The 263,440-nt window shown below is 48.7% G+C and overlaps 5 protein-coding genes across 20 annotated transcripts; 3 read left to right on the top strand and 2 right to left on the bottom strand.

Annotated features, from left to right (window-relative positions):
• Positions 1 to 8,213: 8,213 nt before the first annotated feature.
• Positions 8,214 to 49,396, top strand: DPYSL3 (dihydropyrimidinase like 3). Of its 2 annotated transcripts, none has more exons than XM_029998168.1 (14): positions 8,214 to 8,565; positions 32,255 to 32,343; positions 34,687 to 34,871; positions 35,930 to 36,094; positions 36,328 to 36,389; positions 36,801 to 36,881; positions 39,196 to 39,264; positions 41,860 to 41,980; positions 43,014 to 43,170; positions 45,997 to 46,138; positions 46,489 to 46,659; positions 47,261 to 47,440; positions 48,057 to 48,219; positions 48,695 to 49,396. In XM_029998168.1, the coding sequence occupies exons 1-14, from the start codon at positions 8,254 to 8,256 to the stop codon at positions 48,781 to 48,783; spliced, it is 1,986 nt and encodes a 661-aa protein (XP_029854028.1). In that variant the 5' UTR covers positions 8,214 to 8,253; the 3' UTR covers positions 48,784 to 49,396. The 2 variants fall into 2 exon arrangements, with proteins under 2 accessions (XP_029854028.1, XP_029854030.1); XM_029998170.1 differs by lacking the exon at positions 8,214 to 8,565 and adding an exon at positions 24,587 to 24,747.
• Positions 49,397 to 52,430: 3,034 nt separating this feature from the next.
• Positions 52,431 to 88,554, bottom strand: STK32A (serine/threonine kinase 32A). 5 transcript variants are annotated; one of them, XM_029998342.2, is made up of 14 exons: positions 87,988 to 88,304; positions 87,805 to 87,873; positions 85,096 to 85,279; positions 77,234 to 77,289; positions 75,860 to 76,011; positions 72,752 to 72,925; positions 69,191 to 69,228; positions 64,167 to 64,256; positions 60,506 to 60,603; positions 58,454 to 58,570; positions 55,879 to 56,004; positions 54,692 to 54,820; positions 54,249 to 54,313; positions 52,431 to 53,818 (listed from the first exon to the last, which is right to left on the bottom strand). In XM_029998342.2, the coding sequence occupies exons 3-14, from the start codon at positions 85,145 to 85,147 to the stop codon at positions 53,728 to 53,730; spliced, it is 1,188 nt and encodes a 395-aa protein (XP_029854202.1). In that variant the 5' UTR covers positions 85,148 to 85,279; positions 87,805 to 87,873; positions 87,988 to 88,304; the 3' UTR covers positions 52,431 to 53,727. The 5 variants fall into 5 exon arrangements, with proteins under 5 accessions (XP_029854202.1, XP_029854205.1, XP_029854206.1 ...); XM_029998345.1 differs by lacking the exons at positions 87,805 to 87,873; positions 87,988 to 88,304 and adding an exon at positions 88,442 to 88,554; XM_029998346.2 differs by having other exon boundaries at positions 54,678 to 54,820; positions 87,805 to 88,307.
• On the top strand, positions 88,073 to 91,627 carry LOC115334297 (translation initiation factor IF-2-like). Of its 2 annotated transcripts, none has more exons than XM_029998348.2 (2): positions 88,073 to 88,700; positions 91,090 to 91,627. In XM_029998348.2, the coding sequence occupies exons 1-2, from the start codon at positions 88,073 to 88,075 to the stop codon at positions 91,221 to 91,223; spliced, it is 762 nt and encodes a 253-aa protein (XP_029854208.1). In that variant the 3' UTR covers positions 91,224 to 91,627. The 2 variants fall into 2 exon arrangements, with proteins under 2 accessions (XP_029854208.1, XP_029854207.1); XM_029998347.2 differs by having other exon boundaries at positions 91,087 to 91,627.
• Positions 91,628 to 103,495: 11,868 nt separating this feature from the next.
• On the top strand, positions 103,496 to 219,362 carry PPP2R2B (protein phosphatase 2 regulatory subunit Bbeta). Of its 4 annotated transcripts, none has more exons than XM_029997836.2 (10): positions 103,496 to 103,609; positions 103,856 to 103,933; positions 190,147 to 190,244; positions 191,787 to 191,952; positions 194,381 to 194,493; positions 206,258 to 206,435; positions 208,005 to 208,169; positions 215,494 to 215,663; positions 216,202 to 216,293; positions 217,153 to 219,362. In XM_029997836.2, exons 2-10 carry the CDS (start codon positions 103,870 to 103,872, stop codon positions 217,430 to 217,432), a joined length of 1,326 nt encoding a protein of 441 aa, XP_029853696.1. In that variant the 5' UTR covers positions 103,496 to 103,609; positions 103,856 to 103,869; the 3' UTR covers positions 217,433 to 219,362. The 4 variants fall into 4 exon arrangements, with proteins under 4 accessions (XP_029853696.1, XP_029853693.1, XP_029853694.1 ...); XM_029997833.1 differs by lacking the exon at positions 103,496 to 103,609 and adding an exon at positions 103,684 to 103,708; XM_029997834.1 differs by lacking the exons at positions 103,496 to 103,609; positions 103,856 to 103,933 and adding an exon at positions 110,508 to 110,824.
• A 6,992-nt stretch (positions 219,363 to 226,354) lies between these two features.
• TCERG1 (transcription elongation regulator 1) lies at positions 226,355 to 261,669 on the bottom strand. 7 transcript variants are annotated; one of them, XM_029997950.2, is made up of 22 exons: positions 261,598 to 261,640; positions 260,981 to 261,072; positions 260,221 to 260,446; positions 256,223 to 256,375; positions 255,744 to 256,011; positions 252,716 to 252,958; positions 248,757 to 248,819; positions 247,242 to 247,442; positions 245,828 to 245,943; positions 244,593 to 244,681; positions 243,392 to 243,552; positions 242,496 to 242,562; positions 241,272 to 241,407; positions 240,188 to 240,277; positions 239,312 to 239,430; positions 237,076 to 237,226; positions 232,528 to 232,692; positions 231,496 to 231,678; positions 230,185 to 230,364; positions 229,136 to 229,219; positions 228,791 to 228,891; positions 226,355 to 227,518 (listed from the first exon to the last, which is right to left on the bottom strand). In XM_029997950.2, exons 3-22 carry the CDS (start codon positions 260,443 to 260,445, stop codon positions 227,317 to 227,319), a joined length of 2,997 nt encoding a protein of 998 aa, XP_029853810.1. In that variant the 5' UTR covers position 260,446; positions 260,981 to 261,072; positions 261,598 to 261,640; the 3' UTR covers positions 226,355 to 227,316. The 7 variants fall into 7 exon arrangements, with proteins under 7 accessions (XP_029853810.1, XP_029853811.1, XP_029853812.1 ...); XM_029997951.2 differs by lacking the exon at positions 260,981 to 261,072 and having other exon boundaries at positions 261,598 to 261,669; XM_029997952.2 differs by lacking the exon at positions 261,598 to 261,640 and having other exon boundaries at positions 244,593 to 244,678; positions 260,981 to 261,257.
• Between the last annotated feature and the right edge of the window lie 1,771 nt (positions 261,670 to 263,440).

Raw genomic sequence — 263,440 nt, 5'->3', positions numbered from 1 at the left:
GCTGACTGCTCTTGAAGTGAATCTGGCACAAGTCTGGCAGAATATTTTGGGCTTCAAACTGATCCAGAATGGGCGTTTTCTTACGTAAAACCATCTCATTCAGGCCCTAACGGTCCACTCCACACCAAGCCAGACAGCTCTTCCAGTGGCTACAGTCTCACCCTTCCCCAAACTTTCATCCTGAAAATGCCCACTGACCTGCAACCTACAGAAGATATCTACAGGTTTACTTGGTAGTTCCTGGAAGTCTTGGAGTTGCATCTCTGGGCTGGTCTTGAACTATCTCCATCTTCAGGCAAGGTGCCTGGAGTTTACCTGATGTGCAGAACTGCCTGGGTCACCAGGTGTTCCTCCTCAGTAGTGTGAGTGGGTCGAGCTAGCTATGGAGACTCTACCCAGGTCGGAATATTTGGGGTTTCATACTGATGCCAAACCTGTACTTCTGAACCTCTTAAAAACATTACTTCTGTTGCCTTGTGAGAGGTTTATCTCTGGCACCTTTTGTCTCCAACAGCTTCATGACTGACTCAGTCTGCATCTGATGGTGATGCCTGCAGCACCACAAGATCCTTGGGCATTGAGGAAGAGGTAGTAGTCCTTCCTTAGAGGACAAGGAGAGGGAGAAGGAAGGAGAGGCTAGATTCCTCACAGGGAAATTTTCAGAACTCCTGTTCCACAATTATTATTCGTTAACATTTTGACTATCAGCTCATTACAGGAGGAAAAACCCACATATTGAAATGTTGGAATTTCCCATAGATTTTGCTCAGCACTAAACAAATCTGGGAGCAAAAAGCATTACTCCATTTCAGAAATATTTTTGGAATAACCCAGCGCAGAAGATTGTAACTTCCAACTGCTCATTGGAGTTGTGATCTCTGTTAGCATGACAGACTGACAGCACACTAAGGTCAGTCTATATGTGTTGCTAGAAGTTATACCCTCCAACAATACAACAGCATTTTGCAAAAGAAATTAACATGCTATGAACGCACTTTCCTTGTGGCTTTGACATGAAATACTGAACAGGCTTTTGACAGTCTCAAGTGTTTTTTCTTTCTAGCTCTGCAGTGGTTTGACTTTCATAAAGGATTTCACGAAAGACTCCAGCCTGCTGTACAGCAACCCATCAGATGACATCTGTGCCTGCGGTGAAACCTTTCCCCAGTACCCAATATAAAGGGTTGTTTGCCCCCAACATTGTTTCTGTGTTAGACAACCATCCTGTTCCCATCTTTTCTAGTTTATGACAACATAAACTATGTATGTCCTTCCAGTCTCATCCGTTAACTTATCTCATCCAGCATAGCACATCCAGGAGGGTAGGGCAGCACACTGGCTGCAGTGTGGAAAGCTGGGACCAGTCACACAAAATGGCACATTCACAGGGTGACGTAAACTTGTACATCTAGGAACAAAGATATACCTGTCAGCGCTGGAAACTCTGTTCTGGAAAACAGTGATTTTAAATCACTGAACATCAGCTCCCAGCATGACTTTGTGGCCAAGACAATGCTAGTGCTTGGGTGTGTAAGCAGACATATCACATGGGAGTACATATGGATGTATTTAACATCGCTGTACTATTGCCACGCTGCCTTCAGTTCTAGCTGCCTATCTTTCCAGAGGATGACAAAACTTCCACCCCCTCCAGCCATAATTGTAGCAAAAGGACTAGAAAACATGCCTTGTAGTTTATTCTCAAGGACAACAATACAGTTGTCATGTCAAAGAGAAGGTTAAGCAGAACTTGATCACAGTCTGTAAGTGCCAATATGGGGATGCAGATACTTGATACAGGAGGCCCCCGAAGCTCATGGATGGATGTATATGAGAGGTCTACTGCTGGAACCTGAAGTTGAGCACGTTTAGAGGAGATATGGGATGCCCATTTTTAACAGCAAGGGTAGGATTCTGATTTAGGCCCTTATTGTGTCTGTCACATACTCCCCAGCACTAAAAGTGTAAATCAAGATCAGATTGTTTTCTGAAAGATATACAGAGTTGAGATGGAGAACCCCTTGATGTGCAGAGCAGCCTGGAGGATTACAAAGGTCTATTCTGACCTTCTAAGCTACTATGTCCAAAAGTTTAGAACCTGGAGCATGGTGATGGAAGCATCAGCCACTGGCCTTCCCTGGTCGATGGAGGCAGCAGGCTCATCAGGCGCCTCCTCTTCATGAATGTGCCATTTCTTGGGGAATGAAAGAACCCCCCCGTCTCTGACCTCTGCCTCTAAATGTAAGTAGGACAAGCAGATTTTCTTGTCAAGTTTGGCCCTTTCACTTTTTCTTCTGTATTTGTCCTTAGCCTGACTTTCCCTGAGGCACATGAAATGCAGTGCTGGAGGCTGTCCTGACATTGCTGCAAGAATGAATCAGCAAAACAATCCTGTTTATCTGGCAGTCTCCTAAAATAGGACACCCTAGTAAATCAGGACTGCAGAGTAAGAGAAGGCAGCTCTAACTTTGCATGAAACAAGATAACTCTGACTAATTTCATCAGTGCTACTTATCATGCATGTAATAAAAGGATGCAGTTTTACCAAACCCTGTAGGAAGCAGATGGGGATGAAGAAATCAGCGTTAACCTGCCACTACCACTGCCCTGCTGCTTCTCAGTGCTTCTCCAGCTGAACCTACAGACCTTAGAAGAAAATGAGCTATGAAACCAGATGTGCACTTATCACGCTAACAAAGTTATGCTGTCATTATGTCCCTTTCAAGCACAATTAAAGATCTGCTGCCTCCAGGCCCACATGAAAACCATTGTAAAACCATTTTGTATTGATTTGGCATCAAGGAAGGAAATGTCCTCACTCAGGACACAGCTCTCCTTTGCTTGAGCCTGTGAGCATTAGTGAAGGAGGGGGTCAAATCTCACCTAATGTCAACAGCCTACTTCCTTCAAGTAACACAACGTTCTCCAAGTCTAATGAGCATTGTGGTCACAGCTACGGAGCCTGAGACGCTTCTCTCCCACCCCTCAACTTTCTTTAAAGGGGCTGAGTAACTCCAGGAAAAGAAGCAAGAATAACAAGCTAAACACTAAATACTGTGAAATTCTGGCAGGACTTTCTTCCTGCCAAAGCCTTTGTGTTTCTCTGGGATGCAAGGGGAAGATCAGCTGACATGCAATGCTAGAAAGCACTAGAAGTCATCCCATTCCCACAAAGTCAGCTTGGCTCCTGTGAGGACGTCTGGAGCTTGGCTGGTGCTCAGCTGCCCGAGGAACAGGCCTAGAGCATTGGTGGTGCAGGGGGTGCAGGGACAGCTGCGGAGAGCTGTACCCAGAGCCGCAGCCGTGGTCCCTGTGCAGGTGAGAGCCCCTTCTCCGTGGGCTGCAGACGGCTGTGCAAGTGCTGCAGCACTGGTGAGGGCTTTGCATAGAAACCCCGCAGGTGGAGTTTTGTTGAGAAGAGGTGCTGACCCAGCCCCGCAAGCACCACTGGTGAGCTGTGTCCCCCGTGGGGCTGCCTGGGTGCTGGGGGGCAGCACGGCCAAGGGAAAACACCCCCAGGTCTGCAGTGACCTCGTGTCTCATGTCCTCACCAGTCACCCGGGAGAGCACATCAGGTCATTTCTAACACAGACAGCAGACAACAAAAACTTCAATGTTAACAATGAAGGGCGTTTAGTTTACCAAAACGGAGGTTGAAATGAGGATGTGATTGCTGCCCATGAGACCACGGAGGGGAAAGAACCGACAGCAGGTGAGCGCTGTGCACCAGCTCCCCGCACCGCTCCCTGCCGCATCTGACATCACGCGCCCGAGGCCTCTGGCGTCTCACGAACACGCACGTGCCTCCGCCGTGTAAGTCACTATCATATCATGCACAGAGGGAGGTCCTTCCTCTTGGCAGTTTACCAGCTCATGCTTTGAAACACGGTATGTGATTTCTGTTTACCAATAGATGCCCATTAAAATCACCTGACTAAAGAACTCCAGATATTTACCATTGATCCTGAAATTATCCATTCCTTGATAAAATCCAGCTGTAGTATTTAGTACTGTGATTCTGCTTCACTAGCAGTCTAAAACAAAAGTGACGGTCAGTGGATTTCACCTTGTTAGTGAGACAAGGGAAACACAACAAGACCTTAACCTCCTGGTGTAGTGACCAACTTCCAGTGGCGCAGGCAACATTTTGTGAGCAAGAAGCCACAATCTGGGACATGCTTCACTTTTTTTTTAATCCTTTTCTATTTTTCTTATAGACAGAATGACGTTGTGTAGAGCATCTGGGAAGTGGGAACCAGCACAGAAGTTTGCCAACAGAGGATGCAGAGTTTTTCCAATTAAGAAACTGCCTGCCGGCCTGACAAATGGAAAATGAATTAGCAAAATCATCAGAAAATACCCAGCAGAGAACAGCGGAGCCTTGGCAGCAGCAGGCAGGATGACCTAATATGACTTCTCTGTCAATACCTTTGGTGTTTGAATGATTCAGTTGGCAATTTAAATTCCCCTTCAAACATTTAAAAGATAACACTTAGTAAGTAGGCAGCCTCACGTAGAAAATGCTTGTGAAAGTTATACCGCATGTTGTGCCTCTCACTGGTTACTCAGCAGATTGGGCAGTCGTCGTTTGGAGCCCACGATTCCCCTGCATAGGTACTAATGGGAAACCCAGCTGGTGCTTTGGCAGCAGATGATGAGAACAACAAAGGAAACCAACATGGGGGCTGAGTGCACAGAATAAGAAAACGCTGACCCCAGACAGGGTGATTATGTCCCATCTTATTAACTAATCCTTTTGCAGAAAGGGATTTGCCTAAAGACCATTTCCAAGAAGGCTGCACCACTCCCCCCATTCATAACTAGTGTGGTTCACCCTGTAACATGACTGATTTCCATTTCTGAGTGCTGCCTAATAAAAACAGTTCTTACTCAACTAGAAAGACATGGTCTAGTCAGACGTAAATTAGAAGCTTGCCACTACAAAATGTAATTTCCCATAAAATAAATTCTGTTCCCTAAATCAGAATACTAGCCTATTTATTTTCTTTCAAGATATGACCAGCAGTGCCCATCTGGCAGGCTCAGCTCAGACTCCTGAACCACAATGGACTGGCACTCTCATTCTGGGGTCAAGATACGAACACAGTCCTCAAGCCAAGGAAACGCTCTGCAGGGCTGACGTGTTGGTTCTGGTAGGTCCTGCGGCAGCACCCAAGTACATGAGTTCAAATGCCTGCCATGTCCATCCTCCCTGGGCTCAGGCTGGGAAGACAACCTTTCCACGGGATCCCCTCCCTGATCTGTATCTCTCATCTGCTTTGCACAGGCAAGCGAGAGGAGATCTGGTTTGCCAGCAGGATTTGAAAATGCACCACTCATGACTATTTGCCTCAACAGCATTTTTTGTCAACTAGCACATAAACATGTGATTTAAAGAAAAGAAAATGTGCTTAATTACAGGGGACAGACATTTTGTCATTGTATAATTAAAAGCTTCAAATCTGATCTGACATACATATACAGAAATATAAATAATGCATTCTGCTGGCCTCAAAAGCAAGGCTATTGCAGTGAACACACACTGAACCCAAACTTCAGTTTTCATGGTATTCTTGAACTAGAGGCCTTAAAACACCCCCCCAAAAAAAGAATCTTAAAAGCTAGTGGCAATTTGAGAAATAAAATAAAGAATCATCTTTTAAACAGATAATAATTTCCATTAAAGGTCAGATTTTAAAGCCTTCACTTCTAAGAAGAGCCTCCATACTCCTTTACTGGTGCAGACAACTTCAGTGCAACAGTTTATGCAGCAAGGCACTAGGAAAGATAAACATCAGAATCAGGATTTGAATAAATATTGCTATTAAAGTACAATGCTGAAACTTTTGCACATTTGCAGAACCAGACAAAGGCCAGGCCCTGTTCCAAGGAATTTTAATTCCCCATAAAGCTACACAACCATATGGAGAGGTCCCAACCAAAACAAGGGGTTCACTCTAACTTCACCGTGGTCAGTGCACAAAGCCATGAGGCTGTCTGCGGCTTCATCCCAAGAAAGGCTCACTTCAAGTGCTATTACTTGGCAACTAGAAGGCAGGGGCTCTGCTCACTGTCTAAAGCATTCTGGCCACCGGCTCTGAAATCAGCAGATGTGTGAATTTTTCCCCTTGGTAGGGGCAGAAGCTGGCTCTGAGATGGTTTTCAGGCTCTGCTCAGTGGGTCCAACTTGCAGTGGGAGGAGGGTAAATTCATTCAGGGTAAGGCAGTCCCTTAGGAAGGTAAAGACCAGGTGGGCAGCTGCTTTGTACGCATCTATTTGGACAGTACTGGTGGTCTCATTGCTAAGCATCCAGTTACAGAGGGATGTAAAACAAACAAACCCATTCTTGGCTATTTGAAGGAATACTTCCTCCATTAGCTGCCAGGCACTGCTGCCCCTGCACCTGAAACATGACAGCGAGCATCACCCAGGCAGCAGCACAGGGCTCTCCTCCCAGTGCGCATCCCTGGTCGGGCAAGCAGCGGGGCTCTGGCCCAGGCACGAACCCTGTGGTGGTAAATTCTGTGAAGCCACAAAGCTGGGGCAGCTGCATATTAAAGCTTGTGCGAGATTGTGAGAACAACCACATTTAACCCTCTCTGGTGTTGCTTTAGAGAAAGCAAGGGTAGACACTGACCAGTGTTTTACTCTGCTGTGTAACACAATGCTGTTAAAGTAACTCATCCCAGTTTGCTGACACACTTCCTTTACATTTAGCGCATCCTCTCTTCTCCTAACCCTTCAGACCTGAATAATTAGTCAAAAATTCAAGGACAGAGCTAACGACACTGGTACAAGTCCAGTCACAAAAGCAGACTGCTTCCCAAGTGCAATAGGAAGGAAACAATCCCAAACTGTTTCCTCCCTTGTAACTTCAAGCCTCTGTCAGCCAGTGCCCACAGACTCCCTCTCCAGGCATAATCACAGGGTCATTGTTCTCCATGATGGGTCAGGCTCCATGTGATTTTTTCCGTGAGAACCACCAGTCCTCTGAGGACTGGCAGAGACAATGGCACTGCTTTGTTTTCACAAAAAAGGTTGGAAAAAGCGTAACTGACAACATCTTGTAACACAAGTATGTGGTGTGAGAAATTACTTGACAGGATGCTGAGCCCAGGTACTATGTACACTTGTTCTACATAGAGACATGAGCACTCAGGAAAAGAATTTTAAGTCAAAACTCTAGCTTTGGTGCTGCGTGATAGATTTCACAGGCTGCTACACAGTTACATAGCTGTTAGCGTATTTAAGACTCAGCCTTGGCTGTCCCTCTGCCCTTCAGGCCTCCTGTACTTTTGAAATGAAGTTGCAACGGAGTTCTCAGAGCAACGCCTTCCATCAGCCAATACGCGGAGCTTGCTTGCACAGTTGCGCCTGGTGGTGTTTGCGTGACAGGAACACGCATGCACATGCATGTGAACAGTCACGCCTTCATGCAGCCGACATTGCCCGTGTCTCGCTGTAGCGCGTGCCTGACCAAAGTGCCTACCCAGGGACTGTGGCCCAAGCGCAATGCCATGCAGCCTCGTGCCTGGGAACGAACGCCTGTTCGCGGGCAGCACCCGGTTCCCCGCAAGAGCAAAAGCCAAGGAGCGTGCCGAGCCAGCCGCCGGTGGGTTCATGCCCCAGCCCGGTTGCTGAGCGCAAGCGGCAGCGAGCCGCTCTCCGGGTCTCCCTGCCGAGCCCCCGCTCTCCGTCCCCGAGCGGCTGGCGAACGCGGCTGGTGGCGTCTCACCGCGGCAGCCCCTCGGGGGCCGGCGGCGGCACAGGGGCAGCGCACCGGCACCCCGCCCTGCCCCGGGGCATCCGCCGCCCTGGGGGGCCGGGCCGGGAGGCGGCTGCTCGTGTCCCGCCCGCCGCCGGGGGCCCGCGTGGCTTGTCCCAGCCGACGCTCGGGGCTTCGGCTCCTGGGCGCGCCGGGATCGGGCTCCACCAGACCGAGGGCGGGAGCGGGAGCGCTCTCCCCGCGCCGGCAGCTCAACGCGGCCGGCCGCGCCGGCGCCACCGCCGCCGCCCCGCAGCCCAGCTCCGCGCCGCTCCCGCAGGCGTCGCCGGTGAGCGGGCCCGCCCCGCCCCGCCCCGCCCGGCCCGGCCCGGCCCGGCCCGGCTGCCTGCCCCGCCGAGCCCGCCCCGCCCGCCCCGCCGAGGAGGCCCCGCCAGCCCCGCCCCGCACGGAGCAGCCCGCGCCCGCGGCCTCATCCCGCCCCGTCCCGTCCCGTCCCGGCGGCGCGGCGCGGTGCAGTGCGGCGGGCATGGCGGCGGGCGGGCGGCGCGGCGGCGAGGAGCTGCCGGTGTACCTGGCGCGGCCCGGCACGGCGGCGGTGCCCCGGCAGAAGCGCGGCGGGCTCTTCTGCAGCGTCGAGGGCGCCTTCGAGAGCAAGACCCTGGACTTCGGCGCGCTGCGGGTTGGGCAGCGCCGCGCCCCGCCGCCCGCCCGCCCCGGCCCCGAGCTCGGCCCCGGCCCCGAGCCCGGCTCGGCCCGTGGCCCCGACTCGGACGCCGGAGAGCTCCGCGCCGCCGCTGGAGAGGAGCGGCTCCAGGACCTGGCCCCCGCGGACGACACGGTAAGGGCCGGGCGGGGGCGCGGGCGCCGGGGCCGGTGCGGGACGCGGGGCGGCGGTGGGGCGGCTCCGGCCGCGGGGCGAGGGGCCGCGGGGCCGCGGGCGGGGTTCGGCCGCCGCTCGCCCCGGGGTCGGTGCCGGAGGAGCCGCAGGCGGCGCGGGCAGCGCTGTGGAGCCGGCGGTGGGATTCCCCGCCCCGGCTTCGGCTGTCCGCAGGGTCCTCCTGCGTTTCCCGACGGGAAGGAAGGTTTGCCGTCATCCGCCGGTGTGCGGGTCGCCCTCACCGACTGGTTACCGGGAGTGGTCCGGCTGAGCGTTAGACTGGCTGATTCGGTTCACTGCAGTTGCTCTTTTTATACTTGTATGAAAGAATACCGGTGTGTCGCCCCCCACCCTGAAAAAACCTGGGGTATCTTGGAGTTGTTACTCCAAACCAGGCTGATCCTTATCTCACATTGACACAAATCAGAAGTGAGGGACATGACGTTGATCTGGAAGTGACATCCCGGAAGGTATCGTCAGGCACAAAGTTTCTCAACTTATGCTAAATTGAAGGTAATAATCAGATTCATCCAGCTCCGCAGTGTAGATCCATCTGCCAGAGATTGTGCTGGCTTGCTCTCTTGGTTCTCGTCTCACCAGCGTGAGTTTGGCAGAAAGATGATTAAGTTACCAGTGTTGAGTGAATGCCTCAGTTGGCATTCCAGTGAGCCTGTTGCTCATTTACATAGGAGGAAAGTAAGGCCACAAGCTGGCCTGTTGGTCAATGAGTTCATCTGGGGCTGAACTTTTTAGTAAATAGTCATCTTAAGGGCACTGGTTTTTACCAGTGAACAGGGCAAATTAATAAAGCCCATTTTTTAAAAATGGAAGCAAAAATCACTGAAGTAGTAAGTAGTGAGTGAGTAAGCAGTGGTGTGGTTGTCTTGGGGTTCTGCAGAAACCTCAGCTTATGTCCAGAGTGCTAAACCTTGATAAACTGCAGACGTTAGTGATTTGGAGGACTAACCTTACCAGTTAGAGCCTGATGGGAGCGGAAGCAGTGAAGTGCAATGGCTTGGCCTGTTTTGGTTTTGGGGAAAAGCACCAGGCTGTCCTTAATGTCTGCTATCTTGTGTAGGAACTTCAGCTAAGCAGTGGGTTGCTTTCAGGTTTCTTCATTGCATTTTAATTTCTTCAGCCTCTGCATTTTGGTTTGTTATTGGCACACCTTGGTTCCTGTTCTTGGGCTTTGTTCCTTTACAGCCCGATTTACAGAGTCAGGAACAAAATTGACATTATTCCTATCAGTACCAACCTTGTCCATATGGTTTGAATAGCAGCTGCAGAACTGACCACTGCATTAGCAGTTTTATGCTGCTGCTTGTTGGAAAAGAAACAGAAACTCAGGATGGCCTGTCTGCAGGCTTTGCTATGAGCTTTTCTTTATTAGCCTTACCAAAAATTTGAAACAGTCTTATTCCCTTTTAAGGTCTTGTGTAGACCCTTATCTCTGGAGTTTTGTAGCTGAGGTTTTCCTTCAACAGCTCCTCTCTCCCTGATGGTTTCTACTCCTAGATTTATTCCTCTGAGGCCTTCCACCTGATAAGCATCAGCAACCAAACCCTTTTTATCTGCACACGTCTTGCCTAAGAAGGTGGGAAGCTTCATAGATGTGTTCTTTCTTGTGCGTACATGGCTAGAAGGAATCATATGACTTGGTACTACAGCTTTCAAGCCCAGGAGCATCCCAGAGTGCGATGGTCCCGATGGGAAATGCCCGTCCTGCATACTGAGCCACGCTCTGTGCCTGCACAGCCACAGAGAGTTTACTTCTGTTGAACTCTGCAGATTCAGAGCACACAAAGGCTCTTTTGTCAAGGCAAATCGAACTTCTTTGAATAATTTCACAGATTAAGAAACAGAGAGAGGGGGTTAAGTCATCTACCCTTGACCAAGCAAGCTGTTTATTAGGAAAGCTGAAAGTAAGAAACTTGCCTGTGCACAGGGCAGCAGACAAGACAAGAGATGTATCTCCTAATTTTTGCAGTGAACCGTTTCTTGGAAGTAAAACAGACCAACACAACACACTTTTTTTTTTTTTTTTTAATGATGGCATTAATTACAATTAAAGCACCAGCATTTCTACAGGAAGACAACTGCAATGTGTAACTGCCCAGTGATAATGTGATGTCTTACAACCTGCCAGTGTAATAGTACAGGCCCAGGTAGATGTTTCAACCTCACTTTGCTTTATCACAAAGTCTATTGGAAGGACAAAAACCGAGCTGTGCATTCAGGCACAGGGAAGCCATAGTTACACTACAGCGAGGGATAGGGCTAAGAGCAGTTAGGTGCCTTGCCTTTGCTTCATCAGTGGAAATTTGAGCTTTGCCAGTTGATTCAGGGACAGGGAGAGTGACCGGTTGTTGGGGTGGGGAGCTGGGGGTGGCTGCTAGAGGAGGCCCTGGCTACCGAGGCTGCTGCCTGCCTGTGCGGGCGGATGGGCTTTCTGGACTCAGCCACATCCTGGTGCTCAGTCCTGGTGCAGGACTCGCCCGAACAAGAGACGAGCCTTTCAGGTGCTCTTTGCTAAAAGCAGGAGGTTGCTTTCCCTGGTATGAGGATCTGCTGCAGCAAGGGTTGTTGTTGCAGAACACATAAGATTTAGAGGGGCAATGTTGGGGGCCAGATTCTGCTCTGACCTAGACTATTTGCAGAGACCTTATTTAACAAGAGCAATTTAACTTGGTGCAGGTTTCCGTCAGTAATAGCCTATGTGGACTCTACCCTTGTGAAGTTTCCTGCAGTTTTCCTAAAGAGCTGCCATGCCTTTTGTCTAACCAGAGTGGATTGCAATGCTTACTTTACTATAATGAAGTCAAAGAGAGTTTCTCTGTAGGTCGCAGACAACACCCTCTGAATTCCTGTGGTAAAAATGTTCACTGAGGGCTACTAACGTGTGAATAGGTACTGGAGAGCTGCACCACTGGGCATCTGCGAAGGCGACGTGGCTTTGAGGAGTGGGGAAGGAGCTTTACACTATGTGCTCAGTGCCTGGGAAGAAGGTAAACCAGAAGTCTGTGGTAGCCTCCTCAATGTACCTCCCTGCTGCTCAGCTGTGCAGAGACCCTGCTTTTTCCATCCTCCTGTTCAGCAGTAACACAGGCAGGAACACTAGGCTGGTTACGCTCACCCCCAGACATTTCATCCCGTCCTGCTGCGTGGTTCTGCAGTGAAGTCGTCATTTCCAAGGCAACTGGCCGTGGTCCCACAAATACGGGATTGCAGCTTCACCACAGGCTGGGGCAGCTCCATCAGCCTTGAGGCTGGGAGGAGGAGGAGGAGGAGGAGGAGGGGGCTCCCGCCCTTTGCAGGAGCCAGGAGTGTGAGGGAAACTACTGGGCAGCGAAAGCAGGCGAGGGGTCTGTCCCTTCCAGAAGACCTGCTGGAGCCAGTCCTTGGCTTTCTGCTGGAGGTAGCCAGTGTCACATGTGCCTCACCATGTCCAGTGGTGTGACACCGCTCAGATTCAGTTTGTGATAAACCCTGGAAAGACACACGGGGCTGCCTCAAAGGGAGAAGGAAGCTTGAACTAACTCGATTCTCTCTTAGTTTTTCTGACACTTGTAAAGTGTGTTATGACTTCAGCATTCAGCTTTTTTGTTTCTATTGCCAGTAATTTATAGCAGAAACACCAAGCCAACTGCAGTCTTTTTCTTACCAGTGAAGTTAGCGTGATCTAAAAGTTGCAGTTGGGCACTGCCTTTTAGCACTGGTTAAAATCTTGCATTGATGGAAGGGATCATAACGCACTTTGATAGCTTTAATTCATCAACTCAGTATCACCCCATTCAGCAGAGAGGTCAGGTTTTTGTTTTGGTTTTACTTTTCTTAAGAAACAGATTTGGAGTTACATTATTTCTGGTATTTCTACTAACAATAGGAACAAACCGAAGCCACTGAACTAGTACCCACAATGCAAATACAACAGTGAAACCTGTAATATAATTCATGGAGTTTGACGCTAAATACTCTGATCTTTACTGAAAAAAATCCCACACATTCTTGTTTGTGTTTTTTAAGAAATCTGATGCCTGAAGCACAACAATAAGAGGTCAGTTCTTTGGCTGTTCATGCTGGGATACAGATTATTACCAGCAGTTATGCAAAACTGCAAAGTTTGATAAACCGCCCCCCTGCCCTGTGTAAGAAGACTCAGATTTCATGCGAGTTACGCAGTAGGGCTAGTTTTCTAAAGAAATTAGGGATTCTAGTTGAAGAGTTCCAGCTTGCTGCAAAGAGCTTTTGTTTTACCAAAAAACTCACCCTAACATGGAAATAGTTGATTTATCACGCTACCTTGTGGCAACAGTCCTTGGTTTCCTTCTGTCCTCGTTCTCAGCTCTGGGTGGTCATGGCTTTTTGCAAGCTGGCTGGCCCTGGTGTTGTGGGTGGTGCAGTCGGAGCAGGGAACTGGCTGGCAGACGTGGGCACCGGGCTTACCTGGCCACCCAATCCCTAAGGCACCACGACAGCGTGCCGAGCTCACACTGCTGGGGCTTTGGAAGGATGCTGCAATTGTTATTCTGGGTGATGTGTTCTTGAAATCCTCATGCTTTTCCTGGGAGAGTGTAGGTCTTTATGGAACTTTTATGTAGAAAGTAAACTAGGTTTTGCAGCCAGGTGTAAAAAAAGATGGGTTGACTGATCACTCAGTCCTGCATTGATCAGCCTTTTCTCAGCCACCTTGAAGCAGATCTCTCTCCTCTGAAAAGGCAGGGGCACCGGGTGGGCTGGCTGGCATGACCTGCAAGATGCGTATTTCTGCTGGTGCCTTTCTTTTGTGTCGTGACCCCGGGATGCGCACCATTTAGAGGGATTCTGGCCTGGTGGTTTAGGAGAGGCTTATGTGCAGGGCAAGGAGTTCTTTTTATGTCCATGATATATGGTTTATAATGCTCTTTACCTTTGCAAAGTGATACCCCAAAAGACTTTATTTAAAATAAAAAGACAGTGATATTTTTTTCTCCACATTTCACAACTAATAATAGATCCTAGCCATAGCACATTTTATGGGAGCAATGGCACATCACCAAGCATGCCATGAAGTACACCGTATACAAGATGCTCTAGCAGTAGCCCATTGCAGCAGGTAGGAGAGGTGATGCTTCTTTTAATACTGTATATTTTTTCTGAGGTTATCAGAAAACACAGCAATACCTGCACCTGCTGCCACATCAGGAAAAGTCTGTTTTCATGAGTAGCTTCCAGAGTAGCTGAGATGTTTCTCCCTTGACCACTGACTAGCAGTGAGCTTGTGCAGTGCTCTGGTGGGGGATGCCACAGGAAAAACACCTGCAGCAGGACAGGGCATCGGTGATGCAGCAGCTTCTCTCCTTTGAAGTGGTTCTGGCCAATGAAGCCCAGCAGGGTACGAGGGGCCTCTGTCCCTGCCAAGCTGCTGGCTTTAGGGTGAGGTGCAGAAATGAAGGGCTGGTTCCCAGGTGTCTGTGGTCCTGACAGAGGTGTCACGGAGGTGTCGCAGGGAGCCTCCTGGCAGGCAGCATTCCGCCAACAAACATACTTTGGGAGCCAAATAAACTACATGAGCCACGTGGACTTTTCTTGTTGTTCTCACAGATTTGTGTGACTTTTGAGATGCCCATTTTAGGAAAGAAAGGAAAACAATGACAAATTCTGAGAAGCAGCTAAACATTTCGAGATTTGCAAGGCAAGACTCGCTGCTTTCTTACTTGGAAGGGGCTTTGTTGTGTTGGAAACTCTCTAAGCATTTTTTATGAACATAGTTGAAAGTGTCAAACGCAAACTTCAGTAGGTTTAAATTGAAATGAAACATTGTGGTTTGGCTGCAGCAAAATAGTTGGCTCTGTCCAAAATAATCCTTTTCTTTCCTTTTTATCTAAGATGTCAGTACCTCCAACAGGCCAGAAAAACCACAGCTCTGCCTGCCCACTGGCTGGGAGGAGTGTTTGTCTCCAATATGTGCCAGGCGTGCCACCAGCAAGGTAGACTAGGCTTTTGGGGGCTTTTGTTTCCTAACGGACAGTGTCTCTCCAGCAGACAGGCAGCTGCCAAGACACGGGTCTTCCAGGAGGATTCAGCGGAGTCCCAGGACTGTGGCTCAGCAGCTTTTCGGTGTCACTCAGCTGCTGTGCTGCTCTGCTCTTCTTGCGCCGCGTGCCCAGCAGCAGCCTCACCCCAGGCAGGGTGAGCAGGGTGCTTGTTGGGCTCTCAGGCCACTTCGCTTTTGCAGAAGGGTTTTGCTTGCAGTCCCGCCAGGGCAGCTGAAGTCCCACAGCAGTTGGGCTGGTGGGGGCTGCTGGCACCCTCCGTGCCTGACGCGGGGATCAAGGCAGCCTGGAAGAAGCTGAGCTCTTGTGTGTGAAGGGAAGGGACCTCGAAATGGCCTGACCCTGTGCATACCCTGTCAGCTGGGCTGCCAGCACCGCAGCGTGAGCTTGCAAACCGACTAGGTGGATACAGCTCCATAGGAAAGTTGTATGGGGCTTAAAGGGAGGGTGTATGAATGGTTTAGTGGGAAGCTGTATGCCTCTCTGTTAGAAGTGACTCTTCTCTGGTATCACTAGTGACCTGGAACGAGAGCTACAGCATGTGTGCAATGACAGTGATGTTGTGAATGCCAGCTGGGGAGGAACGATCCCCACGTGGTCTTGGGGACTCAGAGGCACAAGCTGGGAATGACAAAAAGAGATTCAGCTCTGAAAAGTACAAGCAAACAGACCTAGAGAAAGACTGTAAAATGTAGAAGCCATTGCAAATGGCATCAAAACAAGGAGGTTTTGTGACGAGACCCAGAAAAGTCATTTCATATGTGTGGCCTGCTCTTCAGAGATGGTCTGGGAGAGCGCAAAGCTGGTCACTGACAGTTAGCCCTAATCCCTAGGAAAACCATGGCAGAGACCAGCTAGAACTGCGTTTGCTCTGTCGCTTTACTTCGCAAAAGCTTTCCCTGCATGGACCCCTTCCATCGTCACCCCTGTGAAGAGGTGGAAGGCGGAGAAGGTTGATTTTTCTGCTGGGGAGCAGTTGCTATGGATGGCTGGAGGAAATGGGAGGAAGAAACAAAAAACAAACATGCCGGCAGCCTTCCTGGAGACAGGGCTGAGAAGCTGGAAAGTATAGCTGGACCTTGGCTTGTTCAGCTGGGCTGGCTCTCAGCTGTGGGTCGGATCCAGCAGCATCTTTCCCATTGCTCTGCTGGGAACAGCCGAGCTCCATTTTACAACAGATTTGGATCCTGTAACGGGTGTTTCCATTCAGCTGACGGGGGGGAAAGAAGTGATGCTGAGCAGAGAGCTCAGACCTTTCCAGTCCTCGCTCCACACGCACGTTAAAGGGGGCAAGACGGGTGCCTGTATTTCACAGGCTCAGGCTGGCCCATCCACGCTCTGAGGGAATTGAGTTATTTTAGCGGAAATCCAGGTGCTCTTGTGTAGCCAAAGCTCACCCCCTGCAGGGAGCTAAGTGTGAAGTGGAAGCCATCTCCCTCCAGGCTTGGCATTAGTGTTTCACCAGGGTGACGTTTTGGGGTGAGCGGTCTCCTCTAGCCCAGGCGCAGCAGGAAGGAGGGAGGGACGCAGCTGCCTGCAGTGGGAGCAAGCATCCCCAGTGGGTCGGTGCTGGGTGCCGTTGTCCCCATTGCTACAGGCAGCACAACATCCAGATACCGCTGCCCCATCTCGGGTGCTGGTGTGGCTGCAGGCGTGGTTGTGGAGGCTGCGGGATGTGTCCTAAAGAACAGGTTTGTCAGCTTGTGCCATGAAAGCCTGCATCCCCAGCCATGCTGCTATGGGTCCGGCCTCAAGAACACTGACATTGGATTAAGGATTGTGAGATGGCAAAGCAGCCAGGCACGCTGTGCTTGCTTTGTTTACAGCAGCTGTGATTGCTAATAGTGTCCTGCTTTGCTGGTGCCTGTGACTATCACAGGACTCCGGGGTAGCACTCCAGGGAGAGCTTTAAGGCATCCCTGTGCCTGTCGTGGATGCACAGGGATGTCCACTGTGTCACAGCAGTGACCCGAGATCCTTGCTGTGAGCTTGGGCACCTGCCAAGACCCTGTCCCAGCCATGGTCCAGCGGTGTGGGTAGCTGGTGTGCCTGGAAATGCTTGGGTAGCTGCTGGCAGTCATCCCTGGAGAGCTGCCTGCAGGCTGCCACATGTTGCACAGAGAGCGGGTCACAATGCCTATGGTTTTGCTAGGATGAGGTAAAGTGAGTTCAAATTGCACAAAAAAGCTTCACAGAAGTTCTGTGTCAGTGGAGAAAGGAAGCAACAGGTAGCACCTTTCACATCATGGTGAAATAGCTGAACTTAGTAAAAATCCTGTTTCTCAACGTACATGTTAAAGAAGTGAGGAAGGATCTGAATTTGGCTCAAACCTTCCCATCATGTCAGACTGATGTGTGAGGGAGTGGGGAGTGAGGCAGAAGGGACTGAGCTACCATCAACTGATGCAGCACATGCTCTGATCCCATGTGGGAGAAGAGCTGTGCCACCATCGCAGCTGCACTTACCCTGCACGTGGCACGAGTCTGGATCTGTTCGTGGGTGGGATTTGGGTCCTTCTGTGGTTTACAGCATGTGGTTTTCTCTGGGATGTAAAATAGATGATGCTTCCAGTGAGCTGAGCCAGCCTGCTGGTGGGAGCCAACAACAGCCGGGTACCTTCAGTTTTAGAGATGCCGGTGGAGTGGGGAGCTCTCGTTAGCCTGGCTTTTGCCAATTAGAGAAGAGGTGCCCGTGTGCCCCCTGTCTCTGCTGGCTGGGGGTATCAGACCTCCCGCAGGGGATGCAGCGAGGTCTTGCTGTCCCTGGACTTTCTTTTTTCAGGGGGCTCTTTGCCGTGACAGCACAGCAGCCTGCAGCAGGGCCTCTGCTCGCGGCTGAGGACTGAAGAGTTATTTTTGAGCCCCGGATTGCCACCCGCTTGGCCAAGAGCCTCCTCGTCTTAGTGTTCCTGGGAGGATCCTGTCCAGGTTGGGTGTCTCGTGTCCGTGGGGCTGGGGCTGTCGGGTGGGAGAAGGGCTGCAGGGAGGGACAGGAAGGGCGGCAGCGGCACCCTCCAGCAGCAGCGGCACCCTCCAGCAGCGGGTCCCAGAGGGCCTGGCCCTGTGCTCTGGTGACATCCTGTGGCAGGAGCCCCATCACCGGCCCTGCGCTGCTGGCACCGGGCGTCTCTGCCAGGCTGGGGGCCGGACGGGGGGAAGAACAGTTCTCCTGACTGGGGATGAAAAGTCTCTCGGGGCACCCCTCATTTTTTCCTGCAAGCCTGGCTGTATGCTCCGCTACGTCTGCTTGTTCACCGTACTGCTGCTTTAATTTGGACCCTACTTCTGCACTCGGGCTTTAAGCCCTTGAGCACCCGAGGCCATTTACAGATTCAGTTTTTGCTGCCACGTACCCTTGAGTTCTGCGAGCCCAGCGCCGCCATCTTCTTGCTCCTGCTTTTCTCTCCCCTCCCGTTTTTTTCTGGTGTAATTTCTGCGGTGAGCTTTCTGCTCCCCTCTGGCCTGCGTGGTTTCCCCAGCCCTTCCTTCCCCACCGGCTGCCGGGAGCACCACGTCCTTCCCGCAGCTCATCCTGCAGGGCCTGCGGTGGGGCTGGGGGCTGCGGGGGAAGCAGCTTCAGCCCCCCTGCGAGGCAGCGGTTCCCGCTACCAGCCTGCCCGGGGGGAGGGCGGTTCCCTTCATGCTAACCCTGCAGCTGCGGGTTTGGGGAGCCCCTGCCCCAACAGAGGCCACCTCTGCCGCCTGCTCCGGGAGAGGAGGGCGATTCGACATCTCCTGGGCGCCTGCGCTGGCTCCCAGCAAGCCTCGCCCCGGGAGTGCTGCTGCGTGTCCTCAGCTCGGTTCTGCTTTTCAGCCTAGGTTGGCTCTTCCGAGGCTTGCGAGGCAAGCAGCGCGGAGGAGGAAGATGTCAGCTGGGAAGGGAGCCGGGGAGCAGAAACCCGGGGGCTTGGGTCAGGGGGAGTGTGAGAGAAAGGCAGGGAATCATTAATGTACCTAATCAGTGACAAAACTGGGGCATACATGCCGCTCTGCTGGGCTCTCCGCATTTCCATCGTGCCTTTGAAGGGAGGAACAGAAGAGAGGTGCTATCCACCCAAGCTGGCAGGGGTGAAACCTCTCACCCAGTCGCTGCTGACACTGGCAGCGGTGCTGAGCAGAGGGACAGGGCTCTTGGCGGTGCCTGGTCCCGCAGCCCGCTGGGCCAGCCTTTGCGGCTGGCAGCTCCCTCCCAGCCTCGGCCTCCTGCGGGTCGCTGAGCGGACCCAGCTGCAGGAAAGGAGCGGCACTTGTTGAGGCACCCAACTCAAGGGCACTTCATTGCTCCGCAGGATCAGGCTGTAATTGAATTAATTGGCATTGAAGCAGCAGTCACTCGTGTACACATATTCGCATATTCCATTTGACATGTTTGGTTTCAACCTCATTTATTTCTGGCAAAGAGAAGAAACATCTTGTCCCTTGCCTGGACACCTTCTCCGCGTGCATGCAGGGTGCAGGAGCTGTTCTCCGGGGGCAAGACTCCCCTGCTTCGGTGCAGGTTTGGGTCAGTCTGTTGCAGTCTGGGGTTGGTCAGCTCTCGGAGGCCCTGCAGTGCTCTTCAGACTGTGGGAATCCCGGGGGACGTTTGCAAAAGCACTGATGTCCTCTTGTCTGAAGGAGAGGCAGCCAGGAGCCGAAGGCAGGCTTGCGCCAGCACAGCTGGGTCCTGAGGGATGTAGGCATGAGGTTACCAACTGTGTTCCCACAGGCAGTTAGCCACATAAGTATGTCCATGCCCAGGAGTTCAGGTCTCTTTTGAAGGCAGCAGTTAGGTTCTGCTGTCATTAGATATTTTTGAAATGTAAGTTTTTGTCACCATCCAACAGAAATTCAAGGTGCTCTTTTTTTCCTTTCTTATTTTTGTCTTCTTTTTTTTTTTTTCCTTCCCTTTTCTTTTAAGGGTGAGTAACTAAAGCTTGGCTGGCTTTTCCAGCTGAAACGTAGTTATGCATTGGGTGTCCATTTAACTGCTCTGTGAGGGGGCTGCTCACAGTCTGTGGGAATGAGCCCTGCCTGCAGGCAGATGTCCTGGGAGAAGCAGTACTGGGGTGGTGGTCTTGAATCCCCTACCTGCAGCAGGCTTGGAGCAGGCAGGGGCAGGGCATGCTTTCTGGAGCTGAGTCCCCATTGTGCCTCCGAACACTGGCTATCCAGAGGCGGGCTTGCTCCAGAGAAATGAGGGATCTGGTCGCTCACGAAGCCTGTTGAGTGCTGGGCCTCTCAGCTGCAACTGGTAGCACAAGCCTATGATGAATGCTGTGTCAACACCACCAGCTGCCCCTTCCCACCTTCCTCTCCCTCTGTGGCCACTGTCACACTTCAGTGTAGGTGGAAGTTAGGAGTCTTGTACAGCAGACTAAAGCACTCTGGTGTTAGGCCTGTTCTTAGTCGCCTCGTGTGGACAGCGTAGCGTAGTCCACAAACCTCAAGGTGTCCCAAAGCCACGGGGTGGAAGCTGGTATTTTGGTAGAGACATTGTGTCGGCGTTTGCTCTGGGCACGCTGCAGTTGCTGTGGGCTCCTGACAGTCAAGGACAATCCCTTCTGGGGACTTGTGTTTTTCCAGAGCCTTTGTTACGTTCTGTGAAGCATCAATCTCAGACGAGGATTTTGTAGGTAGCATCGCCTGTCACCTCAGTCCAAAGAATAAAGAAAGGAATGGTCCTGAAATTGCTCTGACTTTAGTCCTTAAGAAGTCTGCAAATAAATTTTGGCTTGAACAATTACCTACCCTAATATCAATTTGGGCAGGTGATTGAAATCATGCAGTAATCCAGCTGGAGTGGCAGTAACACCTTACTGCTTTTAACATAATGGTTCCTTGAAAACATTAAATGCTGACCTAGAAGTTTAGTTTGTTTCAGGCCATACATCTGCTGGTTTCCCACCTTGTTTCCACTGCCAAAGCCTCAATTCTAGCCAGGAGAAAACTAAGCAGAGTTTCTCCACTGCGGAAAAACTTCTGTCACTGCCTGCCACCTGCCTTGTACAACGCATGTCTCCTGCTGGCTTCTGGCAGACCTTACGTGCGTCCAGCACGAGCAGCTGAGTTTCAGATTCCTTCCCATTCATGTCTGCTGCAGAGTGGGAGTTTGAAGGGCTGCAGAGCTCCATGCTGCCTCTGGGAGATGGTGTGGATGGTGGAAATGGTGCGAAAGCCATTGTAGTTTTGAGTGTTTCTCAGTAACAGAGCCAGTGGGCTCTCTTCCCAGTTTCCTGCAGCTCTGGCTCTCAAGTTGAACATCAGAGATTGGGAGAGCTGGAGCCAACAGCACCAGATAGCATGACTGTCAAACGCTTGTGAGTGCTCATCACTTGGAGTTGCACTCTCCCACAGAAGTAAGGGTGACCCCATGGATCTCAATGGGAAGGGGTCAAAGCATGTGGAGGGAGAGCCACAGCTCTGGGTCAGCAGCCCCATTCCTCCAGGGATGGCATGCACAAGCACAAGAAAAGCTTCTCTGAAGTTTGTGCGTGGTGGAAGTTCCTCATGCGCTGGGGTAGGAGTGCATGACCAACCTCTTGAGATACCGTGTCCTGCCAGAGGTTCCATCTGGAGAGGGTGCACCAGCTGTGGTGTTTCTGTCCCTTGGATTCACTGTGCCCCGAGGTAGCTCAGCCCCTGATAACTCATCTGCTAGGAGAGAAGAGGGGATGGTTTTATGCAAAGAATACATATGGGGAGGAGGAGACTGCATGCAGGGGGACGGGCTGTCCTGGCAGGTCTGCTGAACATTATGACATTTGAGCCCTGATTATTCCATGACTGGTTATATTCACTGTCCCTCGGTTGTGCCTATCTGCAAGAGCCATTGATCACAGATGTGTAGGGCTGGTGGGATCTGCTGGGTCAGCAGCATCCTGGTCTTTACAGATAGGTGTTGAGCCTGGCTGCTGAGCATTGGCAGACCACAGTCAGAGCTGGGTTTGTTTCGGTGACAAAGTCCTTGCAGCAGCGTGTGCCTTCTACTCTGTGGCTATTAACAAACGTCTAGTGCCATGTTATCCCTGTAGGTGTTTCCAAGGAGGTTATGAGCTGTAAGAGCATTGCCATTTTTAAATAACTTTCAAATTGACCATGCTGCTTGTTTTGAAGCATGTGAGTAACACCTTGCTGACTGCACCTGGAAGAGGTCCTATGGAAGAAAAAAATCTTTTTCCATTTTGAATGTTCTGGGCCCAGAGCAGCATGTTTTACTGTGTATTTGTGTGAGTATCACATAGCAACCAGGAGGAAAGCACATCTCTTCAAAAGAAGGGTCTGAAGTCACCGTGGTTGGCCAGCATCCAGGGGGCTGATGCAAGCTTGGCTCTTGAAACTGTCCAAGTGCTCAAGTCAGCAGCATCTGTCTGCATAGTCATTTATCTATTGTTAACTAATTAACTGCTACTCCAGACAAGGTAACATGGTAGCACCCAGCATAGGGCTACTTTTAACTTTCTGGAAAGTGGGTGAGTGACGTGTCAGGAGGTTTGGCAATAGGGGTCAAGGGTCTTTCTCACATCCAGCCCCAGCCAGTCTAATTTCAGTAGAGACCAGGACCTCTTCTTGAAGCATCGCAGTGTCGTGGCAAGAACAGTACGGTCTGGTACCTTATCTCTTCCCCACACTCTCCCTGGTTGCCGAGGCTCCGGTACAGCACTGCTCCCCGTTCCTTTCCTGGTGCTTGCAGACACCTCCCTGCCCATGGGCCCACCAGGGAGGGGGAAGGCTTTCAGCTTGTCTCCGGCTGAGTGCTGGGGTGCACCAGCTCACAGGCAGCAGCAGGGGAGCTACGGGAACGGAGGCAGGAGGCAGTGGTCCAGCTGGGCCAAGCAGCCCATGCAGATGCCCTCCTAGTCCTGGCAGTAATAAATAGGTTATTGAGAAGCTGCTGACTTTCACTTTAAGCTGGTGAAAGCCTTTTTGGTTTAGAATAAATATGTATCCAGTAAAACTTTCTAAGAGCTTCAGCAGAAGCACACACAGAATAACAGACTCAGTGAGTAATAAAAGCTTTGGGCTGGGTTACTGAGCTAGTGGAGACATCAAAGTTTGTGGTAAGGGAGGGCTGCCATACCAATCTATGTGCTTAAACCCTTCAGCAAGGAGAAGGTGTAATTAACACTATTGAGTGTGACCCTCCACTGAACCCCAGCAGCAGAGCATGCACTCCAGACAGTCCGCACTGCGATCACCCACTTCCCCAGAGCTTTGTAGCAGTCAAAGTAGGCTGCAGCGTCAGGGGTTGTGTGACGAAGATTGCTTTGCTCATGCATGCAGTGCTGGGCAGGGTGCTCTTCAGGCCACTGCAGCCATTGCAAACCATAGTTAGGTTCTAATTCGGAAAGCAAACTGAAGGGAGAGTTGGGTGTTGATCATCCAGGTCCGATGGCTTGTTTTTCTAGCAGGAGCTAGAAATCAGATTTACAGCAATGCCTGTGCCAGGTGTGGCTGTAAGATTCGGGTAGCAGAGGACACACCATTAGCTGCTGGCTGGCAGCAGGATCTGTAGGGAGGTCTCGCTGATGGTGTTCAGGGCTCTGCACATGAGAGGAGTCACAGCTGGCCTGGGAGAGAAAGAGAGATTCAGGCCTGGCCATGGCTCTGCAGGGCAGCGGACCTGCCGGCAGCATCGTGGATCACGTCAGACAGGAGAGGGCAGACAAGTTCTTCCCATCACAGCACAACTCCAGCTGGCCCAGTTCTGGCTGTCAGTGGGGGTCCCAGGCCCAGCATCATCTGCCTCAGCACATGCTGAATACTTGTAACCAATTCCACAGTTTAAACCTTCCTACCAAGATCACAGCTGAGGAAATACAGCAGTCCTTAGCACTGCCAGCACTCGTAGTGTTTACACAGGACACGGAGCCAGATGCGTACGGCGTTTTATTTTTTTTAAATGTTTCCAATTCTTGTGCTTGTGCAGGAAAGTTTAAGGTGATCCAGATGCGCTCCAGCAGTACCAAAATATCCATTTGTTTAGAAATCTCTTTCATTTTTACTCACTAATATTACATGGAAAAGTTTCAGCTTAAAAGACGCCTGTTTGTGGCTTGCTCCCCTGGTTGCCCTCTCTGTAGGCTGGACCGGGGTGCAGACTGGGGCCCCTCCGCAGCCAACCCAAGCACAGGGCTTCCCCGGCAGAGGGGCATGGGCCCAGAGGCTGGGCTCTGCCCGGGGGCCAGCTGCCTGGTGGGTGATGCTGGGTGCCCGGCACCTGGTGTGTGGAGGGTGGCGAGCCCCGCTTGCTGCGCAGGGAGTTGTGTGTGGGGAGCAGTGCGTGGTGCCCAGTACGGGATACCCGGTGTGCGGGGAACAGTGTCCGGAGCCCAGTACCCAATACCCGGTGCATGGACAGTGGTGCCTGGAGTGCAGTATGGAATACCCGTTGCGCAGGGAGCGGTGCGTGGTGCCCAGTACGGGATACCCGGTGTGCGGGGAACAGTGTCCGGAGCCCAGTACCCAATACCCAGTGCACGGGCAGTCATGCCCGGAGCGCAGTATGGGATACCCGGTGTGCGGGGAGCGGTGTCCGGAGCCCAGTACCCGATACCCGGTGCACGGGCAGTCATGCCCGGAGCGCGGTACAGGATATCCATTGCGCGGGGAGCGGTGCGCAGTACCCAGTACAGGATGCCCGTTGCGCGGGGAGCGGTGCATGGTGCCCAGTACGGGATGCCCGTTGCGCGGGGAGAGGTGCATGGTGCCCAGTACGGGATGCCCGTTGCGCGGGGAGAGGTGCATGGTGCCCAGTACGGGATGCCCGTTGCGCGGGGAGCGGTGCATGGTGCCCAGTACGGGATGCCCGTTGCGCGGGGAGCGGTGCATGGTGCCCAGTACGGGATGCCCGTTGCGCGGGGAGCGGTGCATGGTGCCCAGTACGGGATGCCCGTTGCGCGGGGAGCGGTGCCCGGTACCCGGTGGCGGAGCGCCCCCTGGCGGCCGCGGGCGGCGCCGTGGGCGGGGCGGGGCGGGGCGGGCGGCCGTCCCCGGTGGCGGCTGGCACGGCGGGCGCGGGCTCGGGCTCGCCTTTGTGCGGAGCCGGCGCGGAGGGCAGCGCAGGCGGCGGCGGGTCGGGCCGGGCGGCGCCATGTCGTACCAGGGCAAGAAGAACATCCCGCGCATCACGGTGGGCGCCGCGGGGCGGGGCGGGCTGTGCGGGGGGCCGCTGCCGGGGGCGGGCGGGGAGCGCGGGGCGGGCGGCGGTGCCCGGGGCGGGCGGGGAGCGCGGTGCCGGTGCCCGGCGCCGCGGGCCGGACCGGGGCGGCGGTGGCGCGCAGACAAAGAGCCGCGGCCCGGCCCGCCGCCGCGCAGGTGTCCCGGCGCCGCCGGTGAGCCCGGGCTGGGCAGAGCCGCGCCCCGGCGGGCTGAGCCCTAGCTGGAGCTTCTGCGGCGGCCGGTGCCCGGCGGCACCCGCTCCCCGGGCGCTGCCCGCGTCCCCGCCTGGAGCAACCCGGCAGCGGCTCGGGCGGCCCCCCTCCCGCAGAGCAGAGCCGGCTCGCCGGGCGGGCGCGGTGACCCGGCCGGGCGCAGGCTGGTCCGCCCAGCCCATCGTGCGGGCGGGCCTAGCCTCCGAGCGGGGCCGGGGGCGCCGGCGGGGAGCGGGCTGCCGCGGGCGGCCGTTCCCGGTGCGCGGCGGGGCCGGGAGCGCGGGTCCCCGCCGCCCCGGAGCGCGGGCGGGGGCGCGGCCCGGCGAACGCCTGGGCTGGTCCGCAGGGCGTTCCCCGCGGTCGCTGCCCCCGCCGCATCCCGAGCCGTTCCCCTGCCTTGCCGCATCAGGTGCGGCGGGGCCGGTGGCTGGCGCGGCGGCGCGGGGACCACACCTCCCGCCGGCACGGCACGGCGCGGCACAGCCCTGCCCGCCGGCCGCCAGAAGAAAGAGGCTGGCCGACATGTTTTCTTGGACGGTGCGGGCAGCCCCGCTCCCCGGGGTCCCACCGATGCTTCTTTCTGCTGAGCTCGCTCCGGTGCTTTCATGCTCCGATCCAGCTTGTGGCCTCCCTCCGCTTTCCCCGGGCCCTCCCTAGAGCAGGCTGCGCAGGGCTCTCTTCTGGGAGAGCCGTCAGGTCTTTCATCTTGTTGATGGCTTTTTGCTGGCTTCTTATAGCTCCTGTTTTCACTCCTGAGGACAGCTTTGGCCCCTTGAAGAAAAAGGAAAAACAAAGCACTTGGGTTTCCTTATTCCTTTTAATGTACAGGTGGGAGCAAAATCCTCCCAAAGAAGCACAAAGATCGTTACCACTGCAAAGAGAAATTCCTTTGTCAAGCCAGATTCAATTGCTTTAATAAGCAATATCACCGCTTTACACGTCTTGCCTTTTCTGTATCCTTAGACCACCATGGTGACAACATTACTCCTGCAGGTGGGATCTCTCCTGTTCTCTGGGGCTTTTTCTACAAGGACCTTTATGATATGCTTTACTGATATGCAGGGCTTGTTCCTGCTCCTCTGGGATCTGGCAGGAACTTTCTCACCTCCGTGGTAACAAAATCTCACAAGTTGCTTTATTTCTCCCAATTAAATCCTTTCCTCAGCCTGCTGAAGCTGAAAATGCTGTGGGTGAGTGGTATCTGCGTAGCTGACACAGGTATTGCAGGTAGCTCTCTCTTCTGACTTCTGCAGCTTGGTGCCCTGTTCTGCAGCATTATCGTCTCCTGGTTGGGGTGGAGGAGATTGCTCTGGAGTTCTGTTCAAATGACCCTTATGTCCTGAACCCATGCTTTGATGCCCATGGGAAGCAATGAAGTGAAGTCAGGTTTCAGGTGGTCTTCTCTATTTTCATAGAATGGCAGAATGAAAATCTCAGCTACGGTGTCTCCCCTAGAACGAAACCTCTTCTGTCCCTTTCCGCAGATTGTGTCCCCCTCGGGCATTGTTTTGATTGTTTATTCCTCCTTCCTAGATTTCTGCCCCAGAATCTGTTCTTGCATGTCAGGACACATAGTGACTTCTGGGGATGGCAGATTGTTCAGCTAAGCTGCGCTTGTTGTTAGAGATTTTTGGGACTGTGTTGCACCATTAGGATATAAGATATCTCAGAGAGCTTTAAAGCATCTAAAGCATCACAGCTGGGGGGAGGTCTGGAGTATGAGAATATACAGACAATTATAGGAGCCACCTTGTGCTGGCAGGTAACTCACCTATAGATCTCAAAGCTAATAGCACTGAAGCAATGACTGAGCCTGCAAATGAAGGGAGTGGTGCCTTCCTCGCTTCTGTCACCCAAGCAAGCAGCAGGTTTGGCTTTTTTTTGTGAAGGATATATTGGAAATCTGAGTATTTTTACTTCCTGACAGCTATTGTTTGAACTGCCTAGTGTGATTCTGGAGATGCACAAACACTCCTTCCTGGTTAATCTCATACTCAGCAGTGCTGCAGTCGGAATTCATAGTTAGTTTCTGACAATAACATATGAAAACCCACAGTTTGCATGTTGTATCTATTTGCAGCAATTTCTGGGCTTTTCTAGGACAGCTATTTCAGTGGAGAAGCCAGGAGCATGAGTGAAGGGTGCATGTGTTTGTGTGAGATAAATTGCTGTGGGAATTATTCCCAACCTGAATTGTAAAAGCCTATATGTTGTCAAAAGCTACATGTGACAGTGTGACAGGCAAGACTGTAGCCATTGAAGGAAGATTGAAAAGTATGGGCATATCTGTTGGTTGTGATGTGGAGAAAACATGGAGAGGGGAGGTTAACTGTGTCTTTTGGCTTTCTCAGTGATTGCTTCATCAGCTTGGTATGGAAGTGTTGCTCTTCACTGTGCCTTAGGTTGTGCACAGTCCATCAGAGACAAGTAAATGTAGTATTACTTTCCAGGTGTGTGCTGATGCTGGAATGTCCAGCTCAGGAGAATAGTAATTTCAAACCTTGTGTGTCTATTAAGAGACTTTTTATTAGTTCCTTTTCTTTGGTTGTTTGGAGATATAGTCAAAATACTTCCCCTCCTGCTGTCCACAGTATGTTTTCCTATCCCTGCGGAAAGAGAGGTGGAAGACTAAAGTGGTGAAATGCCTTGCCCTGGTTTCACAAAATAACAGTTAACAGAGCTGTTGGTTGAATCAAAATTGCCCAGTCTTTGTGCTTTGGTGACAAAAACCGTTCCTATCCCAGCTAGACTGGAGTTCCCATATTTTTTCTTGGTGCGAGCCATGCCCATCCTGTTCAACCACCCTGTCACAGCCCACAAGCACCATCTCTGTGATGTCTCTGGCACCTCTAAAAACAATGAGGTCTGCCTGGGGAGTGCAGTTCTATTTTGTATCAGGTGCAAGAGGGGAGAAAAGCCTCAGTTACTGACTAGACAGATTTTGATAATCTGGCAGCTGTCAGGATGGCATCTCTTACCATGCCGACAGACCATGGGGAATCACTGAGTGTAGCTGCTGGCTGGCCATCTATCCCTGTGATTCCAGCCAGGGGTTGTTCCGTGCCATTGTGTGGTATGTTAGTAAGGAGGAGACATCAGCTACTGATGAAACGCCATTGCAATTAGTGTCTCTTCTTTTACAAGGGAAAGAGCAGTAAAGCCATACACCTGCTTCCATGCTACCCTAATTATGCCCTTGTGCTTTGTAAACAAGGTGAGCACTATTCTTGGCTGGATTCAGGAGCCTTCTGGAAGCTGCTGCCTCTCTTCCCTTCTGCAGTGTCACACTGAGAAACGTTAAGAGACCCCCTGATATTTTTGGATCTCAAAAGGCCAGGTGATGCTTAAGAGCATCAGGAGCAGAGTGTGCGCATGAGGGAATGGGTAATGGTTTTGAAAGCTTGATACCAAATGCCAACAGGCAGAGAGACAGGGAGTGTTCCACAAAAAGGCTTCCCAGCATGGCAGGGGTGTTGGGGGCCGGTGGTGATCCCACCGGGTTTTGGCAGAGCTGTGCTGGAAGGATGCTTCCAGGCCTGTCCTTGTGGGGCAGCACCTGTGTCTGCAGAAATGGGTGCTCACGAAAGGTACCACAACAGTGACAAAAGCCGGCTGCATGGAGACTTGTTGAGACACAGTCGGTGGTGGAGATCAGGCTGGCAAGCTCTACAGGTCTGTGCCAGCGGTCAGGTAGAGCCGTGTGCGTGCAGCCACGGTCTGTGTGGCACCTTTCCCTCACGCTGTCGCTTTGGCCCTTTGCACAGAGGCTGGCCCCCGCTTGCCGCCTGGAGCCAGGGGCTGAGCTGGGCAGCAGAGGCGGCTGGGGTTTGGGCCCTGGGCACGCTCGCCCAGTCCTGCAGTGCTTCTGCCGGGCCGGGAGGAAAGGTGCTCCCCGCGGTGCCTCCGTGGCTCCTGGTGCAGGAGGGTTTTTCCATCTGCTAACAATGGCTGATGACACAGCCTGACACTGGCTGGCGTGGAGACATGGTGGGTGTGGAGATGCACAAATGAGCCCTGGCAGGGGAAACAGTGCATTTATTGTAATCTGAGGCTGCTCTGGCAGCGTGTGCTGCAGAAGCCTGTCTATTAAGTCAGGCTTGTTTCCTTGTAACTGCTTCATTCTCTTCCATTCTTGTTCCCCTCCCTCTTAACGTCTGGGTGCACTCTGGAACGATGCCAGAGCCTGTAGATGTGGTGTCATTTGAATATTACTTATTTTACTTTATTATATTTTTTTCCCTGTAGTTGGTGGGTAGGCGCTGATGCAGCCCTTCTCTCTCCTGCAGGCATGGGGGGTGTCTGGCAGCCGGGCTCGGGGCAGGCCCTGAGGCAGCGCCCGATCCCCTGAATGAGCGCCTTGTTTGTGCTCCAGCCATTATGGACCTCACAATTTTGTGTACTAACAGAGTTAGCACTGAGCAGCCCTTCACATCTGCCACAGAATGACCATTTGTGTTTGTGGCCAGACATATTTTCTGAGTTCATATTAACAGTTTATTCAGTAATTGTCAAGTGCTGCAGTCTCCTGCCCCCATGCCGCCTGTGCCTGTCTCCCTTTGCTTTCTCTTGTCTGATGCGCAGGGAGAGGCAGGCCAGCTTCAGTATTTGCTGGCACTCCTGTGCTCTAGTGAAAGCGAGCTCCAGGGACTTTGGGAAAGCAAGTTGCGAAGGTTTGAAGGGTATGGGCAAGACAAAAAATACTAGAGGCCCAGTTGTGTTTTTGGATCTGGGCAGGTAGACTCTTTTTTTCTCATCGTGTAGGCTAGGTAAAGCCAAGGAGGATCTGCCAGGGCACAGGGGACTGGTTATGTGGAAGAAACTCTGTACAGTTGACTGAAATATAAAACAAGAATCTTCTTCTCTGTGTTTCTAACTGTGGCCCTGATTCTTCCATAGCTGACACCTGATACTGTTGCTTGGTAGTTTCTATCTGCATTTCTTGTACTGTTACTTAAATACTCATCATTTGCATCCATGGGAGCCACAGCTCAGCTACTTGCCCTGTGTGACCGACAGGCTATAAGCAACTGGTTGTGGTCACACTTTGCTCTTTTAGGGGTTTCTGAACTTAAAATTACAGTATTGTTAGTGAGGTGACAACTGGATAGACACAAAAAGAAGGACAAGCGCCCTGTGCCAGGGGAGGAGGAGAATCAGTGGCTAGTCCACAGCATTTGTTTGTGCACAGGGTCCTCAGCCCCAAAGCCGAGCATTGCCTGGCGTGTGCCCATCGGGGAGAGACGTGGCACAGGCTGAGAGCTGGCCCGAGGACCCAGGACTCCTGTGCCAGCACACACCCGGCTATCCTCCAGCCTTGGCTGTCCCTGAGGAAAAGGGCTGCAAGTGAGAAGTGGTAATGGTCCCCCAGGTTGCTAGTCAAGGCCAGTATCTTTGTGTGCTGGTTGTAATCTGTTAAAGCTAGCTGTTTAAGGGAGCTGTGCAGGGAGGTCTGTGACCAGCAATGTGCCCTTGCTTCCAGACCCCCCTGAGACAGTAAAGTTCTGCTAGACCTCTGTGCCGATGTGTTAGCTTAGGTCAGGGGAGAAGGGGAGCTGACCCCGGGTCTGCTTGTCCATGAGGACGGTGGGTGGGAGGGAAACAGAGGAACAAGTCAGCTGTGTGCTTTTCTTGGTGGGAGGCAAGGCTCCTGATCGGCATTAAGCTGCGCTGAGTGGGGAAGGTAGATCCCCGTCGCTGGAACTCGGGTTGCTGGTCATCGGTATAGCCGTGGGAAGGCCCTGGTCTGGGAAGCAAGGAGAGACTGTGGCTCTTCCCCCTGCGTCAGCGCTGAGCTGCAGCCGGGGTTGAGAGCGCCATGCATTCTGATCCTTTCCCCACCCAGTTTCTTTGTCTTGACTGTCTGTGGATGAGATTGCTGTAAAAACGCACACGGGTCTCAGGGCTTTGGCTGCTGCAAGCTGCAGGGACACGGGGGGATTCTCTTGCATCCTTCTGTTGCCAGGGAGGAAGCTGCAAATTAGCACCACTGTGGTGATACTTCCAGAAATCACCCCAGGGGCGGCAGATGAAGAACAAACCCAGTTCCCTGTAGAGGACTTAATTGTGCAAGAGCTTCACAGGGTGAGGCTGGCCTGCAGCCCTGCTGGAGGCTCCGGTCAGCCGTGGTCCAGGCTCAGACTGTGGAAGGGGGGTGTACTCGCATGCCAAAACCTGGGCTGTGGGCACCGGCGGGGAGCAGAGTGGAAAATACGGGGAGCTTGAGAGCTGGAGGGTTGTTGGGGTTGTTGTGTTTTAAGCAGTCAGGAAGACTGCATATTCTCTGGAGCGGCGCAGTCAGCTTATGTCGCCTGAATACATGGTAGCCATGTGTGAGATCGGGCTGTTTGCCCCTGTACTGCCTGCAGCTGGTGTTTGGACTTGTGCAGGTGGAGGTAGAAGAGCAGGACCTCAGCCTTCCCAGTTCCTCAGGACAGGGTCTGTTCCCCACAGGACAGTGTCCATTCTCTCCCATCAGTGTATGCTGGGTTGCCCAGGTCCAGAAGCATGAATACAGGAAGAGCATAAGAGAGTTCTGGTCCGGGTGCTCCTCCACGGTCTGGCTGTGCTCCTTCAGAGAAGGCTGCTGGCCACTTAGGTCAGTAGAAAAGAGAACAGAGGAGGTGGAAAACGATGAGACGGTAACACAGTTCAGTGTCTCCTGGGTCGTGTGTAGACCTGTGACGTTGTGAAATACCTCAGGACTACCCTGAGCATTGTAGGGGAGGGACGGGTTCCATCATCTTCAGGGTTGCCTCTCCTGTTGGTGGTCTTTGCAAGGTGGTAACAGATGAGAGAGATTTAAATTGTCTTCTTTAATGCAACTTATTTTGCATGGTATTTGGATAAGATTTAAGGATATGCCCTTAGTAACAAACTTGCTGTAAATACTGGTGTGTGGCTTGTGCTGCCTGCAGATTTATGTGCATAATGACCTGGTGTAGGAAGCTTTTGACTTGCCTCTGTATATTTTATGGAAGCATATTTGCTGTGTCCCCAGTGACTCTCCTTTGTACTCATTCTGCCTCAGTGGTGTTTCTGCCAGCACCTGTTCCATTCAGAAACAGCCCTATGAATATGATTTTGTCAATCCTTTCCTCTTGTCCTTTTGTTTCACGTGTTGGTACAGATGTGAACTTTCTGCAGTATCGGCTATTGGGGTGATCTGTCTGATGCAGTAGGAGAGCACCCAAGAAGGGCACTGAACTGGCTGCTGAGAAGCATGTGTATTGCCTGCTGCTGACAACTGCTGTGTTCTTCCCTTCACAGAGTGATCGTCTCCTTATTAAAGGAGGGAGAATAGTCAATGATGACCAGTCATTCTATGCTGACATTTACATGGAGGATGGCCTCATAAAGTAAGTATGGGACTTCTGTTATCTCTGTCTCCCCTTAAATCAGCTTCAGGTTGGATGGTTATTGGCTTTTTGTCGATGTGGTCTGTTGCCAACTTGCCAGCCAGTAAAACTTGATAGCCCACTCTGGTTAGAGGGTCAGCTCTCTGCAGTGTGTGTGAGCACATATGTGATTGCCTGACGTGTTTCCATAGTAACTCCAGTGACTGAATTGCAGTCGGGCTGGTGACTTCGTGATACAGCATGCATTGTACAACAAAGCTGCATCTAATTGCACCAGGAACAAGATTTATCTTTGACTCCTGTTTTGCCCTGTGTTAACAGTATTAGTATGAATGACCCCACACAAGATCCCATTTGTTAGCCCTAACAAGGACAGTGCTGTGCTGCAGGTCATCTGCATCCTTGAGATTTTCAGGAATTGCAGGCAAACCTCTGGGGCCCCCCAGCTTCTTTGTGTGTGTTTCAGAGGTGCAGTAATAACTCCATTGTTCAAAGGCTGCAGTTCAAATGTGGCAAGTGTATCACGTTGGGACCAGCTCCAAGCTGGGCGAATTGAAAGAACCATGATAGTTTATAGCAGAGAGACTTGAAAAGCCATTGCTTGCTTTATGGTAAGAGGTAAATATCCAGCCTTCCCGGGATGGTATATTTTAAAAGTCTAGCAGCAGAGAAGTATGTCAGGAAGTATTTTTATGAGGCTGTTTTTAGCTGGTGGACAAGAGCATTCATGATTGACTAGTACTTGTACCCAGGCAGGGATCAAAGCCAGCTTCAGGTCTTGCTATGCACAGACTTTCTGGGTATCCTTGGGCAAATCACTTAGCCTCGTCTGCAGCCTGGAGGTCACAGAATTTCATTGCCTTGGAAGTGAAATGTTCTCGCAAGTGAATTCTGGTAAGAATACAGTGAGCAGTTTAAATCCTTTGCTGATGGATTCATCTCGATAAAAGCGATGGAAAGAGCTGCTGGTTTATTGCTGTGAGGACACTGAAGTGAGCAGTTCTATCCACAGAACTTTTGTTACGCTAAGGAAAGAAACCTGCAAAGTGACTAAGGTTGAATGAAATGCAAAAATGGAATTTGCTCCTCTTTTACCTCCCTAGTGTGCCAAGGAAACCAGAAATTTTCCACTAAAACCAACTTGTCTTTTATCTTGATTTATCAGGGAAGACTGAGGAAGGTTTGATGAAAATAGGATTTCTGAAAGAAGAGATTTGAAGGCTGAGTGCTACATATGGACAGATAAAGGGATTGAGGGGGCGGGAGCCTGAGTGAAGGGAGTCCTAAGGTTCAGGTGACCTGGCCTGCAGGAGGGCTGGGTATGTCTAGGGAGGAGAATGTCATGTGCTAGAACAGCACAAACTCCAGAGGACTATAATAGTATTTTAGGTTGTGAATAGATGTATACTGGAACTTTTTACGTTTCCTGTTTTCAGAAGATATTTTTAGGTACTTGGGATTTTAGCTGCCTTCACTACAGCATGGCCCTGCTGATAGCAAAGATGTCCTTCAGGAGCATGAAGGAGACAATGTGAGAAGGGAGGTCCTGGGGACGGGAGGACTCTGTGCTCCATGGGCGGAGAGTGAGCCCAGTGCTTCCAGGCTGTGCCGTGAGCCCAGCCGGGCTGCAGCCAGCCATGCTGTGAGCTTTGTGAGCTCCTCCCCAGCTCTCTGGAGGGAGGCTTCCCTTTACCCTTGGGACTTTGTGCTGTGAGCAGCATTACAAGTCCCTGACAAGCCCTGAGCTGGCCTAGCAGCTGTGGCATTACAGTGGGAAATCATCTTTCTCTGTAAGTAAGCCTCAGGCTTGAGCCTTACTTAAGGTGGGCAGAAGGATGGGGGAGAGGAGAGATTAGGGGTGCAGCTTACTGGAAGCAGGGCTGGTGTCAGGTTTTGTGAGCATGCACCCTGGGTGAACAGGTAGGACCGCTACACTGGAAACGCTTGCAGGAGTCTGACTTACGAGTCTGTGGGGTATGAAGTGTCCTAGGCAGCTTCTCACCATACACTGCAGAGATCTGTGTGCCCATCAGACCATACTCTTCAGCTACCCCAACCCAGTGCCTGCCCCAGACAGCAGGTGCCATCATAGACACCACTAGAGCAGTCGGACAGATGGCAGCCACCCCTGGACTATGCAAATCACAGGCTTAAGCAAGCCAGACAATCCTGCATTTTGCTGCAGTTAGGTGGTTTCACTCTGCTGGCTCCTGCAAGCCCAGGTGTGGGAGCGGGGCATTTCTCCCGTAGGCGGGAGTTGACCTGGCTGCTCCCTAACTGAACTGTTCATTGATTATGTTGTGGCTGGTTTTCCTTTGTACCATCTTGGTATCATCTCATCAGGCAGATTGGAGACAATCTGATAGTCCCTGGAGGGGTCAAAACCATAGAAGCCAATGGGAAGATGGTGATCCCTGGAGGAATTGATGTCCACACTCGCCTGCAGATGCCATACAAGGGGATGACAGCTGTGGATGATTTCTTCCAAGGAACAAAAGCAGCCCTGGCTGGTGGAACCACCATGATCAGTAAGTGCAGCAGGCAGGTCCTGTACATGACAGTAGCCAGAACTCTTAGAACATTGCCCAGTTATCTGTTTTTCTCTTTGCTTTTCTCAGTCGTCTTTGTTTTAAAGGTCCATGACACTGTGCTCATCTTTTCTGCAATCTCTGTCAGTTTAGTCTAGAGAGTGAGGATTGGGATGAATCTTTGGCATCCTTAGTCATAATGAAGTGGTGGGACAGGAGATTTGCATAGGACCCCTTGCCCTTGCAGATCCCATATTCTGCAGTGCTTCATTGTCTACAGGCACTGGTGCCCCTGGGACCCTCAAAAAGGAACAACGGCATAACTTTTTTTCCCTGTTAAATAAAAATAGGGCAGCATGATGCTTAGAGGATTCTGAGCAGAGGAACAGAGCAATATCCTGGCATCCCGCACTGCTCGGAAATAAACAGCGTTAATGGAAAAGGAAAGGGAATTCTCAGATTGTTCCCTGGGGAAAGCCATGGCTGTGTGCTGGTTTGAGGTCCAGGTTTTACTGCTGTGCAGTGGTCACAGCTGTGTACACTGCAGGGTTCCTTGGGATGCAGGAGCAACTGTTGATCCTTCCAGTAAAGGAATGGGTTTCTTGTCCTCCCCCCACTGTTTCTCCTTCCCCCTGGGCCAAAAAAATAAGTTGTGTGAAATGGACTGCGGCAAGGCATGGGGATTACATGGTGGGCAATAAAAGGTGCATTAGTATGGCAGCGTGGGAGGAGGCTATGTGTTAATGGGATGGAAGTGGGGGTGGGGAAGGACGAGGCCCTTCAGCTTTCAGCTGATTTCTCAGCAGAAGCCTGTAAAAGCCCCTGGTCCTATGCCAAGGGCTGTTAAGCAAAGGCTCTGTGTGCTTCCCCACTGATAAGTGCACTTGGAGGAGCCCAGGCACATGGCAGAGGTGGTGGGGGCCTCTTTGGAGCTGCCCTGAAGCTGCTGAGGAGACAAGCCTGGGGTCGTGGAGATGCCCGGCAGTGTGCAGGGCTGCGGTGGGGTGGTCCAGGAGGGGAGCCCTCGCCCACCCCTTGCCCCCACTGTGCCGCTGCAGTGGACCACGTGGTGCCGGACCCCGAGTCCAGCCTGGCAGAGGCGTTGGAGCGGTGGCGGGAGCGGGCCGACGGGAAGGCCTGCTGCGACTACGCGCTGCACATGGACATCCCCCGCTGGAGCGACCGCATCCGGCAGGAGCTGCACACCATGGTCCAAGAGAAAGGTTTGTTGCCCTCCGCGAGCCGTGTCCCCTCGCCAAGGAGGGCAAGGGGCGACGGTGCTGTCGTCCGTCCTCTCGCTGTCGAGCGCCGGCTGGGGTCCTGCGCAGCCGTGAGTGGGAGTTGTGCCCCGCGGATGAGCTGGTGGGGAAGGCAGCCCAGAGCAGGCAGCCTGACCAGACCGTCTGGGAGGGAGAGCCCCTGGCTCACCCCTCTCTCCTCTCTGCTCTGCCCCTAGGAGTTAACTCCTTCATGGTGTACATGGCCTACAAGGATTTGTACCAGATGTCGAACACCGAGGTGAGACCCCCTTCGCCGCCTTGGTTGCGTCAATGCGAGGGGCAGCCATGCTGGGCGCGGGGAGGCTGGGGCGGCAGGCGGCCGGGCCTCGAGGTTCCTCTCCTCTGCCCTCGCTGCCTTCGGAGGGCTGCCCCCAGGCTGCGGCCATGGTGTGCCAGCTGCGGGCTGGCCAGGCCCCCGCGCTGCAGGTGGGGGCAGAGGTCTGGCGGGGAGATCACTAAGAGCATCCACCGGTGGCCACGGCCTTTGGAGAGCACCGTCCGGCACGGCCAGAGCCGGTCCCGGCGCGCCCACGCCGGGCCCTGCCGCTGCCAGGGCCTTCGGCTGAAGGGCCGTGTGGGGTGCCGAGGCTGTGCGCAGGCCAGGGCAGTCTGTCTGCTTAGTAATCGTTTTTTCTTGTCTCTGTTTTAGCTGTATGAGATATTCAGCTGCCTGGCAGAGCTGGGTGCCATAGCTCAAGTTCATGCTGAAAATGGGGACATAATTGCACAGGTAACTAACTACTCTTCTGGTATGCAGGGACTGAAAGTCTATCCCAGGCAGATTTGGCGTGGGGCATTAGCAAAATGGCTCTAAAGCTTCATGGACATCTTTTGCAAGGTGATCTCTTTGCTGCTCAGCAGCAATATCAAATTTACGAAGACTTTCTGCTGTATGTGGTTCATAAGCGAATCTGAAATAGTGTATTAGCCATTATCTAAATGGAAGAGAGTGGGCCATCAAGTACAGTATGTTCATTCCAAGCACAGCTCTTTTTCAGCGTGGAGAGGCAGAGACCTTTGCCTTGCACATAATCAGCTGAGAGTTAAAGTATATTGAAAAGTGCCACGGCAAGAGAGGAATCTTTTCCCTGCTGCAAGTGAGCAGCTGGCTAACGGAGCTGGATTTGCAAGGGAATTGTTAAGAGGGATGCGGTTTGGTGTTCAAGTGGGTAGTCTGTATTGGCCCGCTGTGTTGTAATTGGTGCTGGATAAGAGAAAGTCCAAATGTTTTGATTTTCATTAAGACAGAGAAGACATTGCTCAGTTACGCTCTGCAACTAGTTTTTTCCTGTCTGTCTCATTCTTGGGAGTTGAAGAAGTGGTCATTCTTTGAACATCCTCTCAGACTGCAACAATCAGTTTTTCTTTGGACTTTTTAGAGCTGCAGTGCACAATTGGATGCCTCTTTCACATGAAAACAAAGAGTGATCAGAGGAATTGTATTGGCTAGAGTTTCTCTACTTCAGCACCAGCCTAACCACAAAATGCCCCAAAACTATTAATTGGTAGCACTTCACAGCCCTGGGAATTGCTTCCTTCTGTCAGGATTGATTGAAAAATCCCACGCTGGTGTGGGGCTCAGCATGTTGTTAGCACAGAGAATGATGCTTGTGGTCATCTGCTGGTGGTGGTTCCCAGGAAGAAGGCAGAGGATTTGTCCTCTCCATTCGCCATTTCAGTCCATTTTATTTCAGTGGTCCTGGCGACTGTGTGTTTCTCCAGTTTGGTCAACATAGGAGAGGAGGTTGCAGGGGAAGAGATGTGATGCATGGCCTGAACAGAAATAGACATGAGCAGAGCTCCTGACTTCAGACTCTGACATGCTGTAGGTGGTGGGAGAGTGCTTCGTGGTAGGTGAAGAGCAAGACGCGAGTATTGTCAAGTCTTTGCTTGGCACTTTCACTTGGCAGAGAACGTGTCAGAGGAGGTGACACACAGCACTTACCTGCTGTGCAGCCTCATCCTTTGATACACTCCTTCAACAGCTGTGAACACATCTGTTATCATTGCAGGAGTTACACAGTCTTGACGCAGACTGGTGGCATTATTTAATGCACATAATATGCTCAGTACTCTACAAGGCACGAGAAAAAGTGCATAAAACTGTTTGCTTACAGGCTTAATATTACTGCTGCTGTGCATCCACTTCATGCCCCACAACACCTCTTGGAGAAATGTTGCCTGTTGTGCAACTGCATGTGGCTTCTGCAAGTCAAGGGCAGGTGTTGGGTGAGAGCAAACACGTGCATTGCCACAGGCAGTGACAGCATGTGGATAAAGGTGTGAGGGTCATATCAGAAAGATCCCCGAGTGCCTTGGTCAGGGAAGACCATGAAGTCCCCCTGCATGTTTCCTTTGAGGTTTGCCAGAGGGAGACGTTTGAAACAAGGGAATACAAGAGAAGTCTCTAGGGTAGAGACAGGAGATAGGCAGGCCAGCACATGTGGTGCACACACACACAATTATCCATGGTCCTTAATTATAACAGCAAAATACTTGGGATAATGTTAATATTGGAACTAACACCCTACACCACCAGCTTCTATAGAAATTGATACAGGACATGATTTAGCACTTGCTGATTTCCAAATGATTAAATAACAGCACTGGGGACCCAGGAGTAACCTTGGGAGGAGAATTTTTTTATTGGCTTTAATGATTGTTTTCTCAGTAGTTTCTACTCGGACTACTTGCTTTTCAGAAGGGGAGCCAGGGAGGGCCTTAGAAAGGGACTGTAAACATCAAGTGCTGTACATGGAGCTGGGGGGTTTTGTACCCTTTTTCCCTCCACACTGTGCTTGTTTCATTGAAGAGGTTTCAGTCAGTGTCTATGCTCCCTCCAAGCCCTCCTGTTTCCCCATCCTCCCTCTTTCTCTCTCAGACTCCTTGAGGGTGCAGCAGCCTCTCACTGTGCGCGGTGGCCCCACAGGATGCAGGGTGGTGGCAGTCCCGAGGGAAGGGCTCAACACGGGAGGGGTCTGCTTTTCTGTGTGGTTGATAGTTTCACAGCCCTGTAACATCCCTCTGTCCTTTCAATGTCCTAGGAGCAAACCAGGATGTTGGAGATGGGAATAACCGGCCCCGAGGGCCATGTGCTGAGCAGACCTGAGGAGGTAAGGTGCAAAGGACAGTACCAGCCTTGCTGCACTGAAGAGCTATCCCCTCAAGTCACAGTAGGGCTTAGTGTATGTAGTTGGGCCAAGCAAGCATCGGGGTTGTGTGTGTGTGTATGCATCCGTGGGTATCCATTTATACAGGCAATACTGTCTTGTTCATCATCAGCTCAGGAAAGAGCAAGGTGCATGTTTGTGACAAACATTTTTCAGTCTTGCTTGAGTCTCCTAGCAGAGACAAGGGCTTCTGAGTCTCTCAGATTAATCGATCAACAAAAAGGTCTATATGGCTGTAGCAGTATTTGGGGCTGGTTTGGAGGTATTTGTCTTATATAGGTGACTCCATGGGTGTGAGAGGCCTGAGGAGAATCAAATGGTGAGTTTTATCACCATTGAATCAGTGGTCACCATTTTATCAGTGAATCTGAAAATTCACTGTTCGCATCTGTCTGAGTGCAGACAGATTCCAGCCTCTTCCTGCTTAATCTCTGTTTAGGGTCTAAAGTGCGTTTCAAAATCAGACAGGCAAAGCCATCGGTGGAAGGAGTGGGAGGGAAGGAGAGGGGGAATTCCCTGGTTACAAATCATTGTCAAGACACTAATTAGATTACTTCTAATTTTAGCTTGCAGGGTATTTTTCTGTTTGGTCCATTAATCTGAGTTGAGTCTAATTTTAGACAGGTTTTCTTGAGATAGCTCCCTGCTGAGAGGTGCTTTTAACTTTCCACAGCATGTGAAAGAAGCGAACAATAGAAATTTGGTACAATAGCAAAGCTGAGCAGGGGAACACTGGGACAGATTTGTACTTCAGGGTCTGCTGGAAATAAAATCAGTTGGCTTAAATTAAAAGTGTAGGAAGTTGACTGTATTATAGCTAGTAACAACATATATAGCCTAGTGTAATACAGTGCTTATTCTCTCTGAAGTATGAGAGTGTAAAGCATTTACCTGTACAGGGAAGAGACTCAATGTCAAATACAATAGATCAGAGTCCTTCTATGTATAAACTGCCATTTATTTTTATGGCTCTAGACCCATTGCCACTAGTTGGCAAGCTAACCCACGATTATGGGATGCTGTGGTTGTGCCAGGATTTGGGAACTGTCTTATTATCATAAGACAGCACTGCGGTTCTTCTCGTCCAAAGCTGGTAAAACGTTGTTGAGCGTTTGATCTTGAAATGCCATTAAAGCATAACACAACTGAGAACAGTGCAAGAAGGCTCTAGATATCATCTGTCCAGCCAAATGCAGATCTCATTGCCTTTGAAAATAAACAGCGTCCCTCTTCCAGAACGTACTCTACCTGGGAAAATGTTAGGTAGAGCACAGATGACCCTGCTACCCCCCGTAAAGCCTGCAGGTTGATGGCAAAGCATTGGGAGAGTGGTCCATAGCTCCGTGGGTCTGCTTTGTCCCAGAGGGACCTCAGTGGGGGTTAAAGACACACTCTTTTGTCAGGTGATGGTGGTGACCTGGTAGGGCAGGATGGTGCTGCTCCAGATTGTAACCTGCTGTGAAGTGTATTCAGTGATGGCTCTGTTTGCTCCTATGCACATGTTAAACCCTGTCAACTACTCGAAGTCCATAAGTGGGCTGATAGAAATGTTTTCTGTTTAAATTTCTGTTTAAGGAGTCTTGAAGCAGAAGAGAAAAACCTCTTTTCACTGTGCAGCAAATAGGCCTGCAGAAGTACAAGAGGTGTATGAGTGCATGTGTGTCTGGGTGCAGTGGTCTGCCTCTCCTGCTACTGGGAGAATTAAGCTTGCACAGCCAGCTGCCTGGCCTGCAGGCAGTTACTGCGTTCCCTGCAGCTGGCAGTCCTGGCCTCCCCCGGGAGCTAGCTGATTGGTACATTGTCTTTTTAAGGCTTCTGTTTTGAACTTTCTCATGCTGAAGCTTGAAGCCAAACTGTAGAGCAAACACTTGGAGAACCTCGGGGGTTGAGCTCAGGCTGAGCACGGGCTGATGTAATAGTCCAAAGATATCCCTCGTGATCGAAATCCACCCTCCGCTAACAGCAGGACAGTGAAACACGGGGCAGGTGTCAGCAGGCTGGGATGAGCAGCAGGTGCATCACAGGACAGCCAGACCCTGATGCAAACAGCCTGTCAGCGCATAGCTCGTTGCACCCCAGCCACGGGCAGGGTGACGTTTGGTTAAACCAAACGCAGCCGCAGGAGAGCCTGGATCCGTGAGTGGTCTGAAGGGGCAGACCCTTTCACTGTCTGGCGTCAGCCAGTGAGCCATGCTGTCAGGCATGGGCAGCAGTCCCGGGCCTTCTCTGGCTGTCAGGAGAGCTGGAACCAGACAGTGGAAAAAACAGCCGATGCAGCTCTGCGCTCGACCCCGAGCACAGTCCAGACAGCACTCCCCTGCTGAGCATTGTGTGGCTGTAGCCTGTGATTTGGGCCAGGCCCTAGGGAGACTGAAGCTTCACCCCTCAGGTCTCCCTGATTAACCTGTCCCTGGGGAGTCCAGGGTAAGAGCGAGGGCACAGAGTGTCAGCAGCAATCTGTGGTGTGCCAAGAGGAACAGGGGCTCCTCCCTGCTCACCCAGTGCTCCTCTGCAGCCCTGCACTGTTCACTTTTCCAGCTGGAAGCAGAAGCTGTCTTCCGGGCCATCACTATTGCCAGCCAGACCAACTGTCCTCTCTATGTGACTAAAGTGATGAGCAAAAGTGCTGCTGACCTCATCTCACAAGCCAGAAAAAAAGGTGAGTGGCACCTGCTGCTGCACACAGCCTTGCTGTTGCTGCTGGGATCCTGGACAGCTGGATTAAGTGGTGCCCATGTCCTCATGGTTGTTTTGCCAAGACCGCCACTGTGCCTTGAGTGCAAGTCCAGTGCTTCCCCTTCTGCTGGGGAGCAGTTAGTTCAGGGATTTACCTGACTTGTGAAGGGCATGGGGATACTGCATCAGGCCACATGGAGCCACGTCCTGTTGTCACATCAGGTAACATCAACAGCTGCAGGAAGGAGCAGTGCTTTAAACACCGAAGTTTGTCTGTGGCTGTGAAGGGCTCTCTGAGGAGACTCATCTGATCCACCTGCAAGTGGTTTGAGCTGCTGCATATAGCTCTGGCCTCCCTTTGAAATCCCGGCCCCTCAGAGGTTCCTGGGTGCCTTTTCAGGTGGCTGGGAGCTCCATTTGTCACTGGTGGTGCAGCGCAGGGACTCCCCACACGCATGTGGGCACGTCAGAGTGCCTGACCCCTGCCAGGTGTGCCTGCGCTGCCGGTCAGCTCTGAGATGTGGCTGTTGCCAAAGTCAGCGGGGTGAAATGCCCCTGCTACAGCGTGGGACACCAGTGCTTGCAGGAGGGCCTGGAGGGACCGGGGGCCTCGCTTCCCAGGAGCATGGCTGGGGCAGAGCAGGTTGGGAAGCAGCCATGTGCTGGGGCAGGAGGCCAGGTTTCCAGCATCGTTTGTCTCTCTGTGGTGTCTTCTGGGGAACACAGTTCTGTGTCCATGCCTTCCTGTGCCATGCTCCATCCAGGCTTGCTGTGCCAGCAGGATCTGTGCCCTTGAGCAGGAGGGCTCTATGGTGATGGTGGGCAAGTCTTGCCCCTAATTTGAGCCTTGCTGTCCCTCCTGCCTGCCCCAGCACCTGAGGTCCATGCAGGCAGCATGGGACAGCCCAATGTGGGTCTGGCTGTGCTCTGCACATGGCAGACTGTTGGTAGTGTTGTGGAACATAGAATGTCTCCAGGCTCCACCAAACCAGCATCCTTTCTGTCCTCCTTTCCAGGCAATGTGGTGTTTGGTGAGCCAATCACAGCCAGTCTCGGGACCGACGGGACACACTACTGGAGCAAGAACTGGGCCAAGGCTGCGGCATTTGTGGTCTCTCCACCTCTGAGCCCAGATCCAACAACTCCTGACTACATCAACTCCCTCCTGGCCAGGTGAGTGACAGCTCTGCTGGGTGATGCTGCTAGCAGGACGAAGCAGACTCTGGCCTTGGATAGGGGAGGAAGAGGTTAGGGAGTACCCAGGCAGCGTAGACCTTAGTCCAACCTGAACCACTTCACTGTAGGTATTTAATGAGCTGACTGATGAAATGGCTTTGGCTCAGAGCTGTGGTGGCTTATCTCTGAGAGCAGAGGAAGGACTGGGGCGGCACTATAAGCTTAACATCAGTAATGAGAAAAATACCAGGGCAAGTAGTCATGAACCATTTTAAATGCCCTGAAGAAGGCAAAGAAATGAGGACCAGCTAACACAGACTTGTCAACGGAAGCGTTCACCAAGCTGGAGAAGCCCTTCTGCATGTGCGGGGTGGGGAATGGCTGCCTGGGTTGCAATGGTGCAGGAGAAGGTGGAGGGGTTACAGGTGTCACAAGCTGGTGGGGGCTCACCAGTCGAATACAAAGCAGACGTTTTCTCATGCCTGTACAGGTGAGCAGTAGTACAGCCTGCAGAGTGCAGGAGGCCTTTAAGAGCAGCTCATCACATCTGACTGGGATGGTAGGTCGTTTTTGCACCCTGAAGGCAAGGGGGTAGGGAAGGGATTTGTTGAAAATAGAGAGCAAACAATACAAGCACTTCAGCAATTTGCTTTGACCTTTCACAGTTATACTCCATCCTCTCACTGGCAAGGCATGCGCAGCAGCTAGGGACGCAGAGCTCATTGCTGGCCCTGTCCACGCGCCACGTGTGAATCACACGCCCCTCTCACCCTGTGTTTGTTCGTCTAACTGTGTGCGTGGTGGCTGGTCTGTGTTAGCCAGGGAATGACTGACACTGAGGGGGTTGTAAATGGAAATGACCTTTGAGGTAATGCTGTAAACATCTCTGACTAGATGAGCAAGGGATCGCTGGTCAGTAAGAGGTGTCTCGGCAGAGCGGCATATTAGGATAAACCTGTGTTGTGCCAGGGCAGATATGCTATGGCTGGTGTAAGAGAGGTGCCAGTGCGTTTGGGGTCTGAATATGCAGCTCACCCTGGATTTTGCTTGGTCAAGGAGCAAGAGATACCTCTGCTCAGTCTGGATGTATGAAATAGGCGCAGGTCTTAGGGACTGGCAGGGAAAAGTGAGCCCAGCTCCTGAACTGGCTTTCTAATCCTTCCCTTCCGCTTCAAATTTACCCCAGACCTCAGAGGAGAGGCCAGAGCACTTCTCAGTCCCTGCAGCCCACAGGCATCTGTTCTGACCCCTTTCGCATGCCATTTTCTGTGAGGCTTCAGCAGGAGCAGAGGCTGCGAGGCTCCAGCTGGGCTGGATGGCTTGTTTTCTTCCACCGGGACAAATCTGGTGGAGATTAGGAAGCATGTTGTGTCATCAGCCTGGGCCTCTGGCTGTGCAGTCAGTCAGACATATGGCAGAAATTATCAGAGGAAGATGGAGATTACCAGTGGATTAGGGCTGATTCGCAGCCCCGAGCAGAGCCGTTGTGTCCTCACCATCCTGGGTTCAGGCACAGCCTGTCTGGGAGCCAGGTGCTCGAGGCTGCTTGCCTCATGCAGGCAGAATTTGGCCTGCTTCCTTTCGCCCAGTGGTAATGACTTCCCACCTGCTGCCTATCCACTGCTCCCTGAGGACCCAGCAGGAGCCAGGTGACTTCCAGGGAGCCATGGGCAGCTCTTTGCCCTGCTTTGCCTGTTGGCAGCTTGCAGGCTCTGCCTGTTCCTGCCCTCTGCCATCATTGTCAGGATCAGGATGGGTCAGGGCATGTCATCCAACCGGTGAGCCCTTCTGGGCAGAGGAGTCTGGATAACAGGACTGGGCAGCACCTGCAGGTAAGCTTTTCTGGGCCTCCTGGAGAGAGCTGCTTCTGGGGAGTCCTGCCTCTCTTCATCCCACTGTCAGATTTACATGTGGCCATGGGGGGCATTTGCTTTTGTAGCAGTAATGTGGCAGAGATGCTGTAGCTTGGGCCAGAGGCTGCAGCTTGGGCCAGCCTGCACTTGCAAGCACACCTTCTTGGTCTGCACTGCTGGCTGCTGCAGCTCATGCTGCGAGTGTCCATGTGGGGCTGAGAGGAGCTTCTGCCAGACAAAATGTCTCAGGCCAGAGCCCTGGAGCCAGGCTGAGGTGCTCTCCTTGCTGGGGAAGGTTGGCAGTGCAAGTGACGGGCAGTCCACAGGCTCAGCTCCCCATAAGCCCACTCCTGCAGCCGTGTCCCCTCTCCCAGAGACAGGGTGACACCTGCCCACAGCAGGCTTCCTGTGGGGCAGGGGAGGGCTGCGGTTGCCCCTCAGGGTACAGGAGCTGGCAGTACACAACGAAAGGGCTGGCTCTGGGTACAGTCCTCAGGTGGAAAGCCCTCTTTCTCCCTGTGTGGCAGAAAGGCTGCTCTCCCAAGCAGACCTGACAAATTGCCAGAAATGATTTTTCTGACTCACACTGGGATGGTTTTTTCTCTTTGTGTTAGTGCAAATGATGGAGTCCAGTATGGAAGGACATCTTTTGGTTTGACACAAAGGCCACCCTGTTCCCCAGGAGCTGAGCTGCTGGCTCCTCTTGTGTGCAGGATGCTGTCCATGTCCCAGGCAGGCAGCGCAGTGTGGCGGAGCTCTCTTGCCTCCGTGCCCTCAGGTGACATGGCTGTCACAGGAGATGAGTTGGGTGGAAGGCTTCAGACTGAGGAGCCATTGAAATGAGGGTGCAGAGTAAAATAGAACTGAGCCAGGGGCCACCCGTGCCCAGAGGAGATCCATGTCCCTCATGTCCCTGCTGTTGACTAACCACAAAACAACTGACGATGCTTTTGTTACCACCACCCCTCAGTGGTGACCTGCAGGTTTCAGGAAGTGCCCACTGTACGTTCAGCACCGCACAGAAAGCAATTGGAAAAGACAACTTCACGGCGATCCCAGAAGGGACCAATGGCATAGAGGAACGAATGTCTGTCATCTGGGACAAGGCAGTGGTAAGAGTCATGCCAGGGAAAGGGCAGAGTGGGCAGGGTTGACGGACACTTCGGACACCCATCTTCTTGCCCCCACAGAGCTGGACACCCAGCTGCCTGTCTCCTCTCTGGCTTTGAGAGTCAAAACAAGCCAGAGCAGGAGAGGCAGCTGTCGCGGGTTCAGGCTGAACAGCCAGGAGCTGTGACTATGCCCCCAGTTTTCGGTCTGTCTCATGCCAATAGTAAGATTAGCTGCAGCGGTCTGGGCCCAGCCAGCCAGCAGCTTGTGTGGGAGTGAGTCTGGCGCTTCCTGGGGCTCTTAGCTCTCCCTTTCCCCAAAAGAGTGCTTAGTTCTCTTTGTATCTGAGCAGGCCACAGGAAAGATGGATGAAAACCAGTTTGTGGCTGTGACGAGCACTAATGCTGCAAAAATCTTCAACCTGTACCCACGGAAAGGGAGAATAGCAGTGGGCTCGGACAGCGATCTGGTTATATGGGATCCTGATGCAGTGAAGATCGTCACAGCAAAAACCCATCAATCTGTAAGCCCTCTGCTCATCTGTGGGAATGCTGGAGGGTGGGGTGTGAGTAGCACTGTATAAAGGCTACCTGACTGCTGGGAGCTTGGTGCTGCCCTGCCATGCTGGGCTCTGAGGAGGAGGACTGAGTCTGGGTGCTGGGCGATGCCAGCTGTGACTGTGGGGTAGGATGTCAGTGAGCCCTGGGCTCTGCACACAGGGCTTTTCTCACCCTGCTGTGTTGCTCTTCTGAGCCTGGCCCACGCAGGTGTAAGGACACGCATTTCTTCTTATCTGGGTTCCTCTTCCTGGTACAAATTTTTCCCGAGTTTGCCAGCACGCTTTGTTCATGCCTTACCTCAAGCCTAGGCCCTGCCCTCCTGTGTTGCTGGAGTCCTTGCTCACACTGACCTCCGAAGCAGCAGGTCCTGGTTCATGTTGGGAGCTCTGGTGGGTTCTTGGTGTGATGGACTAGTGAACTAAAGGAGGCCTCTGGGGCAGGCGAGGCTGTTAGAGGTGTCTTCTCCCTGCACTGGTGACTTCAGCAGCGAGGGGGGACTAAACAGCCCTGAGTGGGCAGGCAGTGCTCACGTCCCTCCTGACCATCATCCCCTGGTTGCTGCAGGCGGCTGAATACAACATCTTTGAAGGGATGGAGCTACGTGGGGCCCCGCTGGTTGTCATATGCCAGGGGAAGATCATGCTGGAGGATGGCAACCTGCATGTGACCCAGGGGACTGGACGCTTCCTGCCCAGCAGCCCTTTCCCTGACTATGTCTACAAGCGCATCAAAGCCAGGAGGAAGGTGAGGAGACAGGGACACCAGGAGACACAGTTGGGACACTGTTAGCCCAAATTGCCCTTTTCCCTAATAACTGATAGGTTTTCCTTGGCTGTTCTCTGTGGACCCTGGAAATAGTACTGCTAACTGGTGTATTTTGAACCTACAGCTGGGATAGCTAAGGCCTGGGTAGAGAGCTTTGACCTTAGTGTTGATGGTGTGCCACCACTGGAGGCAGATGCTCATCTGCGTCAGCAGTGGTTGATGGCTGTCCTGCTGCAGCAGGAGTCTGGAGGGAACTGCTGAGTTAAAAATGAGGAGACTGGGCAAAATGGCCTTCTCCTCCATCCACACAGCACAAACCCATGCTGAGGGATTGCCTGTTGCACCAGGCTCTGCACACTTTGCAGGGCAGGAGTGGAGGGAGGCTGTCACACAGGAGGTGGGTGGTGGGGCTGTGCCAGGCCTCAATGCTGCAGGAAGGTCTCGGGCATGCAGGACAGAGGGGCACAGCAGTGGCAGCGTGAATTGCCTCTGCGGTGGGACTGGGGAGCCAAGGATCGCTGCAGCCTGACACTGCCATGGCAGGATGCTCCCTGGGAGTAGAGAAGCGTCACTGTCCTCTTCTCTCCGGTGACAGATGGCGGAGATGCATGCTGTGCCCCGGGGCATGTATGATGGACCCGTGTTTGACCTGACCACCACCCCCAAGGGGGGCACCCCTGCAGGGTCAACCAGGGGGTCCCCCACGCGGCAGACACCCCCCGTCAGGAACCTCCATCAGTCTGGATTCAGCCTGTCAGGTGAACAAACGTGGCGGTGGGGCTGGGAGAATGCAGAGCCACTGGACATGCTGTCCCAGCCCCTGGCCTGGGGCAGGGGGCAGCTGGGAGATAGCCTGGAGCAAGCTGAGCACAAGAGTGGAGCATGGCAATGTGAGACCCTGTGTGTCCCTTAAAGGACATGGCCAGAGCTGGCCGTCCACCCCTCTGCACCTTGCAGTAGAAGCAAGAAGTACTGTGGCCACGGAGGTGCCAGTGCAGCATCGGACCCTGCTCTTGCAGCATGGGTCTGTTCACGGAGGAGCGTCTACAGTGACATTCAAGCCACTGCTGCTCTCGAGGTCTTTCCTGGAGTCAGAGAGGCAGCAGGTTGCTGTAGACAGCCTCAGGAGGCCCTTTGGCAAGACCCCAGGCTGCCTGACTGCTCAGTGCTGTGAAGAAAATGCTTTTAACTTCGCTTTCCCCCTTCACTTTGTGCTTTCTTGTCCACTCCCAGGTACCCAGATTGATGAAGGCGTTCGCTCAGCGAGCAAGCGCATCGTTGCGCCCCCGGGAGGCCGCTCCAACATAACCTCCCTGAGTTAAATGTCCCTGCCGAGAAGGAAACAAAATCCCTGTTCAGGCGAAGGAAGAAAAATGGTACATTGGTGTTTAAGAAGGAAAAGCAAATAAACCTGTTCTGAAGAATAAATAAGCCTCAAGCCTTATGTTTCACAAATGCTACTTGCTACCTAGCTTTAAGATATTGCTTCATTTTGTTTTATGCATAGCCTTAAAATTCTGTTGTTGTTGTTGTGGGTTTGGTCGGGTTGTGTTTTTACTCTTCCTTTCTGTATGCATGCCGCTCAGACAGGTCAGTTGGTTCAGTGTGTTATTCGTGTTGAACATGTGTGGGATGCCGTGGTGTGGGACAGCGGGAACAACCCGGCGTGGGCGAACTGGCCAGGCAGGTGAAGTGACAGGGGCCGGCCAGAGGTGCAGTGTGGGACGGGGAGGGCAGGTTCACAGAAGCTGGTGGGGGCAGGTGGGTCTGTGTCGTGTTCATGTCCTTTGTCTCCACTCAGCGCTCGCTGGCGTTTCACCATGAGGGCCATGGTGGAGCCCAGATCATCTCTGTAACAGCTGTCACAGCGCCTCGTGTAAGGAGTTTTACTACTTTGTACTCTTTATTAAAAAAAAAAGTTGTTCCTTCAAACAACTCGTGTTGCTGGTTGGCTTTTTTCTTCCTCAGGCTGCTGCTGCTGGGCAGGGGTGATGCGAAGCTGTGCCCTCTGGGCAAGCTGGGCAGCGGGGTTCCAGGAGGGGCTTTGGACTGTGTTTGAGCTACAGCGCAGGGACAGGCTGTCAGATGGAAACAGTGCGGTGCTCGCTGCTATTGGGGTATAGGTGTAGCTTCTCAGGCAAAAGCAAAGGTACTGGCAAAACAGCATGTTGCAAGTGTTTGTAAAAGCCTGTTCACTTTCTCTGTGTGGACTCCGGCTGTAGCTGGACCTGGCCATCACAGGCTGTTAACACCTGGCAAGAGCTGTGCCTGTCATCTGTGTGGTGACAGAGACCAGCTCCACATGGCACTGCCTGGGCATGGTGTTTGGGTCTTCCCAGCTGGGGCTGGCTTGGAGGCTGTTTTCTGTGAGTACCTGTGAGTTAAATGCTCCCTTTCTATCAAGCAGTGTTTATCAAACTGAGGGTCACTGCCTTCTAAAGCTTGCAAGCATGCAAAAAAAAAAAATTGATTGTTTTTTAAGTATTAAAAAAATTAAGTGTCAATTTAGGCTGTGCTAAATAAATACACTTTTTTTTTTTTCTTCCTTAAGTATTTGACCTTGAAATATTTATTTTTACATGCCTGCAATGCAGACAGGACAAGTTGTCCATGCAGCAGTCCTTAAGGGGCCATGCCAGAATACTTGTGCCAGGGGTGGGGAAGGCTGTTCATATTTAGAAGTTTTGTGAAGTTCTGCTATCAAGTAATTAAAGATTTTTTGCTGTTGCCTGGTAGTGATTAAGCTGAGACTGTGCCTCTGTTTACAGAGGAAGAGGGGAAAGGAGAGATGGTTTTAGAAGTCTTTGGGGAATTTTTAAAGATGTGATGTTCTTACCAGTTAAATTCTTAAGGGTTTGTTTTTTTCTCATCAGCCAGTACAACGGTATTTATGCAGCAACAGATTTTTCCCCAGCGAGGAGCAGGGCTAGTTTCCTTGTCTGGGGCCCGAGATAAACATATTTATGGTGTACGAACTTCTCCACTACGCACACCAGAGCGAGGCGATGGTAGCTGTGCTCTGAGTGGGGGGCAGGTACAACTGTTGGCACAGTCCCTCTTGACTGCGCCTGGCCCCAGACCCAGTGTAGGACCGGGTGAAGAACAGAGGATCAATGGAAAACACTGCAGGTGCTCTGGCTAGCTTCCCTGGGAATGACAAGTCTGGAGGCAGAGACATGGAGACCCCTACGCTGCTCAGAGGTCTTACTGCTTGAAAGCAAGCGTTGCTGGGGAAGGGGAGAGCAAAAACACAGTGATACTAATTTGGTTGTGCTGTGAAAGGTGGCTTTCCAATTGCAATGACCCCCTCTGAGGACTCTGATAACCACTTACTGGTGAACTAATTCCACTGCAGCTTTGCAGCTCCATGAACAGAAGGGTCACGCTTTCCTGGTTGGTCGTTTCCACCCTAGCAGCACACAGCGATGCCGCTGCCCTCCGCTCTCCCCAGCCCTGCATACACACTCTGTGCTGCAACTATGCCAAAAGCCTGACCTGAGCAAAAAAAACCCAGGCTACCAGGCACAGTGTGTGGAGGAAGGTGGTGGTACTACAATGCATCAACCCGTGTGCCTGCTGGGCACTTGCCAGCTGTGCAGAGGAAACCAGGGCACGCTGCTCAGTGAGTGCTGTAGCCCTCAGTCCCTGCAGCCTTCGCCCAGAACTGGCTTCCCCTTACCCTAGCACCTTCATGTGATGGCAGCAAAGAAACTACTACAGTCCTCTAAAACTGGGGGGCTGCTTATCTTTATTGTACAGAGGTGAAGGTATGTAGGGCCATGGCACCATGTCAGGAAGAGGAATGCACAGTGCCAGTCAGAACAGGGCCCCTTTGAGTCTGGGGAGGTGCTTGCATTGCTGTGCCAGCATCCTCCCTGTACCCTATCTGTTAGCAAAGATATCAGGACCTACAACCACATTTGGTGCCACTCGCATCTCTCTCAGAAATTACCGCAAAAAAAGCCAGATAGGTGAAGGCAGTGCAGAAGCTGTCCTGTGGGGGTTGCAGCCGGCAGGGTGGAGGCAGAGGCAAACACCAGAGCTCTCTTAGCACAGTGGGAGCGGAGCAGGGGATCCCCCAGCATCACCCACCACAAACTGCCCAGAGCATCCGTCCCCCCGAGGCGGTGGGAGATGGCCTGGTCAGGACCCTGTACAGACCCATTGTGACCATGCTGGACTGCCCTGCTCGGCCTTTCTGCAGCACAGATGTGCTCCGCTGCATCCCCTAAGAGACACTGCCAGCGCAGAGGTGAGACCCAGCCATCTAACGCAACCCACAGGAAGGCTCGTGATCTGGTCTGAGCAGGGGAAGATGTGGCTGCTGCGTGCCGGCAGTAAACCCAGTAAGGTCATATGCTAGCTAGGGAGCAGCTGGCAGTGGGACACCCCACCAGCACTGTTGCAGGAGGGACCAGAAAGTGGAAGACACCTTACTAAAGCTTATTTTTAGGGGCGAACTATGACTGAGGTGTTCAGTGCTGGGATGCCCGCTACCTGCCGCTGCAGAGGTGGAACAGGCAGACAGGATGTTCTGGTCAGTTGCTCAGACAGGCAATCCCCTGCCTTCGATTCAGGCTTGCTCAGGGGAATGGAGATGTTCCTCTCCCGGCAGTCACAGGGATGGCTGCTTGCCTGTGCACATGCGTAAATCACACATTTTCCAAAGCATACCAGCCAGCCATCATCAGATCAATGAGAGAGGGATTCTTTGTGTGTCAGTCCATCAGAAGCAGCTATGAAGACCACGGGGAAGTCTACTGCACACAGTCTGTGTCAGTAATGGACTGAATCCACAGCTCCATAGGCAGAGGGTGTCTGAAATCAGTCTTCAGCTGGGGAAAAGCAGGTTTAAACTGAGAGTCCAGTAAAGTCCTAGTGGGCTCTAGGCAGGATGAACACCCATTCTAACTTGCTGTGCAAGTGACCTCAGAAGTAACATTGATTTTGGATCATCTGGGAAGGAGCCTTTCATTTGCTGTTGGTTTTATTCAGATTTTTTTTTAGTTGATCAGACTTAGCCAGAGAGAAAGATAGGAAGGCACAGGGGATACAAAGAACACCTTTAGGTAAATGGGAGGCAAATGGTTCATCACGCATTCATTATATTGCTGAGAATAGGAAAAACATCAAATAAGGAGGTGAAACCTCAGGTCTGCCAAAGCATTTAAATAATAGCATCATTCCCAGCATTACTGTAATAGAAATGCTTTGGCCAGTCTCAGTCTTGGCAAAGACCACACCAGGAGTACAGCTGTTCCTGCAAACAGTAGCTGCTTAAATCGAGTGTGATTTCAATGGTAGACAGATTAAAAAATACACATTCAAATTCACCTCTGGTATTGGAAGCCAAAACCCATCAGACTCAGTGAGCTGCAGCAGTTTAATGTGATGGTGAATGGGTTTTTCAGGCTGTCCTGGAAAAGCATCTGGACGCTGGTTATTCACCAGTGCCTGGTTGTTACCTTTTCATTTCCACATCTGTCTGCATGCTTTGACCATGCACTGTGCCAGACCCTCTCTCCAAGAAATGGGTACAGGAACCAGCATGGACAGAGAGGGGGGACAGATGGGAAACCTTTGCTGCCTCCTCCCAGCTAAAGAAGAAGCTCATCACCACTTCCAGCCCTCCATGCCCACACTCCTGAAACATTCCCAGGAGCATCTGTAAGCAAAGGCCACCTCTGTTGCTGTGCACTGGTGGAGATCCTGCAGCTGAGAGCAGCCTCTTCCATCTGGAGCAACCAGCTGTGAGCCCATGCGGGAGTCCCGACCTCCACAGAGCCTGGACCCACAGTGCTGTCGCAGACCTGCCACTAAGACTGATACTAGTGATGACACCACTGCAAATGATGCATGCTCAACCCTTTGGTTACACTGCTGGCAGTTGCCTGGCAGGCAGCACTAAGGGATGTGATGCTGGCTAGCCAAGCCAAAAGGGTGAATACTGGGTGGCGTCTCATCCATTTTCACACAGTCACGTTCCTGCCACCAAGAAAGGCAAAATAATAGGATCTGAGTCTAACTGACTGTGGCAAATTGCAGAGGCAGCACCCACAGCCTCTCCCCCCATGCCCAGGGTCTGTGGGCTGTGGGGTGGAAGGCAGAGGGAGCGGGTGCCCCAGCTCCTGCCCAGCCACCCTGCCCTGGGCTATTGGCAGAGTCCTGGCAGCAGTGGACGAGTCCGGTGGCCCAGCGTCGTGAAGGTGGGTGGGTGGGTGTGCGCTGGCCCCACGAGGAAAGCTCCAGCAGGCGCTGTGCTGCTCTCAGAGGCTGTTGTTCTGGTTGTCCTCCTTGTGTGCACCTCTGCTTTTTGCCAGTGTTATGGTCTCCTGGGTGTAGTGGTGGTGTCTCACCCTTAGGGAGAGAAAGGGATGGTTGAGCTTTGATGGAAAGCCCAGGCAGTGCCAAGGCCCACGCCATGGTGCGGCCACCTGGGAGCATCCCCTTCCCCAGCACGAGCTGCCACTTGCCCCACAGGGGCTGCGCTGAGCCCCCGCAGCCCCAGGCACCCGCAGCCCCAACAGTCTGCCTGCACAAACGGGGCAATTACTGCAGTTCTTGGCTGTGGGACCAGCCCTCCACCTCAAGAACAGAAATGCCATGTCAGTCCCCGGCAGATGACAGATCTACCAGCATTCATGAGTACCTGCTCTCCTCAGCCGCCTCGTTAGTAAGCTCCTAAATCCCCATCTGCAGCGTTCACCAAGATGGCCCAAACCACAAGTCTGTCAAAGGCTTTGACAAGGGCCAGAGTCTCTTAGGCTGCCTCTGTACCAGGACTTACTTTTCTCTGTTGAAAACAATGAAGTCCCTCTGGAGCATCTCTAGGTGCTTTTGAAGATGGCAGGCCTTTCACATTCGAATAGAAAAATAAAGAGAGAGGGAATAAATTCACAGTTGACACAGAAAGACATTACAAGGACAATTTCAAGGAGGTATCTCTGTATCTTTAGGTATAGAGCATCTTTAGCACTGCAGTGGGGAGAATGGCGTTAAGACTCTCCTCTCATACAAAACTGGTGCATATACATGCTGCCTTCCATGAAAGGGAAGATGCGGAAGAGCTTTGAGAATAAAGTTGGTCACAAGGGAAAATATGGTCTGTTTAAACAGTTTGCTGTTCTAGCAGCATCTAGCAGCATCTAGCTGGTCTTGCTAGATGGCAAACAGCTTGCTTGGAACATGAGAGAATTCCTTGACCACATGCTTGTACCTGCTTGCTCTCACCTGGGAGGAATTGCTGTTGCTGTTGCCTTTTTCCTTCTTAGCCAAGCGCTTTTTTTTCTTGTGAAGAGGTTTGGATTCCAGGATCATTTCTTCCAGTTCAAAGGTTGGGTCACAGTTCAGTCTGCCTTTCTGGAGGGGGGAGAGAGGTGGCCTTAAGTGATCAGAGCCTGTCTTGAAGAGTCTCTCATAAATTGGACTGCATCTGGGAGCTGAATTTTGTAAAAAATAATTACAACTGCACACATAGCCAGAACACCTGCTGTACTTCTTATACATTTTATCAGTTCCTTCAGCCAGGGGACATTGTCAAGGTGTGACAACTGCTCTTTTTGTGCTCACTGTTTCTACTCTGCCCTTTGGCTGCTTCGAAGTAACAGCAAGGACGGTGTGTCTTGGCTGGGCTGCACCTCTGCTGGGAGGAGCACAGCAGCCTGCAAAACTGGTTTTGAAGCAATATATGTACACCCACCACAAAGAAAACCAGCAACAGAGGGGGAAAATACATACAACTGACAAATATTCATAGTTTAGCCCAACTTCTGTTTGGCTGAAAAACAGAGTAACACTGCACACAACAGTCCTTGGATTATTTTCTGTAAGTGTTATATTACATCTGTGCTATTTTAATCCAATTAAAAAAGGATCAGAAACACTAATCTACTGTATGTGTTATTTTACTATGAACAATGGGCTTGTTAGGGAGAGTCATTACAGGAAGGAAGAATTATCATAAAATGGCAGGTGACCTCCAGGCTGCTAATGAGCCTATGTCTGTTCATCCTTTTTTTGCATTCGAAGAGCTGGTCTGAAGCCGGGCTGCTAAGAAAGGCAGTTCAGTGCAGGACAGCTCATAAGCACTGTCCACATGTGTTTCATCTAGCATGCCACACACAGTCCAGAGTGTGTAAGACCAGTTCTGCATCCAGAAATTCTGGGAATATTATAAACAGAGCAGATCAATTTTGAGGCACCCACACTCTGTAGTCATCCCCCACTACTCTTTATTACACCCACAGGAAAGTGAAAATTTTGCCCTTGCCTCTCTCTCTTCCCCTGTCCCTTACGACATCTGATGCTCTTGTGGAAATTTGTAACAACTTCCCGTGATCTGCTGCAAGGTGCGAGGGCAAGCTGCAGCGTGTCACACTTGGGCACATTGAGAACCTTTCAAAATCAAATTGCCTTACCGTGGGAATGAATTCTGGCATTATCCTTTTCTGGAGAACAGCATCCCAGTTCACATCTGACAGATACGGAAAGTCCTGGATATCTTTCAGCTGAGAAAAACGCTTCTCGGGGTTCAGCTCAAGCAACTGCAGCGCGAGTTAAATGGAAGAGGTGAGAAAGTGAGACTCTGAGATGCGAAATCAGAGATTAGGTACATACAGACATGTCTATGGCAGAGTTTCACCAGGTAACAGCTGCGGCAGGGAAACGACCATCAGACTTTCCCATGTCTATCTGTCAGTAGCTGCTTTTTGAAAAGGAGCCAGAATTGCCCTTGGTGGGTGGAACTGTCAGAGGGTGCCGGGGACCCGCCGAGGGCTGCGGTGATGGCTGTGTGCGGTTAGAGACCCCCTGGAGACAGAGCTCCAGGACAGCTTTGCCTGTCACTGCCAAGCGTGAGGCCGAGGCAGGTTTCCAGTTTGGGCTGGACTGCAGGGTTGGCCCAGCCGCACCCTGTGACAAGGAGCAGCTGCTGGGGACACCGCGGCCGCTGTCTCCATCGCTGGCATCAAGGATGTGTCCCGCGGACACCCCAGCGAGCGCAGCGCCTGGGGCCAGCCGCCCCGCACCATCCGCCATCCCCGCGGGCGGACGTGGCGCTGGACGGGGCTCAGGACACGCGGCGCTGGTGACACGCTGCATTAATGCTGGCACTTCGACCGGGTGCCTCTCATCCCTTGCTCAGGCTCGGATTCCCTTCACCAGCATAAGCAAGGGGCTCACAATCTTTATTTATTCTCATTTTTATGAACAACTTTTATCCCCATTTTAGGAGCAAGTGATGAGGCAGCACAGTGATATTAAACAATTTGTCCAAGGTTAAAAATAAGCATTATTTCAGAATGGGGTGTTACACTCATGCCTTTGTGTTCTCAGTTTAATACTCTATCAGTAAAACATCCACTGTTTTCTCACTGTAGTAACAGAATGTTCATAAGTATAATTCCAGTGTGAAAAAATGTATTCACACTGCTTATTTCCAGCATTTTGCTAACATTGCCGTAGGAATTACTTGTGTGGAGGGAAATGATTGAGGTTTGTCTCTGAACTTTAAGGATTCAACATTGCATAAACTCCTGACAGTATGCCCTCCAAAAATCTAGCAGGAAAACCAGACGATCCAAACCCTCCGGGAAGGGGTGGATAAGGTGACCCCCTCAGCTCCCACCTCGTGCCAGCGTGGAGCTGGCTGTGGGCAGCATGGGCTGTGCAGAGTGCATCACCCACAGTTCATTTCCTTTGGTGGAGCTCTGTGCTCCAGCCCTAACGTGAGCGATGTGGCTCTGCTATGAATGATAATTTGCCTTGAACATTAATAAATACAAAAAGTCACAAGAGATGTTTGAGCCAGGACAGAACCACAGTTGGCCTCATATATAATACATCTGGCTGTTAAACCAGATGCAAAGGGGCACTTGGAAATCTAAATAATTGTGACATTGCATTATTTATTCACAAGGGAGCCTATATGGCTTGCGGCATGTTGTGGTCCAGGGAAAAACTTCTGACATAACAACACAGAGGACATCCGCAGTCCTATATTACTGTTAGGCTTAATGAAATATTAGCTCCATTTAATTTTAAGCAAATGGAGATATTCTTCAATTTTCTTCTTGGAAAATATGCCATGATTCTGTCTCAGCAAAGAATTGATGTCTCATTTTCATTAAAAAGTTTGAGAGCATTTCATTAGAGATGACAAAATACTTCTACATACTATTTGGAACAAAAAATAGATGAAAGCTACATTAAGAACTACTTTATCACCTACACTTAATTGAAAATTAGAAAACTACTTACATAATTCCCCAAATCTGCAGCTAGTGCTGTTATACAGGGTTTAGTATTTCAGCTTTGCTGCCACTGTATGCAAACAGTGTCTGACACTGGCAAGCAATAGTTTTGTTTACTGAAGAAGACAGGACTTCACTTCAAACATGACTTCAGCTTCAAAATTATTCCAGTAATGATTTTGAAGCAATTTTGATAACAGCTTTATTAAAAAATAATTACAGTGGTGCATAAACCACATGGCATCAAAGGATTTCAATAGTATCAGCACCTCTTGCAAATCTTTTCATGATTGGGAAAAATGTTTTTTAAAAATAAAAAAAAATTTGCAATTTTTTTGCCAAATTTATTGACACATATATTAATATCTACTTCTAAGTTATGTCATTCCAGAGAGACAAAGTCACAGGAGAAACTCTGGAAGCAAAGACTGCATGTGTCCTTAGAAGAGATGCATTAGCAGCAGCTGCTCTTGCCAACACAAACTTCATCCCCATCAGTCCAGGATGCAGTACTGCTAGCTGGTTATTACATTAGTGCGGCTACAACATTAAAAGCTGGATATTTATCATATGGTACCATCTGAAGGTCACTAACACTGCGTCTGGACACAATTTGCAATGAATCCCCACAATTTACTGCAAAGGCTACAAGGCACGATGGAAGGACTCAGCTGCTTTCAGCAGGCACCCAGATACAATACATCCCAGACCCTAAGCCACCCACTTCCACGGCTGCCCTCACCTTTTTGATTAGCGACACCATGTCCGTGGACCAAGCAGCAGGGTACATCACTGTAGCTGTCTTGAACACGTGAGCTATTTCATTTGTAGAAGTGTTGGAGCGAATATGATATGGCCTCTGAAAAATGCCACAAGGAAAGCATTTTAATTTATCTATTATTTCAGACTCCTTGGGAAATCTTTTTAGAGAAAAGAAGCTTCAAACAAAGTCTGTTTGTACATTCCCCAAGCCTCCCATTGAAAGTCTCTGCCTGTGTGATTGTAGCTCAGTCAAAATAATCATGTCAGCAAGAACAATGATAATACCTAGATATTTAAACAGCATGACAGACAGGAGGCAAAACCTGAAAGTTAGAGTCATTAGCCAGCTTGTTTTGCTTGGCCTTTTCAATATTTGTATCTTAAAGGGCTATCAAAAGGATTTTATATATATAGTGCTGTGGTTGGAACATTCCCAATATTCCCTGTAAAATGTGTCACTGTTTTCAGTTCTTCACTCATGTTGGAGATGACACAAGTGAAAAGGAGCAGGATGTCTCCCACCTATCCAATCAGCTGAAAAAACGATGTCCCAGGAAGGGTTACAAGTCCCGGGCGGGACATCAGGCTGCAGGATGACCCGTACCTTCTGCCCCCGACCAGTGTCATGGCAGACGGGTGGCTGAGCTGTCTCTGAGGAGCACTTGGCCGCACACCGCCGGCCGGAGCAGAGCCAGGCCAGCCCGGCGCTGCTGAGCACCGGGGAACTCAGTCTAAGATGATGTGCAATGTACAGTCAGTGTTACTGTCCAGGTACTCATGTCCACGTTTAACTCCCAACTACAACAATACTACTGCCTTACTTAGAAAGAGAATTTACAATGGTAGAGTGTTTCCATTTTGAAAGATTCTCGATTCCCAGATTTTTACAGTATTTTGGGGAGATGAGGGTGTTAAACATGTATTTAAAAAAACAGCAGCTATAAATTGTGAGATCAAATCAGGTCTGTTGTGCTTAATGTTCTTAATGTGTACTGACACTAGATGGACCTCAAGGTCTCCCTTCACTTCCCCCATGCGATAACCACCTCTGGTGCTACCATCTTACCATGGCTGTGCCATCAGGTTTGAACACCTAACAGTGTTTCTGCTCCCATCTTTGGAAATGGTGCCATCAAGTCAAAGGTCAATGTGTTGAACAGTCCTGCCATTCATTTAACATTACAAGTGGAAAACTCAAATACTACATTAATATGTTTACAGGGGGCACATGGCTCCAGTTACGCAACAGGTCAGACAACCATGTCCCCTTCATGTGTACTAACTTGATCACTCACAATTTGAGAGACGCAAATTCATTTGAAGATATGTTCTTTAAAATATATTCATCAAAACATTTTTTTAGGCATTCTGCAAAGACCGATGATAGAATATCTTAAAAATGTGTTTTGCATACTCATACTGAAAGAAGAGGTTTCCTAGCCTCACAAGATTTTAAACAACCTTTCGCTTAGTAGAATGTAATTTAAATAATTTTGTCCCACTTTTTTTACACAACACTTCCAAAATACTAATGTAATCATCTGTCTACAAGGCCCCCAACCTTACCTGAGTTAGAAGCAGCACGCTGATGTGACAGGCAGGGATTGTGCTTTATTAATAATTTACACATTGCAGTTTGCTTTTGCTCAAACTGCTCAATTGTATTACAACAGCAATGAGATTTTTTTTCCAAGTTTTCTTTTTGCCTTGCCGGATGGGAGCTCAAAGTAAATGATATTGCAGCCCAAACTTCAGGAGTTGTCACTGATTTGCCTTGCCCAGCTTACACCAACCCTTGGGCGCAGCGGGGAACTGTCATGACATGCTATTCTCTATTGTGACAGCTTCTCTGAGCTCTTAGCTGTGATCACAAGAACTCTGGTGAAGATGTGGTTTCTGCTTCTTATGCTGTAATAACCCTTAAAGATTTGAACTTGGCTTGGCCCTTTCACCCCTGGTACAAGGCATTAACCTTTCCAACAGAGTGTTTAATGAAAGAGATGGATGGAGACAGGAGCCGCGCGCACAGTACCCGTGTCCTGAGCAGCTCATAGGCGGTGATTCCCAATGACCACCAGTCCACAGCGAAGGAATAGCCGGTGGGTTTTGTGGAGTTAAACATTTCAGGTGCTGTGAAATACAGAAAAAGGAAAGTTTGCCTTGCTGCAATCTCGAGTGGAAATGAGCAACACAGAATGCTTGATCCATGCCACAGAGAGCATCCCTGTTATTCTGCCTAGGACACAAATTAGCATATTACCCATTACCACGTCTTTGATAATTTCTGCTTTTTTCTTCAGAACAATGGCATATGGCTGGTAGATTGGGCCTTTACCAAAACACTGCTGAGGTGGACATGAATCAGAATGCATGGGTTTCCTTGCAGCAATTCATCTTTTGGTCTTTGTTAGGTTCCTCGACTGCTGTCTCAGCCTTGCAGTGCAGAAACATCCCACACCGAGAAGCCTCAGTGCGGAGGGAAGAGCAAACACCCATGTGTGCAAACCACCCTGATGAGCATGGTGCAGCTCGCTGTTGCTGGTCCCTGCAGCTGCATGGCCGGACCTGCCGACCTCATGTCCTGCTTGGCACCAAGCGCCGTCTCGGTGTGAGCCAGACCTGACCCAGTTCCCAGCATGCCAACTTAGCCCAGATATTTGCCTGCCCTGGGAACAGATACACCTTGAAACCTTGACCCTGCTGACTAACTACATGCGCAATTAGCATGGTACGAAACTTCTACTGTGTTAAAAACCAAACAAGTGTTTCAGCTCCTCTGGGCCTTACTCTCCCCACCGGTGAAATGGGACTGTCAATAATTTCTACTTCAATGGACTGTTACAAAACTTAATTGATTAATGTGTGTAAATGATGGGATGGCCTTGAGAAACAGGTATGCTATCACCTTTGTAACTGGAATGTTTAATGTTCAATAAACACAATCCAATTCATTTGGATTATAGAATGTTTTATACAACTCCTGTAATCACTAAGAGATTCACCAATTAATTTCCTGCATTGTACAAAGCACTAAAAATCCAACTGGCGTAGAGCCCTTCCAGCGCAGCCATGCTCCTGCTCCTGGGGCACCCGAGAGCCCCACAGTCCCCTCCACATGCATCTCTCAGTGCTCCTCTGCCCTCAAAGCCCAAAAAGAATAAAAGTCCTTTTGCTGACACAGGACTTGCCTGTTATCCCACAGTAAATGTTCTTTGGAATAAGGACTAACCCTAATTCACTGAATCTAGGCATAAAATTGGCCTGAGTTAACTCTTCACGTCCCCCAGAAAGCCTCTCTGCCCTCAGCTAGTGCTCAGTAGATCTTCACATTGGAAAGCTGTTCCCGGTCCACTCATATCTCTTTGTTCATATTTAAAGTACTTCAGTCTGGCAGAGCCTAAATACAGCCTCACACAGTGAATGAAAGCAGCTCCTTAGAAACATTAATATGCGGCGTAAATTTAGACATAGTGCCAACTGCACCCTTGGCAGGGAAAAGCAAATTTTAACTGAACGAAGCCTGAGACCGCAGCTTTTTAGGAGGTTACCAGGCTAATAGGAAGTGGGTGAAGGCACAGACTGAAATGCTCTTTCTTAACCAATGAATTTCCCTTTTTAGAGTAAGGAAAAAAAAAATTGTAGGATTTTTGTGTGAGCTGGGAGGCAAGAATTGCTCTAAAAAAACAAAACAGGGAGCAATGTTTTCTTTTTGTGCATGTTTTCCTTTTTAAAAGGATTGCACTGGTGATGCAAAGGTGAAAGGTCAGCTTGGTCATCTTGATAAAAAGGAGATTCCCAGGGGATCGCTCTAAGGGATTTGGCTATGCAACAGCTGTAGGGAGGCTCATTATTTAGGGCTGAGAGACAGTGTTACTGCATATGAAAGTATGTATTTTGTGTGGGAGGGGTTGTGTTAGCTGTATAGAAATGCTTTTGAGTGTTTTTGCTTCAGTTAGGAAAGTTGAATTTATGGTTGCAAAGACTTTTCTGTGTCATGTTTGCACAGGAGTTCTTTTAGCATTAGCTCAGGATATTTGTCTCTGGTTCATTACCTGCATGCTCTGGCCCCAATTCCTCCCAGGTATGTCAATGTTATTTTGCTTTATGTTTATTAACTGTGCTTGTGTGGTAAGTATCAAGTGGGTCTCTTACTGTCTAGAAGTCAGCTGCTTCACTGATTTGGACAGTAAGTGAACAGAAGTAAGTTTTCTGTACTCCCCTTATAAAGCAGAAAAGAAGCAAATCTTTTTGAGTACTAGGGAAACGAGGTCTGCACAGGGAGCAATGACTGTGTGTCTTCCTTCCATGCATGCATGTTGATTTGCTGATGAAAACTGTTCCTCCAGCTGACCCAAGGCTGCTGTGGAGTCATCCACCCACCCCAGAGTCACTTTGCCACAGGAGAACAGCCCCCCATGCACTCCTACAGCTGCCTGACAAGTGTTCTTGCCTGGGGCTAGTCCCATACCATTGCCTGGAGATAAAAACCTTCCTAAAAACTGCATTTTTTGTGAACTGAAGAAAGAAGGGGAAGGCGATGGTATGCAACCAGCCCAGATACTCAGCTCCATGGGCACCTGGAGGCTGGTACCGTACTGCGATAGCACCAACAGTGTACTCCATATGGCACCGGCAGGTCAGCGTGCAGATGGGCTGAGCACTGGGGAACCAACTCAACAGCCCTCCAGAGCCTGGCTGTGGCTTTCCCTTCCGTACACTTCCGTTTCCAGGGCTGCACGTGGCTGGTTTTCACTTGTTGGCAGAAATAGCCATGTCTACTGCTACTGGCAATGTAAGTACAATATCAGGGCTTTTCAGAAAGACTGAAAAATAGGCTCAGCATTTATCTTCCAATTGTGGCGGCCACTTCTGCACCAGCTGTGCCTCGCTTTCCTACGGGCAACGCACATCTGTCACCACTGTGCTCTGCAGCCCCCAGTTACAATAAATTGCCCTCCTGTCCTGCTGTTTGAAGACAGGACGCTGTCCTCAGTGGTAGAGATCAGACCTAAAGCCTCACTTGCCTTTTTCTGTGTCAGCCTGACACTAGAATATGGGCTCTTCCCTACCGCACCAAACGGATGCTGCAGCCCAGGAAAACAGTGAGCCTCAAGTCCACTCGCTTGGCGTAAACAGAGTGATGCTAGCTTTTAAAGCAGCCAGTTTTATAAAAATTCAAATTATTGCTAGTGATGCAGCAGTGTAAGACTTGTGCTAATGTACTGAGGGAGCAAATACAAGCCTTTGTGCTTAATTTTCCTTCTCAAGGGTAGGGTAGCAAGAACATTTCATCATTGCTACATGGCTTGACTGCTGCTTGTGAAATGCTCTGAGATCTCAAGAGTGCAACTATCTTATTTTATAATCAAAAACATGCTGTACAGTATGGCATAATGGCACTAAAATCTGCATTTGCAGTATGCTTGCTTTCGTCTGGTGTGTGAAATCAGTAGACGGACGCACATTTTCCAGCTGCATCAGGGTGCTACTGGGGAGGGACTCCCGCCACGCTCCCCCACAGCACCTCTCGAGATTGTTCTTCATATCAAACAAATGCATGTGTTTTGTTACATACCAGGAAGAAAAGAGTTCAAACTCTCATCCAAAAGGACCTCATCTGTATCCCACCACAGCTGGCAAATCAAGCCCATAAAATGGTAATTCAAGAATACATAATTGTCATTGGTTCTTACCCATATACGGCTTTGTGCCAGCAATGGTGGTGACTTGTATTTCTTTAGTCAGCATCGTGGCAATATTGAAATCGGTGATGTGCACATGTCCTGAAAGACAGAGGTTAATATGTAACTTGATTTGCTTTAATTTTGCATGAGAAGCAGCTTTGAATCAGAAACTTAAACTAAAATACTCTATGGAAAGGAGTTTCCAGGAAAAAAATATTCTGGTGGGAGAACTGATAGAAAATATTTCAGCTTGCAGGCTGCTTACAGATGGATCTTGTTACACCAAATATCCCCTTATTTACCCTTTGGGGAGCAAAAAAACCCGGAGTTCTCCAGGAAGTAATTTAATGATTATTGTTTTGAGTCTTCCTAAATTTGGGGGAGAAAAAGAACTGAACTTTTCTCACAGAAAAAATTCCACTATGTTTTTGGGAAAAAAAAAAAATCCTTGATATTTTTGGCTTTCTAGCTACTTGTGCTTTGGTGTTCCCGGGTACTAAGGACTCTCTCCATTTTCCTCTTTAGAGGATGTCTCTAGAATGTAAAAAAATACCTTTGGCAGCAAGCAAAAAAGCCTTGCACAAGAAATTTAAACATCATGAAAACAGCCTTGGGGGGTCAGAATGGTTTCTGCTGTCACTGCTACAATATGCACAACTGCTGCCTGCAAACTGGAAAGGAAATAAGAGAGATGGATGTGATTTGCAACGTTGAGAAACGAAATGCTTCCACCTAGTTCTTGCCTGCGCTTTTACTCGCACTTTTTTTTTTTTTGCAAGCACTTTATTTATTATTCTTTATTCACTAAACTCATATCAGTGAGCAGACCAGCCATGTACAGCAGTACAGATGATCAATACAAGGCTAGCTTTACTGAAGGGAATTTCTTTGAAACTTGTGGGTTAGTTCAGCCCAATTCTTCTGATTAAATGCCAGCAGTCTTTTCTTCTTCCTGACCTCATGCATCTTCTCCTAAGGCACTGAACTTGCTTGTCCCTGACAAAGGTAGGCTCATTATCAAAAGCATCAGATGTTTTGTATGTCATGTTCTGCAGACTCATCACCCTCCTCTGCAATAATAGTGGGTAGCTGAATTGCTGTTGTTTCCTCTAACCACAGAGATCAAATCAAAGCGCTCTCTACTGATGGAGATGCTATGACAATACTTCCCTCAGTCATTAGCTTCAACAGCTAGAAATTCACTGCTGTGTTAGTTCATGAGTTAAGGTAGAGTAAGATCACCTTTCTATATCTTGAGCTTGAAGGAAGAAAGAAAAACTTGAGATCCCTCTGGTGAGCCATGGGCACTGCTGGGAGAGCGTGAGCAAGGTGTCAGAGCTCATCTCTCACATGGCACCCGACTGATCTCTCAAGAGCATGTGTCCCTCCTTGCAGCTTAGCCTGCTTTACAGAATCAGCCGGGCCCTCTCTTCTTCGGTCTGCCCAGTAAAGAATAGGCGTCAAATTGCTGGGGAGTACTTGAGAGAAAAGAATGACACACAGCTGTCTTCTCTGGATATGTCCTCTACGTCCTTGCATTGGTTTTTCTTTCATCTCCAGCTCTCTTTCCACTTTGCAGGGAGCTGTTTTCATAAATATAAATCATAAAGACTTATCAAGAATTTGATATTCCAAGCACAAACATGCCTTTCCCTGGCTGCACCTTTTAAATTATTCACTTCAAATAAATCACAAGTTTTGTAAACTAGCCCACTTGGGAAATTACTAAATCAAGCCAATGAGGCTGAGGAAGGCAGCTCCGGACGGTGCGATGAGGCTGAACAGCGATGGCAGTGTTACAGAATGGGGTGGACTGGGCTACAAGGGATGGCACCTACTGGTAACCAAAAGGGATATGCTGGGTTTTGCTGCTGGCCTTTAGGGTCAAACTTTAAGGCAATCTCCTGATTGCTCAGCATCTCTAACTGCAGTCAGTTTCAAAACAGCACAGCCAGAGCTGTACTCTGGGCACCGTGTCCTTCCCAAAGCTCATCCTGTCTGCCTGAAATTGGCACTTTCAGACCAAGCCTTTGGTTCTGCATTAAGGCAAAGAATTTTCTTATTATATTCACCACCTCTGTTACTACATAATTCCTTCACCTTTGGTGCAAAAAATATAATGCTTCTGCAGATTCAACTAAGATAACATTTTAAAGAATATGAAACTAGAGATATTAGGAGCTGTGGAGTATGGAGGCTCTGGGACAGACTGTGCCGTAACTTTCTGATCTGAGATAAGAAAGCAAATGGGCTATGCATGCAGTGCCTGCATTGGCATTAACTCACCCATTTTGAGCAGTGCCCTCAAGAACCTTTTGGCAGTGGTACAAGAAATAATACTGAGCAAAGCCATTACAGGGCTCTTGCAAAAAACCTCTCAGTTTTACTAGAGATAAAACTGAGCTTTTCTTCAATTTTATTAGACAAATGACCTGGCCAAAAACTCCTGATGAATTAGTCACAATTCCTGGAAACTGCCATCTGTTATATCCTTTTATTCCCAGGTGAGCTGTGCTGTCATTGAGCCAAATCGATAAACTTACCATTAAAGAAGGAAATCACTTTGTGCTTGGAATGACTGCTGAAGGTGGTCATCTGCTGAGAATTTTTTCATTGTGGGACCTGATCCCAATCTCTGATATTGAACAACTGCTTTATTTATTGTACAGAAAGACATTTGCCCGATATTCCACTTTATTTATGGCTCACTTTAATTTCTTAGCTGAAACTGATATGGTAATACAGAATGTCACCAACCAGGGTGACAGAGGCAAACGCATGAGGTGTGTACCAAGTTCATGACAGTCAGCAGCAGGACAACACATTTCAACACATGGCATCAAGAGAGGCATTTGTACTATCAAAAACTTGAACCAGCCTCCTACACAAAGATCAGATGGTGTGCACAAGGGCTCCCACAGCCTTGTCAGTGATTAACACCAGCAAAAAGGGTGCTGAGGTTTGTAACAGACATGGGCGCCTTTTGATATGTAAATCTGAAAGGGTGAAGGAGTCACAGCTGGAAAGGAAGATGGGCCAAAGGGCAGAATTATGGGGCAAGAGTCTGAAAAATGAAGGACTGAAGTCTGATTGCTGAAGGTCTTCAGGTGCTTCATACTCTCAGGGGACTGGTCTCAATCAAGAACATTATAAAAAAATTGATGTTAGCAAACAGCATATATTTTGTGATCACAGTTGTGAAAGCCTGGTAAAGGGAGAGGAGAGAGAATGGGGAGCGGCAGCTCTGTTCCATGGGGAAAGAGATACTGAAGAACAAGCACAATCTACTAGGCTAAATATAGATAAACATGCTACAATAACAGTTGCTCTGGGGACAAGAAGAAGTTGAACTGTGTGTGCACAAAGCTTTCTGTAGGCATGAGAGGACACACCTTTGCTGCCATGGATGAAGAAAAGAAATACTACAAGTCATAGTCAGAAGGACACTGAAGTCAAGGGTACATCCACAGAAAATAACTGAAACCTCTGCAACAGACAGTTAAAACATCACAGCGAGCAGAGAATAGGCTCAAAAATCAACCTAAATTGCAGTGTCATTATAGAAGTTTGCAGGTTACCTCCTGCTGAGCTGAATGCAACTGCAGAGGCAAGCAGAGCTTTTTCCTGTCTGTTTTTTTCCCCTCTTTGGGGAATGCTGACCTACATTTCCATGGCTCTAGTGCTCCCAGCTCCCTCCCAGGTGGCTGTGTCACCCCATTCCTACGGGGTGCAGAGGTTCTTGGAAGATGGTGGGAGGTCATCCAAGAGGGTCCACTGGTGAGGACCGACTGAACGCGGCACCACGCAGCGCTGGCTGGCAGGGCAGCCCTGGAGCCACGGCAGTGCCGGGAGCCTGGCCCTGGCCGGCCGAGCAGGTCCACGGCACATCGGTGGACGTGGTGGGACAGAGGAGGGAGGACAGGTCTCTGCATCCGTCTGGGCATGGGGCAACAGCAGGAGAAGCACTGGGAAAGGCAGGAGAGAGGCTACTGCACTTGGAGGCAGAAGCAGCTTTGCTGACAGCTCCTAAATAAATAATTAGCTAGCACTTTGAAATTAGAGGTCATATGCAAAACTAGTAGAGTATGGGCTCCGGTGCTGCCAGGCAACCCTAGTCACACACAAGAGCCACGGCAATTCCTTGGGAGCTTCAGCGTCTCTATTACAGCCTCTGAAATGATAATGAATTCAGATACACCTTGTCCCTGCACTGACTTTTTCTCTCTGAGTGCCTTGCTGTAGTTGCTAATGAAGATTTCTCACAACAAGCCAGTTACATGAATTTTCAAAAAAAATGAAACGACAAAGTGTTTTTCTAATGAGTTAAAAGCTAATAAATATCAGACAATGCTTCACTGTGAGAGCTTTGCCAGGACAAAAAAAATCTGTCTAGAGAGTAATGCAAGAATACAGTTAGAGTTTTGCCTGAGAAAAAGACTAAAGAAAAAATTATAGCAACACCTATAATATACCTAGCCCCAAATCCTCTTTGGAGCTCCCTCCCAATGTCAAATACTCAAGGAAAAAGAAAATACCTGAATGAAGATTATCTATTCAACTATAATTCTTTCTGTTTGCGAGCATACATTACACACAGCCTGCAATTACATGAGCATTTCCAGTCAAATGATTACATTTTGAGTAAGTTTTAAGCAAGAGCCAAGAAGGTCTTAAAATAAGGTCTGCTAGGCAACTGACCACAAGCAGCACAAAATGTGTCATCCCTGCCAATGCCTTCTAGGGACACCATGAGGTCAGTCAGTCAGAGGAGGTGTTGATCAAACACTAATACACCCCCAGAAATACCGCAGCATCACAGGGTGCCCAGTGCCCTGAAGGTACAAGACACCACTGCTCAAAAAGCAAAAGACAGCAACCAAAGCACGAAAGGATGGTCCCGTTCCCAATGGAACTGAGGGATAGAAAGCAACACAAAATGAGGAGAACAGCAGGCACCTAAACTTTAACTTGGATGTCCCATTTCTGACTCTGCTTTTATGCATATGCATGACCACAAAGCAATTGGCACTTACCATGCTCATCCAGTAAAATGTTGTCAGGCTTGATGTCTCTAAGAGAAAAGGCAGAGAAGGGGAGACAGCCATTAGCCTAGAAAAGTAGCACAAAACAAGGCTGCAAAGACTTTAGGAAAGCTCAGGCTCTGGAGGACACACTTCCAGAGACATCATGCCATAGAAAGTGTCTCTGCTGGGGCATTGTCTCTGATATGCCTAAATTAAACCCTGCAGGAACAAGAGAATGACTAATCAAACAACAGAAGCAGAAGTGGTGGTACAGGGCTATGGCTGTGAAGGCTGCTGTGGTTTGGACTATCAGCACTCAGGTAGTCCACCTACAACATTAGAGCTTCTTTTTTATCTTTTTCCTCCTTTTACTTCTTAATCTGTTTCAATAGTATATTGAGAGCTGTTACCCATTTACTCGATAAAAATAAAATTATTTTAACACCTTTGTTGTAGAAACAAATGGGTTTCCCACAGTGTTTGTTCCTGGGAAAAAAAAAAAAAAACAACAACCCCAAAATAATAATACCTATAGCAATGCTGTAGGGAAATGTTTTCTGTTGAAGGGAGAAAGCATACACCTGATACACCTACTGTATTCACCTGAGCAACTTTACAAGACATTACCTGGTTTTAATGAGCTCATTACATCAGTCCCCATTCACTTGCTATCAGCCTGAGCCAGGCACCTGGCAATTTAATGCCCCATAAGGACACCGTCACATACACAAGGCAGGCACACATCCAACAACCCTGCACTGTCCTGATGCTTCCCACCAGGCCCTGGGGTTCAAAGCGAAGAAACGAGCAGGTTTAGGATTTTGTCTTTAAAAATGCCATCACTAAGTTAAAGTTTGAATTCACCTAGCCACCTGGCATCAAGAAAAGACAATATATCTAATTATCATACAATAGCTTACGATTCTCCAGCATCTTCTCAGCCAAACTACTTCCAGTGGGTTATAAATACTAGTTACCTTCCTTATGCCATCCCCCACCACACAGGTAAGCACAGGGACAGGCGTCTTTATCAGGAGAGTACGGGGCAGCTTCAGGTAAGTGGCCGTAAGTTTTCCCTGTAAGCACAGCAAAACTGTGCCACAGGTGAGAGCCAAACAGTCCAGATGGTCAGAAACACTGTATTTGATAGCAAAAATGGTGATGCCACACTTGGCATTTTTGAGAAAACACTCATTTAAGCAAAAACTTTAAGAAATGTTTCAGCAAAAAGAGTTTGAAAAAAATGGATTCTTTGAATCCCTTGATACAAAAATATTTCCAGAGTTTTGAAATGAACCACAAAGACAGTTTTTTGTTTCTCATCCAGTTTTCAACCTTTTTTTAATTATTATTTTTTTAATTTCCACTGGGGCCTTTTCTGATCTCACTCAGTCCCCTATGCAGCCTATGGAATTACACCAGCACAGTGAGATCACTCCCAGGATGCAAACAATGAACAGGGATAATTTTGTTTATTGATTATTTGTATATTTAATTTTATAAACTGGTTATACCATTTCCTAGCCTGAAAAAATTAACAAATATTTCCTACTCTTCTACATGTAGGTAGGAAATAATTCCAGCCATCAGTCTGTGTTTGCTGTCTCTGCACAGCTTTGTTCAGACAAAATAAGCAATCGCTCGCCTATCTCCTGGTGTTCCCAATTACAGATGTTGCAGTGTAATTGACTCAGCTCAGTCACTTTATCAATCTAATACTGTCCCACTGGGTTACAGTGTTAATTAAACAACTTGCAAATTTTACAGACCACCATACATGTTTTGTCGTACTTGGTTCACCTTAAACACGGATAGCTGCTTGAAATACACATTGCAGCCTAAACTTTAGCTTCTCCCAGCTATATTTACAAATAACTCTCTGGGAAATCCCAGGAGTTTTGCCCTTTGGCTGTCCTCTTCGTGCCTGCCCTTAGGCTGCAGCCGTAGTGGGATGCCAGCGCACCCCTCGGTGATACCGACGCCACGCAACTCAGAACGGGGACCGCAGCCCCTGGGCACCCTGCACTCCCGTAGCTATTGCATCTTTCCTCATTACGAGGAACAGTCTCCTTCTCGTGCAGATTTGTTCTTGCAGCATTGAATCGTGAAGGACCTCTAGCCCCTTAGTCCTACAAACACTACTACTGATTGTAATACCTTACTAATAGAGAAGGATTTCTTCCCTGCGCTTCCCTTACGCCTGTGCCCCACTCAGTTTGTTCAGGCCAAGCCAAGAGCGTGAGGATTTACCCCTCACTGCCCAGGATAGCGACAGCTGACTCTGCACTTCACAATGTTTAATTCGTGCTCATCCATTATTTGGTGCCGGTGAGCAGGTGCCGGGCGGAGAGGGCCAGCGCAATGCCCCCATCACCGCACACCGGCTTCGAGTCGCAGACCACAGCAGTGCCCACTGGAGCCTGAACGGGGCAGCTGGGATGGCCTGCCTGCCAAGATCAGGTGCATCAGAGTAGAAATCTATGCAGGTATAAAACAAAACAAGCAGCATGAAAGGTGAGACTCCTGAGAAAGTGGGAGCTATCCCCAAGGAGGTCTGGCTCCAACCGCAGTAGAGCAAAACCGCTCTGGGGCTCTCTACGGCTGCAGAGGACGTGCTACGGGCATGACAAGCATCAGCCTTTCTGCTTTCACGTCTTGGAAATGGCAGCCAAATGCTACAGACATGAACAGGCATTAATCTTCATCAGCCCTTCAACAGCGTGTTCCTTCCCCTACTAACAACCAGGATCATTTCAATTTTAAATTTTGTACCATGCTTTACTGTTACATGTCACAAGAATGCTCTTCTGGAGTGATGTTTATAAATGAGATAATCTTCTCCCCACCTTTATTAACCCTTTGCTAGTCCCTCCCTGTTCATAGCCCCTGTTAGCAGCTACTAAGTCAAGACCCTTGGACCCCCGAGGTTTGCATTGCCCAGTACCACAGTAGGAAACAGCTGCAGATCCATCCGTCTGGAGTCAAACCTGCCTCTCCAACCAGGGAAAAGCTCCACCTCCTCTGTTATTTTGCAGGTCTTCAAATGTGTGGGACAAGCTCAGATATTTTTTCACTGGCCATGAAAAATCTTGGTGGCCAAAAAGAAACTCCCACCACTTCTAGAAAGTGATTTAACCTCATACAGAAGAGAGCCATGTTTGGTCCCATTCCTTGTCTTTCAGGGCAGTACAGAGAGAGGAGCAAAAGAGAGACACCTTCAAGTGTGACAGCAGGGGAATTCTGAATGCTGATGCCTACCCTCCCTGGATCAGGACAGATACTAATGAGCTACAGCTAATTAAACCTATTAGAGACAGCTTTCTGCAGGATCAGCAAACAAATCAAACATGCTATATCATAGCTATCTCAGAGGGAGAAATAAGATGCTCTCTGTTGTATATGAAATGCTTTTCTTTGGGAAGCCTAGTGTTTTACATAAAAGCAAACATACGTGGGAGAATATTTTGTTTAGCTCTTAAGCTTCTATTTGTTCTTTCATGTCAAAGAGGAACAAGTCCGCCCCTACCGCAGTCTACAAGCATCAGTCCACCTGTGAGGTCCCCAGCTGACCTGTGGATGATGTGTCTGCTCTGGAGATAGTCAAGGGCCAGCACCAGCTCACAGATGAAGAGTTTCACGGTGCCTTCTTGGAACCGCACATTTTGCTGGAGATGGTAACGCAGGTCCCCTCCAAGCAACAGGTCTACAACCATGAACATATCTTCTTCATCCTGGAATGAGTACCTAAAATGGCATAAGAGTGGTTCAAGGATGACAATATTGAAAAAAGACAGGTTGTAAAGGGACATATGGTACCTCTGGGAATACTCATAATTTCCTGGAACTTTTTCACTTGGGAAATAATAATTTCCTGACCTTCCCATGCTCCATTTCCCGCTGCGACTAAATTCGTATTGTCATACTTGAGATGAAAATAATTTAGCTTCAGATCCATAACAGAGTCAGAGCAGCTTGTATGAACAACTACCAGCAGGCCCACTAGAAGAACAGGAACCCAACGTTTTTATGTTGAACTTGTTACTACCAGCCACTTCAAAAACAAAGCCACATCCAACCCCTCCCAAACCCATTACTCTAACACAGCTTGCTGCCGATTTCCTCCCCCTAAGCGTTGTGAAGGGAGATGGACAGGAGTCTGGCAGGCGGGCACAGCTCTCAGGCGTATTTATCACGGGTTGGGAGTGCCAGCGACTGACAGCACAGATCGGTAAGGGCCCAGGAGGTGTGGACCACGCATTTTTATTTTGGGGAGGACCTCACCCTAACGCTTGTTTATTGCTTGCTTCCCGAGTTGCTGGGCAGCGTACAGCGCACACCAGCTTCCTCTGCTCAGCAGTTAACAGCTGGTGCCAGCAGCTACGAGCTAATGAAAGTGCTCCTCTTAGGACGCGCGAGGAGGGAGACGGCACCGCTGCCACCCACAGCACACCGTCAGGAGAGGCCGGCCGCAGGCTAGAACTAAAACAGCTGCCACTCAAGTGCAGAGCGGTGCAGCTCCAGAAATCACCCATGTCACATCTATGCTGGCACTCTGTGAAAATCGTCCGCAAAGCCTACGCTGCCCCAGCCAACACTCACTTACGTGAGATCCCCCCAAGGGATCTCGGAAGATCCTTTCACTTGCTGCGAAGTCCCAGCTGGCCGAGCAATTGGTAACTCAATACAGCAGTGGAAATCCAGCTTGGAGCTCTGGATGAACGCTGTCTGTTCCCCTTGGGGTTCACACTCAGCTCTTCACGGTGGACATTTCATCTTCTCCGAGCACCCAAGGGAACTGGCCATAGGAGCAATGTAGAGAGGAGCCCTAAACCAGCATGCACAGCCCTGCCCAGACTCACAGCCAGTAGATTGTGCACTGGAGGCACTCATAACCAGGCTCTGCGTCTCCTGGCAGCAGCCTGTTAATAAACCCATTTGCTCAACACAACAGGGGATGCAGCTGCTATCTGCTGTTTCTCTTTAAGTGACCTCATTTGATGCAATTGTTTACCAAGTGTCCCTTTGAGACAGTCTAACAATCAGCTATGAGCTTTTTTCTCATGGATTTTTTTCTTACTGATACACCGGCTTCTTGATGTGATGAGCAGCACCACGAACCAGAATAATACTCCACAAGAAGCTTATAGTCTGTGTATCATTCAGAGTGCCGGAAAGTTAAAGGCTATACCCGAGACCAGGGATGACATGATAAGAGCAGAAGTAGGGAAACTCAGATGATTTGCTCTGTACAGGTCTATACATAGGCTGTTTAGTTCTCAGCTGCTGAGTGAGTTTTGCCTGGAATTGCTTGTGCAAGTAGAAGAGCAGTTTGGAGATCTGTCCAAAGCTTTGGGAGGTCTAGATGCATGTTTTCATTCATACCCTAGTTAGAACAACACTGAATGGCAATACCATCAAAGTCATGAGAGTTCACCTAACAACATTCAAGTTACAGGAGACTTTGAAAAGGAACACAAAGTTATTCAAAGATTTGTGATCTTCAATGTGTTTTAGCCTCATTTTTGTGTGTTTAGCATTGATAAGTTCTACCTCATTCTAAAAATAAATCCAATATCCAATAAAAGTAATTACCCACCATCCCAGAGGAATCCTGTAACTACAGGATATTGGCCACTGCATCACGTGGTGCATGAGACCACACCACTTGAAATGTTACTGATGTCCTAACAAAATTAACCTGGCAGACTCTAACAGTAATAGGGTCTTATTTAAAATTCCTTTCTTCTGCCCCACTGCAGGAAAACATGCTGAATCAAACAAAGGGGGAAGAATTAATGCATGTTTTATCACTCAGCTGGTCAACCCCATTGCTAATGGTTGAAAAAGGACTATAACCAGAGCACGTACGTTACATTTATCAGGTAATCTTAAAGGAAAGAGACTCTTTTATGTACACATTCCCCAATAGATATATGGGTTGCTCTAATAAAATTTGAATGGTATTATTTTTCTGTCAGTAAATTCAATGATAAATTGCTTTTATCTTTGCTGATTAGCATCAGTTCAGTCAAATAGCAATAAGGTATTAAGGCAGGCTGTTTAAAATCATACAAAATAAGCCACAAAAATCAGAATCAGGAGGTGATGAGAAGAAAGCACTGCCAAGGCAAATCCTGCAAACAGAGCACTGCTTGGGTATCGATCCTGTGCTGTTGCTGTGTGGTTCTGGGAGCTGCTGTTTGTTGCCAAAAGAGTACTATTAAATAAAACTGGGTTATGGCAACGAGCAATACCTGGCTAGGAAGAAACCACAAGGGAACACACGAATAAACTCTCTTGTGCTCATCTGGGGGGGACAAGGGAGACAGCTGCTTGTTTAATTGAACAAGATTCCCCTGAAACCAGAGCCCCGCTCAGGGGAACAGACGAGGAGCCCCACAGGACCGGTCCACAGTGCACACACGTGCATTCTCCAGAGCAGTCACAGGTGACAGCTGCCACTCTCCCTGCAGACAGTGCCTCGGGCAGCCCACCCACCGCCAGCAAGACACGCGTGCGCGGCTCGGCGGACAGCATGACACTCGTCACCCTGCGGATGGCAACACACCAGCTGCTCCCGAAACTGGCTTGCAGCAGGGAAGTGGGCAAGCCTGGTCTCAAAGATGTCTCTAACTGACAATGCTGACTTAGCCAGTAAGCAAAGGAGCAATATCTTACCATAAATTAACTAAGAAGGGGTGTTCCAGGCCCTGCATAATCTGCAGCTCCTTGAAAACATTTCTCACTTCATTACGCTCCACGCACTTTTGTTTATTCATGTATTTCATGGCATACATCTTCTTGGTGTCATTCTTTTGCACAACGCAGACCTAAGTGAGCAAATCAAGGGATGAATCAGAGATCATTTGTCAGCAAATTTAGGCAGGGAAAACATGGTCACACGAGCGTTCTCCAGCAGCTTTAGCAAAGTCCACACTGCCAAGTCACAGCTCCAGGCACTGACACTGCAACACTGGACATTGCCAGTAAACCTCTGGCCCAGCTTTCAGCCAAAGAAGAAATTTTGCTGGGGAGAAGGTGGGGTGAAGGAATTTATCACCACAAAGATAGCAGATAGGGAATCACACAGAAGTCAACATTTTATTTAATAGCACTGACTAATCTTGGTCACATCCAACCCTCCCACATCAGTTACTGTTTGGAAGAGTCCTTTCAACCACAGAACTACAGGTTAGAAACTAGGGAGCAGCACCTGACATCCCCCTTCTTGATAAGTTTCATTCATCTCACAGTGAACCTTGTGCTTTGTTTGAGGGGTATTGGGGTTTGAATTTTAACCTTTCTTATAGTTATATTTCATCAAATCTAGAAAGAAACGTTGCTTCAATGACAGACTCAGAGTTTGTAAGAGCACAAAACAAAACAGGCTGGTTTTTCAGATTTGTTTCCACAACAGTTTATGAGCTTGGGATGAATTTGCAAAGTTTCAGTCAACTTTTTTTGTTTCGCCATCAAATAAATCTCTTTGTCTAGAGGTTTTTCTCACACTCTGCACCTAAGGCACGGCTCATTTCTGGCATGAATGTGCCTTTACGTCAAGGGGCAAATGACCTTCTAGAATTCTGTTAGCATATACAAGCAGGGAATTCCATAACAGCATAAAAATAAAAGGTATGACCATAACCTGATGCTTAATAACAAACACTGTGTTTCACAGATAAATATCCTCTTTAAAAAATTGCCAGGCCTTTCTTGTTGATTGTAGTTCTTTAATAAAGATGCATTATGATGTTCAATGTCGATTTGCTGGGAAATCTTAGAAAATGCTTATCCAGAAACATAATGCAATTCAGCTCATTTGATTTATCAGTTTCTCATTTTAATCTCCAGTAATATAATTTGTGGCTACGGGATGGATGAGGAATCAGGCTCCAATTTCTTCTTGATTACCAGGAGTTGAAACTCAGGTCAAAGCTCACTGACAATGCAGGGGTTTATTTCTTTACTCTCATGTGAGCCTCTAATTCACCCATTTCTCAATCAGTTACATTTCCAGCTGTCCAAATGGTGATTAGTTCACAAAATACTTACTTTTCCAAAGCTGCCCTTCCCAATAGCTCGCAAAATTTCAAAATGGTCGAAGGTGACTGCAAGAAAGAGCAAACATTCAAATATCAGATGGCTGAGCAAACATTTGGTATCACATTATTTCTACTTTTTCTCCATAAGGTAAGAGCTGAGAAAAACGAGGGATACCCTAGCAACTTTCTGTTGCCTTTGGAGGTTTGGGTGCTCTTTAAAACTTGGTGTTTAAAACAGGCTTTTTTTTCTTTGCAGCTCAGCTGCAAAAGCAAGTTCCCTGGGTCAGCCTGTGTCAATGGCAGATCAGGCAAGGAACCCTCAAGTGAATGTTCTCGCTCTGCCCTGCCTGTTAAACATGAAAGCCTCATCTTGTTCCTGCTGAAACCAAACGCAAAGAAGTTCAGTCCATCAAACACTTATACCATGTGAAGACATAAATGGGCAGCTGGATCTTCATAACCTTGTGGTATTCTAGATAACCGTTTGATAACTGTGCGAGATAAACAGAGCAACCCTGGACACAAGCTTCACTGCCACTCAGCATCCAGAGGGCTGTTTCTGCTCAGAAGGGAAACAGAAGAGCAGCAGCTTTGCAGACCGTGCATTGGAACAGGGAGGGAGGAACATTAACACACTTTTCACTTCACCTTCTGGCCTCCAGGTGGAAATGGAGCTGGGAGGTGGACATCTGCGCAGCAAGGAAGAATGTTTTGTAAGTGCTAATCTGAAGAACCCTACATATCAAGTGTTTCTGATCAGCCGGGATGAAGCTGCCTGTGTTTTGTCTCAGGCAATAAACAGGTCCAGAGAAACAGCAAATCAAATTACTGTACAGCAAACACAGATTAACTGCGCTGGGTTCAAACCCTGCTGCCGATTGCTGGGTAAGGCACCATAGCAATGATTACTGAGCTGAACGCACTGAATCCTGCTAACGTTCCCCCAAGATGATGGTGCAGCAGGGCTGTGGCCAGCAGCCGTCAGCTAAGGGAAGGTCACGCTCGGGGATACGCTCCTTAACCAGCCACTGCCAGCTGAACCAAACCGCACCGAGACCCTCATTCAAGGCATCAGAGAAAGGCCTCTGATAGATTTATAACAACTCATCAGCTTTAATTAGTGTGACCCCTGGAACTGAGAAATACCACCGATGTGATGGGCTTGAAATTGCAGAGTTCATTTGCTCCGTGCCCCTCTTATTTCGCTGCTGGCAGGAGTCAGGGCTGCCTGCAGCCAGCACGGGGCCACAAGGGAGGGATGTCCCTGGCATGGGGACCACGGGAACCGGTGAACACCGAGTCCACCTCTGCCTTGTGGCACCCCCATTCCCTGCTGAGGCTGACCACCACCAGCTCCTTTAATGACCATGTCCGAAGGCAACCAGCTGCACTGCTCTCGGTGCCGGTGCCCGGGTCTGGCGGGCAGGTTCGCCTCTGGGAAACACCCGTCCTTTGTGACCCCCAAGCTCCCAGCCTTGGGGCTGTTACTGCCATTACCCTGCGTTAGCACAAACAGCGGGATGTTCTGCCACCAGGCAAGACTTCACACCACCTCCAGCACTTCGCGAAACAAGACGAAAACCTCAAGGCCTCTTCCCCTTCCAGCTTCAAGTGAAATGAGAATGAAGGCACTTGCTGTACAAAGAAACATGGCTCTGCCTGCACTTGTCTGCTGACAGCAGCCTCAGGCACTCACCCGTAGGTGCCTTTCCAGCCGCAGTCGGCAGCTCCAGGCTGGAAAACCACAGGCTGGGCTGGGCTACCAAAGCCGACCTGGTGCTCCCTGCGGGCTGCCGACGGCGTCTTTCTGAGGCGCAGGCTCCAAGCGGATGTCTGGCATGAAAGCCCTGCCCAGTAGCTCCATCGGGTGCCCTGGTGTTGCCCTCCCAGGCTCACCTGAAATACTTCAATTACGTTCACACCATCCCCAAGCAGACAGGTCTGAGCGTGCCGAGCCCCCCAGCCCCCTCGCTATGCCACGGCCCACCGCTCCGGCTCCAGGCTCCATCTCCAGCAGAGCTGGAGGACTGGGCTGTAGCCTGCTCAAATCTTCCCAGACACAACCGTAACATAACAGAGAGCTTGGACGCACGCAGGCTCTGGCCATGCCAGGCGCCAAAGCCAGTACTGGACCCGTGCACTGAGCATCTGGGCATCTGGGGAGCGAGCGAACGAACAGGCACAGTCAGTTTGAAGTCCTGTTTTCACAGAAACACTGGCATGTGAGCAACTTGTGCTTCAGGCTACAGAGGTTTTCTTCTCTGGGCTTTCTGACACCACAGGTTGTCTTGAAAAGTGCAGCTCTCAACATAATTGTCATCTGCTGCTTTCTTCATTATCTGAACTGAATGGCACAGAAACCAAGAGGCGTTTGTCCCCAAAGCTTTTTATCAGATGGGATTGCCAGCAAGGAAGCTGTTGTTTATCACTCTGCCACAGCAATAGACGAATCCTCCATGTTACAGACTTGTGCATGACACTGGTCAGAAATAAACCCCTTTTCCTCGGGACACCTCCTGCCTCTAAGCTAATACCAGGATAACAGGACAGACACTTGCTAGATTCTTGCCATCACACAGCTATAGGGAAATGTACTCATACTTTGCTAGTGGTTTGGTTTTTGTTTTTTTTTTAACATAATGCATGTATTTTCCAAAGAAATTAAGCAGGTAGACCGGGTTTCATTCAACATAAACATGAGGGTCACCAAACTGCCTCAGCCATACGGTCCACTGAGCCTGCCCGAACTTCCTCCCCCAAAAAGGTGAAAACAGCCACTGCATAGCTGGCCAAGAGTGTAATACCCACTGGGTAACCCATTCTCAGAATAATTTTTTAAAGAAGACACACTAAATTTATAAAATTTGTCCTTTTCATTGCCATTATCTTTTCAGGTAGAATGCCACAATATAACCAAAGCAAAGTTTATAGTTTCCAGCTATAGCACTTGGAAAAAACACCAGCTTTTAGGCACAAAAGCTCTTTTTCAAACCTGGAACAACAGCTGCAAACATCAGAGCTAAATACAAGTTGATAATGATGGAGTTTAACTAGATTTGTTTACCAGTTAGTTAGACCATCTGAGAGAAGGGTAGTGGATACCTGCAGAATAAAAAGGGAGAGTGAAGATGCTTATCACCTGCAGGGAAAAATGACAGGGGAAAGAAACCCTCTGTGCCCGCTACGGAGAGGTTAGCTGCAGGAGCTACGTGCTGTACAACACAGCCCACGACGGCGGGGAAAGGGGAGTCTCAGGTCCCAGGCGCTTGGATCCCATGTGGGGCTCTGCAAGAGCAGGGCAGACCACAAAACGCAGGGGTCCAGCCAGGTGTTAACATCTGGAACAGCTGCAAATCCAGAGGAGTTAAGCTGGCAGCCAGATTTTGCATGTTAACACCCTCTATCCCTATTGTCTTTTAATAGGAATGCTTTCATGAACATGTTAACACCCTCTACCTCCTTGTCTTATGTCTTAAAAGACATATTAATGTTTTCATTAACATTTTAAACACGGGTCTATAACTGAGCTGGTTGTAAGGAAGCTAAATTGCATACTTTTTATTTAAGACTCTCTAACTAGGTACGATCACATTTTAACCCCTCTCTGTTTTAGCTTTCCTACCATCCCCAATTTTCACAGTGAGCCCAACCAGAGTCTCGCTTCCAAAGAGTATGGAAATCCATGGTGTCCAAATCACGAACCAAACACATGCTCTTCATCCTGAATCTACATCTACAGATTTGACAAGCCTCATTTCACTGCCTGATGGCATCTAAAACAATGAAAAAGCCAAAGCATTTGCCCTTCAGAGACAAAATTCATGTTATATGCCAAGTCAGACAAATTATGTTTAAGAGATGTCAAGGAAGATAATACAATTGCTATAAAGAAGCAACTGAAGCATAAGCATGAAATACCATTTTGAAAGCAGGGGCTGTATTTCTAAACAGGTTCAAGGAACAGTATTTAGATAAAAAAATACAGAACCTAACCAGCCACAGAAAACATCCTTATCAGAGACAAGTCAACGCTGCCAAAGCCCCCAGACTCCATCTGCCAAGTGGAAGTCAATGCTTCAGGGGCCTCAGGTCCTCCCATCCCCATCGCCCACCCCAGTACAGCTAGCACAACACTGCACGGTCTGTTATGACTCGTCTTCCTTTTGTCACTGTAATTTCCTCCATTTTCAGTATATTTCCTCCCTCTCTTCCTTCTTTGCTCTGCAGCCTCAGGAAAACAAGTGCTACCACAGGATCAGGAATGATAACGCAAGTCCCTCTGTATCAGGGAGCTGAACTTGGTGCAGATCCAGGCAGAGGAACAAAGATACATCTAACACTCTTCTCAGTCCCGGGGCAATTTAAAGACAGAACGGCTGATGGTGGGCTAGAGAGGACACTGGAAAAGGACCACAGAATGATGTATGTCCATCTCACCCAGCCACTGTCCTCACCTACTATCTATTTCTGCTTTACCTTCCCACAGATTTGGCCAGCTGGGGAGAATATCTGGCTGCCATCCTCTGGGATGCTTTCCACACCCTTTTGCCCAGAAGCAGCACAAACAAAATCCAGCTTTTAACGTGGTCTCATCCTGACTACACCGGGAGTTGAGATCACCTTGCAGCACTGAACCTTCTGTCTGGTTATTACATTTTCTTTTCATCTCACTAGCTTATTATCCACCACTGTGCCTACTCAGAGGAAACACTGAGAGAAAAATAATACTGTCATCCAACTTCTGCCGAAGGCAAATAAAGCCCCTTTGAGAAGTCCATCTTAAAAAAAAAAAAAAAAAAAATCATGGTGCCACAGAAAATAGTCAAATTATAGCAACAGCAATTTGGAAAAATATGAAAAAGGCATTATATGTGCATATCAAAGGACACCGCGAGCTCAAGCGAGGCGTAAGCCCTACTGTCCTGTTGCGTGCTACCTGTCTCTGCATGGCAGAAGGTGGCCCAAGCTCAGCAGAGCGAATGGCCAAGGTGTGGGAGGAGAAGGGAGCCCACTGCTGAAGGAGGAGGCACAGGAAAGTGAAGTAATTTGCCCAAGGCTATTCAGAAAACTATGGCACACTGTAAATCCAGGTGTTTTCACCCTTGAGTTAGCTCCTTAACAACCCTGTTTTGCAAAACGTTTCACCTTGTTGCCTGAGTATTCTCCAAGACTTTTTTTTATTTTTAAGTAGTAAAAGAAGTACATTCTCAATTACATTGAGAAGTAATGAGAGAAATGAAATGATTGAATGTTACAGCACAGTTCCCTGAGAAGCAGACCCAATTCTTGGGTGCAATGGCAAAACACTCCTTAGACTGGGATGTTTCCTCATCCCCCGGCAGTGGGTCCCAGCGATGCCCCCAGGGAGCAGCATCTGGCAGACAACTGCCCAACCGGCAGGTGCAGTTGCAGCACTGAACTGCCAGAGGTGCAGTTTGGGCTGTGAAGAATCGGGTGCCTTCCTGGCACCGGAGCACTTACACCACTCACACTGTTGCTGTTTATGTTTACGCCAGTCCCAAAGGAAAAGTCTCTCTATGGCACAGCCCAAGAGCTGGAACCGCTCTCCACCAGCCGCAGCCCAGTGAAGTGACCTGCCAGTGTCACGGAGCCAAAGAGCCGCTGTGCTGCTTCCTGCTGTACCCAGCAGCTCTTAATTCATTTCAGCTGAAAGTAGAATAAGGAGAAGATTGTGACATCTAAGGTGATACAGTCTCTGGTCACAGATTTGCCAAGGTAATGGAAAAGTTAATAGAAGACATCCCCACTTCAGCTAGGTTTCTCTTCCCCCAGTACATTAAACTATGACTAATTAGAGAAAAAAATGTGCTACCACTTTTTAAATTTGGGCAGGGCCATGAAAGCACAACTGCACTGGTCTGGACACTGTATCTGGGCGCAGGGGTGACCCCTGAGCCTACCGAAACTCAACAGAGCAACACTGAACCCCTTGAGATGGTCAGGACTGGGCCCCTCCCTTGACTTGCCAGCACGATGCACAACTGCACCGAGCACAGGGTATGGCATTTCACACTGGGAAAGCCCAGTGCCCTTTGCCACGGAGCTAACAGGGGCTTCACACGCTGTCAGGTTTTATTTGCTGAAACCAAGCCCTTCCCAAGCACAGAACTGGCTCTCATTAAGAAATTACCTGTCCGAGATTTACTGCCCCAAGGACAGTCACCCAGCACAGGTCACTGCATTGCTCAGGGTGTTATTTATTTCTCAGTCACAGGAGCTGATACCACACGAAGCATGTCGAACCCAGAGAAAGACTCAGCAGAGAGACCAGCCACCCCAAGGAAAATTCAATTTGTTACAGTCAATCTCACAGCCCGGACATATCACCCCAAGGAAGGTGATCAGGAATGTGAAAAGTACTAGTCATCCTGAGCTAGCACAAGCAGTTATTTATGAGACATGCCAATACTGAGCATTTAGATGCACCAGGAATAAAATCTCCAGGAAAACCTCACAGCACGGACCTCTTTTGCACTAAAGCAACTGGAAAAGAAAAAAAGAAAAACAAAGAAAATTCACAAGCAGTTGCATTAATAATTTGGGAGCCACAGCCAATTTAGCCCAACAGCCACACACATGCAGCTGGCATTGCATTGCAGGCACAGCAGCGCGGAGCGTGAGGACGGAGTGATTCGCCGGTTCCCTTTGCGCCTAGAGGGTGACAACAGCGAACGCAGACCCCAAAGTGCGAAATCTTCTCCACGGGATGACAAACCGAGGCGCACAGGGATGGGACGGATCACAGCAGCGTGGTTCAGGACAGCAAGGGGAACACACTGCTGTGCAGAATGACTCTTCCCTTCCCCAAGCAGCTGTGCACATTGGCAGCTGCGCACAGAGACTGGACTGCGGGATGGCCACAGCCTGGGGCAGGAGGCTTTTGTGCCATGAGCACTAACGGCACTACTTGGGATACAATCACTGCATTTCCAGAATGAAAGTGCGTTCCTCCGAGACCTCTTTCCTCAAGGAGCTGAGTGAGAAAGACCAGGTTTCAGCCAATGTCCCCTCCTTTTCTCCTGACTTCCCAAGTAATCAGGATTACTTCCTCCCTGACTGGAGTTCTTACCTTTGGGACAGCAGTTTATGAGTCATCTAGGTTCTTATATATTTTACTTTTATTCATATGTATTTGTATTTATCTACATACGCATTTTATGATTGTACTCAGGTGAAAGCCCATATGGCAGTTAGCAAGCTGACTCAGGTCAGGAAATAGATTTATGGAACAATCTTTTAATGACTGTCTCTATAATCTTGGCAGCATAGTGACACTGACCTCCAACACTGCTCTCAGCAATGTATTCTCCTTTTCCAGCCAAGCAAGCCTGTGTGCTGGTCTCCCAGTGCCAACGGGTAGAGCTGCCCAGCTGGGCAGTCACCAGGACCCTTCACCTCTGCTGCTGCTGACCAGGTCTCTCTCAGTGCCCAAAAGCAGGGATGGGAGCATGCATCGCTCAAGCTATCTTCCCACCACACATGATACCAGTCCTTCTTGTGCTGCGATCTCCAGAACAAGCCTCCCCTGCCCCCAGAACAGCAGCGTTTCTTCCCTGCCTTTGAAGCGCCCAGCAGTGTCCTGGAGACATCTCAAAGCCAAACCTCTGCCAACAGTCATTCTCCCAGTGCCTGGCCGCAGAGAGGGGAGGCGAAAGGACCAGCTGACACCTGACCACAGCTCTGCAGGAGAGCAAAGGCACGCTGCTGCTGCAGACCTTGACACACCTTTGCTTAACCAAGATGTCTGGGTGTTTGCAACCCCAGCACGGGAGCTGGCGGCGGCTCTCAGAGTCATGGTTTCTGCACTGGTGGACTCTGCAGTCCCAGACAATAACTAGGAAAAGCTCTTACCATCTTCATTTTCATTGAAGGGTGGTGACTTGCTGGAGGTGTTTGCTCCCATGGTGCGTTCAGCCCCAGCTCAGCTCTCTCCACTTCTCTCAGTTACGTTACCACCCTCAAAGCTGGTGCCTCCAGGACGGTGTTACCCACGGATCGCTCCCAGTAGACCTGGGCAATGTTCTGCTGGTACACCCTGGAGAAGGCAGGAGGCAAAAAAATCATCATCATTCAGGATTAAGAAGCATTTTGCAGCTTGCAGATTTCTCCCTGGAGGTTCACTGCTCTGGAGGCAAAACTGAGTATCAGGGAAAGAGCACATTATAATGGAGTTTACTAAGGAAACCCAGTAAACATCGTAACCTTGTAACCTAGACCAGGACTGCTGCCCACTAAGGCAAGTGCAGAAACAGACCAAAAGATCGGAGGATCTGGCTCATGTTTGCTGTATCATCCAACACATTATATTTTGTAGCTCCAATGATGACTAATTTTAGTGAGGTCAATATCCAAAATAAACGGACATAGTGACTTGGCTAGATAAAATCAGAAAGGCACTTTTGAATACTAAGGTCATGTGGAAGTGTAAAAGCTATATAAGAAGAAATTCAGTGTTGACCTTTTGATTTAAGCTGTTACAAAAGTCTTTCATTTGGGACAAAATCATACCTTTTTTTCTTAAATGAAAAATGTCATGGAAAAATCAAGGTGTAGTTACCATTCAGTTTCTTCAAAAAAATTTTTGGATATGAACTATGAGCAAAAAAGAAAACCTTCTGATTTACGGTTCAGTGCTGGCTGCAATGACTGGTTTTCCTCTTACCCTGCGGAAAGACAGGTTTGTTCATTAGCAGACAACAAAGGTTTTAATTTTCCAATTCTCCCCTGAACATGTATGTGTATACTGGAGCATATGATTCTATATAGTTTAGTGGCACTCAAGATAGCTTGAATGATCTTATATGGGTACAGTAACAATTTTATTTTTAACGAGTTTACATGGAAAGCACCTTTATATGCTTATTTTGATACTGACACCCCTGTGAAACACACATTTATTTCCTGTTGAAAGTACAAAGCCCCAAAAGAATAAAATGAGGGAGCAACAGAGCAGCACAATCTGGACTCTGCCCAGCCTGGAGTGTTCTTCAGGCATTTGTATTTTCATTGAACGTTTAAGGATGCAATGTAGCCTTACTCATTTTTCTCAGATCTACACTTTGGAAACACAGCTACTAAGTAGCTTCACTTTTTTACTTTAAGGTAATAAAATCATGTTATTGAAGCAGAAAAGGGAGGAATCATAAAAAAAAAAAAAAAAGTTGGAGAAAAGAGAACTACGGGGACAGCCGTGGGAACTGGGACTGCCCTGGGATGCTGTGGGTTCCCCGCACCAGCACATGCAGCTCCTTCTCTCCAGCTACCTTTATCTCCACTACTCAGTCAAGAACTCAGCTCTAACCTCCTGCCCTGGGTCAGGATGATTACCTTAAAGCAACTGCCAAAGCTTGCCTGAAGTTTAAAAGCAACCCCTACATTTGGGTGTCTTCCTGAACTGGGCTGCAGTGATGCAAAATTCATCCCCAATACGATGATCCTGGGAATCCAACTGTGGATCAAACTGCAGCAACTGCCAAAGCGATGTATGGCTGACTGCAATGGTACCTATTCTCCCCACATCAGCTGGAGTTGAGAGGTCACCCAGCACTCCCCAGAACCTCTCCCAGCACTACCAAGAGGCATCCAGAACAGATCAGAGGCAGCACACAAGGCACTCGCCCTCCAAGGCATTTTACAATCTCAACTGCAACCCACCCACGCTGCTGCTGTGGTTCACATAGATCTCACTATTCCCAGCAAAGAGCAGGGGAGTTTGCAATTCTCAAAAGGCCAAAAAACCGCAGTGCAAACTATTAAAAAACCTAAAATCTTGATTTCTCATCTCAGAGAACTGAAACAAGATCCAACAATAAAACAAATGAAGCAGCAAATGTTTGCGATCCCTACCGGTGCCTCTGAAGGGAACAGATCGAGCCTTCAGTTGGAAACAAAGCCATACCAGCACCTCTTTTCAAACCCCAAAACCTACTCTTCACAGGAAAAATACACCTTCAGATGTAATAGCCATAAGCAAGGTTTGCATACTGATGCTTCTACATCACAGTGATCTTACTGGTGTCAACCAAGGTCAGCTGTTCAAGGAAATTTTCTTGTGTAGCTTAATTTATTTTTGACAACGTATCAATACATAAAAGCTATGAGGAAGGAGCATGGATATTGCTTGAAGTTAAGCTAGTCTGAGTGATAATTACTAGGATTTGTATATTTATAAAGTGTACCCAGGGTACGGTAATGATACATCTTTCCCCATTTCACACTGCAAAGTCACAAAATTATTAAAATCATTACTTTCCCTTGGGCCAAGACGACTAACGCTTCCACGTTAACTTCATGCTCGGTCGGACCACTCTTTGTTCCACGAGCAGCGTGGCAGCAGCTCCACTCGTCAGTGGTCCCGGGGTCTCATCAGCCAGCCTGGCAGCGCCAGCAGAAATTTTCTACGGGCGCGAGAAAGCAGCTGCTTGGGAATGCCCAGGCTCCCACCTATAGCACACCTTCACATTGCCAAGCATATTTTTTCCTCAACAGATGAAGGCAAAACCAAAGCAAAGCGGAGGAAATGTAACCACTGGAGTGCCATCGCCGGGGTTTTACACTTACCCTGCAAGCAGGCTGTGCTCTCTGATGAGGAAAAGAGCTCAGCAGGACCAAGGAGAGAGTTAGTCGTTTCTACAAAAGGCCAGCAGCCAGTTGCACTGTTAGAATTACCACTGATGGGCGACTACCGAGCTTCCTCGGAAGAGGACCACTAACTCGGAGGGGTTCACGAACAATTTCTCTTACCACCTCTTCGTTGCTTCAGCACTGCTCAGGGGCGGGGTGCCGCTGCTGTTGCGTTGAACAACCGAAACCGGGCAGTAATACGGCAATGCAGGACATTATGCCAGCACTCCTCTCCCAGAGAAACCACAGCCTGTTCCGAACTCTTCCGCAGCCCCAGGGAAGCTCAGGAAGGACGAGAGCAGGTACTAGCGGTGCCACCTTCGGTTCTGGCCCCGCGGGAGCCCTTCCTCTGCCAGCGCGGCCGGGCGGCTTCCCAGCCCGAAAACGCTCGCCCTGCTGCAGGCAGGGACGAAGGGATTGCCCGCAAACCCCGCGGACTCCAAGCGGCCGCCAACGGCGAGCAAGCCCCCCCCCGCCCCGCCCCGCCCGGCCCGCCCAAGCCGCGGGGGAAGCCGACGAACCCTGGGCTGATGCAGCCCCCGCTCTGGGGAGCACGCCCGAGGAAGGCACCTACCTCGGGCAGGGCAGGGCGCCGCGGGCGGCACCGGGCACCCGCCTGGCCCGGGCGGCAGCAACCTGCGGCGGGAGGAGAGGAGGAGCCCAGGGGCCGGGAGGAGCCCAGGGGCCGGAGCGGAGCCGGAGCGGAGCCGGAGGAGCCGAACGCCCCGCGGGGTCCGGGCCGGGGCGGCTGGGGACGCGCCCCGACCCCGCTGCCGCCCCCACGGGGCCGCGGCGCGGCGAAGGCGGTGAGGGCGGCGAGGACGGTGAGATCGGTGAGGACGGAGTCCCCCCCCTCCACCTCCGCCCCCTCCCCCGGCGTAGGCGGCAGCCGCTCCCGGCTGCAGAAGCGGCGGCGGCGGCGGCGGGCGCTCCGGGGCTCGGCCCTGGCACAGCCCCCGCGGGCTCTGCCGCTCCCTGCGGCTCCCGGCCGACCCCCCCGCCGCGGCAGAGAGAAGCGCTCTGCCGTTTCGCCCTGTGCCCCCGAACCGTTCCCTTTGCCGCGGGCCAGCCTGGGCTTTGTTCCTTCTTTTTAACGCCCGTCATGCCACAGATTTTTATGGCTTTTGGTAGGGGAGGGGTCGGGCTCTGCCCGGTGAGCCCCAGGCGTGCCCCGGCTCAGAGCGAGGAATTACCCGCTGCTGGAAAGGGTCAGTCCCGCAGGGTGCTGAGCACTCTGCACCCAGCTCAGCTAATAAGTCCCTGGCTCTAATGGCTGCCAGCCCCCCTGCCTTCGGGGGGACAGCTCCCACCCTGAGTGCAGCGAGGTCCCGTCTGAGCACAGCCCCAGTTAATCCGCTCTTTGTAAGGCCGAGTCCCAGTGGGCACGCCGTCCCCTCTTGCCCGGACATATTCCTATTTGAAAGGATCCCGTAGAAAGGCAGACACCACATTTCCCATCCCGTTGTCCGTATTCTTTGGACGCTGGCTTTTCCTCTCCCATTCTTGAGTGCTTGGAGCAGGCTCAGATGCCTGGGACTCCTACAGAGAGCAGTCCTTGCCCCAGGACAGCTAGAAGTCAGAGTAATTATCCAATTTTAGCCATATTCATGTGTTAATCGGAGAAGAACCAAAGAGCTGAAACACACCTATCTGAATTTTAGTCAAATGCACCAAATCAAATTGCCTGAAAAATAAACACACGGGCTGTGGAAGGAGAAAGAAGCTGGATTCACTGCAGAGCTGAACCAGGGGACACTCGTCCTCCCCCCCAGTCCAGAGGTAAGAACACTTACCAGGGCTCGGGAGACAGACCAGCTCTCCATCAGAAGGACCCCAACACCCGTCCCTGAGAGACAACCTGCACACCCCTACAACAAGGATGGGCATCCAGCAGTTCCTGCACAGAAATAAAATAACAAAGTGGCTGAAGTAAAAGCATCTCTGGTGGGTAGGATAACAAGTTCATGCTGCAGGGAATGTTTAATGATTTATCTACAGCTCCAGCAACAGGAGAGGCCTGAGATTCCCTTCCCTGCCCAAGGTCAGACTTCACCTTTCAGAGCATCCACCTGCGGTCTTTTGCATGTTCAAAGCACCTTTTCCTGAAGGCACTAAAATTTGCTGAATTGAGGATCCTTTCTATTTGATCTTTCACATCAGTGTTTTAAACAAAATTTGAAAATTTTTACCTTAAGTCATATTAGAATTATTTTCTAAACGTTATTCTTAAGATTTTATTTTCAACAAAAGCTAGAACCCAGGACAAAACCAGTACTGTTAGTGGCATCAGAAGTGAAAATGTTACAAAAGTATTAATTCAGAGTTGTTCTCTGCAGAGTGGGTCATCTGGAAAGTTTCAGTAGCTCTGTATGTTGACAGAAATAAAATGTTAAAGCCAAATTCCAGAGCAGACCAAGAAAACAGCAAATGAGAGGGCAGAAGGCAGCTCTCCTGCAACAGCTTCTGAGGAACAGCCACTCTCTGCCCCCCAGACTGGCAGTGCCGCAGGCTCCAGCCCAGCTGCGGCTGCCCGGCCACCACTGGGAAACAGGAAAACACCGTTAGGCTCAGTGCTGGCTGAAAGCTGGCATGGGATTCATTTTCCATGGTAAACTGAGAGCCTCATCTCCTTCAGCTGGGGCTTTGTTTGGTCTGCAATAAAAAGAGGGCACACTTAAAAAAAAAAAGAATTCAGTAGAACATTTCCCCCAGTTTTCTGAAGAAATGGAGCTTTCCTACTCTGTCAACTCAGAAACAGGAGGCATGTCCCAAGTAGAGGAATTTTTTCAGTGGGAAAAGAAAAAGGGACTTTGTTCCATTTACTGAATTAATTCACTTACCTGTGTAACATGCTACCGATCTACTGCACAAAATAGGGGCATTGTATACAGACGGGTTAGGGAATAATGAACGGCCGTTCTCTTTTCTGCTACCCACAGTCACACTCGCACAGCCTGCCTTCATTTCTACTGACACCCATTTGTCCAACTTCAAAATTTAGGGGAAGTGCTGGAAATTTCCTCTTGTATGCAATATACGGCATACAGAACTGTTGCAGCTGAATCCAGAGAACTACCTGCCTGAAAGGAAAGTGAAGCTACCTCCTGGCCTACGTGTACCTATGAGCTACATATGTCCAAAATATGCTTTAAAGCCTACATCAGAGCCATTTGTATAGATTTTCCTCAGGTTTCTTCCAACAAAACCAACACTTCCTAGCAGGTAGACCCAAGAGTAAAAAGACCAAGAGGAGGTCAGGATCCAGGCACGCGGCAGCAGCAGGTACCCTGTCCCACCACAGACTCCCACTGTGCAAGGGCATCTCTGGGCAACAGATGAAGATGTGCACCTGGTGACAGATCAGAGCTGGGAAGCAGAAGTGGAATTCCTAGGTGCAGCAGAGTTCACTGCAGAGAAGAGGCAGCGGTGGGCCATGCCTGCACCGAAACATGCCAAGCAGAAACTCGGGGAAGAGAAGCGGGCTCACCAAGGCACCCGTCATGCGGAACAGCCACCTCCAGCTTTCCCCAGCTGGTGACACAGGAGAACCACGGTAGATCTCTGGTGCCTTCTAATGGAGAAGAGGCAAGGCTGATCCCTCTCCTCCGAGAGGCTCCTGCGACTAATCAAACGCTCTGTGTGCCTCCCCCCGCACACGGAAATCCTTCCTTCCCACCCCAGCCCCTGTGCACAGGACAACCCCCCCCCAGGCTCTGCAAAGAGCAGAGGGAGCAAAGCACCTAATTGCTGCCACTGAATTTAAAAAAAACAGTTTTACTCTTTTACAATTTTAACTATTCAGCCAACTCTATTTTTGTTTCACGCACCAAACTAATTTTTAGCAACAGCTTACAAAAATAGAGAAGTTTAGCCATATTTATGGTACATATTTCCCGGAACCTCAAACCCTAAAAGAAGTGAAATTATACTTAGCAGCCGTATCTCGGCTGTAACCCTCTGGCGAACTGTAACTTTATGGTATATCTTCCATGTGTCAGATTTTAATATCCATTGCTGGTATCTTTTGTGGTTAAAGTGGGCTCACTTTCACGTGAGTGCCCAAAACTTCTACTGAATTAGTTGTATTTGGTATGCTGTGCAGGTGGATGCTTGTTCAAGAGCATAGGTATCGATATATGTATTTAATCGCGCTTAAAACTGGTATGTTGAATATTTTAATCTAGTTCATTTAGTTTCCCCAGGGCTTTCAGCCCACCAAAAAATCCTGCAGCTGTCTGTCCAGTGCTGGAGGGACGAGGTCTCCACCCGGAGACAGCAATTCTGCCGTGAGCCACAGAGGGTCACTGCTGACTGCTGCTCTCCTGTGAGGGCTAACACGGAGAGCAACGTCTTGGTTCAGGTACCGGCACTCAGAGCCATCTCTGGAAGGTGAAGTCTGCTCGTGGGGAGCCGATGGCTCACGCTTCCTTCAGGATTTATCCCCAGCAGCGGCAGCTCCTGGAGCCTGTTTTCGCTGCGCAGGGCGCTGCGTGGAGGCTCGGACCACCCGAGGCATTCCCCAGCAGCACTGTCTCTCCCACAAGCAGGGAGCGAGGTTTTTCTGAATGGGCAAATCTGCCCCTGGTGTCAGTTGACCTGTGTAACCCATATAGAAGCAAGGACTCATTTATTCCAGCTAAGGATCAAACTACTGTCTATTAATAAACAAACTGCAAAGCTCCCAGGGAGCGGGGAGGAACGATATTATTCCTCTGAAGGGACCTTAAAAGTCATGAAAGATGACATTTGCTTAAGAAAAATCACAAGAGCAGACTCCTTGTCCAAGGACACAACTTCAAGTGTGACAGTGCACAAAAAGATAGTTGTCTTCACCAGATCATGTGAAACAGTCCCAATATCATACATTTGCTTGAATGAAAGGCTTTGAAAGCTCTAGGCAGAGATGGATAAGTTAAACAATGAAAAGTCCTGTTAGGGTTTGGAGGTTTTTTTTAGTTTATATTTGACAGATCTAATTGCTACCTTTATCCTCAAGAATCAAAATGGTCCACCCCTGGGAGGTGTAGAGTCCAAATTCCTCCCACAGCCAAGGGGACTTGGGTATGGGTATTTCCTCTCTATTCTGGGTCTTAGCTTTAACCAGAAAAGAAGAAATCATTAAACCATCTGGGAGATGGGGAAGTCAGTGTAGCAGAAGTTTTGCTGCTGGCATCATGGCATCTAGGATGTCAGCTGTATCCCCTGGGACTTCTCGTGTCTCTGGCCCTGGGTCAGTAATATGTCATCCAATTCCTGTACCAGGACTGTGTTGCAAAGTGCTCCTTTACCTCACCAGTGTGCCAGAGGAATCCAGGGCCCACGAAAGAAGGGACTTTCACACCACCGGTTGCTACTGCCAAAAGTAGAAACCATTTGGCTTCTGTTCACCATATGCACAGCTCGCTCACAGCTCTTCTAAACCCTGTGCAAATGTCTCTTTCAAGCCTTCAGAGAGACAGCACAGAAGAAGAAAGGAGACACTCAAGGATTCACCCTGCCACGGAAGGAACTGAACCAAGCCCTGCTGACTGCAGCACAGAGCTGGGGATACTGGTTAGACAGTATTCTGCATACTTCTAATTTTTAGACAAATGTTTCCTTTAAGGTGAGAAAGGTGCACTTTCAAAGCGAGCAATCTGGAGCAGGGTCTTCCCTGGAAGAGTGTGGGGTCCATACACATGCTGGTCAGCTGTTCTCATTCGCCTTCACAAAAGAAAACAATCTGTTCTTGTTAATTTTTTTTCATAATCACCTTGCATTACAGCTTGATCTTTTTCCTTCTTTAATCCATTGTTCAGCTTCCTGAGTTCATACAAATGCAACTTAATTATTCCCCAGATTTTTTAGCAGGAAAGGCTCCTCACTGGCTTTTAGGAACTGTACTTTGAAGCAGCAATGACATGTCTCTGCTCCCAGCTCCTTATGCACTATACACAACAGGGATTCTTAAAAAATGCTGTTAGAGTAACACTAAGTAAGGGACCACGTGGCATTTCATCAGTGACCATGGAAGAACCACTAAGACGTGCCTGGGCTTTTCCGCATGCAACGCTTTATGCTGCACATGTTCATATTAGAGTTCAGCTGAGTAAAATATCAAATAGCTGTTACATACTGGAATAAAGCATACCTCTGGGAAAGCTCCTTAAACAGGCACAAGGCTTCATCCTCAGTGATACCCTGCATCCTCCATCTGGTTTCTGTAATAATGGTCCAAGTAAACTGAGCTTGCTTTTTGACAGGCATCATACCATATCAGCCTCAAGCTGGTTTGCTCTGGATGGCTTCGGTCATTCTCCACCCTTTCAGGGTAGGACTGACCCTTCTCCACTGCGCATTATGCTTAGAGCATGCTGATAGCTGAATTTGGTTGACAAGTACCAGGTTCTGTCCCTGGGCTGACTGCTTAACTGCAGGTCTGAAAGGCAAAGGAGGACATTGCTGGGGTTAAACTAATCTCCTCCCGCATGTCTCAGCTTTTGACATGTTAACAAATGCAGTTAGAGCCCATTAGCAGTACCTTTAAAAACCTAAAACATCTGCTAAATCATCATCAGAGCACAGCCACAGTCTCCCCTTTAAGTTAAACTGCCTTAAAAAAAAAACAACCCCAAAATAACCCCCAAACCCTAAAAAACCAAGAAAAGATCTGGCAAACTCTTTTGAGCAAAAGACAATTATGTCAGTTAAAAGCTGCCGAAGGTGAAACTGGCTCTTTTGTAGACAGCCCAAATCACTTCAGGGGTTAGGTCTCATTTACACTCGTTTAAGCAGCAAAGTATAACTGACAGTGGGACTGTTAGCTGGTCCCCTGCATAGGGATGAATTTCTCCCTGAAGCAGGACAGCAACTCAGGCATGCTTTTTCAAAACATCAATAAAATAAAAAAAATCCACTCCTGAAACCTTCTTTCACTGCACACTCAGAGGTACAGGAAAAGAAATTGAAGTAGGCTGGATGCTCGTAAGCAGAATTTCAGCATCTCAGGTGTCCAAAATGTCGTCATGTGGATCAGTCCAACAAGGACGGAAGCCATGGCTAGGGATTCAGTTGCTTCATCTGGTTTTCCCAACTGACATACATCCCACCACATTTGCATATTGTCATTTAAGTGCTTTCCTGCCGCGACTGAATTAAGCACTCAAGCTCTCTGTGCAAGATTCCCTTTATTTCACAAAAGGATCAAACTTATGTATGTTTCAACAAAGATCTAGAAAGAACTAGCGGCATACAGCCAATACTACTAACACAGGAGGGCATATCTGGCTCAGCTGGGATGTTTGCCAGTCCTCAGAACAGTTAAAGATAATAACATGCCATACACATACTCATGACTGTCTTCAGCCACATCTTCCCAGGCCTACACAAGGCCATCCTCCAACCTGACCTTGTAAAACTAGTTCTTCAAAGGCTTGGCAAACACGCAGCACAACAAATTCTAACGGTCACTCTTGAAAAAAAATGCCAGGTGTTCCGAGCTGGTCCCACACTTTTCTCCTGAGAAGAACTAGAGATTCAGGTCACGCTGGGTTTAATTCCTGGCTCATGTGTCTCTGGTACCAAATGTGGCTGCTGAACTGACCTACCCAAGACACCATATTTCTCCCATACACAGCCCAGCCAGTGCTGCTGGTCAGTGAAGCAGCAGACCAATGAAGAACCAATGTTATCTCCTGCCTCTGAAGTATTTGTGGTGAATGGAGAAAAACCCAGTTGGCAGCCGGTCACAAGTGGTGTTCCCCAGGGCTCAGCACTGGGGCCAGTTCTGTTTAATATCTTTATCAATGATCTGGATGAGGGGATCGAGTGCACCCTCAGTAAGTTTGCAGCTGACACCAAGTTGGGTGGGAGTGTTGATCTGCTGGAGGGCAGGAAGGCTCTATGGAGGGATCTGGACAGGCTGGATCGATGGGCCAAGGCTAATTGTATGAGGTTCAACAAGGCTCGGTGTCAGGTCCTGCAATTGGGTCACAACAACCCCATGCAGCGCTACAGGCTTGGGGAAGAGCGGCTGGAAAGCTGCCCAGCAGAGAAAGACCTGGGGGTGCTGGTTGACAGCCAGCTGAATATGAGCCAGCAGTGTGCCCAGGTGGCCAAGAAGGCCAACGGCATCCTGGCCCATATCAGAAATAGTGTGGCCAGCAGGAGCAGGGAGGTGATTGTTCCCCTGTACTCGGCACTGGTGAGGCCGCACCTCGAGTACTCCGTTCAGTTTTGGGCCCCTCACTACAGGAAAGACATTGAGGTGCTGGAGCGTGTCCAGAGAAGGGCAATGAAGCTGGTGAGGGGCCTGGAGCACAAGTCTTATGAGGAGCGGCTGAGGGAACTGGGGTTGTTTAGTCTGGAGAAAAGGAGGCTGAGGGGAGACCTCATCACTCTCTACAACTACCTGAAAGGAGGTTGTAGCGAGGTGGGGGTCGGTCTCTTCTCCCAAGTATCAAGCGATAGGACGAGAGGAAATGGCTTCAGGTTGCACCAGGGGAGGTTTAGATTGGATATTAGGAGAAATTTCTTCACCCAAAGGGTTGTCAGGCATTGGAACAGGCTGCCCAGGGAAGTGGTTGTCACCATCCCTGGAGGTATTTAAAAGGTGTGTAGATGTGGCACTTAGGGACATGGTTTAGCGGTGGACTTGGCAGTGTTAGGTTTACTTGATGATCTTAAAGGTCTTTTCCAACCTAAACAATTCTGATTCTGTTTCCAGAGCTCTTCTTCACACCAGCACTCAATAACACCCAAGTTATAACTTTAAGCCACAAGATTTGCCTATGGCTGACAGGGTCAAGAACGTTGTCCATCCAGACACAGCACATCTCTGGCCTTTCTCTTCTGAAGACAGCAGAACGAAGAACACCATCTACTTGCTCGTAAGAGAATCAGTAGGATGCAGCTGCACACTTTCATGAAGGGATGTAACTGTGCATCCAACAAATTACGTACCTTGCCTGTAGTTTGTTAAATTGCAACAATTATACCTGTACTAATGAAGTAACTGGCAGAGGTGGGGAAAAAAAAAGCATGGCCAACTCTGTCATACCGAAGCATTCCTACACAAAGTTCATCAATGTAGCAGAAAGCATTCCTGAGTTGAGCTAAGGTTTCAGCCACCAAACAACACAAAACATCTAAAGCAATGCACAATTGCCGATACCCTGGCAGTATCATAGGTTCATGTGATTTTAAAATTGCTACTATCAAACAGATTCAGCTTAAAAAAGGAAAGTGTGTGTGTGTGCGCGCGCGTGTGTGTGCATGTGTGCAAACCACAGTATCCGCGAGCCCGAATTAAAAGAGAATTCTTAGACACACCAATCCCTGCAAGATTTCTGTTAGGGTCTGAGCTCCAGTTTGGAAAACACGCTGAATAATGGCTTTTCATGGCTGCAGTATGTGAAGTGCTAGGACTCTTCAGCTAGGGGTCACTAGAATTTAAGGCAGAACAGGATTTCAGACCAAAGTTACTCCTAGAGGGAGGACATGCTCTACAGACAAGACTACTGGAAAACAACTTTTCTACATTAATGGCAAGATTAACTGAAGCTCCATATTCCTTCTATAATACTGCTGCTGGCAAACAGATTGAAAAATCATACCACTTTGCACGAATCCACTGGCAATGCAGTGTCCTTGTCCCTGTCTCTCTATGACATACCATCAAAGCACCAGGCTCTGTACATTACCCATTCGCTTTCTGCTAACGTGCCATTAGGGTACAGAGAGTGCTGCATTTTGCTTTGAAAGGGTCAACACCGAATCTCAAATACATACAAATATACCCAGACCTGAAGGACAAAAAATGTTTCATGGAGGGCTCATCAGTACGTTACAGTTCAATAAATCAGTTTACATTATAAGTTAAATTTATAAGGATAAAATGTGCATCTTGTGCTACATGTGTTACTTCACAACATTAAAGAATGCTGTCAGCAAAAGAACAAAGTTCTGGAAACTCCTTTCCTACGCAAGACACAAGAAGACAACCTAAGCAGTTTAAAATACAACTTGATAAATCTATAAACAGGATTATACAAATGGGATGCACTGAAAGCATCTGGTTTTTGCTGACCAGAGTCAGAGAGGACTACTTGTCAGGGAGAGAAACGTCTGCTTAGTGCTCTTGATGCAGGGCAGCAGCTTGGGGCAGGAAGGACAGAGATGGGACCCGGTATCAAACACACACACATGCATCACACATCCTTGTTGACAGCCAGAACCTCAAAAAGCAAAAGCAGAGCTATGTGTTTGCCAGTGCTGTCCCCTTCGCACTCAAGCAACAGTCACACAGAGTGGCACCTAGATTTCTCCTATTTTAATTCACAGAGGAAAGAAAGCAAAAAAGTAACTCATGTGGATACTACTGAGACATGTCGTGGAGTTCTCTCTCCATCCTTTGCAGAACAACTTGAAACTTCAAGGAGAATCTTTGCTGAACTTGCTTCTCAGCACATATTTATGCACCAGCATTATCCAGGTCCCCCCTGTTTCCTGCTCCACACTCACTGAAAGTACAAAGCCAGCACAAAGATTTTAGTCCCCAAAAGCAGTAACTCTGTGGCTACTGGACAAAAATTAGTTTTTCATAGATGGAATTTATTTCACTAACCTGAGCTTTGCCAGCTCAGCTTTTGGAGGCAGCTTTTGGAGGATTCACTGCAGGGCAGTGGTCTGTACAAACACACAGTAAAATTCACTATGCCTTTCTGTTTGTCTGCAAGGTTAAAAGGTCTGCAACTCTAAAGGCTTCAGTTTTCCCCCCAAATTATCACAAGACTCCCTTTGTTATTCTCACATCTCCCCATTCTTCTCAACCTATTGTCAACTGATTCCAACTTCTGGAGTACTGGAATAGAGAGAACACTGAAGAGAAATCTTGAGACGCAGACCTGAGGTTCCCAACTACTCTTCAATAAATAGGTCCTCCTTACACAGAAGTCTCTATACTATGCTGGTAACTGCAATTTTAAACTAGTGAGATGAGGTATCAACACTTCTGCAAAGTCAGCTGCAAAAATCCATGCAAAGAACAGGGTGTATCAGCTTCTGTCAAACTCATTTCCCTTCCAGCTCAGTTCTCTCTACATATTATTGCACTCACAGCTACAAATGCACTGAAGACATTTAAGAGCTGTAGATGAAGTAGAGTGGGAAGGGGAGAAATAAGGAGCAGACCATAGTGGTTTATGGAGGCTGTTCCCCCTCCAGCACTTCCCACCTCATGTCCCTCCTTGAAAAGCTGTGCTCTGTTTGGTGCCGGGGATCCTCACCAGCCCTTTCCCACTGCCATGGCTTGTGCTCCCGGTACTGAGGAGTTTCCCTTAACTTCAGCCTTGCTTTCACATTTGGTTACACTCCACACATTCCCTTCCTCCAGCTCTACTTACACCTGGAGTAAGGGGAGTCTATTTTCTGACATGGACAGATACAAAAGGAAATCCACTTCACGTCACTTACGTGTTTCTCTTCTTTTGCCACAATGAAGACCACCCAATCGTAATTTTCTTGATTTTTTTTAAATTTTCCCATAATATTTACATTGTGAAAAACAACTAGGGGAAAATCATAGTGTGGAAACAAAAGTTTTAAGTATGTTTCTGCAGAAACAAATGCTTTATTAATAGCTTTGTGCACAAAAATAAATAGCAAGTGTGTCACGGCTCTCCTCCAGGGAACTGGAATGTTAACAATAACTCTAACAACTAATGAGCTCAGTTTTACACCAGTGCGAACAGATGCACATAGAAGTTAACGCTGTTTTATGGTCACCCAATGTGTCAATAGGTGGGCTGGGAAGTAAAATGTATTCCTACTCCCACTCCTTTTAACTAGTACATATTATAACCTCACACACCGGGAAGTGTTCTCTGTGTACATCACCCAGTCCCATCAATATTAATAGACTGTCATATGCAACTGAAACAGATGCTCTCCCACTGCTATACAGCATTCATGACTCATTTCATTTCAGGACTGAATGCAATGCAGTTAGCAGCAGACATCATAAAACTAATCAATATCCATGTGCAGCCTTTCCCCAGGCATATTTGATTTTTAAAAGAGTTCTTCAAATTCTTGGAATAAAACAGCATTTAATTTGCATGCAGGGAAGAGAGAGACCAACCTTGCAGGCAAGCTCTTTTTATACATCAATATCGCAAGACATGTACTTCATTAGTGGAATCCTATCCTTATAGCAAGAACTGGAGTTTTGAAAGAAACAAGCCTAAGAATTACAGGTGATGTCTACATGGTCCACAGAGAATTTGCAGATGTGAAGTCAGCAATAAAACTTAAAAAACACAACAGCATTCTTTAAATCAATCCTCTCCAACATATCAAATGGGGGGTCAGTTACTACAGGCTTTTTTTCCAACCTGGTTCCTGTGATACTGCAGTATTCATGCTCTAGAGGTCAGGAGGTACCAAGGGCCAAGAAACCCTGTCTGCTGTTTTCAGCACTTCCAGCGCAAAGCAGGAATAAACAATCCCTGGCATAAATGTAAGAACTACAGTAGTGAGGACAAGAACAAATCCTGTCAAAGCCTGCTGGGCAAAAAATTTACTGAACAACATTTATGACAGTGAAGATCCGAGGCAGAACCCTGCAAACTGCCCAGATGTTGAAGAGACTCACTGCCACTCTTACGCAAGCTTCAGTCTGATCTCCAACAAGCATGACAGAGCCTCTGGAAAACATCAATCTTTCCATGGCCTGTATGCGGATATTTTGTCCTCACCCTCTCCTTTTCCCCCATGAACAGCTTTCCCTTGAATTTATTTCCTTCCATACAAACTCCCTTTCTGTGATCACAGTCAGACGTTAGTAACTACGGCCGGCTGCTGTCACGAGCCCTGACAGAGACTGCACCGCACCACTGCCGGGCTCACGGGCACCGGATAGGCACAACCGTCGCTGGCACAGCATCTGGCATGGGACTGAGGACTGCCATGCCCTGTCCAGCATGGGCTACCCGGGCATGACCAGGTTTCAGGGGTACTCTTTGACAAGAGAGAATACAGTTTTTTTTTCCAAGACACTGTTGTGGATTAAGGGAAGTAGTTCTTGGAAGTGATTAATAAAGCTTTGCTGGTACGTCTTTAACCAGCTCTCGTATTATTTCTAGGCCCACAGCAAAATTCCTAGCAAGCTTACACCCAGCCATAAAGGATTGCTTGAATTCAAACTAAGAAGATACTGATGCTGTTATTCAGGGCACTTGTCATGTATCTGTCTGGACTCAACTATTAGAGAAGACAGGAGGCCATGCCACAGCAGTCAGAGATTAAAATTGGAAATGAGGGGTTCTGGATAATTTTTCTCAATGCCTTGGACACCTGTGAGACAGTTACATTTCAGCTGTAAAAACAGTGTGCGTAATCATGTGCTCATGACCATATATATACACACCCCCCCTTATATATAACTGGCTTTTCTTTCGTAGGTGCTTAGTATTTTGAAGAGTTCAGATGTCCAACTTCACATTCCCAGTGCCAAAAACTCATGAGTGTCTTCAGCAGCAGCGGTTCCCGAGAAATGCCTTGAAAACATGGAGAAAATGTCCTCAAACACGTGGTTGGTTGTGGCTTCTTCAGAACAATCACATGAAATGAGACAGATGTGTTTATAAGCGTAGAAATCTTTGCCAAACACTGGTGACTGAACATCATTAAAGACATTAGCCATCTACCACACACGTGGACCTTAAACTGACATTAACCAAGGCGCACGGTCCCGCCCGCCGCGGACGGCGCCCAGCCCCCGGCGCGCATGCGCGGCGGGCCGCTCGCCGCCGGGCCGGTGGGCTGGGGCGGGGCTGTGGGGCGGCCGTCGCCGCCAAGAGGCGGGAGCGTTCCCGTCAGCAGGGCTCTGTCGAGCCGAGGGCCGCTACGCGCAAGCGGGACCGTGTGAGGCGCTGCCTTTGTTCGTCCCCTGAGCCACAACGGGGCCTGAGGGGCCTGTGTCGGCAGCTGCCCCGACACACGGGCCAGGGGCTGGCGGGCGGCCGCCTGGCCTCACGGCAGCCAGGCCGGCACAGCGGCAAAGGTGGCTGCAGGGAGCTGGGAGTTACAAGTCACCCCTCTAAAACCTCGTGTTTGCCTCTCACGAGCCTCTCGTTTTGCCTGCTGCGGTACTGAGAAGCGTTTCTTAAACAAGAGCCGCAAACGACGCTGACTGGAGCGGGGCGAGCGAGGAGACCACCGCGGGGTTGTTGTGCTGTCTGTCCGTCTGCCTGTCCGCTCCCGTGAGCAGCCAAGGTACCTGAAAACACAAAAGTCCTTGTTTTCAGAAACCCGTTAGGTGTCATCAGGCTCCCAGACTAGTAGGAAGAATTTTAAGTTGCAAATCGTTTTTCCTTTGAGGAGTTTATCTGAGTGGAATTAGATAACAATAGAGAAGAGCGTTCTGGAAAGGGCATCATGATACTGCTCCTCTCAACCACCATGTTGTCTACTTGCTTCTGAAACACTTCAGCAGAATTTATGAGACACTGAAGTTTATGCAATAATGTTAAGACCTGTTTATGTAGATGTTGTTTTTTTCACATCTCCCTGTCATATTTTGTAGGTGTTCCCATTGTCCGGACATCTCAAGTTATGAATCTCACTAAACTTAATATTCTTTCATAGTCTTACCAAACTGTCTCGTACCCTCAGATTCCAGATCTTTTCATACTCTCAAAACTCTAGTTTTCCCTTGTATTTGGCTTGAAGCATCCAATAAAGCTCATTCTGGACTTTTTATCTATTAAGTGTTGAAGATGATTTTATTACTTTTAACATGTATGATATATATGGACCTGTATTAACATACAAAAACCTATCATGATCTAAAAACCAGACATGGTTTTGTGGGAACAAAACCCACAAAGACATTTGGGTAGGCCATGAGGTAGTCCAGTTCACTCAGTTCTATCTCCAGCTATACATTATCTCACAGTCCCATGTTTTCCTTCTCTTTTGCAGGGAAGTAGCAAGTTTGAGTCTCCCATAGCACGACCCCTTGACTGAATCCCGTATCACACTTGCTGGCTGCGAAACAGTCACATTTTCTGTGCCACGTCTCACCTGGGTGTAAAATGGGTAAGATGACATTCCCTGTCCTCATGGCTCCATTGCGCTGCTTTCTTCATGTCTGGAAATTGCTTTGAGATAAAATGTGTGTTAGGATAAAAGGAAGCAAGTTGTCCTTTGAGGCAGTGATTTTTTTGTGCTACAGTGAAAACTGCATTACAGAAAGGGAAATTCTGCTGAGCTGTCAAGAAAAGAAGGAGCAGCAGTAGATAAAATCCTAATTTCTCTCAGAGTGGCTTAACACAGAGTATTGCTACAGCAGCAAGCACAGTTGAGAGAGCTACAGCTTAATAATATGCCCTGTAATAGAAATGCCTGTAGTATTCTTTTAAAGCAACTACAGTGCACTTCTAATTCCATGCAAATTTTGATTATAATATTACGATGTCCTGTAAAGCAGCTTCATTCTGCTTGGATTCATTGCCAAGCAGTTCACAGCTACACTGACCACAAATTGGAAAAAAAATTATTGTGGTAGTAAGAGTAGTTCTCTTTTTCTCTGTTTCACTCTCTCTTTAACAGTGCTGGAAATGAGTGGGGGCATTAGTATTCTGATGAAGAGAGCCTGTGACAAAGACCGTGACTACAGGGCCTCCTGACTCTTCTGTGATGCTGCCAGTGATGTAGAGGGGACTGACTCCAATTGCACCGTTTTCAAAATAGCCCTACCATGGTACGGAGAAAACAAACAGACGGGCAATTCATAACGCGGGCGTAATGTTTTCAGTTTTGCAGTGTTAGCTTTGCACTTTGTATGGAAGAATGATACCAGGTGAGCAAATATTTATCTTCATGCAGGGACTGCAGATATTTGTGTGCCAATTTGTATGTGTGTGTGTATATGTTTGTTTAAAAAAGGACAAGCTATATACCAATGTGGTCGTATCTTATCTTTTTTCTGCATGTGTTTCCCTGGCAGGATTTGGAAACCTCATGCAGGATGTGCTGTGGTGCTTTAGTCAAGTAAAAGGAACTATAGATATTGGGGTGACAGAAGGTAAGTTTATTTTTCCTTTTGTTGCTGAGATCAGAAAGAACTTGTTTGTCATGTACATCTTGCCTAATCAGCGTGCAGGGGGGTTGTTCGCTTGTTGTTGGAAACTGCTGGCAAAGAGCTAAGTTGCACTCTTTTCGTTTCTGCCTTCATTATGTACTTATGCATTTGAAAGAGATGGGTCTCTAAAATTAGCTATTGATCCAAAAAAGTCCTTTGAAGGCATTATGGCTTAATCATATCAATAATCTTTGAAATAGATTTCCTTTTGGTTTTCAGCTGTTATTTACAGAATTTTTGAGGGAATTACAAGACAGCCTCTCCCATTGTAACATCCTTTACTGGAATCGGTTAGATTCTGTTTCTGAGTAACATAAGTGTAACTTGGTGCTCATTCTTGTATATGGAGTTAAAATAAATTGCAGCGCATACACTTGTACAGATATGTACCTGTGTGGGAGGGATCGATGCAGGCAGTTGTGGGATTTAGGAGCACAAGACATCCCCTCTCACACTCAGTAGCTTTCAGGGCGATTTGTGCTCCTCAATCACTTGGGCACTTCTCTCTCTGCAAGCATATCTGTTTGGCATTTAGCCAACATGTGGACTGCAAAACCATGGACAATTGAAAAGAAATGCATTCAATTTTCCTGACTTTAAGGTTGAATTTATTCATTCAGTTCTGTTCTTCCTATGATTGTTCTGGTTAAACTTCTCAACCGGGCATTTTCCTACATTTTCTTATTCTCATTTCACACTTTCCTTTCTCTTATTGCATTGCCCATTAATCCATTAATTCCTTTCCCTTTCCATTTCACATTTTATTCCCTATATGTTCGTTATCCCTCTTAGATAACTGAAACATTTATCACATCCCTCTTCTCTTAACCCTCCGAGTATAGGCAATGGTTTTGTGCCTTAGGGAGGCCAAACAAACAGTGATGAAATCCTGTCTTCCCCTGTGCAGAGCAGGTTGGTTTGTGTTACTACAGTGACCTTTTACATTTGCATGTAAATTTCTGTTATGTTTTGTTTGGAGCACCAGAGGACACAAGCTTTGTTCTCTGGGATCATATTGCTGATTGACTGCACGAGGGACAGGCTGATACCTGGAATATAGCATGTGAGGGTGCTGCCCAGCAAGACTTGGTTGCACTGGCAGAACTGTGCCAATGTTTTCTGCCTGAAACCAGAGTGTAGACACTACTAGTAGCATTTCATCCCTCCACCTGAATGGTTTTGGACATAAGAATAATGCTGGGGAAAGAGCGTGCTAACAAGCGCAGCAGTGCCTGGGAAAGTGTTGCTAAAATTGCAACTGCTTGCAGCTCCTTATGTGGAGATTAAGATAATAAATGCAGGAACTGAGTTGGCCTATTAGATATATTTCTTCTATTTTGTTATATTTCCAGAGTGTGATGCTTTCTTTAAAAGCACAGTCTCGTAAGACTGAGAAGAGGACTCAGTCAGCCCAAGCCTCTGACAGCAGAGCTCTGACTTCTCCTGGTGGGAATGGGATTCTGCCTGGAGTACCATCATCTGTTTCAGTTCAGTGGCAGTTCTCTGTTACACTGCTTTTGCAGAAGAGGGTTTCAGTCTGTAACCTCTAGAGACTACAGTGGGGAAAAAACTCAGGAGAATATTTAACGATTTGTTAAATCTCTGGAGAAAAAAACCACCATTGTGATTAAAGCCAAGATATTTTTTTTACTGAGGTGCTTTTTTTCAAAAATGTTTACAAGTGTTTTAAGCTTTTACTGTAGAATCTGCAAATAATTTTAAATGGTCAAGAGTACTTGTTTGCTAGTTCAGGATTAATAAAATGGTAGGTTGCCTCTTCTTACTTACTATCCTTTTCTTAATGTAACCAGTTATCAGCTGAAGGCTATAAGCTATATTTTTTTTACATTTGAGACTCAATGCTGGAGGAATCCAGAGGCACGATGACAGGAGGGGCCCCCTGCGATTTTTGCTTGGGGTAACCTGGACTCGCAGAACAGTAAAGGCGGACAGATAATACTTAAAGGCTATATTCAGTGAAACCAGTAACAAAAAAGTAATCATGTTGGTCTGTTGAATCTGGTCAACATGTACAAATGGCCTCACCATGACTGAGCAGAAAGCTCAGGAGAGTATTTTAGGTATGGGATTGGGCTTTTGGTTGTTACGCTGTTTTTGTGTTTGTATGTGAATGTGTATGTGTGTGGATACAGATGTACACATACATTGTCGTAAAAGTGTTTGTCACAGATGCCTCACCTTCATCAGTGGTTTGTCCATAACTTGTTACTTTTACGCTAGTCTTTGTGGCACATTTTTGACCTTCAGAACGCTTGGTAACATTGAAGCATCATGAATTTACAAAACGTAATTTCATTAGTTATTGGAATGCATGCATTTGTGTATGGTCAGGTGAAAGGAGATGTTACTATTATATTTAGAATGTTCTGCCTCTTTAAATGTAGACGAGCCTGCCTCCTTCAGCAGGATGGATTGTCATTCTGGCTTTCAAATTATACTTAAAATGTTGCTGAGAAGAATTCTGTTTTAATTCTCTGAAAATATGCTTGCTCTTTTCAATGCACACGTAAAGCTGCATGAACAGAGATACACACAAACTTTTGCATTTTGTTCTTCCCTTGGTCATTGCTTTCCTTAACTTGGAATATGGTATTGTAGTGTGTGGTACTTGTCCTGATGAAACCAGTGGTGTAATGGATGCTTTAACTCTCTAATAACCGTGTGAATGAATGAGCTCTCTTGTGTGGAGATGGGAGGCCTGGGACATCTTTCAGCTGCTCAGACAAACACTGATTTCAATGTTAAATATGAAGTAAATGATGTTGCAGATTGCCTTTGTGGTGCTACAGTGCTTTGAACTGTATTTCATTACTTGCTTTGAACTGTATTTCATTACTACTGAAAGGCAACAAATTTTAGAGATCTTGCCTTATTTTGGTATATTGATAATTAGCAGTCTAGTGTGGAAACCAGATCAGTGCAAATTTAAGAGGTGAAATTTCCTCTAGTCTTCTTGAGCGTCATGATCCACAGTGTAGAACTACCATGGCCATGGGAAGCTGCCTCGGCACTTGCTGAAGGGCACGTCACAAGGGAGTTACGCAGTGGCTGCAGACCTTAGGAGGGCAAGGGCAGCCTTAGGAGATTTGGGGCTGCTGTGCATGTGTGCTGTGTGCTTCAGACTAGGAGTCCAGGCATTAAGCATTTAAATCTTGGTCATGTTAAATTAGTCAGGTGTAAAGCACACATATAATGAAGTTATCAAATGGAGGAATATCACATAAATGTTAATGGCTAAATTAAAATGGTCCTAATGAAGTCAGATGTTCTGCCTGGTGTCTGGAATATTTTGCAATTGGAATGTCACCAGTTCCTAGCAAGCTCGATGAACAACAGTCATTTCCAGCAGGTCTGAGATTTTTATTATGTCTGCTTGCACATGCCTGTGTTTGCCACATCATCCAAATGTGTAACCAATAACTCCAACTCAAAGATTTCAGTGTTGAATGGTGGTCTGCAGGCTCACCAAGCTGGCTCAGAGCCTGGTTTGTGGTCTTGTACGTTGGTTTCCTTTTTGTGTTGCTAATTAAGCTCAAATATATATTCCAATCTTTGCATCTGAAGTGAAACTCAGTTTGTTAATGGAACATAAAAACTGAGTATAAATATTTAAATATATCCAAGCCACAATGAAGATAATTGGGGGGGGGGGGGGGGATTGTACATGATTTTAATGAGGTGGAATTAATCTGTTTCTTAGGGAATGTTTGTGCCTATTTTTAAGTGGAAAAAAAATTTTTTCTGTCATGTACAATGGAATCTATTACATCCATGCAGATGGTGGAAGAGAGGCACAGTATTTGCAGATTTCAGTCCTACAAGTAGGTCTCAGATACGGCTTCTGTTTCAAGCTGACTCTGAGTTCCTGGGTAAACCTGAAGCAAGTTACTGCACAGCTCTGTGTGGATAATACTTATTCCAGAGGCTCACATAACCTCTGACTCTCTGTGATCTATATCTACATCCATAACATCCATCAGGAGGTGATAAAGACAGACACAGAAACTAGAGGGGTGCCATATAAACAGTTAAAAAGGCATAAAGGGAGGAGAGGCACAGGTTTATGAAGAAACACAGTCCTCCACCTGAAGCTGTAATGGTGATCTTGTAAGCAGAACTGGGGCAAATGTCTTTCCGGGCTCTTAAGCACAGGACCAAAGAGTGAGTCTGGACAGCCGAGGGACTTGGACTGGTCTTGGAGCAGTCAGTTTTCCTCTCCTTTCCTTGAACAGTAGGCAGGTCAACACCTCTCAGTTTAGTTCATCCGTTCTGTTCCAGCGGTGGAATAAACTTCCAGCTCTCTGCTACCAGAGTGAGTTACACAAGCCCAGTACTGTGATCGTGAGAATCTGGGTTGCAGTGGGATGTGTTTGGCATGGAAATCCATGCTGGAGAATGAGCAGGTTGGTCTGTGCACAGTGGATGACCATGCCTGAGGTGTGGCAGTGTGGCTCTGAAGATGCCGTCCTTGGGTACCACAGTGTGTGCTGCCTTCTCACAATATGCACCTGCATCGTGTAAGCCACGTGCTGAGAAAGGAAAGGTCGTAACTAGAACAGTAATATGCTCTCTTTTCCTTTGTATAAGGTGAATGGTTTCTCCAGAGCTGTTCTCAGCTGGCCTGACTTAGGGGTGGCCCTAGCCTTCTCTAAGGGCATCCTGGCTCCAGAATATTAGTTCAGCTAGCTGCTTGGAAATTCACATTCTTTTCCAGGTTATGTTATGAAAGTGGTAACTGAGCCGCTGTGATCATTAGAGATATGTAATTGCAGTTTTCACGTGTGTGATGTGGTTTAATTATGCATACCGCACTTCCCTCTGTAATTTCAACTGGAGACGACATTCATCACTTTCTCAAGTAAACCTGAATGTAGTTTCTGGGTGCAGTTAAACAGCAGTGTTTGCTTCAGAGACAGTCATTTACATTTCCAGGCTAGTATATGAAATAATCTCATTCTCCAAGTCATACATGAACACATAAGGTGACTTTCCATGAAGAGTGCTTTATAAAATACCGTCTCTTTATTTCATATCTTGTTTCCTGGGATGGACTTGAGATACACAATAGTACTTGATCTTCAGCCTTCACTTGTTGTGATGCAATCAGAGTGAGCCGTCATCTCTGAGCAGGAAGGCTTTGCCACGCTTGCAGCCCAGACCTGGATTTTTTTTCCTTTCGCATCCAGAGAGGGTGTTTTGAATAAAGAGAAAGATATTAAAGTGAAATTAAAAACTTCTCTCTTCACTGGCACAGGTGCTTTGCACCTCTTTGGTACAAATGCAGTCGTGCTGTCATCTGCCAATGACAGCAACGTTAGAAAGACTGCAGCCAGATGATGAAACCAAGCCCAACATGACCCAGTGCTCCACATGAGGCAGCAACAGCAGGCACAAATGGTGAGTGGTTTGGTCCTAAACCAAAAGCTTGTCCGTAGAGTAATTAAACAGCAGGAAAACAGGGGGTGTGAGCATCAGCAGCTTATCACGTTATTTCCTTCCAACCTGTCCTCTTGCTACTGTGATGTTTTCCATTATGTGCAGCTGAGCAGGCCATGGCAGGGCGAGTTTGGAGCACACTTATCTGTGAGAGATTTCTGCTGCAAAGAGTGGGTTGTGCTTGGAAAAGTGTTAGAAATACTGATGTAGATCTGCTCCGCTTCTTAAATGCTGCAGGTTCAACTGGGTATGGGAGAGTCCGAATTGAGAGCACTGCCTCGGAAGAATCCATAATACAGCAAAATGTGTTTTTGTTCTGTGCTGTAATTTGCTGCAAGTTTGTAAGTGCCTTGCTGGGTCTTTTGGTTCCCCCCCGGCCTAAAGACGCTTTCTGAAGGCGTGAGAGAGCGGAGCTGTGCAGCCGCAGGCGTCCGGGCCGCCCTGGCCCACGGAGGCAGCACGGCTGCTCGGGGAGGGCAGCGAGACCTCGGGCACCTACCTCTCCTCCCCGTGCGGCACTCCGGAGGCTGGGCTGCGCCTTCGCCCTGGGAGAGCAGCAGAGTTTCCGAACACAAACCACCGCAAGCTCTTACCGTCCCGTCCCGGTGACGCGTTCCCCACCCCCGCACGGCCGCTGCCTGCCCGCGGCTCTCCGGGCAGGGGAAGCGCTCTCCGCCGCGGCACTGGCCGCCTCAGCCCCGCTGGGCGCCGGGAGCCGGCCCGCCGGCGCGGCGACGGCTGCGAAACGCCGCGGTTGCCGCGGAGCGGGCTGGGGCACCGCGCAGCCCGCCTGCCTGCGTTCCCGCCCGCCCGCCGGCGCCCTCGGCCGCGGGACTGCCTGCCTGCAGCCGGCTGGGCGGGGGGTCTGCGCCTGCCTGCGAGGACGGGCGGCCGAGGCGCCGTGCTCCGGGGGTGTGTTCGCGGGCAGGACGGGCTTAGTCAGCAAACCCGGCCGCGCCTCAGCCGATGCTGCGGCGGAGCCGGCCGGGCCGGAGCGCTCCGCTCCGCTCTGCCGCCGGGGCCGGGGCCGGGGCCGGGGCCGGTGCCGGTGCGGCCGGGCCGGCAGCATGGGGGCCGGCAGCACGGGGGCCGGCCGGCCGGCTGTCCCCGCCAGGCAGCTCCAGCAGCGAGCCCCCGCCGCCTCTGCCATGTAGGCTGCCTGGGCACCGGAAGGTTCTCATGGATTGAGGAGGGGCTGCGCTACCTTCTTCTTTATGTTTTTTTAGCGGTTACCCCCCCCCCCCCCCTTGTGTGGTTTTATTTCCCTCTTTTGTTTTTTTTAACCCCGGGTTTGGAAGATGAAATGCTTCTCGCGCTACCTGCCTTATATCTTCAGGCCGCCGAGCGCCATCCTCGCCTCCAGCTGCCACGCGGAAGGTACGCGCCGCGGGTGGGAGGGCGGGCAGGGCAGGGGAAGCGGCTGCTGCTTCTCACCGGAGAAGGCTGAGGAGGCAGCAGAAAGGCTGGGAGGGCGTCTGAGGGCTCAGGAGAAAATGAGTTCGTTTATTCCCATCAGTGCTGCTTGGTTTACTGCTAACTCTGCACTAATAGTGCGACTAAGCAAGCAGGCTTAAGGAAGACTTCATAGTTACGGTCCTGCACATTTTTCAGCTTTATGTAGTTTGTAAACGTGGCCTTTAATTCATCTGGATATTCCCAAGAAAATGAAAAAATCATATCTAGTGCTGCCTGTGTTCGGTTACCTGTGCCCTTTCCCTCATTCGGTAAAGCCTGTTTTCAGGTCTCTGCAAAACAGCTCTGCAGCTATTTGGGATAAACGAAATATTCTCAGCAGCGCTTGAACTTTGTATTTTCTGGGTAGGAATGCAAAGTATCAGGTCTGTGTTCACTGAGACTTCAGTGGGACTTCTCCCATAGGGAATGCTTGTTCATGCTGATTTATAACCCTGTGTGATACGACCGTGTGCACATTTGCTGTGTGTGAACCATCACACAGCTTTGCGAATCATCCGCAGTCGTCCAAACAGCTCTGCAGGATCAAAATTTCACACCACTGCTACTCCCCTATGTGGAACCACAGCGATTTGCCTCATGCGCCCTAACCAGAGTTAGTTAATGAGGAAAAACACACTTCCTGTCACCCAGCTTTCTGCGGACTCATTCATCTAACTTGAGTCTGTGTGCATAAACTGAAGTAGCAACCTCATCCGGGAGCAAGGGGAAAATCCAGACAAACACTGTAGGGATGTATGCTTAACGGCTGGTTTTGAGATGACTGGCTTCAGTCTCTGCCCACTGCATGTATCTAGCGAAAAAGAAACACGGTGGGGAGTACCTTGCCATGGCTCCCGATGCCTTGACCAAGATGTCGCAAGGCTGAAGATACGGAGTGGAAAGATCAAGCAGGAAGGACTGGGCAGTAGATGATGACGCTCCAGGCTAAATACTTAGCTTGCTATATTTTAGTCCAAGCAGACAGTGTGAACTTATTATTTTCTCTGAAGTTCTAAGCAGATAAAATTATCCCTAACTCTGGAGTTCTTTCTTTGAAAATTTCTCTGAAGATTTCTTTTGTTTTCATGTTGACTTTGTCCAAAGGCACAGCTCCTTAAGATATTCTGAATAACTTTTGGATTGTTCTACTGGAATAAGTAATTCCAGGGAGAAGCAGACCTCACTGTTTTAGGGGAGGTCATATGAGACTACTGAGAGAAAAAAAAAAAAAGAATTAAAGAATGCCACACCGGTGTGCTATCTGTTCTTCTCCATTGCAAACAATATATGAAGAATGAAACTTGTACAGAACTGTTTCTCAGACCAATTATCAGATGCATATAATTAACTTGGGGTGAAACTGAGGTCTGGAGAGTTTACATGACTCTGTTGCAGGCTAAATCACTAGCAGAACTGAGAAGACGACCTAGGTAAGAGCCTGACTCCTGCCTCAGTCCTCTTGGAGTTGCTAAAAAGGCCAGTGTAGCATACAAGAACCCTTAATATACGATGCACAGCAGGGGCAGGATCTAGTGCTCGTACCTCCATGTTTTGAAGTGATGAAGTTGCGATTTGGTATCTCTGGTTCACTCTTGATGGAGTGCAGACTCGCAAATGGACAGCACTATTCAGAGGGTGAAGCTGCGAGCCCTCAGGGACCAGATTCAGTCAGAAGCTGCCCTGGCCAGTCTTTCAGCCAGGCTTTACTCCGCAGACAGACAGAAGGCACAGGACGGCTAAGCCTGTCAAAGAGAAAAGGCTCCTCTCCTCCCCCAGCCTGGCAGAGGTGTCCTCCTTAACCAGAGGAGAAACTCCTTTGTGCCCCTGCACCACCCTCTGTACTCACCCCTTCCTGGCAAAGGTGTTCCTCCAAAGACCCTTCAGAGCTCAGCTTTGTCCAGACCGAGACCTGAAATCCTGATGTATTCTTTATTACCTCACTATAAGAATTCTCGTCTTCGTTCATCCCAGGTTCCCAGAGTTGTAAACGAGAGATCTAGGTCAGCAAAGAGCCTGGAACAAAGGCTGTGCACCAAGCTGTAATAAACCTGAAATTCAAGTATGCTTGTTTATCCTCTCTGGCACTGCCTGTGAAATGGTTTTAGAAAGTTGCAGATGAGGTCTCATTTATTTCGTCACAGACTGGTTTGTTGCTCGGCTCTGCTTTGCTGTGAAGTTACCGTGCTTGAATGGCAGTGCCCATGGAAATGATCCAGCGTTGTTATCATTACTGTGGAGGTGCGGGATTATGGTAATGAACGGGAAGGAGAGGGTGCATCTGGAGAAAGCTGCTGCAAGTGAAGTGCCTTAGGCGGTGGACGTGGTATGGCTGAGCAGGTGACATGCTGGCTTCTCTTGTGTGACCTGTTGTTGCCATCATACTCCTGGTGCTTGTTGTCATCCAGAAACACCAGTCCTCCTTGTACCAAGGCGTGTGGCTTAGGATGCAGTATAGCATGTGTGTTTTGAGATCTCTTGAAAATATTGACTACTTGGGCCTTAATAGCACAGCTCAGTGATGCATTCAGGTGTGGGGTTAGTGTCACATGTTGGAATTCAGTCCCACTCAGCAGCACATAGGAACGCACACTTGTGTCCCATTGACCTTAAAGGTATGCCTGTAGCTTCGCTGAATAATAGCAGTTTGGCAGAATTTGAGCCCACAATACTATTCTTTGGACCTTGATTGCTACTCCTGAACTGTATTTGAATGAGGAATATTACTGTAGAAAAGCATTTCTTGATCTATTACTTAAGATGCAAAGCAGGTATTTGGTCTGCCTTGTTCTCGCAGTGATGTGTGCACTGAAAATCGATCCAAATATATCTTTCGATGTGGAATGAGCACTGTGGGCTTTCTATCATTTATTATTTGCTGAAAAAGAGTTAAATGACAGCAGGACCGATGCCTTAACAGAAGTATGTATGTGTTAGCATCGTGTTTCCTGAGAACTGTGGATAGGCTGCAGCAGCTGGCAGACTTGGGATGTGTGTTTACAAAATAAAACACTTCAGAATGGTTACGTATATACTGATCAAAATAACTGCCTGTTTTTCTAAATGCGAACGTTTTTAATTTGTGCAACATGTCCAACTCAAGGATATCAAAGATCATTTAAATCCTTAGCAAAGTAACCTTCAGAAAAAAAAGCCTTTGAATTAAGAAAACAATATCCTTTCCTGCAGATGAGGAAGCAAGCACAAAGATGGGAAGTGGGCTTTCTGAGGTCATACAATTACCAAACTTTGAGTCATGCATATGTTTTTCTTCCAGAATTTAAACAGAAATGTATTTTTGTGAGCTTTTCTGAGAAGGGTTTGAAATGTTGGCTGTTCTGCAGAAGTATTAATTCTTTTGGGTACTTTAATTGATGTTTAGACATGTAAGAGTTATTTCCTATCCTTAAAATCTGTTATTGTGCTTAGAAGATCCTTAACTGCATTATTAATTTGACAGGGCAACAACTCAAATACATTTTCAGTAACTTCCAAATTTTTCCAAATTTGGTTGACATTGAGTTAGGCCTAAGGTCTTGAATCACTTTGTATTTCATGCTGGTAAGCGTAGCCATTCATCGCTGCAGTTGTGGGATCTGTGTGCAATAGTATGTTAGCTTGGTGCAGATACAAAACCGCAAACAATGCAAATGCGTCTGCTTTCAGTTCACTCACTAACATTGGAAATGATAATTAAATTAAATAGTAAATATTAATTAAATATTAATATAATAAAATAATTAAATATTAATATTTATTTAATATGAAATACTTTAGCCAATATCTGAATTTATTGCTAAGGTCTAGATACAGGTTTTTAATTGTAACAGAAAAATAATGATGCACATTTGATATTGCAATGCTAAAAATCTGGACAATACAATGAAAACATGTTTAGGAGGCATATGTCAAAGAAGCACTGCTACTTTTATGCTAGGGTCAAAACAAATGTATGCTATAGGTTTTCTACTATTTTATTAACTCTAATCACTATAACAATGTAATAAGAAACTTTAGCACTTCTTTTGCACTTCCTGTGCACTTTTGTGAAGGACCAAAAGAAGGTGTCCATTGAGTGTAAGTCACGTTAGGCCAAAGGTTTGGAGTTCAGTCATTGCTGTGAGTAGGCTCAAGTAGTACCGAAATAAGCAATAAACTCACTGTTTGTCCTGCGCCAACAAGTCTCGATATTTCTTGCTTTGAAGAGTCCACCAGGAGCTTGGTATTACTCTGTAGCTCATTCCTGCACATTCTTTATTCATGCAAATAATTTAGAATGACTAAATCAGTAGCTTATAGAAAGTTATGGCAGTAGTGCATTACAAGCAGTAGTAGGGCAAGCACAAGTTTTGTAATCATGGGTGTGGAATTCTGATGCTGGCTGGTTTTCTTTCTCATGGGTGAAGAAACAGCTTCACACTGTACTGTGAATAGATTTCTGTTTGTTTGGGAAATAGAAAACATAGAAATAAAAGAAAACTTCCTACATCCAACATACCCAAAACTGAGACAGTACACAATGGGCACCGCAGGTCTGTGTGTGCGACACCAATGGGGAGGAGCCGCGGCTGGTGACGAAGGGCTTTGAAACCAGCCATACTTCATCCTAGCTGCTGTCAGATGCAGATGTGAAAGGAGCAACACTGCTCAAATGTGACTCATGTTGGAGAACAACAAGGGGTGGGGGGAGCATGGGAAGGTCTTGAATCGCAGCTGCAGAAGTGAAGAACAGTGGACTGGCTGTACAATTACCACCGGCCATGATCTGGGTCTAAGTCTCGTTAGTTAACATCTCAACTGTCTTTATCACGTTATTGTCGTGGCTGCACTCACTGCCCACCTGGCTGTGCACCTGGTGTTTCTACTGGGAACCCTGGCCTTCCTGGGAGATGGTATTGTTGATATTTTACCTACTCTGATCTGTGCTCAGTGAGACTGCTGGCACAGCAGTCTGGGATTTCACACATAGTTCCTCCAAAATGAAAGTATTGGGTCAAGGCTGGAAGAAAACATAGGTAGATTTCTTAGCAGCATTTTGGAAGGAATAAAAAAATAGCACTGACAAATCCCTTGGGAGTCATCTAGCAGGATTAACTGTACTTATTGGCAGTATTGACATAGTACAGGAATTCTTGTAAAAGATCTTCATCCATGCCAGATTTGGTCTGGAATTTTACTCCCATCCAGCTGGTCTCTAGGTTCTTCTAAATCAGCAATAAATGAATTAATAAATCGACTTAAGATTTTTGAATGGGAGGAGATATACAGGAGAAAACCGTCATGCTGTATTGCTTCTCCCAAGATTTAAGTGACAATATTTAAGTGATTTTAAGTGATAATTATTACAGTTAGCATGGAAACATACAGTCAGAGAAGTGATGAGAGACTGGAGGGCTGATAAAAGCTAAGGAGGTCTCTTAGAGCACCTTTCCGTTTGCAGCAGGCTCTAATAAAGCGGCTACTTAACAGGTTCTTGTCAAACATGTCTCAATCCTTAAAGGATGCCACGTTGCTGTCTTTGCTGGTAATCAGTTCTAGGGCTGAGCTGTCTTCATGGTTTGTGTTCATTTATCTCTAACAAAACTGTCTGCAAGTTAAAATGTTTCCCAGTCTCCACTATGTAGCCTGTGGAAGAATTGCTCAGCATTAGCTTCATTGTGATGTTGTATCTAGTCTCATTCAGTTAAATTCCCTGTCTGAGCCTGTCCTTACAGGTGAAGGTTTCTGAACTTATTACTCTTGTTGGGCCCTTTTATTTTCCCTTAATGTGAGATAGCCAGGAAGGGAACGGGCACTGTGACTAAGAAGATCATCCACCGTTAGTAGAGAATGTGTTTTGTGTATTTACTGTATGGCAGCCTGCTGATCTGTTGGTGTCTGTGTGGCCTTTGGGCCAGTGGTGCTGTTAACTTAAATTCAGTTTGTGGTCTTTAGTGCATCTGTATCCTCCACTGCAATGAGTTTTCTACGCACAGCAGAGGAATTCTGGCTGAAGTCGTGAGTTTCTGTATTGCTGAAGATAGTCGGTCATGGCTGGGTCAGGTAATGCCCTACATCGTGAAAAATGAAGGTTTGTTATGGGTTAAGCTGTCAGCCTTCCTCACCTCCACCCTCCTGAAAACTTTATTTTAAAGCCAAGCTGTTGTCGTTTCCCCTACTATCTTTTCCTCTGGGGAGAATCTTCAATCCTCAGTACGCCTTTTAGCATTAACATGTAGGGTGAGATTAATTAAGAAGCATGCCCAGGACAAGGAATTCTCTCTGATGTGGCTGGGTCAGCTCTGTGAGTTCGTACAGCTGCTACAGCTGCAGGCAGTCGGTGGAGCCGGTCCAGGTTTCCTGGTGGGAGCGGGGCTGAGGCTGGTGGTGCCCGTGCAGGCTGGGCTCCCCGGGACACGCTCGGGGTTCCCAAAAGGGCTGGGCAGGCGCAGCCTTCATGCCGAGCCGGCGTGCTGGGACCTCCTGCAGATAACCTGCCTCCCCCAGACGCCTGCAGAGCCGCTGGCTGGGAGGCAGGTTATCTGCCTTTGAAGGGCCTCCTTGGGTGCTCCGCGTGTTGTGCTGTCAGCGCTGTGAACCGGCGGCAGCTGCCCTGGTGACGCTGCTCACACCTTCCCTGCTTCAGCTGGCCGGCCTGGCCTGGGCGTACCGCTGTTTGTCCTTCTGGACAGCTACCCTGGGGAGCTGCGCCGAGTGCAGAGCAGCCCTATTGCTGAGCAGAGGAAAAGAAATGAAAAGGCAGTTTAATAAATAGATTTTTAAACATCAGTGGGGTAAATATTACGTATTTGAAAATGAATGTTTCTTTCAAGGCCTCTGAAGAATGGCTGACGCCCGTGACGGGGAGGGGGGCTCTGCCTGAGCTGCAGCTGCAGCAGAGGCACAGGGCAGTCACTGTCCACGGTGAGGGTGGGCACCAGCCCGTGGTGCAGCCCAGCTCCACCCTGCTGCCGGGTACAGAAAGCCCTTGTCCCCGATCCCTGTCATCCCCTGAGAGAGGGCAGAGCCTGCCAGAGTTATCCCGAGGGGATGCCAGGATGACCCACGGCTGTCAGCCCAGTCCCAGCGTGGTGCCCGCTGCTGCTGTACCAGATGTGAATCTGCGGGGAGCTCCGTCAGCAGCAGTGAGCTCTCCTCCCGCCAGCAGTTTAGGTCTGTCCTGCGGGGAGTTTTAACAGAAAGTGTTACCTACATTTGATCTTTAGAAATTATGCGTACTTCCAAATGACAGACAGCGTGTGCAGAGAGCAAGGGAGGGCACAGACCAGTTCTGATCTCTGCTGCTTGATAAGTCAACAGCAACTCTTCTGTCTTCTGTTGAGTAGCTCCTATGTCTCCCTGACCCTGGGGCATCTCAGACTTGGCTTCATCGCCTCTATGGGCAGTGGGAGTCATGCAAAAAGCACAACTGCCCGTTATGAGCCTGTTGCTGAATGCGTTAGCACTGTGATGCTGCTGGAGTCTGCCAGACTTGCCTGGAGGATGTGGCAAGTCCTTGCGTGTCCTTGTAAACCTCCTTGTACTTGGGTGTGTGTGGGCTCTGCTCCTCATTCAAGTTTGTACAAACGTATGCAAATACATTTTACAAATGTGGATCCTGTGCCCTCTATTTGGTACCAGTATTTTGACAAAGACTAAGCTAGAGAAGGTCATACAGTGTCTGCTTTGGTATATGAGGCCTGGAGCTAACTTGGTTCATTTAATGTCATTACTCGAAGGAAGTTAATCTATTGCTTTAGGAATACCTTCACCTTTAATTTATTAATACTAAATGTTCAGACTGCTCGGTGCCTGATTTATAAATTTCTCAATGGCAAGGTAAGAAACAAGCACCACTCAGGTAATCGGTGCTGTTAGTGAAACTGAATTTTAGCTCAAAATTAAATACTGTTTTAGTGGGAAAAATACACTAAATTAATGAAACCTGTCTTTAAGCAGACTGATTATTTCCTGAATAGCTTGATACTCACAGGATTTGGGGTCCTTGAAAGACCAAAATGTGACTTTCCTTTAAAATAAAGGATTTTGAAGTTATAATTCCTGGAGTATTTGTATGAATAGTTCCCTGGCTCAGAACGGCTACCAAAGAGTGGAGCAATTCCTGTGTTGAAGTAGCCCTGAGGTAACAATCTTTTTGTTTTCTCTGAAGCCTTTCACAGTTTTCTGTTTTTCTGCATTTCTCAGTTTGTGCCCAGGCTTTGCACTAGCATTTTTGGAGGTTCCAGCGGAGGTGACATGAAGGCCAGGATGTTTAATCACTTAGGTGTGAGCCAGTTTTAAAGCTTAGCTCAAAGGGGCCTTAGGCTAGAGGGTTAGCTTTTTGGGGGTCTTTAACATGAAAGGTCAGCCAGAGGCACCTTAAAACTAAGCTCTTTACCTTAGGGGTACTCTAGGCTAAGCTTTTGGCCTTCGGAATATTTTTGAGTGATGCATGTAAAAAATAAAAATAATTATTTGCTTATACGCTCCAGACAGCAGATTCCTCTATGGAATCACAGAACCACAGAAAGTATGTTCAGGTTTTACCTCTTACCATATTTAGATCAGTGGTATAGGGTAATTAACAAAGTGAAGAAAAGTCTGGTTGGGAACTGTTTAAAATGTATCTTAAAGTTCCTGATCCCAGACGTTAAACCATCAGTGGTATAGAGCAGTCGCAGAGACCAGCTGGCTGGTGGCTAACTCGCTCCTCTGGCTGTGGTCGGTCTCTGCACCATCCTTTGCAGAGCAAACCCCGGTCTGGATGCTGGAGAACACTCAGAATGGCAGGACCCCACAGCCAAAATCCTTGGCCTGGAGTGAACCTAAAATAGCCAGTTTTCTGTTTGTTCTTTTTTGAAGACTTTAACTTTGTTATTATGATGACCCTTATACTTACCATCAGCCTGTCAGTTTTGTCCCCACTGTGTTGACCATAAGTGGGTTTATTTTTCTGGTGAGTCATTCTGGTGGCTTTGACCTGAGTTAATCAGGCACCAGCAGTTGGGAGCTTCACTGAAGTCCTGAATTACCCTGCAGTAAAACCCACATAAATTAAATTTGAAGCAGCATTAATACTACAGAATGGTATGTGCATTAGAGGTACAGTAAGATTGTGTAAGTATGCAAATATGGTTTGGTGTAACTAATAGTCTATAATTACATGAAGAGAGGCCATTAGTTTAAGGCTGATGGAGGAGAACACTGAGTTAAGATTGAGCTTTCTACAGTAATTGCATTGCCTGATTTAGCTGTTCTTTAATTTTTCAGTCTGAATGCCATATCAACCCTTGCTTTTCAGTGAAGAACATGAGACTCACTCTAATCTCAGTTCTTACATTTATCAGAACTTGCACCATGTGCAGGAATCCAATTGCCTGGTCTATTCTTTCCATAACAGTAAATGAGGTTAATTTTGTGCAGCCATGAAGAAAAGGATTGTTGCTAGGGGAAAAAGAGGCAAATTCGCTTTCCAAAATACTAGGGGTAATGTCAAAATGAAGCACAGTATGTGAAAACTATTTCTTTTCCCAGTGAGCTTAATGCCTTGTTTCTGCTACATCCATTTCTCTTAATTCATGCCTGTTTACTTGGAGGAGGTAAATCACACAGCACTGCCCAGCTCCTCCCACGGTGCCAGTCATGCGGTGGGAGATGTGCTACAGCTGGAGAGAAGGGAGGGCCGCAGGCACATCTCTGGACTTCTTTAATATGAGAAATGATAAACTTTGTCCTGACCAGGTATGTTGAGGGAGCTCCGATAACAGGCGTGCTGCTCACAAAATGGCAAGATGCCCAGCTCTCCAGCTGCCAGATTCAGTTACGGGTAATTCAGGCATATCGGTGGTGCAGATGGATTGGTTTTCTCCATTAGGGATGAGTGGTGCACCTGCATTTTTGTTGTGGTAACTCAGGAGCTGGAAATACCTTTCCTTGGCTGCACTGATTGCATTTCCTTTGCATTTTTTCTTACTCTGTCCATTTCAAGGTCTTTTAGGAAAAAATAATGTTTGCTTTATTCATGTATATACTTACAGGGGTTTATTTTGCTCTCTACTAGCGTCAGGAATTTATAAAAGAGGAAGAAGGCTATTTCAACTGTCACAGATACAGAGCTTTCTTGTTGCAATTATATTCCTTCAGTATAATTTTTTGCCACAGAATACAGTAACAGTAAGATCCATGTTTTTTGTCTGAATGGTGCACTTTCATTGGGGAAAAAGTGTACAAGCCACTTTGAAAGATGTTAGTGTTTCATTAAGAACTCAGCTTGAAGTCTCTCTTCTTACTGATACGTTAATTTTTGTCTTTTAAGGAGCAGAGAGTCAAAGATGAGAGGGGAAACTCGCTCTGGATGATTCCTCTGTGTTTTGTTATTTGATCACATGCTCCACCTCTTGGTGTCCCTGGGAGGGATGACTGGCTCTGGGGAACTGCAGCTCTTTCCCCATGGTGGAGAGGGAAGAAGCAGGGATCCCTCCCCGAGCCTTCCCACTGTGTCACCTAAAGCAGTGAGGATTGCCCAGGCAGGAGGGGACCCCCTGGTCCAGGCTGTGGGCGGATGGATGCCCACAGGGGATGCATGCCTGACCAGAGGCTGCGGGGAGCGGGAGCGTAGCACCTCACAGCCCAGGGACAGGGGAGCATGCTGTGGCTTTCTACCACTCAGTGCTCAGGCATTTGGAAAACCAGGAGCTGCTGCCGTTGTCCTCAGCCTCTCCCTGCGCTGAGAATCCCAACTGCAGCATACTGGTGCAGGGTCAACCTCTGCTGCAGGAGGTGAGCTCTTGGGGCACGCTGGGGCTGATCTCATGTCTTGTGTTTCTAAATGGTACCTACTCCACCGTCCAAGGAAGATAGTGCTGTGGGCCCAGGAGACTGTAACAAAAAACAGACGTTGGAGAAAATGAAGATTTGCCTTTTGTGGTCTCAGCTCCAGAAGAGCCCAGATGCAGTCTGTGAGTCGGGGATGCTGCTTTGGCCATGGCCAGTTTGGGCTGACTTGGAAGGCAGCTGGCCAGCAGAGCAATGCTGGTTGTTGGGTTGGCAGCAGGCTGCCTCTTCCAGCCACGCCGACAGCCCCCAGCTGCACCGCATCGCCTTCGTCAGCTGCCCCACAGCTGGTCGTTCCTTGCTCTTGTCTCAGCTCTGCTGCAGTCGGGATTCCTCCAGGACCTGGCAGATCCTTGCTGCATCTTCTGTGTAAACACCTCTTTTGATATCCTGCAGATAATAACTACACCTTGACTGGGAGAGGTCTTCTCCTGCTTCCCTCATGATGAGCTGCTGTCACTGAGCTCTGTGCTGGTTGCCTCAGTTGGAGGAGAAGGTTTGCCGCTCCCTGGTAAGAGTGGTTCTTGTCTCTGTGCGTATGCTGGGCTCTGAGCCGGGAGCTAATTGCAGGCCCTGCTGAAAGCCAGTGTAAATGAGGACAGAGGTCTAAGCTGCATGCAATGCTCTCATCAGTTAGGGGTGGAATTTTTTAATTCTAGCCAGCAGCATTTCTAAATCTCTTAATGCAACATAAAAGTGCTTTGTATTTGTAAATAAGCCCTGATGGTATAAACATTTCTATATTGAGGCCATGATCCCTCTACATGATCTTACACTACTATAAGTTTACAACCATAAATTATATGACTCTGCTGAAGTAGGTTTGTTTTTTTTTTTTTTAAAGAAGGGGGAAAAAAAAAAAGCCTAGTAGCTCCTAGGCTCAGACAAGGCCCGAGTTGATCAGCTTTTATTATTACAAAAGTATATGCATTTGCACTAATTTCCCAGGCTGAAACATGACCTCATTTGTATTCTCTCAAAGCTATTGGGTAGAGAGTGGGATTGAATTTGCTTTTAAATTCTCATGGGTATGACGTTGAGCTGCAATTTGAAATGAATTAATCTTCATATCCTACTGGGACTTCTGAGCTATCTGAATAAACACAGTTGAGGAGCTTGTTCAGGTTTTGCCTTTGGTTCCCTTTGGATGGGCTGTGGGCAGTCCCATGGGACTTGGGTTGAGACCTTGGGGTTATCTTTGATCAGACTTTGGTGATTATTGACGTGGTGTAAGTGTGCTGTGTGGGCTGGCTTGTGGGGCTATACACCTCAGGTGAAGTAAACTGGGACCAGTCTGTCCTTCTAAGTTTTGCTTTTTAGCAACGCCCTCTTCATGCTGGAAGGCCAAGAATGGGAAAATCCCTGACCATGGAGTTCATTATAGTTAGTGGGAATGAATGTTGAGCAGGAGATGATTCTGCTGAGTTTGGAGTTTTTGAAGTTTTAATTAAAATGCAATGGAAACACTGGGTCTAGATTAGCACTGCCAGGCGAGGTGGTTATTAGAGTTGCGTGCTGTTTACTTAAACAGCTCATTAAGGGTGTTGCATACGATTTCTTCTGAAGCTTTGTTCCTAGGCTTTGAAGCTGCATATTTTCTCTTAAAAAAAAAAAAGAGAGATATTACTTGTTTGCTGGAGACAAACTAATTTATTTTTTTTCCCTAGAAGTCTGTATTCCCTCTCTCATCTAGACCATCTCTGAGCAGTGCTGGTTCCGTTCAGGTTATATTAGCAAATAACAACAGGGCTGGGGACTGGAGAAGAAACAGAAGCTGCCCCGGGTGCTAGTAAGGGGCAGCACCCTGTTGTCCCTCTTGGTGTCTCTATGGACTAATGAAGGATTCTAGGAGAGCACGCAGCTCTCCTGTGAAATCACCGAAGCACTGACGTGTTATAAAGTCCTCTGGTTTTATTGCAGCACAGGAAAACTTGCTAGGGAGATGTTACCGGCTGCAAGGTGAAGCGCAGTGGCCAGCCCTGTTCAAAAGTAAGGCTGGAAGAACCTCCAGCTTGGAGTTCTGCCTGGCAGGTCTGCTGCGCTGCTACAGGCTGGGGAGGCCCTTGCTCAGAGAAGTGTGGGCACAGGCACAGAGCCAGAGACCCGTTCAACAAAATCACGGCGGGGGTGCGGGCTGGGCCGCACGCCCGTTGGCCCGTCTGCGGCGCGGGGAGGCCGGCTTCACCGGCTCGCGCTGTCGGTGTCGCCGAACCGCGTGCTGTCGGGAGAGCGCGCGGGGAAACCGCGTGAAACGCGCGGGCGGTAGGAAACCCGCCCCGGCGGCTGCGGACTTCTGCTGCCCGTTCTGCCGGGGAGAGCCGAGGAGAGCCGGGAGGCCCGCTCCGGGCGGCGCCCGCCCCGCCCGCCGCGAGTCCCGCCGGCTCCCGGGGCGGGTGCGCTTCCGCCGGCCGCCGGGCGGGGGCGATGCCGGTGCGCGCCCCGGTCCTGCGGGGGGGGGGGGGGGGGCAGCGGCGGCCTCGCCGGGCGGGGGCCCCGGGGCAGGGTCCCCCCCCGCTGCGCCCCGCGGGCGGCGGCAGCGGCGCGTCTCGGGGCTCGCTGGGCGGTTTTGGGGGCACCGGACGCTCTGACTCCTTCCTTTCGCCTCTCCCCCGCCGGGGAACCCCCGTCGCACCGAGGTGCGGCACCGGCGTACGGCTCCTGCCGCACCGCCGACGGGACGCCCGCCCGGCGGGGGATGCTCGGGGCGATCCGGCCTTTGCTGGTGGCCTCAAGGCAGCCAGACCGTCGCTGCACCCCGCGGGAGGAGTGGGCGGGGGGGGGGGGGGGGCCGAGACTGCCGCTGGCCGCCGGCCTCGGGGTGCCTTGCAGCGGGCAGCACGCCCTGCCCGGAGCGGGTCCAGGCAAGGGCTCCGAGCGGGAGCACGGCGAGGACTCTTGCTCTCAGGTGGCACGGCAGGGCGGGAGCACAGGTAAGGGACGGCGGTCAAGCTCTCCGCTGTCTCGGGAAAGCTGCCGCCTCTGTCGCAGCCCGAGCAGGCACATGTTGAATGGGCAGGATCGGGCACTGGCCGCCCGTCCCGGGAGGGGACGCGTGTGTGGCACTTCTGCGGCCAGGCTCCGGCCTGGCCTCTCTGCACCCCGGGGCTGGGACGGGGCTGGGGACCGCGCTCCTGCCTCGCGCCGGTGGCACCACAGCATCCCTCTGCACCACGGGCAGCTGAAACAGCTCGTTTCATTCATTACAAAAAATGTTGCTGAGGGTTTTTTTTTTTTTTACCAAAAATACTTCTAATTGTCGGTGTTCCACCGTATCATCATTGGATTTTGAAGATGATTTTTCTTTTCCCCCTGTTTGTGTTGGGAAGTTGCTCCCCATCCCGCTCCTGTGCTGAGCAGCGACCCGGTGCGACCGTCGGTCTCCAGGCTGCCCAGTGCTATGGCTTCCTGCAATTTTGCATGTCAAACCAACTCCAACAAAAGAAAGAGCTGAATTAAGAGCATATTTCCAAGGCTCTAGAGATATTTCCGTGATGTGACTTATTTCACTCACTGCAGATGGGTTCAGCTGTAGCTTCCCAGTGTTCCCGTGTCATCTATATTTAGTTAGTGCTTAAATCAGCACAAAGGTACCTTCTGTCATCCCTCCCACTCTGAAGAGACCTGATTGAGGTTGCGGGGTTGTACAGCTAGAAATGCTTCAGAGTGGGAGAGAGGGAGAGCAGCTGGCTGGGAGGATGAGCTTCAGAGCAGATCTCTCAGCCTGCGGCTGGCTTGAAATGGAGCTATTTTAAGCACTTCTGGGGAAGGCAGGAGGATGAGTATCGTCAGGGTGACCTACCTGGAAGAAAAAAACAGGGAAATTGTCTCTGTTTATTGTCCCCACCATGGACAGCTTTGCCCATGTGTCAGTGGGCTTGCCAAATCTGTTCTCCCGCCCGTGGCGAGGGCACGCGTTTCCTCTGGCGCTATAGGCTGCGTCGGGCACAAACCACAGGCACAGCTCGGTGCCTCTGATCAGACCTAGAGGCGTGTTTAGTTGCTGTCCTGGGTTGGCAGACCAGATGGTAAATAGCCAGCAGTAGCCTGCAGCTTCTCGATTTTTGTACACTCTCTCCACTGAACCCACCCAGGAATGCCACGAATTACCACGCTGGCAGAGGGCACGAAGGGCCACAAGTCCACCTGTGTTGACTCAACAAAAATGTTCACAAAAGCAGTAGTGTGAGGTTTAACCTTTCTCTTCTCTGCAGATAGCTTTGCTAAAGCAGGGTCACCAAAAAAGTCTCAGAAATTCCTTAAATGTTTTGATATTGTGGTGAAGCTGTGCAGGTGTAATTGCTATACACAAGACCCTATTCTTACCATGAAAGTCTGACAGCAAGCCAACAAACTGTGTTTGATACTGTAAGTAATTTTCTAATGTGGATTATGAAAGAAAAACAGGCTGTCATAGGCTGATCTTGCTATATTTGGGAAATAAATGCACTATCAGCTTTGTGAAGCCATGTGGTGGATTTATTCACAATCAGCAGTTCCTTTCAAATGCAAGTTCATGGCATTTAGTAATACATTTTCCAGTATACAGCTCAGCACTCTTTTTTTTCTTTTTCCTTTTCCAGCATATGATTTGAGAGCGGTCAGCTGGCTGCGGCTGTAGGCCACCTCTTGTCTGGGCAACGCGTATTCAGCAATATAATTAATCACTTACATTAGTGAGTTCTTACAAACTCCTGTGTACTTCATCATCAGTTTTTGTCCCTGCACAGTTTCGTTTCCAGTGCTGCTGGCTGCTTTTTTTCCTTTCTATGCGGTGTTGCACAACAGTGTGACTTTTTGGCTAAGTTTCCTCTGGAAATGGGGCTTGTAAGACCACGCTTGGAGTGTGTGTCTGTGTGGCCATCAGATCCGCTCTCCTCCATCGTTTCTGGCACTTGCTTCTACTCCACCAGATATGGCTGAGGGCTGGGGGTCTTGGAGGTACCAGCTCTGTGGTAATGGGAACATGGGCAGAGGGAGATCCTCCTCGTGCCCTTTGGAGGGGGGTGGTCTCGTCCTGAGAGAGGGGGCTCTGCATCCAGAGCCGGTGCCAGGGATGCTGGGCGCTGGAGCTCTGGCACTGCTGAGCAGGCTCTGTGTGCAGACAGAGGTGTGCTCAGCACCTGGCTGAGGCACAGTCAATCCCCATCATGGACCTGGTGGGTTTAGAGGAGAGAGTGAGAGCGCGCGTGGCCATGAGCAGTGGGATGCAGTGCCGGTCAGAGATGGATGGACCTGAGATGTGACTCCTGGGTCTCCTCTTGATCCGACCTGCTCCCGGTGGAAGAAACCACTGACACCCACACATGACTTCTGCTGTGGGCTGCTCTGGTCTCTATGGGCTGGGTCCGTGTGAGTACTGCAAATCACAATTATCCCTGGTGACCACCTGCGACCTCACTGACTGTGCAGGGAGCGGAGGGTGCTCAGCTCCTTTTCCTTACAGGACTCAGTCGTTACCTGTATATTCCCTTGGGATTGTTGCTGTGTATCAGAGCTCAGCAGATCCCAGCCTGCTTCTCTTGCTGTATTGTGGCTGATCTTGGCCACAAATCTTTCCCTTGTGCCTATTCCAGCTGCTCTGCCCACCTGTATAATGACGGCACTTAGCAGTAAATAGCTTCAAAAAGGCCTTTTAAACATTAACTAATGAATCTGCTCAACATCTTTGTGAAAGAGCTATGCATTATTTAAGGAACTCAGGGAGAGAACAAAAGAGGGACTGCAGGTGGGGGCTGAGTTCAGGACTTGGTGCCTCTGATGTAGGCGTGCTTTGTGCCTAAATGCTGAGCTGCTCTACTGGCCTAGTTACTCCTTTAGTTGTCTTAGTCTGGAATGGAATATTTATTTTCATAATAATGCATTATAAAATCCTGGCTTTCTAAAACATAAGCAAGGGGCTTACCAGTTCTTAATCTCTGTTCTCACTAACCAGAGAACACAAGTTTACTCCTTTGATTTGTAACAGGGCGAGACCCTTTATTGGGCTCAAAAGCTTCTTATTCTGTCTCTTAACACACTTTCTGCCCAGAGACACAGCACACTGGATTGCCATCCACAGCTGAAACGGGAGGCTGGCAGTGGTTCAGGGATCTGTGTTTTTAGGTATTTCTGTGATGCACAGGTACCTGAAAACTTCCATGACTGCATATGCAAGCAAAACAGATCAGTCCCATGTCGGTGTATGTGTGTTTACCCTTGTGCAATCTTGCACCCTTTCATACCTGCATCTCCCAGTGCTGGTAAGCTGCTTCTTGTGCAGTGAAGCCTTAGGTGGACTTTGGAGCTCTTGGTAAGTGTGTTCCCTACAACGGGATCCTACAGCAGAAAAACAGGATCCCCAAGACCTGCCTGGGCCAACCTGCTGGGTCGTGCCCTCTGCTGTTCCTGGAGCTCATGTGTTGTGCATCCCCTACCATCTGGCGTCTAATGCTTGCTGGTGTTTTGGCAACATACACATGAGCAGGAGGAGAGGGGGAGGAGACTGAAGATGGCCCTTGCTGTGGAGCCCTCATTCCCTTGGGGAACCTGGTGCGTGATGATTAGCCAGACATCTCTCCTTGCTCTCTCTTGGACACAGTAGGAGATGCTTTCTGGCAGCTGCAATCCCGGGAAGTGGTGCATACAGAGGGGCAGGAGTCAGCATAAAACCATGCTGCTTATATCCCAGTTTTTCACAGAGGAACATATTTGGCTGTTGGGATCATTTGTTGAAAAACATTTAGTAATGGGTACATCCAATTGCCTCTGCTTTTCCCTAGAAATTGGTGGAAATGGTGAGAAAGCCACAGGAACAGTCAAGAGAATGTTAGGGCAGCAGTTTACCATCACTGTGCATTTGTTTGGCAGCATGACACCACCAAATGTGGCTTCCCACTGGTTTGGAGCAGTTGCTCCATGTCCATGGCAGCAGTGCGGAGGTCGTGGCTGTGCCCTGGTCTGAGAACTGCCACCCTGCACGCATCCGAGCTGCTCCCACGGTGTGTACCTAGGTGTAACTCATCCCTTAACCCAGAGTGACGTGCAACTGCAGTGTATGGTTTGGGGACGAAATTAAGCATGTGCTGGATGGCGTTGCAGTGATTAGTCTGCGGAGTGTAATCATCAAATCATACAGCTGGCTTGGAGCCCAGCTGGAGGAGTCATTCAGGTGACTGAAAAAGAAGCACACTAGGTATGACTTAGGCCACCCTTGACAAAGCATCGCTGTCTAGTGCAGATATTGCAGTGGACGTTTTTGTGCGGTGAGTGTCTCCCCATTAGAAACTTGGTGAAAACTCACAAAACCCACCTCCCAGGAGTTACTATAAAAGAGCCACAAGATGAAAATAACATCTTATCTCCTGCTGTGCTGGGCTTGAACTTTTCATCTTGGGGAAGGAAACCTCTATCACCTGGCCCTCTGTGAGTATACTGGTACGTGTTTCCGATGTGCACGAGGATGAAAGATTAGCTGTCTTAGAGAAGTGCAGTAAGGAGCTGGCATGGGAGCGAAGCACCTCCAGGAGGTGTGATGGATGAGGGAATTACTGTTAGTCAGGCTGTCCATCCTTTAAGTGTTAAGAGACAGTCTTGGGTTTCTGAGGAGTTTCTTGATTTTAAATACTTTTCTTCTTCTTTTGGCTAGCTGCAAATTCTCTCCTGAATTCTTCTAACAATTAATGAAATCAATCTAATTTCTTCTTTCTTCTGCTTGGGGACCCCACTGCCTCAGTTACCTGGATACCTGGTCTGTGGGTCTGGGCTCTGTGATGTAGCTGCTGAAGCATCTTGCTTTTTGTATATAAGTAGAAACCAGTCAATACCATGATCCTATTAAACCAGTGACTGTCTGAGCAAGGTTTATACTGTAAGGTTTGAATGGCGGTTTGTTTTTATTGGAACCTATGAAAACTGAAATGACTTTGGGCTGTCATTGAGCACTGATTAATGGCAGCACACAGCGGCAATGCGAAAGGCATCGACCCCGAAGGAGGTTTGGGTGTGCTAAGCACTGAGGATGCATCGCAGGCAGCGTGGCTGCTCCAAGGTCCGGCAGAGGCTGGGGGTGAGCGTTCACCTTTGCGGCTTGTGCCCGTGTTTTGTGCCTCCCTGCCCAAGGGGAGACGGCTGCTGTCAGCACCGGCACCGCGTCTGCTGGCATTGGGTGTGATCCGGGTCACTGAGCTAGAGCGGTGGCAGTGCCGCTCTGGGAGGCAGGCACAAGCCATGCGTGAGGCTGGGCAGGGTCTCACAGCTGCCTCTGTGTGAGCCCCTGGGCGGGTGGAATATGCCCTGCCTGTCTGCCCAGCAGTGTTCTCCAGGCGTCAGGAAGCCGCAAGTCAAGAAGCGTCTTGGTCCAAGAGAGATGTCCGTGTTCATCGCAGGCAGAGCTCAGCTTACAGGTTTTTTTCATTGGCTGCTCCTTCTCAGAGCTGTGGGATACCCATGCACACGCACATCCACACAGACAGGCAGACACACGTATGCAGATCCTGTCCATACCAGCTTGCACGGTGGTATTATTTCTCTTTAATCCGGTTTCTTAGTAACTCAGCTGAAGTGGAAATTTCACAACAAAACCAATGCATTCAAAGCAGGAGCTGATGAGAAGGCTTCCCTTTTATTTTTGCCTTGATTCTGCCTTTAAAGTCAACATTCCTCAGCTGAAATGAAAGAGTAAGCAACTCACAAGCAGATGGCAACAAACCCACCATGCTAACCCATGAAGAAAAACCATCAAGGTGTGTTTTTTGACCTGCTGCCACATAGTTAGATGTTATTCTGTTGAAAGAGGCTAATTGACTTGACTGTTTAACGTAATAGCAGCTTAGGCTTCTCTCCATCCACACTGTTAATCTGAAGTCTTAGGTGACAGAATAATTGGAGAAGAAAACAAATAATCCAATTGATTAAAAACAGGAGTAGCCTAAGAGCAAGAGGCAAGAGTGTTTGTCGCTTGGTGAAACAAGAGGCAGTCATGTCACCTGTACAGTTCTTGTCTGCAGTGTCCCCGTGGGCACAGGCACCACCGCGGGCCATCGCTCTCTGTGGCTGGGGCAGCCTGTGTCCCCAGGATGGGTCCCTGGGGATGCTCCAGGGAGCCTCCCAGCCTGAGGGTCTGGGAGCCCTGCAGCTTGTCGGGAGAGAGGGTCAAGAGGCGCCAAGAGATGCTCGGACTGCAGTGGCAATTCCTGGTGCGTGAGCAGGTACAGTCCCAAGGATGCCTGGTGCAGAGCCAGGAGCGAGGCTTGGCTCTGTGTGGGGGTGAGCAAGGGCTGCCTGCACCCACTGCGTGGCCCCCTGGGGGTTCCCGTGCCTTCCCTGTCCTCCTCTTGCCAGGGAGGCAAACAGCTCTCTGTCTTCTTCTGGGGGTGCTGTATCCTGAACGTGAGTGTAAACACAACTACACAGCAAACACATTGCCTGCAGATGAGTCCATTTACAGTCCTCCATTGCTCGGGCTGCCCTCAAATCTTTATCTTCTCCTTTTTGTGCTGGCTTTGTAATTTTTCAAGGGTGGTTGTCCTTGAGAGGAAAGGCATTGCAGGTTTGCTGTGCTTGACATCACTCTCCGTGTTGTCTGAACTTAAAAGCCATAAAATTCACACTGATGAAATTTCACATGTGTAAGACCGGGAAGACGACGGAGAATGTTTCTGATGGGATGTCACGGCCATATTTTTCTGACACAGATTATTTGAGGGCAGGAGTGAGGGGAACATTGCCATTACACCCTTGACATTGACATTTTGTTCCCATAAATTTGGGTCTCAGGAAAATGGAGCACTGCAACCTCTTTGCCATAGTCTGTTGGCAGAAGTTATGTATGATGGTGTGTGGATAGATCTAAAATAGACTCTGCAGTCAGCAGAAGTATAACTGACTCTCTGATCGGATGTGGCAAGTTGGAGTGGAAGGGCTAAGAGAGATAAAGCATGGGAAGTGCTTGGGACAAGCTGGTGGGGACCAAGAGCTGCAGGTGCTAATGTCTGCGGTTCATCTGGGGAGGAGCTGGGTGTGCAGTCTCTTATCCCAGGACATCCTTCTGCAGCAGTACGGGTGAGTATTGCTACGGAGTAGGTGGAGTGAGTTGCTAATGGGTGTGAAATCAGGATAATCACATGAAATATACTGTTCAAATGCCTTTTTTTGATTAGCACAATTACTTGTTTTAGGTGAGTAATCGTGGTAAGACTCCATACAAGTTGGCATCCAGTTTTGCATATATATTGCATGAAGAATATGTGTTCAGTGTTTCATGCCTCAGTACTACGCTGAATGTCCAGGGAACGTACTGATGGATTGATGATGCTCATACTAATGAATCAATTACTCTCCGTGCGTGAATGTTTCTTCCTTTAAATGTTCAGAAATCATTCAAAAACATGACAAGAATGAAATCAGTTTTGTTTATTAAATTGGATTAAAGTAACTGGATTCCCATGTGGACAGGGACAATTGGATTTGATGTTACTTTGCATATTGTTCCAGTCTCATCTTGGTGGGGATAGTTATCTGTTTTAGGAAGTAATTTGTTTTATAGGACAATAAAATCTTAATGATCACATCATCACATTTCAATGTAGACTTTTATACATAATGTCATGCTGACCTCATTGCTTATATTGTTATTATATGTAATTCAGAAAAAGGCTTTGGGAAAAGCAGGTATGTGTGTGAGCACATGCATATGTTTATGTTCATGTGTAACCCATGTGCTAGACTGGGCTGCTGCTTGATTCATGATTTGGTCAGGGCTATTAGATTTCCTTCCCTCAGGCATTTTATAATCTATTTAACATAACACAGTCGTTTGTCTTGTTTGCTGACTACTTAACAGATGGATTTGTGGTTTTCGTAATTACTATATGAACGTTAATAAGACGTGATATCTTTTATTAATTAACAGTTTTCCAGGTTTGTTTTACCAAATGACATGAGGTAGATTATATGTAAATATTAGTGACATACAAATATTAGTTTTACAACATTAGCGCTTTGAGAAGTCGTGCAAACTTTTAAGGCTCCCCATGGTGTCTTTTTTTTTTCCTCTCCCCTAAGCTATACTTCATAATTATTCTCTAGTAGCACAACTGGTTTTATGTTTTGTTAAAGGTTGGTCTCTCCTTAGTGTAAGGAAGGCATAGAACTGGCCGATGTCCTAAGCCATTCTCTATATTTATCCTGCCTATCTGGTGTTCTTCCATCCCATTTATATCCTTGTAAGATAGTCACATCCTATCTTTCCTCTTGGACATTTCCAAAAGTGGAAATCAGTGTAAACGAGTACAAAGACTGCATACCACACAGGAGAGAAAACTTCTCCCACCCTGGGATGCAGCCATTTCTGGGAGCTATTACTGTAAAACGGTTGAAGAGAAGAACGGAAAAATGAGCTCTGCTGTCCTGGGAAATAGCGAGATTCTGGCAGGGCAGGGCAGGGCACTGCAAGGTCCATTTTCATGGGTGAGACCTCAGTCACGCCCAGCCCTCGTGCTGGGACTCTGAAAACAGGGACGGAGTCCCCTTTGTGATGGAGCAGCCCCTTCTGTTACCCAGGAGGGGACCAGCCAGGTACCAGGGCACGCAGGAGGGTTGGGGACCCTGGCCAGTCCCAATGCCGCATTTCCCCAAGCTGCCATTTTTATTGGAGGCACTTGGAGGTCCTGTGGAGGAGGAGGCATAGCCCCAGGAGTGATCGGTCAAATTTGAATGCTGAATTTCAGGCATTCACGGAGAATGAATGAAATGGGAATGACGTGGGAGGGAAGGGCTGTACCGGGGGCAGTGCCTGTCCACAGGGCTGGAGCCGCAGATGCTCCATTTGCTGTCGTTTGCCGCTCCCTGTTTGTGGCTCAGAGTCACGGAGAAGCAGCATTACCAACTGAATTTAGGACCATGTGCACGTAAGAAACGTTGAACGGGAAAAGCATAACACTCTCTGACCCTCCGTTAATGCTTAGATGTTTTGAACACAAACACAATTTAAGCCGAAAGGTTCCCTTCTAAAGGGATGATAAAGTGTAACATATTATATCATCATATAATGACAATATGCAAACGCAGATGTGATGTGAGCGTGGCGCAGCGTCATCCCGCCGGTGTGCAGCCCCGGGGTGCGCAGCCGCCTGCCTCCGAGTGCTCCCGTTCTGGTCTGTGGGCTCAGCCAGGTCTTGGCAAGAGGCTCACGTGCACCCTCAGTGCCACAGCTGCCATCTCTTGTGGCAGCTCATCCGTGCTTGTGGGACGAGTGATCATACAATATCAAAGAGGAGGGTGTGATCAGAGCGCGTTGTGATGACTTCTAATGATTCTTCCCATACCAAAATAGTTTCATGCTTAAAATACGTTCTGCGTTAACCAAAGTGTGCATGAGGCTGGGCTGGCTTTCCAGCACTCTCCTAAATTTCAGGCTTAGGTTATTGCAATGCACTGCCAACAGACTGTATCCTTCTGCCAAGGCAGCTGAGGAAGAAATACAGTTATCAGGGGGCAGGTCCTTCGCCTGCGTTGGTTGTTGCTTTGTGAAGTATTACTAAAAATTCACAAACCCCTGTGAATGTTGAAAAAGTCAGCAAGTAGATCAGGCTTACAGGCTCTCTTGGTTGTCCAGCTTTCAGCATTGCAGCCAACAACTGCTTTATTTTGTCTTATCCAGTTTTGCGTTATCCACCAGCCTGGTTTTGAGACCCTATCCGTCCTTCTGATATTTGCGAAACTTCAACTGATCCTGGTACAGGTTGAGATTGCTGCTCTGCCAGACATGCAGTTTCCTTTTCTTTGGGGAATTAATCCTGTCTGACTGATTAGCCTTTGTGCTTTCCATTGTACGAGGATTGCCAAGCTGCATCTGGGTGTTCTCCTCTCTTCTGCTGCTAGATGACATTTGAGGACAAGCAGAATGATTTTTATAAAGTAAAAATACCAGCGCCAAGTTTGCAATGCTGTAAAACTTACTGTGCTTGTGTTACAAGATGTGGGCAGCCCCAGTTGAATTTATACCATGATTTCATTACTTTTTGATGTAGTCCATGTTCAAATTAAATGAAGGCAGTGGAGTAATTGCCGTTTAGGATATACGATTCAAAATGACCTAGATGTGTTGGTGTCTCATGTTGGCATACATCCTTTCAAATAAAATCCACCTTTGGGGCCATACAAAATTTTCCATATTTAATGCTAATTTAACAGAAATAAATGCTAAATAGTCATTCTCACAAATGATATCTCATCCCAGGATACGTGGGGAAGCGTCTGAGTGCTCAGTATAAATACATTATGTGACAAACTTGGCTTTTTTTCTGCACTCAAACTGATCCCAATTTCTCCTTTTGTTGCTTCTTCTGATCATGCAGCTGATGGATAAACAGTTTTATTGGTTGTTTGATAGCTTTCCAGGTTTTTTTGGTTTTATTACAGTGGTGTGCGATTGTCATCTTTGCTCCATGGAATTGTTTTTTGCCTTTGGCTTGATGACTGAAATTTTTTAAGCAGGAGAGTGATGAATGAGAAACAGTTTTTGGAAGCCAGTTCTCACACACATACATGCCAGCAGCGGCCAGTCCGTGAAGCTGATGTAAAGAGCCCAGCCTGTGTACGTTACGTTTTGTGAACAGCACATAAAAAGGGGTGTGCACAGCTGAGGTGTGCAGCCAGCTGAAGATAAGCAGATGACCTTCAGTATAATTTTACAATATCTGTTCCACTCAAATGTACGTGTGAGTTCACATGTTCCCCTCCTATATGGTGACCAAACCTAATATAAAACATCTGGGGAGCTGTATCTCTGTATGAAATAGTGGAATTAACATGGTGATTTTCTTCACAACTGAAAATAAATCAACAGGGAAATCCAAGAAACAAAATATTGCCTTTATTTTTCCATTCTGCACTCACTAGATTTAGTTACTCAGCCTTAGACTTCCTATAATGGTTATCTCATGAACAATGTTCCAGTGTCATCTTGCATCCTCTTTATCCCTTGTATCACATTTCGCTGGAGCAGACTGTGAGCACTTTGGAGCAAGGAGCTAGTATTTGTGTATTACACTGCGCCGTGTACATCGGCTGTGTGCTCTATATATAGGGCTCCAAGTCCCCAGGAGACCTTCTGCAATGGTGTCTCACGATGGTGTTTCAGACACCCAGTCAATGCCAGTCAGGTTTTGGCTTTCCACTGTCCTGTGTGGTGGAGTTTGTTACTCCAGTTAAAAAACAAAACCAAAGGAACAAACAAAACCCCAACACTGACAGAAGACCTCATTTGCAGCACTGCTCGGAGTAGCTGTTTTCAAGCAAAAACTTACTCCTTAGCGTAGACTGTGCTCAACTGGTTCAGATGCACTGGTGCTGTACCATGTGGCCTTAATCTTAAGAAATGGCAAATCCTATTTACTGTGTGAGTATTTAAGCTAATTATATCTCTGATGTGAGGAACATGTGACAAACAGTTCACACTGTATCCTTTAAAGGACACTGAAGTCTTGGACCCTCATGAAATATTCTGTGCCTCATTCCATTTTGGGGATATTGTATGTGTTCTGCAGTGTATTTAGCAATAATATAATGTAGTAATAATATAGAGAAAAAGAGTATGTTATGGCTAGATCGTCCATAGAGTAAATGAAGAAATAATTAATAACAGGTTTTTCCTGGAAGCGCCGTGTTTGCATTGCAGTTGCACAGTTATGGTATCTGTTGCATTATAGGAGTGATTTCGTAAACAGAAAGATGTTTTGGCTTTTCAAGAGCTGCATTTGAAATCAAATTCCTGTGCTGATGCCTTAAATAAGAACAATGTTGTTTCTCAGGTGAGACTGCTGTATGAAGCTCTAAACAGGCTTTGCAGTAGCTGCAGAGACGCCGGGAGATGAGAAGGCTTGTGTCCATGGAGGAGCAATCTGCAGCTGGAGGATTGGCCCGTTGGCAGCGGGACCTGTTCCCATGGCAGGAGCATGGCGCGGGCCGGCACCAGCGGCGTTTGTGTGCTGCATCTGGCTGCAGCGGCGCGGCCCGAGCCAGCCGAGCCGTCAGCGGGAATGCTCCACTGGCACTGGAGGGAAAAGCCCAGCCGGCTCTTCACGAGGTGTCGATGCGTCCCCCGAGGCTTCCCGGGCACAGTGTGGGGCTTTGTGTGGTGCTGGGCCCTCAGCCTCCCGCACGAAAGGCTGCCCCGTCGCCTTGCTTTTCAGCGCTGTTCAGCGCTGGGGCAAGGATCCTGCGGTTAAAGTATGATGGCAGAGAGCGGGGTGCCTGATTCCCACAGACACTTACTTGGCTTCGGGAGCATTTCTGCAGGCTTTCACAGACATAGGCGAGATCAGAGCCAGGCCCCTTACCTCCGTACTGGTTTTGGTCAAAGTCAAAACATTAGTAAGGGGAACGTTTGTGTATGGTGAACTGGATGGGTGCTGGTACCCTGAGTGGCTCTGAGTACAGGGTGGCATCCGTCTCGATGGGCGATCAAACTGAAAAAGTCACTTTCTTAGTGGTGGGCTCGTCCCTGCCCTCACAAACCCTGGCTGGGGGAGCGAACGTGGGTGCGTGCGTGCTGCTGAGCAGTCGGGTTGCTGAGGCTGCCGGCCGCACACTGGGCTTGGAGCAGGTCGCTGCATCTGAGGCACCTGCAAATCCAGCTGGAGCCCCGAAAAGCTGCGTCACCGGTGGTGGGGTTACTGCAGTGCTCGGCGGCATCACCCTGCTCTCAGGAGAATGGCAGGGCGATGAACTGCAGAAAAATAGATCAACTTGCTGAGGAATAGCTAGTAGATAATCCACGTCTACTGCTTAAGAGACATAGAAATAAGACTCTTCTCTTTCTAATTTCAATGTAGTCCATTGTTATTTCTCCCTAATTTGTCACGCCACCTTTGTAATCCGTAAGATAAATATGTATTTTCTTATATATATGAAGTCTTATATATATATAAAAGTACCAGTAAACAGTATATCCAAAGTACGTGATGAGATAATACAAAGGAAATACCTGAAAACATGATTGAGAAAAGTTATTTCTTACCTTATATATATCTCTATATGTCTATATCTCTCACAGTGTGAACTTGCAGGAGGAGTTCCCACTGATTATTAGCCCTGATAATGCAATGGTTGTCAGTTATCACTGGTCTCAGAAGAGGAGAGAACGAATTGTGAAACCTTGATCATCTAGCACAAAAATGTTTCTTCTTCCGAATGGTTCTGATGTGATCAGAGGTGCCGAGACTTGATGGTTGCACTTGATGTGGAAGTGCCTGGCACTGTTTGGTGCATTGAGAGCTCTGTGCTCACACGACCTTTCCGTACCACATGTGCAGTGTGTGCACAGTCATACACAAGCACACTTACACGTGCAAAATCTGACACTACCTGAGCAAAATCTGTGTAGTTTTGCATGAAAAAATATGTCCCATTAGCTCAGTTGTAGCTATTGGGGTATATATGAAGGGAGAGCAAAGTTTTGGCTCAGAAGAAAATGAGCGAGAAGCACTGGCAATGGGCTCAGTAGGGGAAGAGTAGAAATGAAGAAAGGCCTGCTAAAATGCCACAGAAGCACGTCAGTCTAATTGAAGATAGGAGAGAAAGCACTTGGAGAGCAGCTATTCCCAGAGCCGGCCTGGGTGTGTGGCAGTGCTTGTTCCTGGTGTGCTGTTAATCATGTACAGCTTGTACCAGTACCAGTAACAGCGCGTAGCAGGGGTGAAGGCCAAGTAGATCAATTTATCATACGACCTTTGGGAGGCAGAAGTCTTTGCCTACTTTGCATTCGATGAACTGATTCTTCCCTTTTCTGCCCTGAGGTCCTGACCCTTGTTCTCTGTCATTCATGAAGGAGAGGGCTGCAGCTCGCCCTCTGCATGTGACCTGACTTCCCAATTTTCTTGATCTTGGTTTAATCCAGTAAATTACTGGTCTTCCTGGAGTCATGTTAATTAAGGTTCATGTCACTGGGACTCCATCCTGGATATGGGTTACAGCTTCCCCAGTTTTCTTATGTGACTTATAGTTGAAAACGTGAGAAACAAACTGACAGTATAGTGAAATCACAGTCGACTCTTTTGGTGTGCTACAGGAGAAACGCAATGCTACGATTCCAGAGCATGGGCTGGGGGTTGTGCAGGGGGCTCAGCGAGCCTGTTAACTTGTGGTGGGATTCACAGGTGTTCCACGCAACAGCCCAGCCCTCCATCTGTGGGTTGAGAGGATGGGCCCACACAAGGTGTTCACCAGGAGGATGTTCATCCAGAGCATGTTCATCTGCACTGTGTGTCCCTTGATGGCCGGATGGGAATGGTCTTTGTTGGCCAGCACAAGCTGGTGCCCTCCCCGAGCCTTCCCCAGGCTCCCCGGGCTGTAAACAAGCAGCGTTGGTCTCTCTGGGTGCTCAGCTATGCAGCAGGGATAATATTTATCCACCCGCTGTGAAGCGCTTGAGTGTCTGTGGTCCTCTGGAAAAAAAGGTCCCTGACTAGTGTCTGTGTCTCTGGTTCTGGATTGAACTACCAGCATGCTGGACCAGGCACTGCTTTCAGAAGGCATTGGGAGTGTTGGGCAGCACGGGTCCCGGCATGCCCGGGAGAAGCACGGGGCTCCAGGGTGTGCTTGGGAGTGGCGGTCGGAAGCGCTGAGTGAGTGGTAAAGTCCCCAAAGGCTGCTGAAGGAGGCTGTTTCTCTGGAGGCCACGCAGCATACTCGGCTGCGGGGTGACTGGTGTAATTGTCCAGTTACTGTTGGCAATATATTTCCAGCAAAAGGCCTGATTCACTTCTGTTTTCCCACTGGTGCCTGAGACAAGGACTCGCCCTGCCAGGTTACGTTTCCCTTGTGTTGCTGGAAACAGCGTGTGTTTTGGTGCAGGGGGTACGTGCTGCCCAAGCCCTCCAGCTGGGCGTGCGCGGCACGTGCAAGGGCTGAGGGGTCAGTGATGCCCATGGGTTTGGGGCTGTGTCTGAAGGCAGGACCACACGCAGTCAGTTCTTCCCAATCCGCTGCTGGGCAATGGATGCTGCCAGTCCCACGCTGAATGCCCCAGGCAGTCCCACATTTGCACCTCCGGAGGGAAGCCTGGCTTGCAGCTCAGCTCTGTCTTAGAGGAGGGAGCCACCAGCACCCAGACCCCTGGTTTCAGCAGGAGCCAGACACCTGAATGCCTGCTGGGGTCGCTTAGAGGTGCTGTTCCTGGCGGCAGTGGCCACGGCTTCCCACCAGCTGTGGCCGTCCCAGGGACACCTTGCCTATGGCATTGGATGTGTTCAGCACTGGGGATCACAAGAAGCTCTAGGTTCTTGTAATGTGGCTCTTCCAGTGTGTGTAGCATGGGGGTCTCTGCTCTGGGACAGCCCCTTTCCCTTTGGGGTCATCCCTTAAATATGGGCCAGCCAGCCCCCAAACCGATTGGCTGACACCAATTACATGTGGGATAAGAGGAGTGTAATTACCCCATTTTTGCTGCTTAATTAGCTTCTCAGATTTGAAGTGCTCTGTCTACTGGTATCTGCGAGCCAAAGGACTGGGAGCACATTTATAAATGCATTGGGAACTGGACATGATGAGAGAAATTGTACAAGAGCTTTTAAGTTCTCTCCCTCTAAGAATATTAATTTTATGACATGACCTTCACCCAGATCAAAAATTAGGTGCTGACTTCAGTGTGAGCTGCACAGTGCTGTCATGCTAGCACTGGTTTCCCTTCCTGTGCAAAGATGGGCTTTCAGTTAAGGCATGCTCTCTTACACTGAAGTTATGCAAACCTGGTTAGTGCAGATAGTGGTGGCCACCGATTGTGTTGTATCCTTAGTTTGATAAGTCTACAGGCACTCCTTGGGAGAAAACTTCTTTCCCACATAAGAAAACAACAATGTGGAGTCAGCTGTGTTTTCAGAGTGACAGTGGCCTTTCAAAAGCCAATACTCGTCCAAAGGATTGCATCACTTTATGAAGTAATGATTGGCATGAATGTCATGAATTCCAATTAATTTACATATGCATTAAAGTGCCCCATCAAGAAAGATGGTATTTCAAACATACACAATTAAATATTTATCCTCGTTGCGATCTCCTCTAGGCACAGTTAGTGCCTCTTCCCAGCACCCCTGCTCCCACCACGTGCCGGGTTTCTCGGGGAGCATCTGCAACGCGCCAAAGCAGCGTTGGCTCCGGTGCTCACCAAGAACAGTGCGGAGAAACAGCCCACCTCGCTGTGCCCTCTGATGTGTCCATTTCCATAAAACACAGATCACGGCATGCAGGGAGGTTGCTCAGCAGCTCAGTCTTCAGAGAGCCATCTTCCTCCATGTGGCAACAGCAGTCGAAGATGCTGCAGGATGGGAGCTCGTGCTGCTCCTGGGGAGCATTTCCCCATCCCGCCCCAGAGCAGGAGGACATTCCACCCGCGTGAAGGGGCAGAGCAAGGCAGCAGCATCGGCCCGTGGCCTCAGGCAGCTGTGCTGCCCACACGTCCTGCAGCTGGGGCAGAGCAGAGGGGACGCGGGGATGCCCACTGCCAGCCCTGTCTCCTGAATTGGGGCAGCGGAGCTGTGTGCACGTGCTGTCACCAGAGCTTCTCCACGCAGGCTGACCTCCCGGCATCGTCCAGCAAGCCAGCGCCTCAGTGACGGCGCTGCGCTAACAATCAGTTAATCAATAGAAATCATTCTTACAAGTTTAAAAGAAATTTTGTTATCTAATAATATATTTAACAGTTAAAAAAATGAGGCTAGTGTTCTAACTCAGACCAGTAATTCGGAAAATAGATTTAGTGCTCATGGATGTGAAAGTAAAATAAATGAGGTGAAGGAAGTTTTGTGCTGAGCATAAAATCGGAGGTTTGATTCAATTATTCTTAACACACTGCCTAGGTCCCACAGAAACCTGTGCACGGGAGCTCTTAAACCTATTCTAATTGAAGCAAAAATCAGTGGAGTGGAAAGTGTCCAGGCTCTTCAAGAGATGTCAAAGTATATAGCATGGTAGACACCTGGGAGTTTGGAAAACAGTGATGGCTACAAGCTGACCTTTGTTGAATTTAATCTGCAAATGGATTCCTGCTTAGGACAGCTAATGCTTTTAGTTATTGTAAAGGCTCGTTCCTGGATTCTAAAAAGCTGAGAATAAATGGATTTCATGATGCAGCTCCTATGCACGTTGCATAACAAATGGGTGGCTTGTGGATGTATTTAAATGATATGGTGTACTGAAAAACTTTGCAGGACTTATGAATATATAATTATAATTCATGCACAATGGGGAGAATGATTTTTCCAGTTAATAAAGGAGAAAGGACTTGGCACTTGTTAAAATGGAAATACACTGAAGACAGACCCTGCTGAAAAGAAAGGGAAAGAGGTTGCTGACTTGTGTTTATGTTTCTTAAATAATATTCATGAGCATTGCAGGGGCTTGTTATTCAGCAGGGCATTGCCTTTTGACTGAGGCTTGCCATGTCAGATCTGAAGGGAGGATGCGATACAGTAATGTTTACTTGTTAAAAACCTGTGTTTATTTTCCTTTTCTGGAGTTGGGATTGTTTAAGCTAGATCGCGCCCATGTCTTACACGGCATACACAAGCGCACACCTGCAGGCAAATGCACATCATAGGCAGAGGTAATCTGATTCCTGGGTGTAGTGTATTGGTTTGGTTTTAACCTTTCTTTTCCTTCGCTCTTTTCCTACGGGAGGTCCGTACCCTTCCCTTCCCTGTGGAGACAGCAGGCTACAAGCACGGAGGCGTCAGTTAACTTGCCCAGAGGCAGCAGCAGGTCTGAGTCCTGCCATGCCGTGCTCGGTCCAGTCTCTTGCGCTGTAGCGTGTACAAGGAGCTACCAGCCACACAAAAGTTACTTTTAAAGCATGATGTTACTGCTGTGACTCTTCTTGGCCTGCAACAGAGCTTTGGTAAACACATCTCTGCACTTTGCCATGAAACCATGGCCAGGTCCTGTGCCTTGTCACAGTGAGTGAATTCAGACTAACCTGTGGATCTCGCCCACTGCAACTGAGAGGAGCGTCAGCCACAAATATAATGTGTTTGCTTAACTTAAACGTGTGCCTGGTGATTATAGCAAGGAACTCACACTCCAGAATAATTCAGTGAAGGCTCTGGGCATAGAGACTTCAGGCTCATGCCTGTCTGATGAATGCTTCTGGCTTGTCACAACAGTAATCCCCGTATTAATGAATGGCCTGTGATGTGGTTGACTGACAAATCCTTGAAGTTATATATGCGTATGAGTAAGTGCCAGAGTTCTCCAAGGTGCAGTTTTACAATGCCTTATATCAACCTCCACGTGACAGCATGTCAGAAAGTGTCCTGGGGAGGCAGGCAACTGAGAGCCTGGGAATTCACCTTTCCTCACAAGGTCATGGCACGGAGCAGAAAGAGCTTTCCTTCTCTCTTGCCCCTTGCCTGAGAGGATCCACACGCTCCTCCAAACAGTGTGCGGCAGTGCTGTGGTGGCAAGGAGCGCCCTGTCCACAAGATGTGTATACTGGACATACTGGAGTCCTTGAGCCTTCTTGCTCAGACATGCTATCTCCTGCACTTCCCCTGGAATAAGCAGCTCCTGAGGAGTCAGTGTGATCTCAGCAGAATAATAACATAGGCTGTAAAATCTTGCACCTTCCCAATGAGATTTTAATTATGATACTATAGTTAGGAGAGGAAATGGAGCTGCAGCGCACTACTGTATTTACAATGTTATCCAGCATCTTTGTCCATTCCCTCTGCATCCCGGGTATTTCCCCTCCAGTCCCAGTAGCAGTAACGCTCCTCACTGGTGTGGCACTGGGCTGTCAAGACAGCTGAGGTGGGCACCAAGCTCCGCGGTTCCTGTGGCTGATGCCGGCCCCGCACCGTGGGGGGTTCGAGGGACACGAGGCTGACGGTGCTGGCGGGTGGGCACACAGCGCAGAGGTGCCGCAGGGCCTGTGCCCCTGCATGCCCGGCTCCCCTGCTGCACCCAGCCAGTGCCCAGCACCAATGACAATCCTGGACAGAGCGAGGGCTCTGCTGCTACCGAGGGTGCTGCTGAGGTGGGTCTGGGCTGCGGGGCGGGGGTGCACCCCGGGGTGCAGGCCCGGGTCGGACCCCAGGCTGTGTCCGTGCACCCATTTCCCTTCAGCAGCCATCTGGGCAGAGGAGAGCGGGGACAGAGGGGGCACTGCAGGTCGGTTGTGGCACTGGTGTGAGAGCATGGAGTCGTGCCTGTACCCCCCTGCTGCTGGCCAGGACGCACATCGCTGCCTGGCTGGGGACTTCTTGGGTCCTGACACTGCGGTTGGGTTTTACCTCCAACTTCAGGTGCAAGGGCTAACAGAAGCAGTCGGGGGAGCTTGCCCCCTGTGAGTTTCTTCCCTGTGTCTGCCCGTGGCTCACTCAGTGCCAAGGATTATTTTTTCCTGGACCGTATCAAGACACAAAACCCTCCCAAGGAGCAGTTGTTCCCCTTTGGCGTGCACCAGATGACACGACCAGAATACAGCCTGTCCTTTCAGAGGTGTGCCCTGAAAAGGAGAGCCCTCCCTTCCCCCATTAGCTCCTGAGCTCCTGCGCTTGCCTGGATGTCACCAATCCCCCTGCCTGCACTGACCTTCACAGTCATAACCACCGAGCATCCCAATCCCCTTCCACAGCTGAGACAGGGAGAGCCAGGGCAAGGCACCCATGGGCGCACGCCTCCTTATCGCTGCAGGCATGGCTACCCCCACGGCCCTTGCTGCATCCCCTGTCCCGGGACACCCGGCGTTTACACGCTGTGGCTCTTTCTGCCAAAAAAGGGCCCGGTGTCAGCCCCGGGCTGCGTGCTTGTGTTTGGGGCGGGCGGGTCAGGGCGCAGCACTCCTTCGGGCAGGGGGGTCCCCCAGAGGCAGGAGCATCCCCCGGGCAGGAGCGTCTCCAAGCAGGAACGTCCCCCGCGGGCAGGTGCGTCCCGGGGCAGGGGCAGGGGCAAGCGGCAGCGCCGCGCTCCGCCCGCCCGGGACGCGCCGTGCCCGACGGGGCGGGCGGAGCGCGGCGGCGGCGCCGAGCCGTGCCGAGCCGTGCCGTGCCGTATGGGAGGAGCCAGCGGGCTCCGCCGCCCCTGCGCCCCCCCGCCACCGCCGCCGCATTTCGCGGCCGGCCGCCGCGGAGCAGGGCGCGGGGGGGGGGGGGGGGGGATGATGGATCCGCGGCTGCGGCTGCTGACGCCCCGCGCCCGCCAGCCCGCCGTCAATGGAGGAGGACGTTGAGACCCGCAAGATCAGCAGCAGTTTCCTGCGAGACCACAGCTATGCCACGGAAGGTGAGCGAGTGCCGCGGGGGCGGTGGCAGCAGCCCCTGCCTGCCCGCAGCAGGTGGGGGCCGCCCCGCGCCAGCCTGTGGCCCCCGGCCCCCCGCCCGCATCGCCCCGCATCCTCCCCCGCGGCCGCCCGCGGCCCCGGCCGCGCCGGCGGGGCCGCCGCTGGAGCCGGGGCCGGGCACCGCTCCCCGCCGGCCGGGCCGGGCCGGGCCGGGCAGCCCCGCGGCGGCGGGCGCCGGGGAGGGTCGCGGAGGGTCCGTGCCGGCTGCGCCGTTGCGGCTGACCCGCTCCGGTGACTCAGCAGCGCCGGACCCGCTGGATTCCCACCGCCCTCCCGCCGGGGTGGGCTCCCCCGAGCCGGGCTTGCGGGGCTCCGGCCCTCCGCACGCAGGAGTCGCCGCGCTCAGCCGGGCTGGCCCCTCGGTGGGCGCGGGGGCAGTCGGGGAACCGAGAGCCGCCCGCCCGCGGCAGCGCCCTGGGTCCCCCCCCCCCCCCCCAATCCCCCCCAAACCCGGGGCGCCCGGGGAGCCGAAGCGGGCCGGGGCCGAAGCCCCCCCCCCCCCCCCCCAGCCCCGCCTGGCCCCGCGCCTTCGCCCCTCGCCGGGCTCCTCCGACGCCGGGGGCGGCCGGCGAGCGCGGGGAGAGCCCAGGCCCGTCCACAGCCTCTTCACCGCCGGAGTGGAGCCCGCGGTGCCGCGGCTGCTGCCCTGCGAGGGCCGGGCGCTGCTGGTGGCTGCTGGGCGCACGGGGAGCCGGGGGGCTGCGGGCGGCCACGATTTCGAGATGTGCTTCATCAGCTTATGGCTGCATTAGTGGCTTCCGCAGGCAGCCTGTGACTGTAGCTGTGTTTGTGAGGTCGGGAAATAACGGCAAGTGCTAGTGCAATTCTTGTTACAGAAATTAAATAGTTGTCTCAGGGCTGGTTTTTCTACAAGCCTCTGCAGGAAGAAATACGTATTCTGACTCGCGTGTTGCAGAGGCGAGGAGATGCCAGAACTGTTAGACGTGGATAATGTCATAGCCCCGGCTAAGCTTACGGGTGCATTTGAAGCCGATTTCCCGTAATGGCTCGGGGAGCGGAGGAGATGGTGTGGCCATGTTCAGTTCGGGCATCGGAAAGTGAGCTGCAGACTGCACATGACGCTGCAGCCTGCCACAAAGAGGCAGGCTCCACCAGCGGAGGTGGTGAAGGAGGGATGGGGACAGAGCAGCGGCTGCCTCTCCTGTCCTTCCTGACAGCCGAAGAGCTGTTGACTTCACATCAGCTCCGTCACAACCTCCTTCTGCTCCCTCGCTTCAGGAGGAAAATGCAGCTGCTGAAAAGCAAAACCAAATCGCCCCCATCCCTCCCGGTAGCACTGACCCCTTACAGGAAACTTCAAAAAACAGTCTCCACGCCAGAGAGCCTCAACAAGCTTATTAATAGCTTAATTAGCAGCCAAAGAGGCTTTCCCTTACTGTTTCATCCTCCTAAGGCTCTAGAGGAAGCCAGCATAGGACCAGACTTCGGGAATTTTATGACTGCAGCACATGGCTAAAGGAGGGTTTTCTAGCAGGAAAATCTTCAGCTTCGTGTAGTAATGGAAAGCTTTGGATACCTGATGAGCCACAGAAAATGATCATATGCAAGTTTGTGTTGCTTGTGTGTAGCTGAAACGTGAGTGCTTGGCATTGACAAGCCCCAGAGGCAGGGGAGGTGATGCGCCGGGGCATCCCTGGCTCTGCTGCTTGGGGCTGGGCGGCAGGCGGAGGCCGCGCTGGCCTCCTCATGGCCAGTTTGCCAGCACAGGGGCGGAGGGACGTTTCTGCTGGGAGGGATGGCATGAGCCGGTGCTTCCAAGGGGGTGGTGTGGCCACGATGGGGCTGAGCTCCCGTACTTCCCAGTTGCCTGGCTCGCATCACCTTGTGCTATGGTCCGTGGAAGGATGAATTTGCCGTTGCTGCATTATAAAAGGCAGCTGCAGCAGCCGGCAAATAAAAATGGGACTGTAGCTGCCCTGTGGTGACCTGCTGAGAACCCGGTTTTCCTGGTCAGGAAGGATGGAGGGTTGAGGTGAGTCTGCAGTGATTTCAGCCCCTGACACCGGGAGGTCTGGGGATTTTCCAACCCAAGGTTTCAGTGATAAGGTCCAGTCCATCTAGTAAGCCGTGGTGAATTTCCCCAAGCTGTATGCTGGTGTTTTCAGAAGAAGAGCCTTCTGCCTCGTACTAGAAAACTATAGCAAACCTTGCCATAGAAATGAAATAGCCAGAAGTCTTTGTGCAGTAGGTAACCGACTAAGCCAGGGTGATCCCCGTTGCTGTGGCGGGGCTGGAGGAGGTACGTGAGAGTGTTTAATGGCTGCGTATCAGCTGGGAGTTTCTCTTCACCTCGTGCTGTTTAGGACTTCTGATTCTCCGTGCAGTTGTTCTGCTAGAGGAGGGCTGAACGTACTTTGAAATGGTAGGTCTTGCTAGTGTGGAAAAAAATTAAGGAAGGTAATTCACTTTTTTTTTTTTTTTTTTTTTTTTACATGTGAAAGCAGCATATGCCTAAAACGATGTCGCTGGTAACCTGTCTTCTGTTTAAAAAAAATAATCTTTCCAAATCCTGTTCAGAAGGTGAAGACTTGCTTTGGAAATGAAGGTGTCTGGGGTGTGTCAACTGGGGGAACAAATGGGGTTATGTAATTTGGTTTAGTGAAGTGTTGTTGTCACTTAAATAGGTCTGGTATTTTTATGCAAATGTGGGGTGAGGATGGTATTTCAAAAGCACACACTTGAGTGCCTTGTTCTTGTGTGGTGCTCAGAAGTACTGCTAATGAAGGAACTGCAGCCATTGTGCTAATTCGACTTTAGTTGCCAGGGAATATTAAGTTGCTGAGATGCAGTGCACATTCCCGGGGGTGGTGTCTTGCAAGGAGCCGGGTGAGCTGGTTCCAGGGCGATGCCAGCGAGGTTGCGTGCTGGCTCAGACCTCACAGCACTGCTCCAGAATGGCAGGTCTCACGTGAAAAATGTTCAGAAAATACGCTTGGTTTGTTCTGCTGCATAAATACATCTTCATTCGCAATTCTGCTGAGCGCCCAGCCAAAAGTAGGACAAATTGAGACTATCTGAATACAAACAAACCGTTTGAGTAGCTTCCACTTTTAGACATGCTTGCTAGAGATGTTGAAGGGCCCTTCACGCCCCCCCAAAGCTGGCCCGTTTCCAGTAGCTTGACCCAAAACGCCCATCTCCTGAAGTCTTCAAGCTGTGGGTGTCACCTTTTTTGTGTAGCGTTGCTGTCCACCTGGCAAGTCTCTTGAGTCCTCTTGGTGGCTTATAGTTGGGTAAACACCTCCAAACGGAGGAGGAATGGCGTGAATGCCCCTTTCTACGCTCCCTGCCTTGATGAGAGTCACAGTCATGACCGAGCCCGTGTGCTCAGTGGGTTCGGGTAGGACAGGAGCGGTGGCCATCATGGCTCAGCCCAACAGGACAACGCCTAATGAACGAGGGTGTTTCATGTCCGTAGACACATGCCCTGTTGCAGGGCAGGGTCTTTGATGGAGGAGGGATGCTGAGCACTGTGTTAGCCTGGGGGAGGTGGGTCCCTCCTGGGGTGGGTGGGTATGGCGGCAGGGCTGGCTTGGGGATGGGGCCAGGCTGGCGCTGCCTGTGCACCACCTGCAAGCGTGGCCGGGAGCACGGCCGCTGTGCATGTCTCCCCTTGGGCGCCTGAGTGATGGGGATGGGATTCTCCTCTCCAGCTCTGTCCCTGCCCACTTCTGATGCTGCAGGATGTCCTGGGCTCCATGTGGAGAGCCTGCAGGGCCTGGCCCCGCAATAATCATGGTTGGGTGACCCTTTTGCATGGAGACATATCCCTTCGTGCTGGTATCTCATGGGGCGTGATGGGTGCCCTTTGCCCCAGGCACCACGGACCTGCTCTGGGGAGGGCTGCTCCCGCCCTGCGGCAGGCACCAGAAGGAGTCTCTGGGTGGGGTGTGCGTTTTGGGGTGTGCATTTCGGCTGTAAACGTAGTGCAAATGGCCCGAGGCCCAGCGATGGCTGTAGGTGATACAGGTGTGGGTGCTTCCCTGGTACCTGCGGTTCCCAGCAACGCACTTGGAGGAGGAGGAGCGGTGGTCTTGCCTGGGGGCTGCTTGAGGGAGGTGGCCAGTGGCCAAGTAGTTGTGCTGTTGGAGGAGGACCCTTGGGAGGACCCTCATCCCACGGCCATGGTGTGGGCCCGCTGTAGGGCCACCTGTGTCCTGGGGCCATCCTGGCACCCCCAGAGGGATGTTCCTGTCTCCTGATGGCTCTGCCAAGGGAGCGTCTCCCCTGCAGGCACGGGGTTGACCCTGCTGGGGCTGCGTGGTCTCAGGGATGCGCCGGCTGCTGCTGGGTGGGAAGGCCATGACACCCTGCAGCCGCTCCCCGGCCACCGCTCGGCTGCTCCCCACACTCCTTTTTCTGGGGCGCTGGCTGATGCCCCAGAGTCTTTAATCTCCTTGAGCAGTGTTTCCCAACCTGAATAGATTTTGCCGTTGAGAAATCTTTCATTAAGCCTTCATTTCCTTTTCCTAGTTTAATCTTGTTACTTCCAGCTCTAACCCCCTTGCCTCTCTCTGTCATTCCCATCCCTCCTTTATCCCTGCCCCGCTGTCGTGCTGCAGGAAGGAGCCCTGATGCCAGGGACATGGCCTCATGAGTCCCCCCACCGGCATCTCGACAGGGCCTTTGGGTACCCCGGAGCCCTTGGATGTGTAAACAGCCTCCACGTACGGCAGAGGACAAGTTCAGGCTCTGTTGTTCTGTTTTGGGGAGAGGGAAACAGTCTATGTGATTAAAACCTAACCAGTTGGTCACTGATTTCCTTGTGTAGCTGGGTGTGTGTCTGTTCCCCAGGGGTTTTCCCATCCCTCCCTCCCTCTGCCTGCCTGGGCTGTGGGGGTCCGAGCTGAGCTGTGCAGCCCCACAGCTCTTGCAGGCCTTCTGCGGGAGCACATTCCTGCCTCGTCCTTACACGGGCAGAGTTTCAGAAAAAGCCTGGGGCCCTACCTGGTCTACAGCCTAGGCTGTGCTGCGCTGGGTGCCTAAAAGCTTTTTCATTTTCTGGGTCAGTTTGCTAAGAGGTCTTTGTGGCAGCTACAGCAACTTTTTAAAAAATCTATGTGTAGTCCCCAGAAAAGCATGAAGTGAGGTGTTTTCCCCCAGTGCTGGGTTCAAGGCGAGAGCTGTTGAGTATTTTTGTTGTCCCAAATGCTATGAGTTGCTGTTTGGAGATCATCTGGATTGGGATTTAATTAATCCGGGAACCTCCTTGAAGTTGTTGTTTTATCACATAAGTACTTTGATTACGAAACACAATCCCATCCTTTATGCTTTTTATTTATATACATGTACTGTGTTTAGACCTCCCTTCCTCTCCCTGAGCCTGTGCTCTAGCTGGGTTGGAAGGACCCACAGACATGTCTCCTTCTGTCTAATCTGGGGATCAATGCAAGCAGAGCAGTATAACTCAGCTGTTTGTAGTGCACTGCGTCAAAGCCTACTTGGGAATGCTTTAATCCACAGATTAATGAGAGAATAGATGTGCCTGGGGACTCTGTAATCTAGGGATTACTGAGAGGACTGGGAGCAGGTAATGATGCGACTTCAACCCACCCCAGATGGGCCTTGAGAGTGCCCAGTCACTGGTGACGGCATCTGCGGGGCTCGCACCCAGCACCCATCTGCAGGGGACGGGGCACAGTGTCTCCCCCTCCCTGTCTCTGTGCAAGGACTAGGTCGGGAGCTGCTCCCTCTGGAATGCTGGGGAAAGATGGGTTGCTCCCAGCAGGCACTGACAGCAATGTGGAGTGGTCTGGCCTTAAAACCCAGCGTCGCCCCAGTCCCTGTTGCTGTAGGGGTCTGTCTGCTCTGGGGACCAGCTGCATTCGAAACCCAACACGGGTCTTTCCCTCAAGCCTGGGGCCCTGGGACATGCTGTGGGTGCTCGTACGGTGAGCCTCGGGGTGCCAGCACAGGACAGCTCGATCCTCAGGTTTCCAAATGGGATTGTGGGACTCGGTGAAGTGGTGGTGGAGGCCCTGGGGTTAACGCAGCGGCTTTCCCCATGCCCCTCCCGTCCGATCCCCTCTGTGCCTAGCTCTGTTTTGTGCCTCCTTTTAGACATCCTCGCTCCTTAGCCACCTCCCGCAGTGATGTATAGTCTCTATAGACCACTGGTGTCTCATCAGAGGTCTCGTTGGACACTTGGGGTGATCTTTCTGGGTCTGTTGCACTTGTGCTGTCAGCTGCTAGGAGGTTGGCAGGTGATGCAAAGAGTTTTGCGCTCCTGCTCTGTCCTGCAGCCATCGGCGTGTGCGTGGGGCTGCGTGTCATGGCAGGGGTCTCCCTTGGACCACGCAGGGCAGAGGCAGGGGGGCTCTGGTGGGGAAACCTGTGAAGGTCTGGTGGAGCAGCAGTCACATGAAGGGGAGCAGATCTGGGAAGCTTTCCCATGGGATAGTCAACCCTTGTGATCTTCCTGCAGCTGCGAGAAGAGACTGGACAAGGTCATGAAAGCTGTCAAGGTTTACTAAACACAGAGGGACCACCTCTGGCTCAGGAGGCCCCTGAGCTGCATGTTGTTAGAGGGTGGGAGAATATTAGTGGAAACATGTTAGGTGGTTGCCCTGTTTGTGCGCATCTCCTGTTGTCCACTGGAGACAGGATACTGGGCTGGATGTGCTTTTGATTTGACCCAGTATGGCCTTGCTCCTGGACAAGGTTCTTGTGGTCGCTTGTGTGAGCAAGAGTTTGCAGGGCTCTGCCAAACTCCTAATGCCTCCTCCCCAAAGAGCTGGTGAGATCTTATGCCTGGAAAGTCAGTAGGCGGTAGGGCTTACTGGCAAATGCTGTGGCAGACCAGGTAATCATCAGCTACCCTAAACTCTGGGAGTTAGAGCAGAGGCATACCCCTGCCAGGGATTGGTGGTGGTCGGCTGTGGGAATAAAGGTTCGTGGAAGAGATCCTTTGGGAGCATAAGTCCCAGCTGCTGGGGTTGCTGGAAATGCCACTGGTGTGGGCTGGTAGACTCCTGTAACCGCCGTGAGACGTGTGTGCTGGCTCGCGCAGAGGTGAGGCCCGCAGAGCCGGGCACACGTAGCAGAGCTGAGGCGTGTTGATGTGGCAGGATGCTGATCAGGCAGGTTAAAAATAGCAGCTGCTTCCTCCCTGCTCCTCCCGATCTCTGCTGCGCGGCTGTGACCAGGAGCTGGAAGCGCTTACGCCCATGTGCTGAGCAGGCACAAAGCCCCAGCCGCAGTCGGGGCCGGCGCAGAGCTCAGGTACCGCAGGGAGCGCGCCGGGCAGTGCCACACAGGTGCCCACTGCTGCGGGGCTGGAACGGGGATCTGGGGGGCGCAGCGATAGCGGAGCTGCTGCACGGCAGGTCTTTCTGGAGCTGGTGGGTAAACACCAAAACACTCGCTGACTTCTCATTTCGGCATCTCTGTGTAGTGCTGCCGTGACTCCTGGATACCCGGCAGCCCTGTGCAGTGGCACCTGAGCTCCTCGCGGCCCTCCCAAAGTCCCCATGAGTTAGGGGACTGGTGAGACCCCTGCCCTCGAGCTGGGGAGCCGAGGCAGACCAAACCTGGGGCCGGCCCGGGCACACTGTGCCTGGCCCCAGCACTCCTGGAAAGGGTGAGGTGCAACCATGGCCATCCTGCCCTGATGCCGGGGCACTGGAGCCCAGATGTGGAGACACTCGGTGTGTTGTTCTTACGTTGTCAGAAATGCTGTGCACAGCTTGGATCCCTGCCGCCCTCCCCAATAAAGGCGTAATTGAGCCATTAGAGTCAATGTCTCCATTCAGAACAGTTGTTCCAGCACTGGTTGTTATTTTTCTCCTGATGCATTGTGAGCCTGATTTCTTGAGGGGAAACATTTGAAGGGTCTTTGATTGAGTGGTTTTGTTCTCCCGTAGCAGCTGCAGTCATGGACGGAGCGGGGAATGGTACTGCTCCTCTTGTACGGTACTGCTCCTTTTGCACCGTGCCGCTGGCCTTTGAATCATTCTGGAAGCGCAGGCACAGATTAGCAGGACCTTGCTCAGCAGTGAGCAAAGGGAGTCCTGGGCACTGTTGTTATCCTTGACATCCTTGTGTCATTCCCCGTCAGGTTTGCAGTTGCATGCGGCAGTTCACTGAGTTGGGGTGATTTTTCGTGTTGCCCTCGACAGTCCAATTTGGCAGATGGTTCCTGACCTGAATGAGCTGCAGCCCCTCTGCCTGCTAGGCACAGCATGGGTGAGCATGGTAGGGTGACAGGTGGGTGAAACAATAGGAGGTAGCGCTCTTCATGATAGCTTTGCGTTTTTGTTGAGGCTTTTCTATAACCTGGGTGTTTTCTATGAGCAGTGCAGACTTTATGCTTTCCCTGTGTCAAGTTCAAACCTGTCCTGAGCTGTTTGGTTCTCTGAATCCATCCAGTAGCATGGTGTTGCCCAGGCAGGGCTCGCCCATCGCAGAGCTGGGTTTCTGTCGCAAGTGCTCATGCTGGCTGGCAGAGGAGCAGGCTGCCTGTCCCTGCCCGCGCTGGAGGATGTCCCAGGAAGTCGCCCGCACCTCGTCTCGGGGATGGAGGCTTTGCTGAATTTGTGAGAGGAGCCGCTTGGTTCCTGCCCAGAGCCCAGCTGGGCATGTGTGAAGGAAACACCAAAGCAGCTGCCCCTCCTCGGTGTCGTATCCGCTCTGGGTCAGCGTGAGACCTCCCAAGAACCGCTCAACTGGGGGGGTTTGGGGGTGGAGCAGCCCCCGAGCAGGAATACAGCTGCCTGCTGAGGGGTGGCCCACGATGCTTCTGTTGCCTTTTAGCGTGCAGTGAACACGAGTGACAATTGCTGGGAGGGAGGGACAGGGCTGTGACCCCCAGGGTGTTTCTGTGTGGGAGGCCACTCTTTTTGGGAGTGGGAAGCGTAGCCGGCCCTGGCACAGCGGGTCCTGGGACCAGGCAGGTGGCTGTGCAATTTGTGTGGCTTTTCTGTTTTTTCAGTCTGTAACTGCTTAAGCCTCCTGCAATCAAGCCCTCACTGCAGCTTCAGCTCACTTTGTTTCGGGGTCAGCGAGGTGCGATACGTACCTTGGGAAGAAAGAAAAATGCCGAACAGGTTAGGAGCTTTGTATTGCAGCCCCGGAGTCCAGGCAGCAGGGCTGGGGTAGGGAGTGGAGAGTCGTTTCCAGGCGGCTGGCATATCCAGAAAGATCGGGCCTCCGTTGCAATGCTGTTTGTCTGCATTGCACAGAATTGTTCTGCAGCCTTTTTGTTTCCTTTAAAAACTGTTTCCTCGCTTGCTCGTGTGCAGCGAGTCAGCTGTTCAACAGCGCACGATGGACCATCTCTCCTAATGCTGCACTAAAGCAGATCCTGTGAATGGAAAGGTAACCAAAATAGAAACCAGAAACCAAAATAGACAACTAATCTCCCATTTCGATCTTCTCTGTCCTGCATTTCAGTTGATTCCCTAGTGCAGTCATAAAACACGACCATTATCTCAGCTTCCCGAGTATGCAAACAAATTGCTGTGATTTTCCTACCCTTGGATCAGTCCGTATCCATATTCTCTGAATAACAATAAAACGTTAATGGAGATAAAGACTGTTATCTCCCTCATGTCTATTTTGTCATTGGAATAACAACTTTAAATGTTAAGAGTGCTGAGATTTATAGATGCCAAGCCTGCTCAGCAAAAATAAATCATGTTCCATAGTGCACATTACCATTTATTGCTGCTATATTAGCTGAAGCCAGAATGGGTGTTAACCCTGTGATAACATCCTCAAAGGGGATTTTAAATAATTTTGTAGTTTAATTTAAAAATTCTGTTGGCTGCCTGGTTTGATCTGCAACTCATTTTAGTGCAGGGTTATCGAAGTGGAAACTGTCCAAAATGCTGATAACAAGCTCCCCAAGAAGTACGGCAACAGGAGAAGCCCCAGATCCTGAAACAGCCACTGTTTCAGCTGCAGCTTCAGTGAACCCAGCCCCACACACGTAGCTTCCCGAATATGGTCTTTTCCAAGGTTTTGTAGACTTTGGAAGACCACTGGTTTTTTTAAGCTTCATCTTGGTGTTTTCATTCTTGATATAAAAGTCTTCAGTGACATACACATTGATAGCAAGATACAGGTGACCTGAGCCAGTGTGGCCCTGCAGTCAGCACCTCTTTGGGTAATGCCCTGCTGTCGCCCAGCCCTGGCACTCAGACCTCCCTCAGGGATGGAGCGATGCCCTGCTGCAGCAGCGCGTGGTGACAGCCAGCTTCAGACTGGCATTCTGTGCCCAGTGCCGGATGCTCCGGGTGTCCCTTGGTCAGCGCCCAGCTGTGTCACGGCCTTGGTGCTGCCTGCCATGCCAGCCGTGGTGGAGCCGAGGGCAGCGTTCAGGACCCTGCCCACGTGCTGCTGTGTCACCAGGCAGCCCCAAAATGAGCAGCGTAGCCTTGGTGGTGAGTCATTAGGCATTTCCTTGCATTCCCTTTGTTAGCTCTGTGAGTAAAGGAAAAGCAATCTGACTCTGATGAAAAGCAACCTGTCTGACAAGCACAGGCATTGGACCAAATACTGAGCACCAGCTATTGACAATTCATTTCTGCCGCCAGTCTCATAGCAGTTAGCAGCTGATGAGCAGCATTAGCTGGGATGACAGATTGCTTCACTTGCAGGCTGAGTAAATTTTACCAAGTGAGAAGGGGAGGGAGGTCAGGGGAGTGCAGAGGAGCCAGTACTTCCACCTTGCGTTGTTTACAGCGCACACTGATGAATCTGTCTCACCGCAGAGCTTAGGCTGATGGGTGCCAGATGCTGACCGGCATCGGGGGGGGGGGGGGGGGGGGGGGGGGGGGGAGGCTGTAGCTTGTCCAACACCTGGCTCCTACCCATTAAACTTGCTCAGATGCACAGTGCAGAGCACTAAGTGCTTGTACTCTGGTGTGCGTGGTGCAGCTCCTGCAAAAACCTACTGCCAGGAAGAGTGCCCATCTCTAAGTATGGCATTTCAGGGGCATGGCAGCCCTACCGAAAATGCCTCGAGTGTGCAGGTGTGGGGCTGTTCAGCCAGCATGAAACTGCCTGCAAGAAAATGAGCTTTGCTTCCTTGGCACCCCTGCTCTGTTGCTGCCTGTCGTGGTGTCCTGAAAGTTGGGTGCATGGCGTGACCCTTGAGGCAGGAGGGGAGCACCAGTGACGGCTCTCCCACCAAACACTTGCCTCCAGACAGGGCATGTCCCTGCTGCTCCTGGTCTCACTGGAAACCTCTACAGCAGCTGGGGGGGCTACTTGGAGAGCCCAGCTCCCTCTTTACTTGGTTTTATCACCATCCTACTTTCTGGGTGCTATTGAGAGGTCATGCTGCTGGTGTCCAGCTTTGGCTATTACTGTGGTTTAAAAGTTGTAATAAAACTGTGATAGAGCAGTGAACAATCCAGATGCCGCTTCAGCCCTTCACACATGTCTCCAACTCCTTTGTGCGGGGCTCAGAGAAATTTTTTCTCTTTTTTAGCCACTTCATTTTAAGGGAAGCGCTTCATGATGTTCTGTCGTAAAATACTGTTGTGGGTCCTAGGTGCAGGTAGCTGGGCTATCCGCATGAGCTCTCTGAATGTCAGGATGAGAGCTCTGCCCTGAGAAAATGAGGCACACTTGATGTTTCCTGAGCAAGTGAAATGGCTCTCGTGACCGTTGTTGGTCTTTGTTCCACTGAGACAACAGGGTTGTCCAGGGGAGGGGGAAGGTTGTCACCCAACCACCTGCAGCAGGAGATGATCTTAAGCAGAGTGTTTTAGTGGGGCACATAATTCACATGAGATGTAGCAAAAGGGAGCTAAACATTTCACTTTTAATCTGAATTTTCTGAACAGTTACAGTATACATATAAAATAAATATAAAATGAATTCCTTTCTGAATCTATGTGTATCAACCGATTTCCACCTGTCTGGCAGGTAGAGGAAGCTTCTGTTATGAGCAGATTATTTTGTGACTCCTGACTCAGGACCCTTGCACTTGCTGTTTCAGAGCAGGAGATGCGGTCAGCTGCTGAAGGTTAGACGTCAGCAGAGGTGAAAGCACGGCAGGGTGTCTGTGGAAATGTGCATCTGTGTGGGATCGGGAGAATGGAGGATGGAGAATTAGAGAGGTGATTTCTGAGAGCCCTCCCTCACAATCCCTAAATAAACTTGGCCTTGGTTGCAGTAGGCTGACAGACCCTTAATTATAATAACAGCATGAGCAGTGTTGCATTGTAACTGGTTCCCCACTGAAAATTTCTGGCTAGCAGGAGTGGTATGCCAGATGTCTGCTTGTGATTGCCTCTGGTTGTGAAGATCAGTTCGGGGGTAACGCTCTCAGCTGGAGGATACAAATAATGCAGGTATCCAGGGGTAGCTTGGTTTGTTTGCCTGGTTTCTTGGCAAAAACCAGAGTCCCATCGCATAGGCCCATCAAAATCTTCACAAGCGTCTCTGCAGCAATTACCTTCTGCAAAAAGTCGTTACGTTAGAAGACACTGGAGTGAGTGGGGATCTGTGCATCTCCTAACAGTGATGTACTGCTGAATTTTGGCTAAGTTTTGGAGAAGATGTCCCACCACCCCAGCCTTAGTTATGATCTCTGGGCTGGGGGTTCGTGCAGCCACCAGACCAGTGTGATTTCAGTCTACTGAGAAATGGCCACATGAGGAGCATGGCTGGAGTCGTGCAGCGATGTGGTCCTGACCACCCCTGGCAATGCCTGAGAGTCCCAGGAGTTTTGCTAGGCTGGAAAACGCACTGAACAATGCTCTGAGGACTGTGCTTTTTGCATCTGCTATGCTCTTTGTGTCGGCATAGAAAGCAGCCTGGTGGCTGGGCGGTGGGAGAGAGTTGGAGGCAGAGTTGTGGTGAGGAGTCTCCAGACTGTTGCTAGCACATGTGTTAGGCTGCGGTGAGTGAGAAAGCCAGAGAGAAGCCACCTCTTAGCCAGCCTGGCCCAACAGCGGGCAGGCTGTCACGCTGCTGGCACCTTGAAGGTATCTACTGGTTTGTCACATCCAGCAAAGTGCAGCTGGAAGCCGCTCTCCCACAGTACCAGCTAGGTCTGAGTTGCCCTGCAGCCAGAGTGTTTTGGTTATGGAACTTGTTTCATACTGTTGTTTGACACCTTGATGTAATATTTTCATTAGGAGTCCTGCAAAATACAGCAGCTTGGTGTTACAGACGAAGCGCCTCCAGCTAATAACAGGTTATTAAGCTTTTTTCAGCAATGGAAGTAATGAAGAAGCATCCTTTATTAGTCATTGAGCATAAAAATAGTCAAAGGTCAATACTTGTGGGGCTAACTGGTTTAATTCACCTAAGACTGTGTTCGCGATGCCACGCAGAGATCACCTCGTAGTCAGGGCTGTCTCTGGTGTCAGTGGAGCCAGATCCATTTCTCCCCACAGGTCTCGAGATGATCAGAGTTCAGTGTTCACTGTCGGTGCGGTGCCCGTCAGGTGGCAATACCGTCTGCTGGGAGACTGGTATGGGGATCCAGCCCGAGTCAGGCACTTGGGAATCCGCATCCGGCTGTAATGTCGACGAGATAATAGCAGCTCCTGGTTCTCATCTAGCACTCCTTCACTAGCAGGTCTCAAAGCACTTTGTAAATGAGATGAAGCTTCTTGCTCGTATGTTACAGTTGTATTTACCGATTCTTACCCATTAGCGTGCTTCCAGGCTGGGTGCTGATCCTGGCGATGCTGCTTTGAAGCCAGAGTTGAAGTCTGTGGTGTTACCTTGTCCGTACAGGGCTCTTCAGAGGAGACAGTGAAGTCTTGTCATGTTTGGACATTTGATCTAACGTAACAACTTTCTAATTAGGATGTTTATGCGTTAATCACATGTGACACTTTGTTTGCTCCCTGCTGCAAGGCTGAAATCTGTGTGAGGATGTGGGGAAGTGGATCATCCTTTTTTTGGCTTTGTGTCACCCTAATGCATTATCTCCATCTGGTTGTCTCCTCCCCCCTCGTGTCCCTCAGCTGGAAGTAAGTGTGTACCAGTGGCTATTAATAGCTGAATCCTGCAACAGTCTGCTTTTGCAGATGGGATTCTCAGCTTCTGAAGCCTAAAACCCATTACAAATAAAGCAGTACGCTGTGTGGTCCTTAATACAATTAGGCTTGCTATAAGTTAGGTTCTCAGGGCCAAATGCTGCCCTCAGTTTCTGTGTGAAGGTTGCCCATTAGTGTCCTGGCCTGCAGATCCCAACCAGCACATCCCCTTGTCACTCGTGTAGCTGACAATAAGGACGCAGCCGCAGTGCTTTGTCACCAGCACTGTCTGTTAATACAGATGCGAGATCCTGATCCCGATGCCTCTGCCTGTGCAATCCTGATGTCCCATGTCATTTATGGCACCAGGGCGGGAGAATTATTGCTCTATAGCTTGTCTGTGTTGCTCGAGGACGCTGGCTGTTGAGGGCTTCGCCTTTCCTACCCTCTCCTTGAACAGCTAGAACCAGTCAAAGTGCAAGTTGCCCCCTTTGCATGAGGGTTTTCTGTGTGGCAGGTAGAAGCAATCTCTCCCTTTCTGATGGGGGTATTTCACCTGCGGGAGGAGGCAAAAGGGCAGAGCATTTCTGGGACCCCCTTTCTCAAGGGACAGGCAGCTGTGAATCCAACAGCCCACGCAGCTAAAGGCAGTTGGTTGTGTCTTCACTTGCCACCTTGCATACCCATCTGCTTGACTGCACAAACATAACACTTGTCATTACCGCTAGTAAACCTTCTCCTGCTTACCAGGCTTGGCACTTATTAGGAGGAAAAAGGGAAAGGATAAACTGCCTTGGCCTGGGAGCGGTTGGGAGGCTTGTGTTAAGTCTGTGTAGGACAGCTGAGGTGAAGCAGGTAGAACTCCTGTGGCAGGTTCCCGGGCAGGAGACCGTCCCCGTGGTTGGGTGCGCTGCCACAGGCAGTGCTGGGCGGCCTCACGAGGGGCTCATGGAGGGCACGGCGGGACAGCAGCGCTGCATCAATTTCAAACGCCAGTGGCTGATAATGTGACAGATTCAAAGCTGTGGACTTCTGCATTTGTCTTTGCTCTGCTTGGAGTCTTGGGAACTCTAGTTAATTTTATTCCCCAAACTGCATTTTGCCTCGTCTTTCCATAACTGTGTCAGTCTGTTGCTAAAGTTACAAACCCGTGACATTATACTACAGATCATTCATAGATCCCTTGCTTGAATTTCACACGTCCCTGAGCAGTTCGGGAGCCTGGAGGGCATCCTCGCCCCGCTCACACAAAGGCAGCTCCATCACTGTTTCTTGTCAGGGGGCTCTGGCCCACCCAAGGCAGCAGTGAGCATCTCCTCAACTGACTGACAGCAGGATTAGGCCATTTGCTTCCACAATACCATCAAGTGGAGCAAACAATGACGTGACTCTGTCCTCAATGTCTGTGGCTAGGGTCTGCCCTCACATAGACTGCCAGGCAGCACCCTCAACCCTCCTCCTCCTCCTCCTCCTCCTTTGTTCATTTGCAAAACAGAAAAAAACCAGTATTTTTCTGCCTGGTGTATAACAAGTACAAGGTTCCAGTACAACAGTCCTGAGCTGCAAAACCAGGAGAGGTGGGGCTCTTGTGAATGTGTTCCTTAAAGTTATTCTATGAAAAGACAGAAAAATCTGTGAAACCTATGGAAATCCTGCCTGAAGGGGAGTCAGAAACATCGCAAAGTAACTGATAATGCATATTTCGAGAGAACTTCACCCACTGGGCCTGTAAGCTTCACAGAGTTTCTGTGGTGTAATATTCATTGCAAACAGGAATAGCTCAAAACACAAATGTGATCTGGGCAGAAGAAATAAAGTCAATTTGTGGTTTGGGCAGCTGTCCCGCAGGGGTTGATGTGTCTAATCCCAGAGTGAGAACTGAGAATTTTGCTAAAATTTCTGTCGAAACCAGGACATCTGTCTTCTCAAATGGCAACCTGTATATTTTACTACTTCCCTAACCAAAATAGTAAGCTTCTCTTCTGCCATGTGTTAGAATAAAATCTTCTGTAGATATGGGAACAATGTAAACTGAAATTAATTTTGTTTTGAAATGAATAGCAAAGGGGTGGCTGAGCCCATCGCCTGTGTTTGATTCGGCAACACCTCCCAATGTGGAGCTCATGTGAAACCTCCGCGTTTGTGCGAATCCTCCCGGGTCTCAGGGGTGCTGGCCGCCTGGCCGAGGCCATGGTTTGGGCGCTCAGAGCTCGAGCACGGCGGGCTCCGTCCCACCGCAGGCCCTCACCTCATCCACCAGCGCAAGCCCCTGCCTTTGCGGTCATGGCCGCGCCTGCTGGCGTGAGAGCTGGCGCCTGCGGTGACCCCACGGTGCCGGGTGCGCGGACGGCGCGGCGGGCACCGGGGGAGCCCGGCAGCAGCCTGAACTGCAGGGGCACGGGGGGGGCTGGCCCCGCGCCCCTCAGGCCCTGCCTGATGGCTGGGGGGTGAGTGCCAGGAGGGGCCGTGGGAAGAGGCGGCAGACGGGGCGGAGGAGGCGGGAGGTGCGATGGCACCTTGACACCACGCGCCCAAATCGTGGGCTCTCGGTGTTGTGTCCTCGGAGAGCGCAGCCTAGACTGTCCTGGTAGGGTGGTGGCAGCCGGGCTGGCTCCGGCCCCCGGGAGCGTGGCGGTGCTGGCTGCACCTTTCCTCTGGCCGAGAGCCCGGCCATCCTGCAGGAAGGCAGACGCCGGCCCCTGCAGTGGAGCGTTGTTTAAAGCAAACTCTCCAGGCTCGCTGACCTGTGCGTCCTCCCGGTTCATCTATCTGACTTTCTCTGAGGGGCCAAGTCCTGTCCCCAGCAGAAAGGTGGGGGCAGTTTCTGTTGCTGGGGCACCAAACCTTACTCTTGCCCTTTTCCTTCACTCAAACCTGCCCTTTCCCGGCACTCCAGCTCCTCACAGGGCAGGTGCATCCAGCGATGGACCTGCTGATGATGGAGCAGTGGGAGAGCGGTGCAGGGTGAGACAGAGACCTCCTTCAGAGGCAGGAGGAGGGACTCTGCACAAAGCTGTATTTAGAGAAAAACTGCCAGAAATTGCTCCAAATTGTGCTCACGTCTGGTGTGCTTCCCCTTGCCAGGGACCCACACAGCCCTGGGAACCAGCGAGGCTTTGGAGTTTTATTCTTAAAGGCTTTGTTTCTTTAATTAAGAGAGAGCTCTGCTTTCTCTTAAGAGAGAAACCTGCTGTTAAAACTGCGAGGTTGTTTTTTTAGATTCATTTTACCTCTCCTTGTGCTTTTTGGAGGGAGGCATCTCCTTAGGGCTGCTTGTGTCCCCATGCGCAGGAGGCATCTGTCCCTATTGGGCTGAGAGTCCTGCCCTGTCTCTGCACTTGCTGGGGATGGGTGAAGCATCCTGCCCAAAGTCTTTGGTGTGTTTATATACTGCGGCTTGGCCGCAGGGAGCGATTACTGCGGTGAATATGGCCAGTGCCAGTGTTCCTCTCCTAACAGGGACACCACAGCTGCGTGCTCTGCTTCGTGGCTTTTCCGTTTGCAAGGTGATAATGCAGCTAGGCTAAAGAATATGTAGCTGTTCACTTCGCTGGCTAGAAATGATTGTCATGACTCCAGACAGGAGACGTGCCCTGGTTTGAAGTACCATCATACAGCTGAATTCCTGACTTCTGTGGCACTTCGTTCTCTATGTTTCGAGAGCTACTGCCTCACTAAACCTCCTTCTTTCCTTGCAATCTGTTTCTGACAATGTGCGAAGTTACTGACAATGTGATGAAATCTGGTGGACTAGGATTTGCCAGAAAAAGAAGGCTTTTTTCCTCTGCATATGCAGTCTCAGGTCTTCAAATTAAACCATTCCCCCTGTAAAACCCATGTGCCGCTGCACTGTGTACTGGGTTCAGAGCAGCGGCTGCAGGCAGTGACCGCTGGGCTGGCGGCCTTGTGGCCCATGGGTCCAGTGGTACCCTCTCAGTGCATGTGCAGGTCTCGGAAGAGATGTGGGTGATAATTAGCACAAGAAAAATACACTGTGATATTGTCCTTGGGAGTTCTCCTTCATTGGGTGCTGGATACTGCTCACCAAAACCTGTCCTTTCTGCCTGGTTAGGATAAACCTGCAGCAATTTTAGCACCTGGAAAGAGGAGTAATTATCAGTGCTGTTTTACAAAGTTAGTCTCAAGATGCATCTCTTTCATACCTGCCCGGCATCCAGGAGCTTTGTGTAGTGGTAGGTGGTATGGGCAGGAGTCACTGCGGTGTTCAGGGATGGTAACACAGACACACCTGTGGAAGTTAGTACTGATGCGGACTCTGCAAATGCTTTGCCATCCACTGATGGACTTGACTTCTTCAGGGAGGTTAGCATGAGAGAATACGAATGTGGTCAGATGCATTAAATGGGAAGATGCTCCCAATGGATGATGATATTAACTCATCCAGATGAAGCTTTTGGGAATAGTTTGTTGGGAATAATCCTGTCTTGGCAGAGTGCTCGGAAAGACTTCAGTTCTGGGAAGTTAATGTTTGGGTTTAGGTGGCATTTATTCTTGGCTGTTCTGTTGCCTTCAGTTGTCCTTGCAGAGATGCCTTTCTGGGAGGCAGGGCTGAAACACCCGGTTGCTCTGCCGGCACTTGGGTCTGTGAGTCGCCTAGCCCCGGCCAGCCCAGCCCGGTGAGGAGCTGCAGGGGCGGCTCCTTCTCCAGGCTCTTTCAATAGAAACAGGGGCTGCATTTTCCTGGTGCGGTTTAAATAGTCTCTCTGCATGACAGTACATTAAAATAGAAGCTTGTTTTAACCATTGCACTCGCTTACCTCCAGTGTGAGAATGCTAATAGGTAGCTTGGCTAGATTGTCAGATTTAGCTTTTGTTACGTTCTTGGCAGTGCTATTTGGAGGCTGGAAGGCTATTTTAGGTGTATTTAATTACAGTTTTTTCTTGCTTGGCAAATAGCTGCTAGTACAATTATTAACCTGTAGTGAAAAACGTTAAAGCAGATGGGAAATATTCAAGGCATTCTTTTGTCCCATCCCCCTCCAAAAGATGGGGAAAACAATATTTATATTTATCGGCAAGCATTGTTTTCTGGCTAGCAGGGTTTGCAAGCAGTTTACTGTGTGCGTTTCTTTTACTTTCCAAAAGCCATTGATTTTTGCAGTGTTGCAATTAGAAAACAAGAAGCCTATAAAATGATGTTATTCCTGTATTTTAAAATGGAGTTTCAGTCTCCTGCTGTTTTTTTATTGGTTTCCCCCCTTTCCAGGCCTGCTGAATATTGCTTGAGTCAGCATGTTGTAATTGGCCTGTGGAGATCCAGGTCTTGCTGGTATCACTTAAAACCCAAATGGCTCCGCTATGATTTCGCCATTCTTGTGCTTCCCATGTAATAGAAAGCACACACACTCCTGAGCGGCTCGTACTGCAGCTGTATTGACTGGGAGCACTTGGCTAATCACTTCCTGTAATTAAATTCTTCACTAGGAATAAAGTTAATCTTCTCAGAGCATGTAAAACCTGACCCGCAGCCTGAGCAGGCAGAAACGCTGTTGTTTATAGGTACCTTTATCCAAGTATAAAGGGTATGTTCCCAAACCAGAAGCAATTAGTATAATTAGATATTCCTCGTCCTGAGCCAAGGATATATGATAATAAACTGTAACCGATATGGCAGCTTCCCGCTGAAGATTTCATAGACTTTCAAGGTCGGAAGGGACCATTTTGCCTGTTCCCTTTGACCTCTGGTAAGACACAGCTCTGCTGAAGCCCCATCCATCTGATGGGGTCATCAGTCCTGCCTGTCAGGGTGCTTGGGACTGAGGGGGGGGGGGGGCGCTCTTGGTTTTTTAAGATTTTTTTTTTAGATTAACGTTTTCTCAGCCCAACGGTGCTCAATAAGTTTGGCAGAGAGAAATCAAGGAGACTTTCCCCAACTCTTTTTCTCTGTGTTTGCATAAACACATTAATAAACTAATTGACCAAATCCTTGCTGACTGGTGGAAGCATTAAGCTTGCTATGGGTAGCTGACTTGAACCATATGGTTTGGTCCCAAGGCTTCTTTGGGTTTTTAGAAGAGGTTAAAAAAGTGGCTATTTGCATCACCTTGAAACATTGGCATTCCAAGCACAAATAGTTTTGCATAATTTATTACTCTCACTGTAGCTTTTCATACTCATAAGTTCAACTTCAAAGTACTGCATCCTCACTCGTAATTATTTATGTGCAGCAAAACAAGACAACATTAAGTGCCATCCAGGCATTGCTGTGTTTCATTTGATGGAGAAGCTCAAAGTTCTTCCATAGTCATAAAATTTCTTGTTCATTTATTAAGAGCCAAAGTCAGAATAAAAATAACCATTCCAGCAGCCATTAACATTTGCCTTTCCTGGAACTTAGACCGATCAAAATCAAGTGCTTATGGAAAGTAAATATGTGTTACCTGGATGATGCCAGGTACTCGCCATCAGCTGTTTAATTTGGACAATTAAGGTGTATTTGTCAGTTCCACTTTCATTTAGAGTGAGATCCACTTGCCGGTTCTCACACACTGCCTCAGTGCAGCAATATTTCAGCTGCAAACAATGTCAGGGAGTGTTCGGCTATGACAAGACTATTATTTGCTTCCCCCAATTTATTTGCACTACAGCACTGGAAAGATACTACTCACCTTTAGAGACTCATAGCTAGAAGGGTCAGCTTCTGCCTTGCTTTATGTTTGGGAGACTGCCTGTCGCTCTGGGATCCTCGTTGCTTGTGCGGCTCATTAGCAAAGACAAAGCTGCTGCTGGGTGTGTTGGGTAGCGAGCAGGCAGTGGTGACGGGCTCCCACTGCATGGGACAAGCTGTGCTGGCAGCGCAGTTGGGAGTGGTCCCATGGAGCAAGCGGTGGGGTAGTAAAGAAAATGCTTTGTTAACTTTGCAGCAAATATTATTATATCTAAAATCAGAAATGTAAGTGAAACATGCAAAAATGCCCCACTAAGCAGAGTGCTAGGGAAGCCCTGAAAGCAGGACTTCACCAAACCTGCTTTACTTGTGAAACCTGGTTTGCCAGTTGTTAGGTTCCCCTCATCATGATCTTGGGTTTGCTGCCTATTGATTCTGCCCTAGCTAATGGACTATCATGGAGAGCAATGGGGACTTGCTCTCATGATCTGCATCTCTCCCATCGTTGTGTGGATGCTAATGAAGGGTACCAGGGAGATGTCAACCATTACAATAGACAGGGTCTGAATAAATCAGTGTGCATGGATCATTGAACATCTTTGTTGTAAAACAAATGGCCTGTGGTCAGTTAATCATATAAAGAAACATCTCCCAGTCCTCATGGCATTATTCATAAGTCCTAAATCCTCTTGCAGTTTCATAAACAGAACATCTGTTAAAATATGGAGAAATTACAGTCTGGAACAGTTGTTAGAAATGTGGCCGCTGCAGATTGCTGGGGAAAAGGAGTGAGAGATTTTTTTTTGCAAAAGGCTCCTCTCTCCAGTATTATTTGAACTGTCCTTTTCTCTTTAGCTTGCAGGTCTCCTTATACCGAGTCTCCCTTTCTCGCGGTGCTCACACAGCCCTGCTTGGGTGCCGCAGGAGCCCTTGGGCCCTGCAGAGCCCACATGGCTGGGGCTGAGACCCAGCTTGCTTGGGCATCCCTGCGATGGGCAGCGCATGCCCTGGGCTGCTTATCTAGGGTGCTGTTGTACATGGCCGATGTCGGTCCCCCAGCGTCACAGCTGATGGAGCGGGCTGCCTGCAGGCTGCCTGCCGCTGCAGCGTGAACGAGGGCTGGCAGCAGCCCAGGGCCGCGCGCAGTCTGGTACATCTTGGCATTGCCCCTTCCATGTAAACGGAGCAGTCTTGGGACACATGAATTGTCCTTGTTTCGTGCCCTCGTTTCTCCCCCACTGGAAGGGGAATAAGCGTGCTGGAAGGTCGCCTGCTCTGACGGTAACTCCCAAAAGTCTGTCCACCCTCCGCTTAAGTGCCCTCCCGCTGCTCCCGCGGTGAACGCTGGACAAGCAGCAGTGGCCGCTGCTGATGGGGCAGCGGGAGCTGTTCTTCCCCGGCGCGAGTGGCTGCAGAGACCTCGCTCGCTGGGGCTGCCGGTGTGTTCCCTGACCGGCCGTAAGCCTCTTCCGTCCCCCTGCCCTTTCTGGACTAGAGGTGGGAGCCCCAGTTTGTGCCAGCGAGGCTCTCGCCCGTGGTGAGCCGTGGGGTGCCAGCAGCAGCGCGATGCCGGCACTTGGGTGCTCTCCCGCTGCTGGGTGCGGGTGGGCTGGGGGTGAGCGGGGAGGGGTGGGGGCCTGGCAGGAGGGCAGGCAGCCCCCCTAGAAAGGTGGGGCAAATCAGGCAGTGAAGGAGTGAATGTGTGTGTGTGGAAGCAGCGTAAAAGGAATCAGAGAGGGTGAAGGCCAATTAGCAGATCAAAGGCAGAGAAACCAAGCCCCAAAGAAAGGGTTTGGTAAACCAGAGCACTCTGGAGAGGATTAAAAATAGGTGTTAATAAACCAGGGCTGGGCTGTTCAGCCATAAAGTGGAAAAGGAAAAGAAAATGCTTGAGGGTGACTGGAGAGCTTCCTCATCCCAAGCCCCCTTGTCTCGGCAGTTCATGCCCGGCAGCAGCACCCAGGGGTGCCCTCTGCAGAGGGGGTGCCCTCTGCAGAGGGCTTGCCCCCACCCGGCTGCAGTGCACAAGCCGTAGCCCTTCCACCCTTCCGAAAGGAGCTGCTTGGGGATGGCACTTCCTCTGTTACCTGCACCGCAACTCTTCATACCCTTAAAATCAAGTGACATTTTGGAGGCTCTCCACCGCCTGGCCTGCTGGAAGGGCAATGCTGTGCAGCGGGGAGCGCTGGGCAGGGGTGCCAGTGGCAGCGGGGGGAGCTCCAGCTTTCCCAAAGTGCTCCCAGGTTTCACAGTGTTTTGTGGACCAGCTTGCAGGTCTGAGGCCCAAGGTGTCAGATGGATCTCCTCTCTGCCTGTGTGTATGGCAGAAGCCCTCCCAGGGACTGACAGGCCATTAATTACTAGTAGCAATTGATCCATGGGGGAAGCCTGGACAGTCAGTGTCGCAGTCCGTTTTGCTGTTGCAAAAACGAGGGGTGTGCATTAGAGCAACTGGACCTTCTGACACAGGCTGGTTTGGCACAGTCCTTACACACTAAATCCCTCATTAACTGGAGAATGTGTACACCTTTTTTGGTAGACAGTCACAGATTCACTGTGTTGTTTTCACCTAGATTTATCTAATTTTACGTTAAACTGCTTTGAAGTAGCTCCCAGCCATGTAAAACTGGGTGCTCTGGGTCACGTTACAGCCTCACTCCAGAGGTGAAGCTGCCTTTCCATAGCAGCTCTCTACTTGGTCCTTGGTCCCTGAAAATCAGTTGCTTCTGTTGAAGGCCTAGAATTGATGTCTGTTGCTTTTCCATCATGATTTAAAAAAAAAATCTAACTGTGGCGGTCCCAATTTACAGTTCGTGTTTCAAGAAAGTGGCTCTTATGTCTTGCCAGCCCTCAGCACGTTCACTTGTTAAATTATGCATATGCTAATGAAGTGTGAAAATCAGCCAAATAACAACTCTCTGTAATCGCTTAATGTCCCCAGAGCATTGTGGCTTTTTTATTATTATTATTTTATGATTTGTGACCCATTCTGAGTCACGTTTCTGCAGGGCATTCTTCCAACAACTGAGGTTAATTAGTATTTTCACTTTTTCCCCTTCTGAAAGAAGCCCAAACATGTGCTCACAACCCACAGTGCAGTTTTTGTTTTCTGTTTTGAATTAAGTAACCCCCAGATCTTCCTTAGAGTGGGGAGCAGCTTCCCAGCACAACTGCTAAAATCCACATCATTAGCCTCGGCTTGCACCTGGGCGTGTTGGAAGGGACCACGTCAGCCCTTGGGTGTCCTGCGGTCACTTTTGCTGTGATGGCCATTTTGGGGGAGTGATGCTGCTCCTTGTCCCCTCCTTGACGGTGTCCCCCATCCCTGGGATGAAGCACTGTCTCACCTTGCATGCAGAGAGCTGCAGCGGCAGCCTGCTGATCTGCCCAGAGCATTGCTCCAGAATATTAAAACATTTGTTGATTCCCCAGCTCTCCCATCACTGCCACAGTGGAAGCCTACACAAACAATTACGGCTGATGCAGGCTGTACCAGGCAGGCAACAAAACAGTGTAAGGAGGTTGTTGCATTGACAGCATGTCATCTGTCACTAGAAACTGCTGTTCCTCCTTCCTGGCATGAACCGATGTCAAGTGCCATGTTTGGACGCTGCATCATCCTACCCGAGGCAGGCATGTGTGAGCTTTCATGGTACCGATCCCTCTTTGTAGCAGAGATTGTCCCAAATTCATTAGCATTACAGGGCACCGCCAGACTTGAAAAGGCTTGACTGGGCTGGCAGCAATGCTCGGAGTCACCGGAGGTGGGTGACGCTGCCGTGTTTGGGTGGGGAGCTCTGAACTAAAGCTGGCTGTGATTCAGACTTAAAGCAGGGTTTAAACCTGTTCTACGTGCTATATGGCCTTACTCAAAAAATGTAATTCACTTCTTGGTGAACCTCAGCAGGTAGCAATGTGAGGAGAGGGAAACCCAATGCCTTGTCTTCGGATAAGCATTGGGCAGGCCACGGATGGCATATAAAAGCCATATTGCCTAACATCTGGTAACCTGCTTTCTCCTTGACAACATGGGGAGGAATAGAGACGGGGTACCTAGCTCTTATCTCACAGAAGTGTGGTGGTGATTAATATTTACAAAACCTTGAAATCATTTCTAGAAGATGGTCTGTAAGAGAACATATTGTTTATCACTGTGGGTTTTCAGTGGAAATTGTTGGATGTTGTATAATTACGTCTATTTGGTGTTGACCACGGGCGCTTGAGACACTCTTGATAACCCTTCTCCTGCTGGATCAGAGCCATTTTTCACACTCACCCTGTTCCGCTTGTGTCAGTAACTGGCTCGTGTTCAAGACCTTTATACTCGTGTTGCCACACCGTTCACCTATGATATATGTGGAGTCACGTTCTTCACCACTAACCAGGGCTTTGTTCAGACAAAGTGTGGACAATAGAAGAAAAATAGTTCTCCACCTTCTTTTGTGACAAGGCCCTAACTCTTGGGAAATTACATAGTTGTAAAAAAACCCCAGACATATGTAAAGCCCAGTGTTTTCAGTGGTGGTGCTGCGGAAGACTGTTTAAATCCAGGTGATTTTGCCTTGCAGCCTGCGCCGTAAATCAGAGATTGGTGTGAGCCTGTGGCCGGCCAAGGTCTGAAACGTCCCTGAGCCGTAGGTCACCGTGGGGAACAGCAAGGGACGTACTCGTAATAGGCTCTGGCCTCCCTGGAAATCATTAATTAAATCTTATCTTCTGCACGCCTGAACACCACCGGTGTGACCCTGCAGACCTGAGCAGCCCGTCGGGCAGCGGGAACCGGTGCTGACCCCAGGGGCAGCCGCTGTGATCTGCCCCGGCCGGGGCCGAGGCGGGGGGGGGTGGGGGGGGATGTGGGGGTGAGGAGGGTGGAGGTGAGCGGTGCGTGACGCTGCTGCCCGCAGGGAAGAGGTGCCCGGCAGCGCTGCCGGCCCTGGCCCTGTGTGGCAGCCCATAAATGTGGAGGAGGGGGGTTTCTGCCATGTAGCGGGGTCCCTGAGGAGCGATTTGGGAGGGAGTCAGATGAGAGTCGGGAGGGGCCCCCGGTGCCTGGCGTGGGGCTGAGATGTGACATTTGGGGGCATTTCCCCCATCTTCTGTCTGGTGCCGACACCCCCATCCCACCCATCCCGGCTCCTGCAGGCCACCGTGTCCCTCTGCCAAGGTGACGCTCTTGGTGGTTCGTTGGGGCAGGACGGGCCTGTTCCCTGCACCGGCTTCAGCCAGCCTCGGCCTCGGCCTCGGATGGAGCTGTCAGCTCTGGTGCTTTCCCATGATGGCCGTGCCCCCAGCCCAGCACCTCATCTGCAGCCTCCTGGGAGCTGCTGTGCTCCCGGCGCAGGAGCTGAGAGCCCCCGTTCCCCATGGACCCGCGTGGCAAGACCGGGCAGGCCATTTGTTTAAGCAGAATTACTCACAGTCTGATAGAAAATCAGTGGACCTGAGAATGGGATGTTTTACTAAAAGCGCAGCGGTGCTGCTGTTCGATTGCATGTGGATCTTGTGAAATAGCAGTCGCCATGTGTAGATGAGTGATAGCTTTCTGCCACTGCTTGGCCCTATTGTGTTGCGGGATCATTTTCTGTATTTGTCTCTGCATTTGTCGCTAGTTTTAGAATAAACAGATCAGTTTTCCATGCAGTCTGATTAACTTTGCCATGTTACTGTGTTAACAATAAGACCTCACTAGGAACAACCAGGTTTGGCACCAACTCTGGTTCCTGCACTGTGGCGGATGAACAGTGTCAAGATTATCTCAGCCTAACAATTTTATCCAAAATATTTTGTACTAATAGTGCCTTGGGAAGTACTATGTTTAGCTTCAATGATACAGCCCCGACACCAGAAACCAAGCTCCCAGCAAAGACCTTTAATTCCCTGTCAGAATCAACTTAATTAAATCCCATCTGACTGGGAGAGGGTTTTCATTTGATCTAATGAATGTCTGTGCTTCCATTTGGAAGTGTATTACATCCCGGAGTTTATTCCCTGGTAACAAGCAAGGTTTGTCTGCCTGTTTCCACTAAAGATAGGTTAAATTAAATCCGAATGAATTTTCTTTCCAAGAGGACAAAATCCATGGTAAAATGATTAATTAAAAATGAAAAACAAGGGGACTGTAGTTGAATTTGCCAGCACGCAAGACACGGCTACGTGGCTACCCCAGGCTGGCAGTGGACAGACCAGTGGGCTGGCGTGCTGGCGTGGTGAGATGCCTTGCAGCCTGTTTACTCTGTGTGGAGGAGTTGGTCTGAACTGGTCACCTGGAGAATGGACACGAGCGTGTTTGTGTTGGGACGTCCTCAAATGCACATCGAGCCAATGGGTCAGTTGGGTGCTTTGGGGACAGTCTCCTGGGGTAGGCGCTCAGCCACCAAGGGTGGTGGGACTTCAGGTCCCCATGCAGGGGTGATACCGCTCACACAGCACCTACCCTGGCCATAACCCTGAGATAAGTTCTCGTGATGCACATCAGCAGAAAAGCAGAGGAACTTTCTGAGCTCTCCAAACTGCTCCAGAGGATGTTTACTCTTTTAGCTCGCTGAAGTCCTGGGCGTTTGCACGCTTAACTCACAGTAAAAGTTAACAGACTGGTTTGTGCTAATGAAAAGGCTTTGCTGGAGAGTGATCAGCAGGTACCTGTTGCCTCATATTGTTGAAGGGTCCTTCAGTGTTCCACTATATATATTTCTTACAGATGATGTTGATGATTAGCAGCCTAGCTAGATGTGGACATCTTTAAGCTTAGAGATATTAGTTCTCCCATGTTAAAGATGAATTCTTGTTATCACAACATAGCAGATCCTAAAAATAGCATGACCATGATCTCTCCATTTCAGATACAGATTGAGTAGTGATTTATCACCCAGGGAAGTAAGCAAGGTTATTTCTTTTTTGGCAGACAGGAGGAGGTAATTCCAGCAGTGTATTAGTTCTTTATCTGAGTCGGGAGAAGAGCAGTACAGCCAGGTGTGTATGTGAAATTCCTGATCGGTTTCAAAAAGAAATATTTGTTATTTACACTTGCAATTTGTAAACCATGTATTTTTTACTCTCTGTTGCTTACCAGCAAGAGACAGAATGCTTTCTTACTCAGACAGATCATAGGCCATCTCCAGGGTGAAGGCAGCACATGCAACACTAGAGTGCTTTCTGCAGCACGGCTTCAGGTTTTGCCATGTGGTGCTGTGCCAGTGAGCACCACGAAGGCAGGTTCCTCATTCAGTCAGCTGCTGCCTGCTTCACATTGAAATTGGGCAGGACTTTGCAGAGGCTGATGCCTGTTACATTTTCTGAACCATTACATCAAATGATGCTGAATGCTACTATGTACAGAAATGTACATACATACACTGCAAACTGACACCAGCAAAAACCGCAAAGTTCAAAAGATGGACTCATTTATAATCTCCTCCTTCAGCTGCTGCACAAATTACTTTTAAGCAATTCATTTCAGTGGCTCAGAACATCCCTTAATGAACCTAACACTAAATTGAAAGAAAGAAAGTTTAATTAAAATACTGCATGGAAAATGTCCTGAGACAATCTCTTCCAGGGGCAGATTGAAAGCGATGGCATGGACATCCAGCTTCCGTTGGAAGAAATGTTAAAGCAGGCAGAAAAATCTAGTTTATGATCAGTTTTAAACTGAGCAGACAAAATGTGTGTTGTGGACTGGCCCCATGCAGGTGCTCTGTCAAGCTTTTCCTGGGTTAGCGTGAGTTTTTGCACTGCTTCGTGAGGGGTTTGTGCCCCTGGGTGCGGAGCGGTGGAGCTGTGGCGGGCATCATCGTTGAGCCCTGCATGGTGACAGAGCCCGAGCAGCCCGATGGCGGCTGCCTGCCACGGCTGCAGCGCCTTTGCACGCCTGCGGGCACGGGTCACGTCCCAGAGGGAGGACCCTGGGTGGCACCGATCCGTCCCCGAAGGCAGCGGGGAGGGCAGCGGTGGGTGCTGACGGGCCACACCGCCTCCTGGAGAGGGGGGCATGGGCTGGAGGACGAGCGCGAGGACCTACAGGCGATGGGACTTGACTGCGACAGATGCAGGAGAAATGCTCTTGGCCGAGCACTGTGGTGGCCGGTGTCAAATTGAAATGCCCTGTTTGCTTGGACATGGGGTGGCTCCAGTGGAGTAGGTATAGGGTAGCATCACCTGGCACCGCTGGGCAGCAGCTGCTTGAGCCCAACATGAAAGAAATCCTTTTGTGATGCCTTCCTAGTTGGTATAGCCCCAGATGTTGGATTAAGCCATCTTTAGCTGATTAAATTCAAATCTATGCAACAAATGCCGGGGACTGTCTGCACATAGCTTTAGTGTGTTTGCTTTCCCCTAAATATAGAATTGGGATATTAAGCACATTCTTTCAAGTATCGGCACTCTCTGAGGGCTGTGGCTTCCATGTATGCTTTCTTTAAAGGTAGATTATGGCTGAGAAGGCTCAGCTGCTCCTTGTGGAAGGTGCTTATCTCCCGTCGGCTGCATTCCCTGTTTGCCTCCTCCCATTCCCCAGTGTGCACCAGGCCCACCCGCAGCTCACCACTGATCCACTGGTGTTTCTCCCTCTGCGCTGCCTCCCTGGCTGCCCCCATACGCAGGCTGCCCCAGGAGATGCTCTTGTTTTCAGGTGTCTTTATGAAAACTCTGCAATGGGTCCGCTCTATTTACACAAGGTATCCCCTTGCAATAGACGATCCTTTTCCCATTTTGTTGTTTGCTCTATTAGCTTTCTAAAGCATATTCTAAGCTGTGTCACCCTCATGACGGCTTTTCAGCTTTAGAGAGGGAGTATCCTGGGGCCGTACTCGACGTGGGCCATGAGGGCTGCAATCTCCAGTTCATAGCTGAAGTGCTGCTGAAAAGCAAGCGTGCATGTCTGGCCAGCAGTGGTATTTTGGTGAGGAGATGTCTGATCCCAGGAGCTTCAGAGGAGATGAAAGTGAAGCATCTCACCTCAGAGCTGGAGAGAAAGTGAACAGTTGTGATGTCTATCCTGTAAGTGCCTAACCTGGGGGTGCTGAGATCTGAAACGTGCCTGTGTGAGCACTCGAGGGCTGCGCCGTGTCCGGCACTGCACTGCCTGGTGCCTGTGACAGTATTACAGAAATGTCTGTAGAGCTGGAAGCACTAGAAGAGCTGACTGGCCAGAAGGTCTTTGGACCTTATGGCCAGGGGAACCCCGTTCTGGCAGACTTCGAGGGGAGCTGCAGGCAGGCAGAGTCCTTGGCTGGCAAGGGAGGACCCCGTGAGAAACCTCATGGGAGCTGCCCCACTCCTGGCTGCAGGCTCTCGACTTTACTCAGGTGTCAGAAAACTGGGAAGGGGGAGAAAACAGAAAAATTCTGAGCCGAGTAGCCCAGACGGCACTTATGGCTTAGGGGATTCAGGCAGCTCATTTAGTCATCCTGTGCCCCAGTTTGCCCACTGGTAAAATTGTTACTATGAGTCTGCATGTTTGTAAAGTACTTTATGATCCTTCAGGGAATAAGCCTCTATCAGTGGTGCTCGTTATTGAACGCTCAGTATCAATGTCCTGTTAGAAACTCCACTTGCAGGAGGAAATCTCTGTAGTCACTGCATGTTGTACCGCCTGCGTTCAGCCTAGGTGCTTGTTCCAGGGGCACTAAACTGCAATAATGAGACAGAGAATGACATCAGTGCAAGATGGTAACAAATTTTGGTCATAAGCTGAAAACAGCTACTATACATGAGAGGAAAGCTTTGCTGCTTCCAAATTTTACTTGCTTAGCTGACATTTGGATACTTCTAATTAAAATTTTAAAAAAATCAATAGGTTTTGCTGATAAGCTAACAGATGGCTTCAGCAAGATGACCAGAAAGACAGAATGCATGGCACACTGAGCGCTTTGGCAAAACATCCATCCTGGTGTCTGTACACCGACCCTTTTGCTGTAATAATTTAACAGTGGTATACATGTATTAGGGTTTCCTGGGTTTGCAAGGCAACATCTTGAGAATACATGTATGTACTGACAGTCAGAACCGGTTGTTGTAGTGGTCAGCACGATGTTGATCTTGCTAGAAAAGCAGTCTGTATTGCTGCTGCTGATAAAGATCTTTTAAATACAAAGAGCTAGGTATTGTTAATATCTATGAATTTGTGTTTCCTATGTCAGCTGTTCGGGTTTCAGCAACTAGTGATGTCACTGGAAACTACAGGTTTTTGGAAGGTATTTGGAAACCAGACCATTTTCTGGGTTGCTTATTCCTATATGCCCAGGAATGAGAAGTGCCCAGATGGTCTTGTGGCAGACCTGGTAGAGAGCCCGAGGTTTGTAGAAAGCCTTAGAGTTTTTAAAGGTGTTAGTGTGGAAAGGGTGAAGTGGAGGACTTGATCGATGCTCAGGTGCTTTTTACAAAGTCTAATTTATTTTAAGTATATATTTTTGCAGGTGGACTTGGATCTTCCATTACTATTCCTAAGCCCAGAGCAGCCATATTGAGGAGGTTTTCTGTCTAGTGTGCCTCTAAGTCTCTTGGCAAAAGGATGACAACGTAAATTCTGCAGCGAGCCAAGGTGCAGAGTACAGTCAGATGAGTCGTCTGGGGATGCTTCTGGCAGCGTGAGCCTGCTCATCAGCACAGCAGAGGCAAGCTAGCACAGCGTCCAGCCGTGAGCAGAGGGGCTGGGGGGGAGAGGCATGGTCTGCAGGCAGGGGCTGGGACCAGGGAGTGCCGTTGGGTGCGGACAAACTGCTCTCAGATCAGATCACCTCCCAAGCACTGGTCCTCTGATCCCCTTTAACAGTAGAAACATCAGCATCTAATGGAAGGCTGTACTTCTGTGTGTGTGTGTGCATGCAGGAGGAATAATGTAGAAAAGAACAGTAAAAAGAGTAGAAAACTAATACAGGAAATGATGTAGAGCATGTTTTGTCATTATTTTAAGCATACTTACAGTGTGTCTGTCCTGCCACAATCAGGATTATTAAGGCAGCATCTTTAAATCTTTTCCATCATGCGTAGAGCTGTGTGCACATTTGCTTTCCATGAGTGGGTAGCGCAGCCTCCTCCCCTACTTATGTGTGTATTTAAGTTCGTATCTCAGAGGATGATGGTGTTCAAGCCTGGTGCCAAGCGGACAGGCCCCAGAAACGGCTCTCGCTATTTCCAGGTGCCAGGAGTGGCCGCGGGCACTCTCGTGGGGCACAGCCCGTCCTGCTGTTCAGCCGAAGGCCGGGGGTCTTCATGGGGGCGAGAGCTGGTCCCCGCAGCAGAGGCTGTGCCATCCTGGCCAGGGAGCACCCACTTGCCTGGCAGAGGGCTGATCCAGGTCTCCTGCAAAGTGAGGTGCTCTGGGACACCGTAAAGCAGCTGTTAATTTTCCTCTCAAAGTGAGAAGGATTATTTGCGCTGGTAGAGAGATTCTCTGGGTCCCACACTAATTGTCTTGATTAACATGCTGTTCAGCCATCACAGGTGTAATGTATAACAGCTCTATAAGGTTTTCATAGCCTGACCAATTAAAAATTGTAATTAATCCAAGAGCTAACGAGTTGCACATCCTAATGCTGAAAGAGGAGTTTTGTGTTGCACGTGCAAATCCACAACCAGCAAGAGTTCATAGTGGACACGCAGGCATTTTGGGGCTGGCTGGGCTGCCCCTCCGTGGGCACTGCTGGGGCCGGGGGATCCAGGGCAGCCTAATTGGAAACCAGCCCTGTAGCTTTGCCCCCTGCTCTGTTAAACTCCTCATCTGCTTGCAGCAAGCCTGTCTGGTTAATGAAGGGACTCGCATCTGGTTGGGAGAAGGGGGTCGCAAGAGCCCAGCGCAGGGGGTTTCACTGTGTATGCCAGCCTTTGTCTTGCTGCTTTCAGCCCTTGGCCTCTGCCTTTTCTATTTCTTCCCCAGAGCTACCATCTAAAACCACCACCATTTTCTGAAGCAAGCTCTTCTGCCCTGAGAGCAGTGACTACTGCATACCCTGTGGGACATGGCCCATGGCTGCTGCAGCACGATGTCTGCAGTCTGCTCCGGTGCAGCATGAAAGCTGTGAGCGGCTCCAAGGCGGCTCCTTGGGAAGGACGTCCTTCCCTGCAGGATGGGTTTTCCCTGGGCAGGTCAGGATCTGGGTGTTCCTGCCCAAAGCATGAGAGATCTTTCCCACCATGTGGCACATGGGTATCCTGGTAGGGGTAGGAGGTTTGGCCCAGCCTGTCATGTAGACCAATCCCCCTGTACCTCTCTGTTTCACCTCCTCTCTTCCCTCTCTGCTGTGCTCCTTGCTCGTCCCTGCAGGGCTGGGAGGGCAAGGGACAGCTGAGCTCCAGGACGTACCTTCACCTTCCAGTCATAGCTCTTTCCCCCTCTCCCTGTGCTTCGTGGCGAGTTGTCTGTAACCGCAAGGCAGAAGGTGCAGTTTGTCACTCCCGGATGCAAGTGTCGCGAATGAGTGGTTTGGCCCACTTAAAGAATCACTGTCAAAGGTATTAGCAAAAGTGATTTAACAGGAATTTATAAAAGTGCAACTTCACAATGGCAAGGTTCACTCTATTACTTAAGACATGGATGAAGTGTACAAAGAAAAATCAAGTTAGAATCAAACTAGATTGATTTATCCAGAGACTGAAGACACAAAAAGGTGAGGGAGAAACATACAAAGGAAAATCAAGTTAGAATTGATTTTTTCATGTTTTGCATGGAGATTGGAGATGTAGAAAGGTAGGGGAGACCCTCCTGTTGAGTCACGAGGTTCAGAGAAGACCCCCTTGCTTTCTAAACTCCTGATGGAACCTAGGTGCGGCTGAGATCCACTCCTAGTCCCAGACGTGGGCGACCGTTTATGTCTAAAGGGATTAATAATGTGTGCAGCAGCAGTCTGAGGTTCATTCACAGTTTGAGGTGAATCACAAGATTAGCAGAATTTGATCATTGTAACATTTACAAAGTGATTCAATAGAATTTACTACAATCACAACAGTGACTTGGTTATAGATTTGAAAGGGCAATATTTGTATTACACTTGCTATTGGATAACTGGGTCAATTCACACACACCTGCGCACAGACACTAAGATACATATATATATAAACAAATGTATACCTGTTAAAAATTTCCCTCGAGTTCAGTGAAATATTAACGTCAAATGTCTTGGCATTTCTCAATGGTCGAAGGGTTGGGCCTTGAGGAGCGAAGGGTATCAGCCCAGTTCCTGTCGTTGGCTTTCAGCGACGGTCCTCTGATTTTCACAAACTGAAGAGTTTGCGAGCTCTGAGAGGCATCCCATTCAGAGGGAGATGCTGGTCGCAGCCCGCTACAGCCCAGGAGAGCTCAAAGGGTCTCACTTGGTACCACTGTTCATAGGTTCGTGAGATGACTGGCTTTAGTCATCAGCAAATTACTGGGATTCCAGTAGCACTGGTACCATTTCACTCAAGCTACGATCCAGGTAAGGGATGTTCCAAGGCTGTCAGGGGATGACTAATTATTCCTGCTCTCATTCCCCACCTCAGCCAGGCAACAGGAATTCTTGGTACAGTCAGTGCCGCTCCCCACTTTAGCCATGCAGACGTTCCTGGTATGGTCAAGGGATGCTTAACTGCCCAACTCATTACACAAAGGCCAAGGCCTAATGGGAATTCTGAGATCATAGAGCAGCCCAGGAGGTTGGGTGGGGGAAATGCACCACCACAGCAGGGTGATGGCCATGCTGTGTGGCTGGGCAGGAGGGGCCAGACCCTTACATCTCCTGGGTCCCATGTTAGGTAGGGAGGATGAGAGCGAACACATTTCCACTACGTGCTGGGAGAGGTCCCTTGAGAATGGGACCCTCTAAAGTCAAGACATGTCGGGGTGAAAAAGAAGTGTCTCTGTCAAGTGCCGTACTAAGTTTTGGTTCTGTCTGAAAGCTGTTGTTGGCTTTCTTTTCTACTTTATTACTCTGCTTCTGTTAATGAACTAACCCATCATATTTCAAAGCTGCATGGTTTCTGCTGATTACATTCAACTTTGGAGGAGTGTTCAATTGCAGCTGCCATGTGACGGGGACAGAGTGCTGCCCCGTGCACCCAGGCATCTGGGACCACAAGAGCCGCTGCTCTCCATGCGCCTTCATGCTAAACACGTCCATGACATTATTTCCTCCTGAACTCTCATTTCCAGCAGTTACAGTGAATTAAACCTTGCGAGGATGATGGGAGAGATGTAAATTCACATTCTTTCATGTAGGCACTCTGAAACAGGTGCTGCAGGGGGGGATGCTGCAGAGATGCACTGGGGGAGCTACCAGATGGAATTTTCTTTCGTCGAGGTTGGTAGCACTAAATTATTCTTTGCTGTAACAAGGGCAAAGAAATTTTGAATGTGCCAGTATTTTTAGCACTTAAATCTAGGAGAGTTATTCCATTTTGGGGAAGAGTAGCAGCTGCTGCTAGCTCTGCAGCATCACATCGTCGCAACAAGAAACCGTACCCGGACGGCAGAGCTCAGCAGCACGTCCAGCCCTCCCCAAAGCTGCTGGGAGGTCCGACTCCGAGCTGTGACTCCAGGCCGATCCCTTTAGGAAACAGGACTTGTGATGGGGCAGAGGAACAGGCCTGGGCTTTCCCCAGGGCTTGGAGGTGCTTAGGCATGGTGGTTTTCTGCAAAGCCTGTCCTCCCTCCTTCGCCGCAGCCCTGGCCCTGGGATGGAGGGGTCGGGCAGGTGCAGGTGCCGTGCCATGCTGCGCTGCACTGCACTTCGCGGTGTCGGCAAGTGATGGTGTTTCAGGCCGTTTTGCTGATGATACCAGATCCTTACTGGGCTTAATGCAGTGGAATTGATTTCTGTTTGCCAGGCTATCATTCACCTCAGCAGGGAAAAATCAATGCAGATCAATCACATGTGATTTTGCATGCCATTAGATCCCAGTTTAACCTCTGCTGTCCTCTTCCCTTCCTACCCCACTCCCCCCCCGCCGTGGACCACACAGTTTGGGGGAGGATTGATGGCCCTGGCTCAGCCTGGTGTCACCCTGCAAATTACACTTTGCCCCGTTCTGGTGGGACTTGGATGGCGCTTCCCTGTCCCCTTCCAGCTCCATAGCTTTGCCCAGGCTTTCCTCTTTAGCCTGTCTTTTCTGTAGCTGAGGGACCCTGAAGTCCTCCTCATTTTGGTTCCTCGCTAACACTTTTTCACAGGCAGGGAAGAAAGCTGCATTCATGTCTTTGGATGAGCTTTTTGCTCTGCCTGTTGGGGTGGAAACTGGGAGGTCTGGCTCTGCCGTGGGCTGCTGGCTGTGCTGGGGGGGCACGGGACTGGGTCCCACTCCTCCTGCAGCCGGCACTGCTAGTGCTGCTCTTGGAGCTGCTGGGGTGCTTCATTTCATGGCAAGTGTTTCCAAGGTGCCCTGGCTGTCTACCCAGGAGGTGAACCTGTAAAGCGTCCAAGTCCCTGAAGTGGCCAGGACAACTCCTCGGCTGCCTTCCTGATGCAGAGCTCCCTGTTGTGTGCAGATCAGGAGGGACTGGCCCCAGAAGCATTCTCTATTTGATGGCCAGTCAGCACCCACAGCAGAAAGGCACGGTTGGCCTGTCTGCATTTGGGACTGGGGTTTGGTTGGTTTGGGTTTGGTTTGGGTTTTTTCTTTTGTAAATCTGAACTTACAAAAGTGAGAGCAGGTCATGGCTCCTTTTAAAACGTCTTGCAGTGTTCAAGCCTGCACATTGGTATTTTCACAACTCTCCGTCAAAACTCCACAAGTCTGCATTTAAAGCTCTGACATGCAGCGTGAATTCCTCATTGCTGACAGCGTGTGCATTTCAGAGTTATTAAAAAAAACCCCGCTCACTCTCTTTTTTTTTTTTTTTGAGAGGCAGACAGAAAGGGAAACCAAAGGGTTCTCTTTTAAACAGTGAAATGCTAAGAGTCTCAATTTCCTGAGCAAGATAAGACCCACAGGCCGTCACTGAGGTTCAGAGCCAGGAGTCCTCCTCGGGAGGCTGTGGCTGAGGACTGTGCTGCATTATTCAATGGAAACTCAAAAGTTTGCATCCTCCTTGAAACCCCTCTCTGAGCTTGGGGTCCACCTCCTGCCACGGAGTGCTGGGATGCAGAGACCTGTACTGAGACCCCTGCAGAGGATCCATGGGTGGGCTTGTGATCTGGCTCTCCCATTACCAGATGTGGCTGTGTCCTTCATTTCCCTCCCTAAGCCCTTTAATTTTTCATGACCTCCTCGTGCTTTCTTCATGCACCTGAATGGTTTCAGATGTAGATTTTGTTCTCCAGTTAACAGGACCCATCGGCGTCCCATTTGCTTTCTCCATCGCAGCTGAGCAGCAGGCTGGGCGGGGGGATAACCACAGCTCGGTTATGTTCCTGGTGGGGCCAGCATCCCCGTCCGCTCAGCAAATCCCCCTCTGCCCTCGCTCCGTTTGAGGGACTGACGTGAGGGGGAGGAGAGACGTGTTTGCAGTGAGTTATTATCCCACACTTATCAGCATTAAACTGGATTTGACAACTCATAGCCTGGGATTTGAATATCTAAATCCTTCTTCATTTGGCAGCCTGGTTTGCCGTTATTTATGGTGCTTCCCAATTTATTATCATCTGCAGAGTTGGAGGCTTTGTGTGCGGTGCCATCCGCCAAGTGATTTATACAAATAATAAAAAGAATGGGGCAGCTGGAGCCAAGCTGTGGTCACGAGTCCCCTCCGCAGCCTTCCCGGGGCCCACGGCACCAGGCCCCGGCTGGCAGGGCTGAGCAGGCAGGAGCATGCCAGCGAGCTGGGGACAGTCTGGTGTAGTTACGAGGTCCGGAGCTGCCTGAGAAAGGCAGAGCTCCACCCTTGAGGATTTAGGGAAGGAACTGGCCTGATGGTGTCATCTGCACAGCTCCTGGACCTGTGTGTGGGTATGGGACCGTGGGCTGCCCACCCTACCCACCCCAAAAGAGACCTGTCCCACTGAGAAAGCAGCCAGAGGGGAAGGAGATGCAGGAATAAGTGACAAGGGGCTGGTCATTCTTGGTCCTCCTTCCTGGACTCCCAGCGTTTGCGGATTGCCCTCAACTGCAGAAAAAGTGCAGGTCTTGGGGACCATCAGGTCTGAGGTCCAGAGCAGAGCTGCGAGGGCTGAAGCATTCCCCTCTGCTCTGTCCCAGGTGTCAGGGCTGAGGAGAGCCTCCCTGTCACTCTGGGATAGGGCTTGCCGAAGAAAAGCTGATGTTTCCATTCTGGGAAAGAACCTGTATCACCTTTTCAGTAAGTACATAAAAAGTAAAGAGAGAGAAATGAGAGCAAAGCTCTGCATGGCTGGAAGGAACCAGATTGCCAGGGCTGGTGTAGAGGCAAATCCCTTCTGGGTTGCCCCTAAGTGTCCCTGTGGGATGGACCGTGGCTGTGACCCCTTCCAAGGAGCAGGGAGGCAGGGGCTAGTTCCTTGGAATTGAAGCTGGACAAAATTTGAGGCTTTTGTTCGATTTTTGTCAACATTTTGGCAGGAACAAGAATAATCCTAAAAATAATTGAAAATTTTGCAGATTTACTTTCTACCTTTTTCTCTGCTGATTATTGCTACGTGATGCACTTCTCTTAGATATTGCGAGACTGTAAATAGACGCATCCTCTTGTATTCAGCAGGGCTCTACTGGCTTGATGTCTGCCCTACAAAGTAGCAGCAAGAACACCTACTTGTCACTTGTTTTGGGGGAGTGAAAATCTAGGGTCATTTTATGCATGAGGGGCTGAGCAATGGTGATTGAGCAGCAGGACTTGGAGAACACACCGGCTCTCCAATACCAGTGCCTGGGGCAAACGAGCAGGCTGTACAAGACGTTTATAGGAACAGACGAGCTTTAGGGTGAAACCTTGCATAGCGATGTGGAGATGTCAGCTCTGTGTCTTGTTGGGTTGGAAATTGCTAATTTTGCAGCTGTATGTCTGACTCATTTGTGGACCTCAGACACAAAGTTTGCTGTTTGTGATCTTCTCACTGTACCCAATTTATCATAATGATGCTTACAGTAATGCTCTTCCTGCCTCTAAAGGGTTTTCTCTGGGGCTTGCAGAGAGCGAAGCTTTGCAGAAATGGAAAGGAGATAGTACTCAGAAAGGCTGCGTGACTCTCATGGGTGCAGAAGGCAGGGGAGCAGAGGCAACCCGGGAAGACACTGTCATGCGGTGACTCATGCGTTCCCTGCTTTAAGCTGACAGTGCTCTGGCACACCTTCTGGCAGTTAGCATGAGGCCAGTGCCAGTGACATGCTGCAAGCCCTTGAAATGAGCCTCTGCCGACATCCCTCCCGGCATCAGCAGCAGAGGTGGTCTGGGCAGCAGCTGGGTCCCACAGGCAATATGTGGGAGTGCCCACGCTGGCACGCCGGGCAGCACCTCGCAGCCGGTACCCGCCAGCCTGCCCGGCCACGTCACCCAGCGTGTTCTGTGGTCATTGTAAGCACAGCGCAAGTACATTTCTGAAAAGCTAATAAACATTGTGGATTTTTAAGCTCTGGATGTTAAATGTTGTGTAACACGTACCTCAGCTGGAAAGGGTATTCTCACCTGCAGACAGATTTTTCCCTGGCTTTCCCTACTTTGAACCTCTTTCTGGCTTGCTGTGCTTGTTCACAGCTGTTTTAGACTGTTGGATCAGTCCTGCAATGCGATCCGGCAACGTGCAGTGGGCTGCACCATCCCGCCCCAGGTGAAATCATTCTGCCCTCCTGGAAACTGGTCAACTTTGGAAGAAAGGGCAAAAACCCAGCACTTCTGTGCAAGGCAGGCCCTGGAAAACCGTGCCAGTCAGGAGGAGGCATGGGCTGTCCTGGACTGTGCCGGGTGTGAGCCACTGCCCTGCACCAGCCGCGCTGGCTGACATGAAGTGGGGGCACACAGCAGCGGGCAGAGCCCCCGGGAGGACTGGGGGACACCCCTCTGCCCTGTGGGTTTGAGCCCAGGGATGCCCCTGCCCCCAGGCTAATGGCTGTCCTGCTGCGGCCGCGACCTCACAGGCTGGACCATGGGCGTTATCCTGTGTGAATCGGGGGCGCGTGCTCCTGGTACGTTTGGTGGGACACGTGTAGCGTCCCCATGGCCTCCCTGCTGGGACAGGCGGTATCAGGGCCCTTCTTCTTGGAGCTGATGATGATGCTGGGGCAGACAGCATGTGCTGGGAGTGGGGACGAGGTGCCTGGGATGCGCCGGGAGTGGGTACAGGGCACCTGGTCAGGCCCCTGCATTGGTGGGCAGGAGGAGAGGGGCGGCAGCACGGGCAGCTCCCCGCTCTGGTCAGGCTGCTCTGGGGATGCAGGTCTCAGCACCAACTGCAGCTCCCCTGATTTTGTGTTCTCTCTTGTTAATAACGGGTTTGTTTTACTGTTCCTCGTGGAGAGCATGCCTTCCCTCCACACCGGGAGAGGGGGAGGGGGGTGTGTGTGTATTATAAATTTCCTATTTTTCTGATAAAACTGTAATGCTACGGCGGAAATCAAATCCCATCTTCGATATTTTTAGCATGAAAGCGTGAAGGAGCACTGATGCTGAGGGAAGGGAGGATGGGCGGGTGCTGGTGGAGGGGAGGGTCTCCATGGAAACTGTTTTCTTTAAATTCCCGCATTCTGGGCACTGAGCGTGTAGGAGGTGATGAAGGAAATGAAAAAGCAAAAAAAAAGAGAAGCTTTTTTCCTTTCTGTTGTCACAAAACTGCTGTAGGAACCTTAGGAGAAATGGGCATAAATTATTGATCATTTCAATGCGAATACATGTGAATTTTAATTAATAATCGCCCTCTCATGTCTCTCAAGTGCAGCGGGTGGGGATGAGCAGGCAGCAGCCCGTGACGGACCAGCCTGTGCTGGAGGGGCCCAAGTTTGTCGAGAGACATCTTTGAAAAGGATCTGATGCTGCCCTGTGCTCTTGAATGGTAACCTCTTGAAGCCTCCTCCATTTTACCCCTCGGGGATGTTTTCCTGTGCAATGCCAGACTGTTGTTACTACCCAGAGACGTCAGAGAAGAGCCAGAGCCCAGCCCACGGGTGCCTGGGGTGATGCTCCTGTAGACAGTGGTGGGTTTTGGGTTGGGTTGAATACTTGCACTCATGAGAGAGGTTTTTTTAATTGTTAGGTTTTTTTAAGATATGAAAGCGTGTTGTTAGCCAAGCTCTGTTGTTATCCTTGTCTGAAATCCTGACGACAGGCATGAGCAAACAGTCAGTCTGGGAGGTCCTGTGGACCTGCATCCCCCTTCCCCGCAGGTGCAGAATAAATGGGTGGCAGGGCCGGGGTGGCACGAGGACCCTTGTGGTGCCCAGCTCCGGTGTTTCAGATGATAGCTCTGCTGACAAGGTGATGCATTAGGTAGCAGGCGCTGTCTGAAAAATGTCTCACTGCAGCACAGGAAGTTATTTTTAATTCATTGAAAAGTGAATGACCTAAAACCAGCAGCTGGCGATGGAGAAGATTAAATAGTGCAAAACAGATACATTTTCAACTGAGTAATTTTAGAAGGAAAAAATACCACTTAGTGTGAGGTGCACATTAACACTGTCTGGCCATGGCCTCTGCAGTTCCTTGGCTACTGCTGCAGCTTCTGTGCCAAGTCCGTCCCTGGCGCGTTCTCCGCATGACACCTCTGCTGATGCCAGGCTCAGCCGAGGGCATCGCAGCGACGCTCACCGGAGTGGAGGTCACCCGCTACAGGAATGAAAACCTCTGCTTGAACTGGGGCTTAGCTCAAGCTGCTGAGCCAGATTTGGTTCCAAACACAAAGTTTCTCAGTGCTTGAGCATGTTGGATTTTGGCTGTGGTATCTGTCTGCAGCTGTGGATGTAATTACCTGTGAGACTGGAAGACGGCTTTTGGCTTAACTTTTCAGGGATATGTTTTTTCTTCTATTTGTTAGACCCAATGTCCTTTCCTTGAAATTGCAAATTGTTTTCTGATTCTGCAGGATGCTTAAATGCTGTAGCAAGTCTGGCAGGTTTGCAGCAGCATGGGTGGGATTTGCCCTGTCTAGGTGTTCCTTGCCAACCTTTATCAGGTGTTTAAAAATACCTGTCCTGCCCTTTGGGAGGCATTCACTGAACATGGTGATTGTAGGAAACAGAACTATATCAGGTGGATGTTTTGTTCACTGATGTTTTGCTAATTTAATTTCTGAGGTTCTAACTTCAGCGTGGCATCTTTGCAAAGGTTTCTCTCATGCAAGGGACTTCATGGGTCCTTGCTGTTCTGGCCCATCAGTCGAGCAAATCCAAGGTTAAAGAACTGGGTGGGTACGAGAGAGATCTGTTTTTCATAGTAGATGCTTGTTTAACAGCAACATCAAAAATACGTCTGTACCGTGGGAGCAGGTTGTTGATCTCCTTTTTCATTCTGCCAAAACTGAGGAACTTACTAGCTTCGAGTTACAGCTTAGTTCAGGAGCTGTGCGGAGGAGGGCAGCACCTTGCACACAGTGCGGGGAAGTCTTGGGCACACCAGGGATGGTGCCTGGTTGCCTCCAGTCCGTGTTGGATGTGAAATGGTAATCTAGAGGTCAGAGGCTGTGCATCACGTTATCTGATGCATTAATGGATTGTAAATCTATTGGCAGAGAGGTGATCTCTTAAAAGAGGTTTTAAAGAGTGTGCAAGAACAGCAGAAGCAACCAAGAAGTATGTGTAGATTACATTGCCTAAGGGAAACCAGAAGAAAACCAACCCTGAAAACCTTCCATGGCCCGTCTTCCCAGCTGCTAAATGGGAATGATACTTAACCAATAGTTCAAAGCTAGCCAAGAGGCGAAGAACAGGTGATCTGAAGAAGTTCAAGATCCATTCAGTAACTTTAACCCCAAAAGACTGAAATCCCTAACAGTTGCTGTCTGTGCCCAATGCTTCAGCCAGCTCTGCTGCAGTTAGCCTTGCTCTTCACTGGTGTAAGCAAGAGCAGAGCTCAGCCCTTGTGCATTGCTTTTCAGCCTTTTTATTAATGTTAGTAGCAGATGGTTAAAACCTGTCTGGCAGACTCTGCTGCCCACAGAGGCAGTCTGAGGCAGAAGGGCTCCATGCAAGGGAGTAAAGCGCTTTGCCTTAGAGTTTTCCAGCTCAGTGCCAGCCGGGCCGGCCCTCAGCACAGCCCCCCCTTTCTGCTTGCTCTGCAGGACGGAGGTGTTACCATTAGCCTCTTGGGTTTTGCTTCTGCAGCGCCATCTCCGTCTGTGGTGAAATCATCTCCCTAAATCTATTCACAGCAACCAAGTGTTCTAAGTGAATTAAGATGAACTTCTGAATGCATTCATGTGTCACTACAAATGTGCTTCATGCTGGAGAGGTGGGACAGTATGGGGAAGATGCACGAATATTAGTAGGAGCAGCCCAGAGTTCATCACTCACCTGCCTGCAGCCATCTGGATTTTCACAACTCAGCAGATGTGGTGGGCTCCTTCCACACCACTGGGGACAGAGAAGATTCAGAGAGTGAGTGGGGAAGTTCCCTTGAAGACACAGAGCCGTGGGCAGTGTGAATAAATTGGGGGTGCTCTTGTGTCCCGGGTTTCTCTGTGCTGGAGGGTTGGTTCCCCCCTGGCATGGCTCAGAAGACACAACCCACCCACATGGGCAGCAGGAGAGGCAAAGCCTGTGTGAACTGAGGCTCGGCAGCCGTCTGCCTGAGTGGGTGTGCTTGAGGTCTGGGTGCTGCTGTGGGCGGGCTGGGGGCAGCAGGGTGTGCTGGTGAGCAGTGGTGTATGCTGGTGGTGAGTGTCGCACACCACTGGGATGAGGTGGCTGCCCGGGCGCTGCCAGCTGATGGTGGCTGTTCTGACTCCCAGACCCTCATGGAGTCACTCGCTCGGCTGGGGGAGCATCCTGCGGCGGAGGTGTGTTGTTTTGGGGGAGCCTGCGGCTGTGGAAGGGCCTCTGAGATGCTTCGTCTGGGAGACGCCGCGGCATGGGGCGTGCATTTGGTGGGTGCTATCTTGGCTGACATCCTGGGAGACAGACCGTTAGAAGTGTTCCCGGCAGCTGCAGAAGTCTGTGCCACTCCCTGAATTTGGGTTGATGGCCTTTTCTTCCTTGTCTTTTCTAATTTGCTGTGGTAACTTTCTAGTAGGTGTCCGAGATGGATAAAAATCATAGGAAGGAGAAGGGACAATTCACGTTATGTGGTTCAGATGTTTTCTCCACTGGCACATGACAGAGCTAATAAGCAAGAGAAATCATCGTGGTGCTCAGGGGGCTCCAAGGGTGCCAGTGCCCACAGTCCGGGTGGTGCTGGTGGCCTGAGTGCCCAGCCGGTGTTTGCAGCCGCAGCTGGCACAGGGATCTGCCCCTTCCCAGAGCTGCAGAGGCTGCAGCCATGGACTCTACAACCCTGTTAGTACAGGTGAACTGCAGAAATGAGAGGGAAAAGAAATGCAAATGCTGTCAGCCGTCATGGCAGGAATGAGCTGGTTGTTATCATAGCTAAGTGCTGTTCATTGCAAAATCAATCTTGCACCCAGCGCTGGGTCTCTGAGGCTGCATTCATTCTTCCCCTTCCCCAGCTTCGTGCTGGCAGAGAGCTGCACTCCAGGCAGTGGGTGAACACCAGTTGGGCAGTAATTGCCGTGGAATTAACCTCTGACATTCTTCTAAAAATAGGCCCAATAAATCCAATCATTAGCAGCTCCCCTGCTTGCTTTGCCTCAAGGGTAAACACTGCAGATTAAAGCGCTTACAAGTTACAGGTCCATGCGCGTTTCCTCACTTCTCCCCGTTACTGCAGCCGAGCACCAGTCCTTGCTCAGGGGTTTTCCCTCCTGGCGATGGCACTTTGGTTTGTGGGGAAGGGGAGCAGTGCGAACATGGTGGCTTTTGGGGTGACAGAGGGCTGAAAGGCATCACTTTAATTTACCTTGATAGACGATGGGAGATTCAGCAATGGGCAGAGAAAAGTGGCAGGGTTGGTGTGGTCACCCAGGCTGCTCTGCCTGCTGTGTTTGGGTGGAGAATACAAAAGTGTCTTCATCCATCTGCTCTCTGTCCTCCAAGGGTGAAGGCAAACCACCTCCCCAAGTGTCGGAGGGGGAGCGAGGAAGCAGAAGAGCCGGGCAGGAGCAAAGCCTGCCCCTTGCACAGGCGCCATTGGCAGGTGCTGGGGCGAGGTGCTGGGGTGCTGGGTGGCACAGAGCCCTCCCCAGGTCCCAGGAATCGATCGCATCCCCCGAAGTGGTGGGGGCAGCTCCCTGGGGTGCGAGGGGAGCATGCCGTGCCGTGCCGTGCTGTGCTGTGTTGCGCCGCCCAGCTCTGCACCCCTGCTGCCAGCAGCAGTCCCTGGGCTGTGGTCAGCACAGGCACAGCGCCGAGATGGAAGTACCCCTGAATTCGGCTGTTGGGGTGCAGGCTAGGACAAGGCGGCCGGGGTGCCAAGCAGGTCTTGGTTCATGACAGCAAAATTCCAAAATGCTGTGGCCATTATTATCATAGACAGTAGAAAAACGGAGATTTATGGAGATCCCACAGGGGACGAAGCGCTGACAAGGCATGTAGCTGTACAGGGAATGGTGCTTTCTAGATGCCTGTGAAAGCCAGTCTGCGGTTACTTAAATTGTCTTTGTCTTCTTCTTTCCAGCTGACATCATCTCTACAGTAGAATTCAACCACACTGGAGAATTACTAGCAACAGGGGACAAGGGGGGCCGTGTTGTAATATTTCAACGTGAGCAGGAGGTAAGTGCCAGTGAATGCAAAATGCCCATTTTATCCTTTTAAGAGAAGCTTCCTGCTGTTTCCTAATCCGTCTGTGTCAGTCCTAACCTCAGGTCTCTTCTGGCAGACTCCAAACTGAAAAGCGACTATTAACATAAGCAGGACCAGATTTCATCTTGTAAAACACCCTCCAAAAACACATTGCGTTTCCTGCATCCTTTTGCTCTGGCTGCAGCTCTCTGCAGCTGGGTGTAACTTGGATCAGGCTGGCGCATTTGAGCATGCCATGGGTGTCCATCTCATAGCTAACACCTCCCTCCAAAAACTCTCTCACACCACCAAAATGTCCGGAAAGCATAGACGGGTGAAACAATCATGTTTCCCTTCCAAAACCCTTTGCCCCAGGAAATTTTAACAAACTCTTTGTTGAAAACTTGAGGTTGTGGTCTGCCCAGCCTTCTGCAGGAGTGGCGAGTGCTCAGTCCTCAGCACGGGCACCTGCGCTGGTGGGCACAAAGTGGGCCTGGCCGGCGGCAGTTGCGTGGGCCCCCGCTGCCTGGGAGATTCCCTGCCATTTCCAAAGCCATCCCGGTTAGCTGGTCTGGCATGGTGCATGTGGTGTCGCATGGTCTGAGCCGGCGGGAGACGTTCTCCCCTGTGGGTGTGTTTGCTGACAGTGGAAGGGATGAGTCAGGCCTGGCCATGAAAAATGTCACAGTCCAATGATGGTTTTAAATTTTTCTCGAAGTTATAGCCTCAAAATTATTTCTATATACGCTGGAGAGAACCGATCAGTTAAAGGTTACATGCATAGATGCTTCATCAACCTTTCCAGCACTATTTCATTTCTCATTTCCCTCTCATTTTATTATTCTACTGCTTTACTTGAATTTTAAGCTTCCTAGTGTCACACCGGGTGTATTCTGTTCAGCTCCTACTTTGGAGCAGTGCTGCACACCAGGGGACAAGTGGGGCTTCACCGACCCAAACGCTTCATTTGCATGCGGGAAGTTCATCTCCATGATAGTTTTCATTTAATTACCTCAGCCCCATTCAGAGCCTGGTGCTGGGTGGCTCACCAGGGGGGATTTGCAGATACATAGTACCTTACAAGTCTGAGCGCTGAGCCATGGCACGCAGCATCAACTCCTACAGAGCTTGTGTCCTTTTCTTTGTTGCATTATTCTTGCTTTATGTTTGTGCACCTGTGGGGCAAACGCTGCTTATCCTGTGCTGGCAGCATGCTGCCAGTGGCTCCTCTGGGGCTGGTTTTGGCACCCGGCAGGAGCTGGCGCTTGGTCCCAGCCATTCACCAGGGACGGCCGACGTGGCGGGGTCCGTTCCCTCTCCATTCCCACTCTTTTCCCGCTCTGTTCCTGCTGAGAACACCAGCGTGCGGGAGCTGGCACGCCAGAAGAGGCCGTGCCTTGGCTTTCAGACTTGTGCTGCGTCACCATGACCAGGCGCTCGCTCTCACTTAACAAACCTTAGAGAACCAAAGAGCCAGCAGAAAATGTTCTCTCACTCTGTGCCTTAGACTCCTCTCTGTTCCCCTTCCTGCAGAGCAAAAACCAGCCCCATCGCCGGGGAGAGTACAATGTCTACAGCACCTTCCAGAGCCACGAGCCAGAGTTCGATTACCTGAAGAGTTTGGAGATAGAGGAGAAGATCAACAAGATACGATGGCTCCCGCAGCAGAACGCAGCCTATTTCCTGCTCTCCACCAACGGTACGTGGCTGCGGCCGTGGGCAGCCCGGACCGGCTGGGCACACACCGGCGCTGCTGTCCCACCGCCTCGGAACCCTGGGCCCCGACAGCCAGACAGGGTCTTCTTTGTAGTGTTTCTTTGGGAAAAATCTATGTTAAAAAAATGTCAACTCCCTTCAGGGTAACACAGGTGTCACGGGGGAGCAGGAATGGGTCCAAACCTGTCTGGCAGAGCTCAATTCCTGCGCACGAGGTTTTGTCCTTATTTCACGGCAGCCGTTCCCTGCAAGGGAGGGAATCTTCCCCCTGCTGACAACTTTTATTTTTTATTTGTTGGATCCTGGGAACTCTTTTTTTTTTTCACTCTTTTTTTTTAAAGAAAAACTGCAGCTGATTTGTTTCAATTTGCAGCTGCGTTCAGCTCAGCAGTTCCATGTTATGTTCAGATAAATATCAGGAGGATCCAGGAATATTACTTGGGATGAATGGGACCTTAAGATGGATGTGACTTAATTACTTTAGGGAAAAAGGAGGGGTCTAATTATCTTCCATAACCAACTTACTTTGTATTATAGAATTGACTCTATTGATCATTGTAATAAAATTCAAAGACTTATTAAACTCATTTGGGGGGAGAATCATTGAAATGCAATGAAGATTAATTATAGAGCATAATGTTCTGTTAATTGAGTTTTTAAATAGTTTTTTGATTAACAGGGATATTATCTTTCCATTTGGGATGGTGTTTCATATGCTAGCAGGTTATCAAAATGATTCTTTTAGAAACACTCCCGTGTTATGCTGTTTCTTTTTCTTCTTACTGTTAAACTAACATTATGTATAGAAACCCCCTGAAGTAAAGCAGGTTAATAAAAACAAAATTAATGGCAGTCTATTGGAATTGCTGTGTAAAGGAGAAAATTAAGATGGATGATATGGTTGTGTATGAAACCTGGTGGAAGTGATGATAAACTACTGATAGAGTCTCTGCCAGGAGAGAGGAAAGAAAACACCATTGTTCAGAATAAAACCACATGTTCCTGGGGCTTCTTCCCCTGGGCACAGGGGGCACAGGGTGGGTGGGATGCCAGGAGGGGACAGGGAACTGGGTTGGGAGTTCGGAGCTGCCTTCAGTCTGTGGTAAATGCTGGGCTTTGCGCAGTTTCTGGGTGGGGAAGGTCAGGATGACTTTTGAGTGAATTACAGGCACCATTTCACCTCCTTTGGGGAGCTTCCAGGGACAGCTTCCCTCCGCATGTGCTTTGCTCCTTCACAGTGCTGTTGTACCAGCCAGCTTGCTGGAACCTCAAATCGCCCATTGCTCTGTTCCACTCGTTGCACGCTGGATTTCAGCATGAACTCCACTGGCAGCAAAATGGTTTACCTTGTGGCACCCTGTGCCTGATGAGCTTTAAAGCCGTGCAGAGCTCCCAGCGCCTGCTGCCAGCACGGGCGCTGCTGCAGCTGCCTCCCCAGCACCCCAACACCTGCAGGGTGATACCCAGCTAGAGCCAACCCCGGGCATCCCCATCCCTCCTTTTGTGTTCCCAAAGAAGCCGGCGAGGCCGGCATGGGGCTGGGGCGTGGAAGGCAGCACCCCAGTGCTGGGGGTCAGCAGGGATGGCCGAGGGGTGTTCACAGCGTGAGGGTCAAAGAGGAGGAGAAATATTGCAGCTAGCAGGGACAGAATTAGGAGAGCTGGTGCATCCTGGCTATTTAACACATTTCCAATTACTAGAAGCTAAATTAATTTGGAAATTACTCTTGAAAAGTAACTGCTGGCCCCTGGATAACTGCCATATAAGCTAGGAAACGTAGGAGGAAAAATCTTATGTAGGAGTCTGCTCTCGGCTGGCTTTCCAGTGGGTGTGCACGTGTGGGGAAAGGGTGGTGGGGTGTCTGTGTATGTGCACAAGCATGCGACACGTGCATGTCGGTGGCAGGGAGGAGCAGAGCAGCCGTGTGTGGCACTGGTCCATTGCTGGGACATCGGTTTCAGCCTCCCTGTGCTGCCCGAGCTGCCCCATCCTGGTGCCAACGCCTCATCATCTCCTCTGGGGGTAACTCGGTCCCATCACTCAATATATCGAATGCTAACATTCAGGGCATGACCTCTGAGGCTCTGAGCCCTGGGAAGTCACTTCTTTTATTATTTCTCCATTAATCCAATAGTTCTGTTGTTCAACCATCTCCCTGTGTCTGGGATAAATGCACCGGTAGTTGTCCGGCGGGAACAGCAAAACCAGGGCTCTGGGGATAAAGTGCTGTGGTGACAGGTACGTCTTCTGAGAAGGCTTTTCCCCTGGAACGATGTTGCTTCCAGGAAGTTGCAGGTGGGGACGCAGCAGGCTTTTCACTGTGAAAACAACCGGTATGGCCTTGGCGTGTCCGTCAGCAGACAGCTCAGGGAGCAGCCAGCCGTAATGCTCTCCTCTCTCCTGCCCCCCAGATAAGACTGTGAAGCTATGGAAGGTCAGCGAGCGGGACAAGAGACCGGAGGGATACAATCTCAAGGATGAGGATGGCCGGCTCCGAGACCCCTCCATGATCACTATGCTACGGGTGAGTGCGGGGAGACCAAGGCTGTCAAGGAGCTTTTCTTTTCAGGGTCTTGGATGAAAATTGGTGCCAGTGTCACCTGTGTGCCACAGTACTGGTAGTGCCATCCTGACGTGGTAGGTCAATGTCAGAGGGCAGGGAGGTGCTCCTTGTTTTGGAGGCTGGTGCTTTGGCTGGTGTGTGGGTGTGGGAGTGGAGGAGGGAGCTGCCGCTGGAGCAGTGCCCGGGCTATGCCAGCGCTGGGCAGGCGTGCTGTGAAATGCTGCATTTCATCTCATGTCAAGTACCCCAGTGCCATGGCGCTGCTGCTGCACTGCCCTGCCCTGCATGCCTGTCCTGGCGAGGAGGCAGTTAACTAGCTCTCCCTTCTTAGTGTCTTTGCAAGCGCAACTTCTGCTTCGGGAGCATAAGTACTTTCTCTAAATGAGTTTTCCTCCCAGCCTAAGGAGATTAAAACCGGCCTCCCGAATCAAATGTAAACACCTAAGGCTACATTTTCCATTTACTGCAAGGGGGATGGATGCACAGACCCCATTAAAGCAGCCGCCCCTGCGCCCCAGGAGTGCGTCCGTCGCTGCAGGGAAGCCTGGCAAGGGGAGGCACATGGGCACAGCAGCGCCCGTCTGCTGGGCATTGCTTTGCCTCCCTGGGAGCTGAGTGCACCTGGCCAGCAGCATGGGCAAATTTGCTCTTCCCCAAGTGCTGCCCTGGGATAGCTGTTTATGATCTTCAATTTGCATATAAAGAGCCAGCTCCGGCCCGAGGCGGTGTGCGCCCTGTTAATTCAATCAGAGTTCACCCCGCACCCGGGTACAGGCAGTGCTGGAGACCCTGAGCATGTGGGCTCCAGCAGTGAGCAGGTGCCCCTCTGCAAATGGAGAGAAGCCATGTTCCCCCCTGCTTGATATTAGAGCAGAAACAGACAATAACTCCTTTAACCTGTAGGCCGAGAAATGCCAAGTATGCAGTCAGTTTGTCATTACATTAATCAGACCAGACCAGCTTGTAATTTATTAGCGTCCTGTCAGAATTTGCATTTTGAGTACTTGGGGGTTTTATGTTTAGGTATATGAAATTGTTGCTACGATTACCCTTGGCTCACTTTTATGGGTTCCAGTTCCATTGCAGATGAAGCCGTTGAGAACCCCAAACAGGTAGTTAATTCTCGCCTCCACACTGACTTGCTTGTTGGTGGCTGGCAGGCATTTTTCTTTACTGAACAAGAAAACATTTTATTTCATGTATATATGTATCTGCTGTCATGTTTCAGGCAGCGTTTCCAGCCTAGTATGCCATTACCTAGACAGCCTGTTGGAGGAGTTTGCTCGGGATCTGTATGTTGGAGCTGGGGTTATCTATCCTCTGCAGGGCTGGGAGGCAGGTTTTAAAAAGACAGCAGTGCTCAGGGGTGTACTGTTAGTGGTTCCTTCTCTGGCTAAACACACTGGAAAAGCCCTGGGCTTACTGAGGAAACGCAGGTCACAGTTTTGCCTAGATCTGCTAGGCAAAATCTAGGTGCCCGTGACAAGCTCTGCTGCGGGAGGCTGTTGGCGTCAGTCCCGTGCCCGGTGGCCTCCTGAGCACCCCAGCACACTGCTGGAAACCTTGCAAAACAGCAAATGCAAGGTCAGCATTCTCAAAGGAGCAATTTTTGAATATTGATTTATTTTTATTGCTAGTGTATTCTTTAAGAACATTGAATTTCTGGGGGAGATGAAGCAACTCAAGAGTCCAAGATAAATGTGATGCATATTTCTTTTCTTTTCCAACACAGACTGTATTAAAACTGCCAAAACATCACCATAAGCTTTTAAGCAAAGCATTTCCTTATGGGAACACTGAGTTTTGACATTTTGAAATGGAACTTTTTAACCTTTGGAAAATGCATTTTTGTCTTTGGGGTTGACCTGGCTATCAGCTCTGCAGGTGTCACAAGATCCATCTCGCCTGCGGTGGCTGCCAGCCAGCCAGCCCAGCGCTGGCAGGCATGGGGAATGTGGGGGGATGTGTGCCACAGCCCCGTCTGCCCAGACATGCTGGTGGGTTCCCCCTTGCCCGGGCGAGTGGTGGCCACGAGGAGCACGGTGGGTGGCCCTGGCCGTGTGGCACTGTGTCCTCTCCTGCATGCGGTGCCAGCTCTGCTGCCCTCCCCGCAGCACTGCTCACGTTGGCTTTGCAGTGCTGTGTGTGCCCGGGGGCTTAACGCTATTGCTGTCGTTTAGCTGCTCCTCCTCCTTCTCTTACCTGGGGTACAGACACTTGGGTGGGAAGAACAGGCAGCCCGTGCATGTTTGCTTGGGGAGGGGTACAGGGTGGATGCAGGATTGCTGAGCTGGTGGGTCGGGCTCCCATCCCTGACCTGCCTCTGTGCTCCTTGTCTGCTCCCGCTGTACCGGCGGGAAGCGACTGTTGATCGATTGGAGCCCGCAACGAGGGTAATGACGCCTCGGCAGGGTGCACCGGTGATGTGGTTATGAAAATAAATAAATAATTGTTGTGCTTATCTTTGCTATTGATTGTTGGTGTGAGCTGATTGCATTTGACCACATCCCGGTGCTAAAATTGGCAACCACAGGGCTGAAGCAGAGCCGAAAATCAACATGGGTGTTCTTGCAAGCACTCAACCTGAACTTGCGCCATCCAACCCATCCATCACTGCTAGTGCCCAGCGGGGCGCCCCAAGGAGGGCAGGGATGCAGAGATGCTGCCAGCATGGCCGGTGCCGGATCCAGCCTTGGGCAGTGCAGTGCTGGGAATTTCCTGAGGACGTGGGCCAGCCCCGCAGCATACGGGGGCCATGTTTGGGGTGGGGGCAGCCAGCCCATCCCACCAGGCACCCACCTGCCCCATCCCTGCTCACCCCAGGAGCACCCCTGCACTGCTGGGGTGGATGGAGGTGGCAGCGGTCGCTGGAGTTTGTCAGGGAAGGAGGGAATTGTGATATTTTTTTTTCCCTGTAGAAAGTCATACTGAAATATCAGAGAACTGGATGCTATTTATTGGAGTCCGCTGTCTGCCTCGAAAGTTTCAGCCTTCGTTTTACTTTCAGTCCATTTATTCCTGGTAGCAGCTTGATGCTGTATGGCTGGAGGAGTTTGCTACTTGGGTGTCTTCCCTTGCGCTATGAGATAAGGCGCTGTGATTCCCCACTCTGCAGCGAGCAGCCTGGCGGGAACATACAGCTCCTGCTTCATGGCAACAGGAAGAGGTAAAACATGATGTAAGTGCTCAGTATTATGGTTATGAGTATCTGCCTATGCAACGCCTGCTGTCCCTGAGGACGGAAGATTGAGGACTCTTCCGCCAGCACCAGTTTGATCTAATGTTTTGATGATTTTACTTAGACAGATATTTACATAGCTGTAACCATTTTGCTGCAGCTTCGTGTATCTTTGATGTTTAATTGTCCTGTGATGCTTGCACTTTGGAGTAAAGCCGCATCCATCCACAGTTTAATTTTCAACCACAGACAAGCGAAAAAGGGTTTTAAAACCAGCTTGCTGCAATCATCTCTTACCCATTTGTCATAATGGTTTAAATGTACTTGATAAGCATTGTTCTCTGAGGAGTTTCTAACCCACATAGCGCAAAAGGAATATTTAACTCTGCTCAGACTGTAAAGTAAAGCTTTTGCTGTCATTAAAAGAGCTCTGCTTATTTGGATAGCCTCCAGTCTAATAGCTACAGCCCTTCAGCCTCATTTAACAGCCTCCACAAGCTCTTGAGTGCTGCTCGATGTACAGCCGTACCTACGCCATGGGATGTGTGCAGGAAATAATTAACACAAATAATATCCAGGGCTTAAATCTTTTTAAATAGAGAATGTGTTTGCTTTGATCCCTCACAGCGCAAGTCAGACTGCAGTGAAACACTGGTGTGTGTCCTGCCACCGGTCCCATCCCTCCCACAGGAGGAGGATGCTGCAGGCATCCGGGTGCTGTGTGTGGCAAGACGCTGTCTGTGCCTCTGATGAGCAAAACTGGGGGAACCAGATGGGAGAGACAGCTCCTGGGCCTCCCTTTCCTATAGAGATGGTCTGATCTTTACATTGCTTGTTTAAAGAGAAGCAGCAGCATGCTGTGCTGCCGGCACTGCCTTGGAATATAAGGCCTGAGCTCCAAGTGCCCCAGGGACGGCCTTCTGCCTCCCCGATGTGCCGGGTGGAGGCTGCTGCTGAAGGATGTTCTTGTAACAGGCACTGTGTGTTCTCAAGCCAGGCTGGGATTTCTTACTCCACCAAGTCCCCTGCTCCTGAGCTACATCCGCAGCAGGGAGAGCAGTTGGGGCTGGCGGGCGCTCTGGTTGGGGGCTCTCGGGAGGGGATGCCGCTGCCTCCCCTGCTCTGTCCCAGGGAAACCCAGGGGAGCTCAGATACCATTTGGGAACAACTTTCCCTGCTCCAGGCAGCTGATCTCTGCCCAAGCACTTTAAAATGTTGGTAAGTAAGGAAGCACCCTGTAAACTCACTGGTGTGACCCTAATGAGCCCAGGGACCAATTGCTCTGGGCAGCAGGGTTGTGTCTCACCCAGGTTATTAAGGACTTAGTAGATTGCCATGGTACAGAGGGTATTTTTTTGTGGTCTCCACTGGACACCTCCCTGGGTGAGGAATCACCCTCCCAGGCCAAGTGCGACATGGGTGCATTGAGCAGGTGCATTGATGTGCCCGGTTCTTGTGTTTGTAGCTGTCACAAAGCTCGCTCTGATTAAGAGCTACCACTTCACTCTCTCAATTCCGGCAAAATCCATCATAAATTCTGTTTTATATCTCCCATTTTGCCGAAGCAGTCAGGTTTCTTGGCCTGTGGGCACAGTTTCCCTGGGGAGGCTGTGCTGTGTTCCCGCTGCATCCAGTGTACCCGACGGGCAGCCCCAGAGCGGGGCTGTGTGACGGGAGAGGGAAGGGGATGGGGGATGCTTTGGAGGACTGCCGTGCTGCTGCATTTCTGCCCCAGCAAAGAGATTTGTCTGTCTTTTCCTTGTATACATTCTCCAAAGCATTATCATGTAAATGACAAGGTAATGTGAAACATTTGGCTTTTTTTGGCTATAAAACGCATATGGCAGAACTAATCAATTTCAAATGATCGTCATCAAACCATTGCCACAGAAATGGAAAAAAAAAAAGGATTTTCCCGTTTTCATTAGTTGCTTACATTGCTCTAAAGCAGCTCAATGTGTAACATTTGCATGCTCGGCTGCCCTTTGGTAGCCTGGCCCCTCTGCCCGAGCAGGGCAGCACTGGGCTCACCGCCATGAAGCGCCGTCTCTGGGAAGCAGCCCTGCTGGTCTGGGACATACTGGGGACGTGTGGGGTGTACTCCCTTGGAGGTGCTTGATTTTTGTCACTCTTGAAGCAATGCCCTGTGTGAAGAAGGAAGGGCTTGGCTCGGTCTCCCAGTGAGGCACGGCCAGTCCGCAGGGCTCCGGCTCTGAAGTCACTGTGCAGGTAACGGTGGTTCTCCCAGGGACGGGCAGTGCCAGCACCTCGTGCCACGGCTGCGGGGCACAGCGGGGCCTGGCTGGGCGTGGGGACGGGGCGCTCGTGGCACAGCCGTGGCAGGTCTGCGGAGCGGGAACTTCCCTCTGGCAAAGCCAGCGGCAGCAGCCAACCCGGCAGCGTGCACTGCCTGCACGTCTGCCTGCTTCGTTCTGCAGGTACTTGAAAAGAAATGAAGGAGCCTGTTTTGCCGCTGCTTTTCTTGTTTTTTTTTGTTTTTCCCAGGTCATGAGTTGAATTCTTTCTTTTCTGGTGAAAACTCATTATTCATCCTTCTGATATTTGTAAACTCGCCTTGAAATGCCAATGACCAGAATTGACCTTTCAGATACTTTTTTTCATTTCTTTTTCCACAGCAATTACACTGCTGGTATCTGTGTCTAGACGTACTGTAAAAACAATGTGCCGAGCAGAATTACCAAATGGGTTTGGATTGCTTTGAATGTGTGTTTGGTAACATGGCTATGTTTCTACACACTCCTCCCAGGAAAAGTAGGAAAATTGTAAGCTGCCTGCTGGGATTTTGCTGACACTGGGTCTTTTTCAGCGGGAGAAAGAAGTTAAAAAATATGTTTTCAAACAATCACATCTTTAAGGAAATGCAATTCTAACAAGACTGGCATGCAGAGTTCAGGATTTTTAACTTCAGGTAGGAAAAATGTTCTGCTTGTTCTTTAAGGTTTCTGCAAACTTATTTCAGAATTTAGGTGCTGATAGTGAAAGTAATCCTGGTGTGTAATAACTGAACTAGGACAAAATCTCAGTTACAAACAACAAAAAATCCTATCATGCTATAAAAATATACAAAGAACGGGAAATCTGGGAAGGTTTGGGCTCTATGTGGAACAACACTTGCAGTCAATTCTCAGCCTTGCACTAAAAACCCTTCGTGAACTGGCCCTGTTTTTTGTGGGGTGTGTATTTGTGTTGATGGCCCGAACAGTTGGGCCATATGGACTAAGTTCAGGCTTCAAACTCTGCACCTCGGTGCTGGTAGAGCTCAGCCCCGCAGATGCTCCTGTGACTCGGCCCCCGTTGTGGCTGGGACCTGCTGCCCACAAATGGCTCTCATCCTTCTGCTGGGACATGCAAGTGGGGTCAGAGGGATGATAGCCCCACTTCTGTCCTCCCACAGGGCTGGGGGCTCTGGGAGGGGGCATGGCGCAGGCGGTGCAGGGACCTGCCGCCTGCTCCTGCAGCCCCACGGCCCCTGCCCGTCCCCACACACGCAGCCAGCTACATGTCACACCTTTTCCCCCTCCAGCTCCGACTCCTGCAGCTGCAGGCATGCACTGAGTGCCTGCTGGTACCGATGCTGGCGCCCTGCGGTGTGCCAGCAGCCTCCTCCATGATGGAGCAGTCATTGAGAAGCCAGACGCGGCTCTGGCTGGCAGATCTGCTGGGCAGCAGACGTTCCCGCTCTGGTGCCACAGCAGTGGCTGCACCATCCTCCCTGCAGACCTGGTGTCCATGGTCTTCCCACTCCTCCTGGCCCCCCAGCTGGGACCCAGACCCTTTTGGGGCAGCCTGCACCTTTTGGACCTGCACACGTGAAGGTGGATCTTCAGTTGGCAGCAAGTCTATGCCTGCATTTGACTGTGTGAAAAAAGGCTCAGTAACAGGTGGCAGAAGAAACTGTGTTAGTGTGATGCTTAGCAAGGAGGGACGCGTCTAGGGAAAAGAGATGAGACCAGAAGCTCTATCAGCTACATGGACCGGTAATGAGATAGCGGGTTTATCCTCCCATGGGAAGGTACCTTCCACACTTCACAGGGAAGGTCCAATAAGACGAAATCCTGAAAAGCATGAAATTGTCAGTCTGCCATGAAAATAGTGTTTGAAGCACATTTCATCTGCAAAATATTAATCTGCAGGCAGCATTGGCCAGTTACAGAATATGCCTTTTGTAGGTAAGTAATAAACACCGGGGAGCACATTCAGAGGAGCTCAGCTGCTGGAGCAGGTGAAGAACCTTGCCGGATTTATCCCTGAGCAGCTAGCTCTGCTCTCTGATTTGCCAGGAGCTGGATTATATTTTCCTTCTTGCAAACCCAAGACTAGGGTTAATCTGGGCTTTGGCTGTGACTTAATCCCACTCAGCCAAATCCTGCCAGCTCGCCGGGGCTGCGCGAGGCTGCAGAGCAAACTACGCGCCAGGCAGCACTTGTGTGGAGCTGGGGCAGGTGGGCTGGTGGGAGCGGGGCTACGCCTGGGCGTCCGCACTGGTCTGGCACCACCGCCGCTCATCTCGTGCCAGAAAGGGCAGGTTGTCCTGCAGTAAATGCAGAAGGAGGGAGGAAAGGTCTGCCCCGTCCGCTGGTTTACAGCATCGCCGGTTAGATGTGAGCGGTGCCGTGTGTGCCAAGTGGGCCGCAGTGGGAGCTGCTCTGCAATCGGCATTACAGCAGCTGCGCTGCCAGGCTGACCTGCTGCCGGTCCCGCTGCGTGTAGCAGGTAATTGCAGAGCTTCAACTGCAGTTAGTGCTGAGGCTTGGTAACCCCTGACGAGGCAGGGACTGGATAGCCATCTAAATGGATTATTTATTGATTTTTTTTTAACTGCTACTACTCTGGGTCAGATTTGGATCTCGGTGTAAGTCCAGTGTGGCTCCATTGTGCCAAGAGGATTTCCATGGAGGTAACTGAGAGCAGACCCTCCTTCTCCATTACACAGAAACGGGTGTGTGGTCCAACACTGACGAGTCTGTGGCTGCCCTCGGTCCCGTCTGCCTGTGGCCAGGAGCACTGTGCAGGGGCGAGTGCAGGACCCGCACCGGGTCGATGCTGGGGTGCTGCAGCAGCTTTCTGGGCCAGAGGCGGTATTACTGTCTTGCTTGTCTGTGCTGGGCTTTCCGTTCATGAGCCAGCCCTGTCATATTCACACCCTTTAGGAATTTTTGGCCTCCAGCATGTCCCATGAGAAGGTTTCGCAGCAGCGCTTTCACCTCGCGTGTAGGTGGTTGAGTCCCATCTTGCTGCGGGGCTGTGCTGGGGGTTTCATGTCACTGGTCTGACCCCCAGTAACGGGCGGCTCAAACCCGGCACACGTTGGACTTGTGCTAGTGAGAGGTTATGTGACCACAGCATCCCGGGAGCTGAGGCCTTAATCTTCTTCCCATGTATATTGACTTGTGTTTTGAAAATGCAACATGCCATATAGCATCTCTGGGCAGAGGACGAGGTTTTCCCGAGAAACACCGAATCTCTGCATCTCTTCAGGCCACGTCCATCACAGCGGCGTAAACGACGAGGAGAAGCTCTGCCACGTGAAGCTTTTCTCCCCAGGAGCAGGGAGCATTTGGTGACAGTTGACATGACAGACAATGAAAGGGGGAAACCTGATGGGAACAGGGGGCAAAGTAGTGAAGCGGCAGCAATTACTGCCATCGCATTACCTGTGCCGTGGTCCTTCGCTCAGCGGCTGGAGGTGGCAGGAGGACACGCACCAGCAGCAGTGGGAAGGGGCCAGAGCACGCTGGCTCCCTCCACCCCCCAACCACCGAGAAAATGAATTTTACAGCTCAAGGGAGGATTAGTGCCTCATTAACTCAGGAAAGGGGAAGCCTTCACCAGACAAGGAGAGAGGAATCGAGTGTCATGTGCGCTTTGAATGAGTGGGACCGGCTTTTTTCCGGGGGTGCCTGCTAAAGGCAGAAAGGAAAATTAAGACATATTTTGTTTTAAATTAAAAATGACTGGCATTCCCCCCACTTCCTGAAAACAGAAAGTAATTTAATTTATTAGTGGTTTATTTTATTTGACAGCCTTTCTATGTACTTGATGCGGTTTGTTACACTGAATTACCCTTTAATAATGGGTATATATAATACCAGAGCCTGCCCTGCAGGTTGGCTCTGTAATTGAAGAAGGGATGCACTGAGGAGGTCTCTGTGCTGTAGAGGATTGCCATGGCAATGCTGGTGGGAGCTGGGTGGTTTAGGCAGACACTGGCTTGGACTCTGCATGCTTCAAAAAAAAAAAAAAAGACAAAGTTTCAGTTGCTGTCACATTGCCCCATTTGCTGGGCGCTTTCTCTTCACTGTCGCTGACCATGGCCATCCTGAGCCGCTCCCTGCCTGCCCAGCTGAGCTCTGGATGCCGTGACTGTGGCACCCAGAGCAGTCTGCGGGGTCTTCCGTGAGACCACCCTTTCTTTTCCTTTATTGTATGTTAAGCAGAAGTGTAATGTGGGTGTCTGTCAGCCGCTGGAATGGGTCCCCGGGGCGCTGGGAGTTACATTGCTGGAGACCAGGCAGCGCACTAGGAAAGATGCAGCCAAGAACAGTCCCGTGGTGGTGAGCGGGATGAGGGGGACGGACGGCTCTTCTCTGCCTGTGGTTTGCGTGTTGGCGAGGGTGCGTGTCAGTGCTGGCACCGGGGTCAAGCCGTCGGCACAGACTCGCGTCGGCCTCCCCTGTGGTGGGGGTGTTCCCAGCCGGCTTCAGGGCAGACTTCAGCGGAGCAGAGACTAAGCCCAGGCGAGGGTCCAGCCTGCTCTGGGCAGCTGCTCCCCTTGGCCGTCCTGAGACGGGGTTTGCCGTCCGCTGCAAGATTTCTGCTGTCGTGGGACAAGATCCCCAAGCCGGTGTGTGCTTCCGGTGCATTCCTGGCTGCTCCTGCCTCAAAACATCAGTGTTTTCAGGTTTAAATACTTATTGTTGATACCCTTAAGCAAAAGCTCACAGCACATGGTGAGAAGGGACATGGACACTTGCTGTTTTCCGTAGTCCAGTGCAGATTCTTGCCACCGTAGCAGATAAAAAATCCTGTCTTAACCAAATACTCACGGATGACCAGTTTTGTTCCTCTTGCGGGGTTTTACCTGGTGACGGACCAGGTTCCAGAGATAAAAGTTCCAGAGATAAAAAACTCCTCAGAATTTGGCTCTGAAGTAACGTCTGGAGAATTTTCTTAGCTGAAGAGTTTATCTTAGCTCTGTGGTTGTGAGTAGCTGCCATATGAGAATTGGGTAGGGAATTGTGCTGGGGCACTGGAAGTTGCAGATGGGCACGCTGCTCTGGCTCAGACCCGGACTGCCCCGGTTGCTGTGCACTGCAGTGCGTGCTGCTGGGCTCCTGCTGGGGACGGGGACTGGCCTGGGGTTTGACCGCGAGGTGCCGTCGGGCCACACAGCATCATCGCGCTGAGTGAAGTCCTCTGCCAAAGTCTTTGCTGTACTTATTTTTGTGCCCAGGGAGGCCTGGTGTAACCATTGAACCCTTTCCCTTTGCACAACTGTTGTGTTTCTGACAGTCTGAATGACAACTCGGTTCCTGTAATCCCTGAGCAAAACGCAAGCCTCCATCCCCAGATGGCTGAGCAGAGTCCTTCAGCGGCAAACGATGCATCATTGACTATGTCAGGCTGAATTAGCAGGCAGGCTCGTCACATTAAGCTCAGGCTCTGAGCTGGCAGTCCCTGTGCTCTAGTGTCACTCGAGCTAGCTGTCACACTCCTGTCCCCACCTCTGCAGCCATGGGAAATCTCTTTGGGCAGCACACAGATAATACACACAGTAATGAAGTAGCTTGAGGGAATAGCTTGCTGGCAAACGGGAGCACAGACTGACACCTTTCTAGTGTATTAAGTTGCCTTAAGAGTGTTATGCCTGAAGTTATTACACTGCTCCTTGCGTACACTGTTCTTACTGCATCTCTCCATCCCCTGATGTTTACATGAGTTATGCTTATTAATCTAAAGGCAAACGCGTGTAGCTCTGTTTCTAGTCCCTCCATCTGTCCCTTCCCTGTGCGTTCCCTTTCCTGTCTCTTTTCATCTCTTACCTCCTTCACTTCACTGTGAAGCAAATGCAAGAAAGTTAAAAGAAAAATCTGTGCTGACCTGGCTCTCTCAAGAAATATATTTCTGTCGGAAATACTCCAGGAATTTCAGACTCCAGTTAACAGTGACAAAACAAGGCAGAAGTGGGTTTTATTTTTTTTTCAAAGAAGGAACGGTTGCTGCCGCAGAGATCCAAGCCTGGTTTACTGGGCTCTCGCTCCCTTGCTGCAATCTAACCGTACTGGTGCCTCTTTCAAAAGTAAAAGGCTTTCGTGTCTGCTTGTCCTTCTGTTCATACACTTAGAAAGGCGTTAGGTTTCCTTGGTGAGAGCCTGGAGGGTGGGATGGAGCACTGCCAGCCGGAGCTGCGTGAGTGCCCGCTTGTCCGTGGGGGCATCCCCCCCCCAGTGCTGGATGCTGGCACGGGTCGGGTGGGACACCCAGACCCTGCCCCTGGGTGGTGACGCTCTGCTTCCTGTCCCACAGGTACCCGTGCTCCGGCCCATGGACCTGATGGTGGAGGCCACCCCCCGGAGGGTGTTTGCCAATGCGCACACCTACCACATCAACTCCATCTCTGTCAACAGCGACTACGAGACCTACATGTCAGCAGACGACCTGAGGATAAACCTGTGGAACTTTGAAATCACAAATCAAAGTTTTAGTATCCTTTGGCGCGCGGCGCCCTGCGGCCCCTGGGATGGTCCCAGCCTGACCAAGAGCAGGAATAAGGGAGGTGCCTCGTCTAGCAAGTGGGATGTAAGAGCCTTGGGACCCCTGACATGTGCAAATGTCAGTGGGAGAACGAAAAAGCTGGACGGGGAGACAAGTCCGCGGCGGAGGGGTGACCTGCGAGGTCAGGCTCCACGGGAGGCAGCAGAGCCATGCCTGTGTCTGCTGTGTTGGTGACCGAGCAGATAGTGCAGCATCTTGCCTGGCCCCCGTCCCCGCACCCTGATCACAGTTCCTCAGTACAGGAGCTTCACCCTCTGGCAAAGGCTTGCAGGGGCTCAGGAGCACAAAATAGTGGTGTCTGCCATGCATCCAACTACAGAACTTCTGAAATCCCCAGTCCCCAGGTGTCATTACCAAGGCGCTTCCCTCTCACCTCTGCCTGTGCTGCCGGGCTGAGCCGTGCCGCTGGCGGGACACCAGGATGTCTCTGGCGGGCACATTCGGCTGTCACACCCAAGCCGCTCCCTCTGCGGTGCAGGGCTCAGCTGGCATCATCGCGACTGCTGCCTCCCAGTGTGGGTGACACGTTTTTGAATTTTGCCTGCAGCGTCTGCGTGGGGCAGGCGGGGGGGTGGGGTCCACGGGTGATGGAGAAGACAGATGCCTTGGGGAAGACGGAGAGAGGAAATATTAATCGTGCAGTCTCCATTATACCCTGCAGCAGGGTGACAGGCTGCCAGTCACAGTTGTACAAATGAGGTCGTGCCAGTCACCCTTGTAACAGCCACATCAGAAATAATAACAACGGGGCAGTAATCATCGGTGATATTTATATAGTGTTTCCTACTGCGAAATCCCCAGGGCATGTGCCAAATTTAGGTAGCTGGAGAGGATTTCAGCAGTCACAGGCATGTGGCTGGTGGGAGCTCAAAGTGGGTACGGTTGAGCAGGGCTGCAATGTGTGTTGCGTTTCAGGAAGAAGGTGAGGAGTACTAAGTTTGGATAAAACCTCAGGGAGTTTAGATGGCCCAAGGGAGTTTGGCTGAGGTGCAAGTGCAGCACCCAAAATGCTTGCCAAGAATTGGTGGAGAAACATCACCACCAGAGAGATGTCCCATCCCACCAGCCACCCCTGGGCTGTGGTAGTTTTCTGTTGGTTGTCATGCTCTGGCTTTTGTTTCCCCCCATATTGTTTTCAGTGCAGTTACTCACCGTGCCCTGATGCTGTAGTAAAAGACGTTTACTCCGGCCCAGGACAAATGGGCAGAGTCAGGTCTCGTGCCGCGCTCCAGGCTGCGGCACCAGAGCTGCGGTCCCTGGCTGAACAGAAAACATGACGGACGTTAGCTTTCCCCTGCGCTAGCACTGGCTGGTCCTGGCTCAGCACTGCGGTCCTGCCCCAGGACGGTGCTGCTCTCCTGGGAACACCTGGTTTGCACAGGGCGAGGGGAGGCCCAGGTGCCCAGAGACATCAGCAGGAGGGGCAGCGAGAGGAGACCCCACGGGAGGAGCGGAGTCTGGGCCAGACTACGTGGGGCTCCTTGACTTGCCCTGCCAGACATTGTGGACATCAAGCCAGCCAACATGGAGGAGCTGACGGAGGTGATCACGGCCGCTGAGTTCCACCCGCACCACTGCAACACCTTTGTCTACAGCAGCAGCAAAGGCACCATCCGGCTGTGCGACATGCGCACCTCTGCCCTCTGCGACCGTCACGCCAAGTGTGAGTACAGCCCCTGCCAGTGGGACAGCCGGGAGGGGGTCCCCTTTGGGTTAAAAGAGCCCAAAAAAGGGGGTGCGGAGACTGACCTGGGCTCAGGTCTGCCCTGCCACCTTTCCCCATCCTCTCTCTGGGTGTGCTGGGCTATGGTCCTGTCTGCCCCTGGGCATTCCCATGGCCACCTGCCCTTTGTCCTGCCTGTCCCCAAAAGGAGCAGCTTTCCCTGAGTCCCAGCCCCATGCCCTTTGGGGGAGCATGTTAAAAACCACACGGTGATGTTTCGGCAGCAGTGGATCCGAGGGGTCACTGGGATGTCGGTGCACAGTGACTATGGAGCTGCCAATGCCAGAAGATAGGGAGTGCTGTGTTTCTTGACGCTGTTTGTCCAAATAGCCCCATGTCCTGTTGTCAACTGTGGTTGATGCTGCAGTGGTCAGGATGTGCAGAAAAGCCCCCTCAAAATTTGGAGTAAGCTGGGCAGTCGTTGGTCCTCCCCAGGCTGAAGCGATGAGTGAGCTGCTGCTGAGGCAGCCAGCTAAGCTTGCTTCCTGCTCAGCCTATATGTGGCAGGAGGTCATTACTGGAAATATTCACCCTATCAGCAACTGCTCAGTAAAATACCAGCACAAACACCTACAGCATTTATGGGTGGGCTGGTGAATACCTGTTGCTGTTCTTTGTGGCCTAGCAGTGCCTGGAAGGCAGCTCTGTGCTGAGCGCAGTGTTGTAACTAAGACACAAAGATGGTACAGACCTAAAGGAGTTCGGTATCTCCCTTAAAGACAGTGAAATATGGCAGAAACAAGGGCTGCTGTGCTGTGTGACTGGACAGCTGAACCCCTGTGTCTCCTGTTCTTGTTTGAGTTTTCTTCAGAAAATGGCCAATACCTTGTGGGAAGTTAAATCTACATCCAGAGAGCACTTGGGTGTGTTTCAGATTTAGGTTTCCTAGAGGTGATAGGGAATTACATGCCAGCTATTGCTTCTGGGCTTTTGCGCTGCGGTTGCAGTCTGATACCTGTTTTTAAAGTGGAGTAAAGTGGGTGGAGAGGAAAGCTTACATTGCTGACTGGATATTTGGAAAGATCGAATGGCAGTTTTCCCAAATCCTGAGCAAAACACACCTTTCTATTCTTGCATTTCCCAACTGTGTCTCGCCATCCTACAGTGACGGCTCCCAGCTGAGAATCAGAATACAATTAAGGAGCAAACAAAATTCATTTTCCTGACACTTCAGCGGCAGAACTGCCCCCCACGCAAGCCCCAGCATTTCCCTTTGTTTGGGTACTGCTGCGTCTCTCCAGCCCTTGGCGAGCACACTGGCCAGCGGTGAATCCTGGCTTGGTTTGACCTCTCCCGTGACATTTCCTTATTGATTTCCCTCCATCCCTCAGAAGCATCAGCCTCAGACAATTGCAGTTCAGCAGATGTGTGAGTCGAAATTGAGACGGTTCATCAAAGTTCAAAATGAAAAGCAACATTGGCTTTTGGAGTCGAATCCTCCAACGGAGACATTTAATAACTGTCAATATTTAATAAAAATGCAGAAGATAGCACTGCACATCTCAGTCATGTTTATTTATATAGATGCAGTTTGCTGCTCGGGGCCAGCTTTTACTTATGTGCTTCTCTTATTAAATTTTGTTTGCCCGTTTTATTTGAGGCTGTTGCGATCTGTGACATTGTGTGTGTTACCTCCAGCCGTGTAGCCGGCCTAAGAGAGAACATCAGCTTCCGTATAGAAATGCCTGCTCCGCAGGGATGTGAAGATGCATGTGCTACAACACTAAGAGGGGCAGTGGTCCTGCGAGGGACACACCATGCGCAAAGAAGTCGCGTGTGTTGTCCGAAGCACCACAGGAGATCAGGATTCCTGCAGCAACTGGCAACACTGGCAAAAGTAATCCTGTTTGAAAAGCATATGGGAAAGTGAGGAAAAACCCTGTTGGGGGTTACTACAGTTATTTCCCCGTAGCAAAAGGCATTGGGCTTTCCACTTTTTTTTTTTTTAAGGAGGCACTTGTGATTGTACCTACCAAACTCCTGAAACAAAAGGCTCAAAGTACAGCCCGTTTCCCAAAGGGGGACGTTTGCCGCCTTGTCTTTTCACTGCTGACTGCCTTACAGCAACACTACCAAGCATTTATTCTCTGAAAAAAGTTTCAACTTTGGTTAGAAATAAGAAGCACTCAAAGCAGCTTTGATAAGGTAACCGACAGCTTACAGATTTTACCCTCCAATATTGCAGTATTTCTAAAACAGGCCTTGTATTTGGGCAGGCACTGCTGCCTTTTGGGGGAGCCCCAGTGAGGAAGACCCAGCCAGACTCTGCATCGCTGCGGCTTTCCAAGCACATGGTGGAAAGGCTGCTGGTCTCCCTGAGGAGCAGGATCACCCCGTGGGCCGTGCAGCCCTTCTTGGCCATCTCGGGGTTTTGTTTGGTCTGTGTCCTCACAGGGATGGGCTGCTGGGGAAGGAGGGCTGGCAGGGGGAGCCAGCGCGGGGAGGGAAGCTCCTGCTCAGTGTCAAGGGAAAATAGATTTGTTGTGTAACAGAGAATTAGTGCTCAGAAATCCTTTCCATAAGCTCAGCAGCCCAGATCTACTTCTGTGGCAGGAGCAAAGCCACACAAAAGCCTTCAGCCGGGAAGCAAAAATAGCTCTCCCGATCCCCTGCCCTGCCCAGCTGCGCGCTTTGGTTCTCAGACCCACTCCACTCTGCCGTTGGGGACTGGGGGGCACTGCCTGTGTGCTCTGACCCCAGTCCTGGCAGAGCCCTGCTGCTCCCAGCACCAGGACCGGAGAGAGTCCAGGCATCCCATGGAGGAGCGGGCGGCTGTGGTCCTGCTGCCTGGAGGCCGTGGGGACGGTGCTGGCTGGGTCTGGGGACAGCAGGGTCCAGCCACTCCGCAGACAGCAGCTCCCCCCATCCTGCCTCAGGGCTGCCAGGGCCCGAGTTGGTGCTCAGAGCACGCTGCCAAAAGCACTTTGTTAGTCTGTACCTCATCTGTGAGGAAGAGGAACACGTTTTGTTGCCTCACTACGGATAGGAAGAATGAGGCAGAAAAGCGAATCACTCAAGTTCATGGGGAAAATTGGTACCAGACTAGTAATTTCTGCTCCTTAGCCCATGGCTGCAAGGCTCCTGCACCTCTGGGCTGAAAGAGGATTGCAGAGTTGATTTTTTCCAATATAAAGCAAAGCTCAGTTCTCTGCTTGTGCTAGCTTAGCTTTTTGTCAGTGATGATCGTGATTAATTTTGTGCTTAGGTGAACTATCAGTGGAGTTTTGAGTTTTTATTTAAAGCAAGAGAAGAAGCAGATGGCTAATGTATTTGCCCATGCAAGCACTGCTCCACTGTGCTTCCAGGTTTCCACTGGGGCCCTGTTTATTACCAGATTAACTGGAGCCTCGGCTGAAATCCAGAGGGGTCAGATGCCTTGCCCGGGGCTTACACGCTAAGGGGCTCCATCACTTTTAGTGCAGAGGGCAGACGGGCCACTTTGCACACGTGAGCGACGTGCAGCCCCCGGGCCAGAGTCCCCCTTGCTCCCTGACCCGCAGGTGCTGCCCGAGGGTGGGCACCGTGCAGGGTGTGCGAGGGACCCCGCGGCACAGGCAGCAGCGTGCGGGAGGCAGCGCAGGCGAGCCAGAGCCCAGCAGAGATGGCGATGCGGCTTTGCCCATGCTGGTGCTCTGTCAGAGGAGATTTGTCTCATACAGGTTAATACAGACCCGTGCTGAAACACAGCCACCAGTTAAACCCACAGCATGCTTGCTGGTGGCCAGTCCTGGTAACACCCCAAAAGCTCAGCAGGGAGTAACTACCGTGTAGGACTCGCCTGCTCAAGCAGAGCTTGGATTGATTGATCCAAAGTCCTTTTATCTGGCAGGTCACTTAATGCAGCTGGTCATCTGGTGCAACGTGAAACTCAGGATGCACAGAAGAGGGGGAGAGGAGGAGGAGGAGAAGAGAGAGGGGAGCTGGGCTTTGCCAGCTCTGTCTTTCCAGAGAGGAGAGTACAGGGGGAAAATAGCCACATCTGGACTAAACTAACTTCTCCGACCTAGGCATGTGGGTCTGGGGAGATGCTCCCAGTGCTGCTGTTGTCTGCAGAGTGCTGTGGCTGAGCAGAGGGTTTTCCCGCAGCAGCTGCCTGCCCTGACTTGAGACGCTTAACGTCCTGCCAGGTGATGGTCTGGCTTTGCCAGTAGGTGACCCTGCCGCTTGGCTAGCCGGTGTTCTCTAAACACCTGGAGAGGCTTGGCCTCTTCCCCTGGAAATCACCTTTGCCAGCTCGGAGGAGAGGCTCTGAGCCATGTATCCTGGGCTGCTGCACACCATTGGGACAGACGGGGATGAAACTAAAGAGTGCCAACTCTGCAAAGCCAAACCAGGCTCCAGCAAAACACATTTATTCCCGTGTTCCTGCTAACATCATGTTCTCTTTACCTATTTTTTCAGCTAAGCCTTTTATAGAGGAAAAAGGTTATAGAAGTAGAGCACAGAGATCTGATTCCCTGTTAGAAAACTCACTTCTTTGTGTAGACAAAGCCAGCACTGGGAATCTGCAGGGTGAGCTAAGCTGAGCTCTCATTGTCCCAAGTTTTGGCTGGAGCAGAGTTGAGCTGGTAGTGTCACCCACAGAAACTAATCATCTCCTTCCTCCAACCCCTCGCAGGAGTTAAGGGTGTCCTGATGCACAGAATAATAGGCCTGGCAAGACCTCAAGCTATGAATTAACTAGTCGGTTGTGCAAAATCTCCAGGGGAGTGAAGAACAAGCCTCTTGTGCCACCCTGAGCTCATTTAGCAAAGCAGGAAACTTTGCCTTTGCAACACTCTCCTGTCTTCATCTGAAATCAAAACTTCCACCTGCTGAATCATTTGCTTCTAACAGGGTGAGTGTTCGGGCTGAGCTGAGAGGTGACACTGAGCCCAGAGAGGGACCTGAGTGACAGCCACGGCCCCAGCCTAGGCTTGGTGATGGTGCAGTGCAGCTTTGCTCTGCTTTCGTTTTCCAGTCTACATTGCTAATTGTCATGATTAGAGTTTAAATGAGGAGCAAGAAAAGACAGAACTTGAATTGGTGTTAAATTTATTGATGAGTAAAAAAAAAGCCATTTGCTTTGAAGCTGCCCCGACAGAGGATCCCTCTGGCCAAGGGGTGCTCCAGTGCAGGGCGAGTGCGGAGGCAGCAGCTTGGGAAGATCACCTCCAGAAGTGTCATTTGAACGATTGCTCTCTGCATTGGTTGGTCTGGTTTTTGCTTTCCAGTATCAAAGCCAGTATGGCCAGCAAGGTGACCAGTGCAGGGAAAATGCAGTTAACCCCTGCCAGACTTTACCTCTTAGCTGCTCTGAATTTTAAGTCTTCGACGGCTCCTCTGCACTGGACAGCATACGGGACTGGATCCTGCGCTGGACTCTGTTGTGCACGGCTGGATCCTGCACTAGACTCGGTGCAGGGCTGGATTCTGCCTTCTCGCCCTGTGCACAAGTTCCTTGGCACAGAGGAGGTGCTGCACAGGACCCCCTTGCTCTCCCGCTGGGCTGGGGCTGATGCTTCAACCCTGCCCCAGTCCCTTCCTGGGCATTGCTGCAGCCCGCGCTCCTCGGTGCCAGCTGCCCCACAGGCACGAGGGGACGGATGAGCCCTCGCTCCACTGCTGCTCAGGCAGGACCCGGAGGACGGGGAATTACCGGAGGAGGGAGCAGCAGGGTGCTGGTGGGGAGCAGATGTGATGCCGTGCCAGCGGGAACGTTCCCAGGGGGATGCGGTACCTGGCGTCAGAGAGCTGTTCCTGCCCCTCTTCCTACCGCAGTCATCTCACCCTTGCTGACTTGTCTCGGTGCTGCCTCAGCTCTTGGGTTCATTCTCTGAGGCCTTTCCTGTTTGATAGTTGATCTGTAATTTAGCATTTTCTACGGTATCAGCAACAACTTCCTCTTGCCCCTGTACTATAAACTGAACACCTCCAGCCTTGACATAAGCTCGCATACATGCATCCATGACGGAAATGATGCAGCTGTTAAAACAAGCCTCATGAAGCCGGCCAACCTGGTGTGAGCAAACCTGTGATGATTACAGTGAAGACAAGTCATGGCATTCAGATGCTCTCCACAGACTGCCTCAGATCTTTATTTTCTCTTGTTGCTGTCACTTTTCTTATTTAAAAAACCTGACGTGTCATCAGATTTCCTGGTGGTGATTAAAGGACCCAGAGCTGGGTCCTGCTGTGGGCAATGCCATTTCTGATTTGTAAAGAGATCATTTATCCTGGCACTTCAGGCATTTTTTCCGCCATACTCAGGAGTTCAGGCGCTGGTACCACAGGGCTCAGCGAGGGGATGATAAACCTGAGCAAACACTGTGCTCAGTGCGGCATTGTGCAGGGCACGCTGCCTCTGGGGCGCGGAGCGGCCAGGCCGGCTGCTGGCACATTCCCTGTTCTGGTCGCCGGTGGGTCGGAGCCAGCAGCCGCCACGGTGGAGGGTTTGTAGCAGAGCCTCGGCACTGGGGACAAGGGTCGGACAAACGCAGCTGGCGACTGGATTTTTCTCCAGTAAAGGAGTGAAGCAATGCGAGCTTCTCCATGTTACCCAGCAGTATCCTTTAATGCTGCGCTGGAGAGCTGTCTGTAGAACTGGGAAGAGGAGGCTGGACAGATGTCCCTGCATCGGCAGCATCTCTCAATGCATCTCTGTTTTTTAAAGCCATACTTGCCCAGTTGATGTTACTTTGAAATCAAATTTGTAAATACATTTGATTTGGAACTTCATCGGTCTCCCTCAAACTGTTCAAACTGTGATTTATTCAAAGACTGACTAGATTAAAACTGTAGGTTGCAGTGGCTATAAAATATTTACATTGACGTTCAGTTACACTGCACATTGATTTCTGGAGAGCAGAAGTGACATGCAAGGCTCTAAATCTTCTGGGCTTCTGGTGTGCTGTTGCTTATTGCACACTTTAAAAACAAAGGAGCTTCAGTTGTGCCGGGTCCTTAAAATACAGGCATTTGTCCGGTCTGGGCCCAACCCAGAAGTGGGGAGCATTCACCCAGCCTGCTGTGGGGACGCAGGTACCTCCGCTTGGCACAGCGGGGCAGGCGGCCCCGGGGCCGGAGAGCATTTGGGTGTTGGCGGTGGCTGCCCCAGGACACTGGCTTGGTGCTGCCTGTAGGTCTCCACAGCCAAACTGGAGCCTCCTTTGCCGTGCAGCAGTGTGGCTCTGGGCATGCCCGCTCTCCTCCCGGGAGCATCCTGCAGTGCTGGGGCAGCCTGCCCATCGGCTGATGCCGGGGCTTGTCTCTTCCTCTTCTGCAGTTTTTGAAGAGCCCGAAGACCCAAGTAACCGGTCGTTTTTTTCCGAGATCATCTCCTCAATCTCCGATGTCAAATTCAGCCACAGTGGGAGGTATATCATGACCCGGGACTATCTCACCGTCAAGGTGTGGGACCTGAACATGGAGAACCGGCCCATAGAGACCTACCAGGTGAGTGTGGCACGGCCGGGCACCTGCAGCAGTTGGGCACCCACAGTGCTCCTGCCCAAGCCGTGCTCCCGGGCCGGTGGCAGGGGGGATGGGTACAAACCTGATGGATGGGAGCATCGTACCATTAAATCACAGAAAGCAAACGAAGAACTGTTAAATGTGAGCTCGAGTGGCCTGGTGAATTGTAACCCCTATCCCCAGGTTGGGTGTCGGTGAGGAGGGGAAGCTCAGGTGCCGGCAGCCAGCGTGGGAGGCAAGCGTCAGGGCAGACCAGCAGTCCTTGCCACCCTCTGCCAGGGGACGTGCCCTGGTGCTGGCCGCTGCTGCCCGAGCCACACGTGGAGCAGTGCTGGTGCTGCTGCTTGCAGTGAAAAGGTGGCCGTGGGCAAGGGCATGCAATAACGGGCCGTGCCAACACAAGAGTGCAGGGCTGGGCTGGGTCCTTCAGCCACCGGCAAGCGCCGGGCTGGCATTTGCCGGCCGCTGGGCTGTGCCAGTCGGTGTTGTGGCCTCATGCCCCATCCCTCCCTGCCGGCAGGTTCACGACTACCTGCGGAGCAAGCTCTGCTCGCTCTACGAGAACGACTGCATCTTTGACAAGTTCGAGTGCGTCTGGAATGGGTCTGACAGGTGAGCAGTTCGGCAGCGTGGCTCCACCCCAGCACCCAGCCCTGCGGGTGCTGAGTTTGGTCCAGAGGGTGCACACTTTGGGATGGCCCGGTGAGTCCCACGTCCCCCCCTGTGGTGCCTTCCCTGGCCTTTGGCTGGGTGCCGGGTCTGGAGAGTTTCCTGTGGGTACAACAGGGATCACCCGAACCCACAGCCCTATACCCAAGCGCTGCTGAGGGTGTCTGATGGGGTCCCGTCTCTCCCCTGGACGGGTTTGGTTCCTGTCTCCATTTCACCCACACCTGGAGGAGGGTGGTGATGCGTTTGGCTCCCGATTGCCCAAATCTGGGGATGACAACTACCCACGCATCAAGCACACTGAACCAGGTGGCAGAAAGCATGCAAGACCAGTTGACGTGGCAGGATTGCCACATTTCTTTCTCTAAACCATCAGAGCAAGTTAATGAGGCACAACTGGACCTGAAGCCGAAATTCCAAATCTAATCCAAATCTCATTATGCCTCTGGATATTCAGTCTGCCTCTAGTCACGAGGCAGTTTGCCCCTAAAAAGGTGTGAAAAATCATTCAGTTCAGGTCAGCTAAATAGTCACCGTAAAGACTGATCTCTGTACGCATTGTTACCCTGAAAGGAATTGCCTCTCCCATGCACGTTCCCTGGGTTAAGGAGGACACAGCGACATGGCTTCACTGGCAGAGCTTGAGCCTTTTGGTGCAGGACAGGGCACGAGCTGCCTGGCATCTTGGTTGTGCCCCCACGTCCTGTGGGGCCTGTGCTGGGCAGGTCTGGGGTATCGCAGCTGGGTGGGTGGCGGGGGCCGGGGCCACGCACGGTGACCTGTCCTTCTTCCCTCCTCGCAGCGTCATCATGACCGGCTCCTACAACAACTTCTTCCGCATGTTCGACCGCAACACCAAGCGTGACGTGACGCTGGAGGCCTCGCGGGAGAACAGCAAACCCCGCGCCATCCTCAAGCCCCGCAAGGTCTGCGTGGGCGGCAAGCGGAGGAAAGACGAAATTAGCGTGGACAGTCTGGACTTTAGCAAAAAGATCCTGCATACAGCTTGGCACCCCTCCGAGAATATCATTGCCGTGGCAGCAACAAATAACCTGTATATATTCCAGGACAAGGTTAACTAGGAGGACAAGTTGTTCTTTAGGAATCTCATGTACTGAATACTAGTAAACACAAGATTTCAAATGTTTCTTTTCTTTCTTTCTTTTTTTTTTTTTCCTTTTCCTTCCTATTCCTTTGTTCAGTTATGCTCTGCAGATAGCGGTTGTGCAGAGGCGAGCACTCCTGCACCCCTGGGCACCTGGGGCAGTGGGGGGCACAGTCAGCAGACACCAGATTTCTCTTTATTTATGTGTTGAGAGCTAAGACATAATGTGGGGCAGCTGGGGAGGTGTTAGGTTTTTGCTATCCCGGTGTCCCCAGGCGGCACTGGGGTGGCTCTAGCTGTCTGCCGATGGATGAGCGTGGCGATGCGGCAGTGTGGGCTGTCAGCACTCGGCTGGGGAGGAGACGGGGAGGGGGCGTGCAGTGTGTGCGGGGGCACATGCTGTGTGCCCTTCAGGGGCTCTAGTTACAGCAGTCCCACTCTGATTGCTTTAAACTTGATCCTAGAAATATTCCACCTGTTACGTTGCAAGGTCAGAATGTTGTCCCCTCTGCCATTTTTCACCTTTGTCTTTTTATTATTATTATTTTGTGTTTTTACCAACAGAGACAGCAAAACCAAATGTAAAATGGAAAAGTTCAGATTTGCAATGGACAAGCTTATAGGGGGGGATCTGCTGCGCACCGAGACATGTCTGCTGTAGCCAGGCTCCTACCTTCCCCCCCACCCCACAGAAACTCTCCTGAGGATTTGGCTTTGTAGATACTGTGGTGCCTTTTTTGGTATATGAAATACCTTTGTAAATGATGCTTCCAAACTGCATTGATTGCAAACCAAATTGAACCTGGGCTTTTCTTCTGCATTTCTTTTCTTTTGCTTTGGTCATTTTTACTTGTTCTGTTTGTTGTAAGCTCTTGCATGTTGTGACTCTCTCTCTCTCTCTCTCTCTCTCTCTCTCTTTTTCTCTCTCTCTCTTTTTATTTATTTGATTTTTTTAAAGATAAAGTATAAGTTGCTAATTTATGACCTTCTAAAAAAGAATCCAACCATATATTGCTGTTATCACCTGACTGCTTCAGAGAGAGGCTGTCTGTTGTCCTACATTATAATAATAATAATGATAATAATAATAAAACCAATAACTCTTTGCATGGCAAGGCTGCCCCTTTCTACTCTAAAGATTGTTCAGGGCCCTCTTTTACCTGAGCAACTGTTCCATAAAAAAAAAGAGCTACCTAATTTTCAGTCAATCTGAAAACTGCTCCTGCAACAAAAAGCAAATGAACAAATAGTCAGTTAAAAAAAATTGAACACTGTCACATTAGAAGTGGCTCCGTAAGGGTGGCCCTGCTGTGCATCCCTTCCGCTGGGGCAGCAGGCATCCTACCAGCGCCTGCATCCTTGCAGGGATGTTTACACGACTCTCTGAGGGCAAAGTGCTCTCTTGGGACAGCCTCTCTGCGAGGCACCACGAGGATTCCCAGCGTGTCCCGCGATGGCTTCCCAGCTCCTACACTCGACAAGGGAGACGAACTGCTGCTTACTCAAGGAGCGCAGGGACCGTGCGGAAAACCAGGAGCTGTGCAGCGGTGGGGACCCCGGCTGGGCCCCGGGCCAGGGGAGGCTGCTGCCCCAGCCCCTGGGACAGATCCTGGGGGTGCTGACCTGCTGGGACGCCCCATCCCCGCCTCGCATGCCTGCGCAGGGCAGCAGCGGGGAGAGCTTGCTGCCTTCAGAGGAGTGAACACAAGGGAAAAAACAAAGTGCACTGGCTTATAAATTTATTACAAGTGATGGCTTTCAGGAGTAACTTTTTTTTTTAAAAATGAAATGGTAAAAAAAAAATAGCAAGAGTAAATGAACCATTTTTTAAAAAAAAAATGTTCTTTTTTGGTTCCTGTAAAGAAAGCCTGCACTCTGGTATCAGAAGTAAAGTTGTCCCAAATGTGTCTTTGTGTGGAGTCGCTGCTTGTGCCTCTTGCATGGTGGGTGATGGTAGCTCTGTGGCACCCAGATGGTGTTTGAAGAAGGTCCCTGGTCAGAGGTTGGCTGCCAGGTCTGCGCTGATGAGGGATGGCTGAGGGGGTCCCCGAGACCTCAGGGATTCTGCATCCATGCTGAGGCTAGAGGACATCGGGGCAGTGGATAATTTGGAGACCAGTCAGTGGGAATACAGCCTCCCCATCCAGCTGGACACACCATGGCAAGGGTCAATCCTTGGGCTGTGGTGGGGCTGAGCAAACGTCCTGCCAGTCCCACATCTGCCACTGGGAGGGGGTGTGGGAACCCAGGGATGCATAAAGTGGGAGGTCCCCTCCTCGTCCATTGGTTGCGGAAGGCAGGTATCACTGTGGCTTTGTCACCCATGGCCCTGTCCTGCTTAGGATGCATTTGTGCATGGGTGGGGAGGGTTAGCGCTGCTGCTGGTGCAGGGCTGGGCATGGCATGGGCCGTAGTGCTGGGGAGGTCGCAGCCATGCCGGAGTGACTGCCACCAGCCTCAGCCAGGAGGAATATCTGCTTTTGGAAACCACGCTGCCCAACGGCATCCTGCACCCACTTACCCAGAAATCATGTCTACGAAATTCACAGTGATCGTCCATACGGAGGGATGTTTGGTGTTGTGCCCGTCTGTTGTAGGTGGTTGCTGTTCTCCCCGGTGCAGCCACGCACGCAGAGCCCTGCTCACAGCCCAGCAGGGTCGGTGGCCTTTCCCACGAGGGGAAGGTGCCGTTTGCCTCATTTCTGCACAGGTGCCGTGTTGCCCTGTGGGAGAGCGCAGTAGCTCCCGAAGATGCCGGGGTGAAGCAAGGGAGCGGGGTGCACACCATGGCTGGTGCCGGTGCCATGCAGGGGGACGTGCTGGGGAGGAGCCACCGTGGCCGGCCATGCCCATGCTTCATCCCGGGGGGCTGCCTGGTGCGGCAGCCACCATCAGCACAACCCTGCGAGTAGCAGAGCCCCCACCGTGCACTCAGATGCCAGGGAGGCATTAATTCCCTTTTCACAGCTTGGCTAAGTGCAGTGGGGTGGATAGGCTTGGGTTGCTTTCTTTTAAAACAGTCCCTTCTGCTCATCTGCAGCCTGCAGCAGCAAGGCAAAAGTGATGGGGACCTTGAGGGGTACCGAGGAGGGGAGACGCCTGTAACCAGGCTGGGAACCAGTTATATTCAGTAACTGCCATTGAGCCCTACATCGGTCAGTGAAGCAGTCACTCACCATGGTACTTCAGCTGGCCCTTGATGTGCAGAAAGCAAAAATCCTGAATGCTTTCTGCAGCAGTAGAGGGGCATTTGAGAGTACTAAGGGATGCTGTATTGAGGGGCAGCGTGCATGCCATGCGAGCGGTGTTGGATGATGCTGTGTGCGGGGTGCTGCCCGGTGCAGGTGGTGTCTGAGGGGCAGGCTGCCGCCTGACAGCCCGCAATCGATGTCCTGCTCGCTCATGCAGGGAGCAACATTATCACATCCCAGATGTTAGCCCCGTGGCCCAACCTCAGCACTAAATATCTCCAATAACAGGGCTATATGGAGTGACAAGGGCTATTATTCTTACCCTGCAGCCTGGCCTCTGGAAAATGGAGCTGCTGGACCTTCTGTCTGGTGACAGTGCCTGGGGAACAAGTTGGACCCCGTTGAAACTCCACCTGGCATCGGGCTGGCTCAGCAGATCGAGGCAGGAGATGAGCACTTCCATTTATCCAGGGTCTCTCCGCCACAAGCCGGAGCCACTGGCTAACAGGAGCTGGACTCCCCTTTGCATGACATTTGCAGGAGTGGATCGTGGGTGATTGCGTGGGGACATTCATGCCCATAAAGGAGCTGCTCTGGGTGGATTGTTGAGCCCTCATCCTCAGCTGTCTCATCAAACACTGTATCTCACAGAAACCAAACATAGCTTTAGCTCCACACACAGGTTTGGCAGTAAATACATATATATTTACTGATCCTAGCATCCACCTGTCCTTTAGCAGCATTTCAGCTGAAGCCAACAGGTCAGTGATAGGAGGTGTGGGCTGAGTCCTTCTCCCTGCCCCGGCCAGGGCTCAGGTGAGATGCTGCAGGTCCCTGCTGGCATCCCGGTGGCTGCAGAGCTCATTGCCTTGTTGCCTCCATACAGACACTGACAACCAATTAGTCATGATGAGGATGGGCAGTTTCACTGAAACTTCCCCCCTGGCATTCGGGGAGCTGCAGAGGAGCTGGGGAGGACACAGGGCAGCTGGGGCTCCTCTCGCTCCCTCCTGCTCCCATGCAGGTTGGGCAACTCCCTGCCGCAGTGAAGAGCAGTGCCTGGACCCCACACCAACAGCTCCGACCCATCACAGAGACCAAGGTCATGGCTCACCCTCCACCACCCGGCATGGGGAACAGCGGATCCTGCAGTGCTTTTCAGGAAGAATCTGGTTTTATTTTCCATTTGAAATCACTGCTAATAGCTGAGTTAACTTTACAACAAACCTAAAGCAGGATCTGAGGCAGAAAAGCTTGCCCAGGTGAGCCGCAGGTTAGCAGTTATCTTTGTACTGTCTGCCCTGACCTGTGCAAAGATCTGCTGCACTGTGCATGGCATGGTGCGAGCATGGGCACGGCAAAGGTGAGCCCTGTTCTGCCTGTGCCACGTTGTGCCCTGCCGTGCCATGCCGGCCCTACATGCCGTACTGGACAGGAAGGGGCACATGGGGTGAATGTGGGAGGGCTGTTGTCGATGGTAAATCATTGGGAGTCTCTAACACATCACCCTCTTCAGCAGGACAAATCCCATTATTCGATAAAGCATTAAAAGGACCTGTCAGTTCCTCTGCAGTCTGTGTGCTGGTTCTCTGCTGTTCTTGGTGATGAATTTAAACAGCGGCACCTAATTAGAAGCTGCAGGGCATGGATTATACTGTCAAGGAAATGTTATTCAAACAGACACTCATTTACCTTCACGTTAACTGTGTGACCTTAATCTACTAAAATGTGCACGGATTCAAGCCCTGGCTTTATTCCTCGGTGTGCAGTGCACGTCCAAGCGGGGCAGCTGAGGGCGGCACTGTGAGCATTTTCTTCCCAAGAGCTTCTGGGTAAGTCATGGATACCCAGAGAGCTCTTCAAAATTCCCAGCAAGGCTTCTGACATTTAAAACAGCCACATTTGTTTTTACCTCTGTGGAAAATAAGTTATGTGTAGAGCACCGGAGACTCAACTCACGGAAGGACCAGTCACTGGTGAGGCCGTGCTGCTGTCAATGGAGTTACAAAGGGTGGGAGGGGATGCCCAAAACACAGAGCTCTCATTTCCAAGTGTTTTAAAAGGTTGTGGCATTGCCCCTTCAGGTGCTGAGATCAAAGCTGAGCCCGGCTGCTCTACAAGGCACAAAGCTGCTGGACTCCTGGTGCGGGGCACGAGGTCTCCTGCAGCTGCATCCACGATGCTTCTCTTCATGACAGCTGGAGTCCCCCACGTCCTTCCAGCACCTCCATGTCCTTTGGGACAGTATTCAAAAAGTCCCCTGTCAGAGTCCCACTGAACGCATCCTCCCTTTCCCGTCACAGCTCTTTCCCGCATTGCTGCAGAGCCTGCTCAGGGCCACGTCTGAGCTGGGTCCCGTCCCCCCCCGACCACGGTCACCCCTCTGTGCAGCCCAGTCTGCTGCCGGCATGCGTGTGCCAAGGAAGAAATGGCATATCAGTGAAGTATCATTAGAAGACCAGTGCATATCAGCTCAAAATTAAATTTTAAACAGATTATTTAGGACTGGAAGTTCTTATTCTCTCCCACAAGTGAAGGTGAGATGTGATAAAATTAGACTTCTGTGACTGTCATTAGCCACTGACCATAATCATTGCTCAGCAACAGCCACCCTCCCACAGCACAGTGAGCCGTGGCATCAAAGTAAAATCACAAAGTTCATAATAAATAGTCTTTTCTTCCCAGTTTTCTGGAAGGACCTATTGCACCATCACTTTGCTGTGAATCCCTGGCTTGCTCCCACATACCTCAGTTCATGCCTGAGCACAGCTCATCTTCGGCAGGGTAGGAGGGCGAAACGCCGTCGTGAAGGCACCCGCTCACCCGGTGTGCATGGCTGGACCCATGGCAGGCCGGCAGCCACACATCACACACAGGAAAAATAACTTTTTTCTAAAGCCTGCGGAATGAACATGAAGAAAGCAACAAGGAATAGCGCTGCTGAGCTGATACCTGCTTACTGTTGAAAACTACAGCGAGAGTTGGGTGTCCTACCACGGTTCATCACGGCTGTGGGGGCAGCTGAAAGTGGTGTGGGCAGAGAGCAGGGCAGACACCGGCTGGGAATGTCCCCAACAGCTGGGAATGTCCCCAGAAGCCGTGAGAGGTGCAGGTTGCATCAGCTGCGCAGGTGGCACAGCCCCAGTGCTGCCAGCCCCTCATCTGGGGAATGGGCAGGGTTACGGGGCCCCCGTTTACTGCTGCTTGCAAGAGCGGCTGAGATCCCTCGGGAAGCCCTGGGTTCAGTGCTGGCTCCTGAAGTAGGAGAGTGAAGAAGAAACTGTCAAGCGGTGCCAGGTCTGCGCTTAGCAGCTGGAAACAGCAACACGGCCCCAAAAGAAATTGAAGCCTGAGACTGGGACTGGCCCTCCCACTGGTGACGGACTGCAGCTCCTTATCCCAGAAATGACTCCAGCTTTTCAAAATTTGAATTTCTTTCCCTTTCCTAAGCATTCTTACATTTAAATCCTGCTCTGCCAGCCTATTGTGAGCACTCAGCCACAGCAGCAGCCTGATGGCAGGGCTGCGACGGGGAAGGTGCTAGAAAAGTTGTCAGCATCCCTTATACCCAGCCTCCTCTCTGGAAGAGGATCCCATGGACTGTCCCTGCTGCTGGGGGACACAGGGGACCATGCTGCAGGGGCAAGGGACCAGCTCCACAATGTCATGGTGACAGCATCACCAGCACATCCTCCAGCAGCATCACTGCGGCTGCAACAGCAGCACCCCCCCCCACCAGGGGCCCGGTACGTTAGGTGTAATTGCTTTATCCACAGAATAAGCAGATAAATAAATGTTAATGAACATCTGGTCTCCATAAACAAGATAAATTAAAATTAATAGCAATCTTATCCATTTAATGAACAAGTCAACCATATTTTAAAACAGCCATAAAAAATGCATGGCTTCCTGCAGGGACGCGTTAAGCTGAGTGAAAAATTCATTTACTGGCAGAGCGGGGCTACATCGTGCTCTCACAGGGCAGGGACGCGTTGCCACAATTCCCACCACCAGCATCCTACCCTGGGCACCTTCTGCATCCCAGACGTGGCCACAGAGTTGTTTCCCAGAGGGCACTTGAGGAGACACGAGGGCACCGCGCAGGCTGGCGGGCACGGACGGGCCCTGCTGGGTGCAGGGATGGCTGTGGGGTCCCCCTGTGTCCCGGGGGTTCAGAGGACTCCGTGCTGTCGGCAGCTGACCACCGAAATGAGCTGACCCGTCTGTTAGCACCACTGCTGTCTGCTGGATTCGTTTGACCCTTGACTGCCAAAACCTTCTGGTGCTGTGGCTTAGTAGACTCTTAGTTTGTTCATAAAAAAGATTTTAAAGAAGTTTAAAATTAAAAACCACTCTTGCTGTTCTGTTTGTCCAGTAGTGATCCGGCTGGTGACAGGCATGCACAGTGGCTGCAGCGGAGCAGGGCAGCTGTGGGGTTTGCATCTAGCACCCGCACGGTGCAGCGCGCAGCGTTGGCCGGTGAAAGCAAAGGCCGCCCTGCCTGCCCACCCTGCCCGCCACCCCCACCACGGGCAGGAGCCTGGGAAGGAGAGGTCCGGCTTCGGGCAGGTCAGTGCAGAACCAACGCTTTTCTTCTGAACTGATGTTATCGCAGCAAAAACGTTTATGTTTTGTCCTTGGCAAAACCCCTTCTGCTCACCTTGTTCTGTGTTCCTGCACCAGTTCCTCGTGTCCCCCGGTGTCCCTCACTCCTGTTCTGAGATGTGAATAAATAAATATGAAACCCATCTGCCTGAAGCAGGCAATCCAAAATTCTTAAGACATCTGGCATTCAAGTACATGAAGAATTTGTTAAAAATTAAGAAAACCATGCTGAGGGTCTAACTTGCCAACACAAGTTCATTGGCAGCAGCCGTTGGGTGGGATTTCTCCAGGTCTGACAGTGACTGCGGAACCGCAGGCAGCTCTGCCATCCCCACCCTGCCTGTGCAGCACGGCCCTTGCAGAGCGCTCTGCAGCCTCCCCCTGCTTCCCTGGCAGGCATACAGTCAGAGTTTAATTGTACTTTCCAGGTGGGAACTACACTTCCCACAGGGTCTAACAGTTTTGGCCATACGCAAGCTACAATCCTCCTTACTCCAGCAAAGGCATCACCCGATGCTAGTTTCTGATGGCTTGGGTGCTGCCACACTGATGGAGCAGGCAGGCATTAAGAGAGAGGAGGGATGCTTGCCCTGAATTTAGGAGTACATTCTTACTACAAGCACCATGTTTCAGATGGCAGCAGTACAAATCCCTCCCAAGCTGCCTAAATCTTTGTGAACAACCTTCCATCTTGGTGCTCAGACTGCAAGTCCCAATGGCTGGTCACCGAAACCGTAACTGCTGAAAAAAATCCAGTTTCTCATGGAAGAACCAATCCTTCCCCAGCCCTCAACTCAGAGCAAGACATCCGTGTCAAATACAGAAGAAATAGAAGGAAATACTTTGACACCGCCATCCCTACCATCTCATATTTAAGCAAAAAACTAAACTAGAAAATAATTTTGCTTGGCACCCCATAGCACATACGCTGACCTGAATGCTGCTGCTGAAGTGTAATCCAATGTCACACAGTGCCACAGGTACTGTTTTGCCAAACGCAGCCAAGAATCTAGGTGATATGACTTCAGTTGTTTGCTTTACTTGTAAATTCACAAGTTCAACAAAATCCAACAAAAACTGGTATTAGGCCTGTACAATCCATATATAAAAAGGGTTGGTTTATTGTAGTTCAAATACATAAACTGAACAATCCCAACATTTCAAAATTAAACTTTAGAAACACAAGTTTAACATTCAAAACAGGAGTATAGTTTACAAGAATTGCCCAGAGGGGAAATCCACAGTCTAATCCAGAAGTATGTAAAGATCACTTTATCGTAAATAAAAATGTGTTTATACAACCGTCCTGTTCTGCTCCAGTAACCACTGTTATTTACCAAGTGTTTCCAACTTCGAGTAAAAATTACTAGATAAATCTTCACTTGGGCAGAGCAACCTGATTTTGCTTCTAATTCATGGATAGGGTAAGGAACAAAGCAGACCTGTGAACAAATTTAATTTGGTCTCTTAGTTATAATTCTCCTCTCTCAGTTCTAACTCTGGCTTTAATGGATTTAGTTCCATTTACAAGGGTGAGAGCAAGCAGAGAATTGGGACTTGTGTTTCCAGAACGCGGTCTTCAGTAATCAATAATTTAAGCTATCAGACAGCATTTCACCTCCTCAGCCAGGGACCGCAGGTAACCATTAGGAGGCTGGCGGCACACACGTAGTACAAGTTCAAACCACAAGCGTGATCATCCTTAAGACTCACATGTGTGACACTGCTGAGAAGAACGCCTCCAAATATCAGACACTCACACCTCATATACAGATACTGCATTGCTCTGAGATCTGAAGTTACCAAACACAGCCCACGTGTTCGGATTTTTGTCAGTCATGCCCCAAAGAAACTCATAAATACCTTTAATGTGGGTTTTTTGTTGTTGGTCATCCCCCCTTCTCCCAGCCCTGAGACCATTTTATGTTCACAAATGCTGCTTCTTCCTCTGCTCCTCAGATGGTTTTGCAATATATTCACGGTAATGTATATGTATAAACCTGACAGATGGCTCATGCAAGCTTTTTGATTTAATAGATACTCTTGGCTTAAGAGTATTTCATAACTATTTTGTTGTTCGTCTTGTAGGCTCTGAAGCTGTGGGTGGTGGAGGCGGGCCTCGACGGTCCAGGTCATCTACATAGGACACAATGAGTTTGCGTCTCTCTTCTGGTACGCAGTCAAGTACCAGGTATCGCTTGTCGTTTTGTAGTATCTTCTCTACATCTTTCAGATGCTGATCTGACTCCTGGATCAACTTTTTGGATCTGAAAGCAAGTGTAAGAATTACCACCTGAGAGTGGTGCAGGACGTGCAGAACACCCCGGGAACCCACCCTGCTCCTGGCGGTGGCTGCTACGAGCTTAGAGAAGCTGCCTTCACCGTAAGAAAGCACAGGTAGAGTCAACGGAAAGGCAAAGCAGGGAAAGGCTGCAGAGACCTGGGTATCTTCTTAGCTAGAAAGATGCCACTTTAGGTCAGGACTAGGCATGTCAACAGTACTCTATGCACAGGAAATAAAGGCTTGTTGCCTACATTTGTGCTACATTAACTAAGCACCATGAAGACTCATGTCTGGCTGCAATGGCCTTGTACAGCACTACATGAACTATACAAATGCTAAAACCTAGAGGGGACAAAAAAAAAAAACAAACAAAAAACCAGAGTTTTACATTCAGCATCTAAATGAGGCAAATAATTAGAATTTGGATGCGGGACTCTCAGTTATGATCCAGCTTGACTGACTGACTGTGTCCGCCACACCGGCTTAGAGCACTGTCACTCAGCTCACTGACAGCAGCACCACCTGAAACCAGAACTCCAACACACTACAGTGCTGACCGCAAGGGAACCATGTGGTTTGTTAGGATCCAAAGAACTTAATTTCATTTTCTCCTTTTGAAGTGAACTCATGTTTCTGACAGGAAACTTGTTTTGGTCCATACCCAAGATTCTGTATCAGCCTTACCATCCCCTGAAACTGAGTGAAAAAGTCAACTGCTTTGTAAATCTACCCACCTGTAAGGCATACCCTTTCAATTAAATCCTCCCACAGAAACCAGGCAAATTATTTATGGGGGTTTTTTTTATAAAATTTCAATGAAGCCAATATCTCTTTGCTGTCTACTCCAATATCCTGAAAGAGTCCTCATTTCAGTATTGATCCCTCCTGAGTCTAAATCAAGGACTAATACAAACATGAGAGATGGCCCTCACCACAAATTTAATGCCTGACAGCTCAAGAGTACTATTCACAGAATACTATGCCAAAGCCAAAAAGAACCTCACACCTGTGTTAGTCTGACTTTTATTCTGACTTTTATTACTCGTTAAGTCAGCAGCAGCAATGTCAAAATAAAGCGAAATGAAGTCTGCTGCAGACATTTTTTTTTTTCTAGACAGGTTATGAAAAGTTGTAAAAGTGTTAACTTAGACACCACCATCTTATGCTAGGAGAAAAAACAGTCACCAGTTTGTTGCCACTTATACGGAAAAGCACAATAAAAAGATTAGTCCTTTGTTGACATTATGCTACACACCTGTACGTTATAAATTTGGTCTCTTTCAATAGTGTTCGGAAGTCAGCTTTGGCAGTAATGTATTTGTCTCTAATGTATTCCTCAAACTCCCTTTGTTTTTTCTGAAAGAAAAAATGTAAGCTTAAAACACTGAATGCAGATTACATACTTCATGCAACTTAAACATACTGAACATAAGCAATAATTACGTTATATTTTTCCTTATCTTTTACATTGTTAATTAAAAAACTTATTTAAACAATAACACTTCTGTTCACATAAAGCAGAAACCACTTCAGCAGCCATTAACTTTCTCTATATCCTGCACCATACTAAAAGTTAGCAACAGTGATGCAAACCACTTACCCTGTCACTCGAAGAAAATTTAATGCACCTTGGATCTTCTTTAATGATTTTTTTCACTTCTTTCCATGTTGATGTTAAAGTTATCTTTCAAAAAAAGCAAAAATAGATAAATTAAAAGAAAATCAGATTCTAAGAATACGGAATGTAAATATTACTACATCTGAAGCTTTTAAATATCTCCCAAATCCTCTGACAAAGTTGTTGCTGTATTTTCAAGTGTTGGGTTTTGATTATTTATACTACTACATTAGTACTTTTAAGTAGATGATTTTATGTATTTACTTTTCTTTAGTATTTTGAGATGGCATTTTCAGACCAAAGTCCTCACAAATACCATTTACATCCCAACGTCTTTTTCTAGTACGTATTTATGTGTATCAATGCGTTGTTAAAAATTACCTACAGAAAACTTGCTTCAGAGTTACATGTCTGTCATTTTATTCTATCACACTAAAAATCTCCCCAATGTTCTTAAGGACTTTTAACCGAAGCATTAAAAAAATGAGGTAAAAACTTTTGGGTTAAAAGAAAGCTGACTGAAGTTGGCACATAACTAAAAAAGAGCAAGCCTCCCTAAAACCCCACAACACACAGAATAGGTGATAAGAGTTCCATAGCGTTACATAGAATAAAAGTTAGGATTCAGTAGCACAAAATAAAGCAGGAGAACATCAAAACAGATGAACTTGGTAAGATTATATACTGATATTCACTAAGACAAACACACTGGATATCTGAAAGAGCAAGATGCCATATAGTAAAGAGTATCAAATAATTCGGTGTTGAAGAAATGTAACATCCTGTGGGAGATAAAAAGATCACTGGTTAGAATTTTAAATGTAAATGAACTGTATGTTAAACCAAAATAACACTCAAGATAAACAGGTAAGGAAACATAATGCACAAATTTTGTTATGAAGAAGAAAAGACAGTGGTGAAGCAAAGGGGCCCTGGAAATGAAAACAAACAAATCAGATTGTGTGACAGAAAATCAGAAAAATCACGATGGGCTGGCAAAGATTTGAAGTTTGAATATATACAGCTCTTACCGCTGAAGTTTCATCCAGAAGTTGCCTAAAGTGTTCCCTCTTCTTTTTGGTAAGTGCCTCAATGTGTTCATTAAAGAGCTTCTCTTTCTCTTCTCTTTCTAGCAAGGAGCCAGATTCCCATCGATGATCTTTACGTAGAGTCCTTCTGGTATCAGACCATGACACATCTGAAGAACGCACCTGAGCCAAAAGATTACAATTTTTTTAAACCGTTTTTTCTACGGTTCACTGATATCACTGATATCTCATGTACTTAAGGTTTTTGGGTTTTTTATTTCTCTTGTTTTGAGTTAAGGTTCGAATTAAAGATTAAAAAAATTCCCCAAACCCCAAACCAAAACCAAACAGCTTATAAGTAAAAGACTGTTGTAGCTTCCCCACAAATAGTAAACAAGCAGTTGCAGAAGGAATTACTTTACATCAGTTCAAATGCGGATGGAGATAGCCCACTGACTTGGCTGAGCATTCTCTCAAAAAGAAAAATCCAGCACCCTCCTCCTCTGTGCATAACATACCATATTAACCGTAAGTGGTCTGGAAAGGCAGCCTCAGAGACAATTACTTCCAAAGAGGCACTAGGAGCTTTGCAGTGCTTTGCTTCTAGCCCAGAGAGCATCCTCAAGGAGCTGTTGCTTTATGTTACTAGCTATACCAGCAGATGAGAGTGATGAGCCATTTATGTCCTGCCCCGTTATAAAGACTTCAGTGCTGAAATGCGGAACTGAACACTAGTAACGTGTTTGGATTTCATATCTTACACCAGGGAGGAAGGGCATAGTACACATACTGGTGAAAACTCATTTTGCTAATCCTGTCCTCTTAATAGGACATTCGCCATACAGGAACTGCTCTCTCACAGATTAGCTTGACCAGCAGAACAAAGTAAACACATAACGTAGCAGAGAAATGGTAAGACAAAGGCGCTGTGTTTGGAGCATGAAGAAGGGAGACAATGCAAAAATAAGGGGACTATTCCTAATGCTCAACAATATCTAATTTTGCAACAGACATACTGAAGTTTACAGTAGCATGACTGAAAATCTACCATCACCCATGAGATTCCAGAGAAACAGCAGGAATAATGCTACCCGCTAACTCCCTGGGCAAGAGGCCAGCACATGAACCCTAAATGCAAAGCATTCTCTTCCAACCAAGGCAAAACTCCCAACAGTGAGCGGAGAGCAGCGGGGAGAAGAGAGCAGGATTCTATTTCTATATATACTTAACTACAAATGCCAAAAAGCTTTTACATAGGGCAACAATTCGAAAAAGAATGCACTGACAAGCTGAGAAAGCCCGTCCATATCTCACCATGTCAGATAGAAGCGCTTTGAAGTTTTGTATAGCTTCTTCCCGTTTGTGCTGCTCACGTTCTCTATCAATTTCCTTGGTTTGCTCTGAACGAGCTTTCTGGACTTCCCTTTCTCGTTCACGCAAACTTGCCTCAATGCGAGCTTGTCTTTCCAGCTCCTTTTCTTTTTCAGAATCTAAATTCTGAGATGTAAGAACAAACTTTTCTCAATAAAACAATACAACACCTTTCAAATTTTCACTAGACAGGTAAGTAAATGAAAGGGTTATCAAACTAAAGGCATCTTGGAACAAAATACTTAAAAGTGATTTGAGATCTATGGATTGCAAAATTTTGCTTCAACAGCTATATTGGAGCAGTATAGGGTTTATATGGGGGAAAGAGAAGCTTAGTCACAATGCTGATCACAGAAACTCTTCTCGGGAGCATGTTTCTTGTGTACAGTGACAAACTCTGAATAATGGGTTGGCAGGGGTAGAGTGGTATGACTATTTGTTAGCCCAGTTTTACATTCTCAACCACTAATTGCCTGGGGGAGAAAGGTAGGAATACTGGATTAAGAGAGAAGAACCAGTGAAGGAACTGTGTATGAATCATCTATATTCCTGAAGGAAGCTCAGCTGATAAAAAAAAACATCACAGCAAAGGAAACTCTGTCATCCTGGTAGGAAGTAATCAATGTGGTGTCTGTATTTTCTGAAGTTTTACAGCCATTTTTACAATCAATGGCTTTACAAGAGTCTCTGCCTTTCTTGCTCTGCTGGACAAATTCTCCCAAATATTCTGTGTGTGTATGCACACATGCATACACACACCATGAAAATCTGCAGCAGCACCACCACCAGGGATAGTACTCCTAAGTTTCAAGCTGTCATTCTGGGGTACTTCTACAAATAACTATAGTATAGAATTTTCTTTAGTATGCAACTAAAGCACATATTAGTCTATCTTCTACTTAGTTACTTCACACATTAATAGCAATGCAACCAGCAGAACATCCTAAGTTATACTTCCGAATGTCCCATGCATACCTTAGCTATTTTTTCTATGTACTGTTTGAAAAGGTCTTCCCTCTGTGAAGAGCTATCCACTGCTTTGTAACGGGGGTCAGTCTCTACTTTGTCCTTCACTTTGCTCCAGCGAGACTGACTGTCCAGGTGGTGATTAGCCAGTAGTTCAAAGAAGTCCATTTTGATCTGTTTTACAGACAGAAACAGAAAGACAATGCTTGAGAAAGATATTTTGATACCCAACAGTTTGCTCTTACGAAAAAAGGAGTCAACTTACCTCCAACAGAGGGAAGCATATTAATATTACATACCATTACAATTTAGAGAAATCACTAAAACTCTGAATTTAGATATAACCGCATCTAAAATTCACTTCCCCTTAGGACAATTTTGCTAAAGCAGATACATTTAGAAGATCTGCTACATCTAAGATGAACTATATTCTTTAAAGAATGATTCACCAATACAGTTTTTATTATTTTCCTCCAATTTAAGCTTCTTTTTTGAGCTTTTATATATATATATATCTCAAAGTAACAAGTTACTGACTGTACATTATAGCATTTTGCATATTAATACTACAGAAGCCATGCAGTTTTAAGCAGGGCTCTAGACAAATATTTATGGATTCATCATCCAAGTGTACAATGAACAGAGGTAAATACTTGGATCTGCTGATAAAGAGCAATGTCTTAAGATGGATCTAACCAATAAAGAATTACCCACATATGGTAATTAAGTAAATTACATTTAAGATGGATATGCACATATATATAAAAGTTTCAGGAAATGTTTTAGTCTACTTTTTCAATTGGAAATGGCACGTCAGCTCTCTGTCCATAACAGCAGGTATTGCAAAGGGCTGGCAGAGGATCAATCCTATTACTTTTTTTATCTCGAGACAACTAGCAACATTGTTTTCATCCAAACTCCCAGAACCAGCAGTTGCAAGAGCAACTACTGTGCCTCTATTACATCTCTTTTTTCTGGGGTAGATGATCTCCCTGTTCCTGCTGCACTTTAGGTCCTAGGTATTTTCTCCTTTTTATTTCCTTAGAAGTCTGGTTTGGCATTTAAGCCTCCATCTCTCCGAAGCAGAGAGGCGAGGGGCTGGTTCGCCTCACTCGCTGAGTGCCAGGGAATGACTCTAGGGACTCCACATGCAAGGTGAAGCATGCTGCCTTCACAGCATCCCAAACCTTGCTGGTCCACAAAACAAAACCCATCTTTATTGCACACTAATTAAAAAAAAACCCCAACAACCTAGGAGAAAGGTTGGCCATTCATTTTTTGCTACTTATCTCCTCTCCTCATCCTTTTAAAAAAAAGAAAACTACCAAAAGCAGTTTAGCTCCAAACCACTGAGGTTGGTAAGGGAAGCGAGCAGATGGACAGGCGAACAAACTCTGGCTTGCCAGAGAACTGTCACATCCCGATTTTCTAAAAGGGTGTTTAGTCACAGAATGCAAGAACGAAATGAAGATCAGAACCAGCGTTCTGCAGGCTTGCCCACCGACAATTTTAGTTCTTCACAATATTCACATATAAACTTAATTTCTTTACTATCTCAACAGAGAGATTAAGATAGTAAACAGAGATTAGAAAACAACTGGTTAGTGCCAGTGGGAAGTTTTTCTACATCTACAGCACCATCACTTTTTCTTAAAGTAGCTGAACAAAATGCTAAGCAAACCGTTTATTCATTGTAAAATTAAGACTGTTGTTTCAAAACATCTTAAAACATGCATGCAGTACCGAAAATATGAAGCTTTCTAAGCCATGGCATTAGAAATATTTGTTAAAAATCAAACAATTCCCAGATGTTACTACAGAAGTCTATAAAGTAAGGGTATCTCAAACTTTCAACAGAAGCACTCTGCACAAGTTACGTATGCATATATATCCCACCGGATAAAAACTGCATACCCGCAACACTGCTGGAAGCACCAGCTGCCACACAAACCCAAACCTAAGAAGAACACCACAACCTGCAGGAAGATGCTTCTGCAGGAGCCGCCAGCAGCAGCCCCCCCTTGCTCCCTCAGCAGCCGTGCGCTTGCTCACTACTGAGCTCCTGCACTACTGTACGGAGTTGCCAGCTGGGCCATCTGCTGCTTCGCCAGCGACCGACTTAGCAGAAAACCAGGAGAGTACAGCCAATTCCCTCCCGAGAAAAACGAATGACGCTTCCAGACCTTTAATGCTCTTAAAGCATGGGTTTAACTTCAGTCATCCACAATGGATACAGTACAAGTATTGAAATTTGGTTTTCAATTTAAAAAAAAAAAAAAAAAAAAAAAAGACAAAAACTTCTCAAAAAATTGAGTCAAAAACATCTCACCAAGGAATAATCTTTTAAGATCACAGCTCTACTGTTGCGAGTTTAGTATATCTATACACAGTAACTAGCTCCACTAAATAGAATATTATGTAAGAAAACTGTTAGGAGATCTTGATACAGGATAGATGACAGTGGAGACGGCCATCAGCACACTGGACTGCAGGATGTTTGCAGCCAAACATTTCCCTAAGTCTCTGTGAAGTGGGATGTCAGGCTCCTCTGCTGGCACGGCTCATCTCGAGGACGTGGAACAATGCTGTGTCCTGGGACAGCACATCAGCAGCTTGGTCAGCATCACCAGCTCATAGTCCCTTTGCCGCTATCCTCAAACCCACACATACTTCCTCGTCTCTGTCATCCGAGAAGTATTGGCGTTGTATTTACTCACTGAAATTAGCCACGTGAATAAAAACAACGATCTGAAAAGCCGGCTGATCCATCACCATCCAAGAAGCCATAACTCCATGAAGCAAAATCAAAACATTATATAATTTAAAACCCTTACGTTAAAGATTTCTGTAAAGTTGATCCTCCTTAAATAAAGATTTTGGACTTTTAAAACAGACTGAGAAAGCTTCAGGTTAAATGCCTTAAATTTTCTTTTATGTTTTAAACACTTTCAAAATCAAAGGAAAATAAGATTGAAAATATTTCAGGTGTATTTAGAAGTCTTTTTTTTTTTTTTTTTTTTGGCAGTTAACACATTGCAGGTACAACTCTCATCACTTCACAAGGAAAAAAACTAAAAAAATGTAAAGTACCGGAACTGCGGGAGGCTAAAGTCACCACACAGAGATACCAATTCTTTCCTCACTAGGGAATCCCATAATATTTGCGTGTCAGTGATTGACAGCTGTCAGACTGAACTGATTGACAGGCCGCACAGCACATAACTGTAAAGTCTATCCACTTGTTATAAAACAGAATACATAAAATGGTTACAAAAGGCTTTTGGAGAAAAAAACATTATTTCAAAAGCAAAACAAACACAATCTCTCTTCTTTTAACTTTTCAATTTTAGAACAATCATGCAACAACAAAACAAATATTTACTTTTTTTTAAAGTCTTCAACTGCACTATTAAGCTGCAAGAATGCTTTAAAATTCCATATTAATAATCAAAATGCAGTATGTAAAAGTCTAGTTTTGAAGTACATCAGTTCTCCTCTGAAAGCACAATCATTTATTGAAAATATCAGCAATAAGTCAACATTTGAAAAAAAAAAATCAAGTACAGAATCAGATCAGGTCAGACTACCTAGATTAAAAAAAAATATGCAAAACTTATTCAATAACAAATTTGTCACCAAATCTAACCTGTTATTCAGCATTTTTCTCTTCTGTAAGCATTCTTAGTAGGTGAAATTTGCAATAACTTTATACTACAAAATAAATATTGCAGACTTTAAAATGTCAAAAATGATTAGGCTTTAGAGGTTATTTTCTCCATTCACACAACACACAGGGACATTTAAGGAAGTGGCTGCGTATTTTGATGATAACATTTGATGCCACCTCCATAGTAGCCTGCCTCCCCAGTGGTGAAAGCCTGCTCCCTGCTATTGACAATACGGTCAAATGACATTTGGAATTCATTAATCTTTAATAGCTGACCTTTAATTCTAATAAGCAGCAGTTTATACGCAAGATATATTTACTGAAAGATTAAAAAGTCACTAAAGTGCTAGCTTTTAGATGGAAAGAGAAGATACGGAAGCTGTTTGAAATTTAAACGGTGTATCCTACAGAGAATTTCAAGTTCTTACAGCCTCCACTGAGAGAACAGAGAGGTAATGGCCAGTTCTGGGGTTTCCAGCCAAACAGGACAAGAATCCTTTTCCTTTTAATGCTTCAGGATAATATAACTTAAAAAAAAAAAATTAAAAAAAAAACAAACCAAAAAACCAGGCATTATTCCAGATAAGAATATAATGTTACTTGCTTAGGTAAACAAAACAACAAAAAAAGTGTGATTATTTAAGTAAACTCAGCTTCACAAATAAATGTAAGTTCAATTCTATGTACTCTAAAAGTCAGTATACCTGCAAACTTAAAATAGTTAGTTCAGAAAGACCAAAGGGACATCAGTGAAGTGTTTACATTGTAAAACCTCTATGGAAAGAGAAGGACCATGTCTCAGAGAAGGCACACTGGAAACCAAGCACTGTCTTTGTCCCATCTCACTCAGACTCACACCATTCACACTGCTGGAACTAAAGTCACCTTACCTTCTCACCTCTGGTCTTCGAATCTTCTTTTTCCTTCTTTCTTGCCGCTGTGATAAACTCATTAAACAAGGCCTCTCGATCTTTCATCTTTTCAATTGCCTTGAATCTCGAGTCTTTAGCATGCTTGGCTGCAAATTCACTAAAAGTAGTTCTGCAACAAAATGGCAAGTGAACTCATTTGGCAGAGCTGTCTTTGCTGGGAAGCAGGTTCAGCAGAGAAATATTTCTTCTGCTAGAATACATGCCAGAGCACAATTTAAAAAAAAAAAAAAAAAAAAGGCAACTTCCTATGGTCTCACTATAGAGATGTTTGATCAATGAACTATATAGAAAGCAGTCAGGTTTAGGCACACACATGAAAGGTACTGTTAGAGACTTACGGGGGGGGGTTTGTTTATTTGTTTGAATACAGCTACCTGCAGAAAGTGCAGGTATAGGAAGAGAGATTACAATGCAACCAGAAGAAGAAATGAAAAAAACTCAGTTGTCTACAAAAAAATCTTCTTTTTTGTGGGTTAGCAGTTCAGCCACCAGTCTGTCCAGGTATTTCACAGCTGTGAAACTGAAAATTTTACATGCATTCACTTGCAGCCAAACCATGCTAAGAGTTCACCAAGAAAATCATCCTTTGGTATTAGTCACAACAGAACACTGGCTGAATCAATTTTTCCTCCTACAGTGAACATTGTATAGCCTAATCTTAAAACACACGGAGCTGAAAATATTTTAAACACTATGGGCAGATGCAGCAATACTGGGCTTTGAACCCGTTATCCCCACAGCATTTCCCTGACTGTTCTCTCACCTCCAGGGCCAGATTCCAATCTGTGCAGTAGATATAGTACTGCCACTTACCTCGAAAAAAACCACTACTGTGCTTTTTCCAAGCTCTGATGCAAATCTGGCCCCAAGAATACGTGAGACACTTATAATCATACGAATGTTTTCATCACAGCATGGAAATAATTAGACTTGGAAAATCCAGCCTACTGTTGCTGTAGGGTAAATTGAAACAAGAAGAGAATTTGGCAGCTTATTCAAAAAGATTAGAAAGTGAATGTACAGCTATATTGAAGAACAAGAGCTGTTTAAGTGAAGTGGAACACAAACTCTTGGGCATGTTGGACTGAGATAGATGATAAAAAACCAGTCTGGCACTCACAGAAGTACAGCAATATCTTTAGACAAACACTGAAACCAGAAGACAAAGGATAAGATTAAACAAGACAGTATTTCAGCTGGAACTCTTTCCCACCCCAACCCATAATGAGATCAGAGTCAGTCCCAATATGACACATCGGAGATATCTTGGAAGTTGAGGATACTAAAGCTAACATAATAGTCCATGTTAATCTCTGAATTATATATTAAATTTATTACTGATGAACTTTTTCTTAAAACATTTCCATGCCTCCATTCTTCCCAGCCTACTACTGTTGAAACTGCTACCCTTATTAAATGAGCAGACAGGTGTTTTAAATGAGAATTAATCAGATTTGAAGTAATTTAAAAGTTAACATAACACTAGCTTCCACCAGATTTCCAAAACGGGTCACTGAAAAAAAAATTAAGCTGAAGCGAAACAAATGAGTTGTTATTTCACTGTAAAAGAATTAACGCCAGATAAGCCAAGAGATGCTGCAAGAGAATGCTTTAGAGCTCATCTGGTGACATAAGCACATACTTCATGAACTCTATGTGAGAAAGCTGTGAAGCAAACAATTCTAGCAATAAAATCTTGAATGTTAGTACATGCACTGTCATCACCTCGCTATTACCACTGCAAGGTCTGAATGTGAGGGGTATGTAATAATTTCTATATTAAAGAAACCAGAACATTCTATCATATGAACATACTTTGTAACCAGAAAAACATCCCTTCAGCCCCCTCCAGACTGAAGAAACCTCCCTGGTACTTCTCTGAGACTACTAATATTCTTAAGAAGAAACAAGGTTATTAAAGAAACCTTGTGGTGGATCATGAGGACTTTCTCACAATCCGGACAGCATGCTGGGGATTTCTTCAAAATTACTTAAAACATATAAATCATTATAAATCACAAGTTCTACCATTTCATGGATTAGGCGAATACAAGCAGGCAAAAGAAGATTTCAACAATATCTGAAGATTTTTCTCCTCTTTGCCCATTTTGAAAGAGTTTAATCTACCTAATACCACCCAACATACCTTGTTCTAATAGAGCTTATGCATACAAAAACCAAAAGAAGCTCCTACCTTGGATTAATCTTTGCTTCTTCCATCATTTTCTTGAAATCCTCCTTGGCCTGCATTATTTTGTTTTTCTTCTCCTTGCGCTCTTCTTCTGCTCGGGTTTTCACATACTGATCAAATACCTACAGAAACACCAGTCACCAACATAAAACACAAAAACCTGAAGCCACATAAGCTCTAGGCAAGAGGGAAGAAAAATCCCATTTCTTTCGTCCTACTTCCCTTCCTCCCACCACACAACCAACATAGATGAAGTAGAAAGAAGGGTTAGGGACTCTTTCTATTTGAATATGCAAATTACTCCAATCTGCTGAACATGTAGTATATTGTATCTAAACATGTAATCTAAGACCTGCGAAGAAGTTTCTTACACACATACATTACGTCAACATTTTTCTGGGTCATATGCTTAAGACAGCAGACACTTCCTGTATTCTTGAAGTTTTCATTTCCCTACATCCATTTGAAGAAAAGCTTCTGGAGTGAGAACTTGCTTAACAATACAAATGCGCTTTAGTTTTTCCCCCAACCACTTTTTTTTTTTTAATAAATAGACAGAGTATTCATTATGCCAATATTTTAAAGAGATACTGATGATTCTCACCATTTCATTCTGGTTTGGGGAGCTCTCTGTATGCATACAACTTTCACTGTGTTAAAATATTAGATATTCCAACCACAGGAAAAATAAAAACTATCAACTCACTTCTTTTCTTGCTGGCTTCTTCCATTTCCAGACAAACCCTAATCATAACAAATATCCCTTGCAACACTGATTAATCTGGAAGGTTAGCAGGAACAAAAATAGCAGACTGAGGATTTAAATAAAGTCTGTAGTAGCTGTGTCTGGATGGGGAGTGAATTTGACTTATCTTTTACCTGTTTTCTTTCTTTCGGGTTGAGAAGTAAGTAACGAGGATCAAAAACTATCTTGTGTAGCTCTTTCTCCCATGTTGAAAAAGCAGAGACCTTTAATTAAAAAAAGTCAGATTTTAACTAGTGGTTAAGTTTCCTCAAATATAAAGAAGCTGTACAGTTTTGCTTGAAAACTATAGGACATCTGATGAAAAGAGGGAAACAAACTCATCTTGAAGTTTTCATCACTAATAGATGATGGAAGCTGCCATAGCAAGTTTCAACACTAACTGGCTCTGAAAACTTCTAAATAATAACACATGCTTAATTACTACCACTGTGTGACATTTTAAAAAACAGAAAGTACATCAGAAGAAAGCCTTGAGATTCTATGTTCTCATATCGCATAACTGCTCTATATCTTTTCTAAACGTTATGAGTGTAACAGTTCTGCTACAAGAGACTGATTTAAACATGTTCGAGCTCATCTTAAACAAGCTTTATTAAAACTATCCCATGAAATCCAGTTACTGAAACTAAATGAAAGCTGCATAGGCAGCTGGAACCACTTCAATTTTTTAAAGTTACTGTATAAATTTACATTCTAATAGCCTAATTTACCTAGAAAAACTGATTGGTATCAAGCAGATTTCAAATTTAGTTAACTAAAAGCAAAGAGTCGCCCATTTAAGGATAAGAATGTACAAACTACAGCGGAACTTACTGTTTTTCTCATGTAGGAACATTTCCAAAAACATTATGGATGTGTCCAGTTTGTGTGTCCTATTTATTTTCAATAGCAGCTTTCATTTAGGTAATTACTTAACTTGGGGAAAAAAAGTTAAAAAAAAAATTCTGTCTTGATACTGTTTAATTTCAGTTACTTAGTAATCAAAATTTTGCTATAATTATAACATTCTTTGAAATATGGAGTCTTGTACCAAATGCATCCATTAATCAGAGGAAGGATGAGATTGTTTTCCCTACATAAAGCACCGCAGGTTCTGAATTCGCTAAGAATTGAGACCTCTGCCTGAACCTCCCCTCCCTCCTTCTCCCCCCTTCTCACACACACACACACACACACACACACACTGATTTCTCTGACCCCTCTTTCTAGAAGCATGTCCTTGAACTGTTTCATCCGAGCCTCCAGAGGGACAATGGCTCTCTCTCGAGCAGCTTTAATTTCAGCTTCCATAGCAGCCTCCTTCTCTGAATCAATATCTTTGTTATCATCTTTCCTGAAAAAAATTAAACATACAGTATAACTTGAGAATTAATATGTCAACCCTGTAGTTTAGAAATTGAACTACACCAGGACAGAATGGATATAACCAATTACTTCAGAAGCACAGGCTTACAAATCATGAAAGCTGTTCTTCGAGACCTGGATATGAATGCTTTCATATTGAAAGAGCTCAAGAACCAAGGTATTCTCAATAACTTCAGTGCCAACAAATGACTCCAAGAAGTTAGCATGTTCTGGTTGTATTCAATGGTCTCACCAGATGTACAACAGTTTTCACATTAACTGCATTAATTTTCTTATCTCCTGTTCGAGACCATGAGGCCCTGTGAAAAGACTATGGCTAAGGGAGTTAGTTCAAATTGAGAGTACCTTATAATCATTACAACAGAAAACCCTGTAACACAAAAGATACATTCATCCATCAAAGCGTTTCTGGAAAAACGTGTGCTGTTTGTTGATTTATGTTTACTAAGTGCAAATGTGCTTCATCCCAAACAAACTCAAAGCCCTAACTGCTAAGAACTTTATGATCATCCCTAAGAGTACACCATAACAAATAAAATTGTAAAACTACTTTTAAAGCAGTGCATGTAAGTAACTTGGAGTGATGTATATTGCTTCCAATGCGCAAAACAGACAAAAAGATGTAAATAAAACTCTTAAACTTTTATAATAGAGTGAAAACAGAGTAATCACTAGGAAAATCTAGATGGCTGCATTTTTTGGCAACAAAATCTTGTGCACAGAAATTAACAAGCTAGATAAACAAACAACAGAAGCAAACTATTTCAGATAAAATGCACTCAAAATATTCCTTGGATTCAGCAACTTATACCATTTATTTCCATTTCAAATGATTTCCAAAGGACATGCAATTTCCTCTATACATGAATTTCAGCTCAGAGAAGTATCGAATACTTGAGCTGCTAGAGTAAAACAGCAGAAAGTTGATGACTCTGTTCATCAATCCTATTAATTACTGTTCTCCTCTGCTGAATACAACAGCAAGGTATACACACTGCTCAGATTAAAAACTTTTTTATCTACACAGACTACTTAGTATTGAAAAAGCAAACTTACTTGCGCTTTTTAATTTTAATAGGCTCATCTTCATTTGCTTCCTCTGTAGATTCATGCTCTTCTCTAACTGTAACAGATTTCAGTAATACTTTAGATTTTATATTTATGAAAAGTTTGTAATTTACAAATGAAGCCTTGTGCAAAAACAGAGGACAATGTGTGCAGCAATAATGTACTCTGACAAAGGAAGACATATGGTTTTCAGTCACTTTTGGAATAACACTATCAGAATTTGGTGGCAGGACTAATGGACTTGCGGCCAGCTTTGGATTTAAAATGACAAACACTGACCTCTTATTTTGAGGGGAAAAAAAAACTCAGGCTAAACAGTCTAATGAAGGACATTTGGATCTCCTGATTACCTACTTGCACTTTGCTCTCCTCCAACTACCAAGCCCACATGTCATCCCAGGATCATTTACTAGAACTCATGCCAGAAAGAAGTCTCATCTCAGCAGCCTCTTGAATGTTCTCTGCTCTTGGCAGCTCTTTCCAAAACTGTATTCCAGTTGACGTTCTCTAAGTTAAATCCTCTTCTGTGAGAGCCCATTGGTACATTATGATTAATCTTTTCTGGCCCCCAAATTCCTCTTGCTTATAAAACAAACAGAGTCCCTTTTTTTAGTCAGTAAAAACTGTGGGTTTTTTCAGCCTGTTGGCATTTAGAAAAAAAATTAACCTTGTTAGTATCTACTTTCTTCAATAGACTGGTTTTTTTGAAAGGACTATAAATCTGCATTCCCACCAGCATTCTTAAATTCTAAAACTACATACATTTTTCAACATGTCTTTACGTTTCTCTCACTTATTTAAACATTACTAGCTTTGGAAATCAACACAAAATAAGTGATAAGAAGTCTGAATATAATTTAAGAAGGCAGTAAGATTGCTCTTACTAAGTTTTTTTCCTTCTTCCATTCCTTTTTTGTGAGGAGGTTCTTGAATAATTTTGTCCACATCAGCTCTTCCAATTAGGTCATCTGGTCGGTCCCACATAGAAAGACGAGTGGTAGGGTTATAGAAGAAAACTCGCTCATCGCCAGTCCACACCACACACCTAGAAATTTAATAGTCAGACAGGAAGTCTTGTATTATCTCTGTCTTCATTCATTCTGTATACGTGTTACCATGTTCAAAGACTGAAGCAAGCATTAATGACAGATTAAAGATTAAGGACAGATCCAGGTTATACATACTGCACAACTACCAAACATTCCTACTGTCCAAATGGGATACTGAATTATTGCTTTTCTCTGCTAGCAGATTTGAAATGCAATTTTTAAAATACTTTTTATCAGGAGCTGCAGTATACTCAGTTCTTCTCTAAAAAAATGTTTTAGACAGCTGAATCAGATTTTGGGATAAAAACTACCTCATCTCTTCAATGCCCCACGAAATATCAGAAAAAGCAACCTAATGATCTTGCCAGAATTTTATAAATGGCAGGATGAAAGAACTGCAGAGATCATTTGAAAAGAGACAGTTTTAAATATCAAACGTTAATAAAAAAAGCATCGATGGCTAAATTGCAAAAATTAAAACCATGTCCCTTTCCCATTTCCCATCACTAAGATTTCTACCGTGGTCATCCGAAGACACAAAGATGATTTACACATATTACAGCAAGAGTAACCTCATCATGACATTATACACAGAGGCACCTGATGAGTATCTATGCCAAGTAAAAAACAAAAGGATTGTTTTGGCCAGCAGCCGCACCCATTTGTTCCCCAAGGCATAAGGGCAAAAGAAGTCCAAGATTATTTTTCTTTGGCCAGTATTTCCTACCAGATCAGAAGGAATCACTGGCAGATGAAGGGGGCTGGGATATGACTTCTATACTGGTAAGGTACCACATAGGACTGCAGTTAGCGTGTGGTATAAAGGCTATACACACACCACTGAACATCATGAGTACTGGCACAGTGTGAACAGCATTGCCTGGAGGAATCCAATGTTATCTGAGACAGAAGCATACCAAGAACAGGATCTATACACTCTATTACTTGTTCTAACTACCCAGCGACCTTCCTGGTGGCTATGGGAAATCGTGTCTCAGTCCTGCAGTAGGAGGCCACAAGGGAAACCGTTACCTACCATGGGGTTCCTGGAATAGGAGTGGTTGCAACTGGCTTGGCCTTCTGAGCTGCTTTTTCTTCTTCAGTCATTTCTTCCTCTTTTGGCTCCTCAAGGAAAAAAAAAGTTAAAGGATTCAAGCAATGACCACTAGCTAATTATTTATTATAAAGTAACTAACTTGTTTTAAAGAAGAAAATTTATTTTGAAACAATGCTAACAAACAGCTCACAATTACACTTCATCCATGCCTAAAACAGAAGCATTGGAATTTCAACAGTAACTGCTACTCAAAACTCAGAAAACCTCTAAGTGTTTACTAACTTTTGACTTCATTGAAACCTTATTTAAATGCCTTCCTAGATCTGCACGAATCCTTGAATCAAGGACTGAATACAGGGGCAAGGGTGTAGCTTCTCACAAAGAAATTTTTATTTATTCTTAAAATTAATTTACTTGAAAATGAGACACAGAGTGTGAAACAGTCAAAAATCTGCAATAACCTTTGTAGCAGAAATAAGCAAACTAACAACTACCTCAAAAGTGAACAGGGTAGAGTGGTAATAAAAACCAGCAACTGAATTCTGTGCTTTTGCCTACTAAGCTACACTGAAGTTCGCAGAAATCAGTATAAAAGCTTTAATTTTTATTCAAACACTTTAGCATCTTAAAGAGCTATGCTTTCTCAGCATGACAAAATGCCTCACAAGAAAAAAGTTAATTTTGTTTACTGCAACGTAAACACTACTGACATTTTCAAGGACAGGTGTTCCTAACAGACTAAACTTATCAGTTACTGCACATGGAGATCGTGTAAGCTTTGTTTCAAAACTGTTCAAAATAAGGAAGTAAAGAAACAGAGAAAAAGCTATTAATTTAAAGATTTCAAACATTCAGGACTAGTTTCATTTTTCTGAACACCTTAAAATCAGCAAAAGAACATCATGTCTATGTAATTAGCTAATTTTTTTTTCCATGTTCTTACTAATTTCTTAACTCACGTGCTCTGTATTTTTCTTTTAAGTGTCCTTTTTTCCTTATGTAAAAAAATTAATTAAAAAAGGGAAAAAAAAAAAAAAACCAAAACAAACTATGAGCCCAAAAAGGAAGGCTTTCAAAAATCAGCCCAGGAATTTAAGAACTCAAATTACTAACCATGTCTCCTGTCAATATGCCCGGTCTACAGATGCATCCACAACTGTAGGATGTAGAATTCAAAATGGCAATACTGACTATTTGGTTGCAAGGTTTTTTACCTCCTTTATAAGTTCTTTTATAGGTTCTTCTTTTGGCTCTTCTTCTTCTGTCTCCATTGGTAAAGGCTCCTCTGTAGGTTCTTTAATTGGCTCTTTAATCTTCTCTTCCATTTTTTCTAAATAAAGACAGAATTTTCCTTAGTATTATTAAGAAACCATTATAGAACAACAAAGTTATTTTTATCAGTATGATTTTCCAAGCACAACAGCAAAACAAAATTTATTTTTAATGTATTTTCACTGCTTTCTGTCCTCCTTGGGCTTTACAGTGTCTGCTTATAAAGACATGATTATCTCCTGTACCAAGATGTACTTGGGACTGGAAAACGAAATATTGTAAGGCAGCCTATTATATTAAAAAGCTAACTAAACTGTACCAACAGAAATAGCTGAAACCCCAATAAATGTATCAAACAACAGTTGCAACCAACAGTGCAACACTGAAGATGACTTTCAGATTTGAAATGCTGTTGACAAAAAAAAAAAAAAAAAAAAAAAATCAGAGAAAATTCATGCAGAATCATCTGAGGATTGCTCTGCATCCATTTAAAATATTATAAAATGTATAAGCTTTACTCAGCAAAATTGATATTTGCTGTCTTAGATGTTTTCAACTCAGTAAAAAGAAGACATATTATTTAAAACTGAATTATTAGAAAGATGGGTATTAATTAAACTAACTAACTGTAAGCGTTCTGAATTTGCCTAAACAAAGATTTCTTGTAACTGAAAAATTCAGCAGACAATAAAAGGAAGAACTATTTGGGTCTGACTGGATTTGTTTTCCTAAAAGACTTTATAAACTGAATAAAAGCCACAGGATTTTTGCCCCTTCTTCCTTATTTATGATACAAGAACAATTTCCCTCCACTATACCACCACCCATGGATATAATGCGAATTCAATCAGACACAAGTCACAGAATATGACCAGAATACAACTTAGGGATGTGGACAGAGGGAGGTAATTTATTTTTTCCTCATATTCCAAATCTGTTTTTATACTTAGTTTATGAAGATCTGAAATTTAGCATTTCAGTGATCTTCATTCTCTCCTGGTTTACAGTCTTTAGAATAACTGAATTTTCCCCTCACTTTCTATTTTTCTGCAATTGGGATCTTCTCAAACACCTAAGTATGTAAAGTACTTACTTTCTACTGGAGTGGAAACATGCATTTACCCAAGTGTCTACAGAAGCCACTCTAGAACCAAATACTCTTACAGTACAGTGGGAAACAAAGAAACTATAACTTTCAGACTCAAGACCAACCCAAATGGATACTTATAACCAGGATTTAAAAATATTCTTCAGGGAAATAAGGGATTAGAAATATTCTCGTTCACGTTTTCCAACACAACCGTTAATGGTCTAAGCAATTTTGCCTAGTATACAGCTGCATTTAAAAAAAAATACCTTTTTCTTTCAGTTCTTGGGGTTTTTCCCATGTTGACTCCAAAGTCCTATTGTTATAATAGTAAGTCTTTCCATCTGCTGTTTTGTACTCTGTCCACTCAGAGACTGCTGTTGCTCCAGCCAACGTAGCAGGTGAAGCAGCAATAGCAACCTGAGGATGGATCATAGGTACAATGGGAGGGGCCATGCCTGGCAAGACACCTGTATAAAGAAGAAAAAAAAAAGAAAAAATAAAAAAAGAAAAGGAAAAAGGAAAGAAAACAGTAAGTGACAATGAAGTACCTAAAAACCAAAACCTAGCACTTCACTGTTTACAGTAAAACTTAAGTTACAAATAATCAACCTATATAAATACAGTTTTCAAAATTAAATTGGAAAGCAACACATTGTACTTAATTTCCTTCCCGTGTTTTACGATCAGTAATGCCCATATTACCAGGCAAATTAGATACCTTTTTATTTTGAGTAATGTGTAATTCTGCACAGCACAAAGCTTGTTAGTTTTTAGACATTTGCTTTAATACTTCAAAATTAAGTGCTCTATCAAAAAAGTCTTTATTAGATCTCTATAGCAAATAATTTTTTTTTTTAAATCTACTCCACTATTTAATTATGCTGTCATTTTAAGAGATATTCCTATCGCTCTTGAAAAAAGACAACAGTGGCTTGAATTTGAGCCATATAATACAAAGCAGAACTCTGATAGTCTTAAATCCTGACTTAAAGTTAACATTAATTCAGAGCCTTGGATAAAAACTTATGAGAATGAAATAATTTCAGATTGTGCAATGGTTTTGTTTAATACTGCAAATCGATCGGAAAAAACATTTTATTCACATCCTAAAGCAAAATGGCAAGTAAATAGCCAAAGATAAGAAAGCCAGAATGCTACATTTTCCTATTATTTCTCTACTCATCCCAACAAAATGGATATACTGAACATATTTGGAATGGCAAGTTCTAGAAAAACAAATTGAATAGGACTAGAACTACAAGATCATAATTTTGAGCCTTTAACGTTTATATGAAAAAGTCTATAATTTTAAATAGTGGAAAAGCACACATTACACATTGCCATAAAGTATTCTCAGTAAGCAACTTTTCTTAAATCCACAATTTGAAAAATGAAAATTTATACTAAGACGCACACACACGCACACCAACATGCGAGCACAATCATGTCACTATACATGTGGAAGTAGGAAAAACGAAAATCCACACACAAGAAACTAATAACTAAGAAGTATGGGCATGAAGAGATTCACAGTTATTACAGAACTCAATGATTACAGAAAACTGTACTGGATTATTTGCATAAGATAAGCTAACACTAACAGTTATTTGGGAAAGTTATCTCCTGGCCAGATATGATATTTGCATTTATACTGGTTTTGAAAATAAAGTATATATATTCATTCAATTGGGGAAGCAAATAAATAAATAAAGGATAAACAACAACATTCACTACCATGCCAACTTACAGACAAAACGAACTAAGATGGTTTTGAAAATTACCGGTCTTGGTGGTAGCGACTGTCTTTACATACGGGCAGCTGACTATTTGCATCATTGCTACACCTGTAAAATGGATAAGCAAGCATGTTGGAAAGCTGCCATTGTATGTCAGCTACCACTGGGAGTCTGGATGCTACAGATTTCCTGCTACAATTTGGAATGCCATTTTCAGCTGGCAAAGAGAAAGCCTCCCGGCAAGAAAATGTGAATTATTTTTGCTCCAACATTTTATGCCAGATCAAATATAAAACTAATTTTATGCTGCAGCAACAGTTTCTGCCTACATTAAACCAGCTGTTTAGCAAATAATTGGGATATCATTAAAAAGAAAAAAGTTATTTCAATGAAGACTCAGGGGTTTAAGTTCATTCAAGGGGGAACTCGGCTCTCCTTGTAGGGCATTACCATGGGAAAATACTCTACTAAAGGTGCTGTTTTCCACTGACAGCCTCTGCTCAGACAGATCCATCAGGGGAGCAGCAACAAAGTGAAACTAACAGTCTTTGCTATTTTCAGTCTGCTGCTGCATTTAGAAGGCAGTGGTAAGAGTAGAAGCACAGATTTAAACTAGTCAGACTAGCAAGATGTGGGAGGGTGAAAGCCAAGTTCAACCCAGAGGGAAAGCTGAGGTTATGAGGGTCATTACAGAAAGGCTGGAGGTGGAAGAAGGAGGGGGGCAGAAATAAAAGCAATGAAGCTGCAAACAGAGGTACACAAAGCTGCACTAGGTCAGTGGCAGCGAACATTTTCTTTATTTTTCATTATCAAGAATGTCACGAGCTGAAAAATGCTCTAAAAGCAGCATAACTAGCCCTTAAAAAGGTAGCATCATGCACTGTTCTGTCCTCCAGCTCATTAAGAAATGACATAGAAAGGCCACAAAAAGGAAAACATCTCATCCTCTTCAATTAGACACAAAATTCAGTAGGATATTAGTCAGGGGTAAGGGGAACACATTTCAAAAAACCTTCATTTTAGGGTGCGGAAGGAAACTGTAGAAGTTCTCTCTACGTTGGTCCAGTCTGGACACTCAGAAACTGAAATACTGCAGAAACTTCCCCTTAAATGGTCTGAATTCCATCATCTGAAGTTGGAAATCCTCCCAGCGCGAAGTGAAATTAAACCCCTGTGTTTATAACCAAAGTAATTTCTGTTTTTCTTCATTAGAGATCTAGTATGGAAAGCATACAAAAATACGGCCAATTTATTTAAAAAAAATTTTGTGAGAAGACAGAATTGTAATGTTCTTTAACAATAATTTCAATGAAAGAATCCAAAACTAGTTTTATTAAAAAAAAGTATGAATTGAGACACAAAAAACATTGACTCAAACAGCACTGAATGAAGTGTTTGTCTAAATTTTTTTGGGGGGGGATTCATGTTATGTACTTGAAAATGAATCTGAAAATTCGTTTTGTTAAGGAAGTTACAGCATGTCTTAAAACTGGGTCAGTATAAATAATGCCATCTGCGGGATCACTGAAATTAGAGTTACTGCAGCGCAGATAAGACTTAGCAAATACCCAAGCTGTTTCCTCTGCCAAGTTCATTCTCAAACATACAACTAAGTTTTAACATATGAATTAAGAGAAAGCAGACTTACTTTTTAAGATCTGAGATTACGAGATATCACTAATCAACTCTTCCATTGTTCCGTCTTACTACAGTACAATACAGAGATTAACTTTGCCGTCACTTGACAATGGTATTGTTCAGCTCTGCCTCTGTAACTTGAAAGCAATCTGGCTGATATTATACCTAGTGCTGAAAGCCCCAAACATCTACACGTTAAAACTTTGTTAGCCTTTTTGACTTCACCTTATACTGCCATGAAGTAATTTTGACTTCTCTTTTGTTTCTTGTTACTGTAAAATATTTTAAAGGTTTCCTTTTCTTTTAGAGTGTTTATAAACCATTGCAACCAACTCAAGTCAGAATTAGCTGAAAGAAGTAGACTGATTTTATTCTGTAATCAGGCAAAATGACAAATTAGACTCGTTAGTGGAAGCACGCACTTCACTGCTAGGTATCCTTCCTATGTATTATGGGTTCCACCCAAAAGGCTCATCTCACTGTGGGAACCGAAGAGGCCAGATCTAAGACTTGCTATGAGGAAAGTTCTGAAAAAAAGACTTTTCAAAAATGAGTTTAAGAAGGAGAAGATTGATGTTCTTGCTCTGTCTTTCCTTCTGTATTGCACTACTCACAAAACTTTTTGACTGAGAGCTTACAAAAAAACCCAACCTAAGCACAGACCCCGGTGTATCCATTTTCACTGGCACTCTTCTCTACTGCCTTGACCATACACATTTTACCTGACAGTTCACACGTGAGTAGATGATCATATCCTTCAAAGGTATGTAAGGACCCTTCACTCTATGCTGATCCCTTGCTGGCAATGTCAGAAACTGCAGTTAAGAACATTCAGCCGACCACCTTTAAGGCTTAACCCTTTTTATTGCTCTTCCAAACCTCACAAATATACAGACATCAGAATTCTCCCTCTATCCTTTATCCATTTTTTGTTCAGCCTTGAATATCATGTTCAGAATAGTATTTGTTTCCCGTCTTAAAACGAGTACTACACTGCGATTTCCTTTTCAAGCAAATTGCAGATTAAAGTAGCTTCGCCCAGTTATTTTAGAAGACTATCCTAAAAGCAGAGGCAACTAAAAGTTGGTCCTCTCTTCTAGTTAGCAGAATTAATACCCATTTTAACTACTTTGATGCTTATATCCTTTATCAAAGAAGTGTTCTAAAGGATTATTTTTCATCCAACCTATTTGATGGAAGGTAAAGGCCTCCCTTCATATGTACTGGATCGACGTATTAAAAATGACAGCAGGAAAGAAGTCACCTCACTCAGCTTGTACAAAGAGTGAAAAACATGAGGATGCTGCTCGGAGCCACTGCTTTGTAATTCTGAATCAGAAACTAACTTGTATCCAATACAACTGCAGTCTCAAACCTTCCTTTGCAGCAGAAAATCATCAGCTCTTAGTATATACTTAGTGCTACCGCACACTGAAAAAAACCATTAATTACTGTTGTACTAGAACAGGAACTCAGTTGTATCCATGCAAACTGAAACATGGCATTTAAGCAACGACTGGCTTTAGCAATCTCTTAGGAGGACCTCTGCAGCAATTAAACAGCAGTCGAGTCCAAGATTTTGCCAGCCTAAAATTACTTCCTTAAGTATCTGAATATTTTATGAAAACTTAAGAAAATATTATTTACCCAGGAACCAGTATGCTGCCATCTAAGATTTCCTCTCAATGGTCTTTACATCTAAAGCCTTTGAATAATACCCTAGCATCTTGAATGCCTTCATTATGGTTCCTCAGTTTAAACCTCAACATTTTGCGTATGCATTCAGCATCATACTTGATAGCTGCAAACCAAAAGAACTGGAAATGCCTAGCATCATTCAGGGGCGATGCATTTGAAGGGTAATTTTTCCTGCTCATAAATACATTCTTTTCTTTTAATTTCTTTGGGCTATAATCCTCATCCTAATAAATATTTATGCACAAAACTTAAAGTTTAAATCAAGCAAGTAGAAAAAATTACAGCAACATGGCAATTAGTAAAATATAGTGCTACAATATTCTCAGTCACATAGGGATTCTGCCCAGAATCTTTTTTTTTTTTTAAACAGGATGACAAAACAGACATGTGCCATGAGATTAATAAGTGTTATATTTTCCTATCATCCAAAAGAAAAAGGTTTACATGTTTAAATGCAGCTGTTTTCTAATATGTATATCAAAGAACTAGAAGTCAAAAAATTTCATGTTCTTTGTTAATTAAAGTCTGTCTGCTAACCCTGAATTCTTTCAAAAATACTCTGAGTGGAGAGGATTCAGGCAAGTTCCGTACACAGTGGACACATGAGTGCAAACAAATTGACAACATGGACATGTAGCGGACAAGACAATTACAGTTCGCCAATTTACCTGGAAGTGGAATAGGCATGCCAGGAAGGGGGACACGAAATGGAGGTACCATTACTGGTGGAAAAGCAGGAATTGCTGCAGTTGGTTGAGGTACTGCATGAGGAACTGCAGGAGGCAATGTCTGTGGGACTGGCTGGGGTACAGTCTGCACAGGTGTAGCAGAAGGAGCAGAGGTTGAAACACTGACTGATGGTGTGGCAACTGAAACACCCGAACTTGGGGTCTGGTCTTGTGTGGTAGGTGCTGATAAAAAAAAACAAAGAACACCTTGTATCTTAGACACTACAATATATTTGCTGCAAACATACTGGCTCTCTGTTTCCCAACAGACTTCATATAAGCAGATATGCTTAAGTATCATCAGCAGGAAGACACTCTTGGACAAAAAACCCTTTGCCTTCTCTGTAACATTAAATATTCACAAAGAAAGTCAATTTCAAATTTTACTTTGTCCCATTATTTACACCTAACAAGTCTCTATAGCAGTAGCAAGGGGTGTATCAAAGGACAAACATAGCCTGAAATGAAATTCTACTCTGTATCTCTGTTCAGAAAAAACAGAAAGGGAACATTACAGAGAGTTTCAAATGGAAAAAGGTTGTTCTTATGTTAAATAAACACAAGCTCTGCTTTTTAACAATAATGGCAGCAGCATGTGCATGACAACAGTCTGTCTAAAAACTATGCTTGTTAAGCTGTGATCCAAGAATGGAAAAATGTCAATTAAAAAAAAAGTGTAAATAAGCAAGGAAAAGGAAAATACTTTTGCTCAGAAGCTGCAAGAATTTTCTTGGTCTTCAGTGCCTCCCAGTGGGTAAATACACCACTAGTATTCAATTCTGTAATCCTTGCAGCATCACTGAAATCAGCACTTAACCAAGAATAAATAGTGCTACCTATCAAAGCACTGGCAAACAGGAACTAGAGACGTGACTCATTAAAATCATTGGCCAGCCTTGCAAATTTACACTGTAAGATTTGGTGGAAGGCAGGAGGAATTGTTGTAAAAATGAGCTAAGGAGAAAAAAAAAAAAAAAAAAAAAAGGAAACCACACCAACTTATGCCCATATTATATACGGGCATACTGTGCATTTTCTTCAGTATTTAATGACTACCAGAAGCATTCCCAATAATGTACCAGTATTAGCATATTTAAATAAAGGTTTTTGATCTGTTGTTAAGTGTTTCAGAAAGGGTGAAAGTCCTTAGCACTGCCTAAAATTTAGGGAAACAGAGCAGACAGTCAGTATGTGATTTGTTTTAAGGCCTAAGTCAAATCAGTACCAGTCAAGAATGAAGCTCAGCCAGAAGTCCCAGGTTGTTTTACAGGCCAAGTCTGAGAGTTATAAAATTATTTTAAATGATAGAATTTTATCACCTAGGCACAGACACCAACAGTAACAGTTCTTGAAAGCAAAGACAAAGTTTAGCAGGTAGAACAGGTAGAAGTGGAACAGATTCTCAGCGTTCGGTATCAGGAAATTTTGCTTCAGAGAGGGTGCATAAAGTGCTATTCCAAAAGCAGGATCAGTTCTCAAAAGCCTGGCATTAGGCCAGAAGCTAACATTCACCTCCTACCTCATTCTTGTTACTCAGCAAAATGGTTCGAGTAGACCATATTTCAACAAAGCAGCTGAACGCAGTGTTAAGTTACCTTTCAAATTAAATAAAAAGCCCTAAAATGCTTGGAGCAATACAAATTATTTGCTACTCCAGTGATCTGTCCTCTCCCCAGTGTTAATTGAAAGCATAATTTGAGGGCTACCTAAATTTGACTCCCTTTCATACACAGATCTGTAAAGTTTGGGTTAAATGGTGAGTTAAGCTTGACTTGTCTCACCTGGTACAGGAAAAAGATGAAGTAATTCCAGAGAATGCAACTATACACTACCACTGGAGTTAGAACAATTCAGCAATTGCTCATCTTCTGGATACTCTTTGGCCTAACTCAGTGCACACATTTTTGCCAGCGCAGCTACAATGATCAAGACTGTTGAACAATAGGATTCCTGATCAGCATAAATGTTCTGCTTTCAGTAGCCCTGCATGTAGACAGTAACACTAACCAAACTGTTCCTTAACAAGCTGTACCTTGCTTTGTTCATGCTAGGTGATCTTACTCACGCTTGCTGTTGACACACTCATGTGCAAACAGATCTGTTGTACACAATACACATTTCTAGATGCTCTGCACTAGAGGCACTTTGTTAGCATATATATGCGCCAAAGAAGAGTATAAATCGTACTGTTTATATTATATGCAGATACTATGTATAAACAGGCATTATGTGCATGCTGCATAAATTCCGTACCCTTTCCTCCTGAGGTTCCCTCAGGTGGAAAACCCTCAAAAGCAAAGGCTCAGCCCCTGTAAACAGCAGTAATCTTCAGACTATTATTCAAAGGTCATGAGTGGACAATAACGGCTCTAAGGACTTCCTTTTTCCTCTCTCGTGCAACTCTAGCGAGGCTTAGTCAGAAGAATAATGCTAATAAAAGTAATACACCAGAAGCAGCTCTGTTCTGCAGTCAACCAATTCTCGGCAGCCCAGGAGCAGCACTCAAAGGTCCAGCCTCTTAAAGCAACAGGTGCCATTTTGGAAACAAAGAGGCAATTGCTACAACTATAATTCCTACCTCAGATTAACTTTTCTTGTGAAACACTTTAAAAAACAATTTAGCTTTATCTACAGTCAAAAGGAAATGGATGCATAATAGCTTTGAGATGATGTGATAACAGCAGAAGAAAAATATACAAAGACCTAAAGAAAAAGGGTTGCATGCTGATCTAGTATTACTCTCCTGAAGTAACTCTTTCAGATTGGGGCGGGGTGGGGGGGGAGCGAAAAAAAGGTTTGCATGCAAGGGTCTTCTGGATTAAGTGCTGTACTATAAACTCACACTCCACTTTACGTTGAAACAACTTCCTCCTGGATACCAAGTTTTTGCTGCAGCAATTCCCCAAAGCAGCATCCCCACCACCTGCTCCCCACCATCACAAAGCTTGAGAAACCCTCAGTTACTCACTGGAAATCGTCTGTGAAACTGAAGTGGCTGTGGTTGTGGTAGAGGTTGTGGAGGACTGAGTACTCGAGGACGTGGATGGAGACGCTGCAGATGCAGGACTACTGGTGGTCGGTGTGGAGGCACCTACTGCTTGTGCCTGGGCCTGGGCTTGCGCCTGGGCCTGGGCTTGCGCAGCCAGCATCGGCGTCAACTCCGACTGCTGAATAACTTTGACCCCATCTGGCTTAGTCCACGCTGACTCACGTGTACGCGCATTATAGAAATAGACCTACAATTTAAGAATGTCACCATCAAACAACTGCTTATCTGGAGGAGGAGCATTTATAAATGGTCCAGTTCCTCATGTTTTAAAAATAGTAAGAGGATAGACAAGAGCGTAGGATTTTACTGCAGTGCCAGACTGTGTATGACAACAGGCTCACAACAGCAGAAAACACCCATTAACAACATTACTTCGTTGTTTCTGGTAACAGTCTTACCTTGCCATCTGGAGTTTTGTTTTCTACCCATATCTCTTCAGCTGGGGGCATTGCTGGTGTTCCAGGGGCAGTGACAGGCGGCATTCCTGGAGGGAACATCATACCAGGAGGTGGTGGCATGCTACCCATGGGAGGAGGCATAAATGGTGGTCTCTAAAGGCATATAACGACAATAATGATGGTAATAATAATAATAATAATAATACAATTTTCAAGCAGAGTTTTCCTTTATTAGAGCACCAACAGACAGCACAACTATAGTAAGGTTAACTCTACCAGTCTGGAGAGCTTCTTCAACAATCTAATGCTACCAGCTCAGAGAATGCGCTTCCTGACAAGCCACCACCTATGACGGAACAGCTGCAATAAACATTTCAATTCTGAGATGCTAACATCATCTGAGGCAGAGCATCAGAAAAAAGTGGCATGAAAAGAAGTGAGGTGAAAGAAAACTCCTCTCCTGAAAAGAAGAAAATATCCCAATGTAAGAAAGAGAAAGAATGGAAGAACTGTTCCTGAATAACTGCCACTCAGACATCCCCAGCTGTAAATCAAATACACCACTAAACAGTTACACAATGACCCTCCCAGTGAACAAATATTAAAAAAAAAAATTTACAAGCAAGCATCCAATTTATTAGCATAGCAGAGCAGCAGATTTCATTAGAATCCCTTACATTTCTTGATTTCCCGTTAACTAAAATTCTAACTAGTGCTAATTTAAAAAGAAAAAAAAAAAAACAACCAAATTGCATTTTCATTATTGCATCATCATAAGAAACCCAGAACTGCCCTGCACACAACTGTTAATTGAAAGCCTGAACGCCTGCTTTCTAATTCAAAGTGCATTAAATTCTTCTATTCTACTTGTTTATTTGGACCGTTCTGAAATTTCCTGTGCATAACAAGTATAGTGAATACTTCCCTATAAAAAAAGGCAGTTGACAAAATCCACCAAGTTCTTTAACTTATTCTGCATACACCTACAACTGACCTAATTATCTCCATCACTCCAGTTCTAATTGAACTTGTGATTCAAAAGATTTCCACTTCACAAAGGCAATACCAAGACACCTCACTGGCAAAAACCTTCGAGCTCTGCACTCGTAACTGACAGGCCTGAGGCTGAAACGCGCACATGCAGCAAGACTAGGGCTCTGCTGAAGCTAGTATGTGTGCAGGAAATCCAGTGTCACAGGAACTGGGTAGCTTGGTGTGACATGCCACAAACATGCACCCTGAGCTGCACCTGTGCACTGAGAATTGGAGTCCTACCCTTGGCCGTTTTCAGCATGTACCATGTCCTTAGTTTCTGTCTGCATTTGGCTTCTTCTAGAAGTTGCCCTGAGATCAAAATTTCTGCTGTAAGAGTGATATTTTAAACTGCTTTTTAAATTCATGTACCAACTCTGATTTTTGTTAAATGCTATTATAAAGTAAGTCAAAAGTACGTGGGCGGAATTCAAAACAAACAAAAAAGCCATTAAGATAACTACAGCCTTTCTTTCCTTCCTTATTTCTTCTCCACAGCTCCTCCATCTGGCCACAAGATGATCTTTCTCCTTACTGCTCTACAATCTGTAAAAAGAATCCAGTAGGGCTCACTTTTTGCCTGCTGTTGCTGCTTTCCCCATAAAACAGGGTCAGACCTTTACAGGGCAGTCCTGGGAGTGAGGAAGCGATGCCGGGTGTACAGCCAGGGGATCCACAACGCCCTTCAGCTCCACTTGAAGCACACTCTCTCCTCTATTTCTACCACAGGACCTTTCAACATTGTGTCTCCCCTTGCACCAGAAGCAGGGCAAGAAGCTAAAACCCAAACATTTGGTGCAAAGCAGAGCACAGTGCTGACATGGCATAAAAAATTTAGATATGCTTGGTGCATGGATTCCATGTATGGTAATGAGTTGTAGAAGACACGCTTCCTGCATGGCATGATAAAACAGCTATGATGTAACAGCTGAGAGCTGAAGCACATTCAGAATATAAATCAAACACATCAATCAAGGAGACAGCAGCAGCTAGGCTTTGGGCTTCAAATTAACTCTGGCTGATTCTTGAAACTGCAGGAAGGAAGCAAGGTCCTGTTCTCCCCACTGCACACCCCTACACTCTTCGGTGCTTCAGAGCTTTCAAGGTAGTGCATGGGCACATGAACGTTAACACCAAGAGGGGAAAATGGGATCACAAAGCACCAGAAGAAAAGCGCAGTAGGTGGAAATAGTCTTAGAAAAACTTAAGCTTAGCATGAAAATGTACCATAGAACAAGGCCCCTAGTATGAACAAAAGATAGAGAAAAGATGACATTCAATGAGGTGAGTGGGGCTGTTTACATCCCTCAAACATACTGTTTTGGTCTTCAGTTCCACAGGACTTTTGTTCAGCTGAGAAGGTTTCAATGAAATTAATAGCTACTTCACACCTCCCTGAGCAGTCCAAGTCCTAACAACACGCTTTATGTTTGAGAAGATGGAGAGATAACTGCTATGGAAAACATGCACTGCTTTCTTCTTGAAATCTTGCACTCAGGATGATGACAGCACACAAAATTAGGCTACAGTCTGCTGTTAGTTTATTTCAGATGAAGTCCAGCTTAAGTCCTTGTTCCTGCTCTCACTGCTTCTTTGCTTCCTCTCATACTGGTCCCTCCTTTTCACACAAAGCTGTCTGCAAAGCTATACAGTGAACCAATCTGCACTAGGAGTAATGTGGAAAAAAGCTCCCATAGCCCTGCTGCCAAAAACCATATGCAAAGCAGGGCCTCAAACACTACGAAATAACCCATGTCAGCATGTTCTCTTCCCATCTTGCCCACATCCCTACATTTTAAAATAAATTTCATAGCACTAAAGTTTTCACTTTTCTATTACAAATAGGGGATTTAAACCATTATTTATAAACCACATAGTACTATTCACCTCCTTATAGGCCCACCTGCGGTCCCACATAGTAATTACACTGCCCTAACAGCACAGTACTCCTACAATGCTATTAAAACGATACATTCCTTATTCACAAAGTTGTACCTTTCAGACTGTCCAAGTCTCTGAAAGGTAGGCAAAAGAACTTAAACATACATCACCATGACATACAGACAGAAATCTACCTTACTTGAGCCCAACTGGGTCATACTATCCCTGTAGGTGCTAATAATGCTGCAAGTCTTGGAAAAAAAAAAAACCAAAAACCCCAAACAAACACCACCCCCCCCCAACAACAACAATAAACGTAAGGTAAAGAGCATTCTCCCTCTGCCAAAAGTAAACTTTTGTCAGTACAAGGGCCACCTGCAGCTGCTCCAGCCAAACACTGAGCCTACTCCTAGGTTTTTTTCCAAATGTTAAATTTTTCTTTATCAGTGTGTTGACAATTTCTGGTGCATTACTCATGACGCACCCTCCTGAACACAGCGCTAAAGCAAAACATACCTGATTGCTGATTATATACGTACTTCTCAAAATTGCTACCTGCCCACCTAGCCAATTCCTTGGTGTTCAGTAATAATAAACTACCAGAGTGATGGCAGGTGTGGCTCATGCTGGAACCCGCACGAAATTCAGCTGCACCTTCTCTCTCAGTCTTTGTGTGCATCCATCATTACCCCACTAAGTGAATACAGGCAGAATCAGGATAATCCTAGAAGGCTGATGTATACTTCACATGCCTGCTTTGAGGCATTCAGAAACTGGAGCACAGCCGAGTCCTGCATTCTGCACGGCCACAGGGCACCAACACGAAGTCAGGTTTTAGTAAAGACTCTGTTGGCGAGCGTATCCTAACTGCATAATTGATTAATTTAGAATCGCCTCAAGGAGCTAAACAGAAGTTGCGTTTACATACCACAGGTATGCATTAGGTTTTATAATGCCATGCACGAGCCTGCTGGTTTTTTCATTCATTTTAATGTCTCTCCTCTTATTATTTCCACACGTGAAAACAAACAAGAAAAATCCATAAATCCCAACTCAGCAAACCAAGAGAATCCCCCATTCTTTACCTGTAAATGTGGAGGTCCCATTGGTGGAGGAATCCCTCCCGGAGGTGGCATTGGAGGCATGTTTGGATCAAATGGAGGACGTCCAAAAGGGGGGCGAGGTGGTGGAGGAGGACCTCGCATCATACCAAAAGGTGGAGGTGGTCGCATGAGAGGCGGTGGGCCTCTCATGACTGCGTTTGGTGGGGGAGCTGGACCGCGAAATCTCAGTGCTTGCTGCTGAGCCATTCTGTGGATAAGGCCAAAGGGAAAGTTTATTTTTGTTTCCTGCTAAGCTGTAGGAAAATCAATTCTTAGAACAAACAGGGAAAAACCCTAACACAAATCGAAAGGGTGTGGAAAAAATGCCAAGTTTGAATAATCAAAGTGTGCAACTACTTCCAATAGTTTCTTCCCCTTTGCAATTCAAGTTTATTAGTCCTCAATTGTTAATTTTTACTCACAGAAACAAATAACCTAGAGCTGGGATGAGGGTAGGCAGGCATCGCAGGAGCACACCCTGATCTGCCAAAGCTCCTTCAACACGACCTGCAACTCTGAGTCCTGTCTGCACGTACATCCTCGACTTCTCAAGCAACGGCGGTCCGTCGTGCCGAGGGTTTTAACTACTCTGTAGCACCAGTGTCTGCCAGGACTATCTACATCCTTCGCATTTGTGACCTATGGCAGGACGTGAACCCTGGCCATCGCACTAAGCCCGCTGTGCCACCCAACCCGCTACACCGGGAGCTTTGTAACCGTATATATAGAAAAAAACGTTCACCTTTGGAACCAACAAACGCTCTTCTGCTGCTCTCAGGAAAACAATTTTGCCCACCATTTACTGCCAGTGCAATACCAATGTTGGCATGATGACTCAAAATCGGAAAAAACAGAGGTTATGAGAAGATGAAGGGCAACACACGCGCGGCTCAGCGCCCAGACCGCAGGGCAGCCCCTGCTCCTGCCGACCTGCACTGCCAGCGAGGCGGAGAGCGCCGGGGCCGACGACGGCAAGGGGGACCCCGCCGGGCGCCCCGACCGACCGCCGCCGCCGCGCCCCTGCAGCCCGGCTCCGCGTCCGGGAGCGGAGCCTCGGCGGGCGACCCCGGCCCGGCGGCGAAGGCCCGGCCCGGCCCGGCGCCGGCCGCACGCGGGGACAGAAAATGGAGGCGGCGAGAGCAGCTCCCGCCGGGCCGCCCGCCCCGGCCCCGGCCCCGCCCCGCCCTGGCCCCGCCCCGCCCGGGCCCCGGCCCCGGCCCCGCTCCCCCGCCGCCGCTGGCGGCCGAACCCGCCGGGCGCAGGCCGGGCCCGCGGGCGGCGCTGCGGGAAGCCGCGCGGGCGGGCCGGGCCGGGCCAGGCCGCGGCCCCCGGCAGAGCCCACGCCCGCCCGCGCGGTACCTGAGCTCGCTGCCGTACCGCTCCGCCGCCGCCTCCTCCCCCTCGCCGCCGCCCCCCGCCCCCCCCCGCCGCCGCCCCCTCCCTCCCTCGCCCCTCGCATCTCCGCCAGCCCCTGCCCCTGCCCTCTGCCCCCCCCTTGCCCGCCCCTCCTCTTCCCCATTGTCCCCCCCCACGCCCGTCAGCGCTCGCGGGGGGCGGGCGCGCCCCGCGATTGGCCGCCGCGCCCGCCGACTTTGAATGGGGAAAGCCAGGCGCGCCGGGATTGGCTGTGCGCGGGCGTCCCGCGCCGCTTGCGGCGCGGGTCACGTGAGGCGTGACCTGGGGAGGGGACCGGAACTGACCTCACGTAAGACGGAAGAGGCCGTAGGAAAAAAAAAAAAAAAGGACGGGTGCTACATCCAATCAGCGGGCGGAACGCCGTGCACCAATCACAGGCTGGGGCGCTCCCGTCCGAAAAGCCCTGACGTCACCGGGGGCGGAGCTCCAGCATCAGCCAATGGCGGGGCAAAGGGGTGGGGCAGCCTCCCGGGAAACAAAATTACGGGGCAGCAGCCAATGAGCGGGCGGCGCTGGGGTGGGGGGGGGGGGGGGGGGGGGGGGGGCCGGGGAGCGGCCGGCCAATGGGAAGCTGGCGCGGGCCCTGCCCCAGCGCCGTGCGGCCGCTGGGGGGCGCCGTCTGCCGGGCGCGGCGCGGGGCCGCAGCGGGAAGCGGCGGGCGAGGGGCCCTCGCGCGCTGCCCCGGCCCCCATTAGCCCCGGCCCGGGCTAATACGGGCGGGACTCCGCCCCGCAGTCCCCGCTGGACGCAACTGCTGGCAAAGGTCCTGATGCAAGGCGCGGCTGCGCTGGCAGAAGTTCCTTGAAGAGGCAGTTAGACCAGCAGAGCCTCGGTTGGGCGAGGGCAGCTTATTTCTCCCGCCGGAGTTCGGTTTACCGTCAGGGCCCGCGGCAGCACATGTAGCGAAAAGCCCGCCGGCCTGTGCGGGCCCGGGGGAAGGCAGCGGGGTCTGCCAGAGACCGATAGACCGTGCTTGGGGGCCCTGCTACGGGCCCAGAGCCTCGCGGGAAACCCACACCTCCGCGGAGCGCTGCCCGGGGCGGCGAGACCCCAGCCTGGGGACGGCTGGCCTGGGCCACCGGCAGCTGGGCGAGGGGGCTGAGATGCAGGTTGTGGCAACCCAAGCCGTGGGCAAATGCCGGGGGAATGTGGCTGCGGAGGGCGAAGGGCTGCGGTGCCCATGGGCAGGCTGGGATGGAGCAGGAGAAGCGTGAAACGCGTGGCTAGTCCCCGCTGCCGCACCGCAGCGGAGCCCCGTGGGCTGGGAAACGGGAGAGTTCATGCTGCGCTGTGGTTACCGTGGGACTCCAGTGGGTTCCCGCTGGGATGGGGAGATGGGGAGCCCCGTGGGGGAGGGAGAGGACCCCCGGGGGAGGTGGCCGCAGCAGGGCCAACTCCACAGCCCTCATGGGGAGGCAGCACCGGCGGGCTCCCCTGAGACGTGGCCCTCGGGACTGCCCGGGGAGCTCATTACATCAGAGTAAGGTGCGTGAGAAATCGTGCAGTCAGCAAAGGAAACGCACTGTCAGTTCAGAGTCCCGGTCCTGTGTTTATTTTATGGCCTGCGTAACTGAAACACTTGTGGGAGAACAGTTACTCCTGTGAAACACTTGCCAGCCCTGACTCGTCAGCTGTGGACTGCCGAAACTCTAAATTTATGGGTAAAGCCTGCAATAACGTGCTGCAGGAACTGGGAGCTCAGCTGTGGCGCTGACATTATGTTTGAGACATAGTGAGATATAAAATACTCTGTTGAAGAGCCTCCTGCTGCTGAATTACACATTTC

The sequence above is a fragment of the Aquila chrysaetos genome, chromosome 22 (genome assembly GCF_900496995.4).
Source record: "Aquila chrysaetos chrysaetos chromosome 22, bAquChr1.4, whole genome shotgun sequence".
Taxonomy (NCBI): Eukaryota; Metazoa; Chordata; class Aves; order Accipitriformes; family Accipitridae; genus Aquila; species Aquila chrysaetos.
Note: the sequence above shows the minus strand (reverse complement) of the source record. Positions and strands in the feature narration are given on the sequence as shown.

Excerpts from the sequence above, each read along its gene's own strand:
- PPP2R2B (XM_029997833.1), top strand. Across the intron at positions 194,494-206,257 it reads CCATGATCACTATGCTACGG|GTACCCGTGCTCCGGCCCAT; the intron begins GTGAGTGCGGGG and ends CCTGTCCCACAG. Across the intron at positions 216,294-217,152 it reads GTCTGGAATGGGTCTGACAG|CGTCATCATGACCGGCTCCT; the intron begins GTGAGCAGTTCG and ends CCCTCCTCGCAG.
- TCERG1 (XM_029997951.2), bottom strand. The coding sequence starts at position 260,445 with ATGGCTCAGCAGCAAGCACTGAGATTTCGCGGTCCAGCTCCCCCACCA. Across the intron at positions 248,820-252,715 it reads CATGCCTATTCCACTTCCAG|GTGTAGCAATGATGCAAATA; the intron begins GTAAATTGGCGA and ends TCCATTTTACAG. Across the intron at positions 227,519-228,790 it reads ACCAAATTTATAACGTACAG|ATCCAAAAAGTTGATCCAGG; the intron begins GTGTGTAGCATA and ends ACTTGCTTTCAG.
- LOC115334297 (XM_029998347.2), top strand. The coding sequence starts at position 88,073 with ATGCAGGACATTATGCCAGCACTCCTCTCCCAGAGAAACCACAGCCTG. Across the intron at positions 88,701-91,086 it reads CGGCGAGGACGGTGAGATCG|CAGGTAGACCCAAGAGTAAA; the intron begins GTGAGGACGGAG and ends AACACTTCCTAG.
- DPYSL3 (XM_029998168.1), top strand. The coding sequence starts at position 8,254 with ATGGCGGCGGGCGGGCGGCGCGGCGGCGAGGAGCTGCCGGTGTACCTG. Across the intron at positions 46,139-46,488 it reads TCATCTGGGACAAGGCAGTG|GCCACAGGAAAGATGGATGA; the intron begins GTAAGAGTCATG and ends GTATCTGAGCAG. Across the intron at positions 47,441-48,056 it reads GCATCAAAGCCAGGAGGAAG|ATGGCGGAGATGCATGCTGT; the intron begins GTGAGGAGACAG and ends CTCCGGTGACAG.
- STK32A (XM_029998345.1), bottom strand. The coding sequence starts at position 85,147 with ATGGGAGCAAACACCTCCAGCAAGTCACCACCCTTCAATGAAAATGAA. Across the intron at positions 58,571-60,505 it reads ATGAGCTGCTCAGGACACGG|AGGCCATATCATATTCGCTC; the intron begins GTACTGTGCGCG and ends GGCATTTTTCAG. Across the intron at positions 54,314-54,691 it reads GCAACAGCAATTCCTCCCAG|GCCTGCCATCTTCAAAAGCA; the intron begins GTGAGAGCAAGC and ends CGAATGTGAAAG.